The sequence below is a fragment of the Aphelocoma coerulescens genome, chromosome 6 (genome assembly GCF_041296385.1).
Source record: "Aphelocoma coerulescens isolate FSJ_1873_10779 chromosome 6, UR_Acoe_1.0, whole genome shotgun sequence".
In the NCBI taxonomy this organism is placed as follows: domain Eukaryota; kingdom Metazoa; phylum Chordata; class Aves; order Passeriformes; family Corvidae; genus Aphelocoma; species Aphelocoma coerulescens.
Genome location: NC_091020.1, coordinates 29,932,365 through 30,185,262, shown reverse-complemented (window position 1 = coordinate 30,185,262; position 252,898 = coordinate 29,932,365). Strand labels below are relative to the sequence as shown.

General features: G+C 39.0%; 4 protein-coding genes, 1 long non-coding RNA gene and 1 pseudogene across 8 annotated transcripts; 2 read left to right on the top strand and 4 right to left on the bottom strand.

Moving 5' to 3' along the window:
- Positions 1 to 8,776: 8,776 nt before the first annotated feature.
- LOC138112661 (inactive pancreatic lipase-related protein 1-like) lies at positions 8,777 to 21,095 on the bottom strand. The gene is made up of 12 exons (XM_069020114.1): positions 20,952 to 21,095; positions 20,032 to 20,186; positions 19,432 to 19,557; positions 17,325 to 17,459; positions 16,167 to 16,275; positions 14,958 to 15,077; positions 14,610 to 14,729; positions 13,062 to 13,180; positions 12,201 to 12,330; positions 11,142 to 11,253; positions 10,643 to 10,810; positions 8,777 to 9,446 (listed from the first exon to the last, which is right to left on the bottom strand). The coding sequence occupies exons 1-12, from the start codon at positions 20,998 to 21,000 to the stop codon at positions 9,383 to 9,385; spliced, it is 1,407 nt and encodes a 468-aa protein (XP_068876215.1). The 5' UTR covers positions 21,001 to 21,095; the 3' UTR covers positions 8,777 to 9,382.
- Positions 21,096 to 24,102: 3,007 nt separating this feature from the next.
- Positions 24,103 to 40,337, bottom strand: LOC138112660 (pancreatic lipase-related protein 2-like). Its single transcript, XM_069020113.1, has 14 exons — positions 40,186 to 40,337; positions 36,326 to 36,423; positions 33,868 to 33,916; positions 32,906 to 33,060; positions 31,796 to 31,921; positions 30,164 to 30,298; positions 28,370 to 28,478; positions 27,660 to 27,776; positions 27,465 to 27,587; positions 26,478 to 26,596; positions 25,632 to 25,761; positions 25,424 to 25,535; positions 24,720 to 24,887; positions 24,103 to 24,245 (listed from the first exon to the last, which is right to left on the bottom strand). The coding sequence occupies exons 2-14, from the start codon at positions 36,326 to 36,328 to the stop codon at positions 24,182 to 24,184; spliced, it is 1,410 nt and encodes a 469-aa protein (XP_068876214.1). The 5' UTR covers positions 36,329 to 36,423; positions 40,186 to 40,337; the 3' UTR covers positions 24,103 to 24,181.
- A 6,485-nt stretch (positions 40,338 to 46,822) lies between these two features.
- Positions 46,823 to 58,171, bottom strand: LOC138112896 (pancreatic lipase-related protein 2-like; annotated as a pseudogene).
- An 11,458-nt stretch (positions 58,172 to 69,629) lies between these two features.
- LOC138112871 (uncharacterized) lies at positions 69,630 to 115,364 on the top strand. Of its 3 annotated transcripts, none has more exons than XR_011151885.1 (3): positions 69,630 to 69,729; positions 102,815 to 102,856; positions 114,562 to 115,364. It is a non-coding gene; the product is annotated as an uncharacterized lncRNA (long non-coding RNA). The 3 variants fall into 3 exon arrangements; XR_011151886.1 differs by lacking the exon at positions 114,562 to 115,364 and adding an exon at positions 109,416 to 109,770; XR_011151887.1 differs by lacking the exon at positions 114,562 to 115,364 and adding an exon at positions 103,776 to 103,987.
- CCDC172 (coiled-coil domain containing 172) lies at positions 79,632 to 98,003 on the bottom strand. Its single transcript, XM_069020459.1, has 8 exons — positions 97,925 to 98,003; positions 97,641 to 97,726; positions 94,331 to 94,447; positions 92,751 to 92,916; positions 90,696 to 90,797; positions 89,890 to 89,992; positions 80,499 to 80,586; positions 79,632 to 79,664 (listed from the first exon to the last, which is right to left on the bottom strand). Exons 1-8 carry the CDS (start codon positions 98,001 to 98,003, stop codon positions 79,632 to 79,634), a joined length of 774 nt encoding a protein of 257 aa, XP_068876560.1.
- Positions 115,365 to 118,167: 2,803 nt separating the features above from the next.
- On the top strand, positions 118,168 to 248,918 carry GFRA1 (GDNF family receptor alpha 1). Of its 2 annotated transcripts, none has more exons than XM_069020111.1 (9): positions 118,168 to 118,607; positions 119,695 to 119,997; positions 121,205 to 121,288; positions 199,999 to 200,338; positions 216,962 to 217,071; positions 222,133 to 222,267; positions 225,312 to 225,490; positions 247,819 to 247,875; positions 248,578 to 248,918. In XM_069020111.1, exons 1-9 carry the CDS (start codon positions 118,568 to 118,570, stop codon positions 248,737 to 248,739), a joined length of 1,410 nt encoding a protein of 469 aa, XP_068876212.1. In that variant the 5' UTR covers positions 118,168 to 118,567; the 3' UTR covers positions 248,740 to 248,918. The 2 variants fall into 2 exon arrangements, with proteins under 2 accessions (XP_068876212.1, XP_068876213.1); XM_069020112.1 differs by having other exon boundaries at positions 118,169 to 118,607; positions 119,713 to 119,997.
- The last annotated feature ends 3,980 nt before the right edge of the window (positions 248,919 to 252,898 follow it).

Genomic DNA, 252,898 nt, shown 5'->3' with positions numbered 1-252,898 from the left:
CATGTGTGTGCATTCAGAATTTGGTCCTTACACTGGACTTTTCTGAATCTTAAGGCTTTCTCATATGAGTGTTTTTTAATTTAAAGTTACAGCCCCGACTTGAAAGGAGGGATTTTTTTATAAGTTGTTGGTTCTACAAAATCACGTTAAGTCCTTACTGAAGTCTGCAGATTTTGTATTCATGTGAACAGCTATGGAATAAAACCACTTGTGAAAGAGCCTCCCTGACAGCAGTGTCCAGCTCTCTGTCTTAGGGACAGTGGATCCAGAGCTCCTTTACTCAGTGCAAGAACTGGTTGATTTTCAAGAGGTGCAGCCTGGATAAATTGATGAGAATTGCAGATGTTTTGTGTGTCTGGGATTCAGGCCTGTTATTTGCCAGTCTTGTACTTAACTTTTTTTAGGAATAAATTCTGCTTTATTAATTCTCATTCATGCCTTGCTGTGTTCTAACACACCAAAACATTTTTGTGGTGGAACCAATGCAAAGTCACAATAAGGCATTGTGCTTTTTCCCTTCAAGTTAAGAAGGAAACCACCTTGAATGTGGGTATTCAAAAAAGGAAGGAGTTTCCACCACAGCCTGTGCAGTTCCACAGATGCAAAGAAATTGATCTTTCAAAGTTCTGTACAAAATTCTGTACTCTCTTTAGTTAACATACAGTTGATTATGTGCTGGCTTTGATTTTACACGTATTTTCTCATTTTTCAGGGATTGCAATAATAGGGAAAAGTTTACTAGATGCCATATCCCAGGAGCTCTGGCTTTGTGCCCAGAGCAGAAGTTACTGAATGATGACGTGGTGTTCATTACCATGTGATGGCAAAAAAAAAATTAAGAACTTGGTAGATTGCAGCCACTATGATCCTTCTATCAGTGTCCACATGTGAGCTGACACAGACATGGGGAAATGAAAAATAAATCTAAGCTTACTGGGGGAATATTGTGTGCTGCAGCAGAGCCAAGACGTCAAAGGAGGACGATACCAGACTGAGTGTAAGGAAACAAAGGAATTGGCTGGAGAGATGTGTAACCAGGACCTGATGTGCTTAAACAGAGGCACTGGAGTGCTGCTCCAGCAGTTACAAGATGAGGGATGGTTTCAAAGCAGAGAGTGGTGAGACAGCTGTGACTGCCAGAGTTTGTTAAACCGCAGTAATCTAAGGAGTTAGAAAGGTGACTCTCCCTTTCCTAAGGGCAACAAGGAGTATTTCCTTCCCTTTGAGGAGTAATCTCTGCACCTCTAGTAGGAACTTCCGTCTGCCATCAGCTGATAAGAGCAGACACCAGACTGAACACATCCTCCCCCTTTGTAAAGGAGCAGCCTCGGTGCTGCCCGGGTGCTTCTCACACACAGACAGCCTGCAGGCTGTGCACTTGGTAACACACACAAGGCTGCAGGTAATGGATTGCTCTGAAGGTTTATTTTTCATCTAGTGACAATCATAATGGATCTTTTTTCTCAAGCTGTGTCCCCCCACCAAAACTTTGCCTAGATGACTCCTCAAAATGAGTGGAGTTGAAGGAGGTTCACTGTGAGCAGAGCAGAATCCAGCAGAAAAGGTGTTGGTTCTGCATGATGTATGCAGGAGTTGTATCTAAATGTGGGTTTTTTTTCCACAAACAACATTCCAGCATCCTTCTTCACATGATTTGCTCCCTATGTTCTTTGTGTTGGCAGATGTCTGGGTAGCAGTACTATCTGCAGGGTGATTGTGAACACACGGCCTTGCCCATGAAAAATCCCTTACACAGTGGGCAGGAGAATAGATTTGTCTACTCAGGAAACAAGGTCAACATTTCAGCCTGGTAACTGTGTAAGGCAGCTGAAGAATCAGGTACCATCACTGAGGATGTTCCAAAGCACATTTAAATTAATTGTCATAGTTCTTTAGTTTTGTCTTACGGGTGAAACACATGAGATTGAAGATCAAAAAGTGCCACACATTTATCAAGGATGTTACAGGACTGAGGGGATGTTGACAAACTACACTGATCACATCCAACCGAAGCAATTTTAATTTCTCCCCTTCAGAGTGAAGTAGATTATAATAATCCAGGTTTTTTCTCTTCTCTGTTCAGATCCATCCAGTGTTTTTGCTGACTGCATCTGCAGCTCTGTCAGAGCCTCACAGATTCATACAGCTGGAAAGGACCTCAGGTATCAGTCATGTATCACCTTCTGCTGCAAAGCAATATTAGTTCTGCCTAAACTACTCCCAATTTTTGTTTAATCTGATTTTAAAACTTCTGATGCTGAATTGGTGTCACCTGCTTGGGCAGTTTATTTGTTTCTTTTTCCTCATCTGTCTGAAGTCTTACATAATGTCAGCTTTGACTCTCTGGGGTTGTCCTACCCCTAGAGAACATGGGAACAATTAATCTCATTCCTGCCCTGACAGCTTTTGACATATCTGAGGACTAGTTTCATGCATGCCCTGAATCTGATTATTTAATTAAATCCCAGGTCCTTCAATCATGTTTTATAGACCTGTGATGCTTTTTATGGCTCTGTTGGGAGCTTTGAGGATTAGGCAGTGGATGCTGGTTTCTGAGATAAGCATCTTCTTGCTGGGAGGAGATTTGGAAACTGATGCTGACGTTGTTCTGTGTGAACACACGTGAAGGGCTCGTGTTGGCAGCATCCCTCTCCAGAACTGCCCTGGTGAAGCACCAACAAACAATGAAATGGGATGTGGGTATTTGAGGCACGTTGTGGTTTTGTCTTTTGCAAACATTGATTAAAGGCCTCCCTTCTTGTGTCTAAGCTGAAAGGTATGTGTTTAAATCTTAGGAGCTTGTGACAGTAATGTTATATTGGCTGGGTGTGTTTTGGATAAGCACTGATGAGGTAACCACAAGTCATGGTTATGAAGCAGACTGTGAATTTTCCACTCACTTTGCTTTTGGAATTTGCACAATTAAAACATTTTCCTTGAACTCCTATGCTGTGGAAGTTCTGATAAGCTACTTGTACTTTGCAGGCCTGAAGTGTGTCGAGCTTTTCAGCTGCATGAAAAGTGCTGTAATGAAAAACTTCAAAGAGGGTGAGAAATCTCTGACTTCATGAATGACTTGAGGGGGAGGTTTTGGCAGAGTACATTGAGCTTTTTACTCTGAATTTAAAACGCAGGAAAATACTCCAACCACAGAAAATCAGGTTCCACTCTGAGTTAAAGATTAATTTAATCTGGTAGTAGTCACCCCTACTTTGGACTAAGTGTCAGCACCTCTGGGTGTCTAAGTGTCCCTTACACACCTCTGTCATTAAAATCTCTGGCTTTTCTCTGTGGCTGCTATGGGACAACCTGACCTTTGGAAAATGAAGATCTTAATGAAGAGTGTTGGAAGACTGTTTTAGACTCAGTTATTTAATAGCTATTTTACTCAAATTGATGGCGTGGAAGAACCATATGATCTCTTGGGAGATTCCCAATGCTCCATCACCTAAAACTGTGACTGGTGTGATGCCAACAGTGAGTGACAAACCTTGTGCATCACTATTTCCTCTTTGCTTAACCAGTGGAGAAAGCAGAGCTGCTGTAAACAAGAAAACAGCTCACTGTAGGTCAAACTGCATGCAGGATTTGTTTCATCTGCTCTATTCTACTCCTCCAAAGCTGAAATTAAGAATTTTTTACAGTCTCCATACCCAAAATACCTCACATGAACAAACAAGATTATGGCACTGGTATGAGCATCTTGGTGTACCCAGAAAACCCTAAAAGATCTGCCCTGTAGATGAGCAGTCCTGGTTGGGAGCACCAGAACAACTGGACCAGTTTTGGATACTAAAGCAAAGCAAAAGCAACTGGAGAAACTCCTCAAATTTATTGAACCTTCTGGGGGCTTTTTGTGTGTGAAGTTATATTCATCTTCCCAGAGTACTATTAGCATATTCACCTACATTTAAATAATTAATTTCCTTGTTATACGCCAACTCTTAATTTTTTGCTCTTTCAGAATTATTGAAATCTGTGACAAGAGGTAGTGATACGAGGAAATGCTTGGTTTCTGGTTTATTAATCAATTCCATAATATCTCCTTCTTCACAATTGCTTTATTTAATAGCACCAATTTCTGCTTTCAGGCCTTGACTTCCCTGTTAAGCTTTTAAGTTTCAGAATTTTTTTTAATCTTTTAACCTTTATCCCTTTGATTTTTTTTTTCTCAGCCTATAATTTATTATACAGTCTCCTGTCAGAGGAGGAGGTAGACTAGGTGATTTTTACTGTATTGCAAATTATAATTATTATAGTTATTTGCATTAGTAATGGATTCATTCTTATCACTGAAAACAATTCCATTATCTGATCAGACAGTTATCTTCACACTGTCCGTGATCATATACTTTCATTAGGCACCTCTTTCTCTGTGGGTCAAAAGGAGAATTATTCTTTGGTGCAGTCACTCTGCTCTCCACTTTGAACATTTTCCCTGGTTAAAAAGAAGTTTTCATTACCTTAAGAGGGTCCTATGCAATAAAAATAAGCTTCTTTCTGCTGCTGTGTTGCCATCCCTTCAGAGCCAGCAAGGGAAGGCACATGAGCAATGTCCCCTCTGTCACAGCCACTGGGAGAGGGTTCCTAATTCAGGTTCCGTGGGAGGGAATGAGAGGCTGATTTTCATGACCCAGCAAAGATATTTTGGCTCCTTTTGGAGTTAAAGCAAAGGCTTGAGGATCTACAGTCTGTCCTTAAGGAAGGGAAGAAGCCTCCTTTGCCAAGCCCTCACCGCATTCTGTGGGAGGTGGGTGATGGCAGAGGGAGGATGCAGAGGGGCAAACACATTCTCTGTGACTCCCCACTGAATTTGCTGTGCCTCTGCAGGGCTGTAAAATGGTCAGATGCACTGATTTCTAAATTGCAAGCAAGGGAGAAATGAGAAAGGTTGGAAAGGGATGTGAGGTCAGGTCACACAATCCCCCGAGGGACTGAGAGCACCTTGGTGAGAGATGAGGGTGGTGGTGAACTCTTGCACACTTCCCTCCAGATGAATTTTTTCCCCCCATCAAATGAGAGATGGCTGGTGTTTGGGTAAAGAATTAAAGACAATGCAGAAAAGGTTGTCAGTCTAAACCAAGAATTTGTTTAATTTATTTTTGAGCAGCTTCTGTGGTAGTTTCTGTAGCCTGACCTGGGCTGTAGCCCAAGACAGAATGCTTCTTGTTGGGAGAAAGAAGGGGTGGCTTCTGCTCTTCCATCACCTCAGGCAGGACATACACAAGCTTATCCCATGTTTTGCATCCCATATAGTTAAGGTGAGGACTGTATCTCTTCTCCATGAAGAACCTCTTCGGAGTGAGAAATGGTACCCTACCCCGGAGAGGCCTCACTTTCCAAAGAGGATAATCAGGACTCCCAGGGAATCCATCCTCTGAAACTGCACACCCCAAGCTGAGGCACCCATGCCACCAGTAATGTTCATTGCTGTTGTTTTTCACAAGGAAGTGAGACTTAGGTTGTATAAATTACACGCTAAATTACAATAATGTGAATTATTATCTGAACAAATGCATTACTGTGGAGGTTTAGATCCCTATTTTCCCCCCCTTCACCTCCCTAATTGGTTAGATGTGAAGCCATTATCTACTTAATGCAATTAAAGGTAATATTTTTCATAGGATAAACACACAACAATAATTCCATGGGCCAGAGCACAAAGAGGAACTTGAATGCAACTTTTGTCTTTGGGTCTCACAAAATATAGGTCACCAAAGTGATAGCAAGTGCAGTAGCCACCCAATTGTTAGGGTGAAATTGAACACAACATTTAGACTAATTTAAAGAGTGCTTTGCTTCTTGTTTCTGTTTGTCTGCAAGCACAGTTCAGAAGTAAGTGTCACATAGGGCACTATTAGTATTTTTTCATTTAGAGCTGTGGAGCATCACATCAACCCTCTCCTTTCTTCCTCTGCCCTCTGCTGACCTGTTTAGACCAATTAAAAATGGGGATACATTTCACCTTTTTCTTGTCTTCAAAGTTTAGGAAAAAAATGGGTGTCTGAACTTACTATATAATTTCTTTGGAAAAATATGGTATTTTCTTCAAGTGAATATCTCTTCTGTCAAAGAAACTGCTCCCAATTTATATCAGCAACAAGATGTTAGCAAATTTAACCTTGTTCTTCCACACTTTAATACAACCACATGTAGTATATATTTCTGAAGGATGAGAGTGGGGCAAAATAGTTTGGGATTTACACTCCAATCAAGAAAAACCAGCCTTCAAGGCATAACATCATAAAATTCCGATTTGCAACCTCTGAGGACACATCCCAGGAAGGTATGGAAATAAATACACAGCTGTAACAGTGTCAGCTGGGGCTAGGTGATGAAAGCTCCAATATGACAAACTAGATTAAAAAAAACCCTCGAGAGATTCGGGAAGGAGAATTCATCAATGCCAAATTAAGATACACTGAAATATTTCTTGAAAGATAGAACCTCATTATGCTACTGATTTATGGAGCAAAGTAATGACTGTGGACAGCATTGTCTAAAGACAACAATGAGCACTGCTATATCTCAGTAATAATTAGAGTCACATGAAATCTTCGATTTTTATGTTTTTTTCTCTAATTCTAAGATGATTTGTAATAAAAGGAGAAAGTGCATCACACACAGTAATCTAAAATGTAATGGAAATACGTGGCCCAAGTTGTTCCCATATTTAAAATATTTAAAATTCTTCTTGCAATGCTGCCCACCAACAAAATAATAGTAATTTCTGGCAGGAATTATAAAACCTAAACTACAGCACAAAGCGTTTTTCACCAAATTACTCACTCTATATCCACAATTACAGCCCATTTTTTTTTCTTATGCTGATAACAAAAGATACATTTTAAGATCCTCGCTGTGCTACTCTTCCTTTAATAAATAAAGTGAGCTTTTCAAAATGATGCAGATAAAAATCAAAACATTTCTACACTTAAGGATGCAATCAAAGACCTGCCGTGAATGGAGTGATATTAAAGTTGAAAAAAAAAAAAAAAAAAATCAATTTGCTGTGTATTTTTGAACATGGTTTGTCACAAATAGCGTTCCCAATAGATAAGAATGATTATATGGTAAAGAGCGTAATTTATATATCTCAAGCATTCTGCTTTTGTCACCAGCATCGTTAAGGAATTTGACACGTTTGCAGGAGAACAATATATGTCAACTGAAATATATACCAATTAGCCCTAAATGGGACACTGAAATGAATGATGCATGTGCATGCTATACTTACAAGTAATAACATGTGGTTTAAAGTCGCTCGCGTTTTCAAACAAGAAATCTTTTTATGTTGTCATTTAAAAAATCTAATATTTCAAAAGGTCAGGAATAAATAGCACCATTAGCATTAAGAGCTAGCTAAAGGGAAAGTAATTTGTTGTTCATTTAACGTTGCACTTTATGTAATAGCTTTGTAAAGTGTTTGGGAGGGGGGGAGAGATTTTACTCTGCTAAAATAAGATGACGGCAGCTCCAGTTCATTATTAAAAGGAGATTTTTTTATTATGCTATTGTCAACTTTAACGTCTTGATTCTGTTAGGTGTTTGTTAAAATTACATGGGCTGCTGAAGTGGCTATGGCAAAGGATAATGCTGAGAATATCGTAACTGTCAAAACAATTGTGTAGGCAAGAATCTGCTTATTCCAAGGTAATGGAACAAAAGACAAAGGAGAAACTCTTCTGCAGTGTTAGGAAGTTAATAACCCTGTTGAGGTTTCCTCAGCAGGAGGCACCAAGATCAGGACACCAAATCCTAGGAGAGACAAACAGGGAAGGCAGAAGGAAGCAGGGGATGCCAAAGGGATGTGGGGTACATGAAAACCCAGCATCTGATGCCAGCTCCCATGTCTATAGCTATGCATAAACCCACAACTATTTATCTCCCTGGAGAGGGTTTGTGTGCTCCTCCAAGGACTGGAGGAAGTGTGAAAGCCTCTATTCCTGTGGCTGGATCCTCTTCCTCCTGCCCAACTGAGGTCCTGCAGCCATGGAAAGCCAAGGAAGACTTGGCGGGAGCAACCCAGAGCTGGACTTACCCCAGCCTGATGCAGGACAAAGAACTCCAATCCTTGAATTTATTAGGCCTGACTGTCTTATTCTACCACTGTAAGACTGACCACATTTGGGAAAAACTGGAGACAAAATAGGTGTCGGCTTGTAAGTGTCCTTCTGGACAGCATAGGCTGGGAAGAAAACACACAAAGAGAGCTCTGCTGTGAGCTTGCTGCACTTGCTATTGCCTGAGGAGCTGCACAGGGAGAGAAGGAATGTAACAGGGGGAATACTCGAGGAATTCAGCAAATTCAACCAGCCTGGTATCAAATGTTTCCAGAGATGCACCTACCACCTCTCAGGGCAACCTGTGCCAGTTTTACCACTCCTATAATCAAGAACTTCTTCCATACATCTAATCTAAATCAAATAGTCCCTTTTAATCTGGACAAGAAGCACAAGTGCAATTTAGAAGGTTTTTAAACATAGAAGCAAGCCTGCATGTCTCTGACTAAAACTGAAATTGCTGGAGGATATTCCCTTCAGTTGTGTTAAAGCAAGGAACAGTTTGGCTTTTATATAAAGAACTTATTTCATCCCAGAGCATGCCCACAGGTTGCTAATCTTCAGTGCTGATGTTTCTTCTATTATTTACATCCCCCATCTCCCTCCCATCACCCTGTGAGAGCTGGCAGAATGCACTCAATTTAAAAAAAAGAACAAAACAACGCTACCTTTTTTTTTTTTTTTTTTTTTTTTTCACTAGAAAAGTACTGCTCCAACAAAAAATAAGTTGGTTTCCACCTCCACCACTGCACGGAGAATCTAAAGCCTTGCTGAGGGGTTGATGTCTTTCAGGACAGGGTGTTCTGGGAGAGGAAAGGTCACCCAGAGAGACATAAAAAACAGAGCGCCTCAGTCTGGGGAACCGCAGGAGAAACTGAGAAAAGGTCCCCAGGAGCAGTAGGTCTGTGTAGCAGTAGATCCTCAGCACTTCTGTGAGGTTTTATCAGTGAGGATGAGCTTCCTCTGGCAGCAGAGGAGACACAGCCTCCTTGTCCAGCAGAATGCTGAGGGGGATGAGGCAGGATTACATGGGGACAGAAATGGATTTTTTTCTGTTACCTGTCCCCTTTCCTCTTGCTTGAAGTTATTTTGAAACAGGCTGAAAGCAGGGGAATTCTTCAACAGGTTTTGGCACATTCACTCCTCAAGCTACTCTAAAAATTCTGTCTATAGAGAGGTACCCACAGACTTAACCTCTGCCTCCCAAACCAGCAAAAACCCACCCAAAACAACACACACCACCAGTCCTACAGCTGCAGACTGCAGTGTTTTAAGTATGAGTAGCTTTTATTGGTCGCAAGGATTTGGGCATCCGAATGTTAGCAAGCAGTCAGAGTCTGCAGAACATCCTCCCTCACGGTCTCAGAACCACAGAAATGGTACCTGAGGATAAAACAAATGCAAGCACCTTGAGCTGTCAGCAGTTGTTGAAATTACACGAGTGGATTTATTTTGATGTTAACTCAACCTGATTTGTCATTTGACACAACTGAACAGAGCAAACTTTGAGCTTCTAAATTTGAAATATTGCTGCTGGGGAAATCATTGATGGCCTGTATTTGTTCTGCTTCATTGCCTGCCTTACTTTAATTTTACAGTTTTTGGGTTTTTTCCCAGGTTTTGTGCTGCCATCTCTATACAGATGGCCACAACTACTTGTGCAAAGGCCACAAGTCAGTAGAAGGGTGAGTTCCTTTTTACAGGAATGTCAGCAATGTGCTTTAGCATTAGAAACTACAACAAGACTTAGGAGCTGTGCTTTAAAGCTCAAGTGGTGCTGGGCTCTGACCATTTCACTTTGCTTGAAACTGTTTCCACCTCCCATTTTGTCTTTTAAGTGATGGAATTTTAACTGTGCCTTTGTAGTTAGGTCTAAAATTTACACTGTAGCTCCTGTTCTAGATACCAAATAATGGTGCAGATAAAATAAAATAACTGATCAAGAAAATGAAGGAATTAATATTTAAAAGTCCAGGCAAATTAGTAAAACTGGATCTTGCTGCTATAACCTGAACATCCAAGCCATATTTTACGAAGTCTAGAGAAATCAATTTTAGCCTTTTTCCCTCAGCTTTATACGTAGCCTTTCAGTGCAGGCTCCAAGTGTTAGTGCTCCTCATTGGAAGGCTGGTTTATTATCAGAATCCTCTTTAGTCAATCATGACATCAGGGGTCATCAATATCAGTGGAATGCTTTGCTGGTTCCAGCTGATGGCAAACCAGACCCACAAATAGCCTGTTTTTGTGGACTCTGGGAGCTTGGCAAGAATGATGCTGACAATCCAAGCCAGCATTAATTTTTCTCACCCAAGGGGTTATACAGAAAGTTTGCTCTTCTAAAGCCTGGAAAGATTTTCACTTTTTCTTTGAGGTTATTTAAGGCAAAGGGTTGAAGTAGTAGTGAGCTGAACTATGGATGAACAGTGTCTTGAAAGGAAGGAAAGAAAAGGTTTTCTTGAGAATCTTTTCCTTTTAAAGCCTTGAATAGCTTTTCTTGTGAAAAGGCTTCCACTCCACTTTTAATTTTGCCACCTATGTTCTCAAGTAACTTTCAAGATTTTCACAATGAATATACTTACTCTGTTCTATTTTGTCCAACTTCTACTGTGATATTTGCAGCTCCCAGTTTAGGAAAAGTTGGATTTATCCAGTTGTTGTTCCAGAGAAATTTAACCTTGGTAACTTTTCCTACGTTAACTTCTGCATCAATATAAGCTGTGTAAGTGGTGTCTGGTTTGAGGGTACCCCTGTGAAAAACAGCATTTTATGGATGTGAGGCATGACAATATTTACTGTTAATTACCAGTCCTGTCAAAGGCTCTGCTGTGGTGGCAAGAGGGTAGAAATTCAGCAGAGAGACACTGTTTATCTTATTCTACCGTAGCAACACTATTGCCAGATTTCTGATGGAATTCATCCCAAATCGCTATTTTTCAGAGGCAGCAAAAGCAGGTGGGCCTGATCTGCTGCCTTTTTGTTTCTCTCTTCATAAGATCAATTTAAACAGAATTATTAGCTACAAACACAAATTAAGGGTTCTAGAAGAAAAAATTCCTTTCTGTTGAATTTTTGACTTACTTGGTGATCTGGTACTGCTTTGTGTTCCCACCACTGCCATACAGGGCAACATTTACATATCCATTTACTTTGCTCTTTCCAGAGAGGGTCACGGTTACTTTGTACCTCCAAACTACACAGAAAAAATGCAGTGACTTAGATTGTACCCAGGGAGAAACAGTCTCTAAAATACCAAATGCTAGGGGTTTTTATTTTTCTTGTCTGTACAGGTTAGTTGAGAGCAGAAGATACAAAACATCAGTGAATCAAATCTGTCATTATGTCCTAATGAGATCAACATGAGAAATGGAAGACATTTGTGTTACTTTCTGGGAGAGAAAAAAGAGAAAACTAGTCCATGCCTTGGTAAACACGATATAAATCTCAGCATTTTGACCATTAAGGTTTTCGTACACAGTGAAGCTGGAAATAAGGGGGTGTTAGGGATAAATAAGGATACATACAGAATCTAAGCAGCATGAAAAAGTCCTGAAGCTCCAGGAAAATAATTTTTGTGGGTGGGAACTTCCTTTTAGCGTGCAATTAGCAAAAGGAGCTCAAGAAGATTCGGATTTGTGTTTACAAAGGCCACCTAAGCACTGTGTTGTGAGAGATGGTGTTTAGAATGACTGAGGTTGTAAAGGAGGTTGTCTTGTCCATCCAGTTCTGAAACCAGGCCAGCTGTGACCAGCTTGTTCTTGGCCTTTGTCAAATGGAGTTTTTGGCATCTCCAATGATGGAGATTTCTTAGCCACTGCCTTTGTGGCTGTGATTCTCATACTGCTAAATAAGAATCTCTTGCTGCAACTTCTGTGCATTGTCTCTCCTCCCTTCTCCTTGCACCTTGCAATCCACTAAACATCTCAGTAACCTCCACTAGACTCTAGAGCTTGTCACCAACTTTCTTGTACTGTAGGGGCCCAAACTGGCATTAGTGGTGGAGCAAAAGAGCAAAAAGTGTGAAGAACTGAAGAGACACTGCACTGTGATGAGATCTGTTCATCGGCTAAAGTTAATTGCTCAAGAGGAAAATAAAATTTTTACGAAGAGTATGTAGCAATGGAAGCATTCAAAACTCACGAGGAAAATCCCTGGCCTCTCCAGTGTTCAGGTAAAGTTTCAGGAAATCTGATTTAATTTTGTCCTTGAATTTGTCTGCATAGTGACCCATATTTGGGCATCCCTCTTCTGGGCACGGGAAACAGTTTCCCTAGTGAAAACAAAGATATCTATTGATAACATTATCCAGTCAGCCAAGGAAAAGAAAAAAAAAAATTAGTCAAAGGATTTATTTTTAATATACCCACATCTGGCCCTGTACCACAGCAACAAATTCTGAGTAACCCTTGCCATAACTTGAGAAAGATCATAGAAGTGACCCACCTCTTAGAGTGTAGCTTCCTGTCTGCTGGTGTGGGACAAGGAAGGACTTTCTGACCTTGGCCCAAAAAACACTGCTCTGTCCCTGGGGCCATCTCCAGTCACCAAAGTGCTTTGATCACAGACTGACCCCATCAGGTTATCGCGTGTTATTTTATTTCTTGTTGCTTCAAAAATCAGGAACTTAAGCTGTGCTTGAAAGCTCACCTGAGGGCTCCTTGCTCTTTGATAAAGACATTTGGCCCTTACAGGGACAGTCTCTCCTCCTCACCTCTTCCCCACCTGGATGCAGCAGAGGAGTCTGGGGAAGCCACGATAACCACAGTAATGCCTCAGGGCTGCCACACCAGCACAGAGCCAGGGCTCTCCCTGGCTGTTATTGCCTTTTCCTACCTTGACCCATGCCATCTGCACAAGCTGTGGCACTTCAGGGTGTCTGACACTTCTCTTATAGATGCACTCACTGGGTGCGAGCTAGCATAAATAAATTGACTTTCAGATGCATAGGTAAGGGCCACTGTTTTCAATAGTGTCCATCCCGAAGCTCTGAGAAATACTTACTGATTGAAAAAGATTATATGAAGCACAAGGATAGCCTAAAAACCCGTCAGGGTAGATGATACTGTCCGAGTAATACTTGTAACTCCGCAAGTGATTGCAAGCCACGAAGTCCCGAGTTCCTGTGAAAAGATGCCAGGTTAGTTCTTCTGTTCTGTTACCATTCAAGGAAAGAAACCCATGTCATTGAGATGCATCATTCCTCTTCCAAATCTTGTCACAATTCTTGGAGTATCCAACATGAGGTTGGAACCGTACTTGCTTCTGACGAACTCATGCCCTAAGGAATGTCACTGGCTCAACAGGTATAAAATGCAAACTTGAAATGCTTTGTGGAGACCGACGGTGCAGCTCAGCCCAGCCCCTGCCCCTCAAAAAGCACTTATTCAAGCGATCTGACCGAGTTTAACAATAGAAACGAGAGCTGCCTGAAGCAGGTCTTTTGTAGGCAACAGTTTCATTACCATGACAAAAGGAAACCAAATGAAAAGTATTTAACAGTGAACTTCCTAGGGCAGTGCTGATTTGCTCCAGCTGAGGGCTTCAAAACAAAATTATTATTATTTGGGGGGTGCTTAAGAAAGGGAGACTCTTAAAATTAAAATAATGAATATATTATTTTCCTTTGTGTTGCCTGTATTTTCCTGACTTTAGGTTAAAAAGAAGACCATATACAACGCTGTTATTTCTTTGTGTTTTAATTCCCCATTATTGATAACAAGTTTACTCTATCAAAAAAAAAAAAAGGGGGGGGGCGGGGAGAATGAAAAAGTAATGTCTCCAGCTGCACTGAATAAAACCTGGAGTAAAAGGCTAGTTATCACAAATCAGTTAATGGATTCCCAGAGTTAAATTGTTTGCAGTAGCATAAGAAAGAGCTCAGATAATGTACTGAAAAATCTCCACAGCAGAAATCTTCGGGTTTTTTTTCTTTATTTTTTTTAATCTTATGTGCAATTTAATTTTAGAAAGACGCATAGGAATTCTCTGATACTTAGAGATTTTGTTAGAACCACGTAAAACAACAAAGAACAGTGTATTTGAGTAACTGCGTGCCAATCTTTTTTTAGGTGCCTAAAAATAGACATCACTTCAATGCAACTCAGATTGTAATCGTAACTTAACAAGGAATTGAATTAATTGCTCTATCTCAGAAGAATTTCAGCTGAAGACACTCTCAGAGGAGTAGCTGTGAACATCTTTGCCCAGTTCCACCAGTGCCGCTGCTGGGCGATCAGGCACAAAACACAATGTGTTGTTACAGACCCTTCAAAATCTTTTGGCACAGCTCCAGCAACTTTTGTTTCTGCTATTAGATCCTTTGGAGGAAACACATTTTCCAGCGGCAAACCCTTGTCTTGTTTATTTTTTAATAAGCTCTGGCAAAGTGGTGTGCTTTGAGCATATTAACAGTTTCACTGCAGTCTGCAGCTGCCATTGCTGGTGGATACACCAAAAGCTGATGTAAAACACCTGAATTGAGAAAAGATAAATGGCTACACTTTGAGGGGTGACCTTCCCCTCAATTCGTAATGCAAACAACACACTTACCTTCCCAGATGCCATCGAGGTCTACGATCTGAGAAACAGGGTTCTTCCCACACCCAGGCATCTCCTCTCCTCCGTTTGGAAAAAAGTCAATGTGTCCTATGGCTGGCCTTATGCCAAAACCTGAAGCATTTGAAACAGTGGTAAGCATGTTTTAAATTAATGTCGTCTCATACATGTAGCTGCTGGCTTAAAGTCTGTCTGTGCAAGGTGTTTTAGGACAGGAGATGTTGGTGACTAAAGTGGTGTATTTGTTCTGTGTCTGTGACACAGCACAACAGCTTTGGTGGACAACCAGAACACTTAAGGGCATAAATAATTCATATCAGTGCTGTAGAGCTGCATACACACCTAAGTTAGGGATTGTGGGAGCTGAGTCTGTGTGGATAACGTCAACAAAGTCTGCATCAGATTTATCCAGTCTGACTTCAATTGGGGTGCCTTGGAAATAAGGTTGTGCAGGGTCCAGTCCTGAGAGAAAAAGAGTAGTGTTATAAAGAGATGTAGCTGTAGAATCATTTTACATGGCACTGATTGATTACATATAATGAATACCACTTACATAGTTGCCTATGGTTCCTTATATCTAAGTAATACAGGCATTGATAAAATGAGGATGTGTGCTCTCTCTTACCAAGTGGCTTTTCTCCCAGGAAGTCACCTGTGGGAAGCTTATTAAATTTTACTGCTTTACATACTTACAGCAATATTGAATCCTAACACTTGGAATTAACTTTTTTTAAAAAAATTGAACTTCTCTTTAATAAAATTGCTCAAACTGAGGTTACTGTGTCTGCATCCCAAGTAACTGATCCATCTGTGTGGTTTCTAGAGTTCCTTGCTTGAGAGTCCTCAAAGAGGAATTTCTGCTGATAGCACCTCACCTGCTTGGAGGTGTTGAAACCTGCCCATCTGCTTCTGGCTCCAGTCAGATTTTGGGAAAAACATCTAGTTTTGAAGCAACAAACTTTGCTTTTGAACCTAGCAGAAAATGGAATCAATTTACTTCCCAAATTGCTCCAGCAATTTCAGGTGCTTGTAAAGTCTTGCAAATGGCACAATTTTTGCTACCTTATACTTGCATCTCTTCTTGTCCCTGGGCAGCACATTTTGGGTTTGCTTTTAAACTAAATTTTGTAGACTATTAATCCAAGGTTCACCAAGCCTGAAATCCCTGAGGAAAAGTAACAACTGAAAAGGGTTGTGTTAATAATATCCAGAATTGTCTTTTACGCATGAAAGGCCACTCTGCTTAATGCACAATGCCCTTGGCATTGCCTGTGTGATAAATAAGGAGACCAAAACCAGGCCTTAACCTCTGGAAGTGCTGAACATGTTGAAAAATCCCTTTGCTGTGTAACACACGTGCAAACAAAATAATCATCACACTCTTTTCCTGCACTTCCCACAGCCCTGCTCCTTGGGGCACTGTGTGAAGGGGCTGAGTTCTACAATATTCCAATTACCCCTGACTATGCTGCAGCCCACAGATGCAATCATAAAGTGAGTAGCAGCATTTGGTTTGGTGGCTTTAGTGCGAGTGTGGCTGCAGTCACTGACCAGTTATTCTTCCAATGCCCGGGCGCCTCCGGCCGGCCTCGCCAGCAACATGTGCTCCCAGGCTGTGGCCAATGATGTGAACATCAGCTGGAGAGTATCCATATTCATCCTGCCAAAACAACAATAAATAAACATTGCCATGTCTGTTTGCATCAGCAACAGGGAAGACTTAAAAGGGGGTGAAAATATATTTTCAGTTTGCCAGCTGACTCGGGAGCTTCTACAGGATTTCAGCGTCTGTCTGCCAGTTACTTCTGTAACTTCAACACATTTTCCAAACCTCCTTATTCAGCTGCTGCCCTCGCTTGGAGGTTGTTATAAGTCCAGACAGCTTTGTCAAGAGTCCTGAGAGGCTTTGTATCCTTGCAGAGGGCCCCTTAAGGGTCACAGAATGCTTGTCTGGCTTGCAAGAGTCAGCCAGGCAGCAATTCTTTGTCACACCTGGCAGGTTAAGCACCATGCACAGCTGGGGAGGGCATGAGAGGAGAGATGCCTTCAGCCTTTTTGGACAGGAATTCAGTAGCTGCAATGCAGATGTGGAGAGGGAGAGGTGGGTCAGAGCACTGCCAGACCCACCACACTCTCTGGTTTTAGTTATAGTCCTTTATTGGGAAATGTGTGTTGAAAGCAATTAGATTAAGAGAAGGCTTCAAACAAAGCTTCACTTCCCATGTGAAGCTGGCTGCAAAAGGGGGCACGTGGCACCTCCTGTAGGTTTGGGCATTGTCCACTGTGGCTTTCCCTGGGGCAGCTGGTGGATCCCGCTTGTTCCCAGCCAGTACTGCCAGCTGGTTTTCTGGTGTTCTTGTGAGCTCTTTGGTAGATTTTAGTGGGTTCTGTCTCCACAAAAAAGCAGTTTGCCATATCCATTATCTCTGCACATTTAAAATTTTACTCTGCTTTTGTTAACATCTACAGAGTAGCTCTTTGGCTGTAATAAGAGAATGCCTTGTAGAATTTCCTCTCCCTAAGCTGGCAGGCCCTGCTGTTATCACACAGGCCTCTCATTTTAAGAAAAAGGTTTGTTTTCACCACAACTGATCGGGGAGTAGAGAACAATATCTTCTGCTGGTTACATCCACATTTGTGAAAGTTCCAGAGCTGTATTTCTTTCAAATCAGCATTATAGCTATAGCTTTGGAAACAGCAGACTCTTACCATGAGAACATTTATAAAATAAGCGATTTCAGCTCCCACGACACGGGCGTTGTTTGATGCCTGCGTGTACTGACACCTGGCACCTCTCTTCCAGTCCACACAGATGCAGTTCACATCTTCCACAGTAAGCATCCTCTGGTTTGTAAAACAAAAGTAAAAACCATGGTAAATACAGTGTGGAATTGGTTCATGCTGCTCATTGTGGCTCAACTACTAAATGTTGTGTGAACTGGTATGAGAATGTTTTGAAAACCAAAGCTGTAGCATGGGTGTGTGCTCAGAGGGGTTTGTGTGATCACACAACGCTGAAATAGGGTGATATGTAATGCAGTAATCATTTCAAATACCTACAGCAGTATTTTTTATAGAAGAGAAAGCAATATCAAGAATGAAACTTTCAATTTTTATTTTCAATCAAACTTGGTATGTAGCACTAAATAAGACCTCTACTTGTGCACCTATTCACTTCAGTGATTTAAAAGTACTGCTTTAACTCAAATTCAATTAGAATACTTTTGACTGTAAAAGTCAAGAGTGGTTTTCTGATGCAGATTTGTAAGAAAGAGAATATGTTTTTATAAGAGGGTGTATAAACTCTTGGTGTTCATTTCAGGTTTATGCCTTTATTTGGAAATATGCATATGCAGGCAGAGATTTTGCCACAGAATCAGAGGCTTTTCTGTGCTCCACTGAGCTGGATTGTATTTTGCTTTAGCAGCTAAAGTTTATGGCAACAACTGACAAAGAACAAAAAGGGCAATAGAAGTGTCTGTGACCATGCCAGAAGTGGTAAAAATCAATATGCAGATAGGATTATTGCTTAATAGGAAGGAAAGCAAGTAAGAGATACACACAGGAGGATTGATGCATTCACAATCCCCTTTGCTCCACTCCTTATTGAAAAGATTCACTGAGACCAACTTGTTTCTAAATATAAATAAACCAGAGTATTGTGATAAAACACAGGCTACCGTAATAGATAAAGAATTTAAGGACTTATCTCATGCCTCTACATCCTGGAAAATGGATCAAATGGATTTAAGGGACAAGCTGAAGCAAACTGTGAGCTCATTGATTGTGAAGCTGCAGTAAAAACCCCTCTATTTTAAGAGTGCAAAATGTAAGACAGAAAATTATAAAAATGTCATTCTGCATCTGACTCTTTAAAGAAATTATTAACTAACAAATCCAGCAATCATCCATCATTTTTCTTTTGATATAGTATCAGAGAGAAGCAGGCAATGGAGATGCAATAAATGTGAAATACCTTGATTTTAGTTTCACGTTGTTACTCATAGTGTTCTCATAAGTAAAACAGGAATACATAATTTTAAAAAATTGTAGTTGTGCTAATGGCTGAAAAACCTTATCCCCAAAGTGCCACCAACTGGTATTTTGCTCTGTGCTGTATGACTAGGGGCTTTCATTAGCTGCAGCTGCAATATAAACATGCTTGGAGGACTTGAGAAAACCTCAAGCTGGAATTGCACTTTGCATAAGGACAGGGTTAAGAAATAATTTGTGGAATTAGCACAGAAATCAATAAAGCAGAGTGCTTTACTACATTCAGTGCTCACAGCAAGTCCTAGATTGAAAGCTGCGTTCAAAATGCTCCCCTTGAGGTCCCCTTTGGATGTGCATTTGTACATCTTTATTGCTTTTGGTAATGGCCAGCCCGTGTGCTCAGCCTCCAGCACCCACATGGCAGCCCAAACCTTTCTGATAGACCTTCCACATCTGGAAACCTGTCTCTTGGCTGTAGAAATAGGATGCAGGAGCTATGAGTCTGCACTTATTTCTGGAATCACCCCAATCCTATCCAGTATCTTCCTCCAGGGTTTGTGTTCTTTTTGCCAAGAAAAAGGGCACTTACTGAGTCAAATCTTCTTGTCACTCACTTCACTAAAGAGAAAAACTGAATGCATTTTACCTCATGCCTTTCCTCAAGGTGCAAAGCTACATATTCAATTTGGTAACAATCTGAAAATTTTTTCTCTTTCTTATCACTACAAATACCATGAGAAAAATTGGTTAGAAATGGAGAAAACAGACAATTTATATGAATGTGTTTGTAAATGCAAACTAAGGGTGTCCCTGTGGTACCTACCTTGCACATGTCTGACAGCCAGTTTTCTTCTCCACTGTCTATAAATCCATGCACAATAAACTTGGTCATCCTGCTTGCGTTAAAATTTGAGTACTCAATTGTTGACTTGTCAACTGCAGAGACTTCCTGCATTAATGTGGATTTTAAAATAATAAATTAGCATAGATAATAACTTAATAAACCTTTAAATCTGCTTTCTTAAAATCTGATTTTCTTAAATAGGTTTTCAAAATTGCGAAGACCTGAACTATGGTTATCTGTGCAGGTGTTTAGAAGTTATGCAATGTTGAACTCATCTGCAAGAGTTCACATGAAGGCTTCTGGTCTGTATCTGCATTCAAAGCAAGCTTTGGAACCTATCTTAGAGCAGACAAGACTTCAATGTGTTTTGATTTTATCTGTGGAAAAAAATTACCCCAAAATGCTCAGTTTCCCAGTAGTTCTCAGTGGGGACCCTGCTGAGGAGCTGGAAGAGGTGGTCTTTTGAATAAGGTAGAAGTTTGGCCATTTTTAACACTTTCCAGGAACACAGCAGGAGTCTGTGTTTATTTACGATTTTTGCATGGGATTCACTAATGTTTAAACCACAACAGCTCTTACTTGGAAGTCATCAGTGTTTTCTCTTGTGTACAGGAGGAAGTGAATGTCTATGCTCTCTGGTTTCCAGGGTAATTTATGGATTGGCCTTTCTGTAGTCCCAGACCATGGCACATCATCTGTGAAGCATCCAAGCCTTTCAAAGCAAACTTCATCGCCTGTAGCATGAAGATCAGATCAATAATATGTGAACAAGCAGAGCAGTGGAGTGGTCAGAACTCAGAGCATGGCTTCTCTGGGGGTCTCTTGGTTCCTTGAAAATCCCACAGCTTACAGACAGCCCAGACCAGCAGTTGCCCTTTCCTAGATCTTGAGAGGCTGCAGTTTACCCCGAGGAAAGAAGCCACCCTATTGTTCATCAACAAAGTCTTCAGAGGCGTTCCTCTGTGCTATCCTGTGCAATGCCTTGGATATCTTCCCCCAGCTGTTGCTTTGCCCAAGGCAGAGACAGCTGATGAGTTTCTCCTAATTCCAGGCCAAAATATTGCAGATAATCAGCAATAAATTGAGGCTGTGCTGAACAGCTGACTGTATGTGAGAAGTCTTATACCACACAAGTGTCTTCTGCTGAATACAAAGCTATGCCCTCATTAGACTGCCTCCATCCCCTGCCCCTGGCTTCTTCTCCATTTGCATCACTAAGAAGAGGACAAGAAATAATTCCCTATATTTAGTAGAGCAGTATCTTTGTTCTGAGATAGGAAACATCAGCTTTTCTTGCTCAGTCCTTGGGTAGGATTCCCAGAGTTGAGAAGAAAGACAACACGCATGCTCACATCTCACCATCCTTGTGTGGGAAAGTGAACCACATTAACCTCAATCAGGAAGTTTTAAGGCAGCAGGGTGTAGAATAATACCTAGAAAATAGGTGGAAAATACAGCAGCAGAGAAAGGCAATACGAACACGAACGCCATATGCTTACCTTCTGCTGTGCTGAGCAGAAACAGGGCAAGAATCCAAATTCCAAGCATCTGGAACAGTAGAAAGAGAAGCAGCTAGGATTTGCTAACCCACCCGTTTAGCAAGTAGCACACTCAGCCCTCTGGTGCTGAATATTCTCAAGGTGAACAGAGTGCCTGTTGTTTCTACAGGATGTATCCCTGACTGCTGTGTGTGCCAGACAGATATGAGTCAGGTTTGTGTTTGCTTGCTCCACGAGAGATTGGGGGGCCATAAATACACTAAAGCACAACTTAAATCCAGGGTGATTTTTTTTTCCTGTTGAGGCTACACTTCTAATCAGTTGCATAGGAGCTGCTTTAGAATTAGCATGAAGACTAGAGAACATGAGCTGCCATTCCCCTTCACACTCCTGTGCTGTGAGAAGCCACAGACCTGACAAGGTACAAGGAAAAACCCCCAGAACTGAACTACTCACGATGCAGCCTTGAAGCTCCTGGCATTAATGTGTAAATTTTGCATGTATTTTTATAGTCTGCTTTGTCCTTGGAAATGTTCCTAGAAAGATAGGAATATTTATTTCAGATTATAGTTTACAGCTAAGCTGGAAAACAACTTTAATGGCTGGTTTCTCTGATAGCTCCAAAATCCATGGACGTAGATTTCTTGAATCAGTGAGCTGGAGCCCACAATAGGATTGGAGCTGGCTGGTAATTCCCAGGCAACAACTCATCAGGAGTGGGACATTAAAGAGAATTGTATAGATCTGCGTGTCTTGGCTTGGCTGGGAAGGCTTTAATTTTCAGTGTTGTATAGTTGGGGTGTAGGACCTCTACTGGGGGAGTTAGTAGGGAACCACATCATTTCTAAATGCCCTTCCTTGCCCTGCATCAAGTGACTTCAGATGTGAAATGCTCCTGTGTTTTCTGGGTCTGTTGAAGGCTTATCCCTTTTGGAAAACTCTCAGTGGACTTGGCATCTTCTTTTCACAGTGAAAGAGTCCGACTTCCTGGTATCCCTTTAATTTCCTTGCTGAAATAAGTAGACATAGGACAGTTGTGTAACCCTTGGGATCCTTTCTATACTAGCCATGTAACCCCAGCTTTGAGAAAAGTCTTTGAGTGATGAACTGAGAGCAAACACACTGGAAATGTATACAAATACTATACAAAATTCCTCCAGACATTGGGATATGGCTGGAATACTGCAAAGCTCCATAGATTGTTCTAGTAGAAACATCAACTAAAAGGTGAAAAACAGCCTGTGCAAAGCCCCAGGACTAGGTCTGGGAACCCCTTGGACCTGTTTAGGAGAAGGCTGTAAGTGAACTCATGAAGAAGTGAGACCTGAGATGACTCCACTTACAGAGCTTTGTCAGCTTGGCTCTGCTTTATGGCCTTGTATGTTTGCAGAGTTGATGTTCCCTAATCTCCACCTCTGGGAATGACCAAATGGATACCAGGTCTTCCACTGCTATCATCTGTGCTAATGCAGTTTATTTCTTTAAAGAGTAGCTAAATTTTATTTTTTATTAAGATACCACCTTAGATATGGATTTAGAGCTCAGTGCTCTTGTCTTTAGCTGAAGTGGGATCTTGGTGTGTAAATAGGTTTGTGTCAGTGGAATCAGTACATGCCCCAGTGCACTGACAAGCTTTAACATTTGTTCAAAACAAGGAGGGAACACTCTTCCATCTTCAATTTAAGAGCTGGTGGAAAAGATTTGAGTTAGGATTTTATCAGTTAGTCTGCTGCTCTTTTTCAACACTGTAATAACACGGGTCAGACATAATAAATGGACAATTCCTTAGGCCATGGCTAGTTGGATTTCAGCCGCTTGTTTCTCTGTTGGGAGGGCTGGGATGCAGGTCCCTCAGTATGATGCAGGCTGCTCTGTGCCTGGAGGAGCTGCTCTGCTCCTTGGGGCCTCACAGTTGGGAGCTTTGGGAGAAGGATGGGTTTTGATTTTTAAAAAAAAGTGATAAGGCACAGCTATGTTTCTGCAATCCTGAAGAAGGTGTAGTCTGGAATAGGAAGCAGGCAGACGAGAGGATTGGATTTCTGGTGTTGCAGGATGCTGTGGCTCTCTCCTGGGACACTGTGGAGCTTCCCAGCATTGTTCACATTTTCCTTGCCACGTGTCAAGTCCCCAGGAGACTTGCAGGACTCCGAACTGCAGGTCTCTCTGGCTGAACCTCAGACTTGTGCTTAATTATGCTTTTAATTTTTCACAGGCTTGTGTTTATTCAAGGATACAACAGGGTTGGGGTTTTTCTTAAAAAAAAATTCATTCAGAAGTCTATACCCATAAATGTGTTCCCATGGTATTTCTACCCCTATTTCTTAGAAATTTATCTGCCCAAGTGCTCATACATCATTTGTCAAACATGGGGAAATGGGAGTGAATAAATTATTAACTCTTTCTTCCTATTCATTAGATCAGACCTTGGGTTTTATACTTAGAAAAACATCTGCTGCCTCGATCTCTTACAGCTGCAGGAGGATCACTCATGCCATGCTTTGAAGAGCAGTAGTGTTTATTTCATTGTGAAATGGTCAGCCCCAGGTTTTGCAAAGCCTGGTTACTCAGAGTTTCTCTCCAGGATTGTCAGTGATCACTGCAAAGGCTCTTGCTGGAAATTAAACAGTAGCCAGGAGTTGGGATTCAGTGTTTAGTTCCTTCCAAAGTGGGGAGCACTTGAGGTTTGCCTTATCTGCGTTTTCCAAGCAGGTGCAGGTACAAAGGGCTGTGCTCACCTGCTGCAGGAATAACCTGGTCTTGTGCTTCTCCTGCCTCACCCCAGAGTGTCTTTTGAGGGCAGTGCTCTTGTGTGGGGCCAGAAAGCTCTGAGCAGCAGCACAGGCTGCAGAAAAGAGGTGTTTGGGGCCCTTCTCAGCTGCAGGGGTGCTCTGAGGACATGTGTTGCCTCGAGAGTGTTAGATAACATCCCAGATTTTCTATCTATCAGTGTGGTGGGACTCAGTTCTTGCCTTGAGGAACTGGTCAGATGAGACTGCAGTGCCATAAATGGATTTTAGCACACGTTATTTCTGGTGGCTCCATAGTTACAAGCACAATAAACGTGGCTCAAACACGAGAAACATGGACAAGTGTGTTTGCAAAGAACTGAAAAAAACCAAATGGAGAAACAATTTTATTTTTTTAAGTTTGCTTTAATTGCACTGTGTGCCAAGATTTCCGTGCACAAGACTGAGGGTTTACTCAGCTGGTTGTACAGACCTTGGTGACCTCTAGCAAGGTGTAAGTAACTGAGGAACTCCATATGCCACAGTTCCACGGCCACAAAAAGTTGACCTGGGAAGAAAAAAATGCTTGAATCAAGATTTACTTCTTTTCACCCAATGAAAAATGAAAGGGTGTCAGCTGTTGCCTTGAGGGTTGTTAGTCCAACCCATAATCCCACTTAAGGCTTCCTAAAAGCCTGCGGCAAAGATTATTAGCATCTGTATATTAACAGTAACAAGGTGAACTTCCTTCTTTTGGGAACCAGCTGCAAAATTTGAGGTTTAATAGGCTTTATCTTGGTTTGTAATTGTTTTGCTGTGGAAAAGCTATACATTTCAAATTATTCACTGCCATATTCTTTTCCAGACAGTTATTCCCTGGTGTGTAGTCAAACATCTGATTTTCTGTCCAAAGTGCAATACTTGTCCTCTTTTAGATTCACATTGTTAATTACAAACCATGTGTTTAATTTAAGACCATTTTTCCATCTTTTCTCACAGGGTATTTCACTAGCCTTTTGACCTCTAAATGGGATATACTTACCTATGTCCATCTGCTCCATGTATTATATTGACTGATTCTGCTCCCAGTCTTGCCCAGAGCAGAGAGAATATGGCTTTATTCCAGAGAAATTCAATTTTTGTAGTATTTTTGGGGTTGATTTCAACATCAAGATATTTTGTGTAAACCTCGTCCTGCGAGAGATCTCCACTGTGAACAGAATGAAAACAGAAACATTGGGTTTAAAAGCTCAGAGATCACTGTAATAAATCACATTCTCCACAAATTTTCAGCTTTTCCCTTTTTTACAACAGAAATTTGCATTTTTGCTGTTCTTTGTAAGAGCACAGGTCACTGGACCAGGGCTCTGAACAAGGAAAGGATGAAAACCATCACTGAGCACTTTAAATGTGCCCGTGGCAGGAGACCATGGGGAGATGACAAGAGTGAGACTGGGGCTGTTCCCAGAGCCCATGTGAGCTGAGTTTGAAGGGATCACTGCAGGGATCACTCACCTGGAGCTCAGAAACACAGAACTCATGGAAATGGAAGAGTCTTCCACTTCCTCTTTACAACCATCCATCTGCCCTCATGGCTCTTACTTATGTAATAACTTCTTTCATATCTGATGCTAAGCAGAATATTTGCAATGCAGGATTAGTGGTCACACTGCTTAAATATGTGGCAAATGTGTAGATTAATGTTAGCAGCATTAAATGCTATAGGGAAATATTAATTTAACTTACTTGGCAATTTCATATTCTTTTGCATGCCCCAGCGTGTCATAGAAAACCAGGTTTATGTCTCCCCTCGTTTTCTTTACACCAGACAGTTTGATAAATACTTTTTGTCTCCAAGCTGCATAAATAAAAGCAAAAATAAATCCAAATTACCATTGGTGAGCATGAATTTTGATAAGTAATGTAGCATTTTCATTAGCTATTCTCCACTTACCAGCAAAAGGTTCATCTGCTGCTGTATTTAAAAAATACTTTTGGTTTTCCTTCTTCAATTTTTCTGGGAATCTGTCAGCATAGTGCCCCATCATTGGACATCCCTCCAGTGGACATGGGAAACAGTCTCCCTAGGGAAATTAAGAGCATCAGTTAATGAGGAATATTTTTTTTTCATGCTAGCCATGATGAAATTAAGGCTCAAGATTCTGTTCTGATCTTGCAAAGCTGTGGCAGTGCTGTATGTTTTCATAACTTAACACCAAAACCTGATAAACTTGTATTAGATAATGGCTCCTGCACCCAAGAAGGTGCAGAATGAGTAGGTTTGATACCTGTGCATGATAATAGTCTGAAACTTGCTACTTCAAATATTTTTCAGTTAGATTCTAGTGCAAAATATAGGCCAGTTTTACCCTCCTAGTGGAAGGGAACTTGCCTGCATTCACAAACGAGGGAAACTGAAAGGAGCATCATTCCAAAGTGCATGCATTTAGGTGCTCTAATCAGTGCCCAATGTGAATTAGAGAGCAGCCAAGGATTCTGGAGGCTCTAAATGTAGGAATTAGTAGGATAGATCTATCTAACTTATATTCCCTTTGCATAAAGGTTTGGGGTGAGAATTCCACGAGCTTTCATTTTTTTCCCCCACTATTTTGGTGACATCATTTATGCTTCAGGATTCCTTTTCAAGAGTGGAACAGTTGATGGGAACTGCTGTGTGCTGTGCTTCCTCCTACCCAGCCACACCATGGGACCTCAGCCACCAGCACCCAAGTGCTATCTGCTGCAGAGACCTGAACCATTTTCTTTACACCTTAGCCCTTTCCTGGGCTGAAATACTTACTTCATTGAAGGATTTGTATAAGTCACAGGGATATGCGAGGAATCCGGTGGGATAGAGGATACTTGCAAAATAAAACTCGTGGCTGCGTGAGTGGTGGCAGCCTGCAAACACTGTAGTGTCTGTTGGAAAAAAGTCTGTGAGCTTTGGTGAAATAACCTCCTGTTATCCTCTACAAAAGTTGCACTTGTCTCAACATGGAAACAGCTGAGGCACAGAACAGAACAGGAGCACAGGCATGTAATAATTTCTTTTTGGTCTGAATTTGTAGTTGCAGGAGAAGTTGCTGTTTTGATTGTGTATTATGTGGAGAATGGTGAACCATTACCACAAGATTTCAAGTGAGATGCATTGGTCTGCTATGATGCAATAGTCCCTTTTAAAGAAGACAGTCATATATACATATATATATATGTGTGTGTGTGTGTGTGAGATGTCCCAGCAAGATGACATTCATTACAGTTTTTAAGGGCTTAACAGCACATGGAGAACCCACCAAACTGTCCAAAATCTCTTAAGAGAGAAGTCTCAGGTACAGAGGCGAGGCATGTGCAGTCCCTGGAAACACCTGAGTGCTTTTAACTAATTCATGCCTTAGAAGTGTTGGATGCTCTTCGCAGCATCTGCAAGAAACCAGAGGTGGTGCTGTCATGCTGCTGATTTGGCCTATCTCAGCCTGGAAAGTCTCCTGCTGGGGTTGTTGGACCTGCAGACGCCCTGTTTCCTGCCTTTTTGGGATTTGCATCCAATTTCAAACTACAGAAGGGAAGCTTAGGCATGTATGACACCTGCTCTCCCCAGAGCATTCTCTGTGGGCCACTGTTCTGTTCCAGACTTTATTGTTTCTTACTTCCTTTTTAACTTAGGAGTAAACAGGCAAAAAAGCAGTTTTGTTTTCCTGTGTTCTCCCAAACAGATGGCAATTTTCACTGGTCATGTTTCAGAATTGAACAAAATAAAGTACAATGCATGTTGGAATTGTATGTTTACCTGCAATGATGGCTTCAAAATCACTTTGTTTCATCTCTGGAATTAAATCAGTGCATCCAGGCATCACAGTTCCTCCGTTTGGGTAAAAGTCCAGGTGCCCAGTGGTGTTATATATTCCAAACCCTAAAACATCCATGGGAAGCTGTCAGTGCCTTGGTGCCATGCCCATCCCTGCAGGTACCTACTGGCACTTACCTGCCACAGGAAAGTGAGCAGCATTGCTGTGAATAACATCCACAAAGTTTGCATCTGAAGGATCCAGTCTCACCTCAGGAGGAGTACCTTCAAAATAGGGCCCAGCAGGGTCTAAACCTAAAAAAACCCCCGCATTTATTGGTTGAGGGAGGAGAGAAATACTGCATTTGTTAATATGTGTTTTGCCAACTTACGACATCAGATGTTTAGTTTTGTGAAAGGCAAGCCCAGTAATGATGTGAATTCCAAGCTAAACTGTAAAAAGTATGCAATGGTATGGTTTTGTGAACCTTTCTGAAGACTTGTTCCAACATAAGTAGAATATTTTTTCAATAGATTTTATAATGGCATATAACTACTTTGAAGGAGGCGTTTCATGATCTCTGAGCTTATTGCTGGCCTGTAAAGATTTACAAATAGGGAAAACTAAGGGTTCTTGTTGCCTTGTCTTTGTGTGGGGCTTGCTGTAACCCAGTGAATGATGGTGATGTTACAAACATGTTAGCTACGCTTGTCTTTCCACCAAAGAGCTCTTAAGTAGAGGAAGAAGACGTAGAAATTACCCTACGAGAAGCATAAATTTTGCCTGCTCTCATGACAGGTATCTCCAGCACTGCCAATAATTTGATTCCAATCTACAGACCAGCGTGTTGCAAGGTTTTTTCCTTTAAATCCATGCTGCTAGCTCTGCATCTGGGTGAGCAGCCTACCTGTTATCCGTCTGATGCCTCGGATCCTTCTTCCCGCCTCTCCCGCAGTGTGTGCTCCCAGACTGTGGCCAATTAAATGGATTTCATAAGGGGAGTACCCGAACATTTTCTGATCATTAAAGTGGCGGTGGTAGGAGATAAGAACACAGGCTTTGAATAACAAGGAAAGAGAAGGTCTGACATTATGGGCCTCTGGGAACATCTTAGACTCACTTTCTGCATAGCAAACAGGGTGTGAGTTCCTTGAGTTAATTGCTGTTTAAATTACACTAAGAATTGACAGAAAAATGATCCCATCTGGAATTTTACATGCATAGTGATGAAGGATTCACTGTTGTAGGGCTGTAGCATATGCTTGCTGTATTCCATTATCCTGGGTGAACAAAATGTAAACCATCTTTCCCATTTGGATCAATGCCTAATGCCATCTTCCATAAAAATGATCTTATTTTTTCTTTATTTATTCTACTTTGCAGCCCTTCTTTTTTTGTCACATATCTGTTCTCCATGTCTATTTAGAATATGTGATCATATAATGAAAAAGATTTTCACTGCCAAGCCCAGGTGGGGTGACATCCATTCTCCTCTTTGCCAGGTCTCACCTGTACAAGACCAGCACTGCTGAGATATTGCTCTTGCAGTGAAGGTGGAAAGGGAGATAAAGGAGACACATTTCATTGGGTTTTGTAGGAACTACAACCAACAAGGCTGCTAATTGCTTGAGTTTTTACATTAGGTTTTGTAATGTGCGTACCAAAATTAAATCAGATCTGGAGAATGGGCCTGTCTGCCTTTACTATTAGATGGCAGATTCCTCTGAAAATATTTTACTGCAGTGCTTCCATTTACAATGCAGCTTAACCTTTCCTACAGTCAAACTCCAGAAGTTTGCAAATTAGGGAAAAGGAAAGGAAGTCTAAGCATCATTTATGCATTTTTGTAAGGGAAGAAAAGGTGCCCTAGACTGCAAATGATGCAGTAACAGAGACAGTAAATGAGAAACTGAACCCATCTCCAAATGACCTGATATTTATACATACAGGAGAAAGATCCAGAAGCCAAATATGTGAGTCTAGGTATGATTTTTCTAGGAAGGAACAGTAGATTGTACCCCAGCAGAATCTGGGAAAGTGTTCTTTGATTCTCAGGCGCCGGCAAGGTTGGCACTTTGCCTCGTGGGCTCTGAAATACCTCTGGCTGCACTTTAAGATCAGCAACTCCAACCAAGATCAAGTCCAGTGCCAGGCAAGATTCTGGTTTTCAGCTGCTCCAAGTACTCGAGAGTCTTTCTGAAATCGGTGGGAAACGCTGGTGCACAGGCTTTGCAAACGAGCAGAGCTGCACTCTGTGTGCAGATGTGAGCACCTGCCTTTGGGAACATCAGAACCAGAAGGCAACTGGACAGTTTATTGTGCCTGTAGACAGCAAACCTGGGATTATCAATTAAGGCAGCTGCGCTAAGCTGAGATAGTAATGCACTTCTGGCACGTGTGTATAATGCCGGGAAACTCCTGTAAGCGCTGAACTCGCCTCATTCCTATGGAATGCTGGCTTGCCTGTAACATCATATGGAAATGTTGCCACCTACTGGTCTCTAATTAATCTTCTTAGCTTCATTTGTGTCGTTTGTGGCTGTGAGAAGGCCGCACAGGGCTGATAATCAGTATAATTAGCTGGATCTCAACTATACGGCCCTGCCTGACCCTACTGGGCAAGGTTCAAACCCAAAGCAGCAGTGTCACAACCCCACTGCGTCCACTGAGGAATTGCAGGTGGTAAAGCAGGGTTTTTTACCTGTAGAGTTGTTATGAAATAAGCAACCTCAGCCCCCAGCACACGGATGTTGTTCACTGCACTGACGTAGGTGCCTTTTGCTCCCTCTTTCCAATCCACAGCAATGCAGTTGATGTTTTCCACTTCCAGTAACAGCTGATGTGGGAACACACAAGGCAAAGTATTTAAAGAAACAAAATAACAACCAGAGACTCAACTCAAATCAGAATATGGATTAAAAGGGAACATAATAATGAAGTTTCTCATTCTTTACTAAATGGGACTCTTCACTGTAGCCTGTACCACACTGAAACATGCATCTTCCTACAAGACAGAGTATAAGAAGCCAATCCTCAAAAAAAAAATCAATTATGAAAACTGTAATAAAAATATTTGACTTATACACCATTTCTTTACATATTTAAAATAATTTGGAAAGGACATACAACTGCACAGTAGAGATTATATGCAGTGTGTGGCTTTCTTTGAGGGATGTTGGTAGTTTAACTGAATTGCAAGAAGTAGACTTATTTACCAACTAGGTTTGAAACTGTGAAAGTCATGTCAGACTTGAAAAAAATTTGGAGGAGAGCAGAAAGGTTCTATTTCAGCAAAGGAAACTGGTCACTTTGGTACTGGGCACAGTCTTGTAGAGATCAGTGATTTTTCCCGTGGAAGAATCACATGTTAGTCTGCAGTTACAGCTTTCTGTGACTAAGGGTCATTTAAGGTTTGAGACAGAACAAGGGGTGGTAACAAAATTAGTCCACACAAAACAGCTAAAGGCGAATGACAAGGAAAACAGAAGTGAAACAATAGTGCATCCTGGACTCTCTCCTCTCCTGTGGGGACCATAAATTTGTAGTGTAGAGAGCCAGAAAGAATTGCTGCTTCTTTTCAATTGAAAAAAAAAAAAAAATTCAGATTTAAAGTTTTCATGAATTTGTGAACAAAAGTAGTGCTGCAGATTTGTGAGTTAGTATCCAGTGGTGTCTTTTCCCAGCTTGGCCTTTTCCCTGCCAACACAGAAGCAGCAGCAAGTAGAGCAGATCTTGCTTGTCTGCCAGAGCCAAGGTACACTCTGCTGGTTTTGTGGGAGCTCCTGCATTTCATATCTGAAATATTTTTTTCACTGAACTTCGTATCAAACAAAACCCAAAAAAGTTTGGTGGTGTTCTTGTGTTGGTTTGTTTGGGTTTTGTGGTTGTTTTGTTGGTTGTTTTTAATTTGTCTCTAAGAACTGAATAGTGGTGAACCAGAGTAGTATTTATAGACTGAAACTTGAGCTTTACAAGTCAGGAGGGCCTTTGGACTGAAGGAAGGTTCAGTTGCTGGTAATGGGAGCAGCAGTGAATTGGTGTCTAATCCCAAATCCAGACATGAGTGTAGAGGCTGGGGACAGCTCTGTTCTGTTATTGCTTTTATTGATCTGCAGGGTTTGGGAACGGAAGCTCTAGAGAAAAACGATGTCAGAGATGACCAAGGAGCCTTGACTATGCTGCATCTCCCTAAGGGGAAACATTTTGACTTTTGTAAAATTTAATTCTTGGTTTGCATGTTCTACTGCCTAATGAACTGTAAAATGGATGGTGAATATTAACACCTAAAGGACACTGACAGAGCTGTTGGGAACCAGAGGATACTCTCTCATACCAAGCACATTTCTACCACCCAGCCTGTTTTTCCAGTGCTGCCAAATCCATGAATGATGAAGGAGGTTTCCCTATGTGAGGAAAAACGTGACTTTTGGATGGTCGAGGAGTTTATCGCCGAGATCACCTATATGTTAAAAAAAAGAAAAGGTTTTATCTATTCATACTTTCAAACATTTAAAAAATTCAGCTAGGTCATACCCTTAGGGCTAAAGGGACTCTACTCTGAAAGGACAAAGTCTGTGGTTTTTTGGGACTTGGGGACTCCTCTATCTCTTCTTTCTCAGTTCCACTGTTACTTCTGAAGTTGTGGCCGTGTGGTTTTTGTTGCTCCCTTCTATTCTGCTTATTGCTTCAAGAACCCCCTTTTTACAGAATATGAAGCAACCTAAAAGTGACACATTGTCACAGTGTGTCTCTTAGCCTGAGATGATGATTTTCTCCAGGGAGCAGCCCACCAGCTCCACAATTCCCTCTCCAGCTTGTTCTTTTACTGACCTGACCTTTGGCTTCAATGTGCTGCTCTGCTTTAAGCTGCAGCCTGTTTTTCTCATTAGCCACTCCAGAAAGGCTGCAAGGACTGCATGCAGCAGGGGTGAAGCTGATCTTCACACATTGCTGCAAGCTACTCTTTATCTATTTTTCCTTGAGAATGTTATCTGTCTGTATTGTTCTCAAACAAATATAGGGGCGGTGATGTGAGCTCAGGGAGTTTGGGTGTGGAAGGGCTGTGTCCTAGATCATAGATATGCTTCAATTTAATGGAAAGTAGTTCAAGCTGTATTTTGGTTTATTTTATCAACAACAGAAGTGCTGAGCAACCTGCTGCTGAGTGTATCCTGTGTGATTCAAACTTCTTCAGAGACTTAAGTACATGCAAAAGGTGCCATAACCTATATTGTCGTTCAGGAAAATACCAGTAAACTTTTTGTGCCCTACAGTTCATTCATAACAATTTTTTTGTGCTTTACTCCAAAGTACATTCATTACCGTACCTTCAAACTTCTGATTCTGACTTTTTGCCTATTTATGGTGACTGACACAGACTTTGTAACAAGCTAACAAACATTTTTGGATTCAGTCAGCTTTTGATGTTAAAAACAAATGTCACCTGTGAGTTATTTCCTGTTTCCCTGGTGTAGAGAGAGAAGCTGATGTTCATCTCTTCTGGAGAATCAGGCAAACCTGTCAGAAGCCTCCCTGGTACCCCAGACCAGGGTGGGTCATCTGTAAAACAGCCAAGCCTGGGGTAGCAAACTTCTTTACCTAGAGCAGGAGAAACAGTTAGTTTATATGTATGATTCTCTTATGCTTGATGATGCATTTGAGACTACAACAGTTTGAAGAGCAAAAAAAAAAAAAGGATTTAATTTTATGACTGAATTTGAAATTAATTTTTCTAAGGTCCTTTTTGTGTCCTTTATGCCTGAAGTGGGAAGGCAAGGGGAGCTAAATAATTTGAGGATAAACCAATAATTTGAGGACCACCACACTGTTTTGACACCACTTTCTAGGCTTGAAAAGGATTACTTCAATTTCTTTTTAAAAAAAAGCCTTGCAAGAAACACTTGTTAGGATTGCTCCTGCATGCTTTCTGCTCCAAAGCATTGTGTCTCTGTCATACGAAGGAAGGTTACCTTGCACAATGAGTGATACGAGCATTTTCTTCAATATAGTAGTTATTCTAGAGCAGATGGGTCTCGTGCTCACTTACACTCAGCTTCTGTGTTTCAGCACTGTTGTGCTGAGCACCCTGTTGCTGGTCAGTTCTTTGTATAGAGCAGTAATGTAAAGACAGATCTTGCATTGCCTTGACAGAAGTGGGACACGTGACTCTGAATTTCTCGGTGGATTTTCGGCACAGTTATGTCTCTTGTGCTCTTAATAATAAATTTTAAGCACAGCAGAGCCTTTTAGCATTAGTTCCATGCACAGTAATAGACATTGCCCTACAATGACCCACAAATCACACTGCAATGTCAATGTAAAGGAAAATAACAGTCATCATCTCCTATGTACCATTTCATCTGAATTCACTTTCTAGTGGTAGTTTTTAAAGATACAATTTCTCACCTGCTACTGTGCCAAGGAGATAAAATGCAACAATCCACATTCCAACCACCTAAAGCAAATTGAATACACAGGTTAAGCATTTTATTTGGAGCGATTTGTCCTTTTTAAAAGAGTGTCATACAAAGAGAAATTCAAAGACCTGCACCTGAAGAGGAGTAACCTCACACATTGGTCTGTGCACAGAGGGGACCCATCAGGCAGAAGGAGGCCTAAGGGTCCTGGCAGACACCAAATGACCATAAAACAGCAATGCGCCCCCCAGCCAGCAGCATCCTGGGCTGCTCGAGGAGGAGTGTTACCAGTAGGATGTGGGAAGTGATCCTTCCCCACCACACAGTTCTGCTGTTCATTGCATTTCTTGCACAGACAACACTTCATGCAGATTGCTGATGGAGTCAATCAGATCATGGGGCCTGATTTTTTCCCAGCTGCGATGGGATAGGTGAGAGGTGTGGTACAACAAGCACAGTGGTTATGTGTAACTAGTTGAAGTCTGCACTCTTGGCAGCTTAGGCCCCTCACTGCAAAGAAAACTTGGATCAGATTCCTTTCCTCTACACTTACCTTACTTGTCTTTTCCATGGCAGAACTTCCATTAATTTCACCCCCTCCCCTCTCATTTGCCTCATTCACTGTTCTCAATTTCCTCTTCTTTTAGGTGATTCCTATGGCACTCACCTCCCATTTCCAACATACTGCTTTTCTTTTAAACCAAAAATTTGAGTTGTCTACCCTGGCCACTGGGATAGCTCATTAGAAATATTAAGAAAAAAAGGTAAATTCAGTAGTTATAATCTCACTATGTGTATAACACTCTCTAAGGGATATCTTTACAGAAGTGAGAAAGCCAGAAACACAACACTCCAAAGGCCCTTGACACTACAAAATGCTTTCAGAAACAAAGAAGAAACAATTGGGAATTTTACAGAATTTGTCCTTGAAGCTTGTGTGACACATGTCAGACAGGAAGAATGTGTGATCCACCTCTGTGCCTGTTTTTGATGGGAGTGGGATTACTTGGCTGTAATGACATGGTTTCCTAATAAAGCCAAACTGGATAGGTCAGAGTACTCTCTAATAAACTCTGAAGTCCCTGTTTGGTAATAGCTTGTTTTGTTTGTGTGTTTGGGCAGAAGAGTGAACATGAATATCTCAGCAGTGAGCAGGAGCTGCAGAGTGCAGAGCTGAGAGGAAACATGAAATTTCCTTAGAAATACAGTTCTGATCCTAAGCCTAATTTATCCACTGATGATGTTAACAGAGAGGAAAACTATCTGCTCAAGGAGAGTGGAAAGCAGAGAGGAATTCTGGCAGTAAAATAGGAAAGAAAGGGATCAGGAGTTATTCTAAGCAGCTGGTGAAGGACAAGAACAAAGAAGTCCCAACTGTTAACCAAAAGGAGCAGCTCCATTCAGCTGGAATGTCTGTCAAGGTGCCCATCATCATGATGAGAACCTGATGACAGTGAAGGAAAATCACAGCTGATATGGCTCATCAAATGAACATGTACAGTCCATGTCAGGAACACTACAGCTGGGAGAATAGTAGAATTTCTTTTCAGAACTAAAACCTGAAAGGCAAGTAATGATTTAAGGCAATGTGGGAGGCTGTTGCCAAATAAATGTGATCAGTAATTTTCTTTGAAGGATCTTCCTTTGATGGCAGAAAATAGAAATGAACATGTGGCCAGGGAAAAAAAAGAAGCAGCAGAAATTTTATTATTTGTGGAATGTTGATACATTCTGTAATTAAGAGAGTTGCAGTGTGGGTACAAGATAATTTTTCAGTGGGAAGCCCTTCTGTGTCAGTGTATGTTAATGACAAAAAGATTGCAAAGAGGCTAAAAAACTATGTAAAAAGAGTTCAGGCAGCATGCAATTTGAAAATTCTTCCACTGGGCAGTTAGGAGGTGTAGAGCTGAACAAGAGGAACTGGAAGGACTTGTTTGTGAATGTGAGCTCAGCCTAACCAGTGCTGCTGGCAAGAGGCTGTTGAATTCTGAGCTCAGGTAACCTCTCAATGGGCAGAAGACATGCAAAACCAGCTCTAAATATTCTTAAATTGATGTTCAGCTCAGAAAAAAAAAATGCAAATATTCATAGACTGCCACCCTAATGTATAAAAGCTCGACTGGAGCAGTGGTTGTCCCTCACAACAGGACATCAAGTCACCTTCAGGACACCATTGCTCAATCAGTGACTCATGGGCCAGAGTGCATGGCTGGTGAGATATGAGAAAGTCTGCATAATGACTGTCTGCAGTGTGTTTTCAAGTCCCACACATGTACCCACACACCTTCCCTAGGACATGCACACAAGCAGGCACACAGACTCTAATGAGAAGCAAGGCCAGATCTCAGGAGTTCTCATTATCAGCATTTTAACCCAGTAATTTCACTCCCATTTTTTTAACATTTTAAACATTTGTTATGTATCGAATTGCTAAGAATTTTACTCACCATTCTCTTTTAACCCTTGTTATCTCTTTCTCTGGTGAGCAGTACCAGGGTACAAAAATGGCCACTGTTTTCTTTAATGAAAATTGGATAGCTTTATGCTGAAAACAAATAATAGAAAAGAAATTAAAAACAACTACTTGGTGAAGTGGAAGAAACTGGAAGAAAACAAGGGGGCAAAAAAAGGCAATATTTGTAACTAGGAATTAATGGCTAGAAGAGATTTCATAAGGAAGAAGATAATGCCAACATTACAATTTATGGCCATTAGAATTAAGATGAGAATTAAGAAAAAATATTTAATGCATGGAAGAATTTAAAAATATGCAATGTTTTTTGTCTTTCTTTACCAAAACCAGGTGAAATTCACAGCAGAAAAAAAAGAAGTATTCATAGTGATACTTTGTTTAGACAAGGACTTTAGATCTACTTTACAACAGCTGCTGGAACCACATATTCTATAATAATTGAATTTCAGTAATTCATAGCTGAGATGCTTCAAAAAACAATTTTGGCAATTTTTTTTTAAGTTACTGATTCTTAAGAAAATTCCAGGTACATAATTTGAAGAAAATTAATATAAGATTAGGTAAAAAACTAGGATGAATGGCCTGAGGAATTTCAGACCTGTGGAATTTCAGTCCAATGTCAGCCTGAGGCTGAATAATGAAACTCTCCACAGGATACTCGGTCATGAAAGAAAAATTGTGAAAAATTGTTAAAAGATTAAGTTGTGTAATTGAATTCAGTTATATGACATGAAAAACTTGACAGTCTTATAAGGTCAACATTTTAAGTCACCTAATGCTTGAATTTTAGGAAGATCTTCTCTGCCACTTGATATTTTGATTAAGAAAGTAAAATTATATACATGCAATACTACAACAGTTAAGTAGATTAAAATTAAATGCATGGATTAAGTAGATTAAAAATTGAGTCATTTTTTGAGTCATTACTAGATTTCAGGCTACAGTTGGAAGAACTAGAAGGCAGCTCCTGGATTTACAAATACAGTTCTTGCTACTGTGCACCATCATAAAATATCATATCATATCATATCATATCAATCTCATGTATCTTATCATATATCTTATAATATATTATATCATATAGCATATCATGTATCATATTACATATCATATATCATATATCATATCTTAGCATGATCAAGGTGTGATTATGTCTTTTATCTTTTTATCTTTAGGGTTTTTTTACTCACTGCTGATGCTGGATCATCCCTGATGAAGGTTTTAGAGGAAGCAGTTGCTGGCATTACACTGAATGCCAGCTTTCAACACTGGTATTGCTGGACGTGAGCTCAGACTGAAAAAGTACTGAATGTAGACTAAGGTATAGTAAAAAATGTGCAGGTTTTGAATGTAGGATTATTTTTTGGTGTTTGGGGAATTAAATGCTGTCACACTGCATATCATGTTTGCAGAACTGAGGTGGGCATTTGAGGAAGCTGTAACTGAAAAGACCTTCAAAGTCTTGCTAATGTATTAGTAGTGACTTTTGAAGTGCCAAGGAACTTGTTATTCTTTGATTCCACAGATGCAGTTGGGAGAATACTACTTTACAATTTTCAGGTCTGCTTTGTCCCCTTCAATGCCGAAGTTAAAGTTCTCTACCTTCTTTCAGGTCTTTTTGATGTCTGAATTTTTTTTTTCAGTTCTTTTCTTTCCTTACCACTCCAACCATACTTCCTATATTTCCTGCACTGGCACTGTCTTTAAGCAGAGAATATTTTTTCAGTTCTGTCTTTCCACTGTTTAATTTAAGTCTTTCTTATTTTTCAGTGGTTTGGCTCAGTGCCCAATTAAAAGTGTAAATCAATACAAAGGAGGAGAACCCACCCAGAGTTCAGCATATAAGCTTTGCATATAGGAGTTGTAGGTTAAATTTCTTGTTCTCCCATCAAATTCTTGCATGGCTTTGAGCACGAAGGATTTAGAGAACTAATTGTACACCCAAGTATTGAACATTACTTAGAATGGTAAAAGACAGTAAGTGAAAAAAAATTACAATAGTACCTTTAGGCATCATAATGGGGATCATGTACATATTTACCCAGATACAAATGCCTGAAAGGACAATATATATATATATTTTTTGTTTATTTGAGAGTAATTTTGTTGTTCAGCCCACTCTATACAAGCATACAAAGAATACCATTCTTCCTAGGCACAGCCCACAATCAGTGGCTCAGGCACACTGTATGTTCAGACTGTCAAATACTGAAAACTGATGTGCAGAGTACTGAGGAAAATGCTGGTGATATGGTGTGATAACTCAGGTAATTGGCATAATTGTTAAAGACTTAATTTCATCTCCAGCTCCTCCCCATGAACAGCCCAGTGCAGGGTCCCGATTCTGGAAGAAGGTTCTTTGGCACTGCTTCGATGCAAATGAGCAATAACAAGTAAAAAAACCATCTTGGCATTGGCCAGCCTCCTTGCCTGCTTGCTCACCAGCTTTTAGATACAGTGAAGATCTGCAGGAGGAAACTGGCCTTAACTGAATAGCTCTGGAACCCACAAATTTAGTATTAGAGAAATCAATTTTGTAGCAGAGCAAAGACGGGCAGAACCTCTTGCCAATTTTCTTCCTCCAAACCACCCACTACAAAGTAATAACCACGGTAAGGCAGGGCTCACACGCGTCTGGCCTGGGTAGTAGATTTTTCTGAGTGCCAGTTGACCTCTTAAACTGAAACAGTGGACTAGGACATTGACCTGAATGACTCAGAATAGTGATGCAAATTATTTTCTTGAGGCATTTAATGTGGGAAGAGCTCCAATAAAAGGTTAGTAGGTATGTTGGAGGGTGCTGTAAGATTTAGGCTTTTCAGGTGTTTAGGTCAGTTGCCTAGAACTGGTGAACAACCTAAAGAAATTGTAGGATAATAGTGAAGAAAACATTTAATGGTAAGTTGGCCTTCCTACTTTGCAGTATTTGCTCAGATTTCCTAAGAAATAGGGTTCTCACCTTGACCTTACACTGGTATTCATACATTCAAGTTTACAGACACAATTATGATAATTTAATCTGACTACAAGCATCATAAAAAACCAAAACAAACCGACAACAAACGTGATTCAGTTTTGGGAAGTGGCTGTGCCAATTCTGAGTACCCAGGGAGCCTTCAGCTGACTTGTAGCCACCACCTGGCCACTTGTCTGTCTTCCCAGGGTGATCTCCACTGTTTGTCTCCATGATTAGGCTGCTTTTAAACTTAGTCAACTCCAAGACCAACACTGTTGGCCTTTTGCCATTTCTGAAGTGCAGAATAGCCTTCGTCAATGACTAGTTCATTCCCTGTGCACAGCAGTCTACCAAAAAAAGTCTCACTTTTCACATTCTTCCAAGAAACAGTTCTATAATTCTTCCCCTTTTCCATTCCCCCTATAAATTTTTGGTGCTCCTAATAATGCCTGTAGCCTGTTTTATCCTCCTTTTAAATTTCTGCTGTTTTTTGTGTTTTAATGCATTTTCCCTGAAAAATGAAAGAAGTCCAAATACCATCTGCAAATACTGCCATTTTGTTCTTCCTTTAAAAACAGGGATACATTCAGTCTCAAATTACCTTAGCCCCACCAAATCCACCCTGTTTTCCAAGCTGCATTGCATTGTCACAGCCCAGAATCTCCTACTAGGATTTCCTGGAATTGAAAAATTTTAAGCCTCGTAGCTGCTGCCAGGGTCTCTCTCTGAGTGCTGCTGTTTGCTCCTTGCATGTTCACTCAGACCATACCATTCTGCCTGGCTATTTTTAACTCAAGGAGTCCTTGGAGTCCCCCAACCCTGATCAGCACTTTGTGCAGACACTTGCCCCCAAAACCCACCAGTTTTTCAGCACTTACCGCTCTGAATGCAGAAGGGGTTTCTGCTTGCAGGCTCTGTTCAGCCAGCTCCTGTCAAATCCTGGTCGCTGCCGGCCTTTTTCACTTGGAATCAGTCCCACAACAGTAGGTGCAGACCTGCCCACACGGCGTCTAATTATAGGCTTGGTGTGGGTGAGCGAGAACCTTTGTAAGAATGATCCCCTCAATGCTGCATATAACAGATGTTGCCTTTTCTTGTCTCTCTTTGCACCTAATTCATTAACATTTTCCCTTCCTGAAGTTTTGTTAGATTGAAGGAAAGCAAGAGGAGGCCGTTTGAGCCCACTCAGAGGGGTTGTTTTATGTAACATTCATCCCAGCCAACGTGAAATACTTTGCTGAGTGAACTGGTTATTGTGAGCTCGTGTTACAGGTAATGACTGACCCTCCACTGCGGGGGAGTTCAGAGCAGGAGCTTTTTTTCCTTGCTCTGTGTCCCCCATCCTGTCTTTTTGTTAGCTGTCTGATGAACATGCCTTGTCAAAGCAAACCCTTGTACATTTTCATATGATCAGATCTCTTAATTTTTTTTTTTTTTTAATCAAGGGCAGACTAGCTTCTTTTAAAAAGAGGGAATAACAAAAATAGTCTTAGGGACAAAATAAATATCTGAGCATTTAATAGCTTTTACTAATGAAGTTGCACAAGCTCTCTCTACCCACTACCATTTTGACTAATCTATGTCCTCTTGGGCCATGGGGGATTTACACATTAGGTGTCTCTGTCCCAAGCTCTCTTATCAGCTGGCATGCTGTGAATATAACTGGTGTAAACTGACATTATTGTGATCCACTCAGATCAGAGAAACCACAGGCACTTTCATTCAAAATCGCTTCAGGAGAAGGATAGGATGATGATAATCACGTCATTCATCTTTTCATGTCTTGTCCATCATGTAAATCCCAGATTCTCTTCTGTGCTCTGGAGATTGTGAGTCACAGCCATGTCAGAACCCAGTTCTTTCAGTTCCAGAGCAAGGCCTCAAGTTCCTACAGTGCTATCTGCAGGATGGTTGCTGCCATAATCACCTGCTCAGGCAACTCTGTAGGAGCTACTGTCACCCTTAATTAAGGAGTGGTTCAAGTGCCTGAGGGCAGGAAGTAACTTGGGCCGGATCTATGGTTCACATAAGGAGCCAATTTGTGGTCCTGAGATATGTGCATTGCCTGAAAGAAGATATTTCACCAGAAGAAATAACACCAAAAAAGTGTTTCTCCACATGCTGAATGGTATGCAAGGCAATCAGCCTTCAAGGCATTGTAAAAACCGAGTCAGGAGTGTCTGTCACTCCTTGTGGCACAGGGCACCTACAGCAGTGGTTGAGTCTGGGTCTGGTTCTTGTTGGTAGAGTGGTACAAGGCAGAGCCATATATGAAAATAAAGAAAGAAGTCTCAAAGGAATGTGGAGGAAGCAGTGGCCAGTAAGGCACTGCATCTCATACTTAATTGCTGCTTATGTTGACAATGTGTGTGTAATTTCTGATAACACAGAAAAGATCCAGCTAATAAGAAATTCTCAACCCTCAAATCTACCTTCATTGACTGGAAGATGGAGATTTGGCAGCAGGTACGGGACACGTATCTCCTCTGAACAATGCAGCTCATTAGATAAGTCTGGGCAGGAATGAGTTTGGGGAGCCAAGGAAAAGAGATAAGCAATGTTATCTGCCCTCATGTGCCTTGTGTCAAAATTCTGGCCCATAAGTTAAATGCAAAGCAGCCACTGAAACTGCTGCCTCTATTTATGATGAGACATCTTCAGAATCTGATGGAAACCTTTGTGTGGAGATTTGATTCCTTTGAAACATTTTTTAGGGGACCAGGATTGCTGGACATGCTCAAATATTTTGCTGTTCTTTCCATAGAGTTAGTCTTTGTGTGTGTGTGTTGAAACAGTGCCACTGAATTTCACTGTCAGTGTATTTCAGAGGGAATAGGCAGTGGTGTGATTGAATTAATGTAGGCCACTATGACAAGCCAAAATTAATAGTAAAAATAATTTCTAACCCATGTAGTAGGGTTTTGAGGCATAGCTCCTTTTAGGAATGGTCAATTTTTCTGGGCCTGTTTCTATGTTTTAAGAGGAACAACAGATTTTAGTGAGCAGGAAGAAAAGTCTGGCTTTTGTAGCTGCCTCTGTAGAATGTGCAAGTGAACATATCCAGTGGTTTTATAAATGTCAGCCTGAGAATTATCAAGGACATAAATGCATTTTGGTAGCAGTGGCCTTCACATAGGTGGGAAAAAGAGAATCAAAACACTCACTGAGAATCATGTTCTCCAAAGGAATCTCAGAAACTGTGTTTCAAGTACAGCAATATACAAGTTACTGAGGCTTTCACAGAAATATAAGTGTATAAAACTGTAAAAGCAACATTTTTCTCACTGTCATTTCAATTTTAGATTGAAGATGGTTAATGAATTTCTTAAGTTGGTTGGAGGTCATGTGGAAATAGCTTTGTGTATTCCATCCCCTAGGGAATTGCTGATATGTATAGACAAAGACCACTCAGCTCCCTGGAGAATCTTACCTCCAGTATCTGAGTGGCAGAGCCAAGAATAAAAGAGTTGCTCAATATTTCTATTGTTTAACTCCAGTGTTTTCTTTCTGGTCAAGTGAACAAATTTTAAATTAAATAGAGACAAAACCAATTTGCCTTAGTATATCCTTTCCAGTATCACACAACAGCAATTAAAGGAATGTTTTGGAAGTTATAAATATTTATGATTTTCCATAATACATGCTGGCTGTTAATTAAATCACTGAAAACAAGCAAAGATAATATTAACTATTGGTTTTGTGAGCTGGAGATTTATGGAATATAGTATTTGAAGGAAAGGGGAATTTTAGAGCAGATGGTGAAAGTAATCTAAGGCAGAGGAGAGTCCTTAGGTACAGCCAGATTTTCTTTACAAGTAATGGGCAGAATTAATGGGAAGAGGGTGAAGTTCATTATTCAGAATGCTTTATATCCTATTAATGTTAGAGAGTTAAACTTGTTTGAAAGAATCAGGTGAGAGAAAAGGGAGTAACTATAGATTTGCCTTGGTAATTGAAAGGCAGAAGCAAATCTTGAATATGTATTTTCATAAAAGCATGGATCTGAGAAGCTCATCTACAGCCCAGTGGCTCAGAACAAAGCTAATCATCTAGAGCTCTGGACATCTGCATTTGGCCCCAAGCTTTCCTAGTGCCACAAAAAAAGGGAAAAACTCTGGGATGACACCACTGCCAGCCTGTATTTTCACATATTGCTTATGCTTCCGGTGTTGCAAGACCCTTGTGGCAGCTGGGAGGAGAGGTTTGTGCTCCTCAGCACAGCAACATGGGCGTGCTCTGTTTGTGCAAGGGCTGGTGATGAGCCATGTTCTTTCTGGAAGGTTTTATATCCTTGATAGTTGAAGATAAAGAGCAGATTATTGGCTCTGTTTTGTCCTGGAAATATGCCACAAAGAGAGATTTGGACGTGGTATCAGCTTCTGCTCCCTAATTACTGGAAACAGAGCAACTTAAAGCAGCTTGGAGACTGCTTGAAATTACAAAGTTCCCTGATACTGTGTTATGACAAAAGGAGAATAACAGAGCCCCAAGTTTTGTAGGGACTCCATCCAGACAGATTTACTGATAGGTCAGTTATAGGTCAGTTGTTTAGTGGCAACTCCAACTTCAGTCAGCTTTGGTTATGGAAGAATAACTCAAATGTTGGGAATGTGCAAAGATTTTTGGCTTTGCTTCTGTCCCAGCAGCCTGTCAAACAACTGTTAGACCCAAGGGCTACACAGAATACCCTGACTGCATTAAAGTCTCAGCAAAATTACCTTCCAAAGGCCTTTTAAAATTTCTATAAATAGACACATATTTGAGAATTGGAGCCTGCTGTAGGAAAGAAAAACAAGGATGAAAAACCAAAGGACCCTGGTAGGCTTAGTCATAAAAATTTCTGGTTATTTTATGAGGATTTTATCAATATATATATAATATATTGTAGTGTATTAGAGTAGTGTAAAAAAATCTAAAAATCACAGATTAAGATAGGATCAAAAGCAGGAAAACTGCACAATATGAATGCTGAGATCTCTGCCTCTTAGTCCTATTCAGTTAATTTTAATTATTCTTGTTATTTTAGCTCTGGGCTCACAAATATTTATGAGATGTATTTTGATAGGCTGTGATTTTGGAGAGAAGAAAAACTGCTGTGCTATGCAGTAAAGTATTTTGGTTTTGTAAACAGGGAATTCTGACAAAAATGGCCCTTTTCTCATTAGCACACCTGCACATATGCCTTTATGACAAGCATAGGTTTTCTCCTAAAACTGTTTTCTTTGCATCACATTTAAAGTACATAGAGATGATGTAAGTGGACCATGAGTTCATATTTTGGATTGCTAATTATTGCAGTCCCTTTTTCTATAAAAGGCTGAAGAGGTTTTTTTTTGTAGTTGTTTTACCTTACTCCATTGTTGAAAGAGTGTCACAAGAGAGAAGTGACTGAGGCTGAAATCTTCATAATGGCTTTCTTATCAATTGATGTTTGGCATAATTTTTGTAGTGAACACATGCTTAAGTAGTGTAAAATTAAATTTTTATTGTAATTCTCAAGCACTTATAGTTTGTCAAAATATTTAAATAATGTAAAAGACTGAATGCAAATCATAATATGTCCTTAAATTCCTGGAGAAATGAGGCACATTTGATTTTAAAAAGCTCTACCTTTCCACGTGACAGCCAAACATATTGAATGCTGTGTCTCACTTGACATTTTAAAGATTCAATTTAAATTGTTTTGAAAAGATGGCTTACCTTATTGTAAAGATATGAAAGAATTGCCTGTCCAGGGCTTTGTAAAAGGCAGATTGTCTCATGAAATATCAAACCCTTGCATTATTCGGACTAGCACCATTAATACAAAGTGTTAGTATCCAAAGATTTCATACAAGGAACAGTTTTAAATTTTAAATAGAGGAAGAAATAAAGAGGAAGATTATTTGCTACCAGCAACACACAGCTGCTGTCAATACGATCTTTTTTCACCTTTATCTTATAAAAATAAATCTCTCTTGTTCTGTCTAAGAATACATTAGCAAAGAAGGGCTGTGTTGATGTCAACTATACCAAAGAATAAAAATTAACTCAAGAAATACCATATGAAAAGAATGAAAACAGAACAACACAAGGGGAGGAAAATAATGCAATGTTTTAGTTTTAGCTGAACTGGTTGGGTGAGAAAAATGCATATTTTTAAGTGCTCTAATCAGCTGTACCACACTTGTAGCACAAATCAGCAGCCTATATGAACTGTCACATTTTATCAGAACACTGTTGAAATCTATAGCTTAAAATTAAACAAAATGAAACTTGTATTTTTGAAAGAATATGATTTATCATTCACAAAAACATCAAATTAGTTTTTAGAATTGCAAAAGTGGCACAGTCAGGTATGGAGCCAGGAGAGGATGGGCTTTAGAGAAATCTTGAGTCCAATAGGACTTTGTTTCCTTCCTGTGAGGAGTGATCCCTTACATGGCACTAATCACACTCCTGTTCATGCCATTAAACCCAGTTCCTGGCCCTGCTGCACACATTTTTGTGATCCTGAGGAAAATATTTACATTTATTTGGCTTCATTTCCTGACTGTAAGAAAGGCAAAATAATAGAGTCTCCTTAATTTGTACAACTCTGGGGCAGAGAGCCACGCACAGTTTATGGTAATTACCAGTTACAGATTTTTCCCATCTGTGTAGAAGTATCTGGGGTTCTTTTATATCTCCATGGGAGCACAGAAGAGGGAGCCCCTTCTTGCTCAAGAAGGGCATCTTGCCAAGAAGTTTCCTTAAGGGGTAAAGAAGGATGAATTTCCTGCTCAAGATGATTTCTGGTCCCACCCTGCTTGTGGGGAGATGAGAAATGAAGGGTACTAAGGAGTGGCTCTGGGAAGGCAGACACCTGATTTATCAAATATCCTGAGCAAGATCCTTCGGGAAGCTTCACAGGAGGTGACAGGGTTCTGACATCTCAAAGGTCTTGCTGCATAATTTGAAACACACCTGTTCATCAACCACATTCAGCCTTGTGTAACTCACCAACACCTTTTGGTGAACCTCACTGCAAGTGTTCTGGAATAGCTAGGTGTTGGGATGGGACAGAACAGAGTTGCCCAATGTGATTGATACACATAATTTCTGCACCCAAATGATAAACCTCACATCAGAGGCAAGAATTATTTGCATGCCTTAGACAACAGCTGGTAATTAAAAAATGAAACAATTTTTGTGGATAGCTTGTGTTGAAACAAAGCTTATTTTGGCTGATGCTGATAACTTTCAGTGGTTTTGCTAATCAGTACAATCAAAACTCTGACAAATTTGGAGTGGCAATGCTAATACTAATAATGTAGCTCAAGCCTGACCTCAGCATCATCAGAAAGGCAAAGCAGTGTTGGAAAATCCAGCTTCACTGACAAAGAGAAAATAGTTCCTTATTGAAGGCTGCCCGAAAATTCAAGTTTCTCAGTAGCACAGTACAGTTTTGATAAAGAAGATGCCTGTTTCAGGCATAGAAAAGAAGCCCAGCTAGTTCCTATTAACATACATGTTATCTGTCATCATGACCAGAGTTCACAGGAGTGTAACTGCCCTGTGTGGAGAAAAGCTGACAGCACTAACTGGGAAATAGAGCTTTTGTAGTGGGCTGGGCAAATTTCTCAAAGTCTGTTGAGGGAGCCTCATTAACCCTTTGCTGCTGTCCTCTTCCAGCTGGTGAGGGCTGCCACAGTGTTCCAGGCATTCCTGGCCCAGCCTCAGCAAAGAGCCAGGGCTTGCCACATGCTGGGCTACACAGCTCCACACCCACAGAACATGGACCTGAGAAGGGGGGAAAAGATTTGTCAGTAAAATGGGACATTATCGTAGCAGCAGCCCAACATAGCCAATATAAATTTTATTTCATGTTAGGTCAAAGCATGAGTTCCAGTAGACTGAGAATATCAAGTGTATGGTATCAAATTATTTTTTTTTAAGACTTACTAGTTAATGACTAATTATTAACTTTTAGGATGTGTTTGCCTTTATGATCAGGCTCCCTTAGCATTTTCATTTGGGACAGGAGTGTGCTTTGGAAGGGAATTGCTCACTCTGTTTTCCCCACTTACCACACTTTGGTTTACATGACAGAGTGGGGTGGACGCATCAACTGGATTAATTTTGGTTAAAACTAAACAAGGGGTGTGCTCCAAAAGTGTATCTAATGTCCTGCAAATGCCAGTGGCTGCCAGGCCCATGGGCTCAGGTTGGAGTCAGCCTGAAGTACCCTGCCCAGGCAGGTACAATGTTGAACCCTGCAGAGATGTTTCTGTGTGCTGTGCTGTGTGCTAATCGAGAGCTGGGCACATGAAACTGCAATTTAGGAGAAAAACTTCTGCCTTTCTGGATCACCATTAGCTTATGTACTTACATATGTCCATTTTCCCCAGATATTATCGTGACTTCTTCAGCTCCCATGCAGCCTCTGTCTACATGACCTAGATGCTTTTTCCAGAGAAACTCAACTTTTGAAATGTTCCCAGAAATTTCTGTATCAATGTAGTTCAAGTATGTGTTACCTGGTTTGAAAGTTCCCCTGCCAAAGGAAAAGCATAGAAATGATGCTCAGTGTTCTACACAAATGATGGGGAAAAGAAAAGCTTGAGTATAGGCAGTAAGGGAGATAAGCTGTGGGCTGCCATGGGAGTTGGAGCTTTGAATACTATTGTCATAATTTTATGAACTTTTTTAATAGAGTTGCTGAAATTCCTGTGCCTTTCAGGATGAAAACACTTCTATCAGTTAGCACAGTCTTTGTCAGAATGGCCGTGGTTTATTCTATACATTACTTTTGAAAAATAAGATCTATCTTCAAATAAATCCAAGTCAAAAAGTTCTCTCAATGTTTCTGGTTGCTCTCAACCATGAAGGAAATTGAAAATTATAGTTTACATTTGTGCCTTCTGTGCTATCACTGTTTACTCTAACAGAACACACCTTGCAGTGTGGCATTAACACTGAAATTATCCACAGGTGTATTGCTGCAGTGGTGTATTTATAACCAGAGACCAGTTACAGGGCTGTGTTCAAACACAGAGGAGGTTGGTTTTGTAATACTGAAGCTGGGTTGCTGACCAGCGTCTGTTTATTGAGATTTAAATTCACATTTACTGGAAGAAGCCAGGCTGAGTGGACAGGAATCCCATATTCCAGCACAGTTCATGGGCAAGCTGCAACTTTCTTATTCACGTACTCCCCAGAGGAGGGAATAATTAAATTACTGTGCATCACTGAGCTCTTTGTCCTCTCAGAGATCACCAAATCATATTTGAGTCCAGTAGCAGCCACACAGCTCTTGCCCACTTTGCTGTGCTAACATCAACCTCAGAAAACAAACAAAAAATGGAGACCAGCAAGCAGATTTTTACCACAATCTGTAGCACGGGGAACTTCAATCACTTAACAGCTACTTTTATAACCAGTGTAAATCACAGACCACACAGAACAAGGTGAGGCATGTAAAAATAGCTGTGTATACATTCCATATGATAACAATGATAGAGCCACGTTTTCAACAGCCACATTAAACTTACTTGTCAATGGTATATTTCTTCCTGATCCCATTAGTTCCAGTCAAGGCTAAGTCTATATTTCCCTTCATGGTTTCTGTTGCACACACTTTGACATGTATCTCTTTTCGCCAGCCTTTGAAAACAGAATCAAATGGATTATGATTGTAAGGAGATTTCTTTCCTAAGGGGAAAATTTCTTTTAAGTTTCAGTGTCTCTAAGAGAGAGAAAAGGATTGCATAAATATGCTTATAAGCAAACACCTGTGATGAATTACAGTTTATTTGTTAATTTTCCTATTTCCCAGTCCTGTGGCTGTTTCTACATTAATCACAACTAAAACTGTGTTTCTTATAGCTCCCTGCCATTTTGACTTGATGAGCTTGGCAAAAATATCCTGAAATGCTCCAGTTTTATAAACTTTTGCCAATAAAAACAATGCAACATTTTAAAATTTGAAATTATGCACTTTCAGGATAACATTTCTCCCAATTTCAGCTTTATAGCTTTATGTTTTGAAGCCATCATGTAACAATCAAATTTAACCCAAAGGTGAGCATCATTTGGCTTTCCCAAATAATGCTGGTACTGCATGTTCCTAACACCTGAAATTCTAGATGTTTTATTGAGTGCAACTTGTTAACTGCAGCAGCTCTGCAGAAGTGTAAGGCCCTTTTTCACACATAATTCATTGCCACTTTAGAAAAAAACACAAAATGAGCACTTACGAGCATATGGAGGGGAGGGCCCTGTGTTTAAATAAACCTTTTGCTGTTCTTTCCCAGTTTTATCTAAAAACTTATCAGCATAATGACCCATCAGTGGGCATCCTTCCTCTGGACATGGAAAGCAGTCTCCCTGGGGGGAAAATAAAAATGCGTGTTATAAGACATTACCTATTTTAATCTTGCCTCTTAAATTTTAAGAAATTAGGGTATTTCAGCTTTTTCCCAGCTTTTCTTTTTTAATAAGAGGTATTTGCTTCTCAGTTCAGATCATATCTTCAGTATTTATCATTGTAGTTGGAAAAAAAATTGAGATGGTCAGTCAGCTTATTTCATCTGATTGAAAATCAGAAACAGGTTGGAAATCTGGCCCAATTCCCTGTGGTCTTTCAGAGACCATAAATAAATACCATAAAAAATGTTGTGCCTTGCTACCTGACCTGTAAAATCCAGGTAATATATTCATCTTTCACAGGGTCCACTGGAAGGTTTTCTGCTAGTTACAGGATGAGTAACCACATTTCCAAGGAGGGCTGGCTGGATATCTAACTGATATGGTAAAAATATTTATGTTTAGGAATACTGAAGGTTGGGCTTTCAATTTGGGATTTGTTCTGTCTGCTCTTCAACTTTTATTCCCATGCAGAGCCTTAATGAAATTAATTTACCTGCATAGATCAGACAATCAGATCAAGACCTTGACATCCATTAAAAAAAAAAGTAAAAAAAGATAACCAAGAAAGCAGATTAATTGCAGTTGGAAAAAATAGCATTGCTACATTTAGGGAGTTCAGTTTTGGTATTTGGGAGGTTCTGTTCAAACTGGTATTTGTGGACCTTTGGCTATTTGTGCATTTGGTGAATAAAAGGCTAAATTATCATCATCACTTGTCTGTTGTGAAATTGCCTGGGTTTGGCTATGGTCTGGATGAAGTTAGTCAGTAGTTCTGAATGTTCCCTGTGCCCATATCCCATGATCCCAAATGTAGAAGTTGTCCCAGAAATTATTAAAAGGAGAAGGGCAGGGCCATAGGCCCTCAGATAAATACAGACCTGGTACTTACCAGCACAAACTCTCGGTATGTGTCACACTGGTACCCAGCAAATCCATTTGGAGTGATGATACTCTCAGCATAATACCTGAGACTTCTTTTATGTCCACATCCAAAAGATCTGTATGCTGGAGGAAAAAAAAAAACAATAAAAAACCCAACAGATAAAAAGCCATTAAAGCCATACATTAATATAAAGTCCATGCCAAAGCAACATTTGTGAGTCTCTTTTCCTCAAAAGCACTTGCACATAGACTGATGTTTCAGGTAAAAGAAATAGCAATAACTAAAAAACATTTAAAGTGTGAATTATTTGGTTTTGTAGTAAGAAAGTGTACTTATGCCTTTATGTATTTTTTTCTATTGGAAAGAGGTAATTTTTAAGAGAGGTGGAGATGCACCAAGGTGAAACAAGAAGCATTTAGGAGTATTCCCCTTTGATATTTCAAAGACAGGAATATTTCACAGCTACAGTTTTTGCAAAGCATAGGGTAGTTACAATGAAGTAGTTTTCCTTTTTTCACTGTTATCACAACATGGTATTCTGTAAAATCACAGTTTCCACTAATTTCTAGAATTAAAGGTAATTTTAGCAATTATTTTAAACTCAGTGGCTTTTGGTGGTTTTAAGCTCTAGAAAATCTGCCATCATTTGATAGCAATTCTGTGAAATTCTCTGAAAAGCAGGATGTTTGGCAGCGTGTCCTTGATTTTGTCAGAACTATTGGAAACAAGACTTTTTTCCCATCAGACTGAAATTTATAAGCATTTAGTAAGGAAAGAAGAAAGTAGTATTTGGGTTATATTTACACATCCCTTATAACAAATGTTGTCTTCCTTGATTCCGAGGTCTCTCCTACATCAAAACACAGTATACTAATGTTAGGTTGGTGGTATGAAAATGGGCTCTATTCTGCTTCAGCGTGTGGTGGGGGCTCACCAAACCACAGGGGGAAGCCTGGGAGGCACTGAAGTAGTTGCAAGCTAGCACAGTTTATAGTGGAATCAAAAGTTCCTTTAATAGCAATATTTATGCATCTTAAAGATAGAGCAGTTGGTGTTGCGGCACATTGTTCTTTACATAAGGAAAGAAGAAAAAACATACTAAAACCTCTCTGAAAAGTGCTTGTTTTCTGTTTTTCTTGAGAATAGTTGCATCATCACAGCTTCCTGAGTATGCTTTCTTTACAGCTCCTTCTAATTCAGAAGGGTTTGTGCTTTTAAACCTTTGGCTCTTACAGCTGGCTCAATTGTGTTAGTGGCAAATTCACTTAACACCTAGAGTCTCTCTACTGCATCAAAAACTGTAGGAAAAAAGTCACTAACTATTCTTTCTAAAGCACTTCATACATAGAAGCACTACATAAATGTAAACATTAGCAAAGAAAAGAGAGGTCACCAAACAAAGTAAGGTTTAACCAAGAGGAGGGAGTTACGGCTGGCTCCATTTTTAGGAGCTGCATGAACAACCAACTCCACCTGCTCAAGTTCAGTAAAGCTGAGTTTCTCCTTCAAGACAAAACATTGCAAAGAGCCTTGTGAAATGTCTCTGGAAAATATTGATTTTTTTTTTGAAAATGCAGACATTTTATGCATTCAAGTTGGAAAGTGGTTTTGTTCCAAGTGACTTTGAGCCCAGCCAGTTTCAGTTCTCTTTGTTATTAAGTTCTTGACCAGTTCTAAGGGGGAGCATTTCTGAAAGCAAATTATTTGACTAGTGGTAGGGATTTCAAAAAATTTAGCTGTGAATACCAGATGTGCTCATTTCTGTAGGTTAGGATCAGAAGACAGGATTTTGTGGATCTATTGTACTGGATCCCAGGGTAATTCTGATTAACTGCCCAGCTTTCTTTGAAGAACTACTAATGGAGCAGTCATTTTATCATCTTTTATATTTCTGACCTTGGGCTGTTCCCTTTGAAGAGACTAAAGCTTAATGGCATGGATGAATCCCAGTAATATTGGGAGTGATGTCTTCCTAGAGAGAAGGAGAGCTCAGATTTTGAAATACGTATTTTTGAATTACCCATGAATGAAATTTTCCCAGTCCTTCGTGTGAGGAATTCCCACTGAGGTCAGCCTGTCAGCACAGTGGCAGGCTCTTACAAAGCTTGTGATGAACAATTTTGCATGCTTTAACTGAAGTTTTCATCTGGAATTTGCCTTGGTTAGTACAAAAGAAAAGTGGAGGGTATTTCAGAGGCAGCTTTAAATGTTCCATTTTTGAGCATTGTCTCCTTATTCCAAATCTGAGCTATATAACTAACACATACATTCAAAGGTCTTACCTTATCCTAGCCTTTGTTTCTAACTGTAACTTATGAGGTATTACTTCTTTAAAATACATTTACCTCTCATCAGATCATTGATATCCCGAGTTGCAGGAGGCACACGAAGCTGGTTGCATCCTGGCATCTTCTTCCCACCATTTGGGTAAAAATCCAGGTGCCCACAAGTCTGAAGTATCCCTGGAGCTGAAATGCACAATGGATCCTGGCAGATCACTCTCAGGTATTCTGTGGCCAACCTATATGCCAATGGCAGCCTTTGCATGGAAACTTACCAAAGTCAAAGAAAAGATGGCCAGCATGAGTATGAATTATATCAACAAATTTTGCATCTGAAGGATCCAGCCTAACCATTGTGGGAGTGTACTGGAAAAGGGGCCCAGCTGGATCCAAACCTAAGTGAATGGAGATACATCTGATTGAGTAAATAATACTGTATATATATAACATGCAGGTTGTGTACACTATAGGGCATTACATTTCTGCCTTTTCTCCACATATAAAAATCCATTTTGTGGTCCACAGCTAGAAAAACTGGCAGGGTGTTAATAGAAAGCTGACTGAAGGCGTTGCAGCACAGTAAAATGCTGATGGCTGCTTGGTTTATTTCTGGGAACAATGATATAAGAAGAGGTTTGGTTTGTTGGGCTTTTTTTGTCATTTTATTGAAAAATATGAAATCTTCTTATGTTACTCTGAGCATGTAGATTTATTTATGATTTTTTTTTTTTGCAAGAAATCTATTTTTATTTCCAGAATATCTTGGTTGAAAATGGTATCCCTTCACTTCAGTGTCAGTGAGGTCTCTTTGGAGATAAAGAAACACAGCTCTGATCCCAGTTTCCCTGAGTTGCTTGTGTGACTGCTCACTGTGTGCATGGCTTAGACAAAGCAATGTCTATGCAGAGAAAAGAACTGACTGGGGGAGAAGCAAAACAGAAAATAGTGAGTTTTTAAAATAAAGTGATGTGTGACTGTTTCATGACTTGTGTGCCTCCATCTGGCTGGACATTTTTATTTATGACAAGCCAGCACATTGCAGTCTGCATTGTATGTTTATAAAGCAGCAGTGATTCTTCAGTTCTCTTGTGTGAAAATAGAAAGTTTTATCTGCTGAAATGGCTGCAGTACCTGTTATTCTTCCAATGCCAGGTTTCCTCCTCCCTGCCTCCCCTGCAACGTGGGCTCCAAGACTATGGCCGATGAAATGGATGTTGGCAGGAGAGTAGCCATAGTCTTTCTGTGAAGATTTAAGGAAAAGAGAATAAACCAGTGTGGGGATACAAACCAGTGACACTGAAGCATGTCCCCATGCAGTGCCAGGACATGGCCAGACCACTGGGTGATGGAGGTGAGTGTCCTGGTGGAAAGTTACAATTCTGGGTGATGGGATCTCTGCCTAAAGAGAAGCAACTCCCCATTCATCCCACTCCTCCTCCTTCTCAGGGTGTTCATGGCTATTTACCATCTTGTCCTGATATACTAAATCTAGGGGATTCAATTCTTCATTTCAGATTTTTAAACTTTTGAACTGCTGAAAAGTCATATTAGAGTAGGTTTTCAAAATTGATTATGACACTAAAGCAGGTATTTTCATTTGTGTGGGATTAGAGTCCTTCTATAATATTTTGAGCTGTTTTACTGGGTACTTCTTGTTCTTCCCGGCTCTATTGGATCAAACCTGAAGGTGCCACTCTGAGCACAACCTTTACCACGTGGAATATGCACTGGCTTTCACATTCCAGGGATATTTTTACCTCGAGGAAGTTCACCAGGTACTCCAGCTCAGCCCCCACAATGCGGACGTTGTTGACGGCGTCTGTGTACAGACCACTGGAGCCTCCCCTCCAGTCTGTCAAAATGCAGTTCACATCTTCAGTGTGGAACATGAACTGGTGGAGAACAGGAAAGCAACAGAGAAGAAGCAAACAGGAGTTAATTACAATTGTAGCAGGGCATATGTAAACTATATTTTGTTCTGTTTGTGCAGCCAGTGAAGACACATCTTTAGTAATTCCTACTGATGCTGAAGATCAACACAAGGAGGCAGAGTTGAACCAGTGATTAGAGGACACTCACAAGCTTCCTTCAGCTCCTTTTTCCATTCCAGACACCTTGGTTGGCTCTAAGGTACCAACTTCTCTTGATGACAGTACCCCTGTTACCAAAAGAGGTCCAGGCTTTATTCTTCAAATTTTTTATGCTTGGACTGTCTAAAAGGATTCTCAAATTTGTGCTTGCATTGTTCAGCCCTAAATTCATACATTATAACCAAAATATTCTATTTATCCACTTCTGCCAATGGAACTTCCTGATTTTGTTTTCTATTCTGACAAAATTTCATTTTTGAAATGTGCCAGAGTAAAATGAAACCAATCTGCTGAACAAAGCCTTTTGGTTTTATTAGATCAAATGTCTCACTGAAACTGACACGTTTATTGTGACCTTTTGCTGAGGTGAGAAAACTTACTCTTTTTTCCCGCCTTTATTATTGGCAAGGAATTGAAAAATCAGTTTATTATAGCTTTCCCTGTGGAGGTGAATGCAGCAAACGGGCATTCAGCAGAAAACTCAAGTGCACTGTACTCATAGCCAGGAACAAGAGGGTGGTCATGTGGAACTGGGCTTCATTCTGACTTTTGTGTTCCTTATATATGCCCTGAATTAACAAGGGAACAGAGGTGTAAATTTCACATGGGGATTTTAAGCCAGAGGTGGATATTTAGACTTTCAAATACAAGACTTTTCAAATACAGAATGACTGTCAAACAATAGTTGTACCTACCCTGCATATGCTCGTTATCCAGGGGAGATCTGCTCCAGCAAGGTGGCCGTGTATAATGAAGCGAGTTTTCCTGTGTGGTCGGAAATTCGAAGCTTTTAGAGTTGAAGGGTTCGTGGCTGAAATTTTCTGTGCCAAAAAAACCAAACAACCAAGAAACAAAACAAGGATGTGACTGATCCATCCCACTACATTTTGATAAAGGGCAGAGTACCCCGATGGTTTAAGGCATAGATCTGAACCCTCAAGAGATGGGTCTTATTTCTCATTCCTAAACTGACTTTTTTGAGGGGAAATCAATTAATCACTTCAACAAATGATTCACTTCCTCTGGTTAATTGAACTAATGATACTGGCATCTTTTGCACACTGCTTTGAGATATACTGGTACAACATGCTATGTAAGTACAAGATTTTATCAAACTTGGCCATAGATATGCAAAGATAGCATCTTCTGAAAGGCATTACGTGATTGACTTTGAAACTATACTGATCTTTCTTTCTTTTTTCCTTTGAAGATAAGACCTTCATTGCTTCATTTATATTTTATGGGAAAGCCCACCAGGCTTACAAAGTCAGAGGCTGTAGGTATTTTGGTGTGCATTGAGAAAGAAAACATTATTTTCTTTTAAAGAAATTCTGAGTACTAGCTCTTACATATTTTTTGTTATGGTTTTGTTGATTTAAAAGTGGGATGTCATGCACTAATTAGCACACATCTCACCTTCAGTGAAAGACTGATTTGTTAAAACCTCATCGGCCCTCTCAGCTGGAGGAGTTGGACTTGTTCTGAAGTGACTTAATAAACACTTCCACTGTTTGTGACTGCCATTTATATAAAACCCCTTAACTCTGGAGCCTTTTACATGTAATAACTTGTGTTGGAGGGCTGTGATTAATATGTTGTAAATATACCTGGCTTCTCAGAGAGCTGAAATGAGGAAAAAGGAAAAAAGATGGAAGAAAATCATCATGTGTCTAATATAGAATTGGAGGGTCTCCTGGGAGTCTTAAGAGCAAACATATGTGAGAAAAGAAACTGTCCCTAGAATTTGTTGAATGTATTGTACACAGTCAGAATTTGAAAACAAAGCAGTTTCTTACTTGGTATTTCACCATGTTATCTCTGGTGTAAAGGAGGAAATTTGTGTTCACATCATCTGGAGAGCTGGGCAAGCCTGCCAGTTGTCTCCCCGGGATCCCAGCCCAAGGGGGGCTATCTGAAAAGCATCCAAGCCTTTTGTAGCAAACTTCCCTCCCTGGGGTACACAAAGAAAGGTATTAGTGTTCTGGGAATGTCACAGGTTCTGTACATGAAGCTGGCAGGAGAGTGTTTACTCCAGGAAAGACAAACGTGCCTGATTCAGATTTGGCACTTGTGAGCGTTTTTCATTAGGGGGCTCAGTTGTGCTCTGGTGCTTGTAGCAAGGACTTGAACTTCAGGAGTGCTTCCTGCAGCAAACAGACCCTGGAGCTCAGCTTGGCAAACTCAGGAGAATGAAATATGTGTTTAGTTGAACACATTGTTACCACAGCCCTTGGAAAAAGACAATAAAATCTTGATCCAGAGAAGAAACCAGCTTTTGCTGTGAGCACAAAGTAGCCCTTCAAATCACTTCGAATGCTCCAGGGATTACCTAAATTGTTATTTCTTGCACAACAGTTCATGAAGGAGCAAAAAGAAATGGAAACATTAAAATAGACACCTCTGGTTGCTCCACAATGGACATTAAACATCTCCCTTATTTTTTTTATCACCATAAGATTTTAGTGAAAAAAGTAAAGTGGAATTTGAATGGAAGTTCAGAGCAAAGCACTGCCTCAGGAAGTGTGGTCTGTGCCTGAAGGACCAGTTTCCCAATTTCTATTGTGCCTTTAATACAGTAATGGTGCAAATATGACATGCAGGTGTTGCCATTAATTGTCATCCTTCCACACTGTTACAGCACAACAGTTGTGAAATCCCAAATAATTTTTATTGCTATTAAAAAGACTATTCCTTCCTGTCATTAAAGAGGTATTTTGGATCAAGACTATTTTCTTGTTCTCTGCATAGCACTGTGAAGAGTAGGTGCCCAGGCTCTCACTGCCAGGGTTGTAGCTACCATGAGTGCATTAAGGGTGGGCAGGGAAAAAATGTTCTGGAAGAATTTCATTATCAACTCACATATAAAAATACCTTTCTAATTCCCGTTCTGTTTGCTAGCTACAAAAACCTTTACAGAATTAAAGAGGAGTGGGTAAATGGGGGAAAGACATGACATGACTCAGTGGTCCTAATGAAGAATTATGTTAAATCATTTCCAGTGAACATACTTTTTCTAGAATATGGATATCCTGGTGTAAGCTGCACATAATTTTTACTGTTTATAGACTTTATTCATTATATGTCTCACCTCTGGCTGCATTGAGAAGAAAAAGAGTAGTGATCCATACTGCAAACATCTGAAGTGAATAAGAACACAATTCAAACATAACTGAAATTAGAACCTGGAATTCACCTAAAGGTTCCCTTAACCCATTAAACCCCCTTGAAACTTAGTACTTCAGTCATTTACTGAGTTAGATCCAAAAAAAGCCACACTTTCTCAAAGATAGTAAGATTTCAAGAAAATATCTTTGGGATTATTTCTGCTTGCCATGGAGATTTTGCATAATCATGGTATTGTTTAGGAAGATCATCTTCCTGTCCTTGACAAACAGAAACTTTATTTTCTCTGTAGATCTGCAGTTTATGGGCATGCAAATTAAATTCTTACAGGATTTACAACATCTTTTTACAGAGTGAAGTTTGTCCTAGGATTTCACAGAAAAGTTACTCACAGAACTGTCATTCCACAACTGTATTTAAAAAACCCCTAGAACAAAATTAATTTGTGCTTCTAAATCATATAGATAGTCTTGAAAACTCATTTTGATCATTGCTATCAGCCATGTATGCTTATCAGCCCCCATCTGTGTGATCACTTAATCACCAGCTGATAGGTAAGCATTGGAGTAAATGGAACCCATCATTTACTCCTAGGGGAAGCAGGGAAAGTCTTTAAGTACACCCTCACTACTACCACAAGCAACTTATCTTCAGAGGAAAATAGATAATTCTTAAAAATCTAATGTCATGCCCAGATCATCCAACCAGTGCTGCACAGGCAGAGTCCTGCATCCCCTTCCTGACCAGTCTTCCCAGTCCCCTGAAGTCCATAATACACTGTTGGGAGCAAAGAGTTCACCCCTGTGAAGCCAAGTGCAGGTTCAAGAATGTCCTGCTTCCATCTCCTCTCCTCCAACCACTCACCAAATACCCTACACCTCATCATCATGATCCTTATTTCAGTTCCTTAGATGTTCTTGGCTCCAGTGCATCCCATTTTACCTTGGCAAGGCTCAGAGCAAGTTCTCAGGGTCAACTTCCCAGGTGCTTGTGGCAAACCTTGCAGAAGCTCTTTGAGGAGCCTGGAGAGAACCAGGACAGCACTGTGCCTGCCCTCTGCTGCTCCACAATGCTTGGATTCCCAGCTGCATCTGTGGCTGTGTTGGGTAATGCCAAAAGAGATCTTCTGTCAGCCTTCATCCAAGATAACACCAACCAGGTCCAACCAGTTGCTGCGTGACTCCACCTACCTAATGCAAAGTTTCAAACAGGGTGTTATTTTCCTCCATTGGTTATTATTTTTCAAGCTAAAAATTGGTGGGAAGTGTGATGTAAACACTGAACAAACACAGGGCCTTTCAGGATCAGCAGGACTGCTCCTCTTGGTGTGATGCTGAGTTGAGATTGTGACTTAACATCACACCCGATGGCAGTGGCAGAGCCCCCATCCTTTGCATTCCACTCCACAGTTTTAATAGCAAAACTGTCCTTCCTGGAACTGATCCCTGCTTTAAATAACTTACAGTCTTAAGCAAAGTTTTCAAGCTTGTGTTTGGTATCTAAGTCTACTGTTGCAAGACAAAGACATAAAAAAGGTGTTTTGGGATGAGCTAGCACATGTTTGCAAGGTTCAAACTGTCACTGGAGAAAATGCAGAAAGAAGTATGAAAAATAATAAAAAAATTAAATAGCTTAGTTTGTCACTTTTTATTTGTTCCTCTTGTAGATCTCTTATCTCTAATTTTGCTACTGGATGAATTACCTGGCTTCTTTGAAAAGGTGACAGAAATGCTTTTAAAGAGAGGAGAATAGTTCGTGGGGCAGATTGTCACCACATTCAATCACCATGAATCTTCATATTTAAATTGTATTAATTGCAGTAATTTTATTTTTTTAGTGTTTTGATAATGATGTCATTTCACATAGTACTATATTGTTGTTATACTATTATGTTCACGTTTCTGATCAGACTTTCCTAGAAATCTTTGCTCCTGTAGGTATATGTGGGGCTTCTCCAACCTAAATGATTCCATTTATTCTGTGCAGACACAAATGAGAAACCTGCACCTCCACATTTTAATGTTAAACCCTTTAAGTATTAGGGTGACTATTGACACCTCCTAAGACAAGGGTGTACAGGAAGGGGAGACTCCCTTTTGGTATAATCCTTTCCACTGACTGATGAGTTACTCCATATCTAGCACACAAAATTATGAACTGGGTTAAAGAGATTCTTGCAAATGCTAGGTACAAAAGCATTTTCAAGGTTTTCCTTTTTTTTTTATAAAGCTAGCCTTGAGAAGTTAATTTCTTCAGCTGTATATTGTAGAAGCAAATATATGTTCCAACTCTTTGCTCAGTGTCCCTATCAGAAAATTAAGAATCAAGGTGAGTATGTAGCTCAGGGAGTTCCTATTCATCTCTTCAAGACTAAGTTAGTCCAGTAAAGTGTTTAATTATTCACATTAAAATTGAGTTATCCTCTGCTCACATAATTAAAATTTGTTGGGATGCAAATAGATCAGTTAACCAGTCACCCACAGAAGCTCAGTAAACAAAAATGAAAAAAAGTTTAAAGGATGCACACAAAAAATAATCTGCTTCCAAGTTATCCTAGGTCATCCTGGAAAAAACTGGGTTCAATAATAGTTAATGGAACTCAGAACTGTGATGTATGGTATACTCAGATCTCTGATAAAGCATCACATTTGAAAGGACTTAATGCTTGTTTTTTATATCATTAAGAATTCATAGACAAAGACAGGCTGATTCATTAGAATTTAAGGGCCCCACAGAAAATTAATATCTAATCTTACCTGCTTCTATTATATATAATATTGGACCAAACCCTCATTTCATTCTATCCTCACAATTTCTTCACACTTCAGAAGGAAAGTTTACTGCAGAAACAGGTCACTCAAACTTTTAAGTGAATCTAGTTGATTCAATAAATTATTCTTGAATAATTTGAATTAATAGATTTTACTTATTCAGAGTATTTTGGTGCCTACCTTCTCAGGGGAGCTCAAGAAATGTGAATAACCCATAACATTAAGAAGTCTTTCTCAAACTTGATATTATAGTGCCAAACCATACCTGAACCCTCTGCTGGTGGTGCAGACTTCAGATCACTTACAAGATTCTGTGACTTCTCCAAGTTAAAATTAAAACAACAACATATTGAAGGGCTTTTGATTTTAGCTAAGATGAGGACATCGCTGTGTCACATCCTAGGTGTAAACATGTGCTAGGCAATTCTTACAGAGCATCATTCCAGCCAATACCAAGCATCAAATGAAGTTTAACTTACCCAAGCTTTTCTCAGAACACATGAAGTGATTATTTAGTGACATTCTTGATGCCTTTCAGCAGTCAGTGAGACACCACAGCTCTCCTCCAGTGTTTAAGACAAGGTTACTGGAAGAGCAAGGTATCCTCATATTTGTAACAAATTAGTCACAGGATTTACTCCAGCTGACAGGCATGAAATGGGTTTTCCATGCTAGTTTACTAATACCAGGAAAGCTCATAGCTCAGCAGCATTGTCAGACGTCAGCACTTCTGTGTTGGCTTCTAGAAATCTTTGCACTTTAATGGGGTTAATTGCTTCAGTTTTACCGGGGACCTGGTGAGGAAGCAGCAGGCAACAAAATTCTGACTCTCCATCCCTTAGAAGTTCCTGAGAATTTCCTGTCCATGAGCTTGTCCAAGCTGCCCCTGAACTCATGCACCTCTAGCACACCCAGCATCCTGTCTCAAGTACATTGTGCAAGTGTGAGGAGCATCATCTCCTTTCCTTTCTCTTCAGGTGAGCAGTGCCAGCTTCCTTTCATGGCCCCTGTTACCAGTGTGGAAGGAAAGGTACAAGTCATTTTGTATTTGCCCTCTCCATGATCCTCTTCATTTTATATATAACATTCATAACTCCATCTCTGTTCTTGGCTGACTTCTGTTTTTCTCTTATGTGCTGGGGGACATGGGAAAATGACTACTTATTCCATCAGGCTGGAGAAGGTGGAAATCTGTGTTTTGCTCTCCATTACCAAAACCAGTAAGGAAAATTCCTTCTGTCCTGAAGTTTTATCAATTAATGTGTTTTCATGAGGGATGAAGTGGCTAAATGTGGTAGAAGGTTCTTTCTGCAGCTAAAACATAGCTTTGTGCATTCTCTCCTAAAAGCTCCCTGCCTTAGCAGCATCTGTAATCATCTTACATGATGAGGTAAAGTGCATATAATATCTTAGAATTAAAAAATAGGCCTAATAGGGATAATTCAGGCAAGTTATTGTGCAGGCTGTTTATTTATGTGGTTTTTTTTCCTTTTCTCTTAATTTTAATTGCACCCACTGTCAAATCTTAATCGAGAGAATAGATTTTCTGGGCAGGGACCTACCTATCTCTGCACATTGCAGGGTGTATGATTCAGTTTTGGGCATATGAATAATGTGTGAATATTATAGATGGTAACAGTAAAATAAAGGTCACCTTTTCCAACACATCAGTTGTAACAGTTTTGAATAAAAAAAATTAAAAGTATTTTTCTACTCATTCCAATCTGCTTGGCTGCTGAAAAAGATATGAAGGGATTGTTACTCTTTATATCTGCTGTGCCTTTATTATGATCCAACTTCTAATACTTTTATTGATGCCAATCCCAATGGGATGACTCATAGAATAAAATACTTCTTAGCTAAAGAAAGAGTACCAAATGTTAAGTTCCATTTACTTTGTATTTTAATACCATCTAAACTAACAGTTGTTGCATGACTCATTTGTTACTTCCACGGAAGCCCAAGTTTTTTTCTTATTTACACCAGGTAAGATCTGAAGTTTGTATCTTAATAAAGAAAATATGTTTATTCCTGCAGTTATGTATGCCTTCATTTGCAATCAAAACAGAATTCCAGGTGAATTAGCTGGTTATCATTTTCTGTGATAAAACACTCTTGGGCTCAGTGCATATTCTGAGGACAGCATTGAATTTAAAAGTACAAAATAGGGACCTAAGGAATATGATATAAACAGAAAATTTTAAATCTCCCACAGCAAGGTGTTTAAGGCCTATGAACACTATGTGCATTGATCTAATTTTTCGGGATGTAAATTAGTAAACTACAGTGAAAAATATGAAATAAATGAAAGGAATTGTATTAATTTATACAAGCTGTTAGTTGCTATTAAATGGAAACACATAACAAAAACCCCAGATGGTTTCATATGAGACCTTTGCTGTGATATGGGGCCTGGTGTTTGTGGGTTTAATTGTTGTTTTGCAGGCACTGGTTCTGTTCCATCACATTCCCTCTAACTTCATCTGAGCACAGAAAGTTTCCATCAAGGAGCTGTAAATATCTTCTTAACTACTTGTGGTGTGGCAACACCTGTAATGCTTCCATAAAATTTTGTGTTATTTTGTGGTATTCTCTCCACCTGTGACCACAGGCTTGTGTTTATGCCTCATTTGTGTTGTGTCTGGACAGGAGGTTGGAGTTTGGAGCTGTGATTTAGAGCTTTCTTCCTCAGAAGAACTCCTGGAAATGCTGGCAGAAGGAGAAGCAGCACATGGATGGTTCCCAAAGTCTGCTCGGCGCCTCTCACTGGCTTTGCCACTCCCTGTACCAAAGGATGACTTGCACAGGGAATACTCTTTTATCATATTTGCTGATAAGAGCAAGATACAAGGCTGACTGTGAACAGGAGGGCTTCTTTATTTTGTTTTTGAGTACCGTTGTTTCTTCAGGCAGTTTGGGTTTTTAGTATACTTTGAGAATACTATCAGAATTTGAAGAATTTGTTGGCCACTACTGGAATTAAATCCAGTAGGTTGCTTTTAATGAAGCACCACCTTTGCCCTCTGCTATTTTTGGAAGGTCTTGCAAAACTCCTTTGAGGGAGGCCAGCTAATACAGGGTAGACTATGATGAAAAGTAATTAGTTTATAGCATCTTTCTGTAAATGAAGTAATGAAAAAGCTAGAGGATGTAATCCATTTATTTTACAAGCCAGTTAAATCACATTCAAAATGATTTCAGAAAAATTGAGCATTATCATTTTGATTTTAAGGCTTTTGGCCTCAAAGTTAAGGAACAGAGCTTAAAAAAAAAAAATAAAGAAAACAATCATGAGGAGCAGGGAAAGCTTTTTAAAGATCTTCCCTAAATGAGGGTTATGAGGCAGGGCTACAAAGCATGAAGTCATTTTAAGTCTAAGGAATGTGGGAGTGGGATGTTGCAACCAGCACAGCACTCAAGGTTACCACACCAATTAGACTTAATAAGTTCAACTGGAGTGTTTCACAATGTGAGTCCAACCCAGCCTCTTTTTCAGTCAGATGAAGTGATTGTCATTGTTTTCAACAAGCAAGGGTACAAGGCAGCACTGCAGTATTGATTTCAGGGTTATGTAGTGTTCCAGGGTGTATATAGCTGCATCTGACTGCATACAAATGTCTGAAAAAGTGGTCAGATTTCAGTGATATTTGAGTGATCTGTAACTGGACAGGCACTAAATGCTAAGGGTGAATGACTGGAGAGTGAGAAGCCTTAGGGCTGGTTTCTGTGTGGACTTCCTGCTTCTGAAAACCAGTTGGGTGGTTTGTGAACACATCACTTGTAGGTGATGGCAGCGTGCAGGTCTTGATTTTTCAAGGAGCTGTGCCTGTTTTGAGATTATTCAACATGTAAACTTAGGAAAAGTAATGGCTGTTTCATCACCCTTCTAAACAGCATTACAACAATGTGACTATGGACATGCTAACCCTGGATTGATTTGAGCAGTGCTGGTATGTGCAAAGGAGGCAGCACTGATTATTCTGCTCATTTGCAACATTAGCTATACACAATGTATGTAAACCTTTGAAGCAACCATCATGTGCTCTGTTACTACCAGCTAGACTACAGCTTAACTTTGTTGAGCTTAATGTAAAGCATCTAATGATCAAAGCTAGAGCTATCAACAGTTACCAGAGGTGAGAGTCAAATGACACCTGGGATGTCAAATGACAAGGGGAGCCTCAAACACTGATTTGGGATGAGAACATGCTGCCAGCCAGGCATTGGGAGCCAGGGGTTTCCAAAATCCTCGGGGTATTGGTGATGTGAGCAGCAGTCAGAGCCTGCATCAGAGGTAATAAAAAGTAAGGGGTCTGCAGGCAGCTTGCTCCACTTCCTCCAGATCTGAGCCCAGATATCAGAGCCTGGCCCAAGAAGATGCAGCATTTGGACAAGAAATCAAGTGCCATCCTCATCACTGGCAGTTTCATAGGTTCTGAGAAACCAGCTCTTTTTTCTCTGAAAAACTTCCTGCCAGCATTGAAGACACACATCAAAGGGATTGTTCTTCACGTACCTCATGTCTCTTCTTTAAGTAATAATTCTCTATTTGCTTTAAAATAGAAAATTTACCAGGTGGGGTAAGCTAATACTTTTTCTTTATTTAATTTGCAATTTATAACACAAAATTAAGGCAATATGGAAGACAAAGGCTATTACAGTCTTTTTAGTATAAATTTACCAGGTGGGGTAAGCTAATACTTTTTCTTTATTTAATTTGCAATTTATAACACAAAATTAAGGCAATATGGAAGACAAAGGCTATTACAGTCTTTTTAGTATAACATTGCTTTTATAATAATTGGAAGTGGGTTCACTGGCATGAAATCTTAAATACAGTAACATGTCACTTCAGGATTCCTTGGTTTTGCCTTTATAGATTTTCTCTGCTTTTCTCTGTTTCCCAGAAAGATTTCATATTGAAGCTTTTTTCTTATACTGCAGCAAAACTTTACAGACAGCTGAAATTTAATGATCCATATTATTATTTCTTACTCACTGTATACATGCGTGCCTTTTAACTTGCTTGCTGCACTCTGTGTGTGTGTGTCTGTATGATACACGAGTAAGACATTTACTGGGCATAATTTTTAATGCTATTGAAATAAAATCATTCAAGTGATAGAAGAGAGAATTGTTTTCAGACAAGTACAGAATCCACAGGCAGAGAGTGAGTTAGGCATGTGTTTTCAAGATTTACACAATCCTCCTCTCCATTATGTAAATGCTGATTACGGGGAGCTCTGGGTCTCAAATAGAAGCAATTACAGCCCTCCCCATCTGCAAGGAGCACTCGCAAGATTGTCATTCACAAAGGCCAAAAAGTCATGGCACGTCTGGTATCCCAAGATAAGATAAACTTATTTCTTTCATTAATGATTCCTTCCCCTACCCTAGTCATAAAGAAAAAGTACAGCAATGAACAACTTCAGGACAGTGAGCAGCAGGGGAGTAGCCTTCTCAGTTACTGAACTGGGAGAGGGAGCAAGCCCTGAGTTCTGCCTTTCTGTGCCATAAATATTCATATGCCTCAAACTGATGCAATATATACATTTAGAGAATTGATAAAAAAAGATAATATATCTCAAAAAATGATTACTTTGTAAGAAGAATCAGGGTCTCATTTTATTAGAGGGCTCCCCGAAGAGCTGAAGTGTCCTTCCACAATCAGCCAGGTGGATGTGTCGACCTTCTACCAGAAGCTCTGTCTACCCCTATTTTCAGTTGATTTGCAGAGACATTCTGGTCCCTAATTATGTCTGATGATTCATCTACTTCATCAGCCCCATGAAGGAACATTGTCTGGTTTTCAGGCTGGGGTCTGTGGCCTGACAACGCTCTCATTAAACAAGGGGTGAGACCCAACCTGCACCATCCACCTTCACGCTGCAGTCAGCTGGGATATGGAGCTGTGTGGGGCACCACCCCTCCCCAATCCTTAAAACTAAACTTAAAAAAACCCAGTCTGCATTGCATTGCTAAGCAGTTCATTGCTGCCTTAAAATAGCATAGCCTCTAAACAACGCATTAATTATCAGCTTGTCTCATTAGTTAATCCCATTAGACTGATATATGCAGGCATTTTATCAGCAGAATTGAAAGTAAATTCCTAGGAACATCACTTTTCTGGTTGCATTTCCTGTTGTACAGTAGATCAAGAGATGACTTGAAAACACTCTTGCTTTGGTGTAAGGCAAACTTGGCCTCCTCGTTTCTTGTGTTCAGATCAAAGGGCATCTGATGATGTTTTGGGGTAGGATAATGAAGTGTGTAAGATGGTAGCACTGACAACACATTTATTTTTACAACCAGTTTGCATTACTGGTGTTCCTAGGAAGCCTTGCATGAACCAGCAATGCAAACTGCCAGGCCCTGCACGAGATACTTGAAGCTAATCTTAAATTAGAGCAAGAACAACTAAGTGAGCAATTCTTCCCTCTGGAGTTTGCATTATCTCAGAGATCCACACCTGAGACAAGGTGACACTCCATGGGGCTCGGTCTGTGAGATGCTATGACTGCCACAGAAGTGTCATTTTACTGACACTGGCATGGTCAGATCAATTCACCACCTGCCTAAAGGGAAAAGACTTTAAAATATCTACTTAAAAATAAATTCCAAGTAGTTTTTATTATCATATATTAATCTCAAAACATAATCGAAGTCCTTGAAGTACTGCAACACTCCATGATGGTTTAGAAATGGTGAAAGAATATAACAGGCATATACTAATCAGAGAAAGAAACTCTTGTGAATTGAATTTTATGCCTTGGGTCTCAAAGTGTGCTTGGTTTCCTATGAAGCTACTAAGTATGATTAGAGTTGTAGAAACATCTGAACAGTGCAAGCATTTTGTTACTCAGGACAGGATCAACAACCACCTGTAGATATTTTATGCAGAAGAAAAAAGCTCAGAAGTTAATAGAGAGAGTCCTGAATTTGAGGGCAATTTTGCATACACCTTTTAACTCCCCTTTGGAGTCACTTCCATCATCCTTACTGCCAGCTGCATCCCAGCAGTACCCAGAGGCCAGAGATGAAAGGGGACAATCCTGATCCTGATGCAGGCAACAGCTGAAATGAGCAGGAGGGCTGGAGGAAGCAGAGCCTGACTGTGATGAACCAAGCAAAGTCTGAGGCAGATGACAGCAGTCACTGCTGCCTCCCCCACAGCTGTCTGGAGTTAATGGGATTCTCTAGGTAAAACCATGCTGCAGCATCCCTTAGAAGGATTTAAAGGAAGCAGAGGTGACAGCTACTCTGATATTTTTGTCCTTTCATATTTACTGTTTCATGACATTCCTTCTGTGAAATTTATTCTAGTTTATACCTGGGTTCTCATATATGAAATGTTAGAGCTGGTTGAATTTTCTTAAATTAGATGAGCTGCATCTTCCTGCTGTCCATGAGTGAGTAAAAACATGATGACTTATTTCCTTCCAGAATTCACAGTGAGAAACCACTTTTCTAGTAGAGAATCAGATACTGCTTGAAAACATCTTGGTGCTGTTCAGTGGAGTTCACATAGTACTGAAGCACCATGAGTGAAATAAAATAAAATCTGTGAGTTTTGGCAAGTGGATGGCAGTATTTGAATGCAACCATGTATCTACAATGTCAGCTGCACATTGTAAATAGAGTTTGTAAATTGTAAATAGATATAAGGGTGTATCAGTGCATTTGAGACCCTAAAGTGTATCCACACAGTTGGCATATTCCAGTATCTTCCACCAGGTAGAGTTATAATTTATGTTCCCTGAATCCTTGAAGGGTGTAAAAAGTTCTATTCACGTGCATTCAATTCCACAGGAATAAACCAGACACAGAGTAATAAGATATATAAATATATCTGATCTCCTGTATCATATTTGCTTGAATATCTTCTGAGAAGCACAAGCATTGACCACTTAGTTCAAATAATTGCATTGAGGATATAGTCAGAGAGAACTGTGTTAAAAGGATTTAACAGTAATTTAAATTTCTTACTTTTTTTAAAGTAGTCTACTGCCTAAGGTTGTTTTTCTGGAGACTTCAGCATGATTGTACTCACTACACTTTATTATCACTACTATTATTTCTTTATTTCTGTTATTTTGTTTTATAAAATAGAATGAATATACACTGATGAGTATTTTCACTGGTCTTGGCATAGTTAGAGCCAGGAGCCAGAGTTACAAGTCACATTTCTGAGTGTTACAGACAGGGATAATAGCAGATACTCATAAATATCCTCCAGTGAAAGTCACGTGGTTTTGTTTGTTTGTTTGTTTTTATTTTTTTTTATTGATGCTTTTTTCCAAAATTTTTTAATGGCTGGTTACCTCAGAGAAGTGAAGTAACATAACTCTTTGTTTAGTTTCCCAACTCTGTTGTGCTCTTTGCACCACCCCAATCCCTACTGAGCCAATAATGCCAGCCTTGGCTTGTTCACCTCTCCTGTGGTGGACATCCTCCTCCTGAGCCACTCCTAGTCCTAGAACTTGAGCCCAAGTGTGTGCTCTCACCTCCTCTCCCCTTCCTACACATCACCTGCACATGGGGTTCCTGTGTGAGTATCACAACAATGCCCTCAGCTCTTCTCAGGGAAGCTGCAGCCTCACTGCAGGTGATCCTTTGCCCTGCCTTCATCAGACTCTTGTTCTTCCTGCTGGGGCTGAAATGGGATTTTTAGCTCTTCTGTGATGCTTTGTAATCTGTCTGTGTCCTGAGACACCTGTTCACTTCCAGGTGCCATAAATAAATATGAATGCTTTTAGTGAGCTCCAATAGAGCAGTTTAGCCACTCTAATGGATGTGGGTGACTTCCAGTGACCTGCTGTAAAGTCTCTGAGCCTCCAAGGGAAATGCTGCAAGGGGGTGCTGGAACTGAGCCACCATCACAGAGGTAAATTTGAGCCATTTTGGTGATCATATAGATTTTCAAAATCTAGTGTGTTCTTCTGAGCTTTGTGATGCTCTCTAGCAGACAAATTTAAAAAACCTGTTAACATGAGCACCTGAAAGATGGTGCTGAGGATTGAGGCAGATAAGGTGAACAAACAAGGGAAAAAAATCCATAAAATAAATGATCAAAATAAGAAGACTTAGAATGAAAAAGTTGTTCTCAAGGAGTGAAAAAAGGATTAAGGATTTGAAAAAAAGAATAGAACCCATTGTTGTTGTTTTTGTACTCCTTTTTGTGTACTTAACTTGTAAGTATTAAGGAAGCAATAAGATACATCACATGTGTTTGGTTATAGAGGTACAGGCATGAATATGAGGTTAAATTGTGGGGTTTTTTTGAAAGCTCATTCTGAAAAATCTCTCAATTTCTTGATATTAGCTACCCCATTCAACTTAGTAACTTCTCCTGGGTACAGCATGTCTGGTTGAAAAAAGCAGCAGATTTTTTAAATGAGCATCACAACCATTACTGTTAATCCTTGATCACTTTCTCATGAGGAGCAAGTTCACACTACCACCTAGTGCAATTCCTGTTCCAATGCAACAGTATTATTCTGTCTGAGGCCTTTCTTATTTATGAACTCCTCTGAATAATTAATCTACCTGAGCTACTTATTGACTGTAGCATTAGCTCTATATTAATGAAAGAAACAGACATAGAACATGATGGGTTTTCTTCCTGTAAGTCCTCTGTAAATAGTACTCTGACTTCCATATTTTATCTGCTTATTTTCTCTCATGTATATAGCAATTTTAAGATAGCAGTCCTTCTGTAGCATGATAGTACATGCCTACACTCCTGCTGAATTATGCAGCTGTGGGTTTATATGAATGAACAGTGGTTGCTTTGTACAACCACCTTGTTAATATTTGAAGTGTGATTTGGAAAACGAGGGTAGATTGTCTTGATCTCATGTGCTGTGGTGTGCAAACCCCCAGTAAATCTCTAAATTCACAAGATTAGAATTCTGGTTTTAACAAAGAATATGGATTACCCAGCTAATGTTGCTAATTCCTCGTGTGCAGCTATTACTTTGGTGCTATTCTACTTCTTTTGTGAAACAATCCATTTTTTTAAATGGTATGCCCAACAGCCATCCTCAAATGATATAGGGATTATTTAAATAAAGTTCTTAAAGGCAAAATGTAATGCTGCTCCTTGCTATGACTATGTAATAATACAAATAATAATCAGATAAAAAGAATACATAAACCCATTGTCTATTTGCAAAGGATGTGGGTGTTTGCATTTTTTTTATATTGGAATATTCATTTGTCTCAATGAATTATTTTGGAGTCACAATTGGATATTATCATTTTTTGAAAGAAGTTACTGAAGTTGATGGTTTTTTTTTTATTTTTCTGTTTAATTCCCCAATCTTACTTAAATGCTCTTTAGGAAAAATATATAGAGAGTTAACTTAGTGTGCAGCAGAACTTTGTGTAATATGATTTTTCTAATATTAGCTGTAATTTTCCTTGCTTTAAAATAAAGAATATATACCCATTTCATATAAAGAAATAAAACAGATCTATTCCTAGTAGCTCCGGTTATGGACTAACTAAATTCTGAGAGAACTACGAACACTTTAATTCAATAAAAAAGTATTTTCTTTCAGATCTCCCCTTTTTTGTGTCTCTTTCATTTGAAAGTCAGATCTATAGAGACCAGAAGGATCAATCTCCCTATAAGCACATAAATAGCTGAGAAATGTCAGTAATTTGGAATTCCAGTGTGATTTGGGCAAAGGGATCTTGCCCACATGTAAAGCTAAGTGTTCAAAGCTTAAGCTACAGGCTTAAAGGGACATATTGGTGGTTGATGGATAATTCCTTGTATTTTAGTGAGACTGGAAGAGGCTCAAATATGAGCAGAAGGCAAATCAGTTTAGTAACAATTACAAGCAGTAGGATTGCAAGTACATCACTAGAAGCTGTATCACCTTTTTCTGACCAAGTGAATGCTGCTAAGAGAAACATCAGCTTTGGTGTCACAGTTTGCCCACCACACCAGCAGTGGCTCTTTCCATCATGTGGTATCTCTGATTTTGGTTTCTCTATTATGCTTCCATGGCAGGCGGGTGTGCTTGTGGACTAACCTTGGGAGCTCTAGAGGAGTGAAAAGTTGTGATTGATGGCCATAGAGCTCCAGATTAATTTTCTTTAAGATTTTGGGCTGTGGTCCCAAATACACATTTCCTGTGGACTCCTCAGAGGGATTGGTATTACAGCTATTTAGAAAGATGCAGAAAGGGCAAAGAGCTTCAATGCATTGTTTCTCTCTTGTGTTTGGAACAAAAGGTGCTAATGCATAAATTCCACTGAATTCATTAATATTTAAGGAGGAAGTTTGGCATCTATCTGGGATGATTTTTTTTAAATGATCAAACCTGGATTATTCACACCTGAAAGTCCATAAAGAAAACACATTTGGCCAAGGCACTTCACGTACACCAACAGCTTTTGAGATGAATTTTGGAGTGCTGAGGAAATTGCAGAGGCATGAAAGCTGTGAATAACTTATGAGAATTTAAAGAAGGCTTGTAGCTAACCTGATATGATCCAGCTAAAATAGTAGAGAAGGGCAGAGGATTTTGGTGATAAAGATTCAAACTATAGGAATACAGTTAATAGGCCTGATTTAACTCTTTGAGAGATTAAAGATGTAATCATACTGTGTTGGTATCATATGCTTTAACTAATAGAGAACATTCAGCAAGCACAGTGTGCTACTATTCCTCTAAAACAGCTGCCACTGTAGCACCTACAGTCTGAAACTGATGGATTAGAAAAATAATGCTAGTGAGAAATAATCCTCCAGTGAGGCTGTCTAAAACTGTTTCTTCCCAAGATGAGTGCTCAAAGGAAAGTGATGTTAGTTTTATGTATAACTTGATGTAAATATAAAATCACCATAGATAATATATGCAGATGACACAGAGGTTGAAAGCATGACAGAGATTGATGCTGAAATTGCACAGAGTAACACTGTTAGTTTGGTAAACAGAATGAACCCATGCAATTACCTGTGTTCTAATATATTCACATAGTGAATTGTACGTCTGAAAAACCCAAACTTACAACTATGGAGGGGAGGATGGTATCCTTGAAAACAGCAACTTTGAAAAGTGTTCATAGATCATCTTGAACAACTGAGTCAACACACACTTCTAATGTGATGTGTGAGGTAAACAGGATTAACGTGAATTTGTAAATCTATTCAGGAAGGCAGGGTGTAGGAGTAGGGAGGCAATTTTTTTGTTTATGTAAGCACTGATGAAGCCAGTACTAGAATATTGCTTACAAGTCAGGTGTCAAGTGTTTCTGGCAGTGGAATAAATGGAGAAGGTGTAAAAAGAAAGCCACAAAGATTATCTGAATACTGGGGGGAAAAAAGCCTTACTGTAAAGGACAGAATGAAAGCAATTTGTTAAACTCATCAAAAAGGACTCTGAAAGGTAAGTATTGATTATAGCACAGAAGTACCAACACATAGGGAATAGATTAAAAAGCTTTTTTACCTCTAAGAAGAAAATACAAGGAAAAACAAGGGCTAGAAATTACAGCAAATACATTCAAACTCTCAATTAGGTGAAGATCAAGATATCAGTTAGTCAACAGAACAGGTCTGATCCATCCTCACTCTTGGAATCTTCAAGCTGAAGCTGGTTCTTTCCAAAGGATGGGGGGGGAGGGGGTTGCCTCACCAGGTTATTGGTGTTGGACTCAGACTATGATGCCTCTTCCCTGTACACAATACAGCTCAGTATATTCCCACCCTGCATGATACTTACTTTTGCAGAGAAACAGAATGGCCTTAGAAACAATAAACACAAATAATTTAATGATAATGTGTCCAACGTCATTATGTACAAAACTGAAGAAAAAGGAAGCATGGAGCAGTAGCAAAAAGTGTTTTCTGATTATGATTATAAAATAAAAATTGTCATACAAGAAGGAAATTTTTTGTTAACATGATAAACCCACTAGATGGCACTGAAACATCCCTTTATAATTCTTCTCACTTTGACCAATAGCCTCATTATCCAAATATTTTAATCAAGGCTAAAAGGAATTATGTACCACAGTATGAAGGCTCCAAGAGACATAAAGTTCTGATATTAGAGGAGTTTTCTTTTTGTTTATTGTAAACAATATACTGTTCACTGTTTATTTTATGATTATCTGCGTTATATTTGTGCACTTAAATGTTTGGAAGCTTTGTTTAAGGGAACTTAATCAGTACCAAATCAGTACCAATTTGTATTAAATTCTCTTTAGAATATGGAGTTCTGGCTAGGCATTATTGCCTTTCTGCTAGAGTAAATTTAGTTGAATTAATAACAGCAATTCTCTGTTTGAAAGTGAAATAGAGGCTATGGGTTCCTCTCTCACTAGGACAAGGCATCAAAACTGCCTGGAATTTTATTAATACACAGTAACAGGAATTACTGTTCCAGTAAGATGCAAGAAATATTCTGTGTATTTATAACGACTCTTTTCTGGGATGTCATCTATATAATAAATTATTTACAGGTAAAATGGATCACTTTGAAGCTGTTTCTTCCAAATAAATAGATGATGCCTTTAAATACTCAAGGCATTAAGTGGGAAGAAAGGAATCAGCTCCCATTTTACATTTTCCCAGAAAATTTTAAGATCCTCAACTATTCAGGCTGACCAACTTGTGGGAGTGATCCCAGGAATGGTGAAAGTGATAAAATAAGGGAATTAGTATATAGGTCTGGTTGAAGAAATTTAAAGGGTATATACCATATATACCAAACATCTGGTGTTTTAAAATTCAAAGTGATAGATTATTATGCACTCTGATAAAATTGTAGTCAAAAAATAAAAGAAATGCAAACCTTCTGCTGATGACAATCTCATGCTGAAAACACATTCAAACCCTATACATATCACCAGGGTGACTCAAGGTGACTGTAAATGTCTGGATGTGCCCTGAGTTTGGCCCTTCAGAGAATTGGAGCTGGATTGGAACTCAGAGTCTGTAAGTGTTTTTGACAGTTTGGGCTTTAGGAGCTTTACTAGTGAGCCAAGTGAAAACTGTCCTTCTGCAGAAGAAGATATTAGTAAATATAATTGTTTTTCAGCCTAGAATACAGATGCTTTGCTACACAAAGGACTACTAACAGCAGCCTGGTATAGAATATTAAAAAATGCATGTAGAAACTTGATAAAATCAGCTCCAAAAATTCACCAACTGAACAAGCAAATAACTGCAAAAGCCATTGGGTAAGGGGCTGACAAATTCTAAGCAGAAAAGTAAGAATGATAGAAATTTGGAAGGTGGGGCTATCACTACAATATGTAAGCACTACACATCAGTGGCAATCAATAAAAGAAGCAGAGTTACTACTTGCTTAAATACTCAGTTGACAAGCAAGGTGTAAGTCATTAGACATTGAATCTGATCTTTTACCCAGTTACCACACTGTAGTGCCACATTTAACTTCAGAGCAGAGAACTGGAACTGTTTTGCTGGTCCTTTTTAGCCAGTATCTGTTTACTGCATTGTCATCCTTGAAAATGGGTGTGTAGCATAGCTGCAAAGCCTGTTGTCTTTTTCATGGAAATCAGCTGGAGTTTTTTAATAAGGCCCCTATCACCACTGACTTAGCTCAGTCAGTGGTGAAATCCTTCCTGTGTCACAAACCACTATCAAACTGAAGATGACTTGTGCTAAGCCAGCTGACTCACTCTGCACCTGAGCTGAGTTGGGATGAGGTTAAACATGGACCAGCATGACAATATAGAGAGATACCCATAGTTTCATCCAAATTCACTTGGGCTGGATGCTGTAATATCAGAGCAGAAAGCACCTGAACAGGTCCACACAGATCTTGGTGTCTAATTTTTTTAGATTAGTCAACTACTGAACTGTCAAGCTCAATGCAGGCAACCTGCCCTGGAGCTGGAGACTGTCAGTTCCCTCTGTGACTGAGGAGCCCATGAGCTGGGTCACCTGAACAAGGATCTGGGAACTCAGTTGATGCATTTGCCCCGTGTCATACATACGAAATTTTTCTCATTAACTCATTCTGTCCTTTAGTTACAGGTACTTTTTTTAATGAGGTTTTTTTTCCTTTCTGTTGTTCATTTTATGACATTATTTTGGCACTATCTGCAGCTCAATCATATTAATGTCAACCAATTAGGGATAATTTGTGTGGGCACTGTTGCATTAGCTATCTGTAATTTCATTCTGTGGTCAGGTTTTGAAGTGGTTTTCTTGTTAGTCTTTGAAATGTTCATAATAAACTGTTCATAATAATGAATAAAGTAACATGAAAATGTGGTAGCTTAAATCATTCTTATAAGATACAAAATAATTGCATTTTAATTCCTTTTATTTGTATGGTGTTTTCCCCCCTCATTGTAGCTGCTCCTTGCTTCAAGAATAGCTACAACTCTGGATAAATAACATCAGGTCATGGGGGCAGTTTTTACACAGTTAAGCCATATGGTTTGTGTTCCATGTCCTGGCTTGTTGGGAATGCAAGTTCTTGAGTATTCTGTTCCTCAGCATGGCCTCTGACCATGATTTTGTCATTCTGTATCCCAGTTTCTTTGGCTCCTGACCTCCACTTGTCCTTGCTATACTTCCAAACTCTTAAGGCTGTGATCTTGTAGATTCAGGGTTCAACTGACTCCTCCTTAGGGCCTCTGTACTCAGTCCTTACTCACTGTCAAGAATGAGATCACCCTGGCTGGAAAACTCTTTTTGAAATTCCAATGATTTTTTCCAAGCACTCTCATGTCCGTAGCCTGAACTGATTATTTTCCTGTTCTCCTTTTTCAAATAGATCCTGGATTTTCCTTTGCAGTAACCTGCTTGCATTAGGCTGGGAAGGGCCTTTTACAAAGCATGGCTGGGAGCTGGGACCTGGTGATAAAATCGGGCTGCCCAGCTGTGTCTCAGGTGTGTGGTCACAGGAGCAGAGAGGCACTGTGGTGCCACTGGAAGCTGGAGGTGAAAGTGCATTTAACAAGTCTTTTGTAGAGGAGGTAGGACGTGATGCTTGTCAGAGCTCTTAATATGCAAGGCAGTAATCTAAAGTATTTCTCTGTCTCTCTTCACAAATGAGAGACTTTATCTGCTAATCCTATGAGGCAACTGTTCCCAGGTCCAACATAGAAGCACAGCTAGTTTTCCCAAAGCCTTTTTTTCTCTCCTCTAGAATAATAACATTTTGCTTGGACTATCTTCTTCTTTGTCACTAACTTTTTCAAGTATTTCTTTGTCTGTAATTCATCTCTTTTTTGGCCATAAAAAGGGACAACTACATCCATATAATATACAACCTGCACTTAAAAAGATATTTTTATTATGTCATCTCTGAAACAATTCCTTTATTCGTAATAACTCCATGTGTTTTCATGGCAACCTGGCAATTCTTCTTTTTTTTTGTATTTATTAAACATAACAAAAGATTTGGTTCTTTTTCACTCATTATTTAAAAGATTACTCATACTCAGTTTGAGAATTTAAAAAAAATCCACAGAACACAAATTTTTGTTTAATTTTTAGTTTGAGTCTTAAAACCAGAAGTACTGTATTTGCCCAAAATTATGTTAGTCCTAAGACAGTGGTGATGAATGTATTTTTATACTTGGAGAAATTAGTATGTCTTGCATTCACCCTGCAACAACTGGGTTAGTCTGGCATACTTTTTTCCAGAGCTGTTGAGGGATTTGTTTAGGCCAATAGGATTTGTATTGATTTCTGTTTTGCTTTTCTTTTTGGTGATCTTTATTCTTGTGGTTTTCTCTTCTATTGATTCTGAAAGCTTCAGCCATTTGGATTATTACAAATGTTGCTATATTTATGCTGTAATTCTACTACAATAATCAAGAAGTCAGACTTTCACAGACTTTCATGCACACACCCAACACAAAAAGATGCAAATAGGCAAAACTGAACTTTCAACTGTTTTGCTGGAATCTGAAGTCCCTGAAAAGAGCTTACCTTTTTTTTTTTTTTCCACAGATGATTTTTCAGGTGATACAGGGCATTAATTTATACTATTAGTTGGTAGTTATTGGATGCTATTACTCATTCCACTTACATCAAAATTTCAAATATACATTTGAGGCAAGCCACTGAGCTCTGGTTTATGTCCTATCTGAATATTTAATCTACATGGACCAAAGAGCTGTATAAATATGAGACCATTTCAAAAGAAATTCCAGGATTCTTGTAAATAAAAGCAAATAAAAGTAGACAAACACAAAGTTTAAAAAGGAGTTTTTCCTATTTTACCAAATACACTTAAGCAAGTTCCTTAAAATGAATAAAATGATCAAGATAAACTCAGCCATTCTAGAAAATCCCAGATTTAAGTTTCATCAGTTAAACTCAGAAATAGCACTGCTTTAGCTGCCTGCAGATGTTTTGATATGTAACTGTATTATTTTGCAGTACACCCTGGATTTGATCAAAACCCACAAGCAGCAGTTGCCTGACTTTGAAAGTCAGACAGTCTCAGAGAAGTCAGAGGGACTAAGTTCTTTTAAATCAAGCAATCCTAAGAGGATCTCTCTTAGGGAAGAGACAAAAAAAAGTCTTACAAGGATGTCAGCTCCAACAGCACTGGTTATCAAGAATGATAATTCCAACCACTTGGAATTATGCTAGCTAACCCAGTGGATCAGAAGACTCTTTGATACCAGTGCTGCAGATCAAACCTTGCCAAACTTCAAACTGCAGCTGTGTCCCAAGAGGAAAAACTTTCTCCATCTAAGGCAGAATTTGGTCAGCTTCCCAAAGTGATTTATTCCTCCCTTCTCAATAAAATATCTTTTGCAGTTTTATGTGTGACAGACACTCACTGTAGCTTGGAGGGCTCTGGGTGTAGAAAACCTAGTAAAGAGCAATTATCCATCCCACCCCCAGGCAGGAAGCATTGAAAATACTTGCTCACAGTGGGATGTGATGAGACAATGGCCACAGAGTGGACCGAGCTGAGCAGAGTGAATGCTCTTACATGGTTTTACTGTAAGCACCTGAATGATAAAGTCAGTTCCCAGCGTGGGGCTGGGAACTGCTGGTACAGTTATACATCCTACACACTTGAGTGAGTAGGGATTCTGATTCAACCAAACCTCTGCACCAGTTCTTTAGAAATGTGAGCTTTTCATTTAGCATAAGGTTTTATCTTTGCTCTCAAGTGCTGAAGTTAGCACCCAGTATTTTGTGGGTTGTGGGAGAGGAAGAAAAGATTTTTTGTGTTATCAGAAGGCAAGTGCTGAATAATAGACTGGTTTACCACCACCGGAGGCACCTAGAGCTCAGTAGATTTGGAAACTTTTCTGGACTGTCAAGCAGTGTTGCTGGAGCTGAGCTATTTCAAGGAGTTCATTACAGAATTGCATTATCAAGGAATAAACTCAGTAGTCACAGCTCCTGTTAACAGTTATTGATAGTAATAGCAGACTTCCTCTCAAATAAGACCATGTCACTATCTTTAAAAATAGGAGACAATTCATTTGAAAAATAGTACATAAAGAATAGAGCTAGTAGTGTAGAAAAGAGCTAATAATGTAGAAACTGATCTTTATGTGTAGTTTACTGTGTACTGTGATCCATGGGCCACAAAGAGGAACCCATAGAGGGACAGCTGGTGAACTTGACAGATAAAACACAAACCTCCCCTCACTTCTAAATGAATAAAACTTTATTGGAATGGAAAGTAAAGGCAGATACAAACTGTGGTTTAATCAAACAAAAAATAGAAGCAAATCTGATAGAACCTGAGTAAAACAATTTAAAAATTCTCAGACTTGCTTCTGTGATGCTCCATATCATATGCCACACATTATTCACTTCCCTGAAGACTTCTTTTGTGATAAATTCTGGAAAAGAGAAAGAATGGAATTGTAGGAAATGAAATCTTACGAGTTTAGTATGTTTTTGACAGAGAAATTTTTAAACATTGAGCTTTTTTTTCTTCCTGAAAAAATTAATGAAAAAAATAACAAAGTACAAGTAAATTACATTGCTTCAATAGAAACTTGAAACTGATTATAAGAGTGAGTAATGCAAATTTCTCAGGATTGTCATTCTGCTTGATGGTAGTGGCAGCTATGTCTTCATACAGCTCAATCAGGGCCCTGAAATGAACCTTTAAAACCTCTTTGTTTCCCAAACGGGACTTAAAAATATTTTTTCTCTTTCTATTGTGATACAGATTGACAATCAAGAAATTGGAAGTTAGGATTGACATTTAGAGAAAAACAAGTTTTATTAACTTTTTGTAAGAAATTTGTGAGTGGACAAAATAAAATACTAGATGAAAGGATGTTATTATTATCCTATTTCTCCATACTCCCATCCTCTGTTTAATTGGCAGCTAGAGGTAAATGTTAATTTAGCTCCTAAATGCATAATGTTTTGCAGCTTTCAATAAACTAATGATTTATATTTGTCCCCCCAGTACATCCTTCTTGTGATAAAAGCATATCTTTAAATTCTTCTTTGTGCTTTCCTTTTCTGTAGCAATTCTATTTCTGGACATTTGGAAATAAGCTAAAACAAATGAATATTGGAGTGTGTCTGCAATGAGAGGATGTAGAGGTGTGTACATTGTATAAAAATCTGCTTATCTAAAACCACTGCTAATCATCCTAAAGGACACATTTAAAACTGAAATTGTCAAACACTTAAAATATATAAAGAAAACAGCATACCATTTGCAGAATTTCAATTTCTGTCTGAAGAGTCTCACAGACACTTTCCCAACTATCATCTTTGCAGTTTTCCAGCTCTTTCTTAAGTCTGTGTCCAAAACCAAATAAATTTTCAGGTCAGAGAATTGTTGCTGGGTAACTATTATTTCAGCTTTGGTCCCAACAGTGAATTTGACTTGTGTGAGAAAAGCCTCATTGATCTAGTTTCCTGGTCAGGATTTAAGTTTGCTAGTTAGACAAATTTCTGGACTGTGCTGTTTCCATAAACTGTGAAAGATATATGGCCTCATTAGTCATAATTTTCCTTATTTAAACATGCGAATTGGAATGGTGATACTTAGAAAGTACCATATGTCACTGTTCTTATTTTTCCTGGGTGTCATCTTGAAGCCTCAGTTGGAGACAGAACTTTGGATTAGATGGGTGCTCTACCTGACCTTGTGCCAGCACTGCTCCACACCCCTCCACAGACTCCATAGCTGTTATTCCTGTTCTCTCCCCACTGCTCCCACTATTCTTCAGCACTTACTGCTTCCCAATAATCTCAGCCAGGAGTTCTCCAACTTTTCTACAATAAGGATTACTTTTAATATAGATATTTCTCCATTCAAAATATCATTTACTCCTGCTAAAAGGAGATAACTAAACTCTGCACATCCATGGCTGTAGTGGTTTAAATTAATACTTGGTAGGCCCAGAGAAATCTATGCCAGAGCTTTCAGAAGTCTGATAAATACAAGGTGATGAGATTATACTGAGTCTTTCCATGGCTGTCATAAGAAAAGCATAATGACAAAGATAAAGTTGTTTACCCTTAACACAATTTCACAAAACAATCTGAAAATTCTGGAACATATAAACTGACTGAAAATATTCTGCTTGTCATTAAATAGCTAAACCAGTGCATCAAAGCAGGACCTTGTTACTTCTGAAGTTGAAACAGAAGATAGCAACTACTTTTGCTTTTATAGACTATAATAGACAATAAATTCTTTGACTTATTATACAGATGATGCACCTCTTAGCTGTCCCAGTGCAGAGAGAGTTGGTTTTCTAGGAAAGAAAATGGCTTTATTAAAAATAAAACATATATCTTGAAACAGAGGAATAGCTTAGTCACCGTGCAGCTTTAGAATAACAGAATAAGACTGGACAGGAAGTTGATTTTGCTGTTCCTTTGGAAAATGCAAATATCTTACCATCAATATGGAAAAAGCATGATCTCTATGTGCTTGCATTATAAAGGAGTAAACACCTCTTCTTTCAGAAATATTTCTCATAACACATACAAGTATCGAATATAAGGAAATTTTGAACTATGCTTTAAGAAATGACATTTTTACTGCACTATAGTACATTGTTAGTTTTCAGTACATTTTACTGAGAGAAGTTCACTTCAAGGTCTAAGATCAGCTTGTCATCTTGGTTAAAGCTGCTTAACTCCATTGCCTTGTCTCTGCATTTTTTCTCTCTGTGTTCTCTTAGTGTGATATTAGAACCCTAATTTGCTTGAGACAAACAAAAGCCCTACTTTGCCTAATTTACTTTAGGAAAAGACAGAGTCTGTTGATCTCAGAGAAAATGCTCTCTCATTGTCTTTCACATGGCAAAACTGATGCACAGCCTGTTTGCTAATAGTTAGCTCAGAATGATACCAGTCCATGCTAGGTCTACATTAGTGATAGAAAAACCAGAAGATAAGAAGTAGGAGTTGTTTATCTGTGTCTTGGGATTGTGAATTAATTTCTATTGATAATCTGCTTTGAAATTAACATTTTGTGTATGGATTTTAAAATTTTATTTCAAATATTTTATAAAGCTTTTAAATGTAGTGACAGCACAATTCCTTACATAGCATCAGGTAGAGGTGATAAAAGACATTCATTCAAATGTGGTGTTTAATTCTTACATTAATCAATTGATTCTGCTTTCAGGTCTTCCTTCTTTCTTATTTAGAAGCCAGATAATTACAGTATGTGCCAGGAATATTATACTCACAAAATAAGAGCTGTCTGTTAGGTTACAGTCTACAAAATTAATGCATTGGAGATGCCTGAGTTACTGAATAAATGATGAAGTTTTACCAGAAGGAATGTGAGACAATGGAACTATTAAAAAAAAAATGTTTAACCTGAAAGCAGATTTAGTTTTTTCATTTTATATTTAAGATAAGCAGGATATTCATATTCATCTTTCCACTATCAGATTGAATGTGCAAACCAATTATTCATGAAACTATACTGTCTAGATGGAAGGCAGGTTTTCTGTCACCTTTGAAAATGGAAAAAGATGTAACTTTTGCTAGAACAAGGATTAATTTGACAATTATACCCTTTTTATAACTATGAAAAAAGCCAGATCTCTTAAGAAAAATAATCTGAAAAATCACATTAGCATTTGGCTCCCCATGTCCTTTGGTTTTGTTTTATTTTTAGGATTTTGTTCTCTTTGGTGACAATAAACTATAGCTTCAAAATAAGTCATTGCACTGGACTAACAGTGTCTTGGCTAGTTACAGCCTCACCAGCTCTAATGAACAGCTGGAGCTGAAATGCCATATTTGCAATAGCTAAACCTAGCCTCAAATCAAGCAGGTGGGACAACATCAGCATTTTTTGGATGCTATCTTGTCCTAGACTGAGCTCTGCTATCAATGGCCCATTTTCCATTAGTCTTGAATGCTAGAAGTGACAGAGATGAAGAAGGAGGAGATCACTGAAGATGATTGATTTTGCTGCTTTGAAGAGAGCCCAGCTCTTAAATGTCATTGGCATTTGTAGTTGATACACATTCTTCTTGAATTTCAGCACTATATGCACATGGCAAAGAGGAAAAATAATTTGAAATCAATACATGCTAGCATTATAAATTGAACTCTGAAGAAAATAATGTGATTGTCAAACAGGTCTCTGAAAATCATCCATAGATTTAAATTACTGGATCAAGACTTCCGTATCCTAAACTTGCATTCCAAGAATAATTTTATGTAAAGAGGTCTCAAAGGAGAAATAATTTCTGTAGAAGGTAGGATTAATATGTGATTTTAGAGCCTTTTTTTTTTTTTTCTAGTGGGGGTGAAAGACCCTACCTAGCTGTTGTTGGAGTTACAGAAGGAGCAGACTGTCTCTTAGTTATGTTTTGCTGACACAGGTAGAAGTTTTTTTCTTATTCTCCTTTTTTGTCTTTGCCTTGTTTACGACCACCATTTTATTTTTTAATCATAAATTTGAGGGAAAACATTGTGGTGTATTTTAAAACAGAATTGCTTGACACTGATATACAGGGCATAGAATTCATGGTACAAAATGAAATTCCTTAAGAAGTTATATATAACTTGAGAGTACATATCTTGATTTTCTTGGATATCACCATAAACATCAGGAGATACATTTATCAAGGTTTTAAGATTTTATTGGGACTGAAGAAAAGTACTGAAGACTTTAGTTTATTGTCTCAAGCTCAAGTAGAGGTAAGACATTGAGGTAATTCTGTCTCAGTTCAGTACTGGGATTAAATTAATGTGTATATTTCTACACAGAGAGCAAGATTTTGCTGGTATTTACAATTTGCTGACACTACTAAACAGAAAATGCTCTGGATACAGCTGAAGTCGTCAATAAATTTCAGGCTATTATCAATTGATTGAGGAAGAGGGAAAACAAGTCCTAAATGGAATTGAGTATTCCAAACTATAAAGTCAAGTACTTGAGTCATACAATTAAATATAAAAGTCTGTGCTTGATGGAGCAGAAGGATAATAAAAATTAAGCAGGTGATCTAATAGTAATAATAAATTCTAGCACGAAGAAGAAACATGAACACAAAGAAGGTACTAGACAACATAACAATGGAAATTAAATGTAAATTAAAAGAAATGGAGTTGCCTAAAGTAAAATAAGAAAGTTTTTGCTTTTGCTGTACTGGATAAAATGTTAAATGTAAAATATATAGTTATCATTGATTAAAGCTTGCATTTTGTGAATGCTGCCGGGCAACTGTTTATAAGAGTAGTTAGAGGTCTTGAAAAGTGTGGTGGTATTTTCCAAATACATAAAACATCACAAGACATCTTTAAGGAATATATAATAATAGGTGAATAAACATGGAAAGGTTAAGGTACACAAAATTAAATTGCACATCTATGATGAGATTTGCTTTTGTGCAGACAGCAAACAAAGTTGTATGGACTAATTTTCATAGGAACTGTAAGAATGAGCTACATAGGAAAGAAAAAATATACAAGCATGAATGTGAGATGTGAAATTAAATGTGTTTCTAGGGGTCAATAAGATTCCTATTGAAAGGCAGGGAAAGTAAATAGGGGTCAATGGTTCTTCTAGTTCAATTATCTTGATTTTTTTATTGGACAGAGAAAATTACATCTTAATCTGGGTATATTAATATGACTACCCTGTTGCTGAAATTAGTATCTCTATTATGTACTGCTTTCTTCATGTGTATAATACTCTCAGAGCTAAAAAGGATTTAGAATTGTCCTTGTTTCATTCTGCTTTATGGGCTCTCCACACTCTACTCAGCTTCCAGGTTGAATGCATCTCTTTTGACAAGTAGGTGAGAGATTTGTACGAAGTATTCTTACACCCTCCTGTTTTTTTGTTGGAAATAACTCCTGCTTTTATCTCATCCATAGCTATATTTTCTTTTGATGTTTATAGCTGTATTTTGCTCACATAGTATGCTCAGACCTCTCTGCTTCCAGGTACCTGTTCTTGAAATCCTTAATTGGGTACAAGTAGATAAACTTACTTACACTGTATATAATTACATTCCTCCTCTTTTAGTGACTCTTCTACAAGGTGTAGAGTTTGCTAATGAAGACACTGTTCTCTTAAAACACTTTCTGTTCTAAAGTAGTTACTTAAAACATTAAGCAAGACCAACTGTGACTGTTAGCTTGAGTCCCAGAATTTTTAATTGCAGACCTATGACTGTTGTTCCTATTAGTCATTTCTTTACTTAATTTTTTTAATATGTCTTCCCTAGGTTAACTAGTGTTTTTCCATGTTGGATAACATCAAACACTTTATTAATGTCTAGATGGATGGCATTGGAATTTTCTTTGTCTAACCTATCTGTTGTCTTATCAAAGAAAGGCATCATTAGTCAGATTTGATCTAGTTTTTGTAAATCCATACTGCAATTCATAATGGAAAGCTATTTTAACATAATTCAAGCTATAATAGTTCCACTAGGCACTGCTATTAAAAAGAAAAGCTCAAAAAATCAATGAGGAGATTGCCATTGAAAAACCCATTTTGAACCACATGTATTACTGCAGGTACTGGTATTTTCTGATTATAAAATTTAACATCAAATAAATTGGAAAAAAAAAGAAAAAAAATTAACCCACCAGAAGCATGCATGGGGCTTAGGCAGTCTGTTGTTTGCATGAACAATTTGTTGAGCTCTAAGGAGTATATTTCCTGTGTGATTTGTATAAAACAAAAAGTTACTTTTTCCTTCCTAATTTTGGTAACGGAGTTTCTTTTCCTGGATTATGAAGAATAAGAAGGAATACTATATTTTTAGGATTTAGACAAGTATACAAAGCTGTGAAATATTTACAAAGTAAGCAGATTTCATGCATTTCCTTTCTGCTACTTTTCTGAAGTAGAAGAGAAATTCAGGTTTCAAAGAAGTGTTTTATCCTTATTCTACCTTTTAAATAGGTTGAAAAATATCTATTTTAGGTAGAAATGCTCTGGTTTTAGTCTAAATGAACTTCAATTAAAATTATTTCTAGGCTGTTTTACTTAAGGCAACACAAAAATTTAAAATTAAAATGTGAAAGAGGATAAATAATTAATACAGTAATTACAATGAATATAACAGTGAAATGACACAGTTAGGAATTTACTGGTATCAGTCAGTCTCTGTTTGACTCCTGTGTTGTTCCACTTAAGTGATGTTACTTGCTACCTGCCAGGGAAATGGAACTCATGAGAGTTGATGCCAAAGTTCTTTCCTGCTGTTCTGTGTTTGAGGATGGCATTGGCAGAACAGGTGATTAAAACAAGACTTTTGATGTTAATTGCAGCTCTCTTTGAGGGAGGGGAAAAAAAGAAAAAAGGCCTCTTTTCTTAAAAATTTCTCTGAATTATGCACCTGTATCTTGAGACTTGCATTTTCCAAGGTGCCTGCTAACTACATCTGTGCTCAACATTGCAATTCTGGTTGGCTTTTTTCTGCATCCAATGTGAATCAGAACAAGCATCTAACTGCAGCCCCAACAGCTGCTGGAAATACCAGTGTGTGCTTCTCATGACCCTTTGTAATTCTTTGATGGATTTGAGAGAAATTTTATGAAACTGCAGACGTGGTATAGGGCATTTTTCTCAGATCAAAGATGAATTGCTATAATTTGAATTAGCTGGCTACACTCTTCAGCTGAAACACAATTTACTATTAGATATATACTTAATTGCAATGAAGATTCTTGCCTTGCCAGCTACTTTTGATATTGATTTTTAAGCTGGGACTAGGGATGTGATACAGTAACAGACTTGCAGGGTGATCTGGGAGCTACATATATCAGGTTATTGATGCTGACTGTCTCTTACATTTGTTCTAAAGAAGCATAAAAAAAAAAAGGTATTTTTACCACTTAAAGAGTGGTGTGGTTTCCAGCTCTGTAAAAAAAAAAAAAAATTCCTATTTTGTGCTTATTTCATAGAAAAAAATATGTATTTTTGAGCTACATTACTTGTGTCAAAATATCATCTTTATGTATAATAAAAATGATTTTCAGTGAAAACTAGAATTTTATTCTTGCAATAAACTCTGTATGGGAATAAAAATCCTGATCTTGTTAGGCTAGAGAAGGGTTGTTTCTCAGACACAGAAGGTTCAATCACATTGATTTTAGTATGACCAAAATTGACTCCTGTTAAGTTATACACAAGTATATGAGTGTATCTGGAGAAGAAGAACCTTCAAGGATGAAAGCTATGCAACATCTCTGAGCAACCTGTGCCTCCTCACAATAAAAATGCTTTTTCCTTAAGTTCACTCTAAATCCTCTTGTTTCAAATTCTGCTTTTTGCATTTTGTTCTCCTACTGTGCAGCACTGTGCAGATCCTGGCTCCATCCTCTTGATGGTATGGAGGTGCTGGAGAGTGATCAGATACCTACCAGGGGACTGTTTATATACTGCACTATTTATAGTGTGTAATACTTTAAATCCCCTTTCATCTCTTAATTCAAAACCAAGAAGTGATGACTAGGCTTTGTTAAATTGAAAAAAACCCAAATGACTGCTAGAGTTGTATGAGTCTGATAAGGTTTGGGGTGCTTCTAAAGAACCCAGCAGTGACATAGAGATGTAGACAAATGAGGATTGCCTGCTTGGCTCTACTGAAAAGCAGAATCTGATAGTGCTGACATGGAAATACAGTAGCATAGCTCTGTTGCTTCTGGCATCTGAGTTAACTTTTTCAGGGCTATCTCTCTCTATAAAGCATTGAGCTTTTCTGATCAAATGCAAGTCAAGATAAAAATATGATTTAGGCAAATCTGTCCTAAATTTCTTCCCAGTATCTGAAATGAAAAATGTTTCAATTATAAGAAAATATATTCAATATAATACTAGCCTTCAAGAAGGGCTTGCATTTTGTGATAGTGGTAATAGCAGTAGGAGCACTTTATATTTTGCACTACATGCAATTATCAAATAATGTTAGCTTATCTTGACCATAAAAGGAGGCATTTCATGAAATAAGAAAATCTCATCATCCTTTTTGCTTTGGTTGCAAATGACACTTGCTGATTTTGCAGTTAATAGAATTTAATATGTTTTATCCAGTTTTCCACCCAGAGAAAACCAAAGTGTCATTCTGCAGAGCTGTAAGTTAATTTCACTGCATAGAAAGAGAGACACACACGGATTTAATTGATCCCTAGGATCTTAGTGGCAGAGCTGGGGATTAAAAGTATGATAATGTTGGCTACTTCTGTACCTTATACACAGGAAACCTATTATAGAAAACTAATTACACAAATTTGGGTATTCAGTGGCATCATGGCAGTAAACTATTCCAAGGGAAGTATGTTATTTGGAAGGAAGCTGACAGCCTCATGCATCACGAACCCTAATATATCATGATTGAATGAATAATGTAAATGAGTGAGTTATAACGTGCTGTCCTGGAGAATCGTTACTGTTATTATTATTTACACTGTGTCTTCTATGTATATGTTGAATGCAAATTTTTTGCTACTGTATGCAGGATTGTGAGCTAATTAATTTTTATGCTGAGGGGATTTTGGCCATGTCTCAACACCATGTAAGAGGTTGAAGAGAGTTAGTAATAGGGCTGATATATCATTTTCTTTCAAAAATTGATATTCAGCAAAAAAAGGGTCATTACCAAATCGTCTTTCAGAAAATTGCTCAGGGTTCTCTGCAAATTTATAACTTTCCATTGAAAGTTTTCGGATTAAAAAAGTCCACACTATATTTATTTATTTTTGTCAAAAGCTTAGGTATATATAGGAAAAAACCCTGTGATGTTAATATAAGTTGGGTTTTCCTTAATTTCTATTAGAGAATCTTTTGGACTAGCTTTATCAGAAGGAGTTCCTTCGCATTGTCTATTACATATTTTTAAATATTCCCAGGCACTTTCATCTGGAACATCATAAAATAGGAAAAAGATGGTCAATTCTGTGATATGGACCTTTCTGCATTGAGAGATTTCTTTAAAAAAAAATTAAATTATTTTCTGTAAAGTGAAAACTTAATGTTTCACTCTAAGCATGCTGACAAGAAACGAGTTGTTACCACTCAGTTCCTGAGAAGAAATCTTCACTGTTAAGAAAGACTGTGCAAGGTCTTCTCTTCTGTCTTGGTTAAGTATTCAAAACTTTGTTCTAAACCAGCTTAATTAGAAGGCAAACTAGAACTGATAGCAGAGATCATAGAGAAAGCAAATCTACATTTAGTTGCTCCAGTAGGGGCCCTAGCTATCCAAGGAGGTGACTGTGGCCCGCCCATCGCACTGCAACCAGGCTCTGCACAGCCAGGCAGCAGAAATAAGTTTAGCACTGGGTAGTTCATCAGTTCTTTGTGCACCATTTTTACAAGACCTTGGGAACTGATCTTCGACCCAGGCAGCAGCATTTTGTTCTCCCTCCGAGTTTGACTGGCATCCCTGCAAACACTTCCAGTTTTTACTTCATTGGAGTATGGATGTGAGGGTGAAGCGCTGTAATAAACAACAGGAATTGGTGTTGTCTAATGAAAAATGAATGGTTCTTCTGGTTTCAGAAGGAATACTGCACGTGAAAGGCAAAATAGTCATTGCCACCAGGACTGGACTGCAGTTACAGTCCTAAAATTAAGTAAAGAATTCATTAACATGAGGCTCTTACCGTAAACATTCAGGATCAGTCTGAGGTTTTTCAGTGACTTGGACTTTTTCTGCTTCTAAGGCTTTTGTCTTTCTTTCAGCCTCCCTGATTACTTTCTCAAGGTCTAAACATGAAATCAGAATTACCCTATAAATATATATTAATCATCCATATTCAAAGACCTTCTACATATTCTAAATTTATATTTTCTAATATTTCTTCATGAAACTCTTTGAAGGGTAAAGGCATCTAAATAAAGAAAATGAATTATTTTATTATTATTGTAATCACATATTGCAATCTAGAAAATTTCACTCCTTTTCCCAAACAATTTAGGATCATATTTACTGCTTTTCTTAGCACTTACTCTGACATGTTAATTAGGTATCTGTAAAAAAAGACACTAAAGCACTCCAGATTAAATTATTTTAATCCGGATTTCACAATATTCCCCATTGCTGTGATCACCTTTGACACAGAAGATTTTAAACAATATTTATGTTGATTTTAAGTTCTCTGAAACATTGAATTCTCCCTTTAAGTATATGACTTACCAGCAAAAGTAAAACTTGCTTTTATATTTACAGCTCACGATTCAGTAGATCTCTGGACCTCAGTAACAATGACATTTCAAATAAATCTCATTCAAATCCACAATATTTGTTATAACCATGTTTAAAAAATCATGAATTGCATATTGTAACAATAAATTAAAATATTTTTACTATGATTCCTTTCTCTTGAGAAAAGAAAATTGTCAGAAGAGATTTTTAAAAGCATTTGTCAAGCCAGAAATAATTATCATAACAAGTAGTTATGAGGCACACCTTTGAGCTCACTTTGGAGAGTAAATAAATCCTGCTTTAATTCATTCTTCTGCATCTGGAGTGCATTTAACTGAACATTTTTATGTTCCATTGACTCCATTTCTAAGAAAAAATACGTTTTAAATTAAAATGCATTGCAGTTTAGCATTCATGATACAATCTTAAATATTCTTAACTACTTCTACCAATCTTCAGCTAGTCAAAAGAACCTTAAATATAAAACCAAAATAAACTAAAATAATTCATATAAAACACAGTTCACGGGAAATTATATGTCATATAATGTATTCATAGCTATGAAAGAAAATTATTTTTTTAATGTTATTGAGCTGTTCAACATATTTTGTTGACTGGGCATAAAAAGAATGTTTAGAGTTACTTCAGCTATTAAAGAAAGGAAGATGACTGATTGAATAGGTGGAGAACAGACACCTCTCAGCAAGACTGAAAAAAAGACCCTTCTTAGTTGGTTTAGTGTTATATATATTTGGACCTTACTATTAGACAGCATCTGGAATTAATTGTGATTGTTTTTCTAACAGCAGGAGGTCTTCACATAGTTTCCTTGTTATGAGTTGCTTAAACTTTTCACTTCAGAGTTGTCAGTGTGCCCAGGAGCGTAGCAGACAAAAAGACAGACAAGTTGTACGTCAAGAAATGTGCAATTAAAGGATGGAATCGAGATGGCAACTGAACTTGGAGAACTTTAGTCACCTTTCAGGTACTACTGATCATTTAACTGCCCAGCTCTGCCTGAATATGTAAAAATTAAATGCTAAAAGTAGCAATTGACACCAAATACAGACTTTTCAGTTGTAGATTAGCCACAGGAAACAAGAAAGAAGGTACTACCATGTGCAAACTCAAATGGATAGTCCTTTTTCAGTAACTTTATAGCAGATACGGAGAATTGAGAGGGCTGTTGCTTGAAAAAAGATGAGGCTGGAATGAACTTTGAGGGGTTATCTACTGTATTCTTCTGCTGAAGGCAGGATCAGCTGAACCTCTGTCATTTCTGAAAAATGCTGGTTTGACCTTTTTTTGAAGACCTTTGGTAGTGGACACTCCTAGTTCCTTTGGTAATGGAATCTTCTAAGGCAGAATGCTTCAGTTATCCACTGTTCTTAGAAAGATTCCTAAGCTGTCAGTCAGACTCTCCCTTCTTGTGCTTTACTCTTGTTAACGTTTTATTCAGTTCACTATGGGTATAGAGAATATGTTCATTTCCTTTCTACATGATACTTTATCAATTTGAAGATTAGGATCCATCTTTCATTAGTCTTTTCCTTAATAGCTTAAATAGTGACAGTTCTTTCATCTTCTTCCTTCTCATGTGCTCCAGAACTCTCATTACTCTCACTGGTCCTATGTGGATTCTCTCCAGCTGGTCAAAATTTTTTTTTGAAGTTTAAGATCAAACTGAGATGCACAGTACTCCAGCTCAGAGTTTAACTGCCCCAAATAGAGGGAGGAATTATTTTCATGTCTTAGAGGTCAGAATTCTGTTTGTGTCTCAGTGTGGTGTTGGCATTCTGATATCATTGACTCATGTTCAGCCAGTGATCCATGACGACCCTGATTTCCTTGCGGAAGGACTGCTCTGCAGTGTGACCTTGTGCTCTGAGAGATCTCATACTCTGTACCTTAACTGAAAATCAAGCTGCACTGTGGCAGTAAAGGACCAATCCTACAGGGCATCTGTGCATACAATTCTTTAGAAGCTAAGGAAATGTACAGAGCTCAACCACGTGTGGTTCTAAACCTAATTCAGTCACTGTGTATGTCTTTGAGATCTGTGCTGGCTGAATTAAACATTGGGAGCTGCTTCTACAGGTCGACTGCTTCTCCTCACAGTGCTCACATGAGAAAGGTTGAAGAATATAGGGAACAGAGGAACCTTTAATTATGCTTGGTATGTCAGACCACACTCTTTCAGTTCAGTGCTAAAAGGTAGATCCAGACAGCAGGAGAATGGAATTAAAATTACTAGTTTGCACAGCTATATTTTATAGATTTGTATTAATCCAAGATAAACTGGTTTAATATAAGACTTACCATTTTTCAACAGAGTTGCCTCATTGTCTAAATCATTTATTTCAGTCTTGACTTTTTTTTTAATAAGAAGATCTCTATTACTTGTTAGTCCATATTCATTGTTAAACTCTGTTACTTCTCTGGTAAAATTATCTTCCTCTTCAGTAATTTTTCTCTTTGCATCTGCCTGAAATAAAAAAAGGAAAGACTGAATTTTCAGGTGAAAAAAAATGAAAGTCTTTGTTAAGCTAGGCAGACTGAAACACACTGTTGTTTTTTATCCGTAAATTTGTAGTAGAAAAGTAAATAAATAAACAAAAAGTAAATAAAGTAAATAAATGTAAAAGTAAAGAAAATATTTACTTTTTCTTATAAGCACATGAAAATGGTCTACAGCTCTATCATTATGCCTGTTGTTTTAAACTTTTTTTTCTGAAAAAATGAAGGGTCTATTCTTGATAATAGAGCATTTTAAAAATCACTACATTATGTTATATACTTGAACCAGCAGCTTTTCAGTTCAACTCTCTTACTGAAATTAGAAAATTCTGTTTAAAGTTAATAGCATAGTATGGCAGTTCTTTCTTTTTAGTTTATAATTAAACTAAATAAAACTGTTGTTTAATCCTATGCAGAATGCAGACTTCCTTTAACTTCCTTAATAACTACCAAGAAAGCTATCATTGATAGAAAATCAGTGTTTAATTTTCTGGGAAAAAACATATTCAAAAGAAAACGGTTATATTAAATTCCTTCCAAGAAATCTTAATTGATTGCTAAATTACGTAAAATGAAATAACACCTATATACAAGAAAAAAGAAATGATAACCTATATATCAAACTTCACACATATACTGGGAGTACTTTGGGTGTTGCAGAAATATGTATATAGTTAAAAAGATATCTGCCTGAAGATTTAGGTTTAATACTGGTCATTTGTACTGAATGCTTAAAATTTAGCTCTGCTGATTTAAAGGGCAAATACATATGCAGAAAAGACTACTCCTCTGTGCATTTCTTCATATGTACAGATCCAAGAAGCCTCAACAAAGTAAGAGGAAGGCAATATTCCGGTTAGCATCTGAGAGAACTGAAAAACTTGTCCTAAGTAGCTACCTTTGAAGAGGTGGTGAGGTGTGTCTGGCATCAAAGAGATGGTGTGCTACGTCAGGATTGCTAAACTGTCCACATTTGCTAAAATGTGGTGTGGGCCTCCCTGGGTTTTTCCTTTGATCCTTTTCAATGTATTTTGCTGTGGATGAGGCAATCCAATTTAAGGCAAGGCTTTCCTAGTTTACTTTTACAAAGGAAATGATCTGTCAGAATCGGAGTTCAGTCATACAACAGCAAACATTAGAAAATGAAGCCAAGAATATAAAATCAGCTTTGGAGATAAAATGCAGCATACACTACCTTAGATCATGGTTTAAATTAAATGTGAGAATTTATCTACAGTTCCATTGTTACAGTTGCTAAAATTAAAAAAAAAAGAAATATTTCCTGATTTAAAACATTCGTTTTTCTAGATCTTCAAATTTTAAAGCTGATTGCTATTGTGCAATGCAAAAGAGCTGTGTGAATAACACAGCTGGAAACATACCAAAATTTTAAGAAGACTGGTTCTTTGATTAATAAGCTCAGCTTTTTGTTTTTCTAAGCTGTCTTCACGTTTCTTCAGAATTTCTAAGTGGAACTGCTTTACGGAGAGATGCTGAACCTTCCAAAAGGAAAAAAAAAGATTATGAAGTAAGGTTATTGTTTAATTGTTTCATATACTCTGAAACTGTACACAAGGATCTTGGTCCAGTTTAAAAAGAGCTGGCACAGCTGCTGGACTAACAAAAGCATAACAGCTCTTTTTTCCCTCAATAACCTTTCAGTATACTACCAAGCTTTTGAAAAGTCTCCTTTCTTTAAAAGACTCATTTAGTGGTACTCTGTCTATCTAAAATGGCATTTTAAAGTCTGCTAGGTTTAGGAGAAATTTTTTCCAGGTGAAAACCAGGAAAAATATTGACCACATGGGATCCTTTGCCCAACATAATCCCCTGTCCTCCATCTTACTGTGGGAAGCTCATCACGAACCAAACGAGACAATAGTATCAGAATAGTATCAGAGGGACAGGGGTCCAGCATCCTGGTTTTGACTGAATGGCTGTACATGTCATCCACTCTGCAAAGCTTCTATGGAATATGCAAAGGAGGGTGGGATATTTTTCTGAGCACAATTTCTGGGATTTTTAGCTAAGGAAAGGTAATGGGAATTAGCCCACTGGTTATGGACAGTTTGCTCATAAACCCCCCAAGCCCTAAACTTCAATTTTGCACACAGGTTTATTTAGATTTTTATTAATTTTAACCATTTTTTTATCTGATACGAGGGTATGCTGTTCAAACATTGCATTTCCAAACTTGCTGAAGACTTCTCATTTTTCCAGCACATCTACTGTATCATCATCTAACCTAAGTGCAGATACACGGTGGGCTAAACTATAACAATAATAAATAGGAAACAGCTAAGTGTTGTAGAGTCTTAAAGGATGAGAATCAATCTTTTGATGGAGTGTCAAGTTCTCTTGACTCAGAGCAACGAGTAGGGAAAGTAAAGTTAGATTTGCCCACAGACAGCAAAGGCAGAGGGGAAGTGTCAGGAAGTAAATGGAATAGTCAGGCTGACACACGAGTGTTTGTGTGTGTAGAAGCATAAAAGACGAAATAAGAGTGCTATTACAGTGGTAAAAATGAAAAGATTTTAAAGTTAAGTAATGCACATGATTGTGGAGAGGGCACAGATGAAGTGCATCTGATCAAAATAGGAGGATAGTGGAATGAAATGCCCAAAGACTAGAATGTGAGAGGTGGAAAGGACCAGATTTTTTCCTCATCCCTGGTATGTCCAGTGTGCTAAGTGTGCAGGACATGCTTGGCTCAGAATTTATTTTACATATTAATTCAAAGAGAGTAGATGGGCTTACACCACTGTATTTGTAATACTGGACATAACTAGCTGCAGTGTAGTTTCTCCATCTGTAAGATGCCAAATTCATCTATGAATTTGCAACCAATTTTTTAAAGAAATCATTGAGCTACAAACAGCAAAATGCTATCATTCAGGTTCTAATTACATGCTACCAGGTTTTACAGAAGAGAGGGGAAAATTGCATTTCCTAGGACTCTTTGATTGACCACAGGCAGTGTCTGTGAAATAGATGTCAAAAAACTTCTGAACTCAGTCTCATCATCTTGGTCAGGCATCACCTACTGTGCATGCACGTGGTTGGATATGTGTGCTTATAAAGAACTGCAGTTATTTTGTGGGATAAATTGAACAGAAGCAGCTGAACAGCATTATTTAATATTATTTGAATTACAGAACTGTTGCAGACATATGTAAACCTAATTCCTGTAGCAAAAAATAAATTACTTTAAATAATGTCAATAACTATATAATCTTTAAACCTAAATACAGTCTGATTGAAATGAATTTTTCTATTCCATTAGTTTTTTGTATCATTTCCTATCTATAAATGAATCAATGTCAGACAAGGCAAGCAAGTTAAATGTATTTTTGTGGACATCAGTGAGAATATTATTAATACTGGTCAGTAAAGCACATAAAATTTAATTAGGAATAGTTCTTCAGCTCTTCCCATTAGTCATTTACAATAATGGCTCTACTCTCGGGACCTTCTGTACTTACCACATAAACCTTGATTATAAATTACAATGCATCAATAACAAATTAGTAGTATAAACATAAAATTTTGATGTTCATAAATAAATTTATGAGTAAGACTACTGACGACTTCACCTAACAAGCAACATCCAGATATAATCTGTGTTGGATAAATACGTTACTATTTTAAAGCACCTTTGGACTCTGAGATTGTGGCATGCATAAATGTGAGTGTCTGAATAACTGCCTGCATGATTATAGTCTCAATTTGCAACCAGGAAATACTTGTGAATGAGTTCTATTCTGATCCCTTCTCAGTAATGTTGATATTATATGTATATATATATATATAATGGCCCTTTGCAAAAGGCAGAAGAGACTGTTTTAGGAAGGATGAAAATCATCCCCCAAACATTTATTTTCACAACTAGATGAGGCAATCTCCCAAAGGTTCTTGAAGTTGTTTATTTAAATGATAGCATCCAACAGTTCTGACTTCAAAGGAGGCTCCACATGCCTTCCTGTTGTGAATACACATTCTGTCAGCATAGATACTTAAGAGCACAGGGGAGGGTATTTAGACTTAATTTTCAGACACAAGCAAATGGATTTTTAAATAATTTGCATCCACAGGTGTTATTGGTGAAAAAATCTGCAAAGCCGGTGTCTTCATCTGAAAATACATCTGCAGTTTGATTAAATGGAAAGAGTAATAAAATCACTATTTAGATTCAGAAACTTCCCTCTGTCCTTGGCCTCCCTAGAAAAACACTCAGGGCTTGTAAGCCCTAGCTGTAAGCTCACAGAAAGATCTTTGGTATATGACTCAAGATCCTGTGAAGTAAACACAGGGAATACTTCCATATATTTTGTGTGAAAGGTCATTAATGAATGGCATTGGGCAACCAAGGGATGGCTTCTGTACACTGGAGGAAAGTGGTGTAACAAGTTGCAGGACTTAAAACAGGGTATCTCACACTGTGCCCCAAGAGTCAGCCTGCCCCGAACACAGCCAGGGCCAGCCTGAAGGGTGAGATTTGTGGGAGGAAGGATGTTGATGGACACCTTATTCACTACAGAAAGGCACAGTGCAGGTTTTCTCCACACTGTGCTACTCAGCAGGTGAAGCACACTCCTCAAAAGTGCTTATGGATCTATTCCTGAAAGAATAGGTCGTATATTTGTAAACATAACGTATTTCATTATTATGCACACTATAAATATGCCTGCTCACCTTGGTTTCTAAGTTAATTTTTGCAGCGCTCAGCTCTTCTTTTGTTTGGTTAATTTTTTCATAACTTCTATTTATGTCGCATTTAGCTGCAAGACAACAAAAACCTGTAACAGCGTGTGCTCACTTTGTAAAAGTTACATCCTGATAGAAACGTGCCAGTGACAAGAACCAGCCATGCTGGCTGCCACCGAGCTTTCCCTGGCACGAGTCCCCTCAGGACACCCCTGTGGGACTCATCCCCTGGGAATGGGGAGGCCCCTCAGGATGGCGCCCATGGGGCCAACCTTGTTGGATGAAGTTCCTCTTCTCCCTCGCCTGCTTCTCTGTGAACTCGATTTGCTGGAACAAAGCATTCAGGTTCATTCCTGGCTTCTTGTGGAGCCTGTGGGCTCTGTGGGCCGTGCTCTTTGTGAGGGCTCCCGGAGGGTCCCCACAGCCCTGCCCTCAGGGCCCTGCCCCCGCCTCGGCCTCCCTGGGCCTGGGGACACGGCTGAGGGGACACAGGGACAGAGCTGGAGGTGAGGGCTGCGGAAAGGGTGGCAAGAGCAAACCCCAAGAAGAAGGAAATGTGGGTGACTGGCTAGGGGAGCCCACACGGAAAACAGGGAATGGGAATGGGCAGGCAGCACAGTAGGAGCAGGAGACAGAAGATATTTGGTAAGGAAAAAGCCAGATGATACGGAATCATGTCAGACTTGGGCACACCTGTCAGACTGGTTCTGACTCAGGATCTGGGGAGTTTTAGTCAAACGAGCTCTGACTTCTTTAATTGTCTAGGACCATGTGCTCCATCCTGGTTTTGTCATTCAGAAGCTGTTTTTCTTTACTGCTTCCTTTCTCTACGGAGTGACCACCACCCTTTCATCTGCTCACATTTACTTACCTTTTGAAGACTGATGTCTAACCTGAGCAGTTAGGGAGGTAGGCTAAAATCTGCTATCACACAGGAGAACATGGTAAAGTTAACTCCATGGAACCTACAGTGCTCAGACTCAGCTTGGTTGCAGTTCACCATGAGTGTAAAATGGGCAGTGTTTCTGTTCCCGTTAGTCCCAATAAGCAAAGATCACAACACAGCCCCTCCTATGCTCTTCTGCAGCACAATTGTGTGCAAATTTACAACGCTCTGAGTTCCTGCAAAGTTCTGGTTTGTACATTACTGGATGGTACACCTGGAAATGTAAGCACCTGGTTGAAAATACAATTCACATTCCAGGGTTTGCTTTTACATCCTGGGAAGGATTGACTATATTCCCTGCAGAGAATAACTATGTGAAGTTTGCCTATTTACTTTGAGGCAGAAAAAGCCTGGAGGAATGGAACTTTATAGATTTCCAGCCTTTTTAACACTGAAAAAGATTAGGATTATTGACAGTCTTGTGTTGCTATAGTTTTCCTCAGAGGAGATACTGTCTTAGCATAGACTGCAGCAGAAAAGTTCAGAAATTAGAAAATCTTTGGCCATCAAAAACCAAAACAATATACAATGAGAGTGCAAATGTATCATTAATGAAAAAGCTGTTCTAAGTTAGCAGAATGAACCTGAGAATTCTGGAAAAATCTTATAGCATTTACTGCTTAAAAGGTGCCATGTTACAGCTGATAGTGTGTTATAAAATGATGTTTTTTAAAGGAAAGACATTGCTCTAAGAAAGAAAATGTGGGTTCTGATGAAATTTAAACCCCTGAAACTAGCACATTATGTTGCAGGAAATAAAATTATTTTTTAAAGTGGAACAAAGTGCAACTGAGGGGGTAGAGTTCACAAAAGTGAATTTAGAAAATGCTTCAGAAGTGAAGCTTCCTACCCAAAGGCCAAAGGAAAAGCAGATGAGTCAAACAGGAACATTTGGTGACTGAGACAGTGATTTGTTACACAGGTCTGATGAGTGAAAAAGTCGTTTTACAAAATTCAAGAAAACGAACCGTTCTATCAGTGGATCAAGGAGAAAATAAAATGAAAAGCTTTCTTTGAAGTTTTTGAGACTCGACTGCTTTTGTGTTTCAAGCTGAGAAGGCTGTTGTGGGCTGGGATAGAGTTCAGTGTCACTTATTAAAAGAACGACTGTGTTTTGTGGAGGGTGCTTCAGCGCCTCTAATTATGGCAAAGGAGCTGCTCTCCCCAGAAAGAGGAGTCTGACTCCAACTGCACTTCTCACTGTCTGAGAATGACCATTCAGCATGATTAACAGTTCTCTAAGAGTTTCCTTCAGAGACCGAGAAAATTCAGAGGGACAAGTAATTGACATTAAGCTTCACAGCTTTTGACTCCTGCAGCTATTTGCCATGTGCGTGGTTTTTACATGGTAAATTACTCACAATAATAACTCAGGATTATATAAATTTAACCATGACTGTGAACCATATACCAGTGATGTCAGAATCAGGATCAAGGCCATCAGTTCAAAGGTGTGCAGTTGCTGGCTCCCATGGAAAGGGCTGAGATGGCACTCAACCAAATGTTTCAGGATAAAAGTAAAATGTGCATTATCTTCACTCGACTCCAACGTTTGCAAAGCACAAGATCTTTGGTGGATCACTAGCTGCTAGAAAGGTGACTTTAATTTCATTCTGTCGGTCATATCAGTACATCCTAATCTTAATCTATATCTGTATCTTAATCACTGTGCTGTAATCAGGTCATGTCTTTTTAGTGTTCTTCAAAATTACTAATTGCCCTTCGTAATCAGGCTGCTGTGCTAATTGTAAAGTTTCTTCTACAAGTGTTTTCTCTAGTTTGTGTAGGAAGAAGAAAGAAAGATTTTGCTTGTAATTTCAAGACACTATAAAAAATTATTACTGTAACTTCTTTCTAAATCATATACACTCAGATTGTTTCATGAATTATTTTTCTAAAAGCCAAAAAATAAGAGGCAAAAGTAAAGTGGCACGATAAAAGTTTGATAACGCAATATGGTCTTCACCATAAGAAGTACATGATAAGAGCTAGAAATTGTAGGATTATAGTTACAAATAAATTTTGTCTTTTGGTCCTAAGCAGTGTTAGTATTATTTTTTCCATATACAAACTACACTGCTTACTTTTGAACTGTTTATAGCAAACCTTCTTACCAGCCTACATCTCTCTGGTTTTCCTTTGCTCTTGGTGGTCTTTGTATTTGACAACTATCTTTGAACTAACTTTTTTCTACCTCACATGAAGGAATAAAGTCAAATTGTTCTGTGGCGTAAATTCACAGCTGTCACTTTGCATTCAGTGCTGAAGTGCTATTTCCTTTACAGGAAATAGCCTATATATGTGTGTGCATGTGTGTGTGTATGTTAAAAACAAAAATATAAATGAAAGTGCTCTAACCCCTTGGAATGTAGTGCTGAGCAGCAATGCTATTGGAGAGAAACCATAAACAGTGAGAAACCCAGTAATTATTTATCATAAATAAGCATTTAAAAAATCAGACGTAATAAAAATTAATTTTATAATGCCACTTCTAAACAGCAAGGCTTTAACTCTACTATTTAAAACTTTGTTAAAATTGTGAAAATTCAGAAAGGAGTGTAACTTGGTAACATCAAACAAAGTGTTTTCAATGTAAATCAAGAGCATTTTGTGCACTGATTCTCCTGCTCTTGCTGGCAACCACTTAACTACTTCAACTACTTCGGAAAACCTAGAGCAGGACAACAGCGAGGGGAAACATTAAAATGCAGTAATAACCTATACTTTATGGCCTATCTCAAATTTCCTGAGGAACTCAGGCTAAGAACAGTCTAGTTTTTATCTCTGGAAGAGTGAGAGCAAACTGCTGACCCGCAGACTGGAAGCTCTCCATTTCTAGAGTGCTCAGCAAGGCAGTCATGAAAGGACACCCTTTTTCCTCATTGTAACAGCAGGGCATAGACTACAAAATTCATGTAATAAAATATAAAATAATGGAAAATAGAGAAATAAATCCCTGGAAAATTATAGGGAAATGAGTATCATGAGAAATGAGAATGCTTCTCTTTGCCCCAAGTCCCTATTTGTTTTTCCAGGTGAAAAAATTGTGAGTTAGCAAAAAGCTCTGTGTGTTTATTAAAAACTATTAAGCAGTAACTTTGTACTCCACCATTACATGCCGGCTGCAATGGAGAATTAGCGATACCCTTTCCACATTGGTAGGAATGTAAACAACTTCACAACAGATGTTCTTTATAAGGACAAAGCCTGCTATTTGCATTGTGATATCTCTGTTTGAGTCTTATATCCAAGATTTTGTTTAATTCCATCTGGAAAGGCTTCACTGCATCCCTTTAGCTTACTAAAGCAAAGATTATTCTTTTATGGGTTTAAATCAAAGTTTTCTTTTTAATTTGATCAGAAAAACACACCACCTGCTTTCTTTGCTGATTGGTTACTGTGCTGTTATACAGGTACCCACATTGTTCCTCTGCAGTGGTTTAGAGTCTTAAATATATTTCACTTGTTTCTTTTACTGAGTCTGAGAGTCTATCCTAAAACTTTCATACTCTGCTCTTCTGTACTATTTGGATAAGCAACAAATGAGGCTCTCATTTTGAAACATATATCAGAGGTCTTATTTATCTTGGCATAAGGGTAGTGACTTGCCTAATGAAGAAAAAATTTTTCAGATCTGGAGTGCATATCACAGTACAAAACACAGCCTTGGATTTGTATTTTCACAGTAAATTTTCTTAATTATTTATATGGGGAAACTGTAGTTGGCTTTACATCAATACTGGTTACCCCTAAGTTGGCACCCAATGGAAGCTACAACAGAAACAGAGAGTAAGTACTTTTTACATTGTTTGTATCTTCCATTTATAAAAGAGATTTTTTTCATTTTGTATTAGCAAAAATGTAAATGAATTATCCATCAAGTTGTAACATCCTATAAGAAGATGGGTGGTAGCATTAAATCCTCTGAAAAATGGGCTGTTAAAGAAATACTTTGAGGACTGCGACCTTCATGCAAAAAAGTAATCTTGGATTGAAATGCATTAAACAGTCTGTTGGAAAGTCTTCATTTCAATTGATTAATTATGGTATGTCTCCTATAACCATGTAACGCCAGTATGCCAGCTTAGCTCTTTTTGTCTTACAAATTTTATCTTAATCATAGAAAAATATTAATAAACACTGAAAGAAAAAGTAATAATTTTACAGTTAGTTAATCAAAAGGAAAAAAAAAATTCTTTTTTTTTTCCCATTTCAGTCTATTCTCAGAAGTTCGCATACAATCCTGCTAAATTATCAGGTGAGCAGCTGTTATTATTTCTTCTAAAATACTTCGGATTTTAAAATAAATTTTTTCTTTAAGCTCTATTTCTATTAGATGTTGCACTTGCAGGAAAAATATGTGCAGATGACGGAAATGAAATGGCTTTATTGTCTTTATTCATAACAGGAGTGTTATTTAGTGCTAGGTTAGATAACTTTTATACTTTCACTGTATGCATTAAAGCCAAATGAGTTTCTTGCATACTGAGAATAGTTCTCATGTGAAACCAAGAGTTGTCCATTACACTTTTAGGCTTCTCTGATAATAGTTTTCATAAGATTAATTTTATGGTTCCATCTGTGTTCCCTCTTAAAAATGTGACAACTTCCTTAGACATTCAGAAAAGTTGGATACATGCCCATGGGCTGAACTAGGCAGCAGTAGAAATTATTTCACGTTCCATGCAAATGCCCAGACCAAGAAAGTTTGAGGAAGGGCTGTCTCAGTTTGACTAAAACATATATCCTGAATCTGAAAACTTGCTGTATTGAAACTGCATGGTCTCATGAAACCTCTTATCAAAATATGGCCAGATGGTATTTTTTAGTGACAAACTGTTTTCTAAGAAAGTTTCAATTCTAATCATTTATTCAGAAAAAAAAAAAAAAAATCCATTGTCCCTACTCCTTCAAAATACACGCAACCAGTTTTCAGAATGTTGTTTTCCTTGAGGATATTGTGGAAAAGGTACATTCTACCTGCAGGTTTTAAAAGCTGCTTTGTAAAATCCAATCTAATAAATAAATATCTATAAAACAGGGCCCTCTTCTTTCTGCACAGACCTTTGTGGGCAGAGGTACACATTTAATAAAGAATTAACAGTGATAAATAACACTACATAAACTTTACTGCCTATTGATCCTGGTGCTATGCTGTAATTTCATCTTTTTTAAAGGTGGCATAAAAAAGGAGAACCTAGAGTTTGGATTCTATCCCTTCCATATTCCTTCCCATTGATGCTTCTGGAAGATTAGCTACCTTTAATCCTGAAATTTCAAAGGCTTCATGGCACACATCTGCATACATCTGCCAGGACTCAGAGCATAGGCATGAGAATAAAAGCATTCCATTCAAGTAGAGTAGAAAGTCACAGCTGCAGTAAGCATGTATTATCAATTGTGCTGCATTCATAAATTAATAATTTGCATTGTATTACAGTCACTTCTTTCCAGAAGTATTAAACATATCTATTCACAGATTGTGTGAAAAGTATATAAATAATTCTGCTGGGTTTGTCTTTTTACAGCTTGTCTTTTGAGAAAGAAGATAACAGAAGGGAAGTGAATTAGAATAAGTAGCAAAAATGTTGCTCCTTTTAAAATAGTTGCCTTTTTCCCATTTTGAAAATTAAATCAGAATATTTAAAATATCTGCACTAAGTCAGTTCTTTGAATACAAAATTAATATCCATAGTTGAGGCTGCAGAGTTTATAAAAGTGAATAACACACACTGTTTTCATATGTGTTTTCATACATGCTTTGGCCTATTCCTCCTCCTTTTAAAAAATACATCATATCTAGGCTGCTGGTGGTGTTGTTTTTAACCCTCCTCTTCCACGGCTAAAAGAAATAAACATATCTTGAATGCCAGTTTAGAAGCAATTGTTGTTAGTTGTGAATGCTATTAGATCTTCCAGTGCTGTAAAAAAAGATAAATAAAGAATTTATAAAAGGAATAAAAATAAGGTGCTTAAGGGACACAGAGCAATGGAATTTTCCCCAAATGAGCTATCAGCTAAACAGAGCCTATCTACTGCCAGAAAATGGAGAGGGTTAAACAATACCCATTTCAGGGCACTGGAAGAATCCTGCAATGCTGATTTCCACTGAATGCATTTGTAGGGATTTTATGTGTATCCGTTCAATTCAGGGCCAACTCAATACAACTAAAGGCTAATAATGTTATCCCCCATATTCATGAAAAGGAAAAAAGGTGGTCAAATAAAATGCAGGCATGATGCTTTGACCTCAACACCAAGCAAGGTCTTAGAGTAGATTTTGAAGGAAAAAAAAATTACCAAGAACCTAGAAGTAAATGGAAAGCAGGAAAAACTACAGCATGTTTTTATCAAGGACAGATTGTATCAGACTAACTTAATATCTTTATTTGATAAGATAATTATCCCAGAGAAGAGTAATGCAGTAGACCTAAGCTACCTTGAGCAAAATAAGGCATTATATTGTTTGTTGTAGCAAGTTATGGAAGGTGGAAAAGATGAGCTTTAGTGCAAGCACTGAAGGTGGAAGAGGAACTGAGTAAAGGGTTATATTAAATATGGTTCTGTTAAAAATATCAAAATGAAAGGAGTTTGCTAGTAGAATTCCTCTAGGACTGATCTTGGCACTGATTTAAGTGTTATTTTTTAACTTGATGAACGTAAGAGAATGGGTATGGCATTAAGAGATGACACAAAATTGGAATGACCAGCACATCAGAAAAAATAAATGACCTCATGGACTGACAAAATGGAAATCTAATAGTATAGAAATTAGAGGGTGGTGCTTGGGGATTAATATCATGTTCTTTTACTATAGCCAGGTGTCCAGATAATTGGTGTCAATAGGGAGGTGAAGAAGTTTAATGCATTAATCAGCTGTGATGTGACATGAGCCATCATTGTCATGGCCATGCAGCAGTTTCAGGGTAAACTGGGTGAAGGATTTTCATTGAAGACAACAAAGTGTTAATATTGCTTTACAAGGCATTGGTAAGACAACTCTCAGAATATTGTTTACAGTTCTCATGACCCACATTGATGCACAGCAGGTGCAGAGTGGGCTGGTTAGGGGAAAGGAGTACCTGTTTTCTCAGCTGAGACGAAAATAGCTTATCTGGCAAAACAAAGCTTGAAAGGGCATATGGTTGTCTTTAAAAGTATGTGTGGGGGTAGATGTGAGAGAAGGCAACTTTTATGTTAAAGGATAACACTATTTCAAGATCAGATACTTACAAACAATTATGAATAAATGAGAAATTTAAAAGAAGGTTCATGGCAATCTGTGCAAAGCTCTGGATCTGCTTACAGACAAGGTCATGGAGGCAGGGCCCTGAACTACTTCCAGATGGAAATTTATAAATTAATAAGGGGTATGTGTGACATGATGAAGAGATCATGTGTCAGAATATAATGTTTGTGATATAAAGCTTTGGATATCTACTGACATTGCCAGAAGAGCTTAATTGGAAGCTTTTATGTGTACTTTCTTTATACAGTCCCTAAAAAGTTTCCAACTGGTCCATGTGCCAGCCCTTCTATTCTGCATTCACCAGGACTTTTATATTCCTTTTTGGGGCAAAGTACAGGAGAAGGGGACTGCCCTTTCTTAAATGGTAAGATTAGAAGCAAGCTAAAATGGGACAATTTTTTAGGATGTCAGGTGTTAACAAGATACAACCTACCTATATGCTCAGGGTTAAGCTGATCACCTGATTGAGACTGGGAAGTATTTCTTCTCCAAGTCATAGTGGTTGGGGTTATGGAAGGTATTGTATTCCTCTCTAACAGAAACTATCTGAAAAGGTATATGAGTGTTTTCTTTGTGAAGAACCTGCTCTTGCAGACTGGTAAGATGTGACTGATCAAGAAATCTCATTACTTTAATATCTTCTACTGTCCTCCAGTGTTTTTCAAACTTTTATTCTCCTGAGGTATGAGGGGGTGTGACTGTAATGTAGGAGATTATTTCAGTACATTACATGTTTGATCAAGGTTTGCTTTTTCAGATTTTTCAAGAGTTTCCTCTGAATTAGAAAATTTTACATTTGTTGAGGTAGCATAGAGATGAATAAGAGGTAGTCAAGGATACTTCATAAATACTGGTAAGTTTGAAAATGAAAAAGTTGATAATTTTTGTGAACCAGAAATTCCTGGGACCTTACAGCAGGAAAGTCCTATAATCAGTGATTCTAGCTCAAAGAATCCAAAAAGCATTTTAGAGGATTTCATACTTTGTTAACCTGGATTCTAAGGGCTTTTTAGCTTAGGTATTACACTAATACACTTACAGATGCCTCACCTTATTAAATGATTGAGATTCTTCAGACTTTATAAAATCCATTTACACATTGTTTTTCTTCCTGTTTCGGTTTCTTGACAACTGCTACCTGGAAAGAAATGCCTGAAAAGTGGTAGTGCTTTATCTCATTAAATGTGTAGGGGCCTATTGCAATCAGGCTCCTAACTCACCTGTCATAGTTAAGTGGATACAATCAGATGGGGTGTAAATTTACTGTATTTATAATATTTAATTCTAAAGATTGCTTTATACACAATTATGGATCCTCAAACTGGAGGCCACACAGGCTGTAATTGTATAAAAAATCTACTGAGTAATTCAGTGTGAATTATTGACTTTCATATCAATGCTTTTAGTGGTTGAGTTGACATCTTTCTTGCTACTAATGAAAACAAGATATGTGGTGCATCTCTGTATTGCTTCTTGAATTCTGAATAAGTGTACTTTGAAATTTTGCAGTTTATTTTTCATAACCTATACAGTGCTGTAAGTTCTGAGATGAGGTTTATGCCTTGCAATCCAGGAAGCTGAAGTTTGAGAGGGTTTTTTTTTGGTTACTAAATGACAGTGTAATCTACTGCTACTCAGTCTGTCCCTCTCTTTATACTTCCTTTCAAAGAAAATAGCAGATTCATAAGTCAGGTCAAATCTAGTCTGTATCTGGCTTTTTTGTGCCTTGTTTTGATAAATTATCTTTTAAGACAAATCATAAAAAATCATATAAAAATATTTTATCTATATTACTATTATACATAAGTCTTCACTGAAAGATAAGTTGCCTTTCAGGGAAGAGGTGGCCTGAGACATCTATAGAATATTTATGTCTCTAAATCTGCCAGTCCTCAAAAATCCTCTTGTGCAATTTACTTTGAATTAAGCAAATGCTTAGCTGTCTGCTGGTGATGCAAACAGCAAAATCACCAAATTAGTTTTCCTTTGTTCTTCATACCGTTGTGTCTGAGGAGTCCAGGGTTACAAGCCATGGAACCTTGTAAAAAATAGTTGGCAACTGCCTGGAATACAGAACTTTCTAAATTCAAATCCCTCATAGAGAATGGTTTCTCCCACACTTCTCAGTCCTGTTTGAGTACCATCTGGAACAGCAGTAAAATAAAGCTAAACTCTTTTTACCATCCTTGATTAATAAATCCAGTTGAAAATAGCTTTTTTTCCACCTAATAAATTGTGTGATTAAATTTAAGCTGAAAACTTTCTGTTGAGTCATTGTTGTGGTTTAACTCCAGCCAGCAACTAAGCACCACACAGCTTGCCTCAGTGGGATGACAGAATCAGAAAGGTAAAAGTAAGAAAACATGTGGGTTGAGATAAGAACAGTTTAATAATTAAAATCAGAATAATAAATCGGAATTAAAAGGAAAATAACAAAAAGGGAGAAATAAACCCCCCAAAAAACCCATGATGTCAATGAAAAACAATTGCTTGCCACTGACAGAATGCTGCCCAGCCTGTTCCTGAGCAGCTGTCCCCAGTCAGCTTTCCCCCAAATTTATATGTTGAGCATGATGACCCCTGCTGTAGAATGTCCCTGTGGTCAGTTGGGGTCAGCTGTCCTGGCTGACCCTCCCAGCTTCTTGTGCACCCCCAGCTATTACTTTTTCTTCTTTTACTTTTTCATCTCGAGTTCTTTTAACTCAGAATTTGAATTGAGATGCAGGAGATTGAGTATTCTTGTTGGGACTTAGCTGTTTATTATATATTATCAGTAACACAGCTGCACAGAGAGTGCCTCTTTGTTGAAAGGGTGGAAAACGGCCATCAGTTTTACTCTTCCAAGCTTTTTAAAGTCTAAACTAACCAATTATGACATGCTAAATAATATATTTTAACTTACCATCCAAATACTAGCTTTTCATGTTCTGCAGTGTGGAACTTTTGGCCCAATGATAGAACATTCAGGTTTGTGAAGAATGAGAAAGAAGACACACATCCACACCCCAAATCCTCCATATTGTTACCTATTCTTACCTATATGTTCTAAACCTAATTTTCTACATTTCTACATATTTCACCCAGCGACATAACTTTTAATTACACAGCAACAACCTCAGCGTTATCACACAATTTAGGAAACTTCTCCCAGGGTTTTGGATTGATTACAGTGTGTTTCTGAGGATCACTGCCTCTCAGCACTGAAAGGCTGAAATTCTCAGAATCCAGGGTTCCAACATCCAGCCTCCTTGCTGATGGGGTAGAGAAAAAAAGTCCTTGTATGGTGTAAGCACTGCTCAGCAACAACTAAACAACTAAATATCAGTGTGTTATAAATGTTATTCTCATCGTAAATCCAAACTCAGTACTGTATCAGCTACTAACTCTACCCAGCCAAAACTGGAATGGTCATTTTAAGCTGGCTTGTTGGTTAGAAACACAGGATTTTTGAAGGCAATGTCATTTTAGCTTTTCAGATACCATAATACTCCTCTCCTACGTGCCCCAGCCTCTACTGTTCTTGTCTAAGCTATTGTCATCAAACATTTATTTTCCTTTTATTCCACAGGAAAATTGTGATACATACATCAGAGCTTTCAAGCCTTCATTTCCTCATATCAAAAAAGTCCTGCTGCTAAGCAGACACCAGGCTCTGCTGGCAGGAAATCACTTACCTTCTTGTGCTCTTGCTTGTACGCTGTACATGTCCCACAGATCACCTCAGATGGAGGAGCAAAGTGTTTGGTCACCTTCTTTAAAGCTCCCTGTTGGAAACCCAGTCAGGGCTGAATTTGGAAGTCCACCTACAAGATGGAAAGTTAATTCTACTATGTCTAATTGCCAAGGTATTTGTATGGCCAGTACAGTATTTCACTGCTCATTTTAATCACCAAGATACTGGGTTTTTCTGCAAAAGTGTTGGATTGAGGCCTTGAAATATGGTAAGAATATGGTGATTTGGGTTGAGGAAGACGAGTATCCCAAGGGATAAAAGGAGTTTTAAAATTTAAGTTAATTTTTTTTTTTCACTTTTAGCAAAATCTAAACCTCAATTTTAAATTAATACTGACTGGGCAGTCAGTACATTTTCAGCTTTTCTTCAATACAGTGTCTCTGTGCCGAAGTGAACTATTTTAGATGTCTGAAAAAGCATTGCTTAATGCCTACAAGCACTGTCAGAAATCAATAATTTTGAAATTTGTGCTATTTGTACTTTAGGGTTGGCATATCACTTTAATTCAGTCTGTTTATAGTAGATTAAAAGTGGGTATGGACAAGTCTCACAAAGCACATAAATGTGCTAAATAATATTCTTTTAAATTAAAGAAAGAATATAATTTTGATATTTGCAATATTAACTGGATGTTTATTGAAGCTCTGCAAAAAAAGGGCAAATTCAAAAATCACAGGAAATGCCATTGTTTTGATGATGATGTGGAACTTGCAGATAGTGACACCTATTACCTTAAAATTTTTTCAAGATTGAAAATATTGTTAGAACTAAAAGAATTTAAGAAAGAAAAAGAAAAAAACTCTGACTAGCTCCAGTCATAAAGATTAGAATGTAATCAACTTCAGAAACCGTGATATTAATCGCTATTGCTTTGGATTTTTGAGATTCTGTGAACATCATGCTTACATTTCATTCTGGCAAGGTGCCATCATTGTACATGTTTAAACAAGTCTGCATTATTTTGTTATAAATAGTGTTCTACTGGATAATTAAACAAGTCAGAAACTTGGAGGGGTCACACTGTGAGTGTATAGGTAATTTGTTACAGCTTTAAATTTACTGTATTTACATTTTATCTTAACATTTTGTCTGCAAACAGTTTTTTCTTCTTTCATAAATTAATAACTCAGAAATTCCTATGAAAACAAGTTCATCAGAAACTTACTTCTTTCCCTTACTTGGGGCTGAATATTCCTAGTCTTTTTGCCATTTATAAAATAAGTTATACAGCTCAACTGCTCATGTCTGCAGCCATTGCTGAGTTCAAAAGTATGGCCTTTAGAAATGTTCCTCAGGGATGGCTTTGGTGTGGAGAAAATGGTAATTCCACATCCACATCCCTCACAGAGGGACAGGTGGAGTGTGAAGCCCTTCACACGTGGTTACTTTTACTCCCAATTTAGGACACAGTTTACTCCTGGGTATTCAGAACACTGTTACATGATAATGATTTTCAGGATCACGTTTAGAAGTCTGCATTGTTATTTTTCACATGAATTATGCCTGCCATTAAAACTGTACGATGGATGCAGACATGCAAAAAAGCTTTCTTTACTGGTGTTGCCAGCAGGTAACTCCATCCCTCTAAAGCAAGTGCTGTAGATTTAACTGTGCATCACATGATTAAACCAGGAAAAGTTCTTGGACAGACAGAGCTGTAGTTGATGTCATGAACACTCAAAGAAAAGGCAAGAAACTGCAAATACCATCAGTTGGGAGTCTGGCTGACACTGAACTGTGCCCAGTCAAGTTCACTGCTTTTGTGTGTGCACTGCTCCATCAGAATTCTACAGTAGCAGCAGAGAAGCCAAGTAATGGGATTATGGGGTATTTTAATAGAACAAACAGGTCTTGATTTTCAACACTGTTTCCAGCTGATAGTCAATTGGATTAAAGAAGAATTATCTCATCATAAGGTTCTTCCTAAACTGTATTAAAAAAACCCAATGTGTTAATAAATGAGACATTGTTGGTGACTCAAGAGATATTGTCTTTTCATCCCATTGAACACCTTTTTTGACTAAACCTCTGAGTTCAAATCCTGATCTGTTTGTTCATTTTTTTCTGTAGTTTTTTCAGCTATTCTGAAAATTGTGTAAACAAACCAACAAATACCTCTCCCCAACCACCCCAAATTAAAAAAAAAAAAAATCCACCACAAGCCAAACAAAAAAAGCAACTCACCAAACCACACAATCCCTCCTTAAATCCCAACAAGGCACAAAACCTCACACCCTCCCCACAAAAAAAAAACCCACAAAGCAAACAATAAACCCCCAATATTGCTGCACCTTTCATAGAGATTCTGCAACATGCAGCCGATTAGAGATATCTGAGAATAATCAGTTTTGGTTTCTCAAGGCATTCACAACACTCGTTTCTTCCACTTCCATTTTCCCTTGATATCCTTTCACCTCCAATATAAATATCTTGCGACATTCTGTACCCAAAATTTCTTACCTCAGAGGAAGACTGATGAAACAGAGATTGTAGAAATTAACACTGACAGAGTCACTAACCTTTTCAGAAACTTCCAATAAAATTACAATTTTGGTGATACCATCAGGAGAAAAATTTATTTCACTCGTCAGGGCTATTCTAGCAAATGTACAGAAAATACGGCTTTGAAAATCCAAGATGATAATTTTGCCTTTGGTCACTAAATTCTAAAATGACTTTAACCTCCATACATCTTTTTTGACTTCCCTACACAGGGCAGGTGTCAGGGCAGATTAGGTCCCACAATTTAGAAGAAGATATGTACAGTAAGCGAAAGCAAAATGTTCCTCCATGATTTAGTATGCTTTGCTCTGTAAATGTGTGTGTATCCGGTGTAGCATGAGCAGTGAAAGCTGAATACCCATCACTAGAGCTGTGCATGTTTGAACAGAGAATCTCACCACCTTTAAACACCATTCTATACACAGAATTTTTATCACTTTCAATTAAAAATAGGAGGGAAATGAATCTACATGTAAGTGAAGCAGTATGCAAATACAAGATACCAACATTCTCATTTTAACATGGATTTTCTCAGATGCTGCTCTAGAATATGATTTCAATGTTCTGAAATGCTCACGAAGCTATGTTGTAAAGCAGTGTGGATGCTATATTCTTACAGAATAGACAACTGGAGTAAGTAATTTTCTACCTCTAGTTTCTCTGAAAAAATGAGGAGGCTCATTAATGTAAACATATTTTATGTAGTATAAGGTAGGGTTTCCTGTCCTATGGTTCAGGATCAAATGGAATACTCAAGACCAAGCTGCTGGAAATCACTGAAATTTTGAACATAAAAGGAAGATTTCAAGTTAGCAAACCAAACTGTGGCCTTGGCTGGATCACATTGGTTGCTAATGCTCAGGGGATGCTGAAGGTTGATGCTGCTGGTGTATTTCACAGAATTACACAGAATATTCTGAATTGGAAGGGACCCAGAGGGATCATTAAGTCAGCTCTTAAGTGAATGGTCCATACAGAGGTCGAACCCATAACCCTGGCATTATAAGCACCGTGCTCAGAGCAAGTGATCTGGAGGCTGAACTTTCAAAGGATGCTGTTGTAGCATCTGAATTGTATTGTTCCAAATTCCCTGAGCACCTGAATTACTACTACTTAATAGACGATATTTCAGTTTTTGGTCATCTTTTATACTTTTACCTAACTGCGCCACATCGAGTCTCTGTGCTGCTGGATCCTCTATTGCCATGGAATTCTGCTCCCTGTTTTCTGCGGCGGCAGGAATCCCTTCCCACGTTAGCCTGCACTGTCCCTACCAACAGCTAGGGGGAAGTGTTACCCAATTTTTAAAGTAAAAAGCCCCAGATCCAGGGATCCAAGGATTGGCCTCTCCTAACAACCCTTTCCTTACCAGTTTGGACAAACATCACAGTCTGTGCCTTAATATAACTACTTAAACAGAATCATTTCTATAAGATACTGAACTTCACAAGTAGCTGCAGTTCCATCAGCATTTTCATGTTTTTAGGGGTAACCAGTATATTGTGTTTCTTAACTACAAACTCTGAATTGCATTGCACACTTGGTGTTTCTGTATCTATTCTACTGAATTTTGTCACTTCATTTTTCTTCCTTTTTTTTTTTTTCCCCCTCTTTCCAGCTGGCTTGATACTATATCAGCACAACCTCTGGTGAGGACAGGGACACATGAGTTTAGGAAAAACTTCCTGGCCAAGAAGAGCTGTGGGAATTCACTACCAGTCTGATTAAAGCACAGGGAGAGGGGGTGGGGGGTGGCAGGGATGACACAGTGACTTTCTTTTCTTATACTTTTCAATCAAGTCACTTAGTAATCTGGATTGCACTTCCACGTGTTTTTTTATTTGATTGCTGTGTGAATACTCATTGCTTATTTTGCTTTTGTTTTATGTTTTTTCTGATACTTACTGAAAGCTCTAAACCGAAATAAATGACGGGTTCAGTAAAAACTCAATCTTGCTTTTGTGCTCCAAAAGCCCATTCAAGGCTTCATAAGCCCCTCAAAATTGATTTTTGGAGCACTGTTATTTAATCTGCCCTTTACAAAACTTTAATGCCTTGAGCAAATCCTTCTTGCCTTATTCCCACCAAAAGGCACTTTGACTTCATGGTAAGCAGATAAATATAAGACAAAAAATGCAGTTCAGGCTGTTTCCCCAGTCCCTAGTAATTCTCTCACTTCTCTATTCTCCCTTTCTCATTATTGAAGAAAGCCTCTTGTGTAAACACTACTTTTTGTGCTCCCATGGTATACCGACTTTTTCCCATCACTTGCTTGCTCTCCCCCACCTGCTAGATATGACTCATTAGTTTAGCTTTAGCTTTGCTTCACCTCTTCACTCCCCTAAGAATTGTATTTAAAGTTCATGGCACTGTTCTTATTCTCAGCATACTTTCTCTTCACATACCTAGCGGCACTGCAGATAATAACTGTGTAATGTTCCCTGGGCTCAGCAGCTCCAACTTCAATATTTTCTTGCAGGGTTCAGTCTTTAAAAGGAGGTCTGTGGCAGAGATGGCAAAGGGAATCTGCAGACTAACCCTGGGCCAGGCAATGGATTAATTCAGCCTTCTTGTCTGCTCACTGGCATCTGAACCACTGCCAGCCAGACAAACCTAACACAGTGCTCCAACACCGCAGCCCTTGCAAGTGGAACTGGCTGCAAAGCAACATCCACTGCCTTTGCAGGAGGCGTCTCTGCACATGACACCTCCTGAGAGTTTGCTGTCATTACTTTACATGCAAAGGAGAAGGCAGAAGGACATCAGTAGAACTGAAGGCAGCAAAGTTCCTGTTCTGCTTTTGCTCACTGTGTATGCCTGGCCTCCAGGAGCAGATGGCCTGGATAGATACAAGCTGCTGTTGCTCGATGCTGTTGCTGCATTCAGAGCATTTGGGCCCAGGCTGCAAGGTGACAGGAAGCTTAAAACTGCCCAGTGCAAGGGGTTACACTTACCTCAACCTCCTTGGAAAGAAAAGGGTTCCAAGAGCTGATTTCACTGAAATTTTAGTATCAAATAACTCCACTATCCCCATTACTTTGCCTTTTCCTTGTGAAAAGTTTTCAGTGAAAGAAAACCTGCTATTGTGTAACAGCTTCCAACTAGAAAAACTAGTAATTACAGCTAGATAAAGACTGAAGTACTGGAAGTTAATACTGGCAGCAAGTAGCTTGAAGTACTTGGTTCTGCCTTCCACATTATTTATACTGTAGTGGCCTTTAAACAATAATCCAGTGGTGATTGTGTTGTCATCCTTCCTCTAATGAAGTGTTTGTCTTTACCAGCTGAACTTTATATATGTTACATTAATTTTTTTGAAAGTTTTCTATAAAACTCAACCAGCAGAATATTTTAAAAGCTTAAGTATCTTTAAAATATTTGCATTAATTTCCGTATGGCTTATTCTTTTATTCTTCATTTGTCTGAAGAGACTCATGAGTTGAGTGATTGACAGATACAAATTGTAAGGCAGACCTTGGTTTGACTGAAATCAGCAGCAAAACATTCAGTGACTTAGTTTTACCCCAGGGCAGGTAAAAGGCAGTTGGAAAGCACTGTGCAAAGACCCAGAGGATTGTGACTCCAGCGACAGAGTGGCTTATGGGATTTTGGCTGCAACAAAAAATTATAAATAATTCCATCTCTGAAAGAAAAAAAGAAGAAAAAAAAAGTAGTTTCTGCTGTGGAACAAATGTCCTTGTGATTTTTAAGAGGCTTTCTCCCACCTATTGTCCTGGTAAAGAGTGTGTAGCAGTTGGATATTCTGAGCAACTGTATGTAGCATGGACTTTCTTCTTAGATCTTGTTTCTCAAACATGGTTGCATTTTAAACTTTTTTCCCATTAAAACCTTTTAACCTTTTTTCACCTTGGGTGGTATTTTTCCAGAGATGAGTCAAAATACTGGCAAGAGGAGTGTTTAGATAGTATTCAGAATTTTTGAATGAACGTTTTCCAGCTGTTTTCTTATTTCTGAACTGTCAGCGACATTTTGTTCAACGTTTAACACTTAAAATGTAATTTCAGTTTTGCTGTAACAGTAAACACCCCACAAAAGCTGTGTTTTGTAACAGTGAAAGTAGTTATTAATGCAGAGATTTGCAATGTGTTGCTTTTTTATATGCCAAATAACTTGTGTGTATGTATGCATTCAGGACATCAATACATGAATGGTTTTGTAAAAAGTGGCTGAGATTTCAGCCTGATTTTCAGTTGCTATCCTCTGCTGTGAATGTTGTAGCTATTCTTGACTTAGGCTTCTAAATGACAGGAGAATTATGCTGCCTTCGTGTTAGATACACAGATAACTTCTATACTGAGCTTATGGTGTGTCATAATGATGTCAAAATTACCAGTGAAGAAATAATCATCTCTCTGTATCACCCAGTTCAATTTCTATTGAAGTGTTTGGAAGACCAACTTGTTTCATTAAATACCAGCTATTCAAAAAGCTGAAGCTGTCTTGAATCGTCAATGCTATCACCAATGTAGCACCTTCTAATTATCATGAAACACTCCAGAAATCTGGTCATTGTCTTTGTTTCTCCATTACATCCTTGGACGTGCAGCAGATAATAGACTTAGTAACCATATCATAGTAAATGCCTCTTCACATTAAACAACCAAAACACCAAACTTATGACTTAATCAGTTGCAACTTCATATCAATATTACAATTTCACTGAGAGAACCAGTACTTTGCACAAGGGTTTTTTTGGGTTTTGTTTAGTTTTATTTTTGTTGTGTGTCATGGGTTTTGGGGGTTTTTTTGGGTAGAAATGCAAATCTGTCTGTTAAGAAAAAGTGGCAAGACAGGGAAAAAAAACCCCGTACAACAAACCAAACAAAAATAAGCCCTTTCCATTTGGGTTCTATGAATGTTGTACTCTCTGTATATCCTGGCATATGCTAAGCTTTTAAATAAGTGTTTTGAAGTACCTTACAACAGTTTAGCTCCATCTGCCATCCAGTTTTTGCTCTAAAAGTGGCCAGCCGGATAATCTCCTATCTCATGAAGCAAGGCAAACTCCTTTATGCAAAATTTATTGCAAGGAGAAGCAAATTCCTGAAGTCAAATGGGCCAAATAGCTTGCTGACAAAACTGCCAAGGAACATATATACTGACTTTGAAAAATAGAAAAAAATAAACCCAAAACAACACATTCGGTTGCAGCCAGAACACAAAACCACCTGAACAGAATTTTCCACATATGAAGACAAGGAAATCTGGAAGCTGACGCTATTTTAGGCTAATTGCATTTTGTTGGGTTTCGGGGGAGCGGTACGTAGTAGCAACTGTGGGAAAACCACTAAATAGTTCTCTGTTTGAACCATCTGTCACGAATATGGGACATATGTTCGCTTTGTTTATTCAGGAGCCAAGTGGAAGCCGATACACTGCGCTCGGCCCCGGCCGAGGGCTGGACCGCACCGCGCACTGCAGGGATGCGGCTCCCGGCTCCGCGGGCGCGGGGCCCGCCCGCCCCACGGAGGCTGCGGAGAAAAACGGGCGGTGCTCCCGCCGCCCTGGGGTCGCAGAGGGACGCCCCGGGCTTCCCCCGCGGGCGGCGGGGCCGGCAGGGGGAGGCCGCGGCCGCCGAGCCCCGCGGAGGGAGGGCGCGGAGCGGGGCAGCCCCGCGGGGCCGCCGCCTCTCCCCGGCTCGCCCGGCTGCCGCCGGCGCCCGGTCGGAACCGCTCCCGCCGAGCAACGGGGCCGCTCCCGGGGCTCCGCTCCGCTGCTCTCCGCTCGGCGGAACCGGAGCGGCCGCGCCTCCCGCCCGTCCCAGTTTTCCCTGGCAAACTTTGGCTGCCGGCAGCGCCGCACGCGCGGCCACCCCCGCTCCGCCCCGGCGGCAACGCTCCGCGCAGCCTGCGCGGCCCCGCGCACCGCCCCGGCCCCGGCGCGTCAATAAAGTTGCGGTCGGGAGGGTGGAAGAAGCGAACTGCCCCGGGGGCTCGGGAAGCCGTGGCTCGGGGCTGCCAGCGGCTGGCCCCGGCTGCGGGTCCGGGGGCGGGCGGGCGCTGCGGGTCTCGTGTGTGCACCCCCCTCCCGCCCCCCGTGCGCTCTCGGTCCCTCCCTGGGAACAGGCGCTGCCCACCCAAGGAGGCGACCGGCGCTCCTGCCCCGCTGCCGCTCGCTCACTCGCACACGCTCACACACAGACACACACACACATATACCCGTGCGTGCGCCTCTCGCTCCCGCACTGGAGTCAGTGCTTGTGCCTGCAGGTTGCTCAGACCTGAAATCTAAAGGAAAAGCTCAGCGTTTGCGTCGCTGCTCCTGCCGCCGGTGGTGGTAGCGGTGAAGAGGAGAGGGGGTTGTGGTTTTTTTTTTTTTTTGCTTGGTGTTTTTTTTTCCCCCCTTGAATTCAATGGATCTGAACTTGGAGCCTTTGGACCTCGGCGGTGTTGGAATATCTGCATGCTGATCATCTTTGTTGTGACACATCAAGTCGTTTGGGGAAACCATCCGAAGACAGCAAGATGTTTCTCGTTCTCTTGTACTTCGCTTTGCCCTTAGTGGGTAAGTTGCTGGTGCCTGATTTCGGTCTGCACATCGCTTCATAAAGCAGAGCATAGGGTTTATGGGACTGGGAGCCTGATGGTTGTCAGTCTATTGTTTAGGGAGAACAGTGAAGTTTCCAGTAGTTTTTATGGCTCTGCCTCACATCAGTTAGCCCGGTCTACGTTTAAAGCTTTGTGAGGTTGCAGACTTCGGTACTTGCCTGTCTAGCTCTTATTAAATTGGGTCCTCGCAAGTTACAGGGAAACTTTTCATTTAAATAAAATAAGGCTGTCTGGGGAGGGTGGGGGATGACAAGAGCCAGCTGAAGGATTACATCTTCACCTGAACCTGGCAGCGTGCCCGACTTGTAGTGGTTTGCAGCCCAAACTGGTTTCCTTTCCACAGGAGAGGTTTGCATTTCCATCCGCATGTGTCTGAGGGAGCATGACGGGGGCACGATGGAGAGGAGAGAGTTAATGCAATTTGCTTTGTTCTCCTGCAAAAGCATCATACGTGGAGAGAGATGGGGAGGGGGGGAAGTAACAAATTCTACCTTTATACATATAGAATAAGCAAAAATATGTACAGCCTTTAAAAAGTGACTGACGCAAAGACAGGCTAATATCAATCAGTGAGGATACTTATCTCCCTGAGCGGGTTTTTCCTGGATGTAAGTGAAATAACAGCAAAGCTCTTGTGGAAAGTGAGGCTGAATATTTAACCCCTCAGTTAAAATCTGGAATGGAACGCTGATTTGTTTCACCAAAATGGATCTATGGAATAACAAATACTTATTTTGTCAGGCACATTAACCCCTCTGGGTTTTCTTTCCTTTTTGTGTTTCCTCATAAATCAGCCATCAGGGTTAAAAAATACTGTTTCCTTGGACTCCCCCGAAAGTGGACCTAAGCCCATGGAAACCCTGTGTGCTTTTTCCTAAGGTGTACCATGAAGCCAGGAGGTTTGCAAGGTGCTGCTCCTGGGGTCGGCTACATGTGCTGCGTGAGGAGGTGCCCCGTGCTTCCCAGATGCTTCTCTGGAGCTCGGGTTAAACCCACCCTCCTCCCTCAAAGAGCGTGTGTTGGTTTGTGTCTCCTCTCCATAGATGTACTTTTGTCTGCAGAAGTGAGCGGGCTGCCTGGAGGGGACCGCCTGGACTGCGTGAAAGCCAGCGATCAGTGTCTGAAGGAGCAGAGCTGTAGTACTAAATTCAGGACACTGAGGCAGTGTGTAGCCGGCAAAGAGAGCAACTTCAGCCGGACCACGGGCCTGGAGGCGAAGGACGAATGCAGAAGCGCCATGGAAGCTCTCAAGCAGAAATCCCTGTACAACTGCCGCTGCAAGAGGGGCATGAAGAAGGAGAAGAACTGCCTGCGCATTTACTGGAGCATGTACCAGAGCTTGCAGGGTACGTGGCGAAGCGCAGAACCCCCAGTGCAGGGTGCGGGTTTGCGACTGCCCCCGAGCCCCAGCCGGGCTCTGACCCCGCAGCTCTCATTGTGCTCGTCAGCTGCCGCCCGAGGAGCCTCCATCCGCCCCCAGCGCAGCTGCGGCTCCGGTCCTGGGCTGGGAAATGGACAGTGAGAGTTTCCTCCAGGGGACCCAGCTGACCTTTCTAAACCACTGTCAAAAAATAAGGGCACTAGCATGTGCACGAGCCACAAAAACAGTAATTTGGAGACATTTTCTTAATAATATTAGAACTCCTTAATTAGGACTCACCTAACAAGACCACAGGACACTGGGACTAGTTTCTTAGTTTTTTTGGTGAAAGTTAAATGTAATATGAAGAGGAGATTGTTTTAAGTAAAAGTTTATTTTTTCCTTTCCTGTATTTAGTAGCAGTATTCCCTGGACATGCTGAGGCATAAAAAACCCCAAAGTTTATGGGTCCTAGAGCATGTAGATGTGCCAGTTAGAAGGGATATGACAGTGATTGACTCAGGACTCCTCTGTTACTCATATTCATAAGGCAAATTTCCCTTAGTCTGCTGGGAATAATCAGGTCCTCATATGAGACAGCATTTTTAGCCCTGTTTTGCTGTGGCCCTGGAGTTGAAGGTGCAGTCCTTCACTTCAATGTGCTTTTTTTTTTATTTAGTTGCTTCTGCAATAAGGGAAACAATCCCACATATCCATATGTGTTAATGAGTCCAGACATAAATTTTTGCTAACTGTAATAATAGACATTTTCTGCATCATAAAAAGCTTCTCTTCCAATATCATCTTGTTAGAAGTGTTTTATACCAAAGATGCTAGTTTTTGGCTGTTAGCTGAGCTTCTCTGGAAAAGAGCTCTGCTGTTAATGGTGAATGTAGAGGAACATCCTTGCTACAACTTCTCTCCCGCTGGCATGAGAAGGGACAGTCCCTGTGATGTCACAGGCTGTCTGCAAATTATGACCTTACCCAAGGAGGAAGGAGAGAAAAGATCAGTGACAGGGACAAACAATTAGCTCCTTTAGGTGTTTCTATAGCTAATTCTTAGAGAAGAAGTAGCCATATAAACTTTTAAAATGGATTTAAGGGAAGTACATTTCACTAAGTAAAAGTAAACAAAAAATTTTACCCCGAATTCTTGTATAAGAAAAAAATCCGAATATTTTTTGTCCTTAGGAAATGACTTGCTTGAAGATTCCCCTTATGAGCCAGTTAACAGCAGACTATCAGACATATTCAGGCTAGCACCAATTGTATCAGGTAAGCAGACTTAAAATTCTTTAACTGACACATGATTTTATAATTGAATTATGGAACTTTCAAGCAGTACTCATAAATAAAAAGAAATTATAATGGCTTCCTGAATTTAGGAAGCTCATGATATAGTTGCACAAAAGAAAAGACTAATTGGTTTTGAAGTGAAAGAGTGCTTGGCAGGATGGCAATTTGTATTCTTTTTGAGTCATTCTTGACAATAAATGCTAAATTTTCCTGTAGGTGGCAATCTGATTCCCTGTGTTCCCAATTTACAAATCAGTTCCTTTTTGGGAATTTGGTCAGTGCAAGTTACCTCCTATTGACTTTACAGAAGATCAGAAGATCTATCTTTCAAATGTTTGCATAAGGGAATGCTTTATAGTTTCATACAGTTCTGTAAAAAAAGAAAATTCAGAATTAAGGCTTGTCTTCTTTTCTGGAACTGCTGCCTTTTTAAAGGGCCTGTTCAAAACTTTCTTCCTCCTTTTTCTTCCACCTCCTTTCCTTTTTTCTTGTTCCTGTGTGGCTGCCTTTCAGAACTTTTTTGTGGTATTTTGAATAAGTTGCTTGGCGATTAAACAACGATGTTTGTTCTTTATCAGCCTAAATTATACTCATTTGGGATCATATTTATTGAAAATACGGTTTTGGGGGGCATTCACTGGTGTTACAGATTGGAATTTAATTTCTTTTTAGGAGTTTTAGAAAGTCTTTTTTGAGGATGAAGTCTGTATTCTGGTCTTCTATTTCTTTAGCTCCATAAAACAAATCAGCTGTGCATGGTACAGTGTGTAAGTTGGACAGTGCTGGAGCTGTACTTAACTGACAGGTTCTGGATAAGCATTAGGAGGTACCTCTTTAAAAGAAAGAAAAAAAAAAAAAGAAAGACCAGAGAGAGTGGCTTGACCAATTTTTAGCTGTACTTACACTTTCTGGGACTCAAAGTCCCATTAAAAGCCAGGGGGACTTAGATTGTTAAGTATTTAATGGTACAGATTTTCAAAGGCATATAGACACATAAAATGTAGATAACTGCCCGTTGGGATTTTCAGAAAGGACTAAGTGATTTAATAGGCGTTAGATGCCCAGGCAGTTTTGAAAATTCTAAGTGCTTAATGCATCTTTAGGTGTCTTAATGCCTTTGAAAATCATCCCTTTAGTCACTTTTCAGTGTGTGACTTCAGATCCTTATGCCATACATCTTTTGAAAGCATTGTCTTATTTGGTGAGCAAGCCTGTTGGAGAGATAGTAGAGAGCAAAGATAAATCTCTGAAGAATCTTTATTTCTATTATTTTTTATTGCTTAAAGCTCCAACTTAATATAAAACCAAGACAAAATCAGTGCAGAGGAGTTCCAGGCTGTTTTCTTGAAGTTTATGATCAGCCTGCCTGGGGCCAAATTCTAACCTACCTCAGCAGTTTTATGATCTGCAGAGAAATACCCAATCTGCTTTCTGCCTTTCTGTTATTTTTTTTAGATTCCCCATTTACTTGCAGAATAATTACCTTAAAGATGTAATTTTCATGTGCCTGTTCTGTGCGACAATGAAGTAAGACGTAGTTGCCAACAGGTGTCCATCCTACCACAGTTAGGTCTCATTCTGTGAGAATTTGCACCCCAAATTGCTGCTCCCTTGGTCAAAAATTTCAGGCTTACAAGGCTGGGAGGCCTAGAATTCACAGTGAGCAACAAACAGAAGTTGTCATCCAGTGGAAAAACACCAGTATTTGAAAGTACTGTCAGCTGAAAGAGAAAGATTAGCAAAAGCATTTTTCTTATTGTCATGGTTACTATTGCATGCTGTATTCTTTAAAGCTCCTCAGTCTTACAGGTTTTTTGCAGAGCTCTGCAAATACAACAGAACTTGGTAAAATCTGAGTAAAATGAACAAACAGAACAATCCCTGTTCAAGTAGCATTGGCAGGTGTTTTGTAACTGGTGTTCTGCTAATGTGGACATTGTATTTATAAATGTTGCTGCATTGTTCACTCCCATTAAAGTTACCTGTGTGTAATTAAAATCAGCAATTAACCCTTTCATATCACAAAGCCCATTCTGTGGTACTGTGGGACTTGGTATATATCAAGTAGAATGTTCTTGCCACCTTTTGTCTTTATTTTAAATAGTATAAAATAATCACAGTACTTCTCTTCTGTGGTATGTAAAAGGAGAAGTCATTGGCTGAGATGACTGTTTTGTGTCAGATAAGTGTTTTGTAGTCTACATAAGCCTGACAAACGAAGGACAGCTTTTAAAACCAGTTAAAGTTGATGTAATTCTATTCTGATAGATGTTCAAAATTGCTTCCCCTATGGAGACAGGAGGCTGCAGTCTCTCTAATTCAAGCATCAATGTGTTGATTTAGAAAAAAAGTCAGGAATATATTGCTAAACCCGTTACTAAGTTTGAGTCTTCCCAGTTGAAAGACTGGGCTGTCTTGTTTTTTGTTTTGGGCATATCTAGGTTTGAGTTTTCTTTATAACTACTGTGTCAGATGTGGTGCTTCTGCCTCAAGGGTGTGAATTTCTTCCTGTTAATCAGCTCTTCAAATTGTTGAAGATTTGTGTGTTTTAGAGGGTAACAGATTTGGTTTAGTTATTATGATGTAAAGATTTTGCTTAAACAGACATTTTTGCTTGAACATTTACAATTTTAGAGAGGTGAAAACATTTTAAGGCCATTGACTTCTATCACAACTACAGTAAATGCAAAATCTGTTGATTAGATTTCAGAAGTGAGTTTCACACTACATTAAGGAAACATGCTTGAATTAGTAACTTCTTAAAGCTATCTGTGGCTTTTTACTATCTGGAGAACTGTTTGCCTCCTTCATTTGTAATTTATTTGACATTGAGCCTTGCAACTGGAAGATAATGTTATTGTTTTGGTATTAGCTGATACAGTGTAGTGGTCATCTTGGGCACATTGTAAGAAAATATCCTGCATAGAAAATGTAGCTGCACATACCTGTAGAAATACTTAAGAAAGTGGTGTTTCTGAAATGTCTCTCATTTCAACACAAAAGGGAGAGCCACCAGATCTGAATAAAATGCCTTAAGCCACATCTGTGAAGTGGTGTAAGTAGAAAACTCAGTGTTAGAAAGAGTTGGCTATTTAGATCAATGCATTTAGGGTGACAAAATGCTCTCCTCCCATGGATTCACTTCTAAGTTGCCTAGTTGTTCATAGGCTTATTATGTCCTCGTTAGCTTTGTGAATCTTCTTTCTTTTACATCCATTATGTTCAGAAATAATCTTAAAAGAACAGGCTACATAAATCAGAACAGTTGTTAAAATGTGGAGGTTTTGCTGTTCATCTGTGGAGAATTGGTTGGTTACATGCTGCTAGTTAGGCCTTGTTTCTAGTTGGTAAAACACAGGACTGGTAGAAATTAATTATTTTGCCAGTATTTCTTCTTAGTGTAGTCAATTGTTTTTGCAAAGTGCCTTGTGCATTGTTAACAAGTGAGAAAGAAAATGGCTTGTATGATTGTGTGTCAAAGGGACTCTTCTCTGATTCTGCTGTTCTCATTAGAGGCTGCCTGATCTAAAAAGTCTGGGCATCTTCTGTCATAGAAGGTATGTGAAAGCTTATATTTAGAAATGGGGATACTTTATATTACGGTAAACTTCTAAATTAAAACCAAGAACTCAGTAGACAGCACAGCATGTTGGGTTTCTTGCTGGAGTGTATCATTCCACGTTAGAACACAGCACATGAAGTTACAAGGTTTGATTTGCACACTGACTAAGCTGTAAATGCAAACAGAAAAAAAAAGTAAGGTGGCTTTTTACTGTATGTAAAAAGTTGAGACTGTAAAATTCGTCAGCGCTGGAGTCTCAGGAGTGTGTGTGTGCTGGTGGCTATTACACTCTTTCTGTCAGATGTATGAGGATGCTCTGGGTCTCCCTCTAGGATCTCTCCATTGCTCAGAAGGAGAGGAGGTTGATCAGTAGTTTTCCCACCTTCCTTGGAGTTTTTCGAAGTCTTTTAGGCATCTTGTATAATTTATTCACAAATCACTCAGTCGATTGCAGGGAAAGTATGAATCCAATGTGCAAAACACTCTATTGAGGATGTGACAGACTTTTATAAGGGAATAGTCCCCTCTCCCCAGCATAAAACCTGGTCTGAGTATTGATGGCCACTATTTGCCTCCTCTCTGTTACATTTTTCTTCTCAGGGGTGGGGTAGAGACATCACTGAGAATGAACTGCAGATGTTTCCTTGGGAAAGTTGCCATCAGCAAAGGTGGGGGAGGAAGGTTGGGGCTTTTCAATCCGAATTCCCAGGATTCAGAGAAATACCCTTGTCTTCTCCTCATACTTTCTCTTCCTGCTATTTTGTAAAGAGGAGCTGTAGAATTAGAACAAGCTGTGTCATAGTGATTAATTTCCCCCAAACCTTCATAACCCCAAAATTCTTTTAATCAAGAATGGAGTGTTTCCCTATTCAGTTTTGTAATTCTTGATCTGATGTAAGAGCTGTGTTCTGGGTAGCAGTTCCCTGACACTTTAATTATTATTTACTTCTTTTTTTCCTACCTGGTAAATGACTTTTCATTTGTAGAATCCATGTATGGCATTTTTTAGATTGTTTATCAGAAAGCTAAGTTAGAATCTCTCTCCTAGCCAAGGCATTCACTGCTTTTTCCTTTTGGGGTTTGTGGCATGTGAATTAGTGGCTTCTCCCATGAATTAATACTGTATGACATCTCCAATTCCTATTGCCCGAGGCCTCTAACCCTGTTTCTGTTCCTAAATCTGCGTGCATTTCAAATGCCATGTATTTTTCTAATTTAACACTATGTCTTTTCATGAAATTTCTGTAAGATTATTTGAGATGCCACTTTTCTACAAAGGCCACCTAATTTTAAAAATATTAAAAATGTTGATTTCTCTTGACACTTAGCAATGCTTTTATTAGGTCTTAAACCTCCATATTGTTGCTGCTTAGTTAAAAAAAACTGAGATACTTCATATTAGTTACCTTGTATGTACACCCGAGTTCATAAACAATAAACCAGATCTTGTTAGGTTAATAGGAGTCTTGCAATCTGATTCTCTTCCCACTGAAGTAAGCATAACACATCAAAATCATCTTATTTGATTATGATGTATTCTGTTTCCTCTTGTAATTTTTTTTTGGGCTTAGTTCTGGTTTTCTGATGTGAGGTTGAACCTTTTGATAACAGAAAAGTAAAAACTTTGTATATTAAGCCTACATTAGATTGTCACACACACAACTATATTTTTCTTTATAAAGTAGTGCATTAAAATAATACCCCTTGAACCAATATTTAATACTGGTTTTACACAAATCCAGACTAACTCTATTTTTCCCCAGTGAGAATTTGTGTCCTGTTACAAGAAAAAAAAAACAGACAAACCAGGCATCTATTTTAGCTGCATTTAACAAAATGAAAAAAGTTTGACAAAAACAAATCTAAGCATGTACAATGTTTGTGTTCTTTGACATTTCTGGGTGCAGATTTTCCTTGGAGAGACAACTAGGCAGATAACAAGTTATTGAGGGTGCATAGATACCAGTTACCGATTTCCACTTCTGCATTTTTATAATCAGATTGGACTTCACACAAAAGAAAATCACTTTGGTGACTGTTGGCTTGCAGGAGCTCTTTGAGCATCCTGTTTTCTGCATTTCTTGAAGCTAGATCTGATTATGAGAGGGGAATTAAGTACCTTGCTGAAGTAACTGATTGGCCTGTAATGGCAGCGCCTGTGCACTTTACCTTCAGCAGGATCATGAACAGGCCTTGAAAATAGAAATATGTAAATATTCCCAGTTTAGTCCATGTTGCTTTCCTTGGTAAGGTTACTGGAACCTTTTTGCTAATTTCTTTGAAGAGCAGTAAAACAGAAGAAAAGGTCTTTGTTCCTCAGGTATTTAAAATGCACAGCTTTGAGCAGATGTAGTGTTTCTGCTTGTCCCAGTAGTCTAGACGGGCTTTGCCAACCCGTTTCAACATGAGAAACAAGATGAAATCTGTTCCGTGGAAGGAGGAGGCACCCAATGATGCAACAAAGCATTTATGCGTGAATATTCAGCCTTTCCCTTAATGCCAAGAGTAGTAAGAGAGAGCAGTTAGAAGTCTTGAAGGAAACTCAAGAGTTGGGCAGTATTTTCCTGAAGCCTCGGAGGAAAGTGTTGGGATACAGCTGGTTGAACAAGCATGACCAGGTACTTTGTTAGATATATTCAGTGAACCACATATTTTCTGGAGTAACATCTTTGGAGAATGGAACTGCCATCCCTTAATCTGTATCTTTGCAGGAAAGCCTCACTTAGGGTGTGGTGGGTCAGATATTAAATGAACAAATATGTATATACACTTTTGGGCAGCAAACTGTATTCTTGCTTCCCATTACAGGGAAGCTTTTTGATTTGCTTAAGTGCCACTTGAGTTTCTCTGAGGGAGGAGCAAAGCACAGAGGTACTGCCAGTGGTGTTGGTGGGATTCTGAGGAGAGATTAGCTCTCTCCTGAGGAGGGAAGCAGAATCAGGTTAACTGTTGGGAGAGACACCACCATTCCAGTGATGTGGTGAGCAGGAACAGGCACAGGCTGCTGGGCACCTCAGACACACAGAACTGGCTGGGTTCCCTGTTTTCTCAAGTATCTACAACCTGCAGTGTCTCAGGGGTGAGGGGTGGGACACACTGAGTCTGCTGATGGAGCAGCTGGAGGCGTGATGTAGTGAGAGTGAACAGAAGCCCTGTGGTTCATGTGGTGACCACTCTGTTGTCACTGGTTCAGTGCTAAAGGTTGGTGTGAGGGTGGAAGAGAGGACTGCGTTGAGCAGGCAGATTTCCATGGCAGCCTTCCTTGCAGGGCTTCCGAAATGCCTTTTCTAAAGCTGTTTTCCCTGGTGAAACCAAAAGAACAGCATCCTGCAATTTACTGTCTCTTGATGGCACAGCAAGGTACAGTTTATGGCAGGCATTTTGCACCCTGGCTCTTTACATTTTCAGATATTTTTAAACTTTTTTTTTTTTTTTATAACCCTATTTCTGTTTGACTCTCAGGGATAACTTTGACAGTCTTGGAGAAGCCAGTGCTATCTGTCAGGAGTTGACAGAATGTTAAAAACGCTAAGAGTAAAAGGCTTGTGTGTGATGAAAAGAAATAATGATTTCTGGATTGCAAGGCAGATACTTACTTGTGATAAGTATCCAACATTTGTTATTTTAAGATGTTTTAACATTGTTTTAACCTTAGAAAGGAATGTGTTTACAGCTTTGATTTTTAAGAAATGTGCCTGGTTTTGTTCATGAAATGTAATTCTGTAATTTATATTATTTTTGGTAGTATTTTTATATTCTTGCATTTTCCATGGATGAAACTAGTGCATCAATAATGCTGTCAGTATAGTTAGAGCATTACGACAATTAAGTTATTTTTGGAACAATTCTTCAGTTACTATGATGCTTTGACAATTTTTGTAAGTGTCAGGCTATTGTCCTGTACAATCTGCACTCAGCTTGAAATTTAATGTGAGAGAGGCATGACACAAAGTAATGGCACAGAGATAGCTCTTTCTGCATAGAAATTTGCAGAAATGATAGGTTGTAAAGAGACTTGAAGGTATCAAACAATTTGAGTAGAAATCCATAAATAAAGATGAATTTCAGCATTCAGTGGTTATATGATTTTATCACTGTCTGATGTCCATAAAATGCATCTTCCCATTAACATTTTGTCATGCAGCTGACAAGGTTCAGAAATGTTGAAAACTTCCATGCTTTTCCTTTTAAATTCTGCACCCTAAATTCGGTGCTAAAGCTCAGTTCAGCAAGCCCAGAAATGGCTGTTTCCTTGTTTCTCCTCCACTGGAGACAGCACAAGGATTCTTCCTGCAGTCCCACAGCCTCCACCCCAATGCAGGTGTGTTTTGTGTTTAGCTCTGGCAGTCAGGCTTGTGCTTACCACTGCTGCTTCCCTGAGCTGAGAATCCCAGCTCATTCCTGCCTTGATGTACCTTTTCCAAAAACTGCCTTCCCTTCTTTGATTGTCAGCTCTCCTCTCTGTGTAACTCCCCCACCAAATCCCCTCCAGCTGCAGGACTTCAGGGGTTTCTGTCTCTGTCACTGCAGCACAGAGTGGCTCTGCTTTCCACTTCTGCTGCTCCTCAGAAATCTGGTTGCAGTTTTTCCCATTCCTTTTGTGACACGCTTGTCTTCGCTCTCCTGTCTGATGTCTTTGCTTTGCACCCTTCTCTCCCATTCTTCATTCCCCCAATGCCTCCCTGTCCTCCCTCATCCAGGACTTCTGGTGAAGCAACACCTTCTGTGTTGCTGCAAACTTGTGTTAAACTTAGCTGTTCTCAGCATTTTCCTAGTTATTCTCTCACCCACCCTGTAAAGAGTTTGAGACGTGGTTTGCTTAATAAAAGGAATTGTTCCTGACTGATGGAGCTAACAAAGCCTGAGACCTACCTTAGTCCTTCATCCCCTGGATGCCCCCACTCTTTGCACAGAGTTCCTGTCTCCCTGTGCAGTGACCTCTCCATGTGCTCCTTTGTCCCTTCCCTGGTCCTTAGTTCTGTCCCACGCCTCTGGTCTGTGGGGCAGCAGGTGCTGCAGCTGGCTGGGTGCTAGACCTGTGCTGAAGGACTGTGGGTCCCCACTCCCTCTTGGAGTGGCTCAGAGACAGAGGCATGCCTGCCTTGTCAGGTCTACTTGGGTCTAAAACTGTGGTTTTTCATAAAATTTGTAAGAACTTCATATTCATTCCTCTGTCAGATTTGTTCAAGTATGACCTATGGGTGAAGAAATCACTGGGAGCTGCAGGGTGTGGAGAAGATAGAGACTAATATTTAATTTACTTAGATTTCCTTGAAAAATTATGATTAAAAAAAGCAAATACAGTTCCTGTCATATCCCTAAGCATTAGACTGTGACATATCTCATCTTATTCTAGTCTCATAAAACATCTAGTGTGTCATGCAAGTGATATAAATAAACATGCAGTGGACTTGAAACATACAGGCAATTAAGTACAGTTGATGGCTGGCAGTTGTGTGAGATAATTGAGCATCTCAGGATTCTCGAAATGGGAAATAACTCATTCGTTTAGGTTAGTTGGAGTGCAGATTATTTATTCAGATTTAGAAATGAAACAGGAAAGAAAGGAGCCATCCAAAAGCTATTATATATGAACACATACATTGCATTTGACTGTTTGGATGATAGCACATTGTGTTTACAAATGACACTGCACTTCGTAGTGTCATTTTCTTTTCCAGATGGAATATTTTTAGGATTAATGATTAAATTTTGCTGATGTTTGTTGTCATATGGCCATAAACAAAGTTAAGTAAGGCAACCACTAGCATTTGGTAGTAGTTCCAAAGAATTCTTGCCTCTTGCAAATAGAGTGGAATGTATTCTGTACAGCAGTGGCTTTGCATTAATGAATGCTTAAGCAGCAGATTAAAATGTCTGTATAAAAAATAGGTTAGGATTATATAATAACACAAGTCTGGGATATTAATAACAGTGAAGATGATTTTATTGAGCAGATTAGATGCAATTAAATCTCAACTACAAAATATTTAAATACAATACCAGATCAAAACCCAGTCCCTGCAGCTTTACTTGCTTTCCTTCACACCTACAGGATCAGCACCTGACAGAAAAGTAAATTATAATTTTTATTGTTGTTCATTTTCTATTGCCACGGGAATGTACATCATATTATCCATTAGGCCCCAGACAGACATGTCTTTTCTCCACATACACAGTTATGAAACAAGACATGATTGAAGACAGTGAGGTGTTGGCTGTATTTGAAATTCTATTAGAAATTGATGAATTTGCTTGTCAGATTCCTTTAAAGGATTGCATGGATAAGAACTGCCTATAGTAGTCTCATAAGAAAAGTCATGAAAATTAGAGCTTTAAAATCAGCCCATATAGACTGAGAAACTGTGTCAGTTCTTTCTCTCATGATCTATTACTTAATTTTATTCTCCTAAACAGTGAAATAGAGACACAAACTTGCAATGGTTGGTAACACTCATGACCTCATGAAGTAAACTGATTTGATCCTCTGAGAGGTCAAACTGTCTGTGTTTCTAAGCAGACATTCCCCAAGGCTGCTGATGTGTGAGATGTCTCTTTCCCCTGCCAAACATCCCACCTTTGCAACAGAAAATTAAAGCAGACTTGCAAAGAAATGTGGTGTGTTAATGTACAAGTCTTGTCTATAAACTGGTGTGAGAATTGTTGAACACAGTGTTTGGTGATGTGTTTGGGTGTTTTTTAAATTTTTGCACATTTTAAAAATACCTAGATAGCTCTTTTTGGGTTGGGTAGAAAGTAAATTTATTAACTCTAGCAGTGTTAATGTTTAGGGAGAAAGGCCTACAATGTTTTTGAATTTGGTAAATAAAGAACTATTTGAATCCGACTTGGAGCTTCATTTAGTTTTTTAATACATTTCTGCTGTATAGCTAAAAATATCTTATCTGCATGCCCTTGACCTTTCTCTGAGAGCAGTGGGAAGATTCAAAAGCATAAATGAGAATAAATTTAGAATTATCCTATTTGAAGAAAAATGGTACCAAATGCTTTAGCTCTCTGCAAACTGGAGTTCTCAGTCCTACATGTCCAGTCTGGCAGAGCAGAGCAGGGCACCCTGCTGCTGGAGACAGGCTCAGGGAGCCCTGGAAAAGGGAAAGTAGTTCATTTTTCATTCCCTGCTCAGCCCTTCCCCTCCTTGCAAGGAGGTACCAGCAAAGGTGCCAATTATAAAAGTGGTTTCTGTAGCTCAGTTCCCTCTCCCTGAACATGCCCCTTTCACCCCAGCTTGTTCTGTGTAGCTCCCTGTGCAGCTGTGGAAGTATTTTCAGTCATTACCCTCTCGGGCTGTGTTAGAACTGCTGACTCCAAGGTGAGGTTGTCAATATATTAAAGACATCGTTAATGGCATAGCCACAGCCATAAACGGTGAATAGTTGTGATGTTTGAGCTTTATTTTTCACTTATTGAAAATGTGTTGGTATTTGGGTATCCCAGACATTTCAGGGATATTCCTGAAAGCAGGTGTCTTGTTGTGACACCACAGCAAGCAGCCACTCTGCACTGCTCCTACCTGCTTTAAATCACTCACTTAAGTGGGCAGAGAATGGGTGCACTCGTGGAGCTGTCATTTTTAGGGCTTAGGTAGTGCACTGCTAGGCAATAATTATACAGTCTGATAGCAGCTTTCATTTATGCTAATTGCAAGTAAGCTTATAAATCCCTGAGATTATTAAAAAAGAAGTTATCTACTTCCCTGTTGCGGTAAGTCGAGGATTTAAATGTTGCAAACTTTTGGTCCTGCCTTAAAGAGGAAAATGTCACCATAATCTTCTCAATATCAACACTCTGCTAGGCTAAGAAAACAGGAAACCTTATTCTATTTTGCCTTTCAAAGTCATGTTTGTAGCATTGCAACTGTATATACTGATTTTAATAATTATTTTAAATGAACTCAGTGTTTAAAATATGTGTTTAATCTTACACAGACATAATAAAATTAAAATCATACGTAAAAGATAATCAATAAGTACTTAGGACATGAACAGGAGGCAGAAGTATTTGATTTCATAAATGGCAGTGTTTTCTCTAGAGCTATTTTTAGTAATATCTTCTGAAAAAAAATCACAGATTTCTGTAATGCAGGCAGTATGCAATATCTAGTGTAGACTGTGAAGAGAAATGTAATTTGCGAGTTACAGAACAAATTATTCTGTTGTAAAAAGAAAAAAATAGAGCCAATAGTTAGCTCCACTTGAGCAGTAAGGCCTGCTAATTGAAGGACTGCATTGTAAGAGTCAATATTCAGGCGTGTAGAATGCTCAAAGTGACTAGTTCCTGTCTTTAGCCAGCCTGAGAAATACAATAAATAATTCTGGACCTGGACTGTGGTAAGGAGAGCCGCTTCCCACTGCAGCTGTCAGAATGGGAGATGTGCAAAGTGCTTGTAATGGATAGATGGCTCTTCTGTCTCCTGAGCAGCTTGTACTTCTGTGGCAAAGAGTGTTGCCAATAGCTTAGGGTGACAATTCATAATGTTCCTAAGCACAAATGCTACATGTTGAACAAGATCAGACTCTCAAGGAGCATGTCAAAGAGAATTAAGGTTTAGCACTTATCCTTCCTCGTGACTTTCAGAATTTTGAAGGTATTTCTAATATTTGAAAAATGTTCAAACTCAGAAAACCTTGGTATTTCAGAGTATTACTTTACAAATCAGCTTTTTCCCAGATTGTAGCTGAGTGCAGTCATCTAATTCTGGGTAATGACTTTCTGTTGTGTGAAATGATCCAATAGCAGCAAAGTATTTTATTAAAGTTCTAGAAATTACTGTGCATATTTGGAATGATTTATTATACTACAACTGGAAAGCTGGAATGGTTTTTTTAACAGTGTTAACTTCTCAGATGTGTATTATTAAGGTGCAATAAATGTATTATTTTGTTGATTTTTAGAGTCGTGAAAGTATTAAAATACATCCCTAAATCACTCTACAGCTACTTAGAGACAAGGGTTTGGCTAGCTGCCCAAAGTGTTGTACAGTAGGCATTTGGGAGGAAGAAAAGGTTTCTTTGAGGTATTTTTACCACTGGGGGACTCCTGCTGTTCACATTTCTTTCATATGGTTTGAAGCACTCCAGATTTGTTTGAAATGATTGAGTTCACCTGAAAGGTGGGGGGTGTACTGGTATTTGCTGTGGAAGATCATGCTCATTTTAATTGTCAAATGAATTTAATTGTCAATGTTTGTCTATTTCACGTTATAACACCCAGGTTGTTTCTCTTTGCATCCAGCACCAGCATAAGAAGCTGTGAAGTTTGCAGAGGATGCAGCTGAGTTCATTCTCTTGACTGTTTTATTCTTACTTGTTTTAAGACTTGAGTGAATAGGTGCTGACAGGACTCCAGCTTTTTTCATAATAAATGTAAAAGCAGAACTAATGTATATTTGGTATTCACAAGCACTTGGAGGTCAGGAAACTTAAGACTTGAGCTTTTTCTCTCCTGTACAGTTCCTTTCTGACATGAGCTTGAAATTGAATTCAAACACTCCTTTTCCAGGATGTGGTATCAGAGTCACAGAATCTCCTGAGTTGGAAGGGACCCACAGGGGTCATTAAGCCCAACTCCAATCCCTGCACAGGACACACCAAGTGTCACACTGTGTGCCCAAAAGTGTTGTCCAAATAATTCTTTTTCTGCCAGGCTTGGTGCTGTGAGCACTGCCCTGGGAGCCCATTCGAGTGTCCAACCAGCCTCTGGGACAAGAACCTTTTTCTAACACCCAACCTAAACCTCCCCTGACACAGCTTCGGGCCATTTCCATGAGCCAGTGGCCCCAAGATTAACTCAGTTGGTCAGAGCATGGGGGTAACAACACCAGAGGTTTGTGGTTTGATCCCTGGATGGGCCATTGACTTAGGAATCACACTTGATGATCCTTGTGTGTCCCTTCCAACTCAGAATACTCTGCAAAATTGGTGAAGTGCTGTACCAGTGACTAAGATCACCTTTACTGATGTAGTTAAAATCTGACTAATACGTGCATTACAGGGAAAGTTAAGGTAGAAACACATCTTTAATTCTGGCCCTCGCTGACTGGAAAGTTTCTTTTCATAAATCATTCAACAGCAGGTTTACTGAAAGAAAGGTTAGGAGGCTCATTATGTGTAAACTTCCAGAAATTTCCCCAGAAATAGCTCTTTTCCATTGGAAAAAATGCAGTTATCCTCTTCTTTCCTGACTAGTCTGTATTGGTTATTCTGTGAGACTGCGTTGTAGTTCCTGTTAGGAGTTTTCAAAACCTTCACTGGTGGCAGTTTGTACTGTACAGGAGCTGTGTGAACATTTCTGTTCACAGAGCTGACCAGCGGTGTGCAATTTGTGAACAACCAAATGTTTCAGTCTGTAATACAACGTGGTGCCCTTAAACCAGAGAATTTTGGCTTCACACGTGTTTAAAGGCACTACCATCATAAGGCCAAATATTCTCAAAGCAGTGTGTTGCTGCTGTAACCTATATCACAGTTTATTTCCTGCTACAAATTCTTCTGTCTGTATCTGTTGCCTCACAGTGAAATCAGCTCAAGGACATGAGTTGGTAGGAAGCAAGGATGCACAAGTTCCATCTCACATCTGGCATTCAGAGGCCATTTATTTTATTAGAGTTAATAAAGTGAATTGCACTTTAGATAGACAATCACACCACAGTTTTATTTAATAAAACAAACATGGAAGAACCAAGTTGGATTTGCTTCATAAGGAAAATCTGTCTTTTGTTGTTTAGAGAATGTATCCTGTGATGACTGTCATACAGCATTAATTTTTATGCTGTACTTAGAATTTAAATACCTGCATTTTCGGCAGTTTCTTTTCTGCACTGGTGACAAGAAAATGTTGAATAATCAATTGAAATATATTTTTAGGGAAGTAACATCTGGAATGAGGCAGACAAGTAGAAGGGAAGAAGACAACATCTTGTGTGTGAATAAAACTAAAATGTGTCAAACTCTAAACTCGAGAGCTTCAGGTAGTGTAAAATACATCTATAAACAGAAAATCCTCTGTCTGTTTTCACTCTACTTTCGTGTGTATCAAAAAGCTACTCCACTGAGTACCAAAACTTGAAAGCTGGCAACATATTCCTGGAGGAGAATGTGTAGTGCCTCTGTTTGGTGTTGGAGAGAAGGAAATGACCAGTTTTCTTTCTGATGTGGCAGAATTCCACAAACTCTGGTATTACGTTATATTCTTGCACACTCACTCCTAATGTGTAATGACGTATAAATGTTTTTCTGTTTGTTGTTTTCACTCATTGTCAGTTGGCTGCTAATGGGAAACTTGGTGATCCATCATGGAGAAATCAGGTTATACCAACAGCAGTCAAATTGTCACAGCTATTTTGCAAGCTAAATAGTACTTCTTAAGGGCACTTGGCAGAGGGAGAAAAGGGACGTTTGCATGTTTAAACCTGTTTATTTCAGCAGGTCACATTGTTATTTGAGGAATATATTTTGCAGTAATTAAGTAGTGTGCCAATTATTTCTTTTAATTACAGATTATATTTTGTTTGTGAGGGTAGTATCAGCCACTGTGAAATTGGCTTCTCATTGTTTTTCCATTCATGTATGGTGGAACACTGGAGCAAAATACATTTTGTATTATTCTGCTGCTTTATCTGGAAAGAATTTAAGCTGGAGAACCCATATTCAGAGCATTAAATTATGACAAATATGTTTTATAGTTAACTGTAGCAGTGTTTTTCTCTTGCCTTTCGTCACAGGATACCATTTACATTCTATTATCAGGATCTCATTATGAGTACTGTAGGCCCTCTGCTACCATTGAGTCTCCAGTTGTTTTCCATCAGAGTTGAATCAAAATCAGCTTCACTGGATCCGATTTTTAGTCCCTCCTTGGGTAAAATTTTTTGCTAGGATCACATGGAGCTTTCCCAAGCAAACTGCAGGATATAACCACTCTCAACAATGATGGAGGTTTGTGTATTCTAGGTTGCAAATACAGTTTGTCTGTGGAACCTTGGGATGTTTTGATTAATTGCATCTTTTGGAATTCCATGTGTGTGTTGTGCCTGCTTTATTCACACATCAAAGGGACACAGCTATTACCTTCCCTCAAAAGTTATGTGAGGAAAGAGAGTTGTGTTTGCCTTCTGTGATATATATCTAAGCTCTGTAACATTTAAAAAAAGTATTTTTTCAGCCTTTAGTCTAATTCTAAATGTTATTTTTTATTAGTCATGAAAAATATGGATTAAAAGCTCTAGTTTTTATGTAGGCTTTTAGGCGGTAGTCTGACGCCTCTGACAGATGATCTTAGGAGATATCTTCCACAAAACAGGGCTTGTTCTTGATAATTATTCTCACATTATGACTACTGCTTCTTTGCTTTGAGCAGCCTGATAAGGAGACTACATCATGCAGAGTCAAGAAAATTCCTTCCAAGTACAGGAGATTTTCCATGTGGGCAACTCTTGAACTTTAAAGCTCTTTTTTACAATGCACAGGATGTTCCATGCTCTCTCTTCCACTGGTAGAAGTTCATCTGATAGTAGCACGTGTGTGTCACTGCTCAATACTTCACTTCATGATCTCTTGTCTCATATTGGTCAAATCTCAAAGACCCTTTTAGACACAAGACAGGCTTTTATGGAGCACTTTAGTGTCCTGTTTGTGATGCTTGTCATGCATCTTGTGTGTATTTTGAGCACTGCTGTGATCATCTTCTGGCTCTTAAATTGGTATTCATTTCAGGAGAGCAAGCAAGCTGTAGACAGTTATGGTATAAAAGCTATATGCCTTGCTCTATCAGGAGCAAATAGAACTGAGACCTTGTATGAAATTCATTCATAAAGGTTATGCCTGAATTTTATAGAGCAGAATTGGTAGCCTTATGTTTTTCACCTGCACTTCATGCTACAGATGGAGAGGATTATTTATGTGGAAAACTCAGTTTATAGCTCAGCAATCAGATAGCAGATGTATTTTCCTCTATTGCCAGAACTTCAGAAACATCTTGTCCTGTTTGTAAAACCATCTAGTTTATGAAAGTTAGAAGGCTCTGAAACAGAACATGCTGCTCATATTTGTAAAGTAAGCAGCTGCTTGATCCAGAGCTGGTGCTCTGGGAGAGCTGTATTCCCATCTTTGTTTAATTGATAGTGTTGGCACTTTTCATGCCACCACTCTGAAAACACTGCAGCTTAGAAGTCACTCTTGCCTGGCTTTATGCTGGCACACACCCAAAGGAAAATTAAGACAGCTCTCCTATGGCTGCTTCAGTTCAAGATGCTTTAGTAAGCTGAAGTACACTATTATTTTTGATATGCTAAAGTAAATTTGAGTGTATTTATCCCAACTATGCTTTTTAAGTACCTCAAATTTCCAGTTTGTTATTTGTAATATATTTCTCTTTGATACTGGTCATTCTTGTAATTATAAAACTTGCCTTCATAATTGAAAATACATTGTATAAAACTTTGATTATTTTTCAATGTTTGATTTAAATTATAGAGTTTAAATCAAATATCAGAAAATTATCAAAGTCAATAAGCTTTCTTTGCCCAGCTTTGGAAAATACATGCTTTATAAATACCCTGTGCACCAATATTTAAAAGGCCATGTATTATCTGAGAAAACTCATGCAGAGAATCAACAGCTCTACCACAGGAATCAACCAGCATAGTACTGCAAACAAGGGACCTTTTGTACCTCTGCAAATGCAGAACAGCATGAATTTTACAACTGCTGAGTGTACTCCTAAGTTAATTACCATTTAGAGTCTAAATAAAATAATTCTCTATTTAAAAAAATGTGTTGAAAAAAAGTTTAGTATCCTATAGCATCCTATTATTGTTTATCCAACTCTAACTGGAGTTGTAGTCAGAAGCCAGACTTGAATCACAAGCTGTGGGGGAAAATGCATCTTTTCAGTAGGGCTAATTAATTGGAGTAGAACAAAGTGCTAATGCAGCTGTCTGAAACATGAGTTACTCAGTGTATATTTAAACTGTATAGACACACCTTATGATGCCAAGGTCTTACATTTAGTAAAGGGGCTGAGAGCAATTAAATTTGGCCACTTCCAGGATCTAACTGAAAAGAAGCACCACTGTTGTTTAAGAATCGTTTCAAGCAGTGCAGTGGGCAGTGTGCAGAGCACTGTTTCAGTGTGTGTATTTGGTGTGTGTGCCACAGTGTATTGTGCATGCAGACTGTAGGAATTACCCTCTAGTAGAGGACGTGTGGTTCCAGTGATCAGCTCATTGACTAAGGAAAGGTGCCACAGGTAGAATAAGGACTTTGTGAAGCCCTGATCTGAGTGGATTAATTGTGAGGAGGAGGTGCTGTGAATGTTTCCCCTGTAGTTCACAGACTGCAGTGAACCTGCACCAGCTCTGGCTGTCACTGCACAGTCCCCAGCACCTCTGATTATGTCCAGGCTTGATGGAGCTCAAACTTCCCAAGCATAAGGGCAGCAGTGTTCTTTCTCTGAGGTACCTGGCAATTGCATTTCCTTCCTCCACTGACTTTTAATTATTATGATATTTTTGCCAATACTATTGAGCTTTCAGGTATTTTGCATTGTTTCAAAGGGGGTTTGCTTCCATATTAAGCTAAATAAAACTTGTCAATAGTGTGCTCAGTGCTTATTACTGTGTGTAATCGCTAGTGTAGACTATATCAGATTTATGATACTCACAAACCCTTCTCCATCAAAGTACCAGATCTTCTCAGTCATTGTCTGGTGATTCAGTTCCAGAGTTGTCTTTGTTTATAACCAAAAAACTTCAGAAATAATTTTGTAGGCTTTTACTTTCTCACCTTTACTTTTGGAGAAGTTTCATTTCTCTCAAGCATTTGTTTAGCTTGCTGTGTAGTTGAGCACATTGTCTCACGCCTCGCCACGTAAAGCCATGAAACGTAACTGATGTGGACAAATTGAGCATGTTATAGTTTCTAGGATTTGGAAAACATGCTGCTTTCAGGAATAAAGAACAGCTTTTAAAGGTTTGTAAAATGTCCACATTTAGTATTTACTTCTGACTGGATTAAGCAAAAATAAAAGTATTTTCAAGTTTAAAAAATTTATATCTGCATTATTTTTGAAACACTTTAACACAAAAAGTCTTTCTTTGGCATAGACTGGAAAACAGATGAAAAAAAGGAAGGACACATCAATAATTTGCATTTCTTTTCTTTCCTTCTGTTTTGTTTCCAGGGCCAGCACATTTTTGTGTTTGTGTTTGGAAGCTTATGAGAATTGCATTAAAATGCCCAAGGGACTAGGCTGGCCATATTATGAGTTTAATGCCATTATTACTGTTACTAACAAATCCTTAAGTTTCCAGTTTTAGAAAAAGAATCTGTTCTAGGATTAAAACATCTAAGAATGGGAAAGAAAAAGGCAAGGAAAACTAACTGAATCCTAACTATTGGCTGAGGTGCCAGTGGTTGGGACAGATGGGGGATGAAGGGGTTTCTTAGTATTTAGGTTTAGCTGCTGCTGCTGTCTTTGGTATTTCCTTGCTCAGGAAGAGCTGTGATGGTGTATGTGTGAAAAACAAAGATCATCCTCCCACAGACTTGCTGAAACCATCTGCATCTTGTGGTAGCACTGGGCAGAGAATTTATTAAACAGAAAAGAAATGAAACTACTCATTGGTTCTGATATGCTTCCTAAAGTGACCGTCAATTTGTATTTCCTTACTCTGTGAAATCTTTGATGTGGTATCACATCCAAATTAAGTTTTGTGGCTTTTATTCTGTCTTTTGGAATCTTCCAGCTCCATTTTATGCAGCTGTCTGAATTCTAGACCTGTTGCTGTGTAGCAGGACTATATCACCTGCACCACTTAAAAAATGTTTGGGTTTCAGTGATGTATAAACTGATTCTCCCATTAAATGTATGTGTGTTTGCTAGAATACTGAGAATTTTTCTGAAGGAAATGTGATAGATAAGTATGAAATCATTATCAACAAAGTTATCATTTACACCAGTAAAACTTCCTGGGTATTGATTAGGGCCAGAGCATGACAATAAGGATTCAATACTAGAACCTGAAGCAGTATCTAAGCTTTTATTGCATTTCACATCCAGAGGGCCTGATTATGCAATATTTTGGTGCCAGTTTAGTATAGTAATGGTTGCTGTCTTCTAGATTTATTTTTAAAATAGTGTGTTGAAATAAATGCTAAGTAAATGGAAGACAGTATGTGCAGTGTCCGTCACCATCCTATTTGATTTCAGAGCTTACTTGATGCAAACACTAAATAGGACCTCTGAAATAACTCATGTATTCTCCATAGGGAATATATAGATGTGATTTAATTACCAGTTGTCTTGTAAATACTGCTGAAAGGTTATTTCTCAGAAAATTAGAAAAAAACCATCTGTGAAGTTTAGCAACTTGAATCCATTGTTGGTTTGGGACATATCACTTGTGCAGCAGAGGTATTTCCCTCTGGCCTGTGGTTTTGGAGAAAGAAATGGAATATCTGTTTTAAAGAACAGGGTGCTTAAAAAAGATGGTCTTATTATAAATGCGTATTTGTGTTGGTTTGGCTTTTTTGCATGTGTTTTTATCTTCAGAGGGGATATCACATTGTTTATCATTTAATGAAACACTCTGTGTGTTTGTCAGTGACATGGCTTTGGGAAAGACCTTGCTCACAATACATGCCTTTTTGGAGACAAGTTTCATGTCAGGCCATGCTGGTGTGCTGCATCTGTTATACATGTGAAATTTGCACTGGTTCTCAAGAGTGTTTGGCTGTTCTGGAAAGCTGCATTTACAGAAACTCTTTTCATGACAGAAACTGTAAACTATTGGCTGTCTGATCTGCAGCTGCTTCACATCTTCTTTGTTGGGTATTCCTTTGATACAGTTTCAACAATGATCAAATTTGTTGGTGACACAAAACCAGATGGGTCAAGAATGGACTTGTGGCCAGGCCAAAAATGCAATGACCTTGAGAGATTAGAAGAATAGAGGCCATGGGGAGCAAAGGAAGATTAACTGTTCCATAAATACAGAGTCCTGTAGGGCAAGGGTAAAGAACGGTGAAGAAGGATAAATATTGGTAGCATTAGAGGAAACTCACTTTCCAGATTGTCTAAGTGCTGCCCTAACATGTCTTTTTTATGAAAACAAGCAGTTCAGACTTCACAATCCTAAAATAGCATAGAAAGAATGAGGGAGAGCTAATGCACAAAATGAAAAACTTTTGAGGATACTGCTGTAATGTAAGTAATTTACATTTCAACTCTCAAAAAAGTGACCTTGCCAAGGTATTTGGGAAGAAAAGTAATCTATATTGCTTTGCTAGACTCAGACTAAGTCATCAGTAGCTGCTAGAGGGATGGAGTTTAATATATTTTTATAGCCCAGAGAGTTTAATAATACTTGAATTCCTTATGCCTGATTACATGTATTCTAATTAAAAAGTAACTCAATTTCAGAAATTCTAAATAGATATAAATTGTGGTATTCTCATAATTTTAATAATAATATGCCTGGTTCTGAATTTGGCTTATAGTTTATGAACCAAAGAGAGCATTGCCCTTCAATGTATTCATTTAAAAACACCACTACTAGATAGGGCTGTCTTGTAAATTTTGTATGATCCATAACAATGAAAGCCTTCCATAAAAGTTGTAAATGTATTACCTGTTCACTGCTATTTTTATTACTCTGCTTTTACATATATAATCTGTTAAAAGATCAAAGCTATAAAGCGTTCTCACAAAAAGCAATCCATTCAACATAAGCAAGTGTATGTGGAATTTCTTTTTGGTCATATGTTTTCTCCATGATTCTTTGAAAGCACAGATAGCCTTTATAGCTCTTGTAATAGAGAATTCTACTTTAAAGATTTGGAGAAGGAAAAGATGGAACTATGTATGTATTGTATATTGCATCATATTGAAAATGGGAAGTGATCTGGGTCTGATATTCTGAAACTTGTGAATTGCAAGGGATGCTAGCAAAATGTCTAGAAAATGAGTCCTGACAGCACTGGGCTGAGATAATGGAAAACATCTTCAATTGTACAGGATACTTGGAGACAGAATAGATGCCAGAGCAAAGCAAACGGCAGGCAGAGGCTTGTTCCTAATCATAAAATGAAAGGAGTTCAAAAGTAAAAAGATGGCAAACCTGTTTACAACATGTATCAAAACACATGATAATTCAGCAGAGAAAAAATAGAACAGTACTGTCATAATTGGTTTCCATGAGACAGAACAAAGGGAGACCTGAGTACCCAGAGGAAGAATCACAGAATGGTTGGACCTTACAGCCCATCTCGTTCCAGCCCCCTGCCATGGGCAGGGACACCTTCCACTAGCCCAGGATGCTCAGAGCCCCATCCAGCCTTGCCTTGGACACTGCTGGGGATGGGGCTTCTCTGGGCAACCAGTGCCAGGGCCTCCCCACCCTCACAAGGAGGAATTTCTTCTTAATATCCCATCTGAACCTGCCCTCTGTCAGTTTGAAGATACTCCCTCTTGTGCTATCACTTGTAAAAAGTTCTAACTTTGCTTCACTGTGTCCTTGTGAAGAAATCACCCTGCTCCAGTGGCTGAATATCCTCAGTAAGGGCCTCAAATGCTGGGCAGAGTGCTCTGTCAGTAGTTATGCTGTAAGGTGATATTGAGCACTGATACTCTTTTATTTTGTGTTGATCCACACTGAGACATCCAACTTCATCCTTTCTTCATTCAGATACATTTTGTATACAAAGAAAAGTGCATGAAAATTTCTGTGATTTCTCCAAAATAAAATAGGAAAAGGAATAAGGTTACTTAATGATTTATTTTTGTACAAATGACACATCCTGAGCAATGTTTAAAAGTGTACTTAGGCCTTCTTTGAAGGCTGGCAGAGCTTTGTCTCCCCACTGTAGGATACAGTGGGACAAGAGATTCTTCTCCCAGGCTGCCAGCTGCAGTGAAGCTGGGATTTGTTTTGTAGTGCTCTGTGTGTATGGGAAGAGCTCGTCCTGACATTGTGGAGTGCTGCATTCAGTAGTTCAGTACACAGAGCTTCTCAGTGTCTCTCATCCTCCCCCTCTCGGTCCCCCCTGTTGTGTGTGTGTATTTATACATACACACACCTCATCTGTATCCATCTACAGATCTGTAAGCAGCTGCCACAGGCAACTGCGCCTCGTGAGGGGAGCAGGGTGCAGGCAGTGGGGTGTGACAGAGCAGGGCCCTTTGCTGGGAGCACATCTGTCTGAGCTGACCATCTCTGCAGCCACACTGCTTGGTGTGCTGCTTCTCAGGCAGTAGGAGGGGATAGGGCAGGCAGGAATCAGCTGTCTGCAGCAGAGATAAAACGTGCTTATCACTTTTTGGGAGATAGTGTTAAGTATCGTAATCACCCGTGCCCCCTACATGAAATTACTTCTCCCCCTTGTTCACAGCCCCTTATCTCTCATCCCTAAATTACATCACCAATGAATTCCATTTAATACAACTAATTTCTGTCAGGAACCCCATAAAATCGTAGTGTAATGATCTGCAAAAGGGTGATCTTTCCTCTGTTGTGCCATCTTGTATTATTTCCTTCTGAATCTTGTTTTCTAAAATGAACTGAAAACATGGTTGTCTTTTGGGGTTCATATTTTAATTTTATTTTGTTTATAAATGTGTCCTGTTCCATAATTTTTCTTCAGGATGATTGTGTGGGTGGAAAAAATAGTTGAACAGACCTATTAAGAAAAGATGAAGAAGCTTGATCAGTTGCCTAAAATGTTTATAATGTCTAGATTTTCTATCCTATCTTCTTAATTAGTTTTGTGAACTTGACCAATTTTCACCCTGAAGTTGTCTGGATATTAGAAAGCATCCAAGTGTAAAATAAGCATTAGGCTGATGCTCTTATGTTATTATTTTAGAAATACCTTTTGGTTTATTCTAAGAAAAGTGGTTTGCTTGGGCTTTTTTATCTGAAGTTACAGCTTTTATAGCTCGGTGCTCTATGATACAACGTCCTAAGTGGACTAATCAATATTCTAATGAGCGTAGTTTATTTTGGAAGATGGATTATCATCCTGCATTGTTCCTTTTTAGTTGATTTCCCACATTGCAATCAAATAATTAGCCAGTTTTGGGGAACTTCTGAAATGGTTTTAATGTGAATTGTGTTTAACTCTATACATTTGAGCATCTGATCCTCTTTTCTCCAGATCCTGTTCAGAAGCAGTACAAGCATTCATTCTGATATAGCCTTTAAACATAAGAAATGGTTCCATTCATGCTAAATCAGGTTTTTGCTTTTGTGTGGAGACAATCAATAAAGTGATGGGGTTCTCCTTTTGTTGCACGCTGTTAGCATTAGAAGCTCACCCAGGGATACAGCTTAATGCTTGCTTACTTGGCAAATGTGATTAAACTCTGACTTAGATAAAAGGAGAATGAGAATAATTGTGTGGTAGAGGCAGCAAGGCGTGGTGTGAAGTGCACAGATCCTGTAAAAGAGCATGTGGAACTGTGTAATTTGTGCAGACTCAAAATAGGGCAGTTCTTGGAAATGATTAAATACAGGCTAAAAGCTTGGTCTGGGATTCATATCAGTTTGGAGAAAAAGGGAAGTTTTCTTCCCTGGTCTGTTTTATATACCCCCCCCTCTTTACAGGGTAGAAGGTTGAGCTTTGCTGGTTTGCAGTGTGGAAGGAGGAGATACTCCTTCAGCAAGGAAGTCTCCTTGTTCATCAGGTCAAACTCATCTGGCACAAAAATGAACTGGCTTCGTGTTGCTGTCCAGCATAACTCTTCCCCTTGCTACTCCAGCTTCTTGGATCGTGTGGCTTAAGACGGAGAACTTAGTGTCCAAATGTACAACTCAATTTACTGGAATCTTTTTAAAATTGGAGAGGAGCATTTTTTCTTTGACCAAATTGGTTGAAATCATGTGTGTCTTCTCTTCACAGAGCTGCACTTTGAGGAGTCATGATTAGGACAGAGAAAACCAGATCTAGGTTGGATTTTTTAAACATCGCAGTTGGACAGAGGAGGTGTAGTTCATTGAGAGCTGCATCTCTGTTCCCAAACATGAATGACCTCTGAGATTTTGTCATGGTAAATCTCAAAATTTTTTTAGATAAAGCAGTTTGAAATATTTATGTATTCTCTTGACCATTACAGAAATTAACAGATCTTGGGTGGGAGTGAAAATCAATTACTAGATGCAGAATGTGAAGGTGCGAGGCTGAAAGTTCTTGTAGAAAATGGAAATTATTCTACACCCTGAAAAGGGGAGACAGGTTATATAAAAACCCATATAAACATATGCAGACAAAATCTATCTGAAAGAGACAAGGGAAATGTAAAAGAAAACAAAAATTTTTAAAAAAACCAAACCCAGAAAAACCCCACAAAATCTAAAAATCCTGTAACTATGTTGTATACAGCTGTCTGTGGTTCACTGGACATATATAAAGAAGGAATTCTTGAAACAACTTCTCTACAGCAACTTGGGAAGGAGTCCAGGAATGGATATTTTGTCTTCAAAGACCCATATCCCTAGGCCTAGAATTCATGTTCCCTATAGAGTTACCTATGATTGCTTGCTGCTAAGGTCATCAAATTTCACATTGTTAGCATTTGTTTTAGAGAAAAACGTTTTCAGAAGCTTTATTCAACATGCATAAAGCTTGTGCTCATGCTTTCATACTGCCTTCTTTGTTTGAGACCAGTAGCTTTATTGATACAATAATGGATCTTTGGACAAATGAATCCTGATTTATTAGTTCCATTGATATTATTGCATGAGAACATAGGAGAAAATTTTATGGATTGGAGTTATTTCAGTGCCCACTTAAAGGGAGATTCTGAGAGAAAAGCTGTGCTCTGGATTATTCTTGTCTAAGACTCCTTTTATTTGGTCACAATTATAATTTTGGATATTCTTGTAAGTAGGGGGATATTTTTGTAAGAGCAGAAATGTGCTTTTGTAGCATGAGTGGTGATTGTTCCTCTGACGTTTTTAAAGACAAATTTTTGGGTTTTGAGGAGTGGGCAGTGTCAGTGTACAGCAAGTGTCATCTTGATGTACAGAGATTGAGACAATCTTTAGTGCTCACAGAGCAGGCAAGGCAGCATCTCCCAGAGATGGAAGGGGTACTTGGCCATTAAAAAGGAAACGCACCTTACAGACAAAGAACTAAATTTGTCTCCTTGGCTGTTTTGCCCAGTGTATCTCCTGGCTGCCCCCTGATAGAGTGTTTGCTAAGCCAGATGCAAAGGTTATCCATTCATTTACATCCCTGCACGCTGATTGTAAAATGTACACAATGAAGTCCACACTCCATCCTTGGAAGTTTTAAAACATTTGGATAAGCCCTGAGCCACGTGGTCTGATACTGCAGCTGATCCTGCTTTTAGCAGTGCTTTGTATCCAGACCTCAAGAGTCCTTCCAACCTGAACTACACTATCATTTTTATGAACAAACAATCAACAACATTTGAGAATATGTGTATACTGCATTTGTTAAATAAGGCAAAACTGCTTTTCCTAAATGGTATCTGGATGTAATATACAGATCTCATTATGCTGTAGTATGGCATCACTCCGTGTATGAATAACAGATTGTAATAGAAGGCCAGTTCTTCTTGGCTGAAAGTCACTGCAAGTCCTGCCATCCGCAGAGGGGAGGTTCAGAATTCTCATTCACAATTCATGAGTCATAGTCTCTACTGCCTTCTGCTTTATGGAGTCACTGTCCCTGTGCACAATGGGCAGAAAACATTTCATCAAATCAGTTTGGGCCTGAGTGTTTTTTCACTGTGCCTTCCAAGGACGTTGAGGGCAAGAGGCACAGAGAAGGATGACTCATGTTTCTCCTCTTCCCACTGATTTGGTGTGTTTCAGAGACCCCTCAAAGAAGGGAATGTGCTCTGGTGGGAAGAACAAATCCACCAAGCAAGTGGTGAAGGCCACAGATCTGTGACATTCCTTTTCTGACATCCTTTTAAGATTAGTAAGTGAAATACCAGATTTTGGGAAGGGATAGCTATAGGCATGCTGATGTTTTCCCAAAGATTTGGGAAGCTGGTACTTTAATTAGATTAATTAAATAGTGAATGCACTCTTCATTTATATGGCTATCAAAATGCAGTTCATAAGAGTCTGTTTATTTACACAGTTGTCTGTCTGTCTCTTGAAAGTCAGGATGTATCAATGATTGCTGGGGGCATATGGAATGGGAAAGAAGGTGCTTACTGTTTGTAGGCTGTACATTATTTATTTCCAGAGGCTAGGTAATAACTTCTTTTATCTACAGAGACTTTCTGTGTAATGTATATAGCCCAGCATCCTGTGAGTTGCATTAGAGGCTGTAGTTAGTTGAGGTTGAACAAACAAAACCGAAAAGGGGATGAGGCTTGTTTTTAAATGAAATACCTGTTGTGGGAATGCATGTCTTTTGGGACTGTTTCTAATTGGCTTGAGCCAGCTAGGCAGATTTGGCTATTATATGTTTCGTAAATTAGAAATAACCACAGCCAAGAGGGTAGACTGTACTTTTTATGTTACCACAGTATCTGTTTGTACTGTGAAAGTCTTTCTGTGTGCAAAACACAAGACTGATTTATCACTTACGATGATAAAATCTAAGTGCGTAATTTGTGAGCACCACTGAAGTGCAAAGAATAAATTTAGGTTTATTACTAAATAGCTTGCCATACTTTGTAAAACTAGCCATTCTGTTGATAGGATTTGCCAGTCAGTAACATGATTAGCTGTTAAGCATTATCTTCTGAAAATTTCTCGTAATTGGAAAGTCAGTATCGTTTTTTTAAACACTGGAACAGTTGTTACACTGTTACTTTCTCACATGATTATCTGGGAAGAGTTTTCCTATTGGAAGGAGCATTACAAACACTAAAGTAAGAAAAACATTTAAAAAAATTTTACTCTGTACAAGACAGTGCTGTATAAAAGCATAGAAATTCTGTCATGGTTTTCTTCTGTTTTGGGATGCGAGGCAGTTAGAGTTGTTGGGCTTGATATACGGTTTATTGCTCTCACTATTTTAATTCAATCTTTGCTTAGAACATTGAAAAAACAACCCAAATAAAGCTGGTGTTAGGTTCAGCAAGCGTAATTGAAAAGTTATAAATACAATTGCTTTCTGAATGACACATTGCACAGTTGTGTGCTGGATGTTTGGCAGTATCACATAAAATCTAAATTTTTTATGCAGTGACAGCTTAATTCTGAACTTCCAAGAGAAGAAATATTAGGAAGGCAAGGAAGAGTGGTGGGGTTGTGTTTCAATTAAAGGGCCATAGCCAGGCCCCTGAAGACTGGTGAGTGGAGGAAGTTTTTGAGAAACTTAAAAATTTTGGAAATTGCCTGTATTTGTCAATATGTGCGTAATTTTTGAAGTTATGTATTGCTTTACTTGGGCCTGAAGGGTGTTTGCTTTGCTGCATCACCTGCACTGGAGCTTTCCAGGGCTAGAAAGCCCAGAGCGTGATGGTCACTTTCAAGAGTCTTCTTTGGCTCCAAATGGAAGTACCAAAAATTCAACAGCACAAAAGATGCCTTTAGCTTGCAGAATAGCGATATCAGTGTTCATGTTCCTTAAAAGTGGTGAGCATATGTCACTTTCAGCTGCAATAGCTGCTTCATTCTTACTTCAGAGGCAAGGCAGGGGCTGACCCTTCATAACTGCAGCTGCTGAAGTTGGAGCTCTCTGGGCTGCTGACTTGGTTTCTGCTCTAATGTGTGTGTGAAACAGGAAGCCAGCTAAAGAGGGGGTAGTTCCTAATGCCAGGAAGGAATCTTTGATTAGACACTGTTGCCAGAAGGCTTTGGGAGATCCCATAAGCATAGGTGTAAACTCAGCTTTTTTGTTAATACCCTTTTATACAACAGCCCTCACGCGGATGAAGGAGTCCAAGTGGACTTGTGCTTCCCCTGAATCTGGAAGCTACATGAAACTTCTCTTGTCCTTGACTCCCTCAGTGTCTCCTCCTCGTACCCCCTGGACCTATACAGAAGAATCAACCCACTTAGGCGCTTATTTTTACTTTAAAACACTTCTTCAGAATACCAGGAGGACACCATTTGCTTACTGTGTTTCAGTAGACTCTTTGAGAAACGTTATGCTCTCGAATGCCAACAGGAAATGTTACTTTTGCTGCATTTTCTGCAGCTCTGTAGCCAAAGCAGTGCCTGTTACAAAAAGATAGTAAAATGTGTTTTGATATGAATGAACATTTTTTGCTATTAGCGTGTTCCAAACACCTAACAGATATGGAACCTGGTATTCCAGGGTCTCCTAATGTACCACTGCTTCAGTAACCTGCATTTATGGGTGAAGGAAGGATTGAGAAAGTTGTGAGTGACTCTGCAGTCAATATATGTGCATCTGAAGCAAAGCAATATCTTGAGCTGTTTGCCTGCCTGGAGTGAGTGAGAGTTAGTTTGTAGGCTTATATTTAAAGAGTGGACAGATGCTGAGGCACTGTTGTGGTTTGGCAGTATCAGAGTTTAGAATAGAAAGGACTGGGAGCAGGTAACCTTTGATAAAACGTTGTAAAAAGTTTCCCCTGAGTAATCAATACGTATTTACAGCCTTAATTTTGTCTTGAGGTTTTTTTTGGCGTATCTCCAAGAGTTCAGCTCCCCTCATTTTTCAGATCTCCTTTATTTCTCGCATGCCTGTCTGATTTATATTGAACAGTTCTGGGGGTGGGGGGGGAGGAAAACATCCCAAGTCCACGTGCCACAAATGGCAAAATTTATGACAAAAGATTTTAGTGAAGGAGGGTGGAAGGAAAGCAGAGTTTTAATTATGTGACAAGGGGAAAAAAGTGGAATTTCTACACCATTTCAGGCTTAACGGTGTAGGAGTACATTTATTAATTTACTGTCAAATGGTTACTGGAAGTGTTGTCTCAGCACTGGGAGCAGGGAGGGGAAGGCAGGCTGGTGACATCAGCCTGGTGCTGCAGGGAGCAGGCTCGGGGCGCTGGGGCAGAGCCCGCGGCGGGCGGAAGGAGCCTGCCCTGGATGGGAGCTCATGCGTCTCGCTCCCCGCTGCAGGAGGGGCTGAGCACAGCTCCCCCGAGGCACCGAGTCCTGCATCGCTGCCAAATCTACTGCTTTTGGCAGCAGTCTAACACTTTTATGAGTCATCTATCATCCTACCATTTTTTTTCCCTGGTTTTTCTATCACCGTTGTGGAACAACAGATTTTTCCCCTCCTTTTCTAACCCTGCCCTTGCTGTCTGTTTCCAGGCTGCTGTAAGAGCAACATGCTCCTGCTCATCCATTGCCGCCCAGTGATGGGAACTTGGCCCTTTGTCACTCTCCCTAGGTGCTGGATGGGCTCCATGCAGCTCAGCTTCTTCCCCATCCTTTTTCTGAGGAAAATAGCTGGCAGGTTCAGGTGCCAGAGCATGTGTTGGCATCTAGGTTAACTTGTGCTGCTGTGAAATGTACCCCATTCTGTATGTGTGTATCATCCATTTAGTGGGGAAGGGGGACCTGCCAAGGGCAGACGAGGACCTAACCCTCTCATCTGCTACTGTATGAATTTCAGTATTGCAAGGTAGAGGCATGGCTACTCAATGTCCTTTACTTATCTCAGTCTGAAGCTGTGATCCAGTCCTTAAACATTAAGAGAAGTTGCTAGTGCTCGTGCAATTGTCTGTGAAACTCCTGTTTTGACACACATACTGTATTCTTGTAAAATATTAAGATACAAGTTCAGTATTCATTTCAGCAAACAGGAGAATTGAATTCTCTCTTCATTAGCAGTGCATGAAACTGTCTGCTGGTTGGTTCAGGGCTTTGATTTTTATTCTAAACCCAGATGGAAATATTTGCATAAGTCCTACAGTAGTCCTTTGTGAGGGCTTTTTCGTTCTTCTCGCCCCAGTTAATATTGCAAACTTAAGAAATCCTCTGAAATTAATCTTTTCCATTATGCCCAATTCTGAGTATTACGAATATGACAGAAAGATCCAGAAATCACAGCCTAGTGCTGCTTTCCAGCGGGCTGTGAAGCTGCAGCGATTATTTGTGCGTCGTGTGTGTGTTTATCTCTTTTGGCTAGAGAGACCTTTCATGTTTCCCCATTTTTATTTCCCCTCTCCACACACTCCTTCCCAGCTGCTGTAACCAGCACTTGCCCTCTGGCCAGTGTTTGGGCTGAGCAGTCTGTGAGGCTGCTGGAAATGCCTCTCCGTCGGCCACTAGACAGGAGGCACGCGGAGCCGCTTGGCATCTGCACTCCCCTCGCTGTCGGGCAGCCTGGTACCACCTGGTACCCTCTGCTCCAGACTTTGCTGCTGTGCTTGGTGCTGAGCACTCTGCAAAGAAACCCTGCTTGGGCCAAAAGCATCCCCAGAGCAGCTTCTGCTGCGTTGCTGTAAAAAAGGATGGATTTGGCAGGTTTGTGCTTTGCGCTGCTGGAGAAGCAAGATGTTGAATAATATTTGTTGTTGTTTCATTGAAATTCTACTTACATCTGTAGCTGCAGCTCTTAGCCTGCATGGAAAATATCAGTGATTACTTTGGTTTTTCTTTTTTCAACACAGCAGATCCCTGATTTTCTCTCCGGGAGCCCCCATGCTTGGGGTTGTCTTGTCTCCTATTGCTACTGCCATTGTGAGAGAGGAGTCTGTGTATGCTCAGTACCCTGTACAAACAGTGGAAACACTTGCTGAGACAAGGCCTGAAGGATCTGGAAAAGGGAGTCTTTTTTTTGCTCAACTCACTTTATTTCATTGGTATTTATTTTACTAGTAAAATGTAAGTGAATTCCCCTTTTTTTTCCTGCTGGCTATTTTTATCCTACCAGTGATTTACCTTTATTTTTATATTAAGTACTATGGTGCCTGTAGAGTATTTATTTGTAATTGTGTGTTTGTGTGCGTTTTACTCTTGAATATAAATAACATCCCAGTGTCTCTTCAGTTTTGAAATTCTGCCAAGCTGTCACAGAGATCCTTTCATGATCCATATCCTTCTCAAACTCCCTGCGATTGGTTTTTAAATGCTGAGGCCAGAGGACTGTAAGTTTTAGAGTTGCATGTGTTAGAGATGCCATTTTTCATTCACTGAGAAGGGGCTGTTGAGTTTTGACACCATTCCCTGTTGCCCTTCTCCAGTTTTAGACCAGTGTGAAATGCATTCAGAGGTGTGTTTTCTGAAGTGTTATAATAGGTATGTAATAGCCTAAATTAGGAGGCTGCATGGCTCTGTGTGTGTGTTCATGTGTTCCATGAGCAAAGCCTGTATCCATCTGGAGGTGTTTTCTGCATTACGGCAGCACGATAACCACATAAAATCAAGAAAGGACTAAATGGGCACTGTGTGTGCAGCAGCCACTGGATTTTGGGTTTTTCACTTTCAATTTTTTCATTTCCAGTTGCCCTATGTGTAGCTGGTTTTAATATCTTTTGGTGCCAGCTTCTATGACATTAGGGGTCAGAGTGAAATTGATACCTACTTCATCTTTCTAAAAGCATATAGATGTAACATCCTTTGTACCAAATCCAGTCCCTCTTCCCCTTGGAGTGCAAGAGTTGAAAGTATGGAAAACATCCCAGCTGCAGCATTTGGATGTATGGGATAGGTGTAAGCAGTAGAGAGCTGGTAACTTCCACGATGTACTGAGGATGCTGAGAAGGCTGGCAGAAGCAGTGGGTGAGCCTACAAGCATTACAAATCCCTGGCTGGCACCCCAGCACAGCCTCTACATAGCAGGCATAGCTATGTCATGGCTCCACAGCTGTTCCACCCGCTCTGTGATGTTGCATATGCTGAGTGAAGCCTACCTCAGAGAGCTCTGGGCTCTCTGACCTAACAGCCTCTCTGTATAAAGTTTCTTGGTTAATACCAACAATATCCTGATGTCACACTTGATAATTCTGCAACTCTGGACTCCAGGCTGAGTGACACCAGTTGTTTTCCTCCTTTATTTATGCACCTCCGTAACACCACAATCCTGCTTTTCCCCATTACTTTCTCCTTCCATCACATTTTTCTTTCCCAGTACTCCTTCTAAAATAAAAGCATACATACCCAAACTAATTGAAAAGTTGGACATAGGAAAACTTTATTTGGGTTTTTGTATTAGTGGTATTATCCAAATCAGATTAGCCAGCTGGAAAATACATTATGGAAAAAGACATTCCTGAGTGGAAGGAGGTGATGATATCCATACAAAGGAGTTAACAGCCATACAGAGCAGTAGGAATGATTCTCCTGAAGGCCCAAAAGGTTGTTCTCACTTGTGTTTGTATGATGCTCATCTGAAAAAAAAGGAAATGTCTTCACTTCTCCTTAAAGAAACTTAGCTGGAATTTCGTCATGGCTGCATGTCACCCACTATAGCTACATTTGCCTGACTTCTTGTCAAGTCAGGGTTTATTTGTACAAAACTAATTTTAGAGTTTTCTCTTCTACATAAAATGTTAAGGTTGTTTTTTTCTCTTTGATTTAATTTGTCAGTATCATGTAGCATTTCTGCCTCTATCTCTGTATCCATTTCTAGTCAGTTGGTGGATGGTGGCACTGATTTGACATTTGGGTTTTTTTCATGGCTTTTAGGGAACTAAAAAAGGCTGACAGTCACTGGCTGATTGGTATGATAGGAGAGGTCAAATTTAGGATCAACATCACTTTGTGTAAATGTAGATAAAGCACCACCATATTTTTAGCTATTTGTAGAATGCTGAATTTGGACTTTGGTATACAAATTAATTAGGGATAGAAACACTTGAGAAAGAATATGAATTGAACTCAAATACAACCCATACCAATATTTTTGGAATTGCAGAATCAGTTTGGGGTTTTTTTTCATAGTTATGAATGCAGAAAGTATGGATTTATAACAATGGGAGGTCCCAATAGGACCCAAAAGTCTTGTGAAAAAGAATTATTTTCAAATTGCAATAATTCCACCAAGTTGCTTTATCATTTGTTTTCCATAAACATGTAATAAGAAAACTCATTGCTTTAACACCCAAGTACAGTTTGTACCAGTGGTGTAAAAAACCCCAACAACATTAGAGATTCCTGTTTCTTACAGGGAAATTTATAGTATGTGCTACCACAGAGCCAGACTCTCTCTTACACCATGTGAGCAGATATTAACTTGAGACCAGCATCAGACAACCATTTTTGTCTTTCCCTTTATTTGAAATATGACATGTACAAGTATAATTTGGCTTAAGAGACCAATTTATTCTTGAAGTGCTAAATAGTTTTTCTGTTGGCTTTATATGAGTTACACTGAACACTTACCCAGTTGTCACAAGGATGAATCCATCTAATATAAAGTAATCCTTTATTCATACCAAATAACACTTTTTACTGCTTTACTTTACTGTAGTCAAGTGTTGGAGAGAATCTTTCTAAGTAATCCTTTGAGAGAGGGGAGCTGGTGACAGAGCTATGAATTCTCTGTGGATTTAGGAATTCATCATTAGACTGTCTACACTCATTTTTCTAGGAAAAATAGTCATTTCTTGAGAAAGAGGTAGGAAGTAAATTAAAAAAAAAAAAGAAAAGAAAACAAACACAAAAAGATCAGCACATACTTTGGGTCCCCAGTGATAACGCTCAACTGCAGAGGATTTCCACGTGTTGTGGATACAAGTAAGCAATTGGATTATTGAAATAGTTGCAAAACCACAAGGTTTTGTCTTAGAATTGTTCCAGAAGAGTAAGAAAAGCTGCAAAATGAACCATATTTTGATGCAGTATATGCATTAACTTTTTCCCATTGATAACAGATTAGAATCACTTTAAATCCCATTTCACTTGCAGATCTGGCTAATTCTTTAAAAAGGAAACTACAAATAATATTTTTTTGAATCATTTAGTGATACCCAAACACAGATCAGAATCCTAATTTCTCCTTGTCAGTAACAGATAACATAAAGATAAAAGCTGCTGTAGAATATGAATATTAATTTTTTAACCATGTTGGAAAAACCTTCTGACCACGTAGCCCTGTGTTTTTGAAGCAATATTCTGGGAAGCAGCTGACTGAATCCCATTAATTCAAATGAGAGTCAGATGACAGTCTGTATGGACCTCTTTGAAAATTTGAGATTTAGTTCTTTATTCTTATTTCTTTCAAACTATTGTGGAAGACTTCCATATATTTAGTGGACTTTCAAAGGCAGACATGTATAGTGCAGTTAAAATACTACAATTTAGTGAGTATTGCACTGCCTAAGTTGTCATTTCCTGCAGAGTAAAAGAGTATGGTTAAAACATGTTGTTCTACGTGATGTTGCAAGATTTAAGGCTTCTGCTTGTTCTCAGTGTAACCGGTGAAAACTTTATTGCTTGTTGTCAAGAAAAAAAAAATCAATTTAATTTCTGAAACTTGAATCTAAATCTTAGGTCATGCTTCCTTTATAATTACATGCACTTACTGGAACAGCATATGGTGAAAATATATAGATCTTTGTGATACAAAAGAAATGAGGAGAAATGCTAGGCTTTTATGTTGATTGCACCTGTATGGGGGCTTTATAAGCTTACAATTTGTAACATTTATAGCTACAGACTCAACATACCCCTAATGTAACTAGTAATGCAAAGTTTGGGGGTTTTTTTTCATTTTTTCTGCTGACTGAATGATAGGTAAAGCAATTTTCAACAAATGTCTCCCTGTAGGCTGTCCTCATGGAAGCATTGTAATCCTGCATTTTAACCTTAGCACTGGCAACTATCCAGAAATTATTTCATTTATGCCAAACTGTTCTGCACAGAGCACTTGCTCTCTTACTGTATGGGAAGAGAATAAACTTTAAATCTTAACATTCCCATTGTTTTATCAGATCTTTATAATCTGTTTTCATGAGGATGTAGCAGAAGTGAAATAGCCACACCTTCCTCTGTTTTCTGGGAGTGATGTTGGTTTTACTACAGGAGTGGCAATTTGAAAACTCACAGGTGACTTAGGTGCCTACCTGACATTTGTATCTTTGGGAATGTTTAGTGTTGGAATCTGATCACTACAAAAATAAATTGTACTTCATTATATTCAAGCTGTTTCCTCTTTTTGGTTTGTTTTAAAACTCACATGCAGCCTTGAGCAGAGACTCAGGTGGTAATGTTACTGCCTTCTATAAAACTGGTTTTATAGTTATTTTACGCATATCTGTTAATCCTTCAGTATGGGCTAAGAGCTTTTCTTTAAAACGAAACACAGGACATAAATGATCCCTTAAATTAAGCCTGAATCTAGATTATATTCAGGATCAAGGCATGAATAACTTACTGTTCTGCTCTGGCAGCTGTAGAGCCTCAGGATTGTCTATGCCCTCTTTCCTAAACCTTGCACACCTAAAATTTGAGCAAGCAAAGTAATTTAGAACTGCAGGTGCACATTTTGTTTAATCTCTAGAAGTATACTTGCGCTATATAACTAGTTGGAAGATATTTTGGGTTAAATTCATAAAATCCCATTAATTTTATCTTCTCATGTGATCTGCATTTCTTTATCAGTAAGCACTGATAATAACTTAGAGGTGGAGATGAGCAGGTATTTGCACAACATGATGTTATCCCATACATATGAAATCTGTGGTGATAGACTTGTTGGAAGTCCTTTGCATTAATTTTCACATACTGAAAATGCAGTTTTGAGTTATTCCCCAGCTCTGAAAACCGTAATTTCCAAACTCTTGACAAATATCCTTGTCCTGTGCAAGTTATTCTGCACTACAGCATGGTACAAAGAGCAGCTTCAGAGATGGCTGAGCTGGTTCATCCTTTTATTGCATATGGGGACAAGAAGTTTGTTCTTGCAGACCTTCTTGGAGACAGTGTTCAGAGGAAAGATCTTGCCTACAAGTAATGCTTTATGTTAGAAATTGATCCACTCCTTCAAATTGTTGTCATATCACATTGGCTCAGGCAGATGATATTTTCAGCTCCTTTTCCTACTGGGTTTTTTCTCCTTTTTTTATCTTTTTAAACCTCTCTCTTTCTGTGAGAGGAACTGACAGTCATGCATTAAATGATTCCTGGTTAGACACTGCTTTTCCACAGATTGGATGCTGGCCTCAGAGTCACCAGTCTAGATTCTGTTCTGAATTCAGCTATTAACTGAACAACCAGAAACTTGTAATTACCTTCATTTTAGGTATAGGTCAGAGCTGTTGTAGAGGAACCAACTATTTGCTTAAGTGTTTAAATATGGACTTCTCTAGAAGTCTTGACCTCTGTGGTTTCTTTGGCTTCATTTCCTCTTTAGTTTCCAGCTTTCAGAGACTCAGCTACACATAAGTTACCCACTGTAAAGTCAAATATTTTCAGTCATTCAGTTCACTTACTAAGGGTACAGATGCTGTTTTGTCCAGCAATTTTTGTGGTTGCAGTAGTGGAAATACAAAATCGTCTCTAGAAAAAGGGCATTGATAAGGGTCAATGCATTGGCCTCTGCTGCTAGAGTCTTTCGAGCAATCAGGTGAAAAAAAACCCCTAAATCTCAACACATGAACAACTGGGGTATTCCAGTGACTGAGACCTTATGTTACCTAATAGTACAGAAATATTCTGTCATGTATATGAAGAGGGGGAGCAAAGAAATTAAGAACAGAGTTCACAGGCACACAAATACTCAAGAGATGACCTTCTGAGATTTGGTAAGCAGAGAAGTAAAACCATGTTTAGTAAAAAACAAAGGAAAAGAGAATTGTGGATATTGATGTCCTTTATTTAGAAGGCTTTAAATGTTCTGTAGTTAGAGAATTTCCCATCAGTCTGTTTCTTTTATGTCAGTGTTTGGTTCCTGTACATGATGAGTCTGATGAGGAGTGGCTGAGGGAGCTGGGGGTGTTTATCCTGGAGAAGAGGAGGCTCAGGGAGACCTTGTCACTACCTACAACCACCTGACAGGAGGTTGTAGCCAGGTGGAGGTCAGCCTCTTCTCCCAAAAAAACAGTGACAGGACAAGAGGAAACAGCATCAAGTTGCACTAGGGGAGGTTTAGACCGGATTTTATGGAAAAATTTCTTCACCTGATGGGTTGTAAGCACTGGAAGGATTTAAGAGTCCTGTGGATGTGGCGTTTGGCGAGTGGTTTAATGGTGGACTTGGAAATGCTGGTTTAGTGGTTGGACTCAACGATCATAGAGGTTTTCTCCTGCTTAAATGATCTCATGATTTCTACTGCCTGAAGAGTATAATTCTTTAAATATGGCTGGGAAAAAAAGGCAAAGTTTCACTAATAAGAATCTCACATAGACTATTAAGTTAAAACTTCCAGGAGACATTATTAGTTGCAGGGGTAAGGGTCAGGTCTCTTTGTGGATATATCTTCTCTTGGCTTTCAGCCTAACAGCTTTAGGGGATATTAGCTTGAATCTGAGCAATATAAGCAGAAACAATTCTGGTGCTCCTGCCTGGTGGGAGCTCACAGATGCTTGTAATAAAAATTGTTAAAAGTAGTTTCATTGGTTTGCAAAAAGCAGATTTCTTGGAATACTCTACCTTCTTTTGCCAAGAATTTTTAATTTCTTTTATGTTCTGCGTATGACAAGCACTAGCAGAAGCTACCTCACAATTAATTATGATGATGTATCGGACTTAAAATGACCACTCAGCATTTTTCCATCTGCTTGTTGAAAACAAAAGGTAATTGGGTTGAAAATAGTGTGGTATTTAATGCCTTTAAGTGGCACATTTTTCCAAAAGATAAAGACATACCAACCTTCTAGAATTACATAATATCACAGACATAAGTAAAACTAATCAGATATGCCACGTGCCCTCATTTTGTAAGTGCAATAGCTCATTTAGCTGTTAGCAAAACCTTGCTTAGTGATGCATTGATAATTAGAAACTGTCACTGTCTGTATATGAATAACACTTTTTCTCCCTCTTGCTACTTTGATATTTGGGGGCAAAAAATCTTCACATACCACATTTCATCTCTCCTGGAGTACAAACATAGTTGGACACTTCAAGATGTCTATGTAGAATTTTTAAAATATTACAAAAGGAAGCGTGGAGTTTTTATACTTACAATTACAAACATGTGTTTTTATCCAGTAGGCAGATTGGAGGGGTTGCTCTTGAGGTAACACATCTGCAAAGCAGCCCCTCTCTGTGTAGTGTTTAATGTAATTAGTTTTCGTACAGTTTGGTAGCATGTATTTTAGAAACAAAAATTTTCTTGTTTGAAAGGAATATTTGTACTTAAACCTGCTTAGAAAGTCAATAGAAAGCCATTTGCTGGTGACTTTTTTGGCAGACAGGCTTCTCTGAGCTCACAGCTGTTCATCCATTGGGCAGAATGGGCACAGGGAAGTTTCGTCTGTCAGTCACCAGGAATCATTAAACTGCTGTAAGCCCGACCTGCAAATGAGGTGGACAGTCCTGAGAGATGACAGTGTTTTAGTGTCCTTTTCTTCACAGATTGAAAGAGTGTCTGTGCAGACCTGTGCTGTTGCAGACCCACCTTTTAGGAAGACACAGCTCCTCTGTTCTCCAGGGTGTGTTTAATGTGCAGCAGCATTTTGTGCGTGGTTCTCGTCACTGGCTCTGTTCCATTTCCACTGAGCGTCAAAGGAAGGACAGGACATCCATATAGACAGATTTAGGGTCAGGCACATTGCACAAAACTATTTTTAATTCGTGCTTAGAAGCTTATCCTGTTCCTTATAATAGTTTTTATATAAAGAACAGAATCTCAACTAAACTATTATTAAAAGAGTCACATTTAAATCAAAGCTACTGCAGACATTCCAGCAGCTCTGTGACAATGATATCCAGGTTTTAGTGACCCACCTGTGGTCTTCAGTGGGAGTAGGTGGGAGAATTTCCCTTTTCCTTCAGAGAGATGTGTAGGTGAACAGTGCTGAACGTTTTGTGGGTGACTCTGAGCCTTGTTTTTCCACTCAAAAGGGTGGTGGTGCAGATCTGCTTGTCTGAAGTCTAGACAAGATAAAAACCCAAGTGACAATTAGATAACTCTGGTAAATGAAGATAAAACCATTTATCTGGGAGGCACATAAAGCCATCCATGCTGAGGAGAGGACAGTGCAGAGATGATTTAGGATATTTACATCTATTCAGATTTGTAAACAATAGCCTTTAAAATAAATATTGACTCTGTTTTTTCGGTGCGCTCACTGTAGCCATTTCTCTGTGAAACAGTTCCTTTATACTCATATGAATGCTGCATTTTGACACTGCAGGGCACCAAAGTGTCCTGAGGTAACTCCAAAGGCTGTTTGGAAGCTCACAGATAGTCCTTAGTGCAAGTGTGCACATTGCTTAGGGGTAACTTCACATTACTTACTGGTAACACCTTCAGGGAGTAGGCTGCACTACTTTCCAAAGGCAGCTTTGCCTCCCTTTTCACTGGTTTACCCCACAGTTGATGATGAAAGTTCAGAAAGCTCTCCTTGAGAGACAGCCTCGGACAGTGCTACATGAGTGCAGATCACCTGAGGTGTATTCCAGCCACTGTTTAGCTGTGAATATCTAGGGACTCTACAAATTTTAGCTGGCACTAAACCAGCGCTAAAATATGGTTTTATTATGTAAACTAACTATTCCCAATTCTTTTTTAATGGAAATTTAAAGTACTGAAATAATAGTGTAGGACTTGAGAAATTCCCAGGACAGCATGCTCATCTACTCCAAATCCCTATTGTCTCCAGGCTGGTGGGTTTTCTTAACTTGATTCAAAGACCAGCTGCCTGAATTAATAGGAAATGTATTAAAGGTGCATGATGTCATGGACTTACATGCATACATATATAAATGAATAATTGGATGGCTGTAAGAGTATGGACATAATCAACCCTTGGTCTCAGGTGGTTCCTTGACACACAGTGCCAAGACATTCACTCCCACACATGGGCTCTGGAGGGGAAATTTCCTTTTCCTCCTGTTGTATGTAAAATATGACAGAGGATTTTTTAAAAACAGTGCACTTTGTTATTCACAATACATAAATATTTATGGACTGTGAGAAAATGCACCTGTTACTTATTGCTCCATGTGAAACAAAAGCCCAGGAAAGAAAATGCTATAAACCAAAGGAGATGCTGAAACATATTTTATCAATTACTGATAATTACTTAGAAGCTAAAATGAACTTTTTCAGAGGCAAGATGAAAAAAAGATAGCAGCAAAGTTAAACCACCCAACTGAAGAGCCTGGCTTCAAAGGCTCTACTTAGTAGAAGTCATAAACAATAACTACAGTACTATCAGAAATAGATGATGGTTGAGTAGAATGGAAAAGTAAACTCTTCTCAGTACATTTTCAGAGATGGTTATGGGTAATCTATGTAGACAGACCTCCTTGAGGAGCCCCTTTTATTACAAGGCTAAGGGATTTTATGATCTGTCTCACATGGATTGGTGTGTGACTGTGCACTGCTTCATACATTTATCTGAGAGGCATCTTGGTTTAGATTGCCTATGTCTACATTGCATTCAGTGTGCAAACATTTGAATTAAATTTGGATTTTGGAGCCATGGAACCTCACTGGTTTGTAAAACACTCCAGACTGCAAAAGTACATCTGGGAACTTGGAGCAAAAACCTTTGTTGAATGCTAAACTTGTGCTGTCTTTGCTACATGACTCTCAATACAAAAAGTAGTGTTTTGAAGCATTCTGGGGAAAATGCACTGTTTTTATTAATGAAATATACCTACACCAAGAATTCTTAATGCTTACTGGGATGAAAACTGTCAGGTAAAATTAAGCTACAGTGTTAAAGTAAGATATCTTCTCAGGAGTTTCATAAAAGAAACCCTTTTTCCTCCCAGATGTTAATATGACCCGTAGGTCAGAGCGAGCTGTTGGCTGTCTCTAAGGTAGACACAATCATTTCCTACCCAGGATTTCTGTAGATGGAGCTGCTGCAGTGCCGTTGTAGATATTTTCTTTTTGGTTGTTTTTTGTTTTGTTATGTTTTTTGTTTGGTTGGTTTTTTGTTTGTTTGCTTTTGTTTGTTTTTTTTTTTGGTTTTTTTTTTGTTTTTGGTTTGTTGTTTTGTTTTTTTGAGTTTTTTGTTGTTGTTTTTGTTTGTTTGTTTCGTTTTGGTTTTTTCCCCATTTTTAGTAGATGTGAATAGGCCTGCTTATATGGTGAAAACAGGAGATAATACTGTGTCGTGCAACAGGAACATGAATGATTGCAGTGTTTTGAAATCTATTGTGCAGCCAAGGAGCAGCAGTATGCTGTGATTACACTTTCCATTGCCAGGAGCACCTATAAACTGCTTAGAAAACTTGTTTGAGCTGCTCTTGTCTCCGCTTCTCAATGTTTGTGTTGGCATCTAATAGCCTTACAGTAGTGCTGGGCTTCTGAAATGGCAAACTCCGGTCTCTTACAAGCATGTGATGTCTGTATTCCCATGGGGAATCTTGGAATTCCCACCTGTGACATGGGGTGAAACTTCCCCACAGTGACAGAGCTCTGAGCTTTGAGGTCAGCCTGAGGTTTTTTATTAGCAGGTCTGGTAAAGCTGGAGTTGGCTCATGGCTCCTGCTGAGTACACTGTGGTAAGGTCTGATCAGACCTTGGTAAAAATTAGTGATGCTGGCAAAATTAGCTTCTAGGCCTTGAAAAATACTGATTGAGTAGTCTTCTAATAGTACATTGTAATTCAGCTTAAAGAGCTTAATCAGAATCTATTACATGCTGCTAAAGTGGCTCAATAATGGAAGGCTGATTCATAACCATCATAATCACTTCATTGCACTTTTAGTTTAGATCTGTTTTTCCCTTTGCTTTAGTGCCCAATAGAGTTCTCATAGCCAGAAAAACCTTTGAATTAAATGTTTGTGGTATTAAAATTGGGGTTGTACCTCTGAAATAATGAAATACTAAAAGACTTAATTGCAGGGCAGTACACTTTAGGTTTTATTGCTTTACTTGCATTTGCGGTGTAAAAAGAGATTTGACCACTGTACTGAAATTTATTTTTATGTATTTTCTGCCATCTTGCAAAATCCTGGAGTTGAATTTTTTGGGGGGGGAAGCATCTCATTTTTGAGAATGTTTTGCATGGAACTCTGTTTCTGTGTATTGTATATCCATGCTCAGATAACTGATCTGAAATGTATGGCTATATGATAGGGAAGTTAGCCTGTTACTGTAGTCTTTGTTCAGGTTTCACAAGTTTAATTTTTGGCTCAGTAGCAATGTCCAAAAGTGCAGACCAAAGACACAGGGGCTCAACTGGTGACCATCAGCTTTGTTCTTCAGGGAAGGCAGCAGACCTGAGTTCAGAGCTTTATATGTGCTACTGATTCACTGACTGATCTCTGTCTCAGTTTATCAATCTGTTTGATGGCAATAAAACCTCGTCAGCTTTCCTCCATGACAAATTGTGTGTGCAACTTCATGAAAATGACTTTGAATGTGTGCAGTGCTATGTAAGTGAGGTAACCTGCTATGGTAATATATTGGGACGGAGTGGATTAATTTAATTAATCAATCTTGATTTAAATCACGGCTTTAAAGTAGCCTCAATTTAAATAATTGATTTAAATTTTGCTTTGCATGTTACCATCTCATGATTTATCTAAAGAAATATTGATTTCTAGTTGTTAGTAAGCATTGATTTTTCAATGAGATACACAGTGAATTAAACTGATTATTTCTGTTTAGGCGGGGAAGGTTTTGAGGTTTTTTTGTGTTTGGTTGTGGGTTTTTTTTAAAAAATCTTTGAAGGTGTCACTCTCATGGAATGATTTGCTTATATTTGTGTAAAGGAAAAAACTCCAGGCAAAACTGTTCTGGACAGAATAAGAAGTGACTCAATTAGGATGCTTACTTCCTTTTTCAAAATAAAGTCAAGGATTATGTTCCAGTGGTTAACTTGAGGTTGAAGGAAGCATTTTTAGATACCTGGGAAAGCATAAAAGAGAGTTGTGTTCGGGGAGGGAAGAAACCTTTTGTATATTCAGTGTTGTGGTGGCATGTGTGAGGAAATGGGAAAGGAAGAAGGAAGCTGAAGTGCATTTGTAGGAAACAGGAGAAGAAAAGGAAAGTGTAAAAAAAATAATTAAGAGGGAGATGAACTAAACCTTGGAAGAGTCAGAACCTTGAGTTTAATGAAGAAAGTAATGGTTAACTTCTTTTAATGGCTGACCATTAAAAGTCATGGTCAATGGCCAATTACAGTGGTCAATGCAGGTAAGAAGGGTAATTGTTTTAGCAGCTCTATTTTAGCTGTATTGGAATGTTAGGAATAAGACCTTAAACAGGAATTTGCTGCAACCGATGCAAGTGATGCGAAACCTCGCAGAAGTATTTTAGTGGAAGGATTGGAGAGGACAGGGTGCATATTGGAGATATCACAGAGAAGTACAGTGACAGTTTGAGCTGTGATCAAGGGATGGAGAAAAGAGTTGAATGGGCCATGAAATTTGAAATCTCAAGAATCGAGAAAGATAGTGATCTTGTCAGCAGCAGTGGCAAGGAGGGGGGAGCTGGAAGAAAAGATAAGAAGTTCAATTTTCAAGAGGCTGGCTTTGACATCAAAATTGTGTGTTTGAGAAGCAGGCAGAGAAGGGAGATAGCCTGCAACGTAGGGGAAATGAAAGATGCGAGTGAAGATCGGTGATTCATCAGTGTCAAAATGGTGCTGGAAGCTGAGGGCAGGTGAACCTGCAGAGAAAGGAGTAAGGAGGAGGAGGACTGGCTGATTTTCCACTGGAGATCAGTGAAAGCAAAAGGAAGGAAAAGAAAACATTGATGTGTCAACTCCTACAGTGGACAACTAAGGTAGGAAAGAGGAGGTGTTGCCTTGCTCAGCCACAAATCAAATACAGAAATGGAAACCTTACTGATTTCAATTTTAGAGTATCTTGTAAATACATTTTAACAGGACCAGCTCTTTACATGCATGGAGTTATTTTGTTTAGAGGCCTTTGAGTTAAATGTACATGTATTACCTTTAATTTATGGAGCAAGTACATCTTAAAGAGCATTTACATGATCAGTTCCCCCTAAGTCTTAGAAACCTTATGGCAGGACTTCTGAACACATCCAGTAAATCCATAATTCCTTCTGAGGTCCTAAATACTATTTTTAGTTTAAACATTGGGAAAGAAATAATTTTTAAAGCTTATTAAAATGTTATATGAATATTTTTCATATTATTCATATTATCACTGGTGCATAACTTTTCAAATGAATAATTCACAGCAGCAAATAGTCACTTTTGATAATCTATAGTGATGTGTTATGTTGGTTCTGTTGGGAGATTAACACTTACGGCCTAAGGAATAAAACCAGACAATATAATCCATTTGTTTGCCTATTCACAGTGTCAGATATCTTCTTATATTAAAACCTATTAGTTTGAATTCTGAATCTTAAAATTGAATCTGTTTTAGCTCATTTTAGACTTCTATTAAACAGGATTTTGATATATAAGGTATTGCAGGCAAAGAAGTATGGAGACTATTGATTTTCTGCACAGTTTTCCTATCACAGACACTGAAGAATGTTTCTAAGAAAAATTTATAGGATATTAAGCAGAGAAATGGTTTCAAAAGTCTGTTGGAAGATCCAGGAAATAGGACAGACCCCATCTTTAATAACTGTTTGTTATAAATTTTCTGAAAAGCAGCTGAATTTGAAAAGGTTTTTCATGACCCCCTATGATGGCATAGCTAATGCAAAAATAAGGAAAAATGTAAATGCTATTTTAGTAATATTGGTTTGACCCCATCCACATCCTGTTGGTAAAAGTACGCATTTAATTATAAACAGTAATGCAGGAGAAGTTAAGGTTTACCAGAGAAAACTCTGAGATATATGTAAATTCTATACTTTATGTCTTTGACTTCTCCCATTTATGATCAATTCAGTTTTAACTTCTGTAACAGAAATGTTAGTGATGTACATTATTGCTTTTCTTGTGGGTTTCTGTCTGGAAGCAGTGGGGTAGCCACTGGTACTGTTCTCCTGGCAATCTCTCCAAGTTGGTTTCTATAGTGTGTAATGCAGCTATTGCAGGACTTTGGGTAAAATGCCAGGATTGTACTTAGGGATTAGAGTGTACTCATATTAATAAATCATTCAAAATGTAGGATGTCATTGTTGGGTTTTTTGATTTTCAAGTAAATGCTGTGGTTTAATTACAGTAAAGTATTTCTTAAAGGAGCAAATTTTGTTCTATAAGTTATTACTTCAATAAGCAATGAATAGGCAATTAAATATCTTGAATCTGTTTTCTGAACCAGAGCTGGCATTCAATGTATGCTTGAAAACAACCAGCAGAAACAATGAATCAGATGCTGTGTGCGAGTTTTGCTTAAAGAACAAAAGCTAAAGTTTCTACAAACCAAATCAGAGGGATCATTACAATTACCAGTGACATTATCCTGCTTCTGCAACACTGCCTCCCAACCTGGTATCATTTTGGGGTATAGTCCCTGATTGCAAGCTGTAAGAGAAAACTTCCATTAAAAAGAAAGAAAGAAAAAGAAAAAAAAAAAGAACAAAAACCAAAAGCCCCCAGTATTATTTGTGAGTCTGGTGTAATGTGGCTAAATCAGAAGTAAATGTATAATTAACCTTTTTTTCATGATAAATTAACATTAATTTTCTCAGGATTAGTGGGAAATAGCATAATATGGGACAGGTTTAGCATTCAGGGTAAGTGTCACATGGGACCTTTAACGCTCTTACAGGATTAGTGCAGCCAGTGATTCATGCTGTTACCATGCACACGGAAATAGTGTGCAGCTTCTGGCCATCAAAGAGGCTTTCCTAATTATCAGCTTTTACAAGTGAGCATAGAAAGATTAGAATATAAATATGAGGAAGATGGCTTCAGAGTTCTTGAGGGAACAAGATAAAATATACTCTTTCCAGGCGAGTAGCTCAATTTTTGAAGGAAATTTTACAGTATTGTTCGAGAATGCATCATTAGGAAGATAATTAATGAAAAGGTCTGTTGTTGGGGTCTGAGTGAGTGTGGTGTCTGTATGTTCGTCCCTCTTTTTTCTTTTACAAGGGCATTTCTTCCTTGTCTTATTAATCTGAGCATTCTTTATGCAAGGAAAATGATGAATAATTTTTGAAGACTGGGAAAGAACAGTTGAACTTGAAAAGCACTGGTTGAAAGTGTACAGCTTTGATGATACTGAGAAACAGGGCAGCTCTGTTTAGGTACTCAAATACAGACTCAGTGCTTAATTTTTGGAATCCAAGAACCCAGAGGCAGAGTTCTTTTTCTTAAACACTTGAACCAAAATAGGAAATCAAAACACAGATGCTTTAGAAGCATCATTCTGGTAAGTCCTATTAGTGGCCAGAAACTCCTCCCCCAGCTGTGATCTGTGTTTCTCTGCAGCCTGGCCCAGAAAGCTGTGGTTCAGAAGTTAAGGACAGATGTAATGCTGCTCCCCAGAGGATGTCCCACTGGGGCTCACCAGAAATAATGTGCTGAAACACTGTGTAGTGTGAACACAAGGGTAGGTCTGAGGCCATAGATGAAAGAGAAATTTTTCAAGCAACCTACTCCACCTTCTTTTCTTGTCTTCATCTTTTATTGTAGATGCAACAACTTATTTTCCATAATGCACCAGCTCTGCTCCACTGGGGCTCCTTTGCACCTCCTTTGCTAAATATCAGCCCATGTAGGTGGTAACGTGGAACCACTTGAGCAATACCTGAGGAAGAAAGTGTGCTTACAGCCAATACACTTGTAATATATCAAATACAACATTTTACAGGCTGGTGAGCTCTGCTTCATAACTCAGAAAGAAAAAATGGAGGAGTTCATGACTTTTCAGTGGATATGAGACTGCAGATAGTTTGGGCCATTAATCCACGTCAGGCACCAGTCATCTGCATGCTCCTGGACATACTCCTTTTTGCACACAGAGGTACCGTTCATATAGATTTCAAGAGTTTAACAGATTAGTCTGGGTTTTGTGGAAGTCCTAAAAGTTTAGAGGCTACTGTGTGGACTGCCATATGTCCATTAATCTCAGACATCTGGCAGCCCAGCTGGAACTGGTGTGCACATGAGATCTGGTATAACCACGCACAGCAGACACTGGGAAGGGCTGGATTCCCTCCCTCCACATGTGCTGCACAGCTGACTTGTGCATGGAAATACCCTGAGCTGCTGGCTGGTTCATAGCACATGGACACGAGTCCCTGCAATTTGTCTTTGTGGGGTTTTTCTTTCTCTAGACCCTGATATTTTGTGCTGGACAGCCTGAGTGAATTTAAATGAATAACGTAAAAATACTTCTTCTTATGTTGTATGCCTAGGGGCTGAGGCCTTTGGAGGCAATGGCCTTGGATATATAGTGCTGGATTCTGCTACTACAGATTGTAAATTCACAGCAACTTTTGGATCTCAGTGCAGTTTTTGTAGGTTTGCCTCTTAGAAGCAGAGATCAGCATGGGAACTGCTCAGTGGGACTTCTTTTTCCTTTTTCTTTGCAAGCCCGAATATTCATATTTACCAAGAAAACCAAGAAGGCTGAACTTGAATGGTGTGTGTGTTAAAAATAAGCCTTTTAGTGCTTAATGTATATTGGAGAAATTGTTCAAGAACAATTTATCCATAGACTGACTGTGCAATGCTTTCAGTGACAGTTTTGTCCTGGGTTATCAGCTGTTTTAAGTGCCAGTTGCACAAAGGCAAAATTAACTTGTGCACTCGGTTTGCTTTATAGTCAGATTTTGCATTCATGAGCAGATACAATTTGCTTATTGTTTGGAACAGTTCCTTTCCTTTTATGTAAATTCTTTGTCTTTTCTTAGACTCCCATACCTCTATTACATGTCAGGCAGGAGTCTGATCACCAGACAAGATGTCTATATGTGAAACAGAAATTGATAGTAGGAAGGGGCAGCTGGGCTTCATTGTCTTTTAAGTTACAAAGTTAGATGGAAACCCAAAAGTGTTTAGTGGGGATGTTCTTCTAGAGAAAGGCTTTACAGAACTGCATCTTTCGAGGCAGTTTCTTTCTGAACCCTGCCCAGCATAAAATCCACAAATAAATATGAATCCTGGTATTATGAGAATGTTTCAGGTGAAACCTAAATAGTTGAATGAGGTTCTGTGTGTAATTATCTGAAAACCCACAGGCACACCTACACTTAAAGTTCAGCATTGTGTTTATGGATGTATAGGGTAAAGGTCTCCATTTTCATCTTGGAGTGCCAGGGAGATGGTTTTGTGTTGTAATTAAGTCTTCATAATATCAAGGAGAAATTGCTGTGCTCCAATCTGAAAATTCATTGTGCAGCTAAATGCTCCTCTTTGCATAGAAACTGTTCTTAATTAATAATCTGTTTGATGGATTATTAGTGCCAGACTGGATTGGCATTGCACTTTGGACATGATGTACCTGATTGTACTAGCAAGTTATAACAACACGTATCAACTACTGTAATTATCATGTTGCCACTGTTTTCTGTAGATGTAAAGATACATAATTCAAGCTGACAAGCCCAAAGATTTTATTGGAATGACCTATGATACCCTAAGTTCTCATTAATATACAGCGAAATGCACAATATCAATTAAGTATAAGATACAATCTCAGTCCTTCTTAACATTAGCAGCAGTTAAAATTAGTAATGCAACAGAAATTCTTATAATTTTATTTTCCTGCCATGTTGAAATGAAGAACTTTGCAGTATAAAAGATTTCTTAAAAATGTGTGGTTTTGAATAGTCTGTTCTTTTTTGTGTTTTTGATTCTGACATTAGTATGTAGTAGGAGTAAATAGCATTTAAAATGAAGCCATTGTTTATTCACAAATCAAATAAGCTACCGACAGCTGCCCTAGTGGCTTCCTCATTCACTTAAATTAATGCCTAAGGCCTTGGGGTGAATAGTCTTCTGGGGAGAATGTGGGCATTTATTTTCGATTTCCATTCAATGTTGGGTCTTTTAATGCCAAATCCTATTTAATGTGCACATGTTATGTTGAACTGTGTGCAAATTTATTCTATGGACAACTTGACAGAATTCATACCATTAAAGTCACATACAATTTGTACCCAAAAAATAAGGTTTTTTCTTTTGAGCAAGCAGCTTACAATTCTGTCTTTATTTTAGTTTAAGATCTGCATAGGACTGAGAATAAGTCCTACACAATAGTAGGTACTTTTAAACTAAGCTTGAGGTTTGATGTTTTGGATTTCTTTCAAGCCCTGTCCATTTAATCAGGATTTTCCTGTGCCCTCAAGTGTTGAGACAGTACTATGATGGATACAATTCAAGAACTTGAGGGGGAGGGTAGTTTTCCTAGGTTCAAGTATCCTCCTTTCTTAATTTTTTTAAAATTTTTTCCCCTACTTGGAAGCTGCATAAATGTATTTGGACACTTACATTATGTCAGGGTAGCAAAATTAATTAGACTGTACATCCACATAAGGACTTACATCCTGTGACAAAAAGAAGATGAGAGGATGTGAGAGTGATAATGATTCTCTAACCTAGTGTTCAGCCTTCTCCTGGGGAAGTGGAGTACAGTTCCAGTTCTGCTCCAAGGATTGCTTTTGCATTTAACAGAAATAATTGAATCGGATGACTGCTGCTATCTCATTTTCTGTCCTGGTGCCGTGTTAAAATGACCACATTTTAACAGCACACAGTTTATTAAGCAAGTTCAAATAAATTCCAGTAGACTTTAAGCTTCTTAGGTCTAAGAGAGAGAGAACATTTCCTTTGTGGATCATGAGGGACATTGTTATCAACTAAATGGAAAGCTGCTTTGCCCATTAGCAGTGAGGTTATGGACAAGTGCAGAGACTGAACTTGGAATGCAGTTTAGCAACATGGGAGAGGCAATCTGGCCATGACCAAAAGCCCAAGGTCTAACCTCAAACACTGGAAAACTTTGGACCTGTAAATAAAGTGCTTATGGACTTTGTGTGTTTCTTTAGCAGCAGCTGAGCAGGGGTCTGGAATTCGGTAATTCTGGATTAAGTGCTTAGTTTCCAGCTAAAAGCCAGCACAGATGTGTTCGAAAGATTGCTGGAAGACTGATTCTAGGTGACTACTAGGAGAGAACTTCATTTAAAGTTAAGAAACCAAGGCCCAAAAGTTTGACCTGACAGCGCCTCAGAGGGGATGTAATCTTCCTTCTTCGCATTTGTAACTTTTGCCACCTTTGTTTACCAGCTCCCTCTAAGCCTACATTTGACACTACCTTTTAAGTGTTAATCTCTAAAATATTGCACCTCTTTTGGGAGCTCTTTTGCATCTTTGCACTTTCTTCTGTCTGTATTCTCAGATTTGCGTACCCACCCCTGAAATGGAAAGTGAAGTGTCCTCAGATTATTTCTCTGCCTTCACACTTCTACCTTTTCCTCAATCCTTCTGGACTGGGTAAAGATCATAACCCCTCTATATTTAATGTTCAATCTTGCTTTATTTTGTGGAGTTGGAAAGGAGGGGTCCCAGCCACTGCAGAGTCCTCTGGTTCCAATTCTACTGGGTTTTTTTTCTTTAAAAGGTGAAGTTGGTGCTAACCTCTGCTTCAGTTCCCAGATCCCCCAGTTTACAGCTGCATGAAAATGGCATGACTTTTGAAAGCTTTGCAGCATCCCTGCATAGCTCTTAATAGCAAACGTGTTGTGACAGAAGCGTTGTCAATTTTAGTTTTTTTTTCCACGTTAAAAGCTGTAAGCAGCAGCTGAGAGGTGGTTGTGTTCTTTCCACAGTTATTTTTTTGGTTGGGGTTTTGATTTGTGTCAAACACTTACACCCCAGCTTCAGCAACGCAATTCTGCATTTGCTTTACCTGCACTTAGCATTTGGGAGGTTATCTTTGTAACTCTAAGGGCTGGGAAAGAGTGGACAAAATTGTCAAGCCTGTGCTTATGAAGATATGCATTTCAGTTCCTCTTGAGGTACTCAGAACACAGTGATTTTCAGAGTTGCCATATTTCCCCAGCTACCACTAACTCAAGATGAGCTTGGCTTCTTGAATATCTCTAGAAGAAAACATTGTTTTTATTGGGAAGTATGACATGAGGTAACCTGGTGTACCATTTCCCTCTCAATGTGCTTTTTATTTTCATAAAAGTTTATATTCTGAAAGAATTAATGGTTGCAATTCCGCTCTTGCAAAAGAGAGCTTCCAGCTCAGCCTGTAGTAGCAGAACTGTCTGTGCTTGCTGGGATATTAATTGTTCCTACTTCTTTTTTTAATATTGTTACAGTGTCCAGAGAAATGGTAAAAAGTGGGTGGTATGTAGTAAAATTTTGTACTTGTGAAAAAGGGGAGAAAAAATGGTGTGATTTGAAATCAAAATGTACCTGCACTCTTGAGCTGCTGTTCCAGCCCCAAAGCTGTCATCCTCTTGGGAGCCCACATGCTTTGGATCTGGACAAAAGAATAGGTAATTGCTTATAGCTATACATCTCAAATAAGAATATTTATTTGCATTTAAAAGGTGTTTTCAGGGTGTGGAAAGACCAGGTTCCACTGGAGCTGGTCTCAGTGTCAGACCTGTAGTACCTCTGGAAGGTACAGTCCCTTCTTGGCACTCACTCCAGTCCTGCATATGCTTAAGTAAGGTTAGACCAGATGATCCTTCAAGGTCACTTCCAAACGGGGCTGTTCTGTTATCCCAGATGAATTCCAAAAGAAATTTGACCAAACTTACCTGTTCCTTGGTAGTACATAAATTGTTCTCTGGGCTCTATAGGGGTAGAGTCTAGCCGTATTTGGCCCTTAGCCTCCTGCCCCCTGGCAAGGTGGCCTCTGTGCACTGTGGGAGGGATGCACTACTTCTCACATGCTGCTCCTGTGTTCTGGAGCCAAACCCAGCACATCATGATACAGATCTTTATCAGCTCATTATAGCTGCTGAAATTTGAAATCTCGGAATGGACTGGACTACAAAAGGAATAAGAAATTTGCATTAGCTCTTATCCCAGCTACCCTCTAATTTGCATGCACAAGTGATAAATTCCATTTATTCTCTTGCCTGGGATATTGATTTTCTTTTAAAATTCCTCTTTCAGGATGCATATCATATAATACTCATTGCTCTTATATGCACCTGTTTAAACACAACACTAAGAACCCTTAGGCTTGATACAGAGAAAACAAATCCTTTGTGAATTTTTAATTAACCTGTCTATATGATTTGAACTGAATAAACAAAATTTACTGCATATATTTCGATTAACTGGCCTTTTGTACTTCACAGATCTAAGCAAAACCTTTCTCGGAGAAGACTCAATTAGCATTTTGATCTCTGTTTCTCTTGAACAGTCCAGGCTTGTTTTTAAGAATGTAGTCTTTTGTCTGCAGATAAACACAGAATTAAAAATCTAACCTGATATGTCAACTAAATTAAAATTGGACAGATTACCCTCATCCATCAGATGTCACCTGCAGAGCATGTTTTCTTCTTGCAGCCTGAGAAGTTCAGCTCCAACATGGCTGTGTGTGGTACCTCATTCTAGAAATATCACAAGGAAAGGGGTTTGTGGGTCCTTGACTGCATGGACACAATCCAAACTAGGACACCACACAAAGGAAGATGGGAGTGTATGTTAAACTACCCTTATATAGGAGTAATCCCTTCCTATCAATTTTTTTGTTGTTGTTTGTCCCCTTTCTGAGGACATTGACACAAAATAAGTCTCTAAACAGATGAAAGCCCACAGGTGGTGTTATTGGGAGCACCTTTTCATCAGGTAAAAACTGGCTGGTCCAGAACCATGCATTACTAGATGGATGTGAAAGTATGAATTTCTATAAACACAAACAATGTGTGCAGCTCTTTTTAACAGTGCTCTCCAAGATAGTTATTCTTCCAATAGAGTGCAACACCTCATTTACTCAAGCGTAAATGTTGTTTTATAATGGCAATGTCATTCGTTCCAGTGTTCCTGTGTACACATATAAACAGATCAATTCATTTTGGGCTTTAATTCTTGTTTTCTCTGACATGTTACAATTTAAAAGCAATAATTAAACAAATATGTCGCACTGTATTATGCTAATAGTCTTAATATCCAAGTTCCATTTTCAGACAAAATAGTGATAAATATGGTGACAATATAATGAACACCAGTTGTTTCTCCTACAAAAAAAGTGAATCCAGCAACATTCATTGACTTAGGTTAGCCTTTGGGTCTACAAATAAACATCCCACATCTACTTCAAATATAGGCAAAATTCAGTTGACTAATTCTGCAGGCAGTTTATAAACATACTTTGATAGGTGTGTCCTTCTAAATCCTATATCAAATCAGATGTGTGTCACACAGCATGACCTAACATAGCTCGGAGCAAACTGGCACATGCAGAACTCACATATGCATTTGCAAAAGAAATTCAGTGTCTTTGTTTGTACCTTGTCTGCTGCTCTCTATCTTTTCATTTTTACCATAATGCTAAAGATGTTTACAGTAGCAGTCCAGAGCTCTTCACCAATCTGTAATTAAAGAGCTTTTGACCTTTCAAAAAAAAAAAAAACCAAAAAAACTGAGGTTTGCTTGTTTGTTTTGTTTGGGGGCTTTTGATTTCAATGTGAAGTGCACATAGGCACAGATGAATAAAGGTTGAATCTTGAAGCCTTTTACCAATATGGAGTCCCCAGTAACCTTGAATGCCTTCAGAAGATGTTTTTTGGAGTAAAAATTTTCTTGAGTAAACTGAGACCTACAGTTTGGTATACCTCTGAAAACAAAGACAGTTTTGTATGTGAAGTGAGTTTCAAATGCCACACCACTACAACTCCTACTGTTGTCTTTTGTGGCTCTTTCACCCACTCCCTTGCCTGAAGTGTAGTTATCATGATGAGAAGCTGTAAAGCAGTACTTTGAAGTGGTTTTATTTTGGCCCAGGAGAGACTTGTACTAATAGCTCTAGAACTGTGTCTGAGACTTTCAAACTCATTGGCTGGTGTTAAGCTGCTTTGCTTTTGTGAGCATCCCTTTTTGTGGTGGGGAGAACATCAGTGTGAGCATCCCCGTGGGGTTACTGGTTCCTGTGGCTGTCGGTATCCGACTCAGCTGTAAAACCTGCAGCCACTCTACTGTGTAAACAGTGCTGCTGAGCAATTTCAGAACACTTCAGTTTATAACCTTCTTTGAAAACCAACTCCCTTAATGATACTTAAACATGGGCTCCAGATGTGACAGTTAAATATACCCACCCCTTGGGAAATTAGCAGCGTTGGGGTTTTTTCTTTATTCATTACTAAGTGCCCTCTGCCATTTTTCACACTCTTCCTCCAACTGTCTCTCAGTCTCCCTCTGTACTCCATGTTACAGCAGAGACTGCTGTGCTTTGGTACTTATATTCTCATGAGGGAGTGGAGGAACAGCGTTATCAGCTCACTTGCTGTAGCAGCTGAACAATGTGAAGTCTCACTGCACTTAATCCTGGTTATAAAATGTTACTGGACAGCAGAGTGGTGAGTTTCACATCCTGCTGGATACCTAGTGTGTGTCTGTGTCGGTGTCTCCATATGTTGATGTATTTATGCATAACAAGAACACCATCTCTTAAATGTCATTTTGGTAAAAACGTGCAGTTTTGGTCAGTAAAGCTTTAGGGGTTGCTTGTTTGTTTGTTTTTTCATTCCAAGCCCAAGCATGGCTTAACTGAACAATCTTAAAAAAGAAAAGGCAGCTCTGTAGCCGTGAGTTTTGATCATGGATGGAAATATCTTACGTCATATCTCAGCCACAAAGTGGTTTGCCTTACTTTTCAGAATAGGTTTGTTTGAAAGACTATTCTTGAAAGTAACATATCATTCCAAGCTGGAATACTGAAGAGCATGCAAAGAGAGTTTTTAAATAGTATTGCCATAGAAGAATCTTAATGACGAATAAGAATCTGATTAGTTTCCTAAGAATTGTTACAGGATCCAAGGACACTGAAATAATTTTCCCAAATGCCAATGAATTTTATATATCTTTGTTCTATTGAGGCCATGTTTCACTTAGCATGCACTCAGTACTCTCTGTCTCTGGTTGATTGGGGCACTGACTGTTCCCTAGGTGCTGGAGCTAATAATTAAAGACCCACAGAGCAGACCTGATGCCACCAGACCTCTTGGCAGGGCACTGCCTGTCTCTGTGATTAACCTGTTGCTGCAATTTGTCTTCACACCCCTTGCCTGCAGATGTCCTGTGCCCAACTCCATCCTCCCTGGAGTTCTCTCACTACAATGCACTCCTGGAAAGAGGTCACCTTATTGGAGGCTTGTTGTACTCAAATATTTCATCTGTTTTTTCTGAAGCAGTCCTGGATTGCATGCCATTGAGATTACTTCTAGGCAATGCAAGACAAAGCTGAATCTCATCAATCTCTCTTTGCTTTAGTCTTTCATCTTTTTAAATCTATACTTCAGGGAACCACATTTTAATAATGAAAAACATCACCATGTTTATCAAATTAAAGCAGACAGTGACCTGGCCATCTATTAACATTCATAATATCCTTAGGATTCAACTTAGACAAATTCGTGTTACCTGCTTAGTAAATTAAGATCCTGTAACAGAATTCATCATTCATGGTTGTTATTGACACATGCCTTTCTGCTTTCAAAGCGAACATGTTAAAATATGAACTAATTAAAAATAGTAGGCGTAAGAGTATCATAAATCTGTGTACGGCTGAATGCCTAGTGGTCTATACCACTCTGAAATTTCTAAATGTATGGTGGCTTAAGGAGAGTATATGTATTTTTTTAAAAACTGCACAATGGTCATTGATTTATAACCCATTTAGCATCCTAACTCTTACAGCAGAGTAGGCCTAAAAGTAATCTTTGTCATGCTGTATAAAGTTGTATATTAGTTTATGGTTTATGGATCATTGTTTCACCACTGGCAAGCAAAGTGTTCAGCCTTTTTAAATTTGTTTCCTCAAAAAACTGTCATGACCATTTTAAGAAGAAAAGACTTAAATGGGGTAAGAGTTCATTTGAACTGTCCACATTTGAAAAAAATTAACCTTGTCTTCCTCTGTAAATGTTACTGGGAGCTCTGTCAGACTGGGGACATGGCTTTGACTGATGAATTACTAACTGGATGAAATACAAGTTTCAAACTCCGGACATCATTCAAGACTGGTGGAAATTTCTCCTCTAGAATGCATAAAAGGGTTTTCTTAACAATGCATAAAGTTACATTAAGAGCTTTCTTAGAATTTGTATTTGGGGATCCACAAAAAAATCATTATTCTAATATTTGGGACATTCTTTTAAGGCTTGGGACATTGCCTAGGTCCTTTTATTTGCAATGTTAACTAAGACCTTAGGATAAATCACATTTTTGTATGGTATTCTGATTTTGTTCTTTTTTACTGTACTATCCCTAAGCTGCCTCCTCTGCCTACAAAACCTTCATTTTTGTCCTCTAAACTCTTGTGCCTTGTCTTGCTTGTCTTTTTTGTTTATATCTCCAAGGCACAAAATTTGCCCAGCTGTATGTTTACTAAAAATCCATGGTAAAAAAAGGGACTCGTGTGTATAGGTATATTAACAAAAAGAAGGGGATTTTTTGTAGTAGATTCATGAAGGCTTTTCATTCCTTTTGTAATTGATACAGATGTTATTTAATCAGACAAAGCCTTACAACTCATGCTTGTCATTTTCCAAGCTAAAACTAGTTGGAGTCTAGAAGGATGGTGTGAGATTCTAAAGGAAAACTTAAGATATTAAAAGAAAAAATTGAGAAATTCTTAGCAAAATGAAGAAAATCATTCAAATCCATTACATAATTTTAACCTACCCTAATGACCTGTAATTTCCTTTTTTCTGACATGTGGCCCCATTACATGAATCACACTGACATTGTCATGATGAATTACATTTATTATAAGGGTGCTTGTGTTATTCTAGTTAGTTTACAATTCAGTATTCATGCTCTGTATCTAGTGATAGTGCTTTACAAAAAATTAGAATTTTATGGGGTTTTTTTGTTTTCTCCTTTGGCTGAGCTAAACCAGCTTTTGTTAAGATCTGGTGTGAATATATTGTATTGTTTCAACAGCTAAATGGATCCCTCTTGAAGAAGACATATAACAGTGCATATTACAAAATATTTAAAATATATCAAATAGTACTAGATCAAACACCATTTTTTTTTAATTGTCTGTTGCTCATTTTCAGCTATTGTACTGGACACTGATTTTCATAAATGTTTATTTCTTACTTTCTGAGGGCCAGGTTCATAAACCCAAGTTGATTTTTATAGCCATTTGTTTTTACCAAGTCCATAAAGCTTGATAGGTCTGACCCAGTGAGCGATACAGGTTTGTATTCAGATGGTTGTTGTGCCATGTGATACCAGAGATGAGATACCTGTGACATCTTACAGTCGGGCAGCCAAGCTTTAAAATTTTCACAGGGCACCAGCTGAATTATTGTTGAATTGAGAAATTTAACTCATTTATTGCTTTCAAGATGGCAGATTTGTCCATTTGTTACTGTATTTTTATGACTGAAGACATGACCTAATATATTGTTGGAAATAGCAATCATTAGGGCAAGTTTTTACAAGTTTTGCTGGCGATGTTTTTGTCCAAGTTTATTTTCCACTAAAAAGAACAAAAACCCGTTCAGCTATAGAGTAATCCCTCTGTTCAGCCTCTTATGATTTATGCATGTGTTAGTAATTTAAGAATAAGAAAGATTTCTGCAGTGAATCAGAGTGGTTGTCCATCTATTCCTGTCTAACAGCAACCAATAAAAGCTCCTTTCCAGGACATTTTTTACCTTTTTCCTCTCCATAGAAGTCACTGGAGCAAGATGGGTGTGTATGTGACATGCTATCAAATTAATTTGCTGTTAATACAGTGTAGACAATGCTAATTAAGAACTAAATCTTGAATTCTGCTTATAAATTCAGTATTTGTGTTTAAGTAGAGGCTTCTCCATGGGCACTAGAACAGACTTCTTCTTCCATTAAATATATAGATTTCTGTTATGCATTGCTTATACTGACAAAGAATAAATACCATCCTCATTTTTTAGTGTGATGCTTCAGGAGCTGTAAATTAGATTCCTTGTTCTATGCTGGTCTTTTCTGAAGATAGGAAAAGTCTATGAAATGAGACAGAATTTGTCATCTCCTCAAACAAAAAAGTTTCTCTGAATTTTTTTGAGTTTAATTGCCAGCAGAGAATATAGTTCATGGTATACACCAATTAAATCAAGCAGTTTACCTCTAAATTCATGGGAAACTCCTGGGCTGGAAGTTTAAAATAAGCATAGACACTGACAGCTGACACAATAAGCTGACACTGAAGTGCTGAAAGCGATCCCTTCAGAAGGTATTGTCTTCTGCCCCTCTTTGTGAGAGGGATGGAGATGATCCACATGTGAGTCATGTCTATTACATAACACTCAAGAGCCATTTGGGAACAAGGCACCATTCTGCCACGCTGTGCACAAACACAACTGCAAGATAAATCCTGTCCTGATGAACTTAAAAAGTAAATCACCAGGATAGGCAGAGGGACAAAGCATGCAACAGTGAGGAGTGTGATATCTGCAGATACTGTTTTAGTTCTGTGATTTATTGATTGATTGATTGATTGATGTAATTTTACTGAATCTGCATGTTGGTGAACACTTATTTTGTTCGCTTTAATGTCCACTACAGATATATTTAATCAGGGAAAGGGAAGTAGAATGAAAAGAGAAGTGTGCCTGACATTGATAGAAATCCTGTTTGGAAAAATTGTTCAGGAACAGTTCATCCATGTAAAAATATGATCCTTGTAAGACTGCCAAGGTCATTGAGGCCTGTGGAGATCTGATGAGTAAATGCTGGTCACGCCTGGAGGCAGCTAAAGCTTATGAACTCAATTCTTAAAAAAATGTAAAACAGTTTTACAGAAAAGAATGTTTGTCATTAGCCTGTCAAGGCTGTTTCCCCCTTGTTTTCTTGGTGCCCTTTTCAACAACTGTATGTCCCTTTATGTACCTGTCACTGCCCTGGGTGTGTAGGAGCAGCTGAAATGTTGGTGCTGGTTTGCATTCTGCTGGTTGGGAGATATCTCAGCCTCCTCGTGGGGTGTGAGGATGTGCAGACAGAGCCCTTTTTAATGGCAGGGCCTCAGCAGAGTTTTGTACCAGCCCCTGGTGCTCGGGCTGCCCAGACTGATCTGTGTAACCTGGCTGTGGTTACACGCAGTAAATTACAGCAGTGTGGCTGCCTCAGTGAGGGGGGCCATCCTGCTGTCTGCATGGAAATACTTGTCTGTTAAGATACTTGTACATTCATGTAGAAACAGCTCAGGGTCTTTAATGAGAACAGTACTGGTTATTAAAAAGATGAATCCTTTCATTGCTGGTCCTCCACCATCCCAGCTAATTTTCCATCAACCATTAACATATTCAGAATCAAATATACAAAATATTTGGTGAAACTTCAATGAGTCTGCTGCTCCCCTAGACTCACTGGGTGCCTGCAAACAGTTCAAAAAGAGTTCATTTTGTTCGCCACAACTTTTGGAAAGCCTTACTATGCTCACTTTAGTGCAAATGTGTCTTCATTCTGTGGTATACCTTGATGTTTGAATTTGCACATGATTTAACATCCCTTCAGCATTCATACTTTCTTTGATCCCCTTGCTTATTAAAAAATGCAAATCTAAATTGTAACTTATTAATGTGCTTCTTTGTGCTGAAGCTGTGGGGGGTTAAAATCCCAGCTTTGGTAATGTATTTGGATTCTTAATGTGCAAAGTGCAAAGAGAGCTAGATTTCTACAGGCCATATTTTCTAATCAACTGTTATAAAAGAGATTTTTTATTGTGCTTCTGTTTCGTGAACTCATGGAATTTACAGGAATAAAAAGAGTAATGACTTCATTGTTATACAAAAATATTTTCATGGATAGAGATCTTAGTAATTTGCCGTAATTTCTCAAAAATGACAGTGAGGAATCTTGGATGAAATTTCAGAAAAATATGTATTTGAAATACAGGAAAGCCTTTTAGCTGGTTGATTAGAAGTAATACAAATTTTTTTTGTCATGGACCTAGTACATGGATTTTGTAGTAGTAAACAATGGTCACTCATTTTTCCAGTTAAATATAGTAGCTTTTAGGTACTGAGTACATCCTTTCACTGTGAAAAAAAAATAAAAAGCAAATGCTGTAAAATTATAGATGCATTTAAGACCATTAAAGTGCTCCTTGTATTTCCTTTTTGCACAACTTGACCTATTCCTATGCCCTGGTAAAAGCTTTCTCTTCATGTTTAATGGCTTTTTTCCTTAGCGTTACTGCTTGTTTCTGAATGGCTTCTTATGTATCTGCTTAACTCGTTGGGAATTTGGGTAGGTCATTGTTACTTGAGATTCTGCATTGCATGAAAACATCACAACAAAATGTAAGAGATTGGTTAAAAGAAAGAAGGAAAGTAACAAATTTCATTATAGTGCCATGTTACTTGTTTACAACTTACTTTGCACCAAGCTTTACATACAAATTGAGCTTTTTCAGAAGTGGTGCAATCATTTTAATGAATTTTGGAGAACTATTTGGATAAAGACAAACTAGAAAAGTTGATTATTTAAATTTTTAAGAAAGGAAAGAAATTACCTTAGAATTATTCTTAGGAAAGAAATAATAATGGGAATTTTTATGCAGCGTGTATGTTTGTTGAAGCAGCTAATCCTTGTGTTGTTTCTGCAGTAGCTGCAATTTTAGGATGTTCAGATCCACAGTAAGTGTTTGCTTGTGATAAATTGTGCTTCCTTTGCTGTCCCATTCCTACTCCTGCTGCTTCAGAAGCCTGAGGGATCCAGCTGTGAAATGAGAATGGCAGGTGTGGAGTGGATACCCTGGTCTTGAGCTTATTCTAAGCTTCTACAAACTTAGAGGAGGGAACTCTTCTAAGAGCCATTCTAACATTCTGGTAGCTCTAGTCTATATTAACGTGCCTTGAAAAGAATTACTGATTAGGGAAGGACAAAGTGCTTCATCCAGGAACTAGATCTCCTGAGTTTGTAGCCAGGCTTTGCAGAGTTTCACACTTGGGGGGGATCATGTGGCCCTCATCCGAAGGCCGTAGGCTACATTTGGTGCGGTATTGCCTGGCCCCATCTCTCCTCAGCTCCCTGCAGCTCAGGGGCTGAAGGCTGAGCAGACTGACACTTCTTCCAGGAGCCCTTCAGAAATGGAACCTGATGCTCCTGGCACTGTCCCTTCACTGGCTTCCTGCGATTTTATAGATGAATGGGAAATGCTAGGAGAGTGGGATTGGAGCTCCCCAGGCTCCGGCTGACTGACAGCTCTGTGGGGATAGGGCTTTGGGGAGCTGACCAGCTCCTCTAGTCCATCTTCACTGCTTTCCTGGACAGATAAAAGAGCCCCTATTTGTAAGGCTCAACAAACTGTCATTGCTGATGCTGAGAAAAAGCCCTTTGCTGATCTGACTGTCAGATATGCATTTTGGAAGTCCTTGCCTTGCTGGATCCGCAGCCATGTAGCACTGGGGATCCTGACTCAAGCACCCTCTTTGCTGTGGGCAGTGAGGGGTCTGCTTTGTGCTGTTTTGTTTCCTGTTGTTTTGTTTCCACCTGGATTTGCTGTGTTTCTTTAGCTGCATCATGTTCTTTAGAGCAGGAGCCTTAGCCACTGCTGCCCCAGCTCAGATGTGTTGACCAGGAGAGAGATTAAGAGAGATTCCATCTTCCTGCTCAGGAAAATAGGAGAGAAGGCAAGCAGTTTCCTGCATTTCAGATTTAGGAAGTCCTTATTGTATTGCTCCTGGTGGTCCTGTACACATTTAAGAGGGTGATCACGACACTGGGGGTGGATAGATTGTCCTAAAATGGTGGTTTTGTGATCTCTTTTCGGTAAGGACCCTTTGCTCATAGCTTGGGGCTTTCAGGCTCTGAAGGTGTGAGTGCACATTTGAAGATCCTGGGTTTGCTGTAGAAGGGTTTTGTTAACGTGAGTAGAGAGACTCTACATCTATGTGTTTATTCATAAAGGAAACAACAGCAATAAAGTTTTGGCCAACTTTATGATAATAAAGGCCTGAATTTATCAGAATGCTTCTACTTCTCTGGGCCACTGTGGTGAGACAAAGCCATCAGAAATCTGGTTTAACTTCTCAGTTGGAGTGACAAGGTTTTCTTCCTTCTCCAGAACAGCAAAACCACTGACAGAGTCTGCCAATCCCTCTATGCCTCACTCCTGTCTCTGTGTTTCCCTTGGTGACCTGTGTGTATTGGAGGTAAAAAGATAGATTTTTGACTTTGAGAACTACTTTCTTTATTGATAAAAGACTATCTAAAACTGTTCAACATAGCTCAGCAAGCAATTTAGGAAGGCAGTTTTAAGCTATTTGACCTGTAACATGCAGTATGTAATCAGATGATGTGGCATTAAAAAAAAATTCTTTTTAAATTTCAAGTTAAATTGTGTCTTGAATAGAAAAGAAGAAAAATACTCAAGAGATGTTAGATTCTTTTCCTTCCAATGGCCTAATTAAATTATTTTTAGTGTACTTAATAAACTGAAGCTGTCACTAAACCATTAGCAATTTGAGAAATCATGGAAGGAAAAGGAGGCCCAAGGGGGCTGCTGGAAAACTAACATAGAAGCTACTTTATTAAAAAAAAATATATACACACACACACACACACACACACACGTCCCCCATCAAGAAAATAGACCTAGAAAAAAAGCCCAGGGAATTATGAACCAGTTCCCAAATGCAGTGCTTGGAAGCATGATAGAATAGGGTACTAAAAAAAAAATGATTTAAAAGTATCTAGGGGATGTGAGGTGATAAGGAGGGTCAGTGTGGATTCATTAAGAACAAATGTCAAAGCAGTGTAATATCCTTTGTGACAGGGTAATTGACAATTGTTCTGAATTGTGGTATGTGGTGTTTAGGTTAGATATTAGAGATAAGAAATCTAAAGATAAATAGGCCCTGTATGGAATACTGTGGAGGCTGTAGCATCCCCACCACAGGGAGACTGGGACAGATCATTTGCAAAGGATGGACTTATTTTGGCTTGCTACAGTAGGATGAACTAGATAGCCATTACAGTTGTCAGCCTTGAATTTGTCTGATCTTCCTGAAATTTCAATGCACAAGTTTTGAACTGCTTGGTCAGCCACCTGAAATGAGGCATTCCCTAATTTATTTATTCATGTTTGTGGTAGGAAGGCACAACCCCCTTTACTGCCATTTCCTATGCAAATCAATTGACGTAGTTTTTATAATTCTGTGTTGGCTCTTCATCACAGGCCAGGACATTCTTTTCAAATGTCTTTATAAATCAGCAAACCTCTGTGTCCTTATGGAACCTGTTTGGTGACAGTGGGAAGAGTGGGGCTGTAAGAGGCCTGGTTATATGGGTCAATTACAAGATCATTTACTGGTTTAATCCATTTTTAACTGGATTAAAGAAAAAAAAAAAGCCATGTCTGTTAGCACCGTACATTTCATTTTGTCCAGCATTTGACCTGAAGGCCCAAAAGTACAAAACTACAGTACCACATATTCCTGCAGTTGGGAGTTTTGCTCTTATGTCCTTTTTTCATTCATTCTGCAAGAGCAGAAAAAAAATGAACTTTATCTATTGTAGGCAGCTGAAATATAAACCCAAATTTTGGTTTAATTCTCACTCTTATGGTTATCTTATTACTCTTGTAAAATAATGAGTGAATGCACCCCATTTTGCTTAAAGCAACAGATCTATATCCAGTTAATTTGTGGATAAATATGGGCTTCTGCTATTGATGTTTCTTGATGGTTATATTAATACTGAAACATTATTAATCAATAGGTAGCTCTTTAAAAATACATCACTAAGACTAGCCAATTACCTTTAAGTATATATCAAAGGCAACAGAGCAATTTGAGTAACAGTCATGGTCCTTTAAAGAGTTCCAAACATTTTAATTATAAATATATGTTTATATTCAGTGAAACTTACAATGGAAATTTAAATTTCTCATTCTGGCCTGAAAAAATTTTAAAAGCCTACCAAACTGTTTCTTTAAATTTTCAGGGTTTGTTTAGCAAAGTACAAAAATGAGCTTAAATTCATCTTAGTCTCTTGAACTGAATCTACATGAACTGTGTATTAATTCACACTATTTGTAAAATAGTCTGCTCTGTAAGATCACAAAAGTAAGTTATAAAGACATGTCATTGAAGGGTATGGTTCTGTTCAGTTTATAATGCTAATTAACTCTATTGACTTTCGGTGAAATGGAAATTCTGACCAAGGCATACAATCTATCTGTAGCCTCTGAGAAATATGTTCATTATTCAAAGAATTTGAGCTGTAATTTTGGGAAGCATACAGTGTATTTTTAAAATCTTGTTGAAAGTTTAAGTACCTATTTCAAATATAAAACCTACTCTGCCCTATTTATGGAGTCACCACTGATGCTTCTGCTTTAGGAAAGGAATGTTATGGCTGGATTATTGTGTTGTGTTTTGAAATCAGATGGGAAACTATATTTTCCTTTTGAGATTATGATACCATTCTTCACATAAATTTCCTTAGTTAAGAAGAATATTTCCCCTCTGGCTCCTCTCCCTCAGCAATTACCCAGCGCAAGCAATCTATGGAGAATAGCACGAGGTGTAGCTGATTGTCATTCAATGCAAGTGAAATCTTTAGGTGAACATTAGTCACTCTTTTAGACATGTTAGCTTGAAGTGGAAGCAGTCAATTACAGAGTAGAGGCTTTATGGCTACATTATTACCATCATACTATTAGATTTTCGTCAGCAGCATTCTGTTTGATCGATCCGTGCCAAGACATTGATGGATAGTTTTGTTCTTCAAATGTCAAATATGTGGGACTTTGGTACTTTATTTATTTACTGGTGCACTGCTGTATTGTGGATATCTCACCTTTCTGCATCATTCTAGTTTCAACAGCTAATCATGATTCATTTTATTTGAAGTTTTGGTGTTGATTTCAATAGCATTCTTAATCATTCTTTCTTATGCTCTTGAATTTCAGAGGGAACTGTGCTATTGTATTGGACGTGCACTTAGTTGGACATGTGAAAGTTTTCCCAGTGGTAGGAGGGCCTTGGAGAGCAGGAGCTGCTGCTGATTGAGAAATGTGTGTGTATCCAACATGTAATGAATTTTGAAATTCTGTTCTCTGCTCAGGGCTTCCACGTGTAGTGCTTTTTCTGGGATTGGGGCTTTGTTGTTTTATGTCTCTCTAACACATGGCAATAATGTTAGAACATCACTAGCTTCAAGATGCAGGTTTAGTTTAGCTCTCAGGCTGTAATATGAGTACTATTTTTAACTGAATGTATGCATTTTTAAGTGTATTCAAAAGTAAAATAATGCTGTTGACACTAATCAGGTATATAAACAAACTGTTGTGTTTTTGATGGGGATGAAGGAACGAGTAAATAAAAACAAAGAGCAAATATATGTGGGATTGTGTTGATCTCCTGTCTCCAACAGGGCTGAGAAGAAACTCCTCATCAGCCTTTTTGTGAGGGACACTGACTCTTAAGTACTTTAACCGTCTCTCAGCATTTTTCTAGCAGTGTTGCTGAATCAATTCTTCAAGAGAAAAAGTAGAAAAAGACTGGGAAGCTGAAGGTCACCAACATTTTCGGCTCAGTTTGGTTAAGCATCAAGGTTTGAAGGCAGAAATTAACAATACAAAGGTTCTGCACCCATAGCCTCAGTGACTCAGAGCTACAGTCACGAGCCAGAGCTGCGTTTATGCAAGGAGGGTCAGGAGCTGTAGTCTCCATGTCCCCACATCATGGAGTGACCAGTGGGCAGTGTTGTGGGCCAGAGGAATGACACTGTACAACTCCTGGGAGCTGCACTGCTGCTGCCTCTGCAGCACTGCACCCTCAGGAAGGGAATGTGTTAATACATTAATAGTGTTGAATAATAATAGTGTCTTGAAATGGGTTCTTCACATACTGAGACATGTTAAACATAATTTGCCTATTTGGAAGCCATACATCACTAGTCAATTACTATTTCAGACTCATCCATTTAAGTCAATACTGCACAAGCATCCTAACAGGATGTGAACTGGGATGTCAGTCTCAAGATAGGAATTCCTGGCAGCAGTAACACTTTTTACCTGATCAGTGTCAGGAGTATGAGTGTTGAAAAGGGAATGAAAAAAAAAGTTATTTGGGTAAACGTTATAATTTTGATTACAGGAGCATTATACACTCTTGATTCATCTCTTCTCCATGTCTCTCCAGTGCCTCTTGGACAGGGCTACTGCTGCTGTATAGTTATTATTCTCCACTACAGAATTGGCTGCAGTTCAGTAGTGTGCATGTGTGTGAAGTGACTCTGAATAAAATAGACTATTTAAATGTAAATAGTGTTGTCATTTTACTTAGTGAGGCTCACTCCTCGCTAATTAGGAAGACATTCATTTGACTTAAGTATTTGAACACCAAAATAATTAATTTTGTTATAACACTGCTTTTCTCTTTCAGCTGTGTTTACTTTTGTCCTGTATACCTGTGCATTCCCATATTTGCAAACATGTGTGCAAAATAAAACCCAGTATATTCTATATGTATTTTAGAGTTAAAAATGGAGCCATGGAGAGTATAAGCTGATGTATGAGCTGATGTCCAGTTCCCTATAGCACGTAATCAAATGTTCAGTTGATCTAAATGGGTTTAAAAGACAAGATAAATTTGGGTGTAAAACCTGGATTCAGAGGTTTTTGAAGCAAAAGGAAGTCAAAATACTATGTTCAGTGAGCTTCAAACTGGGCACTAAATGACAGCAGAAGCATAGGGACAGCACCTCGAAAAAGAGACACAAATGCAGTGTAGTTAACAAGTCAAAATAATTTTATTTCCTCTTTGCCTTTTTTCAGAAAGAACCGTATTTTTATGTTTGCAAAAAAAAAGAGATATTGGCCATTTATAAGAGCTAAGGAAAGGTACCCAGACTATATCAGGAGAGGGATCTGTGCAGAACAGGGGAAAGCCAAGAACACCAAAGACAAAACAGAAAGAAGCTTTCTGTCTATTGCCACATGTTGTACGTGGCATAAATGAAAGTGAAAGGTAATTTAGATTAGACAGTAGTCAGTGGTCTAATTGTTAGTGTGCTGTAATCTATTAAATATCATAATGATCTCAAGTTAACAAACCCCCAGCTGCACTGTTGGTAAGTGACATTTATCATACACAGCTGCCTCACCTTCATTTTGTACTGCTTTATCTTCTGGGCACACAGTAGGATGGGGACCATCACAATCATTATTAAATCTCCAGGGCAGTATCATTGAAGTTACTTATTTCCAAAGTATCTTGTTTCCCTTGATCCATTAAGTACACCTGCCTCAGTGCACACATCTCCTTGCCACTGGCTCTTGGGCTCAGCAATGAGACTTCATCTGAAGTCAGCAGCAGCACAGTGACTGAAGCTCACATAACCAAATCCATGAACAGACAAGAGTTACCATTTCTGCCCTCTTGACAGTGTGGTGAATTTATTTATATTCAACAGTATTTCGTTGGGACCAAGGGATAGAGAAAAGAAGAGCAGCTGGTGGTGGATTAATGGAATGAGGCTCATATTGTTTGGTCGATAGGCCAGATAATTGCCCCGAATGGTTTTCACTGGAAGCAGAGAAGGAAGGGGGGGAGTGATTTGGTGCCTCCCCAGCTGCTGTGGGTTTTGCTATTCTCTGTCTCTGTTGCTCTCTCCAGTGCCAGGATGGCACCCTCTGCCCCACCCCTGCTGCTGCTGTCACTAATTGAGCATCTGCCCCTTGTCTGTCACCCCTGCTCTCACTGTGGTTTTAGCCTCTTTCATTTGTGCTGGTGGGCTTTTGTCATGACCATTGAGACATCTGTGAATCTCCCATCTAGGAAGGGTGGAGCTTTCCTCTTGTTATTCTGGAGAGGATCTTTCCCCTTTCTCTGCTTTTAACTGTTTCCTGAGTTATCCCATCAGCTGCTCTTGTCAGACTGGATTCACAATCACTTCTGCAGCCCACTGTCCTCTCTTGGTTTCCTTCTGAAAGAGTAATACCACAGAATAAGCAGGATAATTTTTCTACTAAGGTTTTATATACTTCGACTTTTTTTTTTCAGGTTATAGCCATCAGGAGCAAGCTGCTGTCAAAGATAAGCTAATATATACTCCTGCAGTAGACAGTCAATGTGTGTAAACCACCCCTACCTACACCAGTATTGCTTGAGGCTGGAGTAAGCTATGCTTCAGCAACTCTTGCATTAGCAGGTTTTGTCTGTCTGTAGCAATCTCCTGAGTACAACTCATACAGAAACTCTTGGTCAATGATTTGGGGTTTTTTTAATAACCTCTTCTTCCCCCCTCTCCCCCCGCTGCCCCCAAATTTGAGAATAAATACCAGAACTTTTGATATCAAGAAAATGTGATTTAAGTTGTGAAGAAAGAATATCAGGGAGACTAACTTGAAGATGAGTAGAGTGATGGGAGAAGGAGGGTCTTCAAGAAATTGAAAAGCCACTGTTAAGAGGAAAGGACTAAATTTAGGAAGAAAACAGGGGAATTATGTTGCAGAAAGTGCTAGATAACATACCATGAAAAAATTTGAAAGGGGTGCATTGGGAATACTGGATAGCTGTTTGGAGAGGCTGTGGATTTACTGGAAAACCTTGTGATTCTGAGATCAGATATGAATACTTCCTTTATCACGTACAAGACCTTGTATTTCTAGAATTTCCTTCCTGCCCTGACAAGGTCTCCTTCCTTGTCATCTCCTTTTTCTGCTTCAACCTAAATGCTGCAAAATCTGGGGGGCTTTGGGCAGACTTAGCTGAGAAGCACAGAAAAATATAGCATTATTGACAAAGCAATTCTTGGCATGTAGCTGAAACACTAAAATATGTGTTGGAAATTTAAAAATATTAAACCTCAAAACGGACACTGTCTTTACATTGGATAGCAAATATTATGGCTGAGACTGAAATAGGACAAGATGCAAAAAAGTAATAATAATTAGCTAAATATTTTGCATAATCAAAAATATATAGTCAGTTTATTAAATAGCTCTAAAAATCCTTGTTACTATTTCAAAATCCAGTTATAGTTCTGAAGTTTTTCTGAAAAAGGTTTGGGTGTTTTGCTTGAGCCTTTGTGAAAGTTCATTTAAGCTTCTTTCCTTGTTCCATCAGACTTAGTGTTCGTATCACACTGAGCTCAAGTATCTTAGGATCAACCTTAAGTTAGACAAAAACATTTTGATTTTTTTTCTCACGCTGATTAATAAATGTACAGTAGCTATCTTGTGAAATGAGACAAGAAGCCAAATAGTACTGAAACATTCTAGTACATATATATGTGTGTATTCAAATGTGTCTATATGCATCTATGTGAGGAAAACCTAGGCCATTGTAAAGTAAGAATATTCTGTGCTGTCAGTGTATATAATTTCAGAATTCCTCTGATTCTGGTCCACCAAAGTAAAGAATGCAAAATCTCATGTTGAATTTAGTTTCACCAACTGTAAGATAGTGTGGTTAGAAAAAAGCAGCCAAAAACCAAGCCAGAAACCACTGCTTGTCTGCAATCTGTGGTTAGCTCGGGTTTCGATGTCATAGCTAAGAGCATATCTGGCCCCTTCTTTTCTGTAGCTGGCATGGCTTCAGGAATAAAGCAGTTGTGAGTGAGCAGAGAAGGGACTCTGGAATTTCCTGCACTCCTGCTGTGTAGATTCAAATGCTAAGTTTAAATAATGGATGAAGCTAAGATTATTATAATTGATCATTGTATGATTTATATGGAGTAATTATAACTAGGTTGAGAAAGAATTTTCAAAAGCTAGTTTCCTGGTAGCCAGAGCCATTAAATAACAGTGTGCTGCCAAAACAAAAATTAGGTGGGAACATAGCCACAGAGTTCCAAATGTCTGTCCTCCACCTGATTTATAACTACCCTGATGATGACAGTATCAGTGGTATTTTCCTATTAGAACAGTAGGAGCTGTTTCAATTGTTCTTCTTATCTTTCTAACAGAACTCCACATTGTTTTAAGTGTAGTCAAGCATAATAACTGGAAAACTGTAAAAATCTAATGCATAACAAAACGAAAAGGTGTTAGAGGTTGAAAAGGTTAATTAAAAGTGTAATGATTGCATTTACTGAGACAGTCCAATTAATCACTTGATTCCAGTGGTCGTGTGATACAGAAACCATTGCTCCAGAAAACTGATTCCTAGTGCTGGGATACATGGTCTGTGTTCATTTAAATGTGTATTTTTCTACAAATGGAAATTTAACTTTTTATTTTAAGCTGCTATTATTTATTTGAAACTCTTTAAGTAGTAGCTTATGTTTAACCCTGTATCCTCACATAATGCACTACTCCAACCATGCTCCCTCTGAACAGGATGGGAGCATTGCCCCCTTGATACTTGCAGTCTTACAGCCCCACGGGAGGTTTGCTTACAGCTTAATGGGGTTGTAGATATAGAAGAAATGAAGCACTAGAAATACATCATTATGTAATTTGATCTCTCTGAAACAGTGTATATGGCCAACAAAGTGAATTCTCAAGTGCCAACAAGCACAGCTAAATGTGATTTTTACCACGTCAGCTGGAAAAAAAAGGAAAAGAGAACCTTGAAGGATCAATTACAAGGGTCATAACCTTGTATTATCTGATTTGCTGTAATATTCACACAAGCCTTATTGGAATGGGACATAAATTTGAAAAATAGTGAGATTAGAAAGGATTGCAATGCTAGAGCAAAGAGCTAGAAGCTTTCTCCTGGTTTATTTTGCTGGGGCAGCACTTTAGAGGGAGCCCATTATAAGCAGGAGAATAGTAGTTATGTTAACATGGTAATTAATCAAGTCTGAGGAAAAGAGGAAACAAGTTGTGAATTCAATTCTGTAGTAATAAAAAGAAATGCTGAAAGTTGCCCTGTAAATTGGCATGACTTTGGCAAAACAGTCCCTCCCTGTATCTTAAGAACTAGTGTGCAGTAAATCACTTCTCATGGCAACCGTGTAGGTTTGAATGTTTTCACAGATTTATTCTTTATTTCTGTGTCTGCTGGTTCTTTCCTAATTCTGTTGACTTAGTATTTAGCTAATAGTAAGATACTGAACTGTATAAAACAAGAGATACACAGTAACACATTTGCACTCTGACTATTTTTAAGGGGAAATTAATTTGAAGAACTCAGCTGAAACTCTGGTGATAACCTTCCACATCACAAACCCAGCCTCTCACTCAGTACAGAGTTTGAATTGTATGTGGAATGACTGAATCCCTCAGAAAAAAATGTATGCTGTACATGGCCTCAGTCATGCGTAATCCATCCCTGGTGTTAGTGCAGTGGAGATAGGTTAAAATGTTCTTTACACCCTAAAACTCTTTAGGGTAGAACAGAAATCATTGGTGCAGTAATGTGAGAAACAGTGGCTGGATCAGTTTGCAACAACTGTAGTTTCTTTGTTTAGCAGCCTCTGACTTTATTGATGCTTTTCTGCCTCCTAAGTGAGATACTTTGGACAGAAGTAACAGTAGCTTCAAAGAGCCAAATTCATAACTTCAACTATTGAAAATTCAGAATAGCTCCAGTGAACAAAATAGATTTAACTGTGCTGGCATGAATGTAAAGTACAACTGCTGTCCCCAGTGCTGTGTGGAAAATTAGGGACCCCGGCATAACCTGTCATTAGATTTGTAACAGAAATGAAAGGTGATAGATTAGGGTATTTGTGAGTGAAGACAGAATTTCAGCAGTGTATAGCACAGTGTTGTTAACACTGGGGAGCCAGGGTTTCCTTTCCCTCTCTACCCTTGTGAAACTAAAATTTAATCCAGATCACTGTAGGTTTATAAGACTTTCCTCTTACATAACCTGTAAGTCAAGCAGATGTCCCTCAGTCAATCCCCAGGGCTCTGCCCCCTCAGAGTTCTCTGCTCAGCCTTTCCCCATTCCTCCCCAGTAAAGAATTAAAGTATTAAAGGAAATGGTAAGATATAATTTCCCCCCTTTTTAATCAATACATATTCAGCACAGGAGTTGCAATTTCACTGCAACCTTTATTTGCACTGTCAATGAAATGCACCAGGTACTGGTCAACTGAAGCAGGATCTAAGTCTAAATATAGACAAGAGCCCTGTTCAGTATTAGAGCCCAGATCCAGTGGTGATCTTGGACAAAAAGGCCCACAGCATTTAGAGAATGTGGCCCCATTCATAGAATTAAACTTCCAGGAACAGACCAAGAGATACATCCATCCACCTGAAAGTCAGAAGCCTGTGCTTCCAGGTGATATCTAAAAACCTTAGCTAGATGCTCAGAATCTTTATAAAGTACACAGAGAAAACTGTTTTAACAACAAGCAAACAAATAAAAAAGAAACAAGAAACTCTTGACTAAGGGGATAGTGAGGGACTGGCACAGGTTGCCCAGAGAAATATCAGATGCCGCATCCATGGAAGTGTACAAGGCCAGGTTGAATGGGGTTTGAGCAACCTGGTCTAGTGAAAGGTGTACAGAAATACAGAAACTGAGCTTTGTTGGAAGACTTTGGACCTGAGGAGCCAGACTCCCAGCCTCAGGCAGGTGCATCTGTCCACTCAGCAGTCAGTGTGTGCTTCTGGGGGTAGACAGCCACTCTTTGAATGGGCACCCCGCACAAGATGTCGTGGTGCTTCAGTCACTAAGGTAGTGATCAGAACAGTCCTTGAGCAAGTGGGGTGTCTTTGGTCTCTCCTCATCTCTGTGGGATTTCAGAAAGCCTGGGAGGGTACCTTGTGGGTTTGGCAATAGCTTGGTCTACAAGGAAGGGAAGAAGATGTGGTATAAGAAAGGGTTATGTATTTTTGGAAGGGATTAGAAGGAGGGAGTACAAGTGGGATTGTGCCTTTGCAGGTTGATAGAGGCTTCTTCAGGGATGGTTTCCAGTCATTGCTCTTACAAGAGAAATAACTCTCTTTCCAGGGTGCAAGCCAGGACCCAGCAGTCTGCCTGCCAGGGAGAGCTCTCCTTCTTGGGCTGAACCACCTTGCTCCCTCTTTGTTTTGCAATAGGCACCATTTCCTTGTTGAGAACCCTCCACAGTGAGATGGTTTGAGAGCCCTTCTGGGAAATGAGAGCAGTGTTTCTGAGACTCTCATGTCATGGAAGGCATTGAACCAAAGTCTGCAAGATCCCAGCTGACGATTCACCAGTGGAGTCTCATAAAAACAAAGGCCAGGGTGTGTTGAGAAAGACTTCAGACAGTGCAGTTGTACATAACACAGTAGCTGAACACTTCCAAACATAACATGGTAGATGAACACTTCCAGATGATGATTTTTGGTTCACACTAAGCAACATGATTGTTCCCAATCTCTAAATGACTTGCACCGGAGACAGTATTTAGCTCCTCAAGCTAATTTATGGGGGTATTCAGAAAACAATTCTAGAGACCGAGGCAATTTGTGTGATCAAAGACTTAATGACTAACCAGGAATGTAAAATGTTTCAGCTTTGGTCTTAGGAAGCTGAAGTCTCATTTTAGGCATTTTTGTGTCTTTCTGTTGCTGTAGCTTTGGTTATACCTTTCACAGGCACACAGGAATCAGTCTCATCTTTGTCATCTGGTGCCATCAACTGTAATTTCAACATGTATCTTGCTGTATGTGGTAGTACTCTGAAAGCCCTGGTCATAGCTGATAATGTATGAGCTTTACTTTAAAAATTAAGTCTCCTGCTTATTAAGATTATGGAAAAGGTTTGAAATAGGCCATCTGTGCTCTAAATGCTGAGCAGAAGAGAACTTCAGAATAACACTTTGTATCAATCTCAGGATTTTTTTGGGGATAACTCAGTTTTTGGCTTACCCTTTGGGATTAGAAATAATTTGTCCAGGAAAATGGTAGTTTATTTTAATCCATTAAAATGCAGATGACAATATTTGCTATGCTTTCCTTATTTTTTAATCTGCTCTTCTTACAAAGCAAAAGTACTTTGATGAACCCCACAGCAGCACTTTTGTTAAAGTGGGATCATGGATCTCTTCTTAATTTTGGTCAGTTTTTGGTTCCTATATGCCATATTCTGCACCTGTGTTGGAGAAGGCCCATACCCATGTGGTCACCTCTATCACTTTGTAATTTTGCCTTCCATCACATTAACATTTATTGCTCTCTTTACAGCATTCCCTTCACTATATCCACTTGAAAACCTACTAATGCTAATTACTTGCAAATAGTAATGGTAATTTTAACGACAACCTCAGTAAATTGCTTTTTATGTGCTGTAAGAAAATTGAAAACTTAAGTGTCCATTTTGCTGCTCAATAAGAATCTTATAGAACAACTAGTATTCCTTGTGCTCCTTCTGTCTGGTGGGAGCACAAATAAAAAGCTCCCAGTATCCATTGAGAATCCCTTCTTGAGCCCCATGGAGTGGGTTAACAGGAGTTGAGGAGACACAGTAGGTGCAGAAATGAAATAGAAATGGAGGTGCAAGGAAAATGAAAGATTAAGGTGGAGAGGCTGTGAAAGAGGGTGAAGCATGAGGAAGATCAAACAAGGTAGAGGAAGCCCTATTAAAACTTTAGGAGCACCTCTGAATAAAAGACTGGAGCTTTTGGCTGTCTTCTTTCTGTGGTCTGTGGGAGGTTGAGTCCAGGACTGCTGCAGCTGTAGAAGTGTTGGGCCAGGGTGGGGGGATGCAGGAGGTAACAAAATTTGAAGTGGTTGCACCTTATGTAGTACAAGGTCTGCTTTTTCACCAGTAAAAATAATCAGAAAAGGTGTCACACGTGTCACATGTGCAGTGGAAGAGCTGGGGGTGCAGGTGAAGGCAAGTCAGTGTCAGTACCCAGGGGTTCTGCCCCAGAGTCTGTGTGGGTGGTGTGCAGCAGCTGCCTGGTGCGAGGGTGGGTCCAGGCATCTGGAGCTGCTGCTTTCCCACCAAGGGACGGCTCCTGGCTCTGCCTGTGCTCTGCCTGTGCTCTGCCTGTGCTCTGCCTGCGCTCTGCCTGCACCCCATCAGAGCAACATCCTCAGCTGCTGGATGGAGGCTCCTGCTGGGAGGCAGCAGCATCCTGGTGGTCCCAGCTCAGCTCTCCTGGGCCCCGTGCTGCAGACAGGACCCAGGGCCTTGCTCACAGCCATGAGGTGTCACCTGTCACCTGCCTGGAAGTGACTTCCACGGAGTCTGTGGGGATTTGGCAAGAGTGGAGAGCTGTGTGGTTTGGCAGAGAATTCCAGAATGGGCTCAGGCAAAGTGGATTTGGGAGAGAGAAAGCTCTGCGTTGGGAAATGGTGGTGCAAAGAAATCATTACTTGTCCCAGGCTCCTCCTGTCCTGACTGCCCCCAATCCGTATCCTAATGCCCCAAGAGAGGGGAAAACCAAAAAAGGATCTCCTTACACAAACCTTTCCCAAAGGATTCTCTCATAAAGAGTAGCTCTGGATTAGATCCATTTGCTTTTAAAGTAGTCAGTACCTGGTAAGAGCCAAACTTCTGACTGTCTTAATAATTTAAGCGTTGCGGAACAGAAGCTGGGTGGAATTTTGACCTTATAAATTACTGCTGCATAAGTAATCCTCAGGAACACTCCCTGTATTGTTAATTTGTAGTTACCACAGGATTTAGGAATAATGATGTTGCGTTTCTGCAATAAAAACAAAGCATTAAATGTGTTGCAGATTGTCGATTTTGCATTAGAATATGATTTAAAAGCTTAAGAGAAGTTGGTATTAATGAGAAGAATTGATTTAGACTGGTTTAATTCAGATGAAGTTGATGCATCTCTTTTACATTTAATCTTGGTTTTAAAAGGTAAAAATATTTGGATAATGTTATAACAAGTATGCCAGAAACAATAGCTAGAGACGTATTTATCAAAACAGAAAAGTCAAGGGGCACTTTACAGCCAGGGCAGGTTTAAAAAACAAAACCCCCCAAAAGCAGTCTGTATTCAGAGTTGACATGTAGAGATATGTGAGTCTTGGGCAGATATAAATTGAATGACAGATATGAATATGCATAACTATCGTTTGTGAACACTTTGCACCTAATTCAACTCTCACCCAAGATAACTTTGGCTGCTCTTTGCACTGTCAGTGACTTGGCTTATGTTCTGCCTTTTAAACAAGATTGATTAACCTGTCCCTTTTGATTTTCGAGGTGCTGGTATTCACAGTGCTTTTCAATTCTGCAGCAGCATATACCAATAAGTAAGCTGAAGTTTGTTCATATTGCAATACCCCATTCAAAGCTGTTCCACAGAATTTTGTTTTAAAGAGTGGAATTCAGCAGTTGACTCCCAGGCAAAAATAACCATGTAATTACTCTGCAATCACATAGTAATTAGCATATACTATTCATATATTGCATAATTATATGCCCTGCAGATTACATAGTAATTATATTTGTACTAAACATATAATTCTATATACTATATAAAAAAAACTTGAGAGTTCATAGTTAATATTATAGTTGTATGCTAATGTAGTATAACATTTTATATAAAAATGTTACCATTTTATGAGGGGGTTGTATTTTGGGCATCTCATCTCTTCTGCATCTGGTGTTACTTAATCTGTTGTAGGATGCTATTATAAGAAATGCTTGGCTCTTAATTTATAGTCAAATGTTGCATGTTTACAGTTTTGTAATTTATGAAGATAAGATGCAAAAAGTTGCCATTTTATTTTGCAAGCAGCTGAGATTGGGAAGGATTTGGAGCATGATTGTTACATCACAAGGGTTAAATGCACAAACCCACTGAACATAGTTAAGCACGCTGCTAGAAGGAAACACAAATGTAGTGCTCCTTAGCTCTGTGTTATTTTGGGGTACATGGGATGCATGGGACAGTTGAGGGTGGTCTGTTTGAATAATGGGAAGTGTGTGCAAGCAGCCAAGGCCCATCTTGGGCACAGTGTGTTCCAACAAATACAGCACCTCAGTGCAGCATCTCAGCCAAGCTGCTTCGTGTTTTCCTGCCATGGAAAAGGAGAAAAGGTTGATGTCCTGATCTGGGAGTGGAAGGCAGAGTGATAGAAGAATGGAGATGAGTGGCATTGAGTTGTAGAAGGACCTTGGACTGAGTTTCTGGGTAAAGGTGAAAGATCTGGGGAAAAAAACCTTTTCTTAGGAGTAACTTAGAGCTTTGGATCGTTTGGAGTGTTTTCTCTTTGGCCAGCCCCCTGCAAGAGGTTGCAGCAGATTTTAGATATTTGCAAAGTGTTTTGTTCAGCTTGCAGATTCTGTAGCAGTGGGAAATTAATGTATTTTCTTGGATCTGAGATGCTGGCATTCCTAATATCCAAAGTAGCATTATGTTTGCCAGTTGCCTTAGTTTTCAAGCAAAGCATCTATTGGGTTTTAATATCTGATAATGTATTGCAAAATTAAATGTGTAATTATAGCCTTAACTTATATCTGAGTTTAATTTTTCTTGTAATTTCTTGTCGTGTGTACATGTGTATGTGTGAGAAGGGGATATATTCTTTGTTTTAAAATGTTTCTTTCACAGTCACCTTTTAATTTTATGTCAGCTTCTTCAAAGCTTGTAAAGTTCATAAATTTTCCAGGGTTCAGGCAGCATCTGTAGATATTGTAGCAGTGTTTTACCTAAGCATGGAGCTTGCAGGCCTTGTGGGTGGCCTTAGAAAGCTCCTGGTCGTGGGGCTGCACCTGATTTCCCTCCTAGCTGGGTGGGCTGTTCTCAGACTGCAAAAAATGTAGTAATGGGTATGTCTATTTTACTTTCTGCACAGTACACAGATTACTTTTAAATGTTGTCACCTGGGCTTGACATGGCATGTCATTGAACTTGTTCAAGGGAAAAAAAAATGGGAAATGTCAGAGCTTTACAGAACCAGAGTTAGGAGCCCATGTTCTCGCTGTGTTCTTGTGCCAGACATAGGCTTTCCAATTTACCAGGGCTTTTAAGAGCTGTTTAGTGAGACCAAGTCTTACCCAATATTCGCCCTGCATGTCTGCTACAAAGAAGATGAAGTACAGCCTGTCCAGAGGGTCATTTGCTTGCCAGCATTCTGCCCTCACCGCATGCCTGTGCTCTTGTTCACTTGTTAAACCATTATCCCAAGAAACAGAAGGACTTGTCCCAGCATCTGGCACTGAAAGTTTTGTATGTAACAAATATATGTATTCAGGATCTCGTTAACAGTGAAATAACCACAAAGCACAGTGTAAATGTGACTCGTTTCTCACTGCTGTTATGTTGTTTTTTCTAGTGGAGCCAGTACTTTCAAAGGGGAACAATTGCTTGGATGCAGCCAAAGCTTGTAACCTAAATGATACCTGCAAGAGGTTCAGATCTGCTTACATAACCCCCTGCACCAGCAGCACGTCTAATGAAATCTGTAACAAGCGGAAATGTCATAAGGCCCTCCGGCTATTTTTTGACAAGGTCCCCCCAAAGCACAGCTACGGGATGCTCTTCTGCTCCTGTCGAGACGTAGCCTGTACAGAAAGGAGACGGCAGACTATTGTTCCTGTGTGTTCATATGAGGACAGGGAGAAACCAAACTGCCTGAATTTACAAGAGTCCTGCAAGAAGAATTACATCTGCAGGTAAGATAGCACACGGCAGGGGAGTGATTAATGAGGTACCAGATAGAACTTTTTGGTGCTGATGGATTTGCCAGGACTAAAGGTCAGAATACCCACTAAGGAAAAGGATGAGTTGGAAAAAATCAAATGCCTCTGACATCCTTAACAGAGTAACAAGAGCCCTCATTTGCTTACAGTGTGTGCCTTCTCTAAAACTGTTCACAGCTACTCCCTCACATTATGGAAGAGTCTTTAAAGCCCCAGCTTAATTTTTACAGATTTTTGTTGGAAACATTGTGTGTCTCTACAAAATGATGTCTCATTCTGATTTTTATGTCCCATTAGTGACCGGGTAAAAATAGAATTTTTCATTGTAATGGGATTTAATTTCACTGTACACGTGAGTATTAATAATTGGACATACAAGCTTCACATTGCACTTTATAAATAGTCACAGTGCACAGAGTACTCATGTGTTTTTAATTCATTGGAAAAAAAAGGAGTCTGCATTGTAGACAGAATCCCACTATCTTCATAGAGCTGGTCTAGCCTTGAAATTGTTTTATCTCCCCTCCCCTGAGAAGAGTGCTGGGCTGATGCAGCTGGGGGGTCATTGATTCACTGACCTAATTCCCAGCCTCTCTCCCTGTGTGTTCTGGCAGTGCACAGCCCTGCTCCTCGGGACAAACTGGGTCCTTTCCCCTCGTGGGGTCCCTGCAGGTTGTCACACAGCACTTATCCAGTGGCATACCGGGCCTCCTCTGCCCTCAGGAAATGCTTTGCTCCCACTTAGTATTGTGTATGTTTATATTAGAGCATTGTTGTGCTAATTTCATATTTATGTAGTCATGCCTGAGAATCCTGCTCATTTCTAATGTGTAAATTTCTTGTAGATTATCCATTTCTGTGAATTAGCAAACAAGGGAGATAAACACTATTGTAAAATGTCAAGGACACTGAAGATATGATCTAAATCTTAATAAGTACTTACTTATGCCTGGTAAAATATTTACTTTGAAGTTTGTTTATGAGATTTCCACTGCTGGTCTTAAGCTTTTTGCAATAGCACTTCAGATGTGCTCAAGTGTTGTTCAGAGGTGAGGAGGTGAGCAGTGCCCTTCGCTCCATGGCTTCAGGAAATCTGGAGACACATTTCCTACTGACCACAACAGGAGCAGATTTAAATCAGAGCAGTCTGACTTGCATTCAGCACCTTCACTGCTGATGCTGTTGCAGTTTATGAAAGCTGGGTATGTGTAGGCTTGGAACAACCCATTTTCTATTTCCATGTTGTCCCATTAGTATTTTTGCGTGTATGTATTGCCTTGCCTATACACAGGTCTTGTTAATTAGTAGAGTTACAGTATCTTTAGTGTGTTTTCTGCCAAACTGTCAGTGTGAAATTGGAGAGAGGGTTTTACATAGAGACTTCTCCCTGTTATTTGGGTTGTAGTGTTCTGGAAAAAACTTCTTTCATGACTGTGTTTTTCTTTGGTCAATTTTGATCTAATGTTGTCCCAGCAGTTAAGTTTTTAATGGTATTTTGTTTAATTTAACTTGGTGAGTCTGGTGTTGTGCTTTCTCCATTGCAACGTTGCAGAGGAAAGCTTGGTAAAATCTCTCCCTGAAGTTGCAGCCAGCACTGGGATGAAAATGGATTTATTTGTAAATAAACAGTGGCTTCTTTTGCTTTAGAATGTCAAAATTAAAAGGTTTTGGCTCTCCCAAGGCTCAGTGAGACCTGGCTATGAGGGTGAGGGGGAACACTGGTACAAGGAAATGGGTGGGCAAATGCCTGCAGGGTCTGGGGCAGACTCAGTGTGTGCAGCTCTTAGGTCCTGTGGACGTAAAGCAAGCTGGATGTGTTGCTGAGAGTCACCTCACGTTGGTGTTACAACCTCCTGGGCTCTCTAAACTGCTGGTGGCTTAATACCTTCCCTCACTGCTGTCATGAAGAGGAGGAATTGGCACCAAAGCTATCCCAGCCTATAAGGCAGTGAAAGACATCTTTTCTCTGTGACTTGTTGTGCACTTAAAGGAAATTGGTGAGATTTGTTCCCCTGGTCCTGCAGGAAAACAGGGACTTGGGCAGGGCAGGAAAGAAATGGGAGATCTCCTCCTTGCTGTTGAAACTACTGGCACTGATAAATATCAGTCCTTATAGTAATTCCAGATCCATTTAGAATAATTAAAACAGTAATCAGTAGGTGTGTAATTCTTACTGTGATAACTTCTATTTCATTTTGAAATCAGAAAGAGTATCTAAATGGCAGAATAATTTGAAAATATGTTCTGCCTACTGTGAAGCCAGATAATTTAGAAACTGTTATTTGCATGCCTATTACACCTATTAAAGCCTTTTCATAATGCTAGTTTAGACAAGGGGTAAAAGTTCCAAAGGTTTCCTGAAAATATGTTCATAAAATGGTTTATGAATGCTTCTTACTCAGAAATACAAGATGTGAGTCTGCCTGTACTCTGTATAAGATATCAACTGGGCCTGTGTAAAGTATTTAAACATTCAGTTTTGAATGCTCTTGAAAAGCTTTATCTTGGTGTATATATCACCAAATCTGTTCTTGAAACAGAGCTAAGAGCAGGGCAGCAATCTGGCCAAACTGCAGGTACCACTAACAGAGATGGCAGGATGCTTTGCTTTTTTATTATTTTTTATTCATTAATCTATCTGTTATATAACAAATTCTCGATCAAGGGGAAGAAGAGACCTGAAATGTCAGGAAATGCAAATATGTTCTGACTTATGTAAACAGTCCTAATTTTCATCTTCATCAGAATGCTGAATGGTTCACTTTCATTATCATTTGTCTGCTGCCTCTACTTGTATCCCAGTCCACATCCAGCTCTGAAACAATTGTAGTCTCTCAGGCATGGCTGTCAATGTTCAGTGAGAAGAAGAGCAAAAAAAAACTAAGAAGAAGCCATTAGAGTTCTTTTTTTTTGTGAGCATAAACAAATCTAAGAAAAGTCAATGTACCATAGAAAACTTTCACCAGTGATGTCCTAGAATAGCACAAACCTCTGAGGAACTTCTTGATCTGATCACTTCAGCCAACACTTAGAAACTTGAGAAAGGTGACTGGCATGTTTTAAGAATATCATCCTGCTGTAAATGCAGGACAGGATGCTTCATATTTGCCACTATCACATTTGGCAGTACTGCAGATACTATTTTGCTTGAGTAATAAAAGTGTGTCATTGGTTTGGTCTTTTTAATAATCTGTGTTCTGAATTTGCATACTTGGGTTTTTTTCCTGGATATATTCAGAAGACACTGACCAAAATGATAATGATACAGACATTATTTATTGAAATAATGCTATCAATCCATTCATGTGGTGCAAAGATCAGAAAAGAAGGGCAGCATTTTTTGCTGATAAAGGAAACTAGTAAGAGCATGTTTCTTGTCCTCCACAATAATTATACTCAAAATGACTGGTCAAATCATTGAGGCTCATTTTTGAAGCTCAAATAGCCAGAAAGAAGTTCTTAACTCACTGCAGAAGACAGTTTTCTTCTTAATTTTTTGCCTTTAGTTCTGCAAAAAGTACATGTTGCTGTCTGCAGTTGTTTGACACAAAAAAACCCCAAAATTGTTGCTTAACATATTCAAATAACTTCTTCTTGTGGGATAGCTGAAGGATAATAATGAAATATCCAATTAGGTTCCAGTATATGGGCCATCTCCTCGAAAATACATTGAAAAATATTTTCAGCACTGTGTGCTCAGAGAGCTAAATCTTTACAAATGCACTTTCCTTGGTGTGTTCTTACCTCTTGACCAGTTTCTGGTCACCTGTCCTGTCCAATCTTAATTTAGTTGCAACCACCCATGCAGGTCTGTATGAAAGATATCTGCTTCTGCAGGTATCAGAACACTGTGTGAAGATATGCAAACGTTGTCAGTACAGAGAAGAGTTCATCCACTGGAAACATTAGAACAGAAGCTCAGCTGCTTGCTGCATTTCCTGAAAACATCAGAAACTTGCCAAGGAAATAATTTTCCTTCATGATATTCTGTTGAACATTTTTAATGATAATTTACCTTGGAAAGGGGGTCACTGTGTCTGTGCTCCTTTTCCATAAGGCACGTTAAAATCTGCAGGTGCTTTACCCCTGTAACCTGTTGGTAAAAGTGGCTTCTCTGTGTGAGGCTTGTGGACTGTTCCTGCAGCAAGTGCCACTGCTGACTGCAAACCCTGCACCCTCGTGGTTCAGCACTAGAGACAAGTCTGTGGTGAGATGTTAGAAATGTGCAGGCAACCAATTTTGTCCTGCTGCAGGATGGGGGGAGCCCAGCATCTTGTGTTAGGAGGGAGCCATCCTCAGTTACAGCATTAACAGGGCACTGGAGGGATGTGCAGGAGGAGATGGAAGAGGGGAAGAAGAAGCCATTTTCTTCAACTTTTCTATTCCTTACACTCCTCTTTCATTTTTCTCACTTTTTTCCCCTTACTTTTCTTTTCCTCCTGCCTCTTCCCCTCACTGAGTCTCTTTTCATCTCCTCTTTCCAGATCTTCCCGCAATTATCTGACTTTCAGTGCCTCTCTGACATGGTTGAATTCTATTACAGCCACTTATGGTGCCTCCTCACCTGCTTCTCTGCATGTTGTGCTGTTCCTTCCTCCACATCCTGCCACGGTCCAGTGATCATCTGTAATTCAGCAAATGAGAGGGAAAACAGAGGTGCTGCCTCCCTTTCTGAGCCTTGTAGCTGATATTGGTGACAATTCAGTTGGTCAGATAAAAGCCTGAGAGCTCACTCTCAGCCTGACTCTAGTTTTGCATGTTAAAAGAACACTTGGTGGGTATTTTCACGAAGGACTCAGTAGCATTATACAGTTATGGATAACAGAGCTGGGTTTGAGTCCCTCCAGGGCATTTATATCAATTTGGCACTTGGAGCACTCCGGCAGCTCCTTGAGATGATTGGTTTGCTGAGGTTATGCAAAACCAGGACAACAGCATAGTTTTTGTAATGCTGTTAAGGACATTAAGAAAAGGGCACTCTCGATTTCTAGAGAAGTGCCGGGTGTGCCTGCATTCTGTGTTTGGAGACTGAGTCAGGGAGTGGGTGCAAAACCTCGTGCCTGACTCACCCTGCAGTAGGTGTAGGATGCTTGCAGTGTAGTAGGGTGAGCCTGAGCTCTCTGCACCTGCACTCAGGGGAGTTCCTGTGTCTCTAGAATACCAAGTGGGACAGAAAAAATTGGAAATTTACCTTTTGGCCCATGCCCACAAGCTCACCTCACAATAGCCTGATTTTGAAGAGTGATTTTTATACATATATGTATATACAAGCATGTAAATGTATGCATATATGTATATATTGCTAGAGGTTTATTTATTTAAGTGAAAAAAAAAAAACAACCAACCAACCAGGTATTCATTCATTTTAATGAACTAATAGTGAGGCATGGTGACAGTCCAGAAAATTCAAAAAATGGGGTCTGAGGGGAGGTGGGAAAGCAGCTGCTGTACTCTGCAGAGGAAACTTGATGGTGTAGAAGAATATGTGTGTGGGGAATTGCTAGCCTGGAAAAAAATATTAATGCAGTCTCTGCAAAATAAGCAAAAATCTTCCAAGAAAGGCAAAGTAAAGATAGAAAATGCTGCAATATTGTATTATTTTCTTCCCTTTCAGTCCCTTACATGATTCATTACTTTGATGTCTTCTGTTAGCAGAGTAAATAGACATAATATTGCTCTCCCCTCCCCCACAGAAACAAAGGTAATTTTAAATTTCTTCCATCTGAGTAAAACTCAAAACGAATCAAGAAGTTCCTCCTTATAAGATATCCATAAATCCCTTTGGAATAAAAAAAAAAATCCAAACATCCAGCAAAATAGGACTGCTTTGTCCCTGTTGAAATGTGGATGGATCTCATTCTGCAAGTGCCAAGATCTGCTTGGCTGGCCCTCTTTTATACTCTCTCTGTTCAGCTTAAGAGGGGCTTGAAGATTAAAAGCTTGCTGGGTGGTTGACATTTCTCTGAAAGTGGGAGAGACACAAGGATACAGTAATTAGAAAAAGGGCTCTGCTTTAGTCCTGCACCCAACTTTCCCTTGGCTTTGTGCTGTACCAATGAAGTGTATTCATGCTCCAAGAAGCAGTAAGTAGAGAGTGTCTTCATGCTGAGGTCCCTTGTCAGGCAAGCTCAAAACTCTCCAGGCAGCATCCCTCCAGTCAGGTGGATCCTCTGCTGATCAGGTTAAAAATAACCTGTGGCGCTGAATATTCTGTATTACCTGCCTCCAGGGTTGAAGAAGTGAAAGTGGGAATGAAGTGTGCATGTGTGAACATACAGCAATCACAAAATAAACTTGGATGCCAGTGGTTCAGGTTTTATAGGCTGTATTTAGATACCCTGCTTCCATGGCAGTCTCTTTCTTATCAAAGTGACGCAGTGAGCTGACTGAGGTACTTGTGACCACTGCATTTCAGCTCTAAGAACCTGGGGGCATTTGTATTACCTAAATGTGATTCTTCAGAGAGTTGTTTGGGTTGGAAAAAACCTTTAAGATCATCAAGTCAAGCCATAAACCAAACACTGCCAAGCCCACCACTAAACCATGTCCCCAAGTGCCACATCTACAGGTCTGTTAACTACTTCCTGGGGTGGTGACTCCACCACTTCCCTGGGCAGCCTGTTGCAGTGCTTGAAAACTCATTCCATGAAGAAAATTTTCCTAGTAGCCAATCTAAACTTTCCCTGGCACAACCTGAGGCCATTTCCTCTCATCTTGTTACGGAAGAAGAGACCCCACCTTGCTACAACCTCTTTTCAGGTAGAGAGCAATAAGGTCTCCCCTGAGTGTTCATTTTGTTTGCAAAGCTTTATTTTGTTAACTTAAGTGGAAAAGAAAAGCTGCCTGTATAATTTAAGAAATAAGAAGACTGTAGATTGGGAACATGAGCCAGGGAGGGGGTTACAGCAGGGCTAATGTGACCCATTTTGTTCTGTTGATTTATCGGGGGAGGGAGATTAAACTACATATGTTAATTATGCAGTTTTACACATGTTTAGTCAAAAATATTGAAATACAGGACAGTTAAATTTGGCATTAAACTTTCATAGAGATCTTAATTTGAAGCTACTCATGTCCTTACCGTTTAGCAAGCACTTAATTGCTTTGCTGGATGGGGTTCCACTAAGAGTACTGCTACTGCTGATTTTTTGAGTTGTTAGTTGAGAGATTTTTGTAGAGAAGAGTTTAGCATCCACTGGTTTGCATGAGTGGTTTCCACCCCCTGATCTATTAGATGTGAAGAGCTTGTGTTATGTACACCCAGTCACATTTGGCCAACTTGCTGTTCCTGGGACAAAGAATGGGTGTATATATCACACCTTTTTTCACACATTTTCCTTGATAAATCAAAATGGTTTTTGTGTTTACCTCATGCCATGTTTATGCTACAGGCAAGAATCTGCTCTGTGTTTAATGTAACAGATCTATTCTATCAAGTCCATTCCCAGTGTACTTCCTCTGACATCAGTTACTTCAGTGGATTTATTCCAGGGGAATATTTGGCTCTTCCTGTTCTGTGTAGGTAAATCTTCAGGCAATGCTAATAAGGATAATGTCAACTGATTTTACCATTTCATTATGCTGGACTTTGTAAAGGTTATTTATATCATTCTACATCAGGGCCCAGTGAGAGAATATTTCTGGTGGCAGTCCATCTATTAAAATAGCTGCAAGAAAATGTAAGCACTGGAGCTAAAAATAAAACTCTGTTTCTCAACAGAGCAAGTGACAGCCACATGCATATTTTCAAATTTTAGCATTCTAATGTTTACTGAATAGAAATTGCATTGATTTCATTATGTTAATAAAAACTACCATGTTACTGGAGTAACTCCTGTTAAGTGGAAGCCAGATGTAAATGTACCAGTGTCTGCAAAGAGTTCTCAGCAGAGGTGGTGGTTGTTTCCTCTGCTTTAATGACCTGCTGGCTTTAAATCAAGTGACACAGAAAGGATTTTCGGGTGTGTGTTTACTGTTAATGATAGATTTTCTATGTGAGCTAGCTGTGACCCTTGTCTAAGATTATTAATAGATGACCTTATGTGCACACATTTGTGCTTACATTATATTTTTTCAAGCACATTCTATAAACCATTAAAGGAAGCTTTTCTGTTGCAAAGCACAAACGACTAAGGACTCTGTTAAATTCAAACTGTATTATTTGAATGTTAATTCACTTTCTTTTGTTCCATTTCAAGCATAAATCCCAGTTGTTGTCCTCTCAGTTACGATGTTCCCTTTGCCAATTAGTCATTATGAAAAGGTGGAGATACATCTCAGTAACTGCCCATCATGCAGCATTGCAAAATATTTTTCAGAATGGACAGTTCATTTGAGAACAACCTCTGTAAATGTCTGTGTGTATCACAGGCTGTCAGCTCTCGGCCTCACATTTTTTTTCTCAGCCTCATGTGTTCACGTTTTTTTGAGAGTGGAGGCAAAACAAAAAGCTCTTAAGACAGCACATCATCCTTAACTGGTAAAAATGGTTTGTTTTCCAATTTTACAATACAAATCAGTGCTTTCTGTACTATCATTATATATCCATATTACTTCTAAAAGTAAGTAAAACATGCTGAATAAGATCAATGCTCTCTTGGTTTGCTGCTGCCAGGACTTCTTGTCTTGCTGTTTGGTGGGGCTGTTCTGTGCATGAAAAAAAATGCGTTCACACAAAAGAGACTCTACTCTGCTTTTATCTTCTATATTTCTGATTTTGTATTTATTGTCTTACTCCGAGGTCAGAGAAGTATTTGGAGTAGCTCCAGGATGGGTTTCAGCCATGTTGGCTGCCTACAGACCCTGCTCAGTTGAGTACAAGCCCACACTGGACACCTTTTCTTTCCTTGAGCCACCTCTCTGACAAGGGGACATGGAGTTGTTTCCTTCAGGAATGTCACCACACATACCACTGAGATATTTTCTTATGCAAAGAGCATCACTGTATAACCTCAGGAAACCTGATGTTCCAGTTCATCTACCAACAAAAACTTTTCTGGTAAAGAGAGAACTTGTATTGGACTTTTTAGATTATTTTCCATCTCCAAACTCCCATCAGTTTCATGCTTGAGCTACTAGTAGTCTATTATAGTTTATTCAAGTGGTTACAGGCAATATTATTGCCATGGATGTCTTTCTCAGGTACTTGGAACCACATCCTTTCAGTGTGCACCCACAATATAGTTGTTAATAAACGCTGAAGCGTCCAGTGGCACACTCAAGGACTTGCAGTGGCACTACTTTTCCTTGGCTTGCTTTTTGAGAGTGACAGTGATTTTCTTAGGTTACCAGCCTGTAATTCAAAGACCATTCTCTTTGCTCAGCTAATGAAGTGAGAACAACTCTACTCTCTACCCATAATGCAGTAGTTCTCCTCTGAGTAGCATCCTGTCAGGAGACGCTGAGGCTTGGGCGTCTTTAAAAAATGCCAGTCATTTTTATTTAGAAGCTTCAAATTAAACAGCATAAAGGAAATTAAACAAAATGAAAATATACAAGCTCATGGTAGCTGGAAAGCAACTGGTGGATTTGTTCATGTTGTTGGAGAGCTTTGGTACAGAGACAGGTAGACTAAATAGAAATCTTACCAGCATCCCCTGATAAAATCACAGGCTGACAATTCAGCCTGTCATTCTGTAGAGGACTCTGACAGAAGTGTTTTCTTTGCAGCTGAGAAGACAGAAACACATTATGAATGCTTAAGGTCGATGCGAGGAAGCAGAGCCCTGCAAAACATGCTTAATATAGGTTTGGTTTCCTGTAGAATGTTTTCCAGATGTTCTCTCAAACAGGCCTCTAAAAAATGATGTGAGGTAATTTTTTTTTCTGCGAACAGAAAGAGAAAATTCTGTTTTGTGTCACAGCATCTGAAAAATCACTGTTCTGATTCTTTATTGCATTACCTTGTGCTCAGGATTTTCACTATATTTCTCAAAATTGGCTTTATTACACAAAAGGTCAGTAGTATATAAATATTTATATAACCCAATTTCAAATAAATCGTACTTGTTTAGAATCACTTTTGAGCTTAGTAGTTTCCCTTAAACCCCAAAGAGATCTAATATATTAAATTAAAATTACTCTCATGCATGATCTTGAGTTGCTTAGAGGATTTAATTACCATTGATAAACTATGACATTAGTGTTTTGTTAAGTTCTTTTGATTTTCTATAGCAGGTACTGTGTAAAAAGATCTAACTGGTCTCCAGCAGATGACATGAGCAAAGGGGAAAGGATAATAACAGAACTTACAGATAATATTAATAGAACTTACTTTATTTTGCTTTGCACAAAGTTCAGTAAAAGAACTGGGTGTAGGGTACTAATTTGTTAATAGAAAAATAGAAAGAACACAATGTTTGTATTTTTAATTTTAAAATACAGATATGCATAGGTGGAAATGCTTTTCATTTTGCGTGACTGAATTTCAAAGAGTTAGATCTCCGTTGTCTGGGGTATTAGATGTCCAGGAGGCCCCTGGTAAACAAGAAGCCTGAGCAGTAACTAATTGCTGGCAAGTGTGTGGGGACATGGCACAGACAGTGAGCTGGGTTGAGTGTGGGTGCTCTGAAGGGACCAGCCTTGGTGGGCTTTGTGCCTGGGCCTGATGCTCTGAGCAAGCCCTCGTGCTGCTAGAAGGCATCTCAATGAGTCTTGTGTGGTCCCTGCTGTTTGATCCTGTGTCTAGTTATCCCACAATCCAAATAGGCTGCCTCTGTATAACTGGGGATTGTCCATATTTTGATACCAGATGAGCAACACAGTTTTTAGAGATAATTGAATCCAGAATCAAATATTTGCTTGGGTTTAGGCTTCCAGTCATTTAAAATAATAAAACAGCAGCAAAACCTGATAAAAAACAGATTCTTTCAGTTAGTAAATGGTATTTGGGTCTAAAATCCTGTAATGGTTTCTGCCAGTGTTGGAAAAGATTTGGATCAGCTCATGTGCGAGAAACTGCCTTCAGTATTCAGGTCTTGGGAGGCAAATGGTTTGCCATCAGAAATTTGCTTTTTACCCTTCCCACTCCCCAAAAGGTACAAATGCTGAGCTAGGTGTCAGGGTGCAGCGTGGGGTGGGGGCTTCCTGGGGCTCATGGGGACTCCAGGGATGGGCAGGACAGAGCCTTTCAGGCTCGGGAGCGGGGCAGTCCCAGGCATGGGGCATCTCCCTGGGGACAGACTGGGACATCCCCTGTAGCAGACCTGGCTTGTTAGGGCCGGGGGGGGATAGAGACTGAGGTCCTACAAGACCACTGGGGCAGGGGCTGAATGGGGTCCTGGGTCATAAACTGGGTGGGGGAAGCCCCAGGGGTTGGCAGGATCCTAAGGGCTCTCAGAGCCTGGACACTGTCACTGTTTGAGAAGGAGGGTAGCAACCAAACAGAAACCAACCTTTTTGTTGGAAAAATTTAGTGGGGTTGCCCTATAATAAACACATGGGAAAGTGACCTCTTAAATAAAAATGTCAGAATTTGTAGTTGCTCACAGGTGCTCAGTAGTGTGTGTAGACAGCTAAGGAGGTGTGAGATTTATTAATATTACACAGCTCTAGTGTCCTTTAATGAAAAAAAAAGATGGATCAAAGCTACTTTATGCAGGGAGAGTCATCTCTCGTTATGGAGCTCTTCTGAGGCTTTTTTGTCCCACTGGTTGATAGAGTTTACTTATGTGGCCTGTGCCTCATTTTCTCACTGTTTATGAAAGGGAAAATGAAATGCTCCTCCAACAATGAAGCCATTAGTTTGGCCACGCACCAACCCCCCTTGCCATTCTTGCATCCCAGCAGAAACAGCACCACCCCAGGTGTATGGGTGCAATTTGCAGCCAGAGTAGGACACTGCAGTAGACCCCCACAAAAGAAGAACAAGTGTTTTGACTTGTTGTTTTTTCTGTAATGGTGCCATTTATCACTATGACACACATTCATTGACTTAGTCTTGCTTTTTTCAGTGCTGGATTTATACTTCTTTTCTGTTTTGAATATTGATGCAGCACTTCCCTTACGTGACTGCACTGCCAAATGGTGTCTAGACGCTAGAGCAGCTCTGACTAATTAGTGTAGTCACCCCAGTCTCTCAGCTCTGGCATTTACGTACTCTTTATGTTACTGCTATAAATAGATGCCTAAAGACAAGCAGCAATGTAAGGAGAGGTGGCAGTGAGCATGCCCAGACTTCACCTGACATCCCTGAGGTGTGGCACAGGACAGCCGTCGCTCTCTGCATTCCCACCAGGGTGAGTGGTTGTAACCACTCTCTTGGACATCACAGCTTGTATGTGTGCAGCCAGCAGGAGACCTGGGTCCAGTGTCTTGCTTGGTCTGAACATCACTAGTGCCAAGGCAAGGTGGAGACATTTCTCTCCTCAGGGGCTCAGCCTTTGTGTACCAACAGTACAGTCAGAGAGAAAAAAAGAAATCAACACCTGCCATCCCAGCATTGTGGGTACTTCCTGGGGAGGATTCTGACTCAGAGAGTTGCTTTCTGATAGGCCATGATTTGCACCCAATCCAAACTAAAAAGTATAAAAGTTTTCTGCAACTTCACAATTTATATCATACTTTTAAGTATTACACCAATGCTAAAGCTGAATTGACCAGCCTTAAAGAGGGAGCACTGATAAATATCAAAGATAACTTCAGGACATCAAAGAACTTTCACAAAACCTTGAGAATAAAAAGTAGTGAAAACCTAATCAATGTTGCCTATGCAACAGGCTGTGCTAATATAAAATTAAATTGCCTCAAAAATTATATGCAGATTAAATACAATACTGCTATTAACAAAGCTTATTTGTAAGCAAAATATGAAAGTTTTGATTTATCCAGCTGAGTATTTGAAGAGCCACTATCATAGGGAAAGCAAATTAACTTTGCTTCCTTTGTATTTTTAACTATTACAAATTATTTTACTGGTACTAATACAAAGCATTAGAGAATAGCAGGTTTGGGATTTTTTCTCTTCAGAAAGGCTGTTTGTTGTTTGAGCAGATTTTCTTTGAATTTGCCTATGGGATTATGGGATTATTCTTATTTTTCCAGCTAGTGGTATACAAAATATTTAAAGTAAGCTCTTCAGAACATCTGCAGGTTTTCCAGGGCTGAGATAGGACTAATTTAATTTGTGTGGTTTCTGCCCTACAAAGAGATTTTTTTTTTTCTTTCTTCCTCTTCCTGGGAGAAAGATTTCTGGGTAGTACCCATTATTTATGCAAGGAAAAGGGAAGAAATCATAAATGCTGCTGTGCACAATGAGGATTTTGTGACAGAAAAAGAAATTAATAGTTCCTTTTAAATGTGGTCCTGGTACGAACAATATAAACATATGAACAATATAAAACTATGATGAACAATATGAACAATATAAAACTGCCTGTCTTTCCCTCTCCAGCAGTGAGATATGTCTGTATACATTGCACATGTAAAACTGTGCACACTTGAAGGTACATGTGGCAAGCTCTGTTTGTTCTCTAGATAACAAAACTGCTCAGTCATGGCTTAGAAACTCCCAACTTGCCACCTACTGAAGTGCCTACCAAGTTGCCTCCTGCTGAAGGAGCACTAAGTTAACACCGTGTGCATATTTTTTATAGGGCTGCTATTATCAGGTTGCTCTGATTCCACATGCCTAAAAGCATTGTCTCTTTTACCCAAACAGTTCTTAATATTCATGTGCAATACTTTAGGATTAATGGTTCTCATTAGGCTAATTTGTCTTTCTCTCTAGATAAATAGCAGTACCACTGTTTTGGTGTTCACTGATGAGCACACTTTCCTCACTGCCAGTCGACTGGAAATGTTTCGGGCTAGATCTTCAGTGGGTGTTAATCAGCAGAGCTGCACTGAAAGTATTGGAGTATTGGAGGTCTCTGGTTTTATTTTCTGGCCTTAAATTTATCTCCTGTGCAAATGAATCCACATAAGTATCAGGTGAAGTTAACAGCTCAGGAGAGGGTGAGAGCTTGGATTGTGTGAAGTTTGGATGACTCGCTAGGGAAGGGGTGTGTGATAATGTCCAGTAATGCTCAGACCAGAGCTATCTGAACTATATTTGACTTATGAAAACTGAAATGTGCTGTGTTGTCACATCATTACTTTTTATGACCGCAAAAAATTCTTCAGAAATTCACATGGAAATCAAGCTGTATGCAAAAGAGATCAGCAGAGCTATTTTTAACCTCCTTTAGGAACAACAAATAAGTTCTTTAAGCAGGCTGGGTAGTAAATGACTGGTGTTATTCCATAGTTATCAGTCCTTAAAAACATTTAGAGAAGAGGAATGTATTAAATGATCTCTGGACCAATGCATCTAATAACCTAAGGGAGAGCTGGACATTTAAGAAGAATGAAATGATTGCAAGAAGTGTTTTCATGATTATCGAGACACTGATTGTATAATTCCATTGCCAAAAAGATTTATTTGTGGTCACATAAGTAATGAAATTTAGATCTGAGGAGCTACTTTGTTTTAGAAATGCAAGAATACTGTATATACAGAAGGCTTGCCCTTGTCTGTATATACATGACAGAGGTTTTTCATACTAGATAGGTGTAATAGGCTCTATTCTGTTCTGAACCTGACTTCATCCAGGTATTAGTAGAATTAGAAAAATCCTTTGAAACTGTCAACTGTCTTTGTTCCCAATTGATCCAAAAGCTGGATTTGAGCCACTATCTTAATTACTGACGGAGAGAGGAATCACTGCAGTGACAGAGGGCTTCCTTTCCCAGATTTTCTTCATGGTGCTGCTATTTATCTCTTCCCATACCTTGAGACCCATTTCTTCTCAGCCTGTCTCCTGGTAGGTACAGTATATATTCACCAGCTAAGTAGGGGGTTTATGTAAATTTAGAAGTTTATGTACACATACACATAGGGCAATAGGGCATCCTGAAGGATCGGTAGAGAGCTTGACTTTTTAAAGCTATTAAAGGCAAGTGGGTACAGATTTTCATCTCAAGGTTAAGTGGTTAAATAAGGCAAGAGAGGGAATGAGAAGCTTAGAGTTGACTGTGACTTGAAGGCAACCATGGATTTGCTGGTGTCAGTACAGTTAGCGAGAGATGGAACTGAAATAAGGCCATCAGAACAGCTCCCATAAATTCAGGTATAGGTTGCATGGAGTTTATTTATAGGATGCTTTCTCAAACTAAGCCTCTGAACCTTTTGATGTTTGCCCATCGTTACTTTCAGGTCAATTAATGATGTGTATCCAGTCCCATTCCGGGGTAGGTAAAACAATAAAGCAAACAAAGATAATGAGTCTCTGGAGCATGTAAACAAATAAAGTAAATCACTTGCAAATCACTTGTTTCTGCTAACTTTTGTGAGGTTGTTGCAAAACTGAAAAAGCACATTTATATTGCAAACCTGCATAATGCTGGAGCAGTGATGAAAATTCATGGATTGTACTATTCTGATTTTGAGAGGGCTTTGCAAAGATTAAGCATCTGATCCTGAGACATTACTGTGGGTTGTCAGATGAAAAGGAACGTTTTTATACCTATTTCACAGAAGAGAAGATTGAAGTAGGGAGGTGATTTTTTTTTTTTTTTTTCCCATGCAGATAAAGGTCTAAATAACACTTTGTAAATAAACAAAAGTCACTACTCCAAGATTATAAGGCTAAGCTGAGCAGGGGAACATCTGTAGGATGTGGGACCTTGCCCCACCTCATCAATGCCTCGCAAATATTACAGACCTGAATGGGAGCATTATGTGGCCTTTAAATCACAACCAGAAGAGACCGTGTGTTTTAGTCCTTTTATTTTCCAACATAGTAGTGATCAGTTGATCACAATACAGCTTCACTCTGGTCTTAAAGCACCTCCTGTATGTAATCAGTGCTCTCCCCTCCTTGGTCATGGGCAGAATGAGGTAAGTGAAGATAATGTGGCCACTCAGCAGCAGCACTCAGTGCAGAGCACACTTTCCTTTCCTCTCAGCCCTGGAGTCAATACTCTGGACTTTGGATGAATGTACATTTTATGAGAACAAATAGATTCTCAGTGCCGTGGCTCTGGGGGGCCAAGGAGACCATGCCAGCTGGTCCTGCCTGCTGCCCCACTTCAGCCAGCTGCTCCTGCAGGCCAGTCCAGAGCAGGGGTGAGCCCACTCTCTGGAAACTCAGGGCAGCACCAAAGCAGGTCCTGCTTCAAGTCTTGCAATGAGTCTTGCTTACTCTGTGAGCACAAACATACAGTTTTGTGTAATCAGTAAAACAGGAGACACTGTGTTCTGGATAAAAGACTCCAGTTAGAGTTCAGATCCAGGCAAAATGACTCCTCATATGATAAAATAACTCTTTGTCTTTTTTTTCCTGGCATGAAAATGCAGAACATTTCTTTTAGTAAAGGGCAGGCATTTCCCTGTTGTTCTGTTCCTTTTTTACTGTTTTCTTACACTTTTTTGTTCCGACTTCAAAAATAGATTCTGGAAAGAGATGCATGTTAGAAAGAGACTCGCAATGGCTGAAATGTGTCCAATATGCATTTAAGTTAAAGAATATTAAGCCTTGTCCAAAAATAGAGAGTGTAAACGGTAAGAATGCCTTCAGGCTTGATTTTTAAAGATACACATTTTTCTTCCTGTTGCAGATCTCGCCTTGCAGATTTCTTCACAAACTGCCAGCCTGAGTCACGCTCTGTTAGTAGTTGTCTGAAGGAGAACTATGCTGACTGCCTTCTCGCTTACTCGGGGCTTATTGGTAAGAGGGCAGGGAAGGGTGGAGGCTTGCTCCTGAGAAAAAAATCCCAAACTGCATTTTGAAGGCCCATGTGAAAGAAAAACTGGAATATAATACTGTGTGATATGATACTAGGCCAGTTTCTCCACCTACATGTACTGGCCCTGTTTAGCCTTACAGAGATTCTTGGGGTAAGTTTGTACATTACAAGAAAATTAAGGATGGAAGATAAGGAGAGAAAGGTGCTTGAATTTGAAGTAAATTCAAGCTTAAAAAAAGTAAAGCTTATTAAGATGGTTGAATGTAGGACAGAGGAGTAGGAAGTTAACAAGTGGAAGTGCAGCTTGGTTGATTTTGCAGCTGTCATCACAGGTTGGGATAAACACCTTCAGAGAAAGATACCTGAATTTGAGGTATGTAACAATAGAACAATCCAGCCTTTTATCAATTCCAACTGCTATTTTTTCCATGATATCCCTCTGTCCACTCTTGTCCACAGTGTTTTTCAGAAGTGCCTGTCAATGAGATGACCTGAGACCAAATCTGAAATCCTCTTCCCTCCCCAACGTAGTTATTTTTTGTTTGTTGTCACTTTCCTGAGTGTCAACAGGCACAAGGATGCCTTTATGGAAGCCAGATTCCACATGCCATGCTCTGTATTTGATTCCTGAAAGAGAGATAACATGTCAAGAAGCTGAAGGTGTTGTAGAAATATCATAGTTGGGCCATAAATAATAAGTGAATGTCAAAACTCTGAAACAAACAAATTTGAAAGGCCACCAGATAAGATGTTTTTAAGCTTACAGCCTGCACCTGCCACAGTGCAGTAATATCCCCTTCTGTTGGGCATGAAGGTGCCAGCTGAGGCCCTGAAGCTGATCCTGCTGTTAAATAAATGTCTCTGGAGATGATATTGAAATGAAAATATTTCTAAAATAGGTTGGGTTTGCTGAAAAATGACTGAAAGCTATACTCAGTGGCTTATTGTTATCATTCTTATTACTCTAGCAGCTAACAAGTGAGGTAAGTCCATGTGGCAATGGGTAAAATGAGATGTGATGGCTTCAAAGGATATTCTTCTACCGCTGAAGAGATTAAGACGGTAGGCAAAGGGTATAACATCTGAACAGTTATGACAGACTGTCATTTGACTCTGAAACAGAGAATTGAATAGCCTTGAAATCTGATCTTGTCAATGAGATTAAGAAGTCTGGCTGCTGGCAAGGAGTAGCTGTTACTAACAGATACTTCTGGGTAAGAGCTGCCAAGAAGTTCTTGCTGGACCTCGTGAATTTTGCTGGCAGTTTTGTCGGTTTCATTTTTCAATTTAACCCCAAAGATGACCCAGTTCCTCTTGTGAGGAGTTTTTGTGTTAGTGGGGATGACCATGCTGCTGTCACACATCAGAAATGTGGAATGGGTGCCTAAGGAGTTCAAATCAAAAGGAGATCTAGTTTTCAAAGGGAGAAATACACATTTTTCTTCTTCCTGCTAGCCCCTAGAGACATGCAAAAGAGGAACTGACTGGTGCTACAAGAATTTTACTTCTTTGTATTAACTCTTTTAAACCAAGAGACTACCAAAATGTTTCTTGTGCTGAAGCAGTAAATTCCTGCTTCTGATACCAATCTGATATGAAAGTGGAGTAAGGGAGAAATCAGAGGTATAATCTTTCAAATGTCTGCTTAGTAGATATAAAACACAAGAAGAAGAGTTAGATTGTGGGTAAGAAGCTGCTACGGATCCATTCATCCATCACACCTTCAGGATCTCCTTTTAATTAAGATAAAATATTGGTCATTAAAATAAAATATTATCTTGTTCAGCCATTTCATTAAATGTAGCAAAAATTGCACCTCCACAGAGTTTGTTCAGGAAATTGAGGCTTCTCTATGGAAGGTATAGTGGATATGAGTCTCTCCTCATATACAGGCATGTAAATGAGAGTTGACTTCACTGAAGTTAGTGGAATCCCACCTAAAATCTTCAATGGAAATAGAGCTGGGCACAGTTTTCATATGAGATGCTTTATCAATTAAATGGAGAATGGTCTGTAGGGGCTGCTTTAATGTTTGCATCAGAGATATGTACACTTTACAGGAATTTGGAAAACTTCAATTCATTGCATTAGGCTCCTTGTAGTATAGGGATAAATGAATACATATTTTTAATTAACAGAAAAATATAAAAAATTATTAAATGTAAAAGGAGGCTGGGGGTAACCATGTTTGAGTCAGTGCTTCGGTTACAGCCTCGCTACAGCATCTGGACCTTCTGCACTTCCACATCAATTAAGGTTTGCTCTAACTGCTGACTTCAAGATCTGCTTTAGCATTCACTGTCTGGCACATTTTCCCTTGTCTTGAACAAAATCCATCCAAGTCCCCTGGAATTCCCAGGAATTCCATGAGAGTTTGTGTGAATAAGCTGGAGTTGCTTTGGGCCAAAGAAACTTTGGCCATTTACCCCTTCTCTTAGATGCCCCATCCATCTACTTATTAATTCACCCTAATTTGAGCAACCTCTTGGCTGTGTTCAGGCCAACTCTGCTTTTGTCTAAAATGTGGAGGTCTGACTGCTGACTTTTGAGACCATCACAGCTGTTTGATACCTAGAGTTCAGAAAACCAAACATGTCCTATTTTCCTGCCAGCCATCATGGTTTCTCTGATCCCTTAGTGTCCATCAGCAGAATTTCCAAGATGCCAGCCAGTGGGGAGGGGGGGAAGGGAAGGGCACACACAATTGCAGGGAAAAAAGAACATCCACCCCAGGAAAGCAAGCATATAATCCGCTTGGGTTCACATCTGCCCCCAGGTTTAAATGACAGACTGATTTTCTACTAGCTGCTCTTTCAGCCACTCTGTTTTTGCTGGATGCACAGTTTGTGTGCTGTGTACACACTTTTCCTTGTCCTGTCTTTCCTGTATTCATCAACCCTAATTGTACCTTGGTATCTGTTACACTTTTAACCCCTGTCTTAACCCATTTTAATTACCTTATTACCTCTTTGTGATAAGACAGTCTTACCTCAGTGACCTTTTTAATTTCCTTAATACCTTTTTGTTTTTTAACCCTTCACTAAGCATTTTCTAATTAGAAGTTTTTTCAGCCTACTGTTTCCATTTGCAAAATCCTCTTGATTCTCAGTTTCTTTCACTTCTTTTCAGATCATGTTACAAGGCTGAAATAGTGTTCTGAACCATCAAAGGGATGAGGGAGAGACATTTTAATGTGTTTTATTTTAATTTAATATCATTCCTCTTCTTATTTATCTACTGTCCAGTTTTCATTAATAATGCAAATTATATTTGCCTATTTTACTAAATTCTCTACCTCCATTTAATGGAAATTTGAACCATGCTGTTTACTCATGTACTAATCTCATGTAGAATTTGAGCAAGTATTAGTCCAACTATCTGTTAAATGCTGCAAGTAGACAAAAGTATGGGATTATAGTCAAATTTAAGAACACCCCAAAACAAGACAAAAGATGCTTTTTGGGAATTTCACAATGGGACCACATTCATTTTCACATCCATTTCTTTCTTTCTCAGGCCAGCCCTAGTGCCTGTTCTCCTTTGTCTCCCACATCACATATGAAGCAGTTTGCATGTTGATTTGTTCATTTCCCAGCACTGCCTGGTGACAGAAAGGCTATTAGACATCACTCTGTGATTTGTGTTATTTCTAATGTTTCTTTTTTTAGCTTGGAGTTTGATAGCCCCTTCCCATCTATTATTGCAGATTCTTGGACCCCGGACCTATGCGCCAAATTTTCTCTCCTAGTGTACACTTCGGGTCTCTAACATTTGTCCTTCATCTCTTCCATCTTCTTAATGACTACTTTGATGTCAGTTTTGAGGAGATGTGATCACATTTCCTTAAGATATATGACCTGTCCTAGAATTGCAGATTATCAAGTGAGGAACATGTTCCCTGAAGCAGCTGGCAGCTGTTCAGATCTGGAATATCTTCCCCTTTTTATTTAATTTTTCCCTTTTGGTCAGACAAATAAAATAAAGATTCAAACTTCTCAATCCTGTGGAAAGCTTGAAATGTCTGACCTGCTGGGGTGATGCCTTCAGTGAGATTGCTGGCTTGAGCAAATGCTCATCATAAAACAGTTTCCTGATTCAGATGAGAAATGCACAGTTGCTGTACATCTTTTAGGACACAAAATGCCTTCTTTGGTTTCATTTCATTCTTGGTTGCCTTGAGTTGACATATAAATAGGAGAATATTTACCCAAGAATTTGTAGCAGTTAGAATCACCCTGTGGTTGGAAAGCTGTTGACAATGTTTAGGAAATAATCACTGTACTGAAGAAGTAGTGAGATATCAGGATTAATAGTAATTTATTACCTGCAGGGAATCTGCTGTACCTTTTCATGCTTGCTGGTTTTTGCTCTGTTCATCACCATAACCCAGGCTGCTGGCAGGTCCCTCATGAGCACCCTGGGGTTAACCATGCTCCAAGACATAGTAGGGCTCCCCTCAGCATGACCAGCATTCTCCTCGATCATGCATTTCAGAAATGGTTTTTCAGTCTGGCTGCAGACTTGAGGAGGAAGCACAGGTCTGGGTACCTGGTCTCTGCTATTTATTTTCAGCTAGAATTAAAACCAGAAAAAACACAAGCAAGGAAGGAAAATCAGTTTTAAGTGCAGCTTTAAGGATACAGTCCACATGTGTTTGATTTGGCAGCAAAGCCCTTTAAAGAGGTGCTCACCCTCTCCCAACCCATCCCTCCTTCTGCCACGGTTTTCTACCTGTCAGTTCTGCTGATGCAGCTCTCTGTGGGAATCCTTTTTGGAGGGAAGAAACGTGTCTTTAATGTGTGATTCATGTTACAGTCCCGAAAGTGATTGCATTCAAACCACAGAGGGTGTGAAATATGGCACAGGGCTGGGTGTCAGAGGGTGAGAGCAGCCAGGAACTGTTAAATCCGGAGGTCAGAGCCCTGCTGTGGGTCTGTGTTGTGAATCCAGCCCACTTAACAAGGGCTGTGTGCCATCTTAGGGTGGAAGGAATGTTCCAGTGCAAAGGTTGCTCACAGTGCTGTGCTTCACTCTGTTGACAGGCACCGTGATGACACCAAACTACATCGACTCCAGCAGCCTCAGCGTGGCCCCGTGGTGCGACTGCAGCAACAGCGGCAACGACATAGAAGAATGCCGGAAATTCCTGAATTTCTTCAAGGACAACATATGCCTTAGTGAGTAGAAAATTAGATTGTCTTTTAATGTGTTTCAGGATGTTTTCTATAATTCCTTTACTGCTTAAGTGTGTTACGATACATCAAGGCCATCACTTTGCACTTTGTTGAGCGTGGTTCTGTTGTAGGTGTAAAAATTAAAAGAACGAGCAAGTGTGCCTGATACTGTGGTTTATGGCCAGGATTGCAAACATGAGAAGCTCTTGGGAAAAAAATCAAAAGCCAAAGTTGTATGGTACTGAAATAGGTTTACATCACAGGTCATATTTGGACCCTAACAGTCAGGCAGCATCTTTATCACGAAATTACAGCACCTGAGGGGTTTCTGTATAATTTAAGAACTTTATATAAAAAAGACATGTAGTTTAGGATATGAAGGATTTGCTGTAAGTAAGTATAAATTGGATTGTGCTTGCAATTTACAGCCAACTTCCTTTTTTTTAGGATATTTGATCTCAGATGCCTGGTTTTAACACAAGCTTGGATAGTAACTATTGTAAAGATTTTGTTAAATTATTGATTTTTTTTTTCCTGTCGGACTCACTTCCAAATTAGGGACGATTATAAATTTCAGAATGGCTCAGTGGAGTCAATTTTGGCAGGTTCTCTTTTCAAATTTCCTGTCTGCCTGGAGCAGCATAATTGGATGATGTGGAGTGTGCATCAGAGTTTTAATTTCAGATAGATGAGGAGACCGAAAGAGCTTGGCTTCCCTAGTCTAGCAGAACAGAAGTTGAAAGGATACGTGATTGTCCTCTGAAATTGCATTAGAGGGGCAAGCCCAGGGAGGGGAAGGGCTTGCTTCACCTGCAGGACAGCGTTGGCATAAGATCAAAAATGCAGATATTGGCTGTACATATTTAGGCTCAAAATTGAAAAATTTTTAACCATCAGACTAAAGTTAAGAAATAGGCTTCCAGCAGGAGTTTTGAGGGTAAAAGTGGTTTTAAAAGTCATATTTCATCAGCTTATGCAAAGAAGCAGACATCACTGCTTTTCTCAAAAACAGTAAATTAACTCAGTGATCCAGACTGGCCCATCCAGCCCTACAGACTTGAGCTGATGCTAATACAGTGTTCAGTATTTTAGTAGAGAGTCTGAAAATCCCCATTGGTAGATTCTCAAGAGGCAGCATTGTAGTGAAGGCACAGGGAGTTTTGTGCACAAAAACCTGAGTTGCTCTGTGATACACTATTTATTAAGCTTTGGAAGAACAAATCAATTACGCAAGATCATTTAACAAAAGAAAAAGAGAAAAGAGTTCAAAACTACAAGGGGTAAAATTTAACAATATGCCATCACACCTTCTTCAAGCATAATGGAGGCTGCCATTTATATCTATTGCAATACCTCAGATTTTATTCATTTGTGAATGTAATCATTTCTAGAGTGTTACAGGTTCCTTTTAGAACATAAAGACAGAGCGATTCCTTGTCCTTTCTTTTGCCATCAGTACAAAAGCATTAATGAAGACAAATCAAAGACATTGGAGGTTACTGTGAGACAAATTATGTCATCCAAGCTGCAAGATATGTCTTCTCCAGGAAGAAATTAAAGCTGTTTCTGGATTTTATATGAAGCTTTGTCTTTCACATAGAAGGGCAGTTTTTAGAAAATTTTATTTTCATTAGTGGGCCTTCCACTGCCTGGAGAAAATGTCATTAAAATCCTTCCCACTTCTTTTAAACAACACAAAAACGTCTTTTTCTATGATGGGAAGAAACTAGGAATTTCTTGCTAGTCTGTTTTACTAACGTGTATTTCCCCTACAGAAAGGAAAATAAACCTGTTATTTGGGGCATTTACACTAATGGTCAAGTTGAAGTTGCTCATTACAGGGCAGTTGGACGAGAGGACCTTGAAAGGTCCTTTCAACCCAAACAATTCTGTGATTCTGTCATAGAATATCTCAAGTTGGAAGAGACTCATAAGGATCATCGAGTATGATTGTATGAAATAACTGAAGAAGACTAATTTCAAAGGCCAGTTGTTACTTTGAAAACTGGAAGGATTGCAGGTATTTCTGTGACCCTTCTTGCAACAGTGGAAACAAAGAGTTACTGTGAATTTAGGAAATAACTGCTTTTTATATTGCCTTATTCAGGGAAACACAAGAAAACTTATCATATCCGTCTTCCCCCTTTGTCTCCCTTAATGCAGCTCATTCTGGTGCTTTTTACAAGTTTTCTTTGCATGCTGGAGTTCTAAGAACTAATATCAGAATAAAATACATCTTTTTCAGAAGAAAATTACATGTAAATTATTTTATAAGGCAAGGAATGCCACTGAGAAGTGTTAATAACTTCCACTTGTTAGTCCCCAGTGAAATTGTTTGATTTCTTGTACAAAGAATTTGAAATAAGAAATCCCCAAATCCTTGTTGAATCCCCAAAGACCTGATTAAGAACTGTTTTTCTATTTGTTTATAAAAAACTCCAACCAATTTACTCTTGCTGTAAACACAGTCTTTAATCCTGTGAAACTGTGATAAGCTTTTTAACTTTTATATTCTAAAGTTTTAGTTTAACCATGTTTCCCTCACCCAATTATGCAGATTTTGATTGAAAATGGTAAGGAAAAGATTGCCTTAGTTAAACTATTTTGTAGTTGTAGGCATATTAGTTTTACTACACCAAGCTGTAGAAATAAATATTTATCCTCTTCTCTGTTTTTAGTTTGCTATATAACATTACCTGCCTGAATTAGGATGTGACATTCAAACCATATTTTAAATCTTGAAAGTAAATTTTTGAGTCCTTTGGATGGTAACAAATATGATTATGGTAAGTCCTAAAGCTTCTGTCAAGAATTACTGGAAGTGTTACAAAGAAGAGGCTGCACCACAGAATTACGTGACCCCAGATTTTCAGGTCGTGTTTCTAATCAGTTCAAAAATAAAACACATTTTTCAGCATAAAATTGAGTTTCTGTAAATACATATTTTAAATGTAATAATTATTATAATGGTAATAAAAAACAACTCAGTTCTGCTTTTTGCCTTTTTTTTTTAGAAATAGAAAATTGCCTGTAATTTATTTTCACAGAAAATGCAATTCAGGCCTTTGGCAATGGCACTGATGTGAATGTCTGGCAGCCAATCTTACCAGTACAGACCACTACAGCCACAACTACGACAGCTTCCAGACTCAAAAACACAGGGTCAGAGACCACCAACAATGAAATACCCTCCCACAATGATTCACCAGCATGTGCAAACCTGCAGGTAAGAGAGTTTTGTAGTTGTTGTTGTGCAAAAATGAAAGTTTTTCATAGATACCTGTAGAGTAGTCTCCCACTGCCTAAGTAGATGCCTGCCTAAACTGGAATATCTGTTTATTCCCATGGTGTAGTTAAAAGCTGCATATATCGTGAGATATCAGGCACTCTTATTTTAAATGAGAAATTTGCATATCTCAAAGTGGACTTTACTGCCAGTTGCTGACTCAGAAACAGGGGATGGTATTTAATTTCTTATCACAGGTTTGAATATGAATGTGGCACTCTCCACATCCTGCCAGGATATGTCAGATTAATTTAATCCCCTGAGTAATCCAAATACAGAGGGAACCCTTAATGTGAGCTAGCATGTCCTGCTGCCTTCTTTCTTATGTTATTGGCATTAAACTCAAGAAGGTTTTTTGGCTGAGTAGATCTGGATATTAGAGAACATGTGGTGCTACAAACTACATGGTGAAGAAGCTGGGCAAAGATAAAACTATTTTGAATCAGGCACTTTCTAGAACTGGGGTCAAGGTCATGATGTGATTTTGGCCAGTGGCTGTAGCGATTTTCTTTGACACTTAAATTAGGCTATTGATAGGGGATCATTGATTTTGGATTTAGAGGCTCATCACTTGCTGAAGACAGTTTTTGCAACTCTTTGAAAGATTGAAGGACTTGGGCAGGAGACAACAGCAAAATCAAGGCAGGAAAGAGGTAGCAGGAAATGTAAAATGAAAACAACCTTAGGCCAGATTAGAAGCTATAAAAATTCCTGGTGGTTTAAATGCAAGATTAGGTCAGGCAGGGATAGATCAGCTTGTCCTGTTTATTTTTGTCTTTACAGACGGAAAATTGCTATGTGACACAAATGTAAGTGTCCAAACTTCAAGGTCTCAGCTGATATCAAGATAATTTTTTCTGGATTTCTGGCTTTCCACTGTTAAAGCATTGATTTTTCACTTCCCTATAAAAAAATTAATTTTGTTTTCTTCATCTTAAGCTGTATCAAAATTTCCATGTGCACTGAGCTAGAAACTTTTTATTTCTCAGAGATATATTTTGCTTCTTAATTTTTCCTGCACTACTCTCTCTCCTTCATCCTTTTCCAGTTCCTGCATTTATTTTGCATTGGAAAATTGTATCTGAATCAACATTAGGGACATTACAAAGTCACAAAGTATAGGGGGTTAATGATAGATGGTACTGAGTTTAGGTCCTTCTGGTTTTTTTTTAATTCTGTATTTCATACCTGTGCATTCACTATTATTTAAGCTTTGTAAATTATTGGTAAGAGAGATAGTTGGAGGCATATATTGCTATTTGCAATAGTCATTTAACCAAATAGAATATGCTGAAAGAAACACAGGCTTTTTAACACAAAACTTGGAATCTCTTGCATTTAGAAAAGGACCTTGATGGGATATTATTGAGTCACTTCATGTTATATTAAAAACTTGTATTATGGGAGAGATCACATTTTCCTTCAGTGTTTGTACAGCCCCCTGTAGAGCAAGGCCTCCAGATGCTACCAAAGTACACAAAATAAATAGATAAATAGAGAACTGAAGAAATGGCAAGTGATCACAAATCCCATTGGATTCACTTCAATTTCCAAATGCTCCTTAAGCCTGAATAGATGTTCCTGTATTTTGAAAATGACTTAAATTCTTTCCTGTCCTTGCTCCTGTTACTCTGGCATTTTGAAGTCACATCTCACATGAGTTTATCAGCTGTGGTTTAAAACTATGCTATGACTCCAAGTGTACCCTCCTGATGTACTTGGCACAAGAAGTAAAGGTCTGTAGGGAAAAGAGGTTCCTTTAAATAAATGATCTCTGCTGTTTGGTAGAAACTATAGATAAGGTCTGCACTAAAAGGTCGCTGAAGTTATGTAAATCAAGCAGTTTTATTCCTGTGAAGTACAATATTCTATGCTTACTGCTTCCTTCTCTCAGAACTGAAACACAAAGAACAAAGCTCTAATATTTTAAAGCATTTTTCAAAAAGTGATTTATGAACAGAGCCAAAACAAGCCCACAATTTTTAAAAAAGAAACCTATGTTTTTTGGACAGTATGGTGCCACTTTGCATGTGACACTTAAACCCTAATGCAAATTTTATAAAAGAACTGGTTTTCATATTGCACTTCGAGAAGGGTATTCATTCCAAGTCTCTCCTCTCATGAAAATATGCCTCTGTAGTATTTTCAAAACACAAACTAGTGCAGCCAAAAGCTTTTTTATGTGCTTAGCAGCTGAGCTGAAAGGTTTCTAAAAGGCAGTATAGCCTAAACGCTGTGAAAAGTCAAATTACAAGCATCAGTCTCAGCACAAAAAGACAGTGGCAGAGAGGGGCTAAGGAAATGGTCATTGAGATGCAACAGGGCTGCATGTTCTAGTTAGTGGGTTTAAAAAATACAATGCAGGAAGAAAGAGCAGGAAGTGATTGATTAGTATAATATGCCATAGAAATGAGCAAACCCCAACCTCCAGGGGCTGTAAAATACAGGGCACTAACCCAATCTGCCAAGAGCGTCACTGACTGAGCAATTTTTGATACATCTCTTCCTGACTTGTTCAAAATGGTCATAGAAGAGCAAGAGTGCACTGATGGTTTTGTTGCTGTGCCATAGTCCTCTGCACAAGCAAAGCTGGGAATTGGAAAGGTGGTGAATGCTTAAAGAAAATGTGAGATACTCTTTGTTTATGTGTGCTCAGTATTTATCTCAAAAACCTGTTGAAGATTTGGACTTTAAAATAATGTTTCTTGTAGTGATTTTGTTTAGAAGTTGTTCTTCACTTCAACTTAACCATTGCTATGAGAATTTTCATTTCTCATATTATGGGGTATTTTCTCATTTCAAATTGATACAGCAAAATGTTTATTTTTGATATATGTTTTCTTTATGTTTACATATGCACTGATTGTGTAATATACTCTTTTTTTCTGTCCCTCAATAAATCAGCATTCCATCTTTGCCAGGAAGATGCTTAATTTTGTCAAGAATCTTCTAAACTCTTTTTACAAACCTGACTGCTAACAAAGTTTGCTAAACACAGAGAGTAAATAGTTAGTTTTACACAAAATGTTAAATTTAAGTATATTTGAGGTGCTTGACATCCTGCAAAGGATCTTCAGCACCACTTAAAAGTAACATCAAATATTGTGAACAAAGGGAAGATGAATGCCAACAGCATGTACCTTACACATGCAGATTTTATTAAGTGATTGCCAACTGTACCTTTTTTCCTGGTAGCTTCACTCCAGTGTTTCCTGTTTAACTGACATAGATGTTAATCTTTCATTTTCAGCCATAACTTGCATTCAGTATGCCAGTCAAAAAAGGGTTCTGGTCTTTCAGTCTCATGTTCTGCCCACACTGCCTGAACCATCATGTTGGATTATTTGAAAGGGACGAAAGAATGAGTTTGGATGTGTACTCACACCATGTATTCTTCAAAAAAAGGCTGCTTTTGCATTTGGGAGGGATGGATAGACCTGAAGGATGATAATGCAATGAACCTCAAGTGATGGATTAGACTAGATTAGACCAGTTGTTCCTGGGTCATCGCAGAGATAAATAAAAAACTAAGAGTTTCACACTGGGTTTTCTGTAATATTTTAAAGGATGGTTTGCAAATGACAAAAATTGTAGAAGTCAAGATGGTTAAGGACATTTAAGTAAATGTATGCATCAAAATCTTGCTAGCTAGCTCTATACTTTGTTTTCCTGTGTTTATTATGTCTTGCTCTTGCTTTGAATTTTCAGCGTTCAAAGAGAATTTAGGGTTTTTGTGCTTTTGAAGAATGTAGCAGTGTAACTGAGCTACATGGTCCTTTGGACTAAAGACAAGTCCAGTATGTAAAAGTTTGTTGTGCTCTCAGCAGCAGAATTTAAAAACCATGAGACAGAAATTGAAAGTATCAAACATTTTGTGGGGAACATGGGAATAGAGAAATCTAGATCCTTAAATAGGTCAGTTCTTTCTATTTGTGTGTAAGATTAGTGAGTGTTTATAGCACATGTCGGTCATTGTCAGAGAATGGTTAGAGGATAGGGACATGGATCACTGATAAAGGGTACAAATCAATAACAGAACTGTACAAGCAAAGGCCTGCATGAGAAAAAGCCTACATGAGAAAAAGCCTGCATGAGAAACAGGCCTGAGAACCAAAAGGGAGTTTTAAGGAGGTACAGTACTGTGCTGATAAGATGTACTGACCATGAGAAGGGAGGAAGATCTTTGATCTCTCAAGTCAAAACATAAATAATAGAAGCTTGCCAAATGTAGCCTTTTATCTAACCCAATTATGTAGAAGTAAGAATGTGCTTTCGTAAGTTTAAACCAATTAAAGAACTGATAAGCATATACTTTCACACTATATAAGTGCCTCTGTATTGCCAATAAACGAAGCTTTCTTTATCAATCACATTGACTGTCTGCATGCCTTCCCCCACCGAAGTCAGCAGGTCATATTGCAAGCCATTCTTCCACAAATACACATAATACTTGTGATTTTTAAAAAATATTTATAATGGTGAATCTTAGGACAAAACCAGGAGAGAGGGCTCACAGTACTCTGAGGAGAGCAGGATTTAAACATGACTCGGGCTGAAAATGGCTCTGTTTTCCCATGTAGATCTGTCTGTGCAGACCTCCAGCACTGGGCAGGGAGTTGCTAATCTGGTGGTTTAAGTACCCTCTATAACTGCTTAATGTTGCTTCCCATGTGCTAAATATCATTATTCTAAAGCATTATGTAGATGTTTGGAGAGGGTTAAAAGCTCCAGTGTAGCATTCTGAGGATCAGGACACAGCAGGTATGGATCTCCATGGACTGGTAATTGGGCGGTGGGTGAACATAAGCTGGAAGCACAGGCAGTGTGTAGGTGAGGGAATGGCACAACTGCTGAGAAGGAGCACTGGGGTAGAGACAAAGGGAACTTGTTTTATCCCCTGAGCACCAATAATAACTCACCCATGCACCTGGCACCTTCTTTTCCCCATCCCTTCACACAGCCCGTGAACTTTTACTGTTTGTGATAAAGAAGCACTTTCTTTCAAATGCCCTGCCTGCTCTGTCCCTTGGAAAAGTCATGCTTGGACCTCTTCCTCTGGGCATTGCAACTACACAGAAAGATACAGCCTGGGGCAAAAGATGGACAGCAATATAAAATTCTCAATGCTGTGCCAGAACCAAAAGAAAAGAAAAAAAAAAAAAAGACTTAATGTTTTGTATGAAAAGATTTAAATCTACCTCCTGTATTTCCAGGATTAGCTGACATAATGGGATCAGCCGGCTGGTACAAGTGATTTAGAGAGCACCCATTGGCAGCTTCTCTGCCTGAAAAAAAGCGGCGTTTAATTTGCCTTAGTGGCAATTCCCTTTTACCTAAAGAAGTCTTGAGTGCTTTGTGTGTATAGATTAAAATCTCATGGCCAGGGTTAACTTAAAGTTTCATCTTTAACCTTATAATTTGGGGAGCACTAAATGAAATTCTGTTTTGCCACAACAGATACTATTTTGACAGTTGATTTCATTGGCATTGGTTTCAGGAGGTTAATCCTTGGTTTCTTCACCACCATGCTGGAGTGGGTCCTCAAAAAGTATGGACATACAATTCCCTGAGACTGCAGTCATTTACTGCACAGTTCTTGCATGTGTCCAAGATCCAGAGAAGGTGACGGGACCATGAGTGAGAGACATGTTGGGGTTTTCACTCTGTGTGGAAATCTTGGTGTTCTTAGGCAGGAAGGTAGCCCCCACCCAGCTGCTTCGCTGTGCAAACAGCAGATCCCAGTGGCACAGGCTGGTTTGCAGGGAATGTACACATACCCGTGTGTGTATTCATGGTACGGTTGTGTTGGTGTTCCCACTTGGAGCAAGGATGCGCTTGGGCTCTTCACCGTCTTTGCCAAAGAATTTCAGCCCCACACAAGACAGGTTGTTTTCAAGCTTGTTGAAATCCTGCTGAAGTTATAGACGTGATTCATACAGCTGATTAATTTCTAAGTACAGGGAGTCCTTTGCCTCCCTTTTGAACAGAGAGGAACAGTGTGAGGATGTAGCCAAGGATCAAACCCGATAGTGCAGATGTATCATATCACCGTCAGTGTTGCTATGACACATCAGCCATCAGTAGTCAGGAGAAAATTGTTCTCATTTACCAGGCTTGGTTGAACTTCTGAGTTGAACATCAGGCCCCCTTGCAAGATCAGTCGTGATTTGTGGAGTGAAATACAGGCTAAAACTTCACAACAGGAAAGTCATCACATCTCTGTTGTTATCACCAGTTATTACACTGCGTAACACTCAGTCTCTTTGGCATGAAGATCTCTCTGTAAGACTGGACCTTATATTTAATGATCAATACTCTGATTTTTAATGTTTGAAGTTGAGTGTAATAAACTCCTATTACTGAAAGAAAGTGACATGGTTTATGTTGCATATTAGAATTAGAGTTTAGATTGTGGTTTTGTGATTAGCATGCTTTTCATGAGACCAAAATATTGTGCTTGTATACTGTTGAAGAGCACAATACTTTAGAATTATTTCATCAATGATAAAATTTTTTATGGTTCATTTAAAAAAAAAAGTTGTAATAGTCTGAGCATCTTTGGTGTATTATAATAATGCAGCACTTTATAGCAGACTGTAAAACTCCAGACTACAGTTTTAGGAATTGTGCAATTTTGTTTTATAGTTTAATAATTGTTCAATTGAAAATGAGTATGAGGTTACTAAAAACCAATTTAATGACTTACAAAAATACAGCTTTATGAAAAGGCACTGCACACCTTTACAGAAAATTGAAATTTCTATGGACAGATTATAGTTTCTATCCTCAGAAAAAATTTTGCAAATTATTGGTACTAAAAGCAGATTTGCATTTGCAGTGTTCCCCTAAGCCACAGTCGATTCTATGTTTCACATGAGCATCCTCTTATAAAAATACCACAAAAATGCAAAAGTGCTAGAATAAACCAGAATCAGAAAATTGGATCACATCAGATAAGCCAAATCAAACTGTTCATAGCCCTTGTTATTACTTTATGTGGTTCTTCATCATATTAAAGGTATTCCTAACGTCAGCCAACTCTAGTTCTCAATCAAATACCTAGTCCATCATGTATTTCCCTTTTAAAACAGATAGCTCACTACAGTCTGAAAAAAACAGCCATAAAAAGGAGTACAGTAATATAAATTAATTTTAAGGCCTAACTACTACCAATAAAAATTCTGGGTCATTGCATTGCAATGCTACATGTTTCATCATATTGTCTTTGGAAGCAGAGTTCAGAATATATTGTGCCTTTATGGGACCTGACAAAGCGCTTTGTTTAAGACATATTGTTTGCTATTAGCAAATATTAGGTTTTAGTCATGTCTCTGCTCCCATCTGTACTTGCTGGAGTGAAAGTAGCTCTGGCTATGCCAGCAGGCTGACCCTGATGCAAAGCAAGTAGGCAAAAGGGATTGTGCCACTAGGTTTCTAATGGAAAAGAAATCAGGAGTAGAAGCCTTGAAATCAAGAGTAGAAGCCTTGAAATCTTGAACACTTTTTTTTTTAAACAGGAATAGCTTTCAAGGAGTCCTTATTATACACCAAAATCCCATCATACTAGTTATTCCAGAAACTCATAATGAAAAGATACTCTTGGCCTTAAAAACCTAGTGAATTGCTGTTAACTTTAGTGCAGCTATCACCTTATAGCCTTTATTTTTTCTGAAAACCACATTGTGCTTTAGAAACAATAAATATTTTACTGTTACAAACTGTGTTAATGCACTAGGTTATCCTCAAAAAAATATATCCACAGAGATTCATGAGGAAAACCAAAGTAAAAGGCTGGTGCTATATCAGATAATGAATACAGTTGTCAATAAAGAGATGTTTCTTGCTAAGGTATGAAAATAGCTCAGCAGTTGCCAGAATATATCAAAATTTAACAAATAAAATCTTTATCAATTCTGCCATTTTTGCAAAGAATTGTTCTTTCCTAGGCAAGCAGAAGGATTTCACCAGACTTCTATAATTGAAATGTCCTTTTAAACACTTTTATTGAAGTGGTATTGACGGTTTTGTTTTGTAGCGTGACGGCTTAGGACAAATGACAGCGTGGAGGCTGAATAATTCTGGATAGTGAAGCATTTTAGTCCCAGATGCATGCAGTTCTATGAATTACCTGCCTTCTCCCACTTGGAGGGGGATGGTGTAGAGGGGGTGACAATTTAGGAGAGCAGGGTAGCAATTTGTTGTACAATCTCCTCGTTCCCTGGGGGAGAAGGCTCACTAACGGGGAGGGATCCTGATGAGTTGTGCACAGTCCTGATGCAGGGTCAAGGGGTTTGCCTCATCTCTAGTTATGTTCCCTGAAATCCTCAGGTGGGAGAAATGGTCCTAGATCCTGGAGTAGGGGTGTGGGGCTGTCTGCCCCAGAGTCGTTTCCCAAAAGTGTTGTTCCCTGGTATTTCTGTGCGTCCTCGGGTATATGAGTGGGTAGAGATGAGCTCAGAGATGGAAACTCCATTCAGATTGTGCTATAATTTTCTCATTTACTGTCACCCTTGATGGCTCTTGAAGTCTGATTGTTACAGAGCTGTTGGACACTTTCTTAATGATCAGCAGGTTATTTCCATAGATGAGCTATCTATTCCTTAGAGCACAGCAAACCTGTGCTCTTTTTTGGGACAAATGTTTGATTGTATTTTGTCTAATCCTACAGAAAAGTGTTGATTAGAGTTCATGGTCTTATGTTCACTGGCATATCTACACCATCTCTGAAACCTCACTTCCAGTTAGCCATTAGTCTTCATTAGATCCTTTTCCTGTCTGTTTTTGTTTGCTTGGTTTATTTTTGTTGTTTTTCCTTGTTGTGTGGTTTGTTTGTTTGTTTTCTTTTCTTTTGGTTTGGGTTGTTTTGTCCTTTCTTCTTTCAGATCCATTCTGTAATGTTTGGACACTCAACAGCCTCATAGGCTTAATCTGCTATGAAATTTATTTATATTATTTTTGTGTATTCCCTCTAATGATTTAATGGCTAAATGCAGATTAAGGGGAAAAAAACCATGAAAATCTGCACCACTGAGCTGGAGGGATGTTGAGCCTTTATGGTCCTGGAGTACTTTCCATGCCATCACTGGCTGGGCTGCCCTAAAAGGCACAGGGGGGAAAGGCAAAGCGGGGGTGGTGGCCATACTGGGGTCCAGCTGAGATTGAAGTCTGCATTTTGATTTGGGTAAAATGTCTGAATCAACCCTGCTTCCTTATCCTTGATTAAGGAGGATTCATTGCCTTCCTCTGCCAACAGCAAACCCAAGTACCTGAAGTATGTTTATGCATATAAAGTCATTTGATTTTAAGGAGGCAATCACACGACCTAATCAAATTCTGCTTTTGTTTATACACTCGTAAAAAGGGAGTAGCTCCACAGTTGTATGTATTTCAATTATCCTTAAGTGTACACTGTAATTATCCATTACCCCTTACATACAAGCACATCATACTTTGATATTTCTGTGCAACCCAGAAACTAACATTCTTAAAAAATAAACTACCCAGACTCTCAGTTGCCATGTGGCAGATAAGATCAAAATGATTTCAGGAGTAATAAAGAAGACGTTTTAGGAGTAGTTTATCCTGTGTTACCACCAGCAAATGAAATATAGAAAAGCCCAGTGGAAATTAGAATGCAATAATAAGTAATCATTCTAACCCATACATTGCTGACGAGGCAGCATAGCTGCACAAATAGTACAGTGCTGAAGAGCTAAAATTTGGAACCTTTTCCATAGCATTCATTAATTTTTCAAGTAATCAAACCAAGTTTATAGGACAGAAAATGAAACACAATCTTTTAACCAAATTGGCTAATCTATACTCTTAATAAAAAAACCATTAATGATAACAAAACAGCTGAACATAAATTGTTGTTCTGCCCTTACCCTGTCTTCTCATTTTACTTACAGTCTGTAACTCTACTTACTGTACATTAGTAATCAAATACTGGGAATAAATCACACCCTTTATCTCCTATTTAATCTTTATCCTTATGAGTCCTGATCAGCTGTCTTACCTGAATAATAGATCTTTATGTTGCCTCAAACCATCTACTCTACAGCATTTTTCAATTTGCTGTTGAGTTCCAGAACATGAGACACTGTCACCCATTTCAGTTCCTTGCCGTCAAAATCAATAGAAGTTCAAAATGTTTATTTTAGTCTGTGCTTTGGAGGTGAGCCTAACTATTTCACACCAAGTCCTGTTCCTAATCAGTGAACTTGGCCTAATAATCCCTCCTCAGGTTAAGCCCTCCTGCGTGCTTTGCTCTTTTTATGAGTCACAGGTAAACAGACTGATGTGCGTAACATAGAATATTTTTCGTAGGTTCACTCAGCATGTTTCCTAAAGAATTATAGGATTATCCTCCCTCATGTCTTTCTTAAAACAGAATTAGGTATTCAGGCAGTAATTTAGTAAATGCTGCATTACATGGTGCTGTAGTTTTCCAGATTGACATTTTCAGAAGCCTCAAGTAGCCTCTGATTCAAGGCAAGTTATGCATTACCACATGACCCTAAACGTTTGGATGCTCTGAGTTCATGCTCAGATTTGAAATGTGTGCATTTGAATTTGTTACGTGTGTGGCAGGTAAGACATGTACCAGGTAGGCTCCAAATAGCTACCTGCAGCCCTAAGTACCTAATTTGTGCAGAGGGTTGGATAAATGGGCATATAAATCAGGTGTGTACAGACAAGAGCAAAGCAGTTACAAGAATCCGTGAAAACCCATTCCTAAATCTGCGCCTGCACAAATGCAATAAAAGGTGGTTTGATCAGAACTTTGCTGATGAACAGTGTTCCATATGGCTTTTACAATGGCTCACCTTCTGCAGGAAACGTAGTCAGTTACCAGCTGCATGCATCTTGGCTGGTCTGTAATGATTTCTGTGTTGGAGTGCTGTTCTGCACGCCTCAGTCACGTATGCACTGCACTTGTCTGGTTCTCGGGGCCAATTTAGGGATCTGCTCCTTCAGGGACCTAGCTGCTTGCATACAGTTTCAGAATCCAAATGCAAATTCAGTAGAAAATAATTATCCCTTTTTTTCATGGTGGTTTTGAACTTCGAGAAATTCTTGCAAATGTTTGCAGAATCCTGCTCTCATCAAGAGTTTGCCCAACCCCTGTTAATTTTGATTAAGATTTCCTGATTATTCCTAAGGACTCAGTCATGGTTATATGCAGAGAAAAAATTCAGATTGTCGTAGGCACAACTAAACAGGTTTAGATAAAAAACACACTCTAAAAAACACACTCAGAGAACAGCTTAATGAGGATACTTAGGAATAATTAATTAGGCAGAGGCTTTTCACCTTCAGGCTGGTGGCTCATGTTATATTTAGTATCAGTGTAGCTCTTTGGTGAGTGCCCTCAGTAAAAGAGAGAGCTCTGTTCTCTGGGAGCTGAACTGGGTCCATGTCACAGGGGCAGGCCCTGAAATGCAAGTTGTGCTGGCTTATGTCCCTGTAACAGGGGACTGGACTCTGGTGCTTCATGGACATCTAAACAGAGCAACTGGCAAAGCTTCAGCTCCACATAATCTCCATGCCAGCGAGACACATCTGCTCATATGTGCTCTGCAAGTCCTCGTTCATCATCTGCTGCCCTTTGTTCTGTGCAGAGCCTGCTGGAGTGCAGTTACATTCATCTGTGCACAGCATCTCAGCCATGGGATGTCTCGTGCTGTTCAAGCGGTCACTGAATGGGAGCAGCACAGTGAGATCCCAAATCGCTTTTAAGGATGCTGTCCTCAAACACTAGAGAGGCTTAGGCCATCTTGGCCAATGAACAAGGCATCTCTTAATCCCATTAAATTCACTTCTGACTGGGACTGCTCAATAGTGCGGTATCAGCGCTGGTGTCCATATACAGTAGCGTATGTTAATACACAGTAGGCACTGTCTGCATCACAACCATCCCTCATTTCTAGCAGTGCTGTCATCCTTGTGACTTTCCACCCTCTGCTCTGTAGGTAGGAGTAACACAGGAAGCCATGTTGCTGCTATGGTTGGCACACACGGAGTTGTGGGTGTTTTTTTAATGCTTCCTCTCTGGATACTTGATGACAATGTATTGACACTGAAACTTGCTAGGAAGACAGAGCTAATGCTAGTGAGGATTAGATGCATCTGAGTAGGCAGATCATAAAAAAACACCCCTCACTTGGTCTGTTTTCTACTTGCTTCAGCTCAGTCCAGAACTATTAATAAAACCATTATGCACTCAGGGAAATATTTGCTGCCAACCATCATCAATCAAGATTCTCTTCAGATAGCACTCCTAAGATGTTTTTCTAGGTGAAACCTTCTAATCTCTCTCTTGAGTTCCATTAAAGGATAGTAAAATTTGGTGGTAGAGGGCACCTTCAAGATTTTTCGTGTAGGGTGTGCAGTAGATTTAGAAAAATCTGAGGACAGAGTGGGACTGTCCCTTTGTAACACAACAGCTCATCTCACAGAAAGGGAAGTGAAGGGCATGGGAAAACATCCTGCATGCTTTCCGACCTTACAAACCTATACCCCATTAATTCCTCAGTCTCTTTGATGAAGTGAACTGCCTGAGGTGCAAATTAGTGCTGCTTTTGTGCATTGAACCTGTCCTTTTAAGAGAAGGAGTGCTTCAGAACCACCTCCTCATTTCAAAAATACAACAGAATAGTTTTCAGTATTGACCTGAGCTAGATTAAACTAGCTACCTTGGAATTTAAGTCTATATGTTCCATTAATAATCCCCTGAACTATCCAGTCTACCACAATATAACTCTTCAAAAAGGAGGCAAACTAGTCACAATTAAGCTTCTAAAGCTTCTTCCAGTTTAGTATGGAAATGTTTCAAAATATACCCAAAGTGATGTTGTGGATCTGCGTTAGTGACATTATTAGCATTCATCTGTTTTTATTTTCCAGCTTATTAAATGTAAACATAAATTTAAGCCTTCTGTCCTTCTGTGAAGAATTTGTGGGATGAAGCAAAGGATTATATCCTGTGAATACAATTTTACATAATCTGACAATTATTTGCATAATCTGGTCATTATAGGCACAGTTTAATTTTAACAGGGTTATAATTGTTAAACACCTAACATTCTTTCTGTGTCTAACAGATTGTTTCAGTGATGGAAAAAAATCCTCCATACTTCTTACTTCTCAAATTTGAGGCCATGTATGCAGATGATATTAGGAAGTTACTTCTGATTTTCAGTTGGTACTGCCTGGCAAGTGGAAAAATTCCTGTTGGTGTGGTGGGATCAGGGCAGTAAAGAATAAGGCACCTTTCTAATAATGCCATGATTCTGCAGAGATCTCCTACAAGAGTTTCTCTGCTTTTTTGAATAGCTTCATTAATTACAGTGTGGCTGCTTGTGAGAGCATCGTTCATGTGTAAATCAGGGATATGAGGAAGGCCACTCTAATACCATCCATTAAAGTATGGTCCACTGTAGGATAGCCCATTAAAGAGAATTACTGTCAGGGTTTCACTGATAGTATTTCTGAGAAGGGGTGATTTTTCTCTCCGTCACTCACTTCAGCAAGGGGAGAATGAATGTTGGGTGCTACATCAAAGTCTCTCGCAAGTATTGAGTTTTAAGACCCATTTTGCAAGGGCCTTTTAATAACATTTAGGAAGCTGACAGGACAAACCGAGGTCTAGCTTAGCTAATGGAAATCTGTGGACAAGACCAGTTGGATATTTTCTTTTTCAGTCATGACTTAAATATGTTGAAAAATATGCTTGCCTTAGAAAATAAAATGGCAGTAGTCCAAATTGTATGATATTAATTCACTTTTAGAAATTAAAATGCTATCTGATTTTACTAAACAGAAATGCTAGCAGTGAATTTGAACACCTTCCTACACACTTTTAAAGGCTTTTATTCTAATGAAAATAAAAATAGTCTTTCATGGACACTGCTAGCAGCTATGCTTGAAGTTGTCTTGCATTTCATATTAAAAAAATCCAAAACATTAATTATTTGGGTGAAAATTTTCATGCTATGGTTTTTGCTGAATTCTTGAGGCATAGCTGCCTATCAAAGCCACAATTTACCGTAACCTGTTGGTTTTTTTAAAATACTCACCTTGCTAGATTTGATTCCACTATTTAAAAAAATGTTTTATTTTTTATTCTAAATGGTATTGTCAGTGCTAGAAAGGAACTGAGACAAGTATTGCAGCACGTTCACTACAATTGCAGCCCTGCCAGTTCTGAGGATACATCTGTGCACCTGCAAAATTCAGCTACAGGATTAGAGAAGGGAGGGAATGCTTTAATTTTTTATTTCAGTGGCACTTCTGGAGAGCAGATTGTGCCAAAAATGCAAAATTCACTAATTAATCCAAATCACAGCTGTTCAAGAGTGGATTACTTTAAAAGAAAAGAACTAGCCTGTGAATCATGCCATGATTTAGTGGGACTTGGGTACACCACCACGCCACTGTGGAAATAAATACATTGTGCTTGAAATGTGCAAACTAAACAGAGGCAGGGAGGGCACGGCTGTGGGGTGGCTGCTCAGCTAACTGGTTTCTTTTACCTTTGTGTTCAAGGTTACTTCATTGTTACTTTATCGTAGCCTTTGCTTTTGCCTCTCTGTAATTGCAGCGAAAGTCACTTCTTACCTGAAGTGTTTTCACCCTTTTAAGGCTTTCCATGTTATTTTTCTCTGTGTAACCATGCCAGTACTCACAATACACACGTCCATACACGTACTGTTAATAGAAAGTCCTTAACATTTTTAGGCACTTAACAAAAAGCAGATGTTCATGGTCGTCCCCTTGCCTTCCCTTTTAAAATGTATGAGTGAGCGCGGTGCTCAGAAAGCCAGCGGTAATACCAGTTGCTCAGGGTTGGCATAGCACGAAGGGAAGGTTCCTGTCGTGCCGAGCGCTCGGGGCCCCATGCAGACTGGTGTTCAAGCAAGCTTGCCTGATGTTCCCTTGCAGCTGCAGAAGCACAGAGCAGCACCCCTGGTCCTGCTGCCGGCGGGCGGAGGCAGCGCCTGACCTTGTTTGCTTAATCCCTTCCACCTTCCGACAGCTCCGAGCTGGGAGTCTCAGGAGGCCGAGCATCCCTGCTGAGCTGCCCTCCTGCAGCTCTGCTTTTGGCTGTGGAGGCTCCCTTAGCAGGGTCCTGGCTGCACACTGGGCTGGTGTGTGACTGCAGTGCAGGGACTCTCCGGCGAGGAGCAGGCACAGGGAATTCTGCCTGCCTGGAGCGCCTGGGCAGCAGCCCCTGCCCGGGCACAGCACCTCGAGGTGTTGCTGCCCTGGAGAAGCCCTGCAAGCCACATGGGTATGGTGCCTCTTTTCAAGGCTCGATAGCACCGTGCAGGCTGAGCTGCTCGTGGTCCCGCAGTAGCCGTGGCTGGCAGCTGCTCGGGAGTGTTCCCACCGCACTCCAGCGCACCACAGCCTAATCCTGGAGGCAGGAACTTCACCTGCTGCCAAGCTGAACAACTACGTTTGTGTGTTCGGACATGCGAGGCCACTCACACCAGCATGGAGAAGTGTTGTGGGATCTCTAGTGCTTCAATTACTTACCTTTCTTAAAAATTAAAAGCTGAGTAGGTCTTTTAACTGGGACTGCAATGGCTTTGTGTTCCTGCTGATTTTCTAAAGGTGCTGCTCAGTGTACGGCAGCCAGATGTTAACCTGTACCTGCTGTCCATGGCACTGGGTTGATCTCTGTGGTGAATCACTAGGGAAATGCATTTTAATAATAAAATCCAAAACAACTCAACTTTGGATTACATGGATGTTTAGTTTTATAACTAAAGAAAAAACTCAACAACCTAGGCAGCCTGAGATGTTGAGATATTAACCTAATAAAACTTATTCAGTCTCTGCTTTTTAGTATTCTGTTTCCTTCTCTGCCCTTCTTAATGCAAAAATATTTGCTTGCGGCAAATCCATAAAAAGACCATATTAGGAGAATTGCATAATATCCCCTAAAAATAGGAAGCAAGAATCTGGGACTATAGAAATTCATTTTACTCAGCTAAATGAATGACTGAAGATGAAAACAAAATTGTTAGCAAGTTACTGTACTACCATGAAAGGTAAGTCAGCTCAGTTGTCTTGGCTGGGTGTCATATTTTGTGCTGTGCTCACTGGGAGACTAATTGCTTGAAATAAATATTTGAAGATCTCTGTGTCTGGTCCTTGTAAGCTGTTTGATCAGTTTGGTGTTTCTGATAGGATCTGTTTTTTATAAAATCTTTAAGATTGCTGTTAGGCAATTTTTGTGCTATGTTATCCCAGCCATATAAGTGCAGTGAGAGATGGAGCTTAATGAGGTCTCATGTTTATTAACATAAGGATCTGGGAATGGTCCAGCAATAATTAATACCATATAGGTCATCCTTCCTTCCTTCCACACTCTTTTCAGCTCCTTTTGGGAGGATTACTTCCAGTTCTTACCCTTCAATCAAATTTTCTAACAATTCAAAAATTGAAGAAGTTGAAGGGAGTTTTTCCTCTATCCCTACCAGACTTTATCAGCTCTTCAGCCCATTTCTTAGATTTCTGATGTCTGCTGCTATGTGTGTTTCCATCTGCACCTATCAGGAGCCCCGAGTGTCTGTTAGACCAGAACTGATTTGATTCACATTGTTACTCTGTGGTCTGGGAAGGAGATGCTGTTCCCAGCCCACCTGGCCCCATCCAGAAGGACTGGGCTGTTCTCCCTTGTTGATGGCTGAAGAGCTGGAAAGCTGGCTTTAGCAGAAAAAGGACCTACCTTTGTTCTAGCCCCTCTCCCAGAGGATTCCTCTAGACTTCTCTGGGGTGAGGACTTCTTTTCAACCACTTTCCTCCTGGAGGAAGCCACAAAAATAATCTCAGGAGGCCCACCATCCCTTTTTCTCTTTCCTGTCCAGAAAACAAACTTCCCTGCTTTAAGGTTGCTCTCTGTTTCTTGTTTCTCATCTTTAAGTCATCAAATCCAGCAAGAATTTATTAATGTTGAGGGATAAGGGGAATGCTGTAAAAAAACCCTTAGTGTGTGTTTTCCCAGTGCATATATGGGCACAACGGGATGCTTTATTTAATGTCTCTCAGCTAAAAAACTTGTGATTTTCTTCTATCTGTGCTGGGTGTTATCTGTGTAGCTCTGGAGCATAGTGCCAGTAATGTCTTCATGATGCTTGTTTCTAGAAGATACTTCTCTGTACAAAGTGCCATGACAGAACTGTAGTGCTTTTATGCCGAATGACGATTGATAATTTCATGCCCCAAGCTTGTGTCTTGAGGGTTGACTCAGTAGAGAGGAAAAAAAAAAAGAAGCAGAAAAAAGATCTGGCTGCTTTGTTATAGGACTGTGCAGAGCTGATTGTTTTTATAGCTTAAATAGCTCTGCACTCTGGATGGATGGTACGGGTTTCAGAATTACCCCGTGCTGAATTGTACCCTGTGTCTGTGGCCCACACTTTTCTTATCTTCCCTGTTGAAAGTAATTATACTCCAGTGTGGCATAGTACTCCTGTGCTAATAAGAAAATACTATTGACAGGTGTGGTAGATGCACCATCCATTTAGTGAGCACAGAAGAGTTAAACTGATTGCATTTTTTCAGTCTGTGTATTTCTCAGCTTATTGTTTGTGTCCTGCTATTGGGAAAAACAGGTTAGTTGCATAGTAAATCTCTCTAATAAACACAGGAGAAGAGCAAAAAGAACAAACACCCTTATTTGTTATAAGCGTGGTCATTTCAAGGATGCATTCTGGGAGATGTGTCCCTCTTCTTCAGAAAGGCTTGTTAATATGGGCATAACTAACCAGGATCTCAGGAGAGGACAAGGGCTCACTCATTAAGATCAGCTGTATAAACAGCCTAGAAAGCAGATATCTGTCCTAATGATGCTTCTGTTGCTTCTCCCTGTCCGAGCAATACCCTCCATAAAGCTCATAAATCCATGGCTAAAGGAAGGGGCTGGGTTCTGAATTCTGGCACTCTGTGCCTGTTTGCATCCAGAGCCAATGCATTCAGCTCCCTTTACATCCTTCTTCTTCCCTTCCCTCCCTCCAAATTAAAGCTCACCTCCATTTGGAGACATCCCCAGTCAGAACTTTTCCTTGCTGTAACAGAAATTCATGCTGTAGTGAACATACAAAAATACTGCTGGTAGACAGCCATAAATGTGTGTACTGAGTCCTCCTGAGACACTGCTGCAGTGTTCAATGCATGCATTAACCATGCAGTGCTGCGATTTGCAAAAACTGGATGCATAATGGCAAGATAGCATTTCTGGGCATAAACTCAAGGCTATGGTGTTTGCAAAGGATGGATCTAGAGGGATTTGGGGGTGGAAAGAAGGGAGTTACTTTAGGAGGATCTTATGTTAATTATTAGGTGCAGGGCAAGAGAAGACTAATTAGGGACATGCAATTGAACTCATGTAGGATGCATTGGGATCAGAAGGAAACCTAGAGGTCCACACAGACTTCTGAAGGAGAAACATCTCTATAAGCAATATTTCTTTCTCATTTCAGAAAACCTCTTCTGCTGGCCCTGATTTAACTTTCCTTCTAGGAAAGAAAGAAGTAAAATTTTGCTTCTCGTAATAAGAATTTTTTTTTTCTGGACCTGTTGTTTGTTGCTTTATCAGCCCTTGACCACGTCCAATATTTTAGTTCTGATATTGAAAGCTAAGGGTTTTCAGACCAAAACAAGGCTTGTACGTGACTAGCAGACATGATACTGAAGCTCATCAGGAGGTACTTAAATACAATTATCTCTAAATATCATCTGTTGCTTGTGCTGATACAGTGAGAAGATTTACTGGGAAAGCAGGTGTTCATTTTTAAAAAATGTAAAAGCATAAGTGAGTTCAAGCCTGTTGGCTATATGGATGCAGCTTCATCAGAGTAGCTCACATTAATGAATTACAGTTCCCCGCAAAGCAGGAGTAAGTGTCAACCCATCTTATGCAACTTTGTTTTACAGTCTCAGATATGTCACAGCTCAGTGTGTCATTAAGCCATTAGCAAGTGGTATTTTTCCTTAGTAGAAAAGAACTCATATGTCTTTCTTAGCCACTAATTTTAAACTGATTTTCTTTCACTTTTTTTAAAAGTTATTTTTATCAGCCCAGCCCTACTTGTCTTTTTATTTAGTGATGGAATCCCCATAGATCTTTCTGTCACCAGGTAACAGCTTTGCAATAAATTTTTAAAAGAATACAAATTTGAATACAGACAACTTAGCCATTTGAGTGTGCTCTTTTACTCCTGTGGAGTTAGGTACTTCTAGAACATTTGAAAACGCCTTCTTGCCTCCTTGGTAGGCAAGCTGGATACCTGAGATGGGATTGGCAGTGAATCCTTGGCATCTTGCATAATGAACAGCTCTCAGTTCCCAAATTAAGTGATGGTGCAGTTATTCCAGAATTGTCTGCAGCTGTACGTGATGGACATTCATTTCTCTTGTTTGAGTTTTTAGGATAATGGAAGATGTTAGAAAGGAAAATATCCAACAGCAGAGGACATTCTCTTTAATTCAAAGGCATGTCTCCCAGTCTGGGTGTATTTCCACCAGGGCTATCAGCATAACCTCCAAACCCTGATTTTTTTTAATCTCTGATAAGATGTTCACTCACTGGAGCACAAACAAAGAGTTCTGCCATGTGTAGAGCTGTTTCTGCCCAGGAGCAGGGCAGGAAGAATTTTCCCCTTCAGTTGTAAGTAAAGGACATACACGTTCTATAGCACTCTTCAGCATGCAGGTTTGGGGTTTTTATCCCATTACTTGTGATTTAGTGATGTACTGTTGTATTCCAGTAGTGCAGCCTATGCCAGTATTTCCATTATAACCCATTCTCACTGGTTTATAACTCAACACTAAAAATGTACTCTTCCAATTTGAACTTGGCAGATAATGTCTCATCTCATCCTCAAAATGACAGTTTTTTCTCTCCCTTTGCCATCCTCCCAATAAGAGGTTGCATTTTTGTTGTATTTTTAAATAGAAGATACTGTCCTTTCTGTTTTGATAAGGGAAAAGCCTGCCTGATTATTAAAATTGCTTTTCAGTGCTAAGAGAGGAGGACATTATAATAGAGGATGCATGTGAATAAGTGTTGTTGATGTTACAATATCTACACTAAGTATATGGGTGCAGAGAAGTATCACCTTCCAAAAGAAAACCAGTGAATGTTTATCAAAATGGTTGAAAAGAGGTTTTTTATGGTGGTTCTTTTTCTAGCTGTTGATTTTACTCTTAAAATAGTGTTCTCAGAGGTAAATACATTTTAGCTGCTGCACTCCATTGTTTCTCAGGCTGAAGTAAGTAAAGGAAGACTTTACTGCATAGTGGCAAAATAATATTTTTCTCTTTTCTCATTTGATAAACACAGTACAAAAGGAATATAAATTCTAACTTTAGTGTTGAGACCAACTACCAGTTGTAGACCTGTAGTTAGCACAGTGCCATGAATCCACAGGAGATGTAGGCAGCAAAGCACAATGTTTCCAATAAAGAGACACTTGTGGGAATAGGAAAGTTAGCAATGAGTGACAAACAGAAATATGACGCTTGTATGATCCTTAGGGTTTACACTGTCAGGAACTGAACCTCTGATCCAGAGGCTTTATCTGAAGCCTCACATTTCAATTCAAGGTAGTGTGGGTGTTATGGATGTAAGAAAATCAGGATTTAAATCTAGTTTCTCCTTCTTTACCTGTTTCCTTGGAGCCAGCCATTTAGGAGTTAAGCAACCCAGTTGCCTTTAAAAGAAGTTTCCTATCCACTACAAACAGGGCAGGAAGGCTTCACTGTGATGTTTCTTTTTGTTGCAAATTTACTTCCAGGCACTTATTTTTCCATTTAGACAGTTAACTTTATGCTTACCATAACCACTTTAATGGTACTAATTAGTAAAAAGGGTATATAAGAAGGAAATTTTATGGAGGGTATTTATTAATAAATTGAGCTATTGTTTTCTCATACATGACAACTATCAACATATATTCAGTATGTATTCTTACTATAGCTGAGCTGTCTTTCTCTTAAATCCCAGCTGTTTCACTTTTTCTGTTGTCTGTAATATGTTCATGTATCATCAAAAGCAGAGAATGTGTTTCCTAACAGGAAGTTCAGTTCCTTCATTTGGTTTCTGAAATCAGTAATTAGGTCAAAGACTATTTTGTATCCGTTGGCAGAACCAGTGGCTCTCAGATTTGGAGTAGAATAGCTGTATGTGGAACTGAATCTTTTGAGGGCATAAAATCAGACTGCTCAGCACTTTCTCACATCAGCTTTAGTCCAGGCCATCACTGCCTAAACCAGTGAGATTCTGCAGTGTAAAATGAATGCAGCACTGTGAGATTCAGATCTTCGTTTTTCTGCAGTAAATAAGTTGCAGTCCAACAAAACTTCCAGGTAGAAGCATCAGATGTGCCCAGTGCAGTCAGTAGTTTTGTAAACCCAAGTCTTCTGTTAGAAGAATTGATTTACTTTAGCCCAGTTACCTCCTAAAAAAGGGTGCTGGGTTTGTTTCTGGAATATGCAAAGAACAAACTGATACTGAGAACCACTGAAGTGCTCAGGTTAACCATAGCACTGTTTCCTGGGAGCTCCTTCCACACCATGGGGATTAGTACTGCTCTTGTAGAAAAGCAGAAAATGCCCAGCCCAGACTTGTTCACTTGAGGAATGGAAATATTAAACACCTCCTGCTTCTGGACAGAGTGCAGGCTGCTGCTGCCATTTTGGATGATATCACCTGAAGTGCTTCTTGCTTGAGTCAGTGTTCTTTTGGCAGCTTTGTAGAAGAGATTCTCTGTCAGCCATGAAACATATTAAAATAGTATTTGTATTTTTATCATAATAGCTGGGAAAATTGCAAGAATCATTAAGGATAAAATACTCCAGTGTTGCATATTTTCCTAAAACTGGGGCATATCATAGATTATTTGTTAATATGCAGTGGTATTATGGTAATTATTAACTGTCATATTTAATTTCTTCTCATGAATATCCAGCACCATTTTTAAGGGGCCACAGAAGATAACATGTTCTCTACAGCTGATAGCACTCATCATTGTAATTACTAAGTACCCTTAGCTGACTGTTTGAAATTTTGCTGTAAATTCAAATGAGAATGTGAATGTTATTGGAAAACATGCAGTTACATTTGGAGTTTATTTGCTAATCATGTGCAAATCACTGTCAAAATTATAAGGATTATGACAACTGATGCAAATATCTAAGTGCTTTGTGCTGCTGGATGTATAAATTTTACAGGGAATAAATTTTCTATTTGTTTATAGGCACAGAAGAAGCGAAAATCCAATGAATCTGTAGATACAGAGCTCTGTCTTAATGAGGTGAGTGTGGATCTTGGATATTTCACAGCACACGTGCCTCCCCATAAGCAAAGGTGTTCTGTCAAGATTATCATGGGCTACCTCACACGTGTCATGTCAGTTTTGTTATGTTTGGATATCATAATGGACTAAAGAATGATCTTAGAAGTTCAGAGCTGGGCTCAAAGTGTCCTCTGCTGATTTTATATTTCAGTAGCTGTACAACACATGTTTAGGGAGATCCCATAGTAATCACCATTGCACCTAGCAAGGATACTTATTTAATAATCTGCACCCAAGGATTAAATTTTTTTTACTGTTATCCAGAAATAACTTGTCAAACAAAGTTGTTCTGTTGACTGTGCAGAAGGTGAAGTTTCTCTGGGGGTCCTGCTTTTGCTGTTATAAAATAAGCTGGCATGATAAACATGGATCCCTAAAGAAATGCTGTACTTTTACACATGGAAGCATTGCTAAAGTAAGCATTTTTTAATACTTTCTTCTCTTTTTTGAAGTGTGCAGTACTGATGTTAACTAATTTCAAAATACTGTCATTTTGACATCTGTTTTGATGCCTTTTTTATCTTCCCTTTTATGAGATTGATGTATAGGTATCAGTGGAGGGTGGGACATGAGCAAACAAAAGCATTTCATGATGTAGACTTAAATACTTTGCAATGAAAATGTTGTAATGGTGACCAAGGCAGGTGTTGTATCTTGCAGAATGCTCTCGGGAAGGACAACACAGCGGGAGTCTCCACCAGTCACATATCTGCAGAGAATTCCCTGGCTCTTCCTACCAGCTTCTATCTAAGCACACAGCTCACCCTGATGACACTTGCACTCTCACTCACTTTGTCCCTAAGCTCATCAGTCGTCTTGTAGCTGCATTACAAAAGGACGTGTTAAAAAAAAAATAATCAAAAAAAAAAATCTGTTTGCTGTCCTCTGTTGTTTATCTGGAATTCCAGGTCTGGGAGCTAAGCTGAGGCACTTCTGCTAGAACAGTCTCAGCTGGAATTTTATTTTTTTCTCTCTCTAAATAAAGCTTCTTGTGATATTTAGAGGCTTTGTGAAATACTTGGTGCAGTGCTACATTCCAAACCCAAAAGGCTTTTTGGGCATGCAGTGTTTTAAAGAGACAGTGTGTAAATTTGCCTGTAAAGCGACCTGGTTGGATTATTTTAATAATTATTATTTTAATTCTGGCTTTTACCTGAGAAAGAAGATGACGGTTTTCTTAAGATCTTGTTTATCTCAGTGAATGGTTTTGGTTTCAAATTGATTGAACTTCAGACTATCAAGGATGCCAGGCTTTTGTCTAATGGTGAATGTTCTCCCAGAAAATGGACTTTATGAAACTTCTTCATTTGATAAATCGCTACTGATGTTAAACTCTTTCAGTGTGTTAGCATTTTCCTCTCTAAATGTTTACGTACTGTAAGTGATTCTGCGTTCCCTGCTGAGAAGCCATTATAATTCACATACAGGTGTAATGTATGTCTTTCAGTTAAATTCTCATAAAAATAGAGTGTGGCGTAGAACCTTCTAACAGTACATTTATCTTTTAATTATAATCATCTAGCCTTAACAAGAGTGAAGATTCCTTAAATTAGCAAGAAGCAGCCATTGTGAAAGCTTGATAAAGATACCTTTCTTTAAATATGAGGAAAAATTTTGCTACAGGGTTTCAGCTGTACAGTCTATGGTCTTCTATGCTTCCATTGTGATAATATAGTCCAGTTATTATACTCTTTGTTTAATAAAAAAATTACATACAATTTATTTGCTCTACTAAAACTAAAGTCATCATCTGTTTATACATACCTGATAATGTCAGATCAAAAAGCTACAGGAACTTCATGCCTTACCTCTCTTATCAAAACATTGTAGAGGGCCAAGAGGTAGTAGGATATCATTTAAACTGTGTTTTATTTCTTAGAACTGCTAAAGTCAACACAGAAGGATGGTTGATCCAGTTACGAGGCAGCATCATGCACGTGTACCCATGTGACAGGCTTATCTCACCCTGGTAGTTCCTACCACAGACCTTGGCATTTCTGACATGATGAACTGTTTGCAAGACCAGCTCCATAAACTAATTTAATGGTTTGGATGGCGATATTACCAGTAGACATGATTTAATCACTTGGTTCTCACTCAGTGACATTGGCAGCCTGTGCTGGTTCATTATGATTTCCTGCAGTATCTAGAAGGAATTCTTTAAAGCTTTAAATGTCATCAGATAGGCAGCATTTCTCCTAAGGGCTGTCTTTATACCCTACTGTGATGGCTTGTTGACTGTTACAAGCAGTTATGTCTAAGTGATCAACAGTAATCAGTTTCTGTTCCTATTGGAAGTAGAAGATAGTTTCAAGCAAGGAGTTCATCATGTTGGATGTACAGATTTACTCTGAGACTTACACAATTATGCCCTGTCCTGCTCTGAAATGTCCAGATCAGTTATTTGCAATACAACTGTAAAGTACAAATTACTATTTTATAACTGCACTGAGGTTTGAGTGTGCAAAATACACATCTTGCTAAGAGATTATTAAACCTATTGACAAGTCCATCTTTTGAGATTTTTCTTGGCTAATAATAAACACTTTCATAATTTTTGAAATTCATTTATGTACTCCTGATTATGGTCACATAATACAGGTTTCAAAGCGATTTGTATGTGATAGAATTCTACAATACCCTGTGCCACTGAACATAACAAATTATACAATATTACTTTTTAATTCTGTGTTGATAAGAAACTGCAAATTACTTTCAAAGGCAGCAGAGCTGCTTTCAGAGAAGAGATATATAGACCATCATTACCAGCAAAGCCCATGTGGTTCCTGTTGCGCTTCTTGTAGAAGATAATCAAATTATTGAAAACCAGGGGCAGCAGAAAAAAGATTATGAGATTCATGATTTTAAAAATGAATCAAATTCTTTTATGTCAAAAGGAGTTGATAGTATAACCTATTGAAATGCTAATGAACATAGCATTGTAATTCAGAAGTCTGACATTATCCAATTAAAAATATTTTCAAAACAAATTCCTAAACATTATGATTATTAAATTCATCTTTGATCCACAAAGCTTTCTTTAAAATGTCATTTGTATTCAGCACATTAAACATTTTAGGCAGTATCGGGAATTTTAATAATCTCCCAGTATAGTATATACTTTTTGAAGATTTTTTAAATGTTTGGTTTGGTTACAATATCTCTCTTACATTTAATACCAATTATTAGAGCTTTGACACTGTGTGATCCAGAATAAAAACTATTGATCACTTATACTGTAAATAGCAACCTAATGAGCTTTTGATTACAAAAGAAACTGCTGGTTATCTGAGTCAATGAGAGTTACCTTTGGAAATAAAATTCAGATGTAGTAGAGGAAAAAATTGTGGTTTTTACAGGTAGCCAAAAAAGCTCAACAGAGTATTTAAGCTTTTTGTCCTGTAAATTAAAAGTATACTGAAGTGCTAATTTAAAAAATTTAATTGCTTATTAAACAGTCAGAAAGGAAAAGAAAAGCCCTTTACAGGCATCACCATGCAAACAATGGAGGATTTTTCAAAGTTGGATGTGGTGTGGATGATGTCACTTTAGCATGGTGAGCTTGTCAATGCACTCGTTTGCTGCAGTACTGAATTACGTAAATTGTTTAATTTTTTTCCTCTTTCAGTCACAAATATCATGTGTTGAGTGCTTAATTAACAAGCTTAGGCTGGGCTTTATATATCCTTTAAAAGATTAATTTTATCCATATAACAATAATATAGAGGCTGTCCAAATAAAGATATACATAGAGATGATCTACTGTTCCAGTTGTAAATCTAACCAGTTCAGTTGTGTGTAAATTAAATCATGGGCTACCATAAACATATCCAAATCATCTTGTACTGGAACAGCCATTGTCATTAGTATTATTGATAGTGTGTTTATGCTTCTTTTTAAAAGTAGTGCACACAAAGGTAAAATTCAGACTGAACTGAAATATATGGCTGAGGTTCTGCAGTCTTAATTCCACAAGCTATTCCAGTGAAAGAGGCACTGAAGGTGAACCTTTCAGATATTGGCAGAAAAACCAGCAGCTGAGGGTTTCCCTGGCCCCAGTGTGGGTGGTGACACCACCCACGGGCAGCAGCCCCAAGGAGTGACCATGCAGGGATTTGGTCAGAGGTGAGGGGTGCATCCCTTGCATCATTGACCTGGCACCCTGAGATCCCAGCTCCCTCAAGAGGATGGGGATGAGGTAGGAAGAATTAGGAGGAAGTGGAATTCTTAATCATTTCAAAGAATGACAGACTTTGTCTGGAGACCTATTCCCAGGCTTTTTTCTTTTTTTTTTTTTTCCCCAAGGAAATTATGTCCCTCCAAGACCCAGCATTTTTAATATGAGTGTTCACAATTTCTTGCAGTTCGAATCAGCAGACTGAAAACATGAAAGTACCTACTTTTGTTAAGCCTGTGCAATTAGGCTGGAGATGAAGAAAACAGAGCAGGAATCACCTTGAAATCTCAATTTAATTAAAATTTGCAATTGTTGGCTAATCACTATGATATTTCCATGGAGTAAAGATGGCGAGAAACCAGTGAAGGAGAAGAGCAAACTCAGAACAGCTCCCTGAAGGGACATAAATCTTATGTGTGTCACATGACAGGAGTATCTCGTACTTAGCTTCTAATAAAAGAGCTGGGTTCTGCTGCAACAGCAGCTCCTTCAGAGCAAGCAGTAAAAGATGGAAGCACAAGCAGTTATTCATCCAACAATTATAACTTTCTTTCATAAAATGTAATTCTTTGTCTTCAATACCAAGGTGGATCTACCTCACTGAAAAATATATGTTCACATTCTTTCTTTCTGCTTTAAACCGTTCTGCATTAAAAGTGTTCTGGGCTAGAGGCCTCCAGGGTTGTTTTATGCCCATGAGGTTAGTCAGACTGTACCTGATGTCCCTGACATCAAATAGAGATATGTTTGGTTCTGATGAACTTGGCAGAGAAATTAATCCAGTGACTTGTTAAATATTTCTCA

Excerpts from the sequence above, each read along its gene's own strand:
- LOC138112661 (XM_069020114.1), bottom strand. The coding sequence starts at position 21,000 with ATGCTTGGAATTTGGATTCTTGCCCTGTTTCTGCTCAGCACAGCAGAA. Across the intron at positions 12,331-13,061 it reads CATATAATCTTTTTCAATCA|GGAAACTGTTTCCCGTGCCC; the intron begins GTAAGTATTTCT and ends TGTTTTCACTAG. Across the intron at positions 9,447-10,642 it reads GTTGGACAAAATAGAACAGA|GTACCATTTCTGTGGTTCTG; the intron begins GTAAGTATATTC and ends TTTTATCCTCAG.
- LOC138112660 (XM_069020113.1), bottom strand. Across the intron at positions 27,588-27,659 it reads TGCTCACTTTCCTGTGGCAG|GGTTTGGAATATATAACACC; the intron begins GTAAGTGCCAGT and ends TGGATGTTTTAG. Across the intron at positions 25,536-25,631 it reads AGCAGATGAACCTTTTGCTG|CTTGGAGACAAAAAGTATTT; the intron begins GTAAGTGGAGAA and ends TTATTTATGCAG.
- GFRA1 (XM_069020111.1), top strand. The coding sequence starts at position 118,568 with ATGTTTCTCGTTCTCTTGTACTTCGCTTTGCCCTTAGTGG. Across the intron at positions 222,268-225,311 it reads CAAGGACAACATATGCCTTA|AAAATGCAATTCAGGCCTTT; the intron begins GTGAGTAGAAAA and ends TTATTTTCACAG. Across the intron at positions 247,876-248,577 it reads CAGAGCTCTGTCTTAATGAG|AATGCTCTCGGGAAGGACAA; the intron begins GTGAGTGTGGAT and ends TGTATCTTGCAG.
- CCDC172 (XM_069020459.1), bottom strand. The coding sequence starts at position 98,003 with ATGAACCTGAATGCTTTGTTCCAGCAAATCGAGTTCACAGAGAAGCAG. Across the intron at positions 92,917-94,330 it reads CCAGTCTTCTTAAAATTTTG|GCAGATGCAAAGAGAAAAAT; the intron begins GTATGTTTCCAG and ends TTTTTATTTCAG. Across the intron at positions 89,993-90,695 it reads TCTCCAAAGTGAGCTCAAAG|ACCTTGAGAAAGTAATCAGG; the intron begins GTGTGCCTCATA and ends TTTCATGTTTAG.